The sequence below is a fragment of the Alligator mississippiensis genome, chromosome 3 (assembly GCF_030867095.1).
Source record: "Alligator mississippiensis isolate rAllMis1 chromosome 3, rAllMis1, whole genome shotgun sequence".
Lineage (NCBI taxonomy): Eukaryota > Metazoa > Chordata > Crocodylia > Alligatoridae > Alligator > Alligator mississippiensis.
The window spans coordinates 821,233-1,092,606 of NC_081826.1; the positions used below are offsets into that span (position 1 = coordinate 821,233).

General features: G+C 60.5%; 12 protein-coding genes, 2 long non-coding RNA genes and 1 pseudogene across 21 annotated transcripts in view; 11 read left to right on the top strand and 4 right to left on the bottom strand.

Moving 5' to 3' along the window:
* Positions 1-2,618: 2,618 nt before the first annotated feature.
* On the bottom strand, positions 2,619-11,642 carry PARP10 (poly(ADP-ribose) polymerase family member 10). Its single transcript, XM_059723608.1, has 10 exons — positions 11,428-11,642; positions 11,097-11,336; positions 7,284-7,517; positions 6,141-6,985; positions 5,644-5,856; positions 5,316-5,436; positions 4,229-5,200; positions 3,950-4,083; positions 3,450-3,624; positions 2,619-3,273 (listed from the first exon to the last, which is right to left on the bottom strand). Exons 1-10 carry the CDS (start codon positions 11,579-11,581, stop codon positions 2,963-2,965), a joined length of 3,399 nt encoding a protein of 1,132 aa, XP_059579591.1. The 5' UTR covers positions 11,582-11,642; the 3' UTR covers positions 2,619-2,962.
* A 2,410-nt stretch (positions 11,643-14,052) lies between these two features.
* On the top strand, positions 14,053-18,347 carry LOC132249208 (uncharacterized). Its single transcript, XR_009460600.1, has 2 exons — positions 14,053-16,673; positions 16,853-18,347. It is a non-coding gene; the product is annotated as an uncharacterized LOC132249208 (long non-coding RNA).
* A 5,560-nt stretch (positions 18,348-23,907) lies between these two features.
* On the top strand, positions 23,908-32,909 carry GRINA (glutamate ionotropic receptor NMDA type subunit associated protein 1). 2 transcript variants are annotated; one of them, XM_059723610.1, is made up of 7 exons: positions 23,908-23,997; positions 27,951-28,282; positions 29,038-29,150; positions 29,242-29,442; positions 30,057-30,185; positions 31,103-31,246; positions 32,052-32,909. In XM_059723610.1, exons 2-7 carry the CDS (start codon positions 27,979-27,981, stop codon positions 32,199-32,201), a joined length of 1,041 nt encoding a protein of 346 aa, XP_059579593.1. In that variant the 5' UTR covers positions 23,908-23,997; positions 27,951-27,978; the 3' UTR covers positions 32,202-32,909. The 2 variants fall into 2 exon arrangements, 1 of the variants encoding a protein (XP_059579593.1); XR_009460599.1 differs by lacking the exons at positions 23,908-23,997; positions 29,038-29,150; positions 29,242-29,442; ... (1 more) ...; positions 31,103-31,246; positions 32,052-32,909 and adding an exon at positions 24,111-26,868 and having other exon boundaries at positions 27,951-28,039.
* Positions 32,910-37,590: 4,681 nt separating this feature from the next.
* Positions 37,591-49,099, top strand: SPATC1 (spermatogenesis and centriole associated 1). Its single transcript, XM_059723609.1, has 5 exons — positions 37,591-42,162; positions 42,570-42,836; positions 43,517-43,885; positions 48,100-48,239; positions 48,463-49,099. The coding sequence occupies exons 1-5, from the start codon at positions 41,901-41,903 to the stop codon at positions 48,793-48,795; spliced, it is 1,371 nt and encodes a 456-aa protein (XP_059579592.1). The 5' UTR covers positions 37,591-41,900; the 3' UTR covers positions 48,796-49,099.
* Positions 49,100-55,525: 6,426 nt separating this feature from the next.
* On the top strand, positions 55,526-61,838 carry LOC109282090 (uncharacterized). The gene is made up of 2 exons (XR_002088974.2): positions 55,526-58,320; positions 60,915-61,838. It is a non-coding gene; the product is annotated as an uncharacterized LOC109282090 (long non-coding RNA).
* A 2,068-nt stretch (positions 61,839-63,906) lies between these two features.
* LOC106737561 (sphingomyelin phosphodiesterase 5) lies at positions 63,907-74,493 on the top strand. Of its 3 annotated transcripts, none has more exons than XM_059723617.1 (8): positions 63,907-64,286; positions 70,143-71,095; positions 71,535-71,607; positions 72,426-72,566; positions 72,647-72,736; positions 73,032-73,095; positions 73,311-73,479; positions 73,913-74,493. In XM_059723617.1, the coding sequence occupies exons 1-8, from the start codon at positions 64,259-64,261 to the stop codon at positions 74,000-74,002; spliced, it is 1,608 nt and encodes a 535-aa protein (XP_059579600.1). In that variant the 5' UTR covers positions 63,907-64,258; the 3' UTR covers positions 74,003-74,493. The 3 variants fall into 3 exon arrangements, with proteins under 3 accessions (XP_059579600.1, XP_059579599.1, XP_014453327.2); XM_059723616.1 differs by lacking the exon at positions 63,907-64,286 and adding an exon at positions 65,728-69,215; XM_014597841.3 differs by lacking the exon at positions 63,907-64,286 and adding an exon at positions 69,294-69,972.
* A 1,309-nt stretch (positions 74,494-75,802) lies between these two features.
* OPLAH (5-oxoprolinase, ATP-hydrolysing) lies at positions 75,803-95,440 on the bottom strand. Its single transcript, XM_059723611.1, has 26 exons — positions 95,193-95,440; positions 94,319-94,510; positions 92,288-92,402; positions 92,045-92,168; positions 91,691-91,886; positions 91,323-91,488; positions 90,990-91,128; positions 88,818-88,885; positions 88,479-88,732; positions 87,270-87,382; positions 86,899-87,069; positions 86,575-86,712; positions 86,293-86,431; positions 85,086-85,198; positions 84,721-84,872; positions 84,157-84,317; positions 83,935-84,036; positions 83,591-83,765; positions 79,095-79,279; positions 78,858-79,004; positions 78,617-78,751; positions 78,116-78,265; positions 77,740-77,897; positions 76,877-77,037; positions 76,691-76,788; positions 75,803-76,450 (listed from the first exon to the last, which is right to left on the bottom strand). The coding sequence occupies exons 1-26, from the start codon at positions 95,364-95,366 to the stop codon at positions 76,298-76,300; spliced, it is 3,879 nt and encodes a 1,292-aa protein (XP_059579594.1). The 5' UTR covers positions 95,367-95,440; the 3' UTR covers positions 75,803-76,297.
* Positions 95,441-95,605: 165 nt separating this feature from the next.
* EXOSC4 (exosome component 4) lies at positions 95,606-97,169 on the top strand. Its single transcript, XM_059723618.1, has 3 exons — positions 95,606-95,825; positions 96,159-96,365; positions 96,458-97,169. The coding sequence occupies exons 1-3, from the start codon at positions 95,655-95,657 to the stop codon at positions 96,815-96,817; spliced, it is 738 nt and encodes a 245-aa protein (XP_059579601.1). The 5' UTR covers positions 95,606-95,654; the 3' UTR covers positions 96,818-97,169.
* Positions 95,741-106,839, top strand: GPAA1 (glycosylphosphatidylinositol anchor attachment 1). 2 transcript variants are annotated; one of them, XM_059723614.1, is made up of 13 exons: positions 95,741-95,825; positions 100,012-100,122; positions 100,386-100,565; positions 101,628-101,739; positions 102,134-102,281; positions 102,728-102,829; positions 102,993-103,189; positions 103,336-103,532; positions 103,806-103,959; positions 104,399-104,494; positions 105,065-105,261; positions 105,656-105,826; positions 106,169-106,839. In XM_059723614.1, the coding sequence occupies exons 2-13, from the start codon at positions 100,049-100,051 to the stop codon at positions 106,410-106,412; spliced, it is 1,872 nt and encodes a 623-aa protein (XP_059579597.1). In that variant the 5' UTR covers positions 95,741-95,825; positions 100,012-100,048; the 3' UTR covers positions 106,413-106,839. The 2 variants fall into 2 exon arrangements, with proteins under 2 accessions (XP_059579597.1, XP_059579598.1); XM_059723615.1 differs by lacking the exon at positions 95,741-95,825 and adding an exon at positions 97,640-97,723.
* Positions 106,840-107,118: 279 nt separating this feature from the next.
* LOC102557815 (cytochrome c1, heme protein, mitochondrial) lies at positions 107,119-113,624 on the top strand. Its single transcript, XM_019480729.2, has 7 exons — positions 107,119-107,310; positions 111,417-111,610; positions 111,695-111,821; positions 111,965-112,122; positions 112,252-112,412; positions 112,804-112,904; positions 113,040-113,624. Exons 1-7 carry the CDS (start codon positions 107,218-107,220, stop codon positions 113,142-113,144), a joined length of 939 nt encoding a protein of 312 aa, XP_019336274.1. The 5' UTR covers positions 107,119-107,217; the 3' UTR covers positions 113,145-113,624.
* A 60-nt stretch (positions 113,625-113,684) lies between these two features.
* On the bottom strand, positions 113,685-139,031 carry SHARPIN (SHANK associated RH domain interactor). Its single transcript, XM_059723612.1, has 14 exons — positions 138,647-139,031; positions 132,443-132,617; positions 129,946-130,056; positions 129,438-129,579; positions 127,602-127,692; positions 126,970-127,255; positions 125,903-126,039; positions 125,216-125,389; positions 120,665-120,825; positions 120,432-120,543; positions 115,498-115,677; positions 114,954-115,052; positions 114,654-114,797; positions 113,685-114,454 (listed from the first exon to the last, which is right to left on the bottom strand). The coding sequence occupies exons 1-14, from the start codon at positions 138,860-138,862 to the stop codon at positions 114,374-114,376; spliced, it is 2,109 nt and encodes a 702-aa protein (XP_059579595.1). The 5' UTR covers positions 138,863-139,031; the 3' UTR covers positions 113,685-114,373.
* A 22,071-nt stretch (positions 139,032-161,102) lies between these two features.
* Positions 161,103-185,116, top strand: MAF1 (MAF1 homolog, negative regulator of RNA polymerase III). The gene is made up of 8 exons (XM_059723626.1): positions 161,103-161,352; positions 168,081-168,223; positions 170,165-170,293; positions 173,632-173,797; positions 174,614-174,735; positions 175,231-175,350; positions 175,903-176,022; positions 182,203-185,116. Exons 2-8 carry the CDS (start codon positions 168,141-168,143, stop codon positions 182,222-182,224), a joined length of 762 nt encoding a protein of 253 aa, XP_059579609.1. The 5' UTR covers positions 161,103-161,352; positions 168,081-168,140; the 3' UTR covers positions 182,225-185,116.
* A 42-nt stretch (positions 185,117-185,158) lies between these two features.
* On the top strand, positions 185,159-205,745 carry WDR97 (WD repeat domain 97). The gene is made up of 27 exons (XM_059723460.1): positions 185,159-185,553; positions 185,799-185,953; positions 186,200-186,789; positions 187,009-187,130; positions 187,677-188,325; positions 188,431-188,575; positions 188,638-188,899; positions 189,009-189,099; positions 189,499-189,631; positions 189,813-189,946; positions 190,047-190,122; positions 190,423-190,578; positions 190,842-190,997; positions 191,939-192,313; positions 192,486-192,599; positions 192,835-192,972; positions 193,399-193,470; positions 193,884-193,973; positions 194,968-195,051; positions 197,398-197,529; positions 197,918-198,115; positions 198,261-198,391; positions 199,092-199,338; positions 200,126-200,200; positions 201,464-201,648; positions 202,479-202,540; positions 204,760-205,745. Exons 2-27 carry the CDS (start codon positions 185,804-185,806, stop codon positions 204,960-204,962), a joined length of 4,770 nt encoding a protein of 1,589 aa, XP_059579443.1. The 5' UTR covers positions 185,159-185,553; positions 185,799-185,803; the 3' UTR covers positions 204,963-205,745.
* Positions 205,746-206,009: 264 nt separating this feature from the next.
* LOC102575220 (uncharacterized) overlaps positions 206,010-271,374 on the top strand; it is an 85,790-nt gene continuing 20,425 nt past the window's right edge. The window contains exons 1-22 of one of the 4 annotated variants that reach the window (XM_059723620.1): positions 206,010-206,174; positions 214,623-215,015; positions 221,630-221,768; positions 223,038-223,225; positions 223,462-223,571; positions 224,666-224,719; positions 237,991-244,576; positions 245,172-246,573; positions 247,358-247,583; positions 250,100-250,312; positions 250,460-250,666; positions 252,552-252,733; positions 255,467-255,584; positions 257,146-257,226; positions 257,439-257,558; positions 258,314-258,530; positions 259,251-259,384; positions 263,928-264,125; positions 266,971-267,119; positions 268,993-269,152; positions 269,363-269,471; positions 270,835-270,968. In XM_059723620.1, coding sequence (XP_059579603.1) covers positions 221,641-221,768; positions 223,038-223,225; positions 223,462-223,571; positions 224,666-224,719; positions 237,991-244,576; positions 245,172-246,573; positions 247,358-247,583; positions 250,100-250,312; positions 250,460-250,666; positions 252,552-252,733; positions 255,467-255,584; positions 257,146-257,226; positions 257,439-257,558; positions 258,314-258,530; positions 259,251-259,384; positions 263,928-264,125; positions 266,971-267,119; positions 268,993-269,152; positions 269,363-269,471; positions 270,835-270,968 — 10,716 coding nt within the window. In that variant the 5' untranslated portion in view covers positions 206,010-206,174; positions 214,623-215,015; positions 221,630-221,640. Of the gene's footprint in view, positions 206,175-214,622; positions 215,016-215,409; positions 215,700-221,629; positions 221,769-223,037; positions 223,226-223,461; positions 223,572-224,665; positions 224,720-237,990; positions 244,577-245,171; positions 246,574-247,357; positions 247,584-250,099; positions 250,313-250,459; positions 250,667-252,551; positions 252,734-255,466; positions 255,585-257,145; positions 257,227-257,438; positions 257,559-258,313; positions 258,531-259,250; positions 259,385-263,927; positions 264,126-266,970; positions 267,120-268,992; positions 269,153-269,362; positions 269,472-270,834; positions 270,969-271,374 lie in introns of those variants that run through there. The other 3 variants (XM_014605342.3, XM_019485617.2, XM_019485616.2) reach the window with 3 other exon arrangements.
* On the bottom strand, positions 230,898-231,071 carry LOC132249718 (U2 spliceosomal RNA; annotated as a pseudogene).

The following is a 271,374-nucleotide window of genomic DNA, read 5'->3' on the forward strand; positions in this document are numbered from 1 at the left end:
CCCGTGTGTCTTACCTCACGGCCAACACATCGCGGAGGAGCCCGGTCGAGGTGGGGAAGCAGCTGAGGATGGAAGCAGGAGGAGCCCGAGGGGCTGCAAGCTCGCGAGGCACCAGGAGGCTCGTCTGCGAGGAGGATGAAGCCTTCGTCTGCGTGAAGCGTTATCGATCCCGGGTGCACCATCGAGGCTGCTGCAAGGTAGGGGACAGCTGTCCCCGTGCCCAGGCAGGGGAATACCGTGACCACTAAGGCCGCTTTCCCAGGACAGGGGTGAGTGGTGGTGTCTGCCTTGCTTTTGGACAGAGACCCTTGCCGTTTTCCCCGGCACACAGCCCGGAGGACAGCATTCTCGTTACGACTCCAGGCATGCAAGGACACCCGGAGATCCCGATGGTGGCAGCCGCCCCGATGCAGCCCGGGGCTCGGAGCATCGCAGGTGGGAGGCAGTGCAGGGAGGTGCAGGTGGGAGACCAGGCACGGGGACGCTGGGTGCGCGCAGTGAGCCTGGGAACAGGAACGGGGAGGACACGCTGGCACCTGAGGTTGGACACCGGGCTGCGCGTCTGCGGAAGGGGCATACGAGGCCTGCACCGCCCCTGCGGCCCCCTCCCCAGGCACGTGCGGCCCAGGTGGGGGGCGGTTTTCCTGGACTACAAGGCAGGTGAGGTCTCATTTTCAGCCCAGGGGTCCCCTCCCAATCCCCACACTGGAAAGGACCATCTCTGTCCTTCACTTGCATTTCACTGCAGGCCTCATGGGTTTTATTGCTTTGCCTCTTCACCACAGCCCCTGCCCTTGCCTCCCCCCTTCCCTGTCCTTGCATTAAAAACAGCCTGTTTTGCACAACCCGGTTTCTGCACGTCCTTCCACAGCGCGAGCTGAGCACTTGCACATGAAAGCTGATGATTCAATGAGTCCAGGGTTGCTCAAACGTTCTGGTGTGCGAGCCCAGGGCCACACACCAGGTCTGGGACCCGTGAGGGCTTGGGCTGGGCGAGGTGCCTGGGCTCGGAGCATGGCAGGGCATGACGGGGCAGCAGCACTAGCCGTGATGCTGGCAATGCAGCAGCTCCTATTTTTTCACCTCCAGCCCCACTTCGTTACACCGCTGCATGGTGCTCCCCTCAGGTCCCAAAACTTGAGCGATGAAGCGGCTACCCGCATTCACTCCATTTCTGGAGCTGTGGGAGCCCCACGGGATGGATGACTTGGCTCTGCAGGCCAGACTTGACCCACAGGCCTGGGGTTGAGCACCTGTGGGTATGTCACGGGGCTGCCAGTGCCCTGGAGGGGGGCATTCACCTCCTCCGCGAGGCACTCGCCCCTTGCTCCTGCTCTGCCGCAAGGCCTCTCCCCGGGGCAGGTGCACGAGCTGCAAACCGGCAGGCCGGAGGCGCCGTGCACCCAGGACGGCTGCGCCGGGTTTGCACGCAGAGCTCCGGGCACCCAACGCACCCACGGGCCATGGCGGCTGGAGGGCAGCTGCCTGGTTAGGAAGGGCTGGCAGCGCAGGGGCAGGGGCATGGGGAGGGGGGCAAAGCATCAACTGCTCGGGGCTGCGGCCTGGACCACGGAGCCGCGCCAGGGCCAGGTCCCTGCTCTGCAGGCGCGCAGGGAAGCTGGTGTCGGGGGTCTCCGAGCGAGGCAGCGGGGCCCAGAGCCACAGCTCCAGAGCTCTTAGCGCATCGAGGAAGTGAACACGGGTGGTGCTCGGAGACCGACAGTGGCGGTTTGGTCGCACCTGCTACGTGCCAGCGGAGCCCGTGTCCGCGGCGCAGGGCGGGGGCTGCAGCAGGTGCCAAGCTGACCACAGCGCAGAGCCAGCCCGGCCGCGAGGTAACGGGCAGAGGCAGGCACCAGCACGGCCGGCGAGAAGTGCCCAAAACCTGCCACCGCCCTCCACGCAGCCCGCCCAGCCGCCAGCAGAAATGAGAGCAGCTGCTAACACACACGCATGTTCACACGTGTGCGTGCATAGGTGTCAGGAGAGCAGAGCGGGGGAGGCAGCGTGCACGTGCCAGAACGGGGCCGAGGGCAGCGCCAGAGCCTGGAGGGGCCTCAGCCCTGGGGGCCTGGGCAGACGGGTCGTGCCTGGGCAGCTGCTGGGGCCCTTCGGCCCCAGGGCAGTGGCCAGCGCCCGCTGCAGCCCAGCAGGCAGGTGCTGCCCGGGCCAGCCCAGGACTGGGTCCCCCAACTACCCCCACTGGAGCCGACTGGTTGAGACCCCTGCCCAGCCCAGGGGGCATTGCTCACCCTCCCCACGGGAGAGGGGTCCTGGCAGAGGGGCCGGGCAGAGCCAGACGGACACTCCCATCCCCGCGGTCCCCGGTCGCACCCCCCAGGCACAGGTCTGGGGCATATTCCTGCCCCCTCCCCAGGGCACCAGGGAGTCGGACCCCCCCAGCGTCAGGGCTGTGCCCAGGTCCCCGCCTGCAGAGCAGGGGCAGCTCCTCTAGCGGGCGGCAGCAGCAGTAGGCTGTTATCCCCACGAGGCCAAGCCAGCACTACCCACACCCCCCTGCACCAGTCCACGGCTGCAGAAACCCCCCCAACCATACCAGCACCCACAGCCGCAGGACCCCCCGACGCCCCCACATACCAAGCACACAGGGCCAGGACTTGTGCAGTCAAACTGTATTTCACATCTGGGTTTCTTTGCTCTCCAGTGTCAGCTTCCCAGATCCCCCCAACAAGGTGCCGGTGCATCGCTCCAGGGCCCGGCGCGGCAGGACACCTCCACGGCCCGGTGCCCTGCTGCCCCCAGCCCTGGGGCGCGGCGCCGGGCAGCCCGGCACAAACAGGCACGGCGGTGAGCAAGGCAGGGGTTGCAGGCATGCGGCAGCCAAGAGGCACCAGCCCGGTGCGGCCCGTTGTCCCTGGGGACACAGCTCCCGGCACGCACGGCTGGCAGCGAGGGTCCCACAGCCCCGGCGCTGCCCCAGGTCAGGGCGAGGGCACCGCGGTCAGACGGGCGCCGGGGCCTGGCAGCGCTGGCAGGTGATGAGGTACTGGGGGTAGGCCTGGGTGTCGTTGAAGATGACGAAGAGGGCGGGCTGGCTGCGGTTGTCCACCACGCTGTCGTAGCGCCGCGGCATCCCGGGGCCCTCCCGCAGCGGGGGCACTCGCATGTCCGGGGTGCCCACCGTGAACTCGCCCGTCAGCGCCTTGACCACGAAGATGTACTTGTTGCCGTCGGCGCTGGGCGGGGAGTACATCTCCTGCACCGACAGCACGGCCTTCACCGCGAAGTACACGCCCTGCCCGAACCGCGTGGCTGCAACGGGGCACAGGTGGGTCAGCACCGCGGGGTGCAGGGCGCCGGGTTCTGCCCCGTTTGGGGGCCCCCCATGGAGGCCAGCGCCCCGCGCCCTGATGCCAGCAGGCATCGGCTCTGCCCCCCCACCCCTGCCATGCAGCACCCCCAGACCACGCCAGCCCCGGCCCATGCACCGTTCTTGCCGCAGAAGCTGCGGTTGAAGCCATGCTGGCAGATCTCGCGGCTGGACTCCTCGGTGGTGCCGTGGTAGAGGAGCCGCTCCACGGGCCGGTGGTGGCAGGCCTTCTCCATGCATGCCTTCTTCAGCTGGTACTGCTGGTACAGCAGCGGATGGATCAGCTTCTCCACCTGCGCAGCGACACGGGCAGGGCGCTCAGGCCGGCAGCCTCGCTGACCCCCGCTTGGTCCTCAACCCGGAGCCCTCGGGCATCCAAGGAGCCCCTTGGGCGATGGGTGCAGGAAGGCGCCAACGCCTTGGCCACTGGGGAGCATGACCTGCCACACCTGCACCGGGGTGCCAGGTCCAGTCCCAAGGGGCAGGCATGCCACAGCGCATGGGCACAAGAGACCGTGCTCCCTTGAGCTCGGCGAGCTGCCCCCACGCAGCCCTGCCCGTGCAGGGGGACCCCGGCACAGCCCCGCAACTCCCTGCTGCCCGCCCGCGCTCACACACCTTAATCACGCGGATCTTGTTGTGGAAGTTGTCCAGCGTGTCGTAGAAGCTGCGCACCGTGTCCCGAAACTCCTCCGAGCCCTCGGCCAGGTGCACCAGCCTCACCTCCTCGTCCAGGGGCACACCGCCCGCCGCTGCGCACGACCCAAGTCAGACCCTGGCAGTCGCGCCCCCCTGCACCGGCACCACCAGCACCGGGGGACAGGCGCCGACAGCCCCCACCCCCATGCCCAGCACCACGCTGGACACCCCTTGCCCCCACGGGCCGGGTGCACGCACCTGGAGGGCTGCTGGGGAGTTTCCCCGAGGGCAGGTCACGGGCGATGGGGCGGGCGCGGGCGCTGCCGATGTCGTACTCCTCCATGCGCTCGAAGTCCACGGTGAAAGGCCTCCCATCGAAGAGCACGTCCAGCTGCCGCTGCCGCCGACGCCAGGCCTCCTCCAGCAGGGCGCTGGCCTCGGCCGTGTAGGGCACGGGGGTGTCCGGCGTGTCCCAGTGCAGCCAGCGGGCGCCTGCCCCATCCTGTGGGCGTTCGGCCGGCAGCAGCCGGTGCAGCAGCCGGGCGAGGTCACGGGAGGCGGCCACGGGGTACTCGGCAAAGCCGTGCAGCGTGGCCGTGGCACCCGCCAGGGACAGGCGCACAGCGTGCCGGCACTGCAACTGCACCAGGTACCCGCGGCATGGCGCCGGCAGGGCCCGCAGCTGCTCGCTGCTCACCACCTCCTCCCGCAGCTGCGCCTCCAGCGCCTGCTCCAGCTGCGAGAGCAGCGCACTCACGTCCTGCTCGTAGGCCGTGTACACGGTGACCCGCGCCGCGTCGGCCACCTCCAGTGCCTCCTCCAGTGACGCCTCCAGGGCGGCCGCCAGCCCCACGGCGCCCGGCTCCGACTCCCGGCAGTAAGAGCGCAAGGAGAGCTCGGTGGCGCGCTGCAGCTGCTCCTCCTCCTCGTGCTGGCTGTCCATGGACTGCTGGATGGCCAGCAGCAGCTGCGCCTCCTCGTCCGCGCTGCTGCCCAGCTCCGCGCCCGGCAACTTCTCGCCTCCATCAGCCGGGCCCCGCGGCTCCCCCTCCTCCAGCTCCAGCTCCGGCTCCGGCTCCGTGGCGGCAACGGGCTCTGGCGCCGTGTACAGATCCTCCTCCCCCTCTGCCGGGGGCTCGGGGTTACCGCCAGCCAAGTACTGGGTCTCCCCCTCAGCGTGGGCCGCTCCGTCCCCAGGCTGCAGGGCCGCGAGGAGCCCCTTGATCTCCTCTGTGGGGTGCGACAGCGGGTTAGGCTGGTCCCCACCCCCCGCTCCCTCCATGTCCCCTCTGCCTGCGCCGGAGCATGGCCTGGGCCCCGGCAGCACAGTGGCACCTTCCCCTACCGATGCTGGAGCCTTGGTGGTCTCTGGTGGCTCCGTCGGGGGGCTCCAGCGGCTCAGCGGAGATAAGGGGGTCTGGGTGGCAGCTCAGGGGCACCAGCTCCTCGGACAGCTCGAGTTCATGCTGAGACAGACAGACGGACAGACAGACTGACGTCAGCAGCTGCCGCCTCCGCCAAGGCCGGCGTCACCCCCAGCCCCATCCATCCCTGGGGCTCCCACGCAGGCACCACACATCTCACCACAGCCCCCCACCCTCCACCCTGCTCCCCCATCCCAGTCCGCACTAGCGGGGCTTGCACCCAGGCCCCCCTGCCTCCCTGGTCCATACCGACGAGTTCGGGGGGCTCCAGCGGACGTGCTCCAGCCCGAAGACGCACTGGAAGCAGCTTTCCAGCTCCTGCAAGAGGCTCTGCCCAGGCTCGTCCAGCAGGAAGCGGGCAACGCCGGGGTAGCGCAGCGTCACCGTCTGGGAGCTCACGGTGCCCAGCAGGCTCTGCAGGAACTCGACGGCCGCACAGCACGCGCTCGCCTCCCCGCTCACCTGGGGGCCGGAGGGGCCGGTCAGCCCGTGCACACGCAGCGCGAGGTGTTGCAGCAAAACACCCCCATCGCTCTCCCTCGCGCAGCCCCGGGGCTCAGCACCAGCTCCAGACACAGGGTGGTTGCGACGGGAACTGACTGCCCCCCACCTGCAGCACGGTGCTACACCCAGCCCGGGCACAGCTCCACGCGCGTGGCCCTGCCCGGGGTCGGTGTGAGGGGCTGAGACCCCAAGCACTCGAAGCGGCAGGGAGGCCGCAGAGGCAGACGCCTGCCCAGCCTCACCCGGAAGCCGGTGACGTCGGTGTCGTCCAGGGGCAGCAGCGTGACCTCGGCGATGCTGCCCAGCAGGTCCTGGTAGTGCAGCTGCAGGAAGCGCAGCGCGCCCGGCTCCATGGGCACCAGGGCTTCGTCCGGCGTGGCGTCCTCCAGGAAGGCCAGCAGCCGCTCCCGCGTCCCCTGCTCCAGGCTGCGCAGCGTCACCACCTGCAAGTGCCCGCCGTCGGGCGCCAGCTGCACGTCGCAGCAGGGCAGCACGGCCCGCAGCCGGTCCCAGCACGGGGAGCTCAGGGCTGCCAGGTGCCGCTCGGACACCGGCAGGCAGAAGGGGCTCAGGGCCTTGCTCAGCAGCTGGGCAGCATCCTGGGCCACGGCAGAGCTCAGCGCCGTCACCACCACCGTGCCCTCGGCCGGGGCGTAGCAGGCGGCCAGCCGGCGGCTCTCCAGGCGCTGCCGCAGCTGCTCCTGGACGTCGTCGCGCTGCAGGAAGCGCAGGGTCTCGGGCGGCAGGGGCACGTGCTCCTGGGCCATGCCCTGCAGGGTCTGCAAGAGCCTGTCCTGCAGCTCCTGCTGCTGCGCCGCGGTCCCGCCCGAGACCCAAGCCCCGTCCCCCTCCAGCCGCAGCCCCAGGTCCGGGAAGGCATCGCGCAGCTCCTGCAGGGCCGGGCTGGCCGCCAGCAGCTGCAGCCTGGCGGCGTCCCCCACGCTCACACGGGTCTCCCCAGCTGCAGCCGCCTCCCCCGGGGTGGTCTCGGTGTCCTCCGCCAAGGGCTCTAGGAAGTCGTAGTAGGGGGAGACGTCCAGCTCGCCTTCCTGCAGCTGGTGGGACTTGTGCAGCACCCGCTCCACAGCTGCCAAGGGACACACCAGGCTGACGAGGGGTGGCACGGGGCCGTGGCAGCCGTGTCCAGCCACCCCCTCTGCACCCACCCAGCACTCCTGCCCCCAGACGGCCAGACCAGGCACAGGCTCGGCCACAGCGTCGGCCTGCCGCAGCAGCACCGTGACACTGGAGAGGCAACCCAAAAACCACCGATGTCACTGGGGCCCCTGCACATCTATTCCCACCTCCTCCAGCCCCGGGGCCCGCAGCTCTGCCCCCACATCTAGGGCAGGAGCGGCCCGGAGTCCCTGCCCGGCCCTGCTCACCATCGCGGTCCTGGAAGGACACGATGGCGGCTCTGCCTCCTGGCAGCACCCGCACGGCCTGCACGCAGCCCCCGCCGCTGCGCCGGCTCTCGAAGTACAGCTCCAGCAGTTCCTGGCTGAGCGCGGTACCGCGGCTCCGCACGGTCACGCTGTCGGTCTGCGGCACCTGCTCCACCGTCACGGCCGCCCCATCCAGCTCCTGGCCCCGCGCACGCTCCTCCAGCTGCAGGAACTCTGTCGGGGCCAGAGCAAAGTACCACATGTTACAGCGGGGACGGGGACCACCCCCGCCGGAAAGAAGCAAGAGGGAGACCCCCAGAAAGCAGCCCGGCCCCAGAGGAACGGGCACCTGGCTCCGAGGGCCCCGGGCTGGACACGGAGCCCCTCAGCCCGGGCAGCCACAGGCCGCTCCTGCCAACAGGACCTGGGTCCTGGGATCCCAGAGCCGCGGGGCTGGAGGGGAGCTCCAGAGGTCCCGTCTAGTCCAGCCCCGGCCTGAGGCAGGATCAGCCCCGTCCAAGCCAGCCCACTTAATCCTTGTCCAACCTCTTAGCAAAACGAAGCAAGGCTGACCTCGCACAAGATGCAGCACCCAACCCTCCCCAGGGGAGCAGAGGGACTGCAGTGGTCAGCATCCTGCTTCTATAAAAGAGTGTTAATAGACGCTCCAGAGACCCCAGGCCCAGGCCATGTCCCCGCTGCAGAGGACGGCAAAACCCCCCAGTGCGGACCAGTCTGAGCAGGGGGGAAATCCCGTCCTGCCCAGTGCAGTGTGGGCGCAGGGGCAAGACCCTCCAGCCAGGACCCTGCGGGTCGGTGCCAGGAGGAGCATCACCCGGCCCGGCCCGGCCCAGCCCCAGCCCGGGCTGCAGCACCCAGCGCTACGGAGGAAGGTGAAAAAACCCCCCAACCCGACACCAGTAGCAGCAGGAGGGGAAAAAATATGCCTTCCCGGCCCCATAGTTTCATAGTTTCTAGGGTCAGAAGGGACCTAAACAGATCATCAGGTCTGACCCCCTGCCCTGGGCAGGAGCGAGTGCTGGGATCATAACACCCAGCCAGATCTCTATGCAACCTCCCTTGAAGACCCCCGAGGCAGGGGAGAGCACCACCTCTCGGGAGCCCGTTGCAGAGCCTGGCAGCCCTCACCGTAAAGCAATGCCTCCTGATGTCCAGCCCGAACCCGCTCTCTAGCAATCTGTGGCCGTTATTCCTTGTTATCCCAGGTGGAGCCCGGGGGAACACAGTCTCACCATTTTCCGCTGGTCCCCCCTGACTAGTTTGTAAACGGCCACTAGATCCCCCCTTAGCCTTCTCTCGTGGAGGCTGAACAGGTTCAGGTCCCATAGCCTCTCCTCTAGGGCCTGCCCTGCTGCCCCCTGACCATGCGGGTGGCCTCCTCTGAGCCCTCTCCATGCTGCCCACATCCCTCCTGAAGTGCGGTGCCCAGACCTGGACACAGTACTCCAGCTGCGGCCTGACCAGTGTTGCATAGAGGGGGAGGATCACCTCCTTGGACCTGCTCGAGATGCATAACAAGGTGCAGTTAGCCTTGCTGACCGCATCCCCGCATTGGCGGCTCATGTCCGTCCTGAAGTCAACAGCGACTCCAAGATCCCTTTCAGCCGCTGTCTTGTTGAGAAGGGAGTTCCCAGCCCGTAGGCGAGTTGCCAGTTCCTTCTCCCTAGATGCAGCACCTTGCACTTGTCTCCATTGAACTCCATCCTATTCTCATCCACCACCTCTGTGGCCTGTCTAGGTCTAGCTGGATCGTGTCCCTCCCCCCAGCATGCCCACCTCACCCCACATCTGGGTGTCATCAGTGAATTTGGACAGCGTGCATTGCACACCCACCTCCAAGCAGCAAAGTCCACAGCCCAGGAAATACCCATCGCAAAACACAGGCAGAGCCACACCGAGATCAGCCCTTACAGTAAATGCTGATGGAAAAGTCACTAGGAATTGATTATTTCTTCTCTCTCACCAGACAGGAACTAGGGGTCATGAAATGAAACGAGCAGGCCGGCAGTTTAACTGTAACACAAGGCAGTTGTTTCCCCAGCGTGGCATGAAAAGGGACTCGTGGCCCCAGGGGCGGTGGGAGCTGAGAGCTCAGCCACATGCACCAGGGCTTGGACACGTGCGTGGAGGAAAGGGGCATCGATCGGTGGCTCTGGGGCAGGGAGCGAGGGGTACGGCCTCCGCATCAGCCCTGCCTGGACCTCAGTGCTGGGGGCTGCAGGGAGGGAGGAACAGGGGAAAACCCTGCTCGGCCCCGGTCACTCTCCCTCCAGCTCCGCTGTTTGGTGCGACACAGGAGGTGGGCAAGACGGACCTGCGTCTGCCCCGGTCCATGGGAGCTCGTGTTCTTGGCAAAGGGGCCTTTCAGCTCCCACCACCTCTAGGGACCATGAGTCCCCCCTTTAGTGCCACGCGGGGGAAAGACCCTCCTGGTGTTAGCATTATAGTGCTGGCCTGCTCGGTCCACGTGTGACCTGCTCGGCTTCCCCGGCGTCCCGCTCGCTCTGGGCAGAGGGTGGGAAGCAGCGGGGGAGCTGGCAGCAGCACAGAGCCTGGGGGCAGTGGGAGTGCGGGGCTCGGGCAGGTCCCAGGACTCTGCCGAAAGCGGCGGGGAGCCGTGGCCCCTGCCTCCCCGTGGAGCACCGGGACCTGCGGGCGGCCTGGCTGCGCTGCCCCCGCCACGTGCACACTGGCTGGAGCCGCGCGTCACTGGGCAGCTCCGCCTGCGCGGGCCACGAGCGCGCCGAGCACCCACTGCCTGCGACTGCCTCGGTGTTGGGGGCTGCGCGCCACGGGCGGTCCCACACCCCCATATGCATACCGTATTGCCCCCCACACACAGCCACACCTCCCACATACAGGACTACGGCTATTTCTGCCCTGTTATGCAGTCACTGCTACATACACGAGGCAAACACAAATCACGACAAAAGTATTTTTTGCAAGAAAAGTAAAGTACGTGCTAGCAGGTGTCTGTTTGACTTCGGGGGTGTGATGTGGTTTATTTCTGGTTCCAAGATGGCACCCCCCCACCCCCAAAATAGCAGTACTTCCAGGGGGCAAGGGGCAGGACTTCTGGGGGCAAAGGGCAAAGGTTAAGGGCAGGACTTCGGGTCCCAAGATGGCAGCCACGGGGTGGGGCTGCCCTTGCGGCCTGCTAAAACCCGGTAAGCGGCCCCCCAGCTGACATAACTGCCCGCCCCGGTCTATGTGGTGCAGGCGCCGGTGCCGGACAGACTTGGGATAAATGTGTGTTCTCATGTTTTAAGGTGCGAGCAAGTAAAGCTGCAGACCTGGCCCTGCCTCTTAGCAGCAGGCTGCAGGCAGGGTCACAGCTCCAGGGAGGAGGCCACGACCGTGCCCTGCAGCCATCCAGAGGAGCCGTCTCCGTCTCCATCTCCATCCCACCTGTAATCACCCTCGTCCTGATCAAATCCCTGCTCAGTCTCCCCGTCTCCACACCAAACCATCCCTGCTCTTCCACCGCTCCCAGGCTGCTCGCCCTTCCCAACCAACGGGCCCACGTCTGTCCGACGAGCCGGACACGCGCTGCGGGCAGGGGAGGCCTCGGGGCACGAATCGCTGCCTCCGAGCGATGCCCCCGCTCGCGGGCTGGGGCGCTGCTGGCAGCGGGGTCGCGTCCCACGCTCCCCGCCCGGCTCCGGTTTCCGACCCGCGGCCCGCGCTGCCTCTCGCGCCGAAGGGCCGCGCCGCGCACGTGGGTGCGGGCGTGAACCCCCGCCCCGCGCCCCGCAGCCCCTGCGCCCGCTCCCGGCTCCCCCGCCCGCCTACCTGCGTGTGCCAGCAGCGGCTGGGCGAGCTGCAGCAGGGCGTGGCGGCCGTCGTGGCTGCGGTGCAGGGCGAAGGCCGGGCGCTGGCGGCCGAGCAGGCGCTCCACGTAGCGCTCGAGGGGGCCGGGCGCCGTGCGGGGCTGCAGCCCGCGGAGCAGCACCTTGCCCGGGTCGGCCGGCCGCACCTGCAGCTCCGCGCCCCGCAGCTCGTGCCGGCCCCGCGCCAGGACCCGCTGCGCGTCTGCGGGGAGACACGGGGCAATGGGGCAATGCGGCGCGCGCCCGCCCGCCCCCCGCCCCCCGCCCCGGGGCCCGCACCTCCCCGCACTGACCCTCGGGGCTGGCGAAGGTGAGGAGGGCGCGGGGCCCGCGGCGCCGACAGGCCAGCACGGGGCCGCCGCCCGAGCGCCGCCGGCTCTCGAAGTACAGCACGAGCAGCTCGTCCTCCAGCGCCGCCGGCACCGCGCTCACCTCCAGCGCCCACATCCCCCCGCCGGGATCGGGCCCGCGCCTCGCGGAAACGAAAGTGGAAGCTGGCCGGGGTCAGGCCCGCCCCGCCGGGCGGAGCCGCGGCCGCACCTGGGCCCGGCCGGGGGGGAGCGTCCCGGGCACGTCCCGCGCCGCGCGCACCCCAACCTGCCCGGGGGGACCCCCAGTGCCGCCAGTCCGAGCAGCGCGCAAATCCTGCGGGTGGGCGCGGGCCGAGACCCGGGGGCTGGCGGGGAGCAGCGAGCGGGAGGAGGCACGCGGCACCCCGCGGCGGGGCGGGGCGGGGCTGTGTGCAGGCACGGTCGCTGCCCGAACCAGCCTGCCGCCACCCCACCGCCTTGCAGGAGACGAGGCGAAGACGCAGCTCCGGCTCCCATGGCCTCGAGGGCAGTTGCAGGCAGAGGGCCCGCGGACGCTGCCTGCAGGAGGGGGCTCTGGGGTCGTGCCAGGGCGTCCAGGACAGGGCGCTCCCTCCGCCGCGTTGAGCCAGGCCTCGCGGGTCCGAGCCAGCACCTCGAACTGCGCCCGGAAGCAGTCGCGAGGCAGCGTGGACCCTGGCGCTGCGGGCACGAGCGGACCCAGACGGCAGCCACCGCCGCGGAGAGTGCCCGGCAGCACCGCAGCCCACGCCGGTCTGGGAGAGGCGGCCTGGGCAGCGATGGCTGGAAGCTGTGACAGCTCGGCCGGACCGACGCATGAAATCGAAATGACCAAATGGAAATAGCGGTGCATCTTGCACGAGAGCGCACGAGGGTGGCTGGGACCGTGCGGAGAAAAGCAAGTCCCACCGATCGCGTTCTCTGGGCCAGATTCTGCCAAGTCATCGGAGTGGCTGTAATCACCCAAAAGTTTTAATAGAAAGGAAAGAAATCCTCCCGCACAAGAGACAGCAGCTGGGGCAAAGCTGGATTGTGGCGACAAGGCCGCCACGAGGAAGACCAGACCCGCTCAGCGTAAAGAAAGGGTTGCTCGTGGCACCCAATACCAGACCCACGCCGCGAGATGATAGCAGTCGCAGCGAAGGCCGGGGCAAGGGTGGATGAGGGCAGTGAGAGCGCTGTCTAGAAGCGCTGGTGAGTGAGGTAGGCCTCAGCCCTCTTCCACCTCCGAGCCTCAAAATCAAAGTAACGGTTTCTCTAAAAGGAAAGTTGTTGGCAGAGACCTGACACACTCGTCACGTGTATATGCCAGCCGAGAGAGAGAAAAGGGCACAGGGACTGCATCCGGTGAGCGCGGCCTTGCGGTGTGCGGTGCTGCAAACATGTTTGCGGTGCCACACACCACACGTTTAGATGTTCTCCGCGCTGCAAGGGCACGCGCTGCTCCGCTTTTATTTTTTCTACAGGTTTGGTAAAAAAAACCCACGGAAAAAAGAAAGCAGAGCAGTGCATGCACGGGCAGCGCGCACCGCTGCAGCGCGGAGCCGGGCCGTCCAGAGCCGCAGCCAGGATCCATGCGGCAGAATCACCGCTGCTGCTGCAGCCCCGGGAGACCCCCAGGACCCCGCATAGCCTGCTGGGGCCAGCCCAGTGCAGTCCCAGCCTCCCTGCCCCAAAAGTGGCTTGCAAGAATATACGAAAGGGTTGCAAACAAACTTTAAAAATGGATTCAAATACATGGGAAACCCTCTCAAAAAAGGTTGAGAGTATCCCCCTAGGCCAGGGGTGGGCAAAATGCAGCCCCGGCGCTGGATGCGGCTTGTGGCAGAAATGCTGCTGTCTGTGCCCCTCTCCAGAGACCAGTGTTGAATCCCTCAGGGCAGGGATCTCCCTCCCTTGTCTGCATGACAAAAGCCTGGGGCCTGGGAGGCGATGCTCTGGTCACCTGGGCAGGGGGGAAAGGCCCAGCCCTGCGCGGGCCCAGGTAGCCAGGGATGCGGGGGAGATTGGGCGGCTGGTGGCCAGTATTGGCAGCTTCGACTGGACCGGGCTGCTGAGGTCAGAGAGGTTATTTCATAGATTCATAGATTCATAGATGTTAGGGTCGGAAGGGACCTCAATAGATCATCGAGTCCGACCCCCTGCATAAGCAGGAAAGAGTGCTGGGTCTAGATGAGCCCAGCTAGATACTCGTCTAACCTCCTCTTGAAGACCCCCAGGGTAGGGGAGAGCACCACCTCCCTTGGGAGCCCGTTCCAGGCCTTGGCCACTCGAACTGTGAAGAAGTTCTTCCTAATGTCCAGTCTAAATCTGCTCTCTGCTAGCTTGTGGCCATTGTTTCTTGTAACCCCCGGGGGCGCCTTGGTGAATAAATCCTCACCAATTCCCTTCTGTGCCCCCGTGATGAACTTATAGGCAGCCACAAGGTCGCCTCTCAACCTTCTCTTGCGGAGGCTGAAAAGGTCCAGTTTCTCTAGTCTCTCCTCGTAGGGCTTGGTCTGCAGGCCCTTGACCATACGAGTTGCCCTTTGCTGTACCCTCTCCAGGTTATCCGCATCCTTCTTGAAGTGTGGCGCCCAGAATTGCACGCAGTACTCCAACTGCGGTCTGACCAGCGCCTGATAGAGGGGAAGTATCACCTCCCTGGACCTATTCGTCATGCATCTGCTGATGCACGATAAAGTGCCATTGGCTTTTCTGATGGCTTCATCACACTGCCGGCTCATGTTCAACTTGGAGTCCACTAGGACTCCAAGATCCCTTTCCACCTCCGTGCCACCCAGCAGGTCATTCCCTAGGCTGTAGGTGTGCTGGACATTTTTCCTCCCTAGGTGCAGCACTTTGCATTTCTCCTTGTTGAACTGCATCCTGTTGTTTTCTGCCCACTTGTCCAGCCTATCCAGGTCTGCCTGCAGCTGTTCCCTGCCCTCCGGCGTGTCCACTTCTCCCCATAGCTTTGTGTCATCTGCAAACTTGGACAGAGTACATTTCACTCCCTCGTCCAAGTCGCTGATGAAGACATTAAAGAGTATCGGTCCAAGGACCAAACCCTGCGGGACCCCACTGCCTGCACCCTTCCAGGTCGAGACCGACCCATCTACCATGACTCTCTGGGTGCGACCCTCTAGCCAATTCACCACCCATCGGACTGTGCAGTCATCCACATCACAGCCTCTTAACTTGTTCACCAGTATGGGGTGGGATACCGTATCGAAGGCCTTCCTGAAGTCCAGGTATACGACATCCACCCCTCCTCCTGTGTCCAGGCGTTTCGTAACCTGGTCATAGAAAGAGACTAGATTGGTCAGGCATGATCTGCCCGCCACAAACCCATGCTGGTTTCCCCTCAGCATAATTTGCCCTGCCGGGCTCTCACAAATGTGAGCCTTGATAATTTTTTCAAATACTTTACCAAGGATGGAGGTGAGACTGACTGGCCTGTAGTTGCCCGGGTCCTCCTTCCTCCCCTTTTTGAAAATGGGGACCACGTTAGCCCTTTTCCAGTCCTCCGGGACTTGGCCCGTGCGCCACGAGCATTCGAATATTCCCGCCAGTGGCTCTGCAATGACGTCGGCCAGTGCCTTCAGCACCCTCGGATGGAGCCCATCCGGGCCTGCCGACTTAAAGGCATCCAGTTCTTCCAAATGACTCTGCACCACCTCAGGATCTACGCATGGCAGTCTGGCGCCTTGCTGCTGCCTCTCTACAACCCCAGTGAGAGACTTGTTGTGCCCCTCGCTTAGGAACACTGAGGCAAAGAACTCGTTGAGGAGTTCAGCCTTGTCCCCCCTGTCTGTCACCAATTGTTTCTGCCCATTTAGCAGGGGTCCTATTCCTCCCTGGGCCTTCCTTTTACTCCCAATATATCTAAAAAACAATTTCTTGTTGTCTTTTACTTGGGTTGCCATCCTCAGCTCCATGGTAGCTTTGGCCTGTCTAACTGCCTCCCTACAAGCACAAGCAGAGGAGGTATATTCATCTTTAGTGATCTCACCCTTTTTCCACTTTTTATGTGCTCCCCTTTTGTCCGTTAGGCTGCCCTGGATTTCTCTGGTCAGCCATGGAAGCCTCCTGGCCCCTTTCCCTATTTAAGGGCCCGGGCCAGGAAGAAGGCAGCCATTAGCCATGCGGTCATCCAGGTGAATCTGAGCCTGGCTCTCTCCTCATCACCGCATGCTCCAAGAGTGCCCTGCCTTCAGAGGAAACTCCAACTACCTCTGGACGATGCGAGTGAGTAAGCTACCAGAGATCCGATGAGATATTTAGCTTCAGTAACTCAGATGTGTGTTTAAACGGCTACCTCAGCCACCCTGGTTTGCTCTATGGGATTCCTCTGAGATTCCTCTGATACTGCTCTACCTTTTACCCTGTTTCCGCCCTACCCCCAGTCATCAATACAGTTCTCCTTGTGACCGGTGTGGGAGACTTATTGAGGGGTGGGTCTAAATTAAGCCAAGGAGGCCCCTTAGGTCTGTGGACTAAGAGAGACTTTCCTATTAAGCCCCTGACTTGGAAAAGTGCCCCAAGTGCCTGTATTGGGTCTAGGACCCATTGGACGATCAGCCCTGTGTTTTCCAAGGCGCGCAGAGCCAGGAGTGAGTCCAGAGCCTTGGATGGTGGCAGCGGGACCCCAGGCTAGCGGGTGTGCTCCAGGGAAGGGGTCGGCCGGACGGGAGGCACCCCAGGGAGGCACTTGGAGCCTGGACGGTGGGCGGGCGCAGGGAGGTGGGCGGCTCCCCACAGGAGCGCCCCCTACTGGCCCGCCACATGGCCCACCAGGCCATTCCATCCGGCCCACGGGGCCTCTAAAAATTTAGAAAATTAATATTTCTCTGCCCTGGGCTGCCTGTCATGTGGCCCTTGATAGCTTGCCAAAAACATAGCTTGCCTCTGCCCAAAATAATTGCCTACCCCTGCACCCCGTCACATCTGATGGACTTACAACTTCCAGACCAGTCAGAAACTGCAAGGAAAACCAGCTTTGCACCTGGACAGATCCAAACCCACAATTCAAGCAGTTAGCAGTTGTACTGTGATAATTCCCCCTTCCTCCCTGTTTTGCTCAGACTTTCATTTGACCGGCCAGCAAGGAGAAATGCTTTAGGCGATCCAATCAAGCTGCCAGCAAGGTGTGCAGTCCAGGAGGGAGCTGGAGAAATCCCGCTTGGTGAAGGCTGCAAAAAGACTGGAACAGCTTCCTGCCGGCATGGGTGAGAAAAATACTGCTGCAGCTAAGTATGTACTAGGACTTTCTGTGATAGCTCATTTTATATTGGGAAGGAGTCTTTTTCTGTCATTTAGTTTTAGAGCTTGTATTGGTGTTAAAGCCTTTCTGCTATTAATTGAACAAGGTGTCATGTCAATCCTTAACTGCTTGTAACTGTGACAGGCAGCCTTGGTGCCGGCTGGAGTTGGTGAGAGGCTCCCAGCCGAGACCCGGGCGCAGCAGAGGATGCAGGAGCAGCCCCAGGTTGCAAACTGCAGACCCCAGAGGAGGCTGAACCCCAGCAGCGCCAGGGGTCCCACGGTCGCACGGTCTGCTCATCAACATCACCGATTCGGACTCAGATTCATCTGCACCCAGTCTCCGGCTGCAGCCAGGCATCGGGAAAGGATGGAGACCAGGGGCAGAGGCAGAGCTGCATGGGGTCACGATACTGATGCACCTCGTTCCACGCTTTATAATCCCAGGGTTTGCAGCACAGTGCAGCACTGAATGCAGGGCTAATGATCACAGTCACATGAGACGTATGGAATAACCGCGGAGCAGGTTCCGGGGCCTGGTGCAAGAGGCAAGGGCCCGACCCACCGGCACGGGTGGCCGGGCTGCTGCCGGGTCAGCTGGCACTGTGCTGACCAGAAGATCCCCACCGATGGGCCAGAGCCCAGGAGCAATGGGTTAAAACTGGGCCAGAAGACGTGGAGCGGGGTGTGCATGCTGGGACACTGGAAGGAGGTCCAGATGCTCTCCCCGCTGTCGGAGCGCCAGGGGAGGAGCTGGACACTCTCCACCCTCGAGAGGAAGCCGTCCGCCTTCCCCGTGGCCAGACCGCCCGGGGAAGCGCTGGACGCTGTCCCCGCTGCTGCCAGCCTCGGCCATGTTCAAGGGGCCCAGGCCAAGCTGCAGAAGTGCCGCTAAGCAGACGGCCCAAAGCCCGCTTGTGAGTGACCGCAGTGTGAAGTTCAGCAGATGTGACAACTCACTTGGTCAGCAAGCAAAGGAAACCATCGAACACGACTGAACAAAGCACAAGGCCGAAAAGGAGATAAGGGAAGACCATACATTACATACTCCATATACCCTATATCACAGCTTTATCTTAAGTAGTAGTAGTAGCGAGTGACATAACCAAATGTATTAGATGTTATTTTGCCATAATAGATATATTTTTGTTAAATGCTTAGATAATTTGTAAAAACAAAAACAGCCTGTCAGAGAAGACCATAAAGTCAGGTAAAAAAGAAACAGAAACGGCATTCCAGCACGGGGAAGGAAGGGAGATAAGAACCCCTCCCTCTTTCCCAAGGACATAAATCCCAAATAATTGACACCTTCCAAGTCCACACAAGATCTGGCTCAGTCCTGTTCCAATAGTTTCAGTGAAACCACGAAATGTAAATAAAACCAATCAGAGATCACTTATTAGAATATTAAAACCAGCCATCTATAAATAATGGGCATGGGCCGGAGGGAAATTTGGGAAATTCAGCAAATTCAAGACGACCTGCTGCCAATCTGCTCGCCACCCTCCTCCCACCTCGCGAGTCTCCCAGCCGGGGTAGGTGCGCGACTGCATCGTGCAGGCGCAGGCACCCAGACAGACTCGGGGATAAATGTTTGTTCTCATGTTTTAAGGTGCAAGCAAATAAAAGGCTGGGTGGTAGACCTGTTCCTGCCTCTTTTATCAGTAGCCTGCCCGCGCCTACGAGATTACCTGTAATCTAGGTCATGCTGCTGATGGAGCTAGGGAGTGCCCTGCCCTGGACGTGGCAGGGACCCAATCCTCGCCTGGGAGCCCGTGCCAAAGGACCCCGGTCAGGTGGGGCAGGGAGGGGGCAGCCCAGGGGAGCCCGAGGGGCGAGCCAGGGCAAGAGCCACCTCAGATAGACTTTTGTACCCCACGGGCCCAGCGTGTGCACCAGGCTTGAGCCATTTTAAGTTACGTTACCTGCTTAGTTGCGGTTTTTGAAGATAAAGACAGCAGCAGGGTCCTGTGGAGTTAATCCCCGTCGGTCACCTAGCACAGAAGACAAGGCCACATCGCCACACAACTCATCACCAGGGCTGGTTACAACACCGGAGTGGAAAGCAGTGGGGTGTAGGGGAGGAGGAGCCCCACAGAAGTTACACCTATGTGGTCGCACCTGGACCACCGAGGAACCACCGACCACCCCCAGGCAAGTGAGGGCTCACCCAGCAGAAACAACAAGGTCGTGGCGGTGAATAGGCCAGGTGCAACGTGACCCAAGGGGGCAGGAGGTGCCCGTGGCCTGCCGGCAAAGGCATTGGGCATCGGGTGTGAGCCTGTCACACCTACGTAACTACTGTTTTGCTGGGGACTCTTCCACAACGGGCACACGTTCAGAGCTGGAGAACTGCTTTTGGGAGATGGGCTCCATCTGACAAGGACTAGGAAGAGCACCAGCGCGCATCATTTGACTAACCGAAGAAGGAGACTTTCACCTAGGTTTCACTGGGGACAGTGCACGTGGCAGAGCACCTTTGGGTGCCTGCCCCTTTAAGGGCTTGAGCAGGCTGTGAGGCAGCCTGCAGGTGAAGCAGAGCCAATCAGGTGTTCGCAGGACAACCAAGACGCCACCTGATTGGAGCAGGGCGGAGCAGCCGCAGCATAAGAGCAGCCCCGAGGAGCAGAGCGGCAGTTGCTGCGCGGACACGCGGGGGTCACGCCGCCCCGCCCCGCCCTGCCCCGCCCCGCAGGAGACCGGCCGCTCCCGGAACGTTCCGGAGGTCGGGGTAGGACCCGTGGGCGAGGAGGAGGTTCCCGGGGGGTCCCGAGCCCCAAGGAAGCAGCCCGGGGAGACAATATTATTGGGGGAGCTGGGGTGAAGAGGGCCCCGGGGCGGGCCGTGGGGGGCCTGGGCGGCTCATCCAGGGCTGCGGGGGGCTCCCGCTGTGCGGCGCAGGAAGGGCAGCTGCTTCCAGACTCATCCCTGGGCTCCCAACTAGTCAGGGCAAGGGGGCGGGGGCTGACGGGCCAAGGGGCAAGTGAGCCCACCGCGAGGGACACCCCGACCGCCCTGGGGGCAGGGCCAGGGCCTAGAAGAGGCTGAAGGTCGCTCCGACGGGGGGACGCCCGTGCCGAGAGCGGACAGGCGGTGGCTGGCATGACGCAGGCGGAAGCCCAGCCCCCCGACGGGAGCAAGCCGGGGCGGCGCGGGAGTTCGCTAGGAGGTGGAGGCAGGACCAGAAGGCCCGGGGGTCAGCAGCCTGGGGGTCAGCGGCCTGGGGGTCAGCGGCCTGGGTACTGGTTACCTAACCCTAACCCCCCCCGTGCCACTCCAGTGAGAGACGAGGATGGGGCGCCGGACAGCCTCAGCCCCCGCTGCCTTGAGGGTGACCCTGTGGAGGGGAAGGGCTAGGGGAGCGCACCCTGAGAGAAAAGCACCAGGCTTGGGCAACACCTGAAGCCCAAGGCCTGAGAGAACGAGGCGTAGCGAGAGGCCAAGAGTGGGGTCCAGGTATGTCGACAGACACCTGAGGCCCAAGGGGCGCAAGGCCTGGAAGGCCCGGTGGGGCTGGAGTGGTGACCCCAGCGGCCCAACAATGGGGCCAGGGGAGTTGGAAGTCATTTTGGATGCCATCTGCAAGGCATGGGGCACGGTAAAGGGGAGGTCAGAGCCATGTATGACACCCTTGGCATCAGGGCATTAATGGGCAGCCTCCTGCATTTTTCCATCTACTTTGTCCAGCAAGGCATGGCAGACGAGTCAAGGCAGACTGCCCTAGACAGGCAGGCGGCCGACGACGAGACTGGCTTGAGATGGCCCCTGTCCAGTGAACAAAACCCTCCAGCCACGGAGCAAACAAGCCGGAAGGGAGGGACTGGAAGAAGCCGCTCAGCTCAGGAGGGCCAGGACTACAGTAAAGGAGGCAAGCATGAAACGAGCAGGCCAAGATGCAAAATACTTCCAATGTCGACAGACACTTGAGGCCCAAGGGGCGCAAGGCCTGGAAGGCCCGGTGGGGCCGGAGTGGCGACCCCAGGGAGGGAGGCGAGGCACTCTACAAAGAGGTGACAGCGGTATCTAAAAGCGATGGGATGTACTGAGAGACTTCCGTTTTCCAGACGTCGGCTGGAAGAACAACGCACCAAACACGAGACACTGAGCTGGTTCCTGACTTGTGTGGAGGACGGCTTTCTCTTCCAGAAGGTGGAGGATACGGCTTGGGGGTCATCTATCTTGGACCTTGTCCTGACCAACAGGGAGGATCTGGCGGAGGATGCAGAGGTGACGGGTAAATTGGGGGAAGCGATCACAATGCAGTAGCAGTCCAGATCCTGAGACAGAGGAAGCTTGAGGTCTGCAAATAGAAAGCTAGATTTCAGTATAGTTGCGTGGTCTTGTCCAGAGCTGAGGGACTGGGCAGATGCTCCACGCCTCTTCCTGCACAGGATAACGGGGCGACAGCAAACAAGTTAAAATGGCAGTGCACCAAGATCCTCCACAGCCGAATCTCGCGGGCCTCCCTGGTCAGCTCAGCAGTTCCCCTGCCGTGCCCGTGCGGCCCACCCCAAGCAAAGGGTACTTATCAACGGCTCCATGTCGGGATGGCAGGAGGTTTCAAGTGGGGTCCCATGGGCCTGTCCTGGGCCCGGTGCTGTTCAGCCTGCTAGTTAACGATTGCACTGGCTTCCTGAGCCAGTTTGCAGGCAGCAGGAATCTGGGAAGGATTGAAAACATGCCACAGGGCACCAGTAGGTTTCCCACGGATCTTGACAGATTGGGAAGCTGGGCTGGGGCCAACAGGAAGGAGTTCAGTGCTGGCCACAGTGAGATGCTGCAGTGCGGGAGGAGTAACCACCCCCACGTGCAGACTGGGGGACCCCGGCTGGGCGGCAGCTCAGAGGAGAGGGGCTGTGGGGGCTTGGTGCTTTGCGCACTTGACATCAACCTGAGAAGGGATGAAGATGCCCGAGAGGCCGATGCGGTTTTGGGCACCGGTAGAAGCATGAGGTGGAAGACACGGGAGGTGCGTGATAGGGGCTGTTCTTGGCATGGTCAGGCCTCATCTGGATACTGTGAGCAGTTTGGGGTTTTTAAAAGGACATGCAGACGTGAAAGCGGGCCCAAAGGTGGGCGACAAAAGTAATGAAGGGCTTCAAACGCAAAGTCATGCGAGGAGAGGCTGAGACATAAGCACATTTCTAGGTGGTTAAGAGGGGACATGACAGCCGCCTTCACACCGTGCCACAGAGAAGAGGGAGAACAGCTGCTTCCACTGCTGCAGAGAGGAGGACACAGAGCAATGGCCTGAGATTGCAGCAAAGCAGGCTGAGGTTGGAAGTCGGGTAACACTTCTTCCCTGTCAGAGCCCAGGGATAGGCGCCCAGGGAAGGGGCAGACTCTCCATCACTGGAGGGTCGGAGGAGAGGCTGGGCAAGGAGCAGCCGCACCTGGAGAGCGCTGAGGAGCAGCAGCTGGAGGCCAGAAACTGGAGCAGCAGGAGAACGAAGCAAAGCCCGTGACTGGTTTGGTTATGAAACAGCGTTACGGAGGTGGGACAAGTTCAGGGAGAGGACAGGCTGCCAGGCAGAGCCAAGGGAGCGCGTGTTCGTTCCCCAAGCTCCTGGGCTTCGCTGGATGCTGCATGGGGCTGGGAAGGAATTGTCTCCCCTCCTTCCTGCTCCATGTGTGGGGGGTTTGAAACCCCCCCTGAGGGGCTGTGCCAATGCTCCTGCTGGCACCAACCCTGCAGGGTCCCGGCTGGAGGGTCTTGGCCCTGCGCTCAGGCTCAGCCCCATGCCACGCTGGGGCAGGACGGGATTTCCCCCCTGCTCAGACTGGTGTGCACTGGGGGGTTTCCCCTTCCCCTGCAGCGGGGGCACAGCCTGGGCCTGGGCCTGGCAGCAGCAGGACATCCTCCCGTCCTGTTGTGCGGAGGACTGGCCCCGGGACCTCCGACCCCACAAAGCAGGCCCCTGTCCCGGGTCTGCAGTTCCCCGAGCGGAGCCGCCTGCCTCCCCTCTCACAGGTGGAGCTGTCTCTGGGCCCTGCAGAAGGCGCTGTCTCCTGGGCTCCAACAAGTGAGGGTGCTGGCCCACCCGGCACTGCTGAGGGACCTGGCTAAGCCAGGACCTGGAGATCAGGGTCCTGTCACTAACCAGTTCCTTCCCAGTGTGCAATCATGGTGGGGAAATGGGCACACACCAGGCTGGCAGCAGTACTGCAAAGCAGTCCCAGCCCTGCACGGCTGCCCCGGGCTGAGCTGGCTGCAGATGCCCCCTCTCCAGGCACACGGTGGGGGGCTGTAGATCAGCTGCCCACGGCCCCTGGAGCAGCACTGACCCCACACCCCCGCTTTGCCCCCAAGGGGCAGCCCCTGGAGCCCCGAATCCCTGGGCTGCGGAGCCCCGGGCCACAGCTGGGAATGCTGCTGGGGAGGGGGCAACTTTCCACACCCCAGCTCGGGAACGCGGGCTGAGCCCCTGCCCGGCTGCCCTCACGCCCACCAGCAGCCCAGGGCGCCTCGTGAGGACAGGGCCAGGCCGGGCTGCACGAGAGGGCACGGGGCAGCCCCGCCGCTGGAGCCAGGGCCGCCCTGGCAGGGACCGGCAGGGAGGGAGCAGACGTCCCAGTGCTCTGCTGCCGTGCCCCTCTGTCCACACACCCGTCTTCGGGGCACGGCCCTGCGCCCGCCAGAGCGGCCCGGGCCCCGCGGGGAGAGCTGGAGCCGGGGACACCCGGGGGGGCGGGAAGCCGCTGGCAGCGGCAGCCGGGCTCCCGGCGGTGCAGACCACTGCAGTGCAGCAGAGCACATTCGCTTGATGAGCCGGAGCGGAGGGAGGGAGGGGAGGCCGCGGTCGCCCGCGCGCTTCGCTGCCCTGCAAAGGGAGACCCTGCGGCAGCCGGCGGGTCTCGGCCGCGCGGTGGGGACCGGGCCGGGCCGGGCCGGGCCGGGCCGGGGGGTCTCTGGACCTCGGGCGCGGGAGACTCGGGCATCCGAGCCCCAAGACCTGAGGGCAGGGGTCGCGGGCGTTGCAGCGAGCCCGGGCCGGGCCGCAGGGGACGGGGACGGGGACACCCCCAGTGCCACCAGTCGCAGCAGGGGGAATCCCTCCCGCCAGCGCGGGGCCCGGCCTCCGCAACGCCCGCGCGTCGCTGCCCCGGCTCTAGCACCCCGGCCCGGCCCCGCCCCGCCCCTTCCCCGCCCCCCCGGCCCGCAGCCCCGCCCGCCCCATCCGGGCAGTGCGCATCGCCCCGCCCCGCTCATAGGCTCGGCGGAGCGGCTGCGCCCGGCTCGGCTCGGCTCGGCTCGGCTGGGCCCGGTGCGGAGCGGAGCGGAGCGGAGCGGTGAGTCCCGGGGCGCGGGGGGGCGCGGGGCTCGGGCAGGATGCAGCCCCAGCCCGGCCGGCGGCCCCGTGCAGCTGGCGCGGCGCGGCGCGGCGCGGGGGCCGAGCTGGCGGGGGCCGGGTCCGGGTCCGGGTCCGGGTCCGGCCCGACGGGGCGAGCCTGCAGCGGGCGCGCCGGGGCGGGGGCCGTGGTGCGGGGCTGGCCCGGCCCGGCCCGTGTGCGCTGCCCTTGCCGCAGCCGGGGCCGGGGCCGTGTGTGCAGCCGCCCCTGCCCGCCAGCCGCGATGCCCGGCCGGCCGGCTCTGCCGCTCGGCGGACACCGCCCCCTTCCCCCCCCGGGGCCTGGGGGCGGCAAGAGGCGGCTGGGCGTGGGAGTGCGCGGGCGGCGCCCTCCTCCGCCACCGCCTCTCCGCGCGGCCGTGGGCATCTCTGCCAGCCCTGCACCGCGGTGCCTGCGCGGTGGCTGCAGCGCGCAGGGGCCTGGAGCACGCGGGCGCCGGGCACGGGCAGGGGGCCCCGCTCTGGCGAGCCGTGCCGTGGGGGCCTCCCTCGGGCCACGGGGCTCTGGAGATGCCCCTCGCAGCCAGACGCCGGCCCCAGCCTCTGCCCACAGCTGCCACGCGCAGCCGTGGCCCCTCCGTCCTGCCAGTGGCCCCCTCCCGACAGCGGGAAGGTGTCTTAAGTTGGGGGCCTCAGGGTTGCGTGGCACCATCGCCGCGAGTTCCCCGCCGGGACCCCGTGGGTGCAGCGGCAGCTCTTCCTCGTGCATTGAAGCACACGTGCTCTGGGCTGCGCCTTCACAGCTCGGTCCCGTGGCGGCCCCCGCGCCCCTCGGGAGCGGGCTCTGCGCCCCCGGTCCAGGAGCCCTGGCTGGTGTAGGAGGCAGAGCTGTGCCCAGCGCTGCCCGTAGCAGCTCGGCCACGTTGCCCGGGCCTGGGCTTCCTCGTGAACTTGGCCCCGACGCACGCAGCGCTCGCTATGTGACATCTGCTATATTTGGCTCTGCCAACTGCCCCGGCCGGCTGGTCTGGGCTCCTCCCCAATCCCTGGTTTGGCTCCCAGGGCAGCTCCTGGGTTCAAGGCAGGGCAGGGCAGGAGGCCTGGGCCTGCTCCCGGGTTGCTTCACTGCCTGCGTGCGCCGGCATCTGCGTTCAGGCCGTGCTGGGGGCCGGTCCTGGCCTGGCATCCCCGGCCTGCTCTGCACGGCGTGTCCTGGGGCTCTGGCAGCTGCTGGCTCCGCGCCACGTGCCACCTGGGCTCAGGGGCTCTGCCACCTGCCCAGCCCCACGCACCTGCTTCCCGGCTCTGCAGAGTCAGCCCTGAGGACAGGAGCGTGGTGCTGAGCCGCAGAGAAACGCGGGGAGCTCCGGTCCCCCGGGGCACGTGCATTGCCTGCCACGGCCAAGGAGCCAGCGTGGACCCACGCTGAGCCCGCCAGAGTGGGGAGGCCCAGAGCTCGGTGCCATAGAGCCGTGGGGAGCAGCACCTGCCTCTGTTGGGGGTCGAGCCCCCAGGCAGCCCCAGGGGCTGGCAGGTGCCACGCAGTGCATTCGGGTGGAGCGCAAGCCCCGTGGCGAAGGGAGTCGGTGTGGCTGGAGCACTCGCGTATCTGTGGGGTAGGTCTGGGCATCGTGGAGCCTGGAGCCCTCCAACAGCTGCGCTCCGGTGCCGCCGGGCACCGAGGACCCAGTCCAGCCATGCCCGCGAGAGGCCTGGCCTTGCTTTCCTGGCTCGGGACCCCTTGGCCCTGGCCCAGTTGTTGGCCACGGGGAGCGGTGGGCCTGGCTGGGCCTGGGACTCGGGCGTCCTGGGGGCGCGGCGCTGCTGAGCCGAGGTGATGGCTTAGGATTGCTGATGCCGTAAATAGGCTGCGCACTGGAATTACGGAGCCTTAGAGCAAAGCGGCTTAGCCCTCCTTCCCGGAGACGCCGGCGGGGCCCGTGTCTCCTCGCGCCAGTGGTGCGGGCTGGGGGCTGCATTCCCCTGGGCTGGGAGCCCCGAGAGCCTCCAGCGCTGGGGCGGGAAGGAGAAGGCCTCTAGCTCTTCCCAGCCTCCGGTCCACGGCCTCCCTGCCCTTGGCGTGCTGCCGTGCTGCGGTTTCCTTGGCTGGGGTTTGGCCCCGGGAGGGGCTCGTGGCTGGGTCCAGCTTGTCTGTTTTGCTCCCGGGGCTGGCGGCTGCCCAGGCCTGCGGCTCCAGGGGCAGCTTCCTCTGACAGCGTGGGCATCCTGGGTGCCGCTGGCACGTCCGTGCCCCCGTGCAGCGGGAGGGATGGCAGGGGGCCCTGGCACGGCGAGACCCTTGGGGCCTGTGCAGAGGCTGCGATGGTGCTGGAGGGGGGCCGGGATGCAGGGTGGTGTCCTGCACCGAGGGCTCGGGGAGCCGCGCTGGGGCGGGCTCTGGGCTCCAGGGTCACAGCCTGGCCTGGGCAGGCCGCCCTGCCCTTCCCGGGGGTGGCACAGGTGCTTCCCTCCTCGGGGAGGAGGACGGTGTTGTTTACCAGCCCGGTGCACCGCCTGGCGCTGGAGCCGTGACTCAGCAGGCTGCGCCGTGGGCCTCCGTGGCTCGGTTCCTGCATGGGTCCGCCCCCGCCCCTGCACACGCATGTGCATGTGGACTTGACTCCGAGGGCCGTGATGCCAGCTGCCTCCGTGTGACCCGGCCCGTGGCTCTGGCTGCGGTCCCGGGGACTGGGGAAACGGGGACTTTCCAGTCATCAGAGACCCGGGGCAGCTGGCGCAGGCCTTTGTCTTCCCGGCCTTTCCCCTCCCCTTCGCCTCCGCAGGCTCCTCTCTCCCCGGCTGGAAGTGCTTGTGCGTGGTGCCGGGGCAGGCCGGCTCCGTGCCGGCGGGGGCTTAGCTTCCGGGTGACCAGGTGCAGCGTCCCCCCTGTCCGGCCATGCCCGGGAGAGGGTTCAGACGCCCAGGTCGGGGCGGTGGGGTGCACGTGCATCCATCTACGCTCCGGGCCCCCGCGGCAGCCTCCAGCCCGCGCGCCGGAGTCGATGGAAAGTAGGACAGGGGCCGGCGCTGGCTGCCGGGCCAGCTCGGCTCAGCCCCCGGTCACGTGAGGCTGGCTTGAGACGGGATTTTGCTTCCTGCGCCACGGGCCCGGCTCCAGCTGTCAATGGGCGCCTTGTTCCCTGGCTCCGCGGGACAGCCCCAGCTTCAAGGGGTGGGGGGCACGGCAGGGTAGTTGCCCCATCTCTGGAGCAGGGCTGGGGGGAGCAGAGGGTTGCAGAGCGGTCCCGGTCCCAGTCCCTGCTACTGGGGGCTCGACTGGACCCCCAGCCCTGGCAGGAAGGGCCAGGAGCCTTCTTCTGACATCAGCCGCCTCGCCTGGCCCCAGGGCACCCGCGGGCATCCCTCGCCCAGCTGTGCCGGGGGAGCGTGGCGGCCAGCTTGCAGCGGTTCTCATCCTGCCCGGGCCTGCGGTCTCTGGATCCGAGCTCAGGGGCTGGGGAGCCAAGTGCCCGTGGCAGAGGGCCCGCACTGCCCAGCCTCGAGGTGCCAGGGCCTGGCCGGGGGGCAGGAGGGAGGGGGCACGGACCTGCCCCAGCCTGGGGATGCTCACGGGAGCCCGAGCCCACCTGGCTCGGACCCGCCAAGGCTGCCTGCCCCCGGGGAGCGCTGAGCAGGGTGCGAGTTGAGCCCCGTGGCACCAGGTGCAGCGATAGCCGGGCCCCCTGGGCGCATTTCTGGCCCGGTCGCCACGTGCCGGAGCCTCCCAGCCCCACGGCATGCGACGGACGGGCTGCTCTGCTCCTTGTGCCAGGGGAAGGAGCTCAGCCCTGGCTGCTGGGCGATTGGCATCAGGGCTCTGCCCTGGACAGGAAACCTCCTCCTTCCGGAGCATTGCACCATTTGGGCCTTCCCCATCCATGTGGCTTGTCCCTCGGGGCTGGCGGGAGTCCCACGGAGCCAGGTCTAACGTCTACCGCTCTGCTCTCTCCGCAGGACTCAGGCGGCCGTGAGCACCGGGGACATGTCTCACGAGAAGAGCTTCTTGGTGTCGGGCGAGGGCTACCCGGGGCAGCAGCCCCCGGCCCCCCCGGGCTACGCACAGCCCCCCTACCCGGCAGCGCCCTACCCTCAGCCCCAGTTCGCGCCGGCACCCTACCCCCAGCCCGGCTTCGTGCCGGCACCCGGACCCTACCCGCCAACCGGACCCTACGCCCAGGGGCCCTATCCCCAGGGGCCGTACCCGCCCCCCGGACCCTACCCACAGGGGCCGTACGCCCAGCCGCCGTATGGACAGCCGCAGCCCATCGTCCCAGGGGACCAAGACTGTGAGTGAACGCACCTGCTCCTTGGGGTGGGGAGATGCTGCAGAGCAGCGCGGGCAGCCCTGAGCAGAGCTGCAGGAGCACTGGGTCCCCAACCGCCCTGCTCCCTTGTCGAACTCCCTTGGCAGCCCAGCTGGCTCTGCCATGGGGGGCGCAGGCCCCGAGACCCCCGGCACAACCTGCGTCTTCCTGCCCATGTCTCCAGCCTGGTGCCGGGAGCTGTGGAGCTCCTTGCAGGGCCTCCCTGTGCCCAGCCGCACGTGCTGACGTGCAGCCCCTGCCTCGGTGCCCCCCAAGCCCCCGGGCCGGGGCGGGCTGCAGCTCCCGGCTCCCCTCGCCCAGCAGCTTGGGAGCCTCGTTTGCTCCCAGGGCCGGCACGAAGGCCATTGGCAGCTTGTGGGGACAGCGGGCCCCGCACGTGGCGGCAGTGGCTCCGTGGAGCTGCCCGGGGCAGAGCAGACGGGGTGCCTGGCCCAGCCCAGCCCGCACCCCGGCCCAGATGCTCTCAGCCCTGTTTCTTCTCTCCCCGTGCTGCCGCCAGACGGAGCAAGGCTTCCCCACGTGCTGTGGAGACCCGGCACCCTGGTCATCAGAATCGGTGAGCGCCGGCTCCCGTGGCCGGGGACAGCTGACGGCCCCAGCGCCAGGGACCTCCGCCCGGCTGTGGTCACCGAGGGACTGGGGTGGGCACCCGGCTGCTCCCAGCACGGCGGGGCCCCGTGCAGCTGCTCACCCCATCCTGCTCTCTCCTCCCCCAGCTCCGCTGCACAGCACCTACCACGAGGACGGGCCGCCCTCCTACTACGACAACCAGGACTTCCCCGGCTCCCACTGGGATGACAAGAACATCCGCCAGGCCTTCATCCGCAAGGTGGGTGCGGGCCCGTATCGGTGTGGGGCTGGGACCGGGGTGGGCGGTCAGGGTCAAGAAACCCCTGCCCTGACCTGTGTGGCCCGCGCAGGTGTTCCTGGTGCTGACGCTACAGCTGACGGTGACCTTCTCCTTCGTGGCCATCTTCACCTTCGTGAAGGATGTGCGGGGCTTCGTGCAGCGCAACGTCTGGACGTACTACGTCTCCTATGCCATCTTCTTCATCTCCCTCATCGTGCTCAGCTGCTGCGGTGACTTCCGCCGCAAGCACCCCTGGAACCTGATCGCCCTGGTGAGCCCCGGGGCGCCAGCACCCCCTGCCCAGCTCTGATCGGGAGCCTACCGCGGCTCGGGGTGCGACCGAGCCATTTGCCCTCCCCCGGCACCTCGTGCCCAGCACCCTTGGAGCGGTCTGTGCCCGGCCGCAGCCTGCCCACAGCTCGGCCTCCCTGGGATCAAGACTGGAGGGAGAAAGAGGCTTCGTCCCTGCCCTGCCTATGACCCATGGGGCTCAGACTGGCTCCCCAGCACCTGTGTGACCCCCTTGCTTTACCCAGGGAAGGGGGCACACTGGGTCACTGCAGGGTGGGGGTCTCTGTCCTGCGGTGCAGTGCTTGGTGACCGTGCCCTCTGCGCCCGAGCCAGCTGTGTCTAGACAGAAGCCCAGCAGACTCCATGCTGCAAGGCAGCCCCTTGCAATCTCTCTTCTAGCATCTGTAGCCCACTTGGTTGTGCCCCATTCGGGGCAAGTGTCCAACACAGGGTCCCCCTCCAGGGGACAGAGACTCATCTGCAGACCTTGAAGGAGTCTGGGGGCATGTCTTGGAGCTGGGGCCAGGCCCCCTCCGCTCCACACATTCCCACGTGCCCTGCCAGAGCCCCTCTGACGCACATTGCTCTCCGCAGTCCATCCTGACCGTGAGCCTCTCCTACATGGTGGGCATGATCGCCAGCTTCTACCAAACCGACGCCGTCATCATGGCTGTGGGCATCACCGTCATCGTCTGCTTCACCGTCGTCCTCTTCTCCCTGCAGGTGAGTCTTGGGGGTGCTGCTCTCAAGCCAAGTGCCCCGTGGCGTGGCAGCCCCGGGCTGTTCTTGGGGCTCTGCTGCAGCCCACGGCTGGGTCCTGCAGGGTCCGTTCCTCCCCGGAGGGTGGAGCACTTGGCCCAAACAGAAAGGGATCTTGGAGTCATTATTGACTCCAAGATGAACATGAGCCGCCAATGCCAGGCCGCAGCCAGCGAGGCCAGCCGTACCTTGTCGTGCATCCACAGATGCATCTCAAGCTGGTCCAGAGAGGTGATCCTCCCCCTCTATGTGGCACTGGTCAGGCTGCAGGTGGAGTACTGCGTCCACTGCTGGGCGCTGCACTTCAGCAGGGATGTGGCCAGCATGGAGAGGGTCCAGAGGAGGCCACCCGCATGGTCAGGGGGCAGCAGGGCAGGCCCTAGAGGAGAGACTGAGGGACCTGAACCTGTTCAGCCTCAGCAACAGGAGGCTGAGGGGGGACCTGGGGGCTGCCTACAAGCTCATCGGGGGGGATCAACAGCAAATAGGCAGAGCCCTTTTCTCCCCAGCACCACCTGGGTGACGAGGAACAATGGTTATAAGCTGATGGAGAATAGGTTTAGGTTGGAGATCAGAAGGCAATATTTTACAGTTAGGGTGGCCAAAATCTGGAACCAACTTCCCAGGGAAGTGGTCCTCGCCCCTCCCTTGGGCAAATTCAAGAGGAGGTTGGACGATCACCTGTCTGGGGTCTTGTGAACCAGCATTCATTCCTGCCTGTGGCAGGGGGTCAGGCTAGATGACCTGATCAGGTCCCTCCTGACCCGAGCTACTATGAAACTGGAGTTTCTGGTAGCTGGGGCTGGGGGTTGGGCTCCCCTCCACCCTGGCAGGCTCCCGTGGTCCTGACCTTGACCCTGGGCCTGGTGTGACCCCTGCAGACCAAGTATGACTTCACCTCGTGCCGGGGCGTGCTGCTCGTCTGCCTGGTGGTGCTGATCATCTTCTCCATCCTGTGCATCTTCATCCGGAACCGCATCCTGGACATCGTCTACGCCTCGCTTGGCGCCCTGCTCTTCACCTGCGTGAGTGCCCCTCTCTCCTGGGGGGGCTGGACAGGGCTGGGGGTGGGGCATGTCCTAGTCCTGCCCCAGGGTCCGTCCCCTGCCCCCAGGGGTTCAGACAGCTCGTCGGAGGTGTCCAAGGGGTTTGGACGGGGCTGATCCTGCCTCGGACAGGGCTGATCCTGCCTCAGGCAGGGCTGGACTGGATGTGACCCCGCAGCTGCCTGCCAGCCCCACTTCCCTGCAGGGCTTGTTTAGCACAGAGCTGCTGAGAGCAAAGCGAGATGCAGCACCTCGATCAAAGGACAGACAGACAGACAGCAGCAGGAGCTTTATGGGAGTGGGGGGGCGTATAGCCCCGGGACCCAGGCAGCTGCCAGCCCCCTGGCCCCGGGCTGCCACAGCCCAGAGACCCTTCTTGCAAGGCATCCTTGGTATCTGCTCCCTGCGCAGCGAGGGGAGGGCTCCAGGTTGGGGCGTGGGGCTCGGGGCAGGTGCAGGACATGGGGGCTGCAGACCCCTGCAGAGCTTGTGCTGGGCCGCCCCCAGAGCTGCCAACCCCAAACCCTGCTGCAGTATTGCTGGTCTGGGGTTGGGCGGCACTTCATAGTGCAGCTGCCCGTGCCCCCTCCCTCTGGCTGGGGGGGCCCCCAGGTTGCAGGGGGTAGGTGATAAGCAGCAGGGCTGGGCTCCTGGCACCTGGGTGGTGTATGCCCCGAGAGCCGGTGCCGTTCTTGGCTGTGCTCAGAGGGAGGTGGGGGGTCTTGATGCGGCCCCTTCGCCCTGCAGCCGGCCCCGGGGTGACGCAGAGTCTCGTCTCCTGCAGTTCCTGGCGGTCGACACCCAGATGATCCTGGGCAACAAGCAGCTGGTGCTGAGCCCAGAGGAGTACATCTTCGCAGCCCTCAACCTCTACACGGACATTATCAACATCTTCCTCTACATCCTGGCCATCGTTGGCCGGGCCAAGGAGTAGCCCCCGCGCCCCCCATCCCCTCCCACCCACCCCCATAGCGTTTCGGTTTGGTGTTCCCGGCACATCTCGCTGTCACTTCTCGTTCCAGTTTCTTTGGCCGCGGCCCCTTCCGGCTCCCCCCGGGCAGCGCAGGGCAGGTGCCGAGCTGTGCAGGGTACGGTGCCTGGAGACTTCCCCCCTCCCTGCCCCAGCTCTGGCAGGAGGGGGGCTGTGTCCGTCCACTGGCTGCCCGGGCAGCGTGTCCCGGAGCACACACGTGGTCAGCATATGGCGGGGTGCATGCCAGGTGGGCAGCGCTGCTCTGCCCTCGTCCTGCTCTGGGTGATGCCAGTGTCCCCAGCATGCAGCCCCCTGCCGCCTGCATGGGCAGCTCTGCGCAGCCCCCCTGCTTCTCTCCGCTGTGAATAAGCCGCCTCCTGCACCCCCTTCCCTGCCTGCGAATGACTGGCGTGACAGCACTTTCTCCTGCGCCCGGAGCCCCTTGTCCCACGCACTGCCTCGTGCCCGTTGCTCGAGGCTCAGCACTGCGATGTGCTTCCGTCTGCAGGCCTCCAGCCCCGGGCTCCACGAGCGCCCCGTGCTCTTTGGGGGGCACCTTCTCGGGTGTGAGCGCGGGACACTGCCCCGGGGTTGGGGCCTCTGGTCGCGCTTGCCCTGCCTGTGTGTGTGACTGGCTGCCGCTGTTAATAAAGCTCTGTCTAGTTGTGACTCCCACCTCTCCGCGCTTTCCTTTTGCCTGCTGGGTGTCAGCGCCAGGAGGGGTGGGATGGGCCCCTGGGCTGGGAGCCAGAGGCACCTTGCTATTGTGGTGCCCGTGTTGCAGCCAGGCATCTGGGGTGCATGGCTGGCCAGCACCTGCTGAACGGTGGCTAGAGCCCTGTACCCTCCCGCGCTGCATCCGTGGCCATGGCCCTGCCTCCGTCTTGGCCCCTCCGGGAGCCACAGCCAGCGCCACCAGGCATGGCAGCCGAGGCCCCCTGTGTGCTGTGGCAGGGGGAAGGGTGGCAAATGCCAGCAGCTTGGGTCTGGGCAGGGCCCCCATCCCTGGGGTGGCAGGCCCTGGCGCTAGTACTGCGGGAGCAGGAAGCGCTAGCTGCTAAGTTGGCTCCTGCAGCATCTGCCAGAGGAGAGCGCTGTCGACTGCCCCGCCAAACGGCACCCAAGAGTCCGTGAAGAGTCAGCCAAGGAGGCCTCAGCATCGCTGAGGTTCCTTGTTGAGCACCGGAGCATGGAGCCGTAGCAGAGGCTGCTGGGTCCACACCCATCCAGAGCTGCGGGCAGTTCTGGTCTTCTGTGCCCCCAAAGACTCCTTTAAATTTGGGACGAGAACGGAGGAGGCTGCGTGGAAAGCATGGGAGGAGCGTGAGGGCGGCTGGCTGAGCCTGGACCAGAGTAGACCAGGAAGCACGGCAAGTCCCGTCTCCAGGAGGAGAAGAGCTGCAGAACCCAACGACCCCGCTCGGCACAAAAGCAAGCCGGGGCAGGCGCGGGTCACAGCTCAGCAGGTTTGTGGCCGTGGCGGGCGGCGCGGTCCTGTCTTGCATGGATTTGACCATGTCCCTGCCGTGCAGGGGCCTGGGCCAGTGTGAGGTCTGGTAACCTCAGCCCGGGGGCTCTGCCTCTCGTGGCCGGGGTGCACGGGTCTGCCAGCAATGCCAAGGGGCGGTTGGGTGGGGGGTTGGCGTTTGCTTGCCCTGCTTGCCCTGGATGCCAGCAACAGCTGGGGGCAGGAGCCTGCCTGGGCTCGTGGGCGCTGCTCCACCTCCTCTGCCTGCAGGATCTTGCTCTTCTGCTCGAGGTCCAATCCCCCCGGGCCCAGGAGGTCTGCTCCTGCCTTCCTGGAGAGGATGAGCAGGGCAGCCCCGGTCCCCTGGGCCTGTTGCCATGACACCAGCTGCAGTAACGAGGGGGCAGGTTTCCATGGGACCCAGCGCGGCGCAGAGGCTGGTCGAGGCAAGGAGCAGGCGAGGGCGGCCGTGGGCCTGGGGCCATGCGGGCGGCTGCAGGGTGTCCATGCAATGTGGTGTAAACCTGCAGCTGATGCCCCTCCGCTGTCCACGGGTCTTCCCGGGCGGAGAGCAGGGTGCACCGATGCTGCCCCAGGCAAAGTCATCTGCCCAGCTTGGGGCACGTGGAGCTGTGTCCAGCAGCCAGGGCTGGGGGAAAGCCAGAAGGCAAAAGCCCTTGACTTCAGGAGGGCCGACTTCAATGAGCTAAGGAGATCAGTCAGAGAGACGTTGGAGACGCGGACCCCCAGTGAGATGGGCGTCCAAGACCGGTGGTTGTTCCTCAGGGAGACGATCCTCCAAGCTCAGAGGGAGTTGGTCCCAATGCGCACCAAGGTGGGCAAGAGTGCTAAGAAGCCCCCTTGGCTCAGCAAAGGCATCCAGGGATGCCCGAGGGCAAAAAATGAGGTGTAGAAACAGTGGAAGCAAGGGGCTATCACCAAGGAGGATTGCACCTCCGTTGCTCGGGACTGCAGGGAGGTGGCTAGGATGGCCAAGGCAGAGATGGAGCCAGGGCTGGCGACCAAAAGTAGGGATAACAAAAAGTCCTTTTTGCTGCGTTGCAGCAGATCAAGGGTAGTGATTCTTCCCCTCTGTTCAGCACTGGGGAGGTCACATCTGGAGTCCTGTGTCCAGCTGTGGCCCCCCCCCCCCCCCCAACTACAGAAAGTATGTGGACACATTGGAGAGTCCAGCGGAGGGCAATGGAAATGGCTGTGGGGCTGGGGGACAGGACTGGTGAGGGGAGGAGGAGGGAACTGGGCTGATTTAGTCTGGAGAAGAGAAGACCGAGGGGGATTGAATAGCAGCTTCACCTCCCTGCAGGGGGGCTGCAAAGAGGATGGAGCTGGGCTGGTCTCAGTGGGGACCGGTGTCCGGGGAGCCGGGGCTCCGGCTGAGCTGCTGGAGCAGGGCCCGAGCACAGTGGGCAGGTCTGGGCATTGCCAGCGGGTCCCTGCACCGGGGAACAGCCGCACGATGGGGGCTGCTCCCCCAGTGCCCTGCAGCCGTGGGGCTGGCGGCGTGGGCAGCGCGGACCCCCTGGGACCCCTGACGCTGTACCGCGGCACGGGCGCATCCCCTACCCCGACAGCCCAACCCCGCGTGTCAGGGGGTGCTGGTGCCCGGGCAGTGGACGAAGCCGAGGCTGGTACGAGCTGGTGGCGGTGAGGGCATAGGGGCCGGGACGGTGGAAGGAGATGGGCCGGGGGCGGCGCGGGGTGCACGGGGGTGCAGACAGTGTCTTCTGCCCAGGATGTAGCACAAATAGTGATTTTTAATGTGCGGAGCCAGGCCGGGCCCCTCACAGCCAGGTGCTGACGCGGCCCCCCCACCCCTGCACCCGGGGCGCTCTCGGGGGGCCGGGGGACCCCTGCGGCCGCAGCCTACCCCGGTGCGGGGCAGGATCCTTGTCCGGGGAGCGTCCTTTCCGGGGGTGCTGGGGGCGGCTGCGGGGCCCATGGGGGGGGCTGGCTGGGGCCCCCGCATCCCCGTGGTGCTGGACCTGCTTCTCCCGTGCAGCCCACGTGGCCTCGCGCTGCACCTGCTGCTCGAAGGCCTCGGCAATGAGCCGCACACGGTTGGAGTCGTCCTGCCAGGGGCCCCTGCACCGCCGCAGCCCCCCTCGCCCCCAGCGCAGCCCTTTGCCCCCGTCCTGCTCCGGCTCCCAGCCCCACACCGCGACCCGGTCCCGGTCCCAGTCCCGGTCCCAGCGCCTCTCGCAGTCCTGGTCCCGCTGGGCGGCCCCGGGGCTGGGGGCGGCGGGGGGCGGGTGCTGCCTGGTACAGCGGGGGCAGGCACCGTCATGGTCCGCGCCGCGCTCGCCGGGGTCTGTGTCGCTGCTGCTCGGCTCCCTGGAGGAGGGCTGGGGCTGGGGGAGCAGAGGTGGGGGTGAGGGACCCAAGGGTTGGGGTCCTCGGGTCCCCTGGGTGCTGCCACTTCTTTTTGCCCCCCAGGCACGGGGCAGCAGAAGGCAGGAGGTGCCCCCTCCAGCCCCCCAGGCCTGTCCCTGTGTCCGCCGTGCACCCAGGAGCGGGTCCTGGCTCCTCGGTGCCGAGGCTTGGAGAGACCCTCCCCGCTGGGACCTGGGACAGGTGGGGGGAGCGTGGCCCCGCACCCACCTGGCAGCCCCGCCGGCTCTGCGCGGGCTCCGGCTCCCGCGGGCAGCTCCAGCCAGGCCAAGGTGGGGAGTCGTGGTCTTGTTGGCGTGGCCTCCTGGGTGCGTGGTCAGGGCCGTGGTCCCAGGCGTGGGCCGGCAGGCACAGGGTGCTGAGGCTGGGGTGCACCCGCGTGAGTGCTGGGGGGGCCGCGTGGGGGCCAGGGAGTGGGCTGGGGGGGTCGCTGGGGTACCTCTCGACCCACCCCCAGGCGCGTGGCGGCCCTGTGGTGCCGGCTCTGCCAGGGCCTCTGCCGTGGTGGGAGGCCACCGTGCAGGCCGGCTCGGGGCAGCAGCAGGGAAAGGCGGCGCTGCAGCCGTGGCCCCCATTCCTGCTGCGGGGCCCCCCCGGGACTTCTGTCGTGGCCCAGCAGCCGTGGCAGCAGCATCCGCGGGCATCGCACACCGCGTGGCACGGCTGCGCCCAGCAGTGCCGGCAACTGCACCCGTCCTCCTGCTGCCCTGCTCCACAACGTGGTACAGCCCGCCCGGGCTCCCGGCTGTCCCTGATGCCCCAGCCCTGCCGGGCAGCCTCCGCCCACGGCCTGCCCAGCTTGGTCCAGCTGCCGCCCTCCTCCGCAGCCCACTCGAACCGGGCCTTGGCCAGATGGAAGTGCTGGTCGCGGCGATGCAACCACTGCAAGGAGGAGCTGGCGTGGGGCCGCACAGGGCCGTGTGCCAGCTCCGGGCTGCTCCCCGGCCCACGGGGACTGCCCCGCTCCATGCCCTCGGGCGAGGGGTCGCGGGTCCTGGCCTGCACCTTCTGGCCCAGGAACTCCTCCAGCATCTGGGCCGCGGTGCTGTTGGCGGTGGGCGACCGGTCGATGGTGGCGGTGTCTGCAGCCGTGCAGCTGATGGTGCAGCGCCCCAGCACCGCCTCGCCTGGGTCCTCGGCTTTTGGGGGCACAGCTGGTGCCCCCGTGAGTTCCCGGGGGCCGGGCGCACTGATGGACGAGGCGGCCGTGGAGAACCTGCAGCTGTCCAGGCTCTCGGCGGAGCGGGACAGGGCCCCCAAGCCCCGGGGCGGCTCCTCTGGGTCCTCCACATCCCGGTAGCGGGGGCCCGGCGGGCTGGGCCAGGCCTGCAGCCAGCTGGCTCCTCGCTCGACGCTCCCGGCCCCCGCGCGCCGGCTGCAGCACGCGCAGTGCTCCCCGTCCAGGAGGGGCCGATGGTCCCGCGCGGGGCTGCTGGGCGGCGTGGCCCACGGCGGGGAGCTGCCGGCGGGCGGAGAGGGCCCTGCAGAGGGAGAGGAGAGCAGAGGGGTTTGGGTGCAGGGCTCTCTGAGGCGGGGGAGCTCCTCGGGGCTCGGGCGCAGGCAGGCACGGGGCGCCAGGGAGAGCCAGGCAGCCTAGCACTGCCCCCAGCCCCAGGGATGCGGGGGGCAGGAGCTCGTCCTGCCTCTGCCACTGGCTACCTCAGCGGCTACGGGCACATCCCTTTGGCCAGCGATCCCCAGTGTTTAATCGAGACAGCTGTGCAGGGTCTCGCAGTGGGCAGCTGGTGGGAGATGCCCGGCCTGCTGGCTGCGACCCAGGGGCGGGGGGTCTGTCTCTAAAAGACCGGCTCTGTGCCAGGGCTGCGGGGTCGGGCTCTGTGTTGTGCATGGGCCCCTTGGTGGAATAACTGCAGCTGTGACGTGTCGCGATTCAAGAAGGGAAGCAAACGCAGCAGGGCGGGATCCCGCGGCAGGCTGTGGACCACGGGCTGGGAAGCCACCCCCGGTGCTCGGTGTCGGCTGCAGGAATGGCAGAGCTGCTGGGGAGAGCTCGTGGGGGTCCAGTGAGGTCCCGAGCCCCCGGAAAAGAGCCAGTGCAGCGCCCAGCTTTAGGAAAGGGAAAGGATGGGCCTGGGAACTGGAGCCTGCTCCGTCTGGCCCTGATATGCAGAGAGATCAACGGCAGATCAGCAAAGAATTAAGCCCCTAAAAGAGAACGAGGTGATCAGGAAATGCCAGGAGTCGCCAAGCACGAGCAGGGCCTGGCCTGGCACAGGTGATTTCCTCCTGCAACGAGGTGCCGGGCTGCGTGGGGACGGCAGGCGCTTGCCTTCAGCAGGACGTTTGCCCCCACCTCCTAAGACATTATCCACACGTTACGGAAACACAAGCTGGAAGAACGGCTGCAAGGTGGGTGCACGACCGGTTGGGTGGTTGTACTCAACAGCAGCTCGATGTCTAACGGGGTGGGTGTATCGAGTGGGGCTCTCCAGGGGTCTGTCCTGCACCCAGTCCCCTTCAACATCTTCATGAATGATCTAGATGACGGGGTTGGAAGCAAATCTGCATTTGGCTCCAAGCCGGGTGGAGGTGCAGGCCCTCGGGCGGGCAGGGCTAGGATCCAGAGTGACCCGGCCGTGCTGGAGGAACAGCACTGGACGATGCTCGCTCAGGACAAGTGTAAAGTCCTGCAGTTTGGACAGGACAGTCAGGCCGGGGAAGGACTGGCTGGGCTGCAGCCCTGCAGAGGACCTGGGGGCTACAGTGGACCAGAAGCTGAATAGGAGCCAGCAGCGGTGTAGGCTGTAATCAGCCCCAGCTGCTTGAGGGAGATACCAAATAGCATGTGCTTGCATCCCCTTGCCCAGAGCTCGGGTGAGAGAAGGCAAGGCAAAGGGCAGGAAGCAGGTGAGAGAAAGTGGTGAGCAAGAAGAGTTCGCAAAGCAGGAGACGGGCCGGTGAAGAGAAGTCGGCTCCATGCCACTTTGAGCCCTGTTAGTGGTTTATAGCACCGGGGTCTGGTTTAGGATCACAGACAGTGGGGCTGGAAGGGACCCCGGGAGTCGCATCGAGTCCGACCCCTGCTCCAGGCAGGACCAGCCCCAGCTACAGCATCCCAGCCAGGACTTTGTCTACCTGGGTGTTAAACCCCTCCAAGGAGGGAGACTCCTTCACCGCTCTGGGGAGCCTGTTCGACTGCTTCACCACCCTCCTCGGGAGAAAGTTCTTCCTACTATCCAACCTCAACTTCCCTTGCTGCAGCCTGAGCCCATTGCTCCTTGTCCTGTCATCTGCCCCCATTGAAACCAGTCCAGCTCCATCCTCTGTGCAGCCCCCCCCCCCCCTGCAATCCCTATTCATTCCCCCTCGGTCTGCTCTTCTGCAGACTCAATCAGCCCCGGTCCCTCAGCCTCCCTCTGTTATTGTCTGCCTTCATTAGGGCCTTCCTCAGCAGTTATTTGGGCAACCGCCGCTTATGCAGCTGATTCAGAAGAGGTATTTCTGTTTGAGAATACGTCAAGTCTGCTCCATCACCCTATTAGACAGGGTTCACAGTAACAATAAAATAACCTATTAGACTTGTTATTTTATTATCTAGCCTTACTTAGCAAGCACCTGAAGCCAGGACAGGGAATTGGGTATAAAAATCCAGGTCCAGCCGGGAATGCTGCTCTTCAGCCTCCAGCTGTGGGTCTTGCTGACCTGCCCCTCCGCAGACGGGAGAGGCCGAGGTTCCCGACCCGGCTGAGAAGGCCACTTCCCTGCGGGCCGGCCACTGGGACAGGCTCTCAAGGCTTGACGACATGCAAGACATTAATCTCAATTTACTGTTTTAGACCCTAAGAACTCTTGTCTGGTTCAATGTGCCTGACCCGTGTGGTCTTATCATTCACTGCTGCAAAATCAAAATTGCTATTAACCTTGATTTGAAATTTTTCTCTTGAGTGCTTGGCCGTGGGAGGGTGGCTTCCTGGAAGCGTCCCTGGTCCCTGGACTACCTCTGGTGCCAACGGGTGCTTCTGCTGCCAAAAAGGGCCAGCGGCGTCCTGGCTTGCATTAATAGGAAAGTTGCTTGCAAATCAAGGGCAGTGATGGTTCAGCCCTGGAGCATCCTCCCCTGGGCTGCGGTCTGGGCCCCGCACGTGAAGAAGGATGCGGACAATTTGGAAAGAGCCCAGCGGACAGCAACAAAAATCCCGAGACATGAATTACGGGGAAAGGCTGGAAGAACCGGGGTGACCTAGTCTGGAGAAGAGAAGAGGAGACTGAAGGGGGGATCTGATAAGTCTGCAGATGCCAGGAGGGATGGAGACGGGCTGTTCCCTGGGGTGGAGGGGGCAGAGAAGAAGCAACGGTCTCTCCTGTGGGTGTCAGGAGGGATGAGGGGGTTGCTCTGGAGCAGACTCCCTGGACGTCTGCAAGAGCAGGTTAGACACGTGCTCGGCTGGGCAGGTCACACAGGGCTGACCCGGTCTGGAGCTGGCGTTTGGCCAGGTGTGAGCCCCGCCACCCCACTGCTCTCCCACCCTACGTGCAGGGCCCAAGTGCCGTGGGCTGCCTGTGGCTGGGGTCACTATGTGGCCAGTGGCGCGCCGCCGGGCCCAGCGCTGTTCCCTGCATTTGCTAATCATTTGGCTGCTGGCACAGAAAGCTTCCTGAGCAAATATGTTTTAAACGTTTTAAAAAGGATGTGGGAAAGTAAGAGTGTCCAAAAGCGGAAGATGAAAATGATGAAGGACTTGGAAAGCGAGGGGTACAAAGACAGCCGACAGAAACAGGCGTGCTCTGCCCTTCCTCGGTGGCGCTGGCTGCGGCACCGACCCCGCCGGGTCCTGCCTGCAGGGTCTTGCCCCGGCACCGACGCTGCGCTGGGGCAGGAAGGGATTTCCCCCGGCTCAGACTGGTCCGCACTGGGGGGGTTTGCCTTCTGCAGTGGGGGCACGGCCTCTCCCTGGGATTTTGGAGCGCATTTTAGCAAACTCCCTCCGGTGCCGGCAGCGGCAGGGCGCTGGCCGTGCCCTCGACCCTGCTTCAGCTGGGGCAGGGCAGGCTGCTCCGCGCAGTGGCACCGTGCCTCTCAAGAGGCCTGCTCGGAGCAGGTCGCACGCGCGCGTGTGCGGGCCGGTGCAGGCAGAGACACCCTGCCCTGAGCAGGGGCTGGACGAGCTGGGACCCCCGCCCCGCGCGCTAGGATGGGGCTGTGCTGTGTGGGGGGTCCCAACCTGCGCTGGAGGCTCTCCACCCCCCCGCCCCCCCCGCCCTACCTTCGGGGCTGTAGGTGCGTGGAGCGTACGGGCTCCTCCGGCAGTGGGACATGGCGAGCCCCGCGGGCGGGGGCCTCTGCCCGTCACACCCTGTCACGCTGGCCGCAGCCCCATGCCCGAGGGGGGCAGGGACCCCGAGGCTTGGCCCCCCCGCAGCCCTGCACCCCTTTGTGACATCCGCCGCAGAACCGCGCCGAGGTTCTGGGCTGGGGCCGGACGGGGCTGGACAGGGCGCCGTGCTCACGGCTGCCGGGCTAGAAGGGGCATTGGAGCATGGTGCCGGGGGGCTCTGGCCGCGCTGGCCCCGCTGCCCCGTGCAGGAAGGGTCCTGCCCCGGCCGCGCGGAGCCGAGCGGGCTGCAAAGTCGCCAGCCCTGGGGGTCCCACTGGGCTCCGGCTCTGAGGTCACCGCTGATGTCACAATGCTGCCGGGCGCCGTGCCGTGTCACTGGTGCCCAGCCAGGCAGCCGGGCAGCTGGCCTCCAGCACAGGAGGGTGTGGGGGGGGCATGGCCAGCTGAAAGACCACCTAAGCCCCCGGACGCCCCACGGCCGCCACCATGTCGGCGGCCCCCGGCCAGGCCGCGCAGTTGCAGACGGTGCCGGCCGTGCTCCGGCACTACGAGCAGCTGCGGCGGGCGATCGACGCGCTGCTGCAGGAGAACGACGCGCTGAAGAAGGTGGCGGCGCTGCTGCGCGAGAACCGGCAGATCCGCAACTACCTGCAGACCCACGCGCACGGCGACCTCTCCGCCATCTCCAACTTCATCCCCCTTGCCGCCTCCACCGTCCCCAACGCCAGCGGCATAGTGCCCGGGCTAGGTTGGTGAGGACAGGATGGGGACCCCGCAGGCAAAGGCACCCCAACGCCAGTGCACCTCGGGAAAGCAGGGCGGCCTCGTCACACAGCTGGTGCGGGCCAGGCCCTTTACCCAAGTCCCTGGGGGCAGCTGACGTTGCCACTGGGCACGATCCCTGCCCAGGGAGCAAGGGGGTTGCAGCCTCCGTGGGTGCAGGGGAGATCCAGGGGCAAGGCCACGAAGCCCGTGTCCAGCCTCTGCTCCTGGCCCCAGGAAGAGCGAGGCGCTGGGATGGTGCCAGGTGCCAAGCCGTGGCCTCCCGATAACTGACCCCGGCCCCGGGACAAGGGGCGCGGGCGGCCATGGGGGGGGCTGGGCTGGGCGGGACGCACCGTTGCGGGCACGAAGCATCTCTCTGCCCCGCTGCAGCCCCCAACGTGGTGCTGAACGACGGGCAGGGCAGCGGGTCGTGGAACACCACCCTGAGCGATGCCACCCTGGGGCTCGTCCGGGGCGGACTCATCAACAGCGGCGAGACCCTGACGTCCGCCGTGAACCAGCAGTCCCAGCAGATGGGCGCAGGGAGCCAGCTCGCCAGCTCGCGGGGCCAGAGCTCGCAGGCCCACTCCCGGGGCGCGGAGCCCGTCGTCCGGACCTCCACGCCCCCCACCCAGGTCTTCACCTTTGGGCCCGCAGGTAAGGTGACAACATCGGTGGGTCAGACCCAGGTCCTTCTTGTCCGGTCCCACATCACGCGGGGCAGAGAGCAGAGCTGGAGGGAGAGTGACCAGGTCCGAGCAGGGTTTTCCCCCGTTCCTCTCCCTGCAGCCCCCCCAGCACTGAGCTCCAGGCAGGGCGATGCGGAGGCCGTGCCCCTCGCTCCCTGCCCCAGAGCCATGGACGCCCCTTTCCCCCCCAGCACGTATCCAAGCCCTGGTGAACGTGGCTGAGCTCCCGGCTCCCACCACCCCTGGGGCCACGAGTCCCTTTTCATGCCACGCTGGGGGGAAAAGACCTCCCTGGTGTTAGCATTAAGCAGCCGCCTGTTCGCTCCACGCGTGACCCTCGTCCCTGTCTGGTGACGGACAGTCAGTAATAAACCCCAGGGACTTTCTCTTCCCCGTCGAGTGTGTTGTGGACCCTTCTCCTGCCCCCTCCGGCGTGTCATTGCTGCCCAGCCCAGCCCTGGCCTCGTGAGCGTCCTCTTAGGGAAGCCCCTCGTCCTCGCCGGCGGCTGGGCTGGGCTGTGTGAGGGTGCAGCCCTCCCCCCGTGCCCTGGGGACCCCCACAACCCTGCCTGACCCCCAGGACCTGGGCTTTGCCCCTGCCATGCCCATGCCCCTCTCCGCCCCCGACTGCCTCCGTTTTCCCTGCAGAGTTGTCGGGCTTCCCGGACGTGACCTACCCAGACACCGTCTTCCAAAGTGCCAACATCATGGAAAACATCCTCAACAACACGTCCGCACTGGGCGCCGCGGCCCCGCGGCCTGGGGCTGCGCCCACCTCTGGGTCCGTGCTTGGCTCCACACCCATCATCGGAGCTGGACTCGTGGCCCCACCGGGAGCCGTCGGCGGAGCCATTGCCTTACCTGGGCCCAGCCTCGCCCAGGCCACTGCCCGCCCGCTCGCCGACACCCAGCGCCCGCCTGACGTCCGGCCCAAGGAGCGCACGCACAGGGTGCCCCGCACCACCGAGCGGCCCATGTCCGTGCGGGACTCCATCCAGCCTGGCCTCGGGCCCAGAGGTAAGGCTGGGCAGGGGCCGGGTGGAGGGGAGCGCTGGCTGCAGGGGCCGGCAGCACCGGGGCAGCCCGCTGGTGCCCCCATGCCCTGGGGCCAGGGCCCAGACGGCCCCGTGCCGCGTCCGGAGGAGCTGCCGTAGACTCATTTCATCGCAGAGCCGCGGGCCTGGCGGGGAGCCACGGGGTCACATCCAGTCCAGCCCCTGCCCAAACCAGCCCAGACACATGCATCGTTCAGACCCGACATACGTGTGAATGAGCACTGTGCCGGTGTCGTGGCCACCCGGGTTCACGGCTCCAGCTTTTCCCCAGAGCCCGGGAGCTGGAGCCGACCTTGCTCTGCGGAGGAGCTGCGAGGCTCCCTCGAGCCCTGGCCCTGGGGACCGGGGCCGCAGGAAATGCAGCCGCTCATGGCCCCGAGCCGGACCCCCGCGGGGCAGCAGGAAGGGGTGTCCCTGGTGCCCCGGCCACATGCCCAGGCGCAGGGACCCGCGCCGTGGGCTCCGCGGTCGTGGCTCCAGATGCCCAGGACGCGGGGGGCCTCTCTGGAAGGGGCGTGGGTGGCTGTGTCGGAGCCAGGCAAGGTGCAGGTCCAGGGCACGGGCCCAGGGCACGCTGCGACTCTGCGGCAGAGGCCAGGGGTGAGCGCAGATACTGCCTTCTCCCCACAGGAGGTCGTGAGAGGCCCAGGCAAAGCCGGCTGGCGTGTCCCAGCCCCGGTGTGGCGAGCGGGCTCTGCCCTTGGCAGCCACCTTTGCTCCCTGCACCCCCGGCAGCCGGTCCCCGTCCCATCCCGTGCCGTGCCATGCTCATCCTGCTCCCTGCACGGTCTCGGGGGAGCCCACGCTGCTGTCCCCGCGCCCCCCAGCCCCGGGCAGTGGGCCGGCTCGGCCCTGTCGCTCCACAGGCTGCGCTGGGCCCCCACCTCTGCCCTGCCTGTCTGACCCCACGTCCCGTCACCCTCGGGAGCTCCTGCAGTTCCCCCCCAGCCCCTTCCTTTCCGCCTCCGGGGAACGAAGGTCGAGGTCTCAGCCCTTCTCCACAAGGCCTGGTCCAGGGTGACGGGGGGACCCCGAATCGCTGGGCGGGGGACCCTGAGTGGCAGCTCCTTGCCCCGCACTGCGGGCCTTCCCGCCACGAGGCTGAGCTCAGATGCGTGGAGACAGCTCCCCGGGGGCGAGGACGGGCAGCTTGGTCCCGAGCCTCCAGCTCTGACCTGCCCCTCGGATGAGCGAGGCAACGGGGACATCCAGGAAACCCCCCAGAACAGGGCACAGCTCACGCAGGTGCCCCTGGGGAGAGCACAGGAGCCAGGCAGGACCCCTGAACCGCATCGGGAAGGGCCCCGGGCCGTCCTCCACATCAAGAAGTGCCACGAGGAAAGGTGCGTGGCCGAGAGCCCCCTGGATCAGAGCTGGCGGAGGAGACGGACGCGCGCAGCCAGGGCTCTCGCAGTAGGACGCGGGCGAGGCGAGGCAAGGCGAGCGCAGGGCAGGGCAGGGGCGACGGAGCTGGAGCTAGCCGGGCACAGCCCCAAGCGCCTGGCCTCAGGCCGCAGAAGGGGCACGGAGCAGGTATTGCCCCAGGGCACCTCTCGCTTCAGGGGTGACACTGGGGGCGTCTACACGTGCAAGACAGTTGAAGTAGGCGTATTGCTCAGTACAAACCCTGTGCAGTGAGCCGGGGGGGGGGAGCACATTTGCTCCCCCCTGCTCTGCCGCCTGCCGCCACCAGGGGGCGCGCCGGGCTGTCGGGGTGCTGGGGGGCAGGGACCTGGGGCAGGTGACAGGGGCTGAAAATCGCTCCCTGCTGCGGGGCTGGGGGCATCGTCTGGGCCCCGGCCCCGCCATTGCAGCAGGCAGCTCCCGGGGGCAGGGAGCAGGCTCAGCCCCCGTCAGCCGTCTACACGTGCCTTACTGCGCAGGGACCACTCCACAGTTAATTTGCGTTTGCAGGTAGAAAATTAGAATCACAAAATCATAGGACATGATGGTGGGAAGGGACCGCAGGGGGTCACATCCAGTCCAACCCCTGCTCCAAGCAGGACCAGGCCCGGCTACATCATCCCAGCCAGGATTCAATGTGCAGACCAACTGATCTAGACGGTGACGCTTACTGCGCAGTAAATGGGTCTACTGTGCAGTAAAGTGTCTTGTGTAGACGCGCCGCTTGTGTGTCAAGAGCAGCCATTGTACGCAAGGGGTCCAGTGACCCAGACAAAGACAACCAGGCTCTGGTTTTCAGACACGTGTTGAGACAGCCCAGGTGAAGATGTGGTGGTAGCTGGAAAATGGGATAACGTGGTTTTGTGGAGGGCAAACAGCGCCAGATGAACCCGAGAGCCGTCCTTGACTCGCAAGCCACTTTAGCAGCAGAGAAAATGCAGGCGGTCTCCTCCGGCCGCCCGTCGGGAACACGACGTGGCCTTCACGGGCAGCGTTTAGCAGCGGGCGATGCTCGTGGCGTGAGCAGAGGACCTGGCGGGATGGGCAGGAGCGGGCACGGGCGCGAGCGGAGACACCACGGGAGCACTGCCCTCGCTTCTGTCCTCGTGAGTCGCCTCGGTGGAAACGGTGGAGTCGGCTGCCGGGGTTTGCTGACAACAGACGCCGAGAGGCAGCGTGGGTGCAGGGAGGAGCTGGCGCGTCGTACGCAGAGACGTGGGGACCGTTGCCAGTAACAGAGGCCACCCCCAGAAACCCTCGTCTCTCGCCCGATCCCTGCCCCATCGTGGCTACGACACCGCACTCTCCGGCCGTACGAACGTAAGAGGGGTCGGACCCGACGGTCGTCAAGCCCAGGCAGCGAGTGCGGCTGTGGAGGCAGAGCCCTGACCCGGCTGCACCGCGAAGGATCGGTGCCGGGGCAGCGCCGCGGGCCCTCCTGTCCAACAGCCAGGAGCAGATCGCTCGCCCGTGGTTTTGTCCTGGCCCTTGGACCGCTAGTTCAGGACCCAGCCCGGCGTGCCGAGAGTTGAGGTTATTTTATCACCTTGCACTTGTCGATGTTGAAGTTCACCTGCTATTTTTTTGCCCGCTCACTCAGTTTGGTGAGACCTTTGTGCAGCTCCTCGCCGTCCGCGTGGGACTCGACTGCCCAGAATCATTTGGTGTCACCTGCAACGTGGGAGATTGCACCGTGCACCCTAGTTTCTGGGCCATTGATGAAAGCATTGGGCAAAATGGAGCCGGATCCCTGCAGGGACCAGAGGGAGGGAGGTGGGGAGGACAGAGCATTGGACTTGGGGAGGGAAGACAGTGGCGTAGGGCAGACCGGAGCCCGGGGACGGCGGGGAGACGGGGTCTTGCTGCCAGCTGCCGTGTTCAAACCACCTGGACGCCAGGGTGACGGGGTAGGAAGCACCAGGGAGCCCAGGGCTCCGGGGCCGCTGCACCCGGGATCTGGCTGCTAACCGCGGGGGCACCGGCACCGGCACGACGGCTCCAGCTGCGGGGCTCTGACGGAGCAGGGCTGCGCGGATGCTGGGCCCAAGCTAGCGACAGCCAGACTCCTAGACTGCCGGGTGGGACAGACGCCTGGGGAGCCGTGGGCTCTCCATCACTGGGGGTCACGGAGGCTGGACAGCCCTGGGCAGGGATGCTCGAGGTGCAGCGATGCCCGTGCTCTGCTCTGGGGATTTCCAGGCTCCTGGGCTGTGCGGGGTGCAGTGCTACCCCCTGCTCCGTGGGTTGGGGGCTTCAAGCCTCCCCCAGAGGCACTGGGTGCAGGGACGGGGCTGGGCCGGGCCAACGCTCCTGCTGCACCAACCCGCAGGGTCCTGGCAGGGGGGTCTTGCCCCTGCACCGACGCTGCACTGGGGTGGGAAGCGATTCCCCCCACTCAGACTGGTCTGGACTGGGGGGTTTGCTTTCCTCTGCAGCGGGGGCACGGCCTGAGCCGGGGTCTCTGCAGCGCCCGTGACCCCCCAGCAGCAGCAGGCCATTGGCATCCCGGGGGCAGGGCAGGGGCGGGGGCAATGCCTGGGGCTGTCGGGGGGGCAGTAATTTTACAAAGGGTTTAACTGATGGGTTTGTCTGGGCTGGTTTGGACAGAGCTGATCCTGCCTCAGGCAGGGCTGGGACTGGATGTGACCCCGCGGGTGGGGTGCGTGGGGGGGTCCTTCTCACCCGCATGGCCTGCGTGCCCCGGTGCCCTCCTCCCTGCGGGCCGGCTGCCCCGGGGCCATCGCGGCGCTGACCTGCTCCTGCGCCTTGCAGACCCCAAGCGTCAGACCTGGGAGCGCATCGTGGGGGAGATCGCCTTCCAGCTGGACCGCAGGATCCTCTCCAGCATCTTCCCTGACCGCGTCCGCCTCTACGGCTTCACCGTCAACAACATCCCCGAGAAGATCATGAAGGTAGGAGCCGCGACCAGAGCCTCCGGGGCCCCCAGCTGCGGGAGACCGGGGCGCTTGCTGGCGCCCAGCAGGGTTGGGGTAGCGGGAGGCTCTTCTAGAGCTGGAGCTGCGGGTCCCGTCTGCACGGAGCTAATCCGAACCATCGCCGGACGCGGGCTCGTTCTCCCCACCCTGCGTTGTGCCCGGCCCCATCCCTGACCCCCGTCGCCGTCTCTGTTTGCAGAGCATCAGCAACGGCACCACGTGGCACGTGGACGAGGTCCAGTGTGCGGCCATGGCCCAGCGGTACACGGCGCTCATGCAGCGCCTGAGCCGGATGGGCTACGACCCCCGCATGCACCCCGCCTTCACCGAGCACGTGGTCAACAGCTACGGGATCCTGCGGGAGCGGCCGGAGCTGTCGAGCGCCGAGGGCCGCTCCTACAACAACGTGGACTTCCTGCGGGGCGTGGTGGTGGACACGGTGCCCGAGGAGGCCCGGCGCGACGCCCTGCTGCTGCTCGACTGCCTGTACGAGCTGTCCAAGGATGACGGCAAGCCCCTCTTCATCTGGTGAAGACACGGCCCCCGCACCCCCATTAAACACCCAGCACCAGCAGCCTTGCCTGCACTTCATCGCAGACCGGCGGCCCCACGTGGCCGCAGCCCCGTTCCAGCTCAGCCCAGGCCAGACCCTGGCCAAGCGTGTGTCCTGGGGGCAGCTGCGCTATGAGGGGGTTTTGCCAGCAAACCACGCACCGAGCCCCAGGCTCTGCTCAGAGACACCCCCGTGGGAACCCCACAGTGCCCACTGGCCCCATACGCACCTACGCAGACATACGTGCCCAGCCTGGGGCATGCACACGTATGCACACAGCCATGCAGACATGTCATGCATGCACACGTGTGTGCACTTGTGTGTGTGCAAACGCCCCATGTATGCACATGTATGTGTGCCCTTGCACCACATGCATGCACACCCCCCTCCATGTATCCACTCTGGATCTGTTCACAGGCACATGTGTGCATGCACACTCATGCACCCACCCCTATATGCATACCCATGCATACCACACACACAGCTGCATGCAGCCCCATGCACACATCACATGCACTCATATATGTGCTGGTGGTATCCCCGGGGCTGTGGTGGCAGTGGGAGCCTGGCATGAGCTCCCCCCACCTCTGTGCTCTGCCCTTGCGTGGCGGGGGCCTAGGGGCAAGGGCAGTGTTCACGGCTGCACTGGCGCTGCCCATGGTGCAGCACAGCAGAGCCAGAGACACCGAGTGCAAATGCAATGGGCTGAGCACAGGAGTCCCCCCCTCCCCCCATTGCTGCATGGGCAGGCGTGGACTCCCCCGTTGCAGCAGCTCCCCTGCAGCCCTTCTCCTGCAGCAACACGCAGGAGCTCCTGGTTGCAGCCTGGCGCCATCCCCCTCCCTGCAGCGCTCCAGGGAGAGGCAGGCACAGCTGGCAACGGGCACGCTCATGGGCATGCAACCAACAGCAACGCAATGTGGTTGGAGGGGACATGGGTGAGGTTGCAACGGCTCAGAGCAGCCCTGTCTTTTGCCTGGGGGTCCCAGGTTCCTCTTGCAGCCAGCAATGGGTGGGCAGCAAGTGAGGCCAGAAGCCTTCCCCAGCCGTCCTGACTGCCCGGCTCTCGGTCGCATTTCCAGCTGGCCCGGTGCCCGAGGTCCTGGGGTGTTGCATTGCCTGAGTGGGGGAAGAGTCATGCTGAATCTGCCCCTGCCCTCAGCAGACAGTTGCCCCCCAAGACCATCACAGCCTGGGCAGGGGCAGGAGAGGCTGCTAGAGGGCTGCTGGACCCACGGCATGAGGCAGCGTGGCCCAGCCAGGCTCAGGGCAGAGCCGTGGTCTCCACGGCACTGGGCTGCGCAGCTCCTGCTCCCCTGCAGAGCCACGCTGGGCACGGTGCCCAGGACAGGGCGGTGCACGGCTGCAATCGATAGCTATCGCAGGCAGGGGCGGAAGCAGGCCCTGTCCTGACTTGCAACACCTCCGCTTGGGTTTCACTCCACTGGCAGCTATACCAGCTGGCCCCGGCACCAGCCCTGCCCTGCTGCCCCCACCGCGCGCTGGCTGGCTCCCCAGGGCCCCGCTCCCTGCCACACGCCAAGGGGACGTGCAGCAGGACCTCGGTCCCGCCTGTTGCTCCGAGACCCTGGCGTGCCAGGCGTGTTCCTGACCGCTCCTGCCGGCCATCGCCAGGCCAGGGTGGCAAGGCGGACGCAGCAGTGCCGTCGGCGGGCAGAGCTGAGCCCGGTGCAAGGGGCTGCACGTGCCACCCACTGCCTGGGGAGTGCCCAGCTGTGCTGGCACCCGGCAAGGGGGGTGAGAACAGGGCAGGGGCCTGTCCCAGCAGTGGGAGGGCCGGCATTCAGCTCAGGCTCCTGGGGGGACCCTGGCAGCTGCAGCCCACGGCGTGAAAGCAGGGGTGCTGGGGCACAGGCTGGAGTGGGCTGGGGGGAGCAGTGCTCCATGCAGGGCTGGGGTGATATTGCTGCTGGATTTAGGCTTAACCCGGCAGCAGGCTGCTTCAGGGAGTCGGCCGGGGCAGTGCAAGGAGCACAGGCCCCGGCGCTGGGGAGGGTCCAGCCGCAGCGCGTGGCCCAGCCGGTCTGCAGGCAGGCGGTGAGGTCTGGGTGCCACGGTGCCGGGAACCGAGCCGCAGGGTGTGTTATGCGGGGTGGCAAGGAGGCACAGCAGACCCGCTCGGGCTAGGCAGGCCAGGCCAGCCGTGTGCCTGTGCACGTGCATGTGAGTGTGCATGTGTGTGCATGTGTGTGCGTGTGCACGCATGCCTGCAGTGGAGAAGCAAAGGCCCCGGGAGACCTGGAGCTTGACGGCAGCGCGGCAGGAGAGCAGAGAGGTGGAGGCCGCGTGTGCCCAGCCCTGCCCGGAGCGCCGAACAAAGGGCCCCAGTTCCCCGCAGGCAGCTGAGGAAGCCACGCAGGCGGTTTCCACGGGTGAGCGGGAGGAAGCGGCAGGTAGGAACGCACCCGTCTCCCGAGCTGGCTGCGCTCCAGGGAGAAACGTGACCTGGAAGAGACCGGCGATGTCTCAGAAGCCGGGAAGAGGGGACGGAGCCGCCCCCCGCGTGAGCGCTGGGACCCGTGCGAATGTCGCACCGGGGCCTCCTGGTGTGTGCACACACCTCAGCCTCACCGTGTGCCCGGGTGTGCGGGGAGCCAGGGTGAGCCCGGGAGTGCCCGGCACGTCGCGGAGCTAGGATGGGATCAGAATAACAGAGAGGCGGCGGTTGCTCGCGTGGCCGGAGCGCGGTCGTGGCCGGGTGCAGACCGTGCAGGAAGGACGGGCAGGGGAGGCGAGGAGCAGTTGCACGTGATGTGCGAGAGCTGTACGACTGCGGAGAGCCCAGCATGAAACTGGAGAGAGGCCTGTTGGGAGCCTCCGGGCTCAGGGCCGAGGGGAGAGCAGCAAGGGAGATGCGTGGTGGGGTCTGCCGTGGACCGCCAGCCCGGGAGGAAGAGGTGGATGAGGCTTTCTTCAAACAGCTCGTGCATGTGTCCAGGTCACAGGCCCCGGTGCTCTTGGGGGACTTCAATCCCCGTGACGTCTGCTGGGCGGGCAACGCAGCGGCGTGCGGGCAAGCCGGGGCATTGCTGGAATCGTCGGATCCGAGGGCTGGAAGGACCCGCCGGAGCCTCGGTCCAGCCCCTGCACGAGCAGGAGGCATCTGGGGTCGGACGACCCCAGCCAGGTGGCCGGCTCTGGGTAGACGATTGCACCACCTCTGCGGGGAGCTTGTTCCACAGTCCGGACACCCTTGTTGTGGAGAAGTTTTTCCTAATGTTCAGCCTGAAACTATCTTCCAGGAGTTTGTGGCTGTTGTTTCTAGTTTTCCCCAGGGCGTCCTGCTGAACAGCTGTTCACCGAGCCCCTGATGTACGCCTTGATGTAGCGGTAAGCCGCAGTCAGGTCCCCTCTCAGCCTCCTTTTCTGTAGGGTGAGGAGTCCGAGATCCCTCCGCCTCTCTGCGTATGGCTTGTCTTGCAAGTCCCTGATCACGTGGGAGACCCGTCTCTGGACCCTCTCGAGCTTTAGCACGTCCTTGTTGAAGCGCAGTGCCCAGAACTGGACGCAATCCTCCAGCTGCGGCCGCACCAGTGTTGAGTAAAGCGGGAGAATCACTTCTTTGGATTTATTGGAGATGCACCGATTGATGCATGCCAGAGTATTATTAGCCAGCGGCTACTGCGTTGTATTGCCGGCTCATCTTCATGCTGGGGTGTGTTGTTCCCCCGGATCCCTTCCATGTGTAGCGCTGGTCAGGTTAGCGATGCCAGCGGGGAGGTGTGCTGGGGGCTCTTCCTCCCCAGACGCAGCACTTTGCATTTCTCTACGTTGAACCTCATCTGGAACGTCCCTGGAACAGAAGTCCAGCTAATTGGCCTGTAGTTTCCCGGGTCTTCACGCTTCCCCTTCTTGAAGATGGCACAACCCTGGCCCTCTCCCAGTCCTCTGGGATTTCTCCAGAGGCCCATGATGCCAGGGACTCTACAATTACTTTGGCCAGCTCTTGCAGCACTCTTCATAGATTTCATAGACATTAGGGCTGGAAGGGACCTTGAAGATCGAGTCCACACCCCTGCCCCAAGGGCAGGACGTCAGCTGGGGTCAAAGGATCCCAGCAAGATAAGCATCCAAACGTTTCTTGAATGAGTCCGGAGTAGGTGCCTGCACCACTTCTGGAGGGAGTCTATTCCAGACCTTGGGGGCTCGGACAGTAAAGAAGTTTTTCCTTAAGTCCAACCTAAAGCAGTCTTGTAGGAGTTTGTGACCGCTGGTCCTTGTTGTCCCTTGGGGCGCTCTGGTGAACAGGCGGTCCCCCAGGTCCTGATGCACCCCCCCGATGTACTTATAGGTAGCCATCTGGTCACCCCCGAGCCTGCGCTTTTCCAGGCTGAAGAGTCCCCAGGGCTCTCAGCCTCTCGTCGTAAGTCTGTTCTCCTGCCCTCTGATCATGCGCGTGGCTCTTCTCCGCACCCTCTCAAGCTTCTCCACATCCTTTTTGAATTATGGAGCCCAAAACTGGACGCAGTACTCCAGCTGTGGCCTCACCAAGGCCGAGTACAGCGGGAGGATGACATCCTGGGATTTGCTTGAGACGCATCTATGGATGCAAGCCAGCGTTTTATTCACTTTGCCAGCTGCAACATCGCATCGGTGGCTCATGTTCATCTTGTGGTCAATCGTGACCCCCAAGTCTCTTTCAGCCGTGGTGCTAGCGAGCGTAGCACTGCCGAGTCTATAAGCGTGCTGTGGGGTTTTCTCCCAAGGCGGAGAACCTTGCATTTTTCGGTGTTAAACATCGTCAGGTTTGTGTCTGCCCACTTACTAAGCTTGTCCAAGTCAGCCTGGATCACTAGCCTGTCCTCCGGTGTGGACTGGGCCCCAAAGTTTAGTGTCATCGGCAGACTTGGCCAGTGCGCTTCTGACACCAATATCCACGTCGTTAATAAAGATGTTAAAGAGGACTCTTGGGTAGAGTTTATCCGGTCCTGCTGATTTATATACGTCTGATTTCTTTAACTGATCGTGCACCAGCTCTATGGCAATGGTGGGGACGGCGTCAATCCCGCCCTGCTCGTTCTGCGCCCTACCTGGCGTGTTGTTCCCCTTGGTCTTGTGAAAGACCGAGGCAAAGTAGTCATTTAGGAGTTCCCTTTTCCCCGCGTGGTAGTGACCAGGTATCCTGGGGCACTGAGCAGCGGCCCCACACCCCATTAGTTTTCCTTTTACTCCCTATGTAGCTAAAGAAGGACTTCTCGTTGTCCTTGATTCCTGTCGCTAGTTTTAGATCGGTTTCTGCCTCATCTTGCCTAATCCGACAGGCCATTGTCAAGTAGTCTTCCTTACAGGCTGTCCCAAGCGTCCGCTGTTCGTACACTTCCGTCTTTTTCTGCAGGAGGGCTGCACTTCCCTGCCTAGCCAGGAGGGTTTTTGACTCTTCTGCTACTTTTTCTCTGTAAGGGAATGGATTTTCTCTGAGCCATAAGGATTGTGTCCTTGAGGAACAACCGTTCTTCTCGTGCTCCCTTTACCTGCAGTCCTTACCTGCGGAGAGTGCTGGGGAAACGTCCTGGAGCAGGTGCTGGAGCCGCCAACGAGGGGCCGTGCTCTTCTCGACCCGCTGCTCGCAAACAGGGATGGGTTGGTGGGGATGTAGAAGTGGATGGCAACCTGGGCAGCAGCGAACACGGGGTGATTGAGCTCAGGATCCTGAGGAAAGGAAGGATAATGAGCAGCAGAGTAAGGACCCTGCACTTCAGAAAAGCAGGCTTGGAGTCACTCAGGAAACTCATGGGCAGGATCCCCCGGGGGGGCAGGCTGAGGGGGAGAGGAGTCCGGGAGAGCTGGCTGTGTTTTAAGGAAACCTCACTGAGAGCGCAGGAACAAACCATCCCGATGCACGGGAAGACCAGCAAGTGTGGGGGAAGACCAGCTTGGCTTAGCAGGGAGCTTTTCGGTGAACCACAACACAAAAAGGAAGCTTATAAGAAGTGGAAACTTGAACAAACAGCTATGGAGGAGTACCAGAGCGTTGCTCGGGCAGGCAGGGATCAAATCAGGAAGGCCAAAGCGCAGCTGGAGTTGCAGCTACAAGGGAGGTGAAGGGGAACAAGAAGGGTTTCTACAAGTACATCGGTAGCAAGAGGAGGATCAGGGAAAGTGCGGGTCCCTTCCTGCATGGGGCAGGCAGCCTAGGGACAGAGGATGCAGAAAAGGCTGAAGTGCTCAGTTCCCCAGGAACTAAGATAATATCTTACCGTTAAGATATTAAATGCCTTTTTGCTTCAGTCTTCACAGGCAAGGTCAGCTCCCAGACCACTGCTCTGGGCAGCACAGTTTGGGGAGGAGGGAGCAGCCAACAGTGGTGCAAGAACAGCTTAGGGGCTACTTAGAAAAGCTGGACTGGGGAGGGACGACAGGGGACAAGAAGCTGGACAGGAGCCAGCAGTGTGCCCTCGGTGCCGAGAAGGCGACCGGCATCCTGGGCTGCATCAGTACAAGCATTGCTGGCAGATGGAGGGCAGTGATCCTGCCCCTGTATTCAGCACTGGGGAGGCCACATCTGGAGTCCTGTGTCCAGCTGTGGCCCCCGCTACAGAAAGGCTGTGGACACATTGGAGAGAGTCCAGCGGAGGGGAACAGAAATGGTTATGGGGCTGGGGGACAGGACTGGTGAGGAGAGACTGGGAAATGGGCTGGTTGAGTCTGGAGAAGAGAAGACCGAGGGGGATTGAATAGCAGCCTTCACCTCCCTGCAGGGGGGCTGCAAAGAGGATGGAGTTGGGCTGTTCTCAGTGGGGGCAGATACAGGACAAGGAGCAATGGGCTCAGGCTGCAGCAAGGGAAGCTGAGGTTGGATAGTAGGAAGAATTTTCTCCCTAGGAGGGTGGTGAAGCGCTGGAGCAGGTTACCCAGAGAGGTGGTGGCGTCTCCATCCTTGGAGGTGTTTAAGACCTGGGTAGACAAAGCCCTGGCTGGGATGATGTAGTTAGAGCAGGTCCTGCTTGGAGCAGGGGGTTGGACTAGTTGTGACCTCCCGAGGTCCCTTCCACCCTCGTTGTCTGTGCTTCGATGTTCATCTTTGCAGCAAGATAGCGAAGTTGGCCTTGTGCTCCCTTCAGAGACGTTCTTAGCTAGGCACAGAAGGGCTGGGTTCACATTGCTCCTTGGGCCCTTGCTCCTCTCGGGGCTGTGACTGCATGGGGTGTTTTGGGCAGGACTGATGCTGCTTGGACTGGATGTGACCTCCGCAGCTCTGTGCCAGCCGCATTTCTCTAGGGTCCTACGACTGTGGCCACAGGTGTGCCCGCAAGGAACTGCCCGGCACATGCACAAGCATCCCTCCGACGCAGCCGGCGCAGTCACTACGCCGAGAAATGCGAGTCTGGAAAAGAGAGCGCAGCCACGCAGATCTGAGCCCCTGGGGTGGGAGACGCTTGCAGCCCAGATGTGAGCCCAGGTGTGCTGAGTCCGGAGCCCTCGCAGGAGGGCTGGGACGTGGATCCGCTTCTTGAAGATCCCAGAGGAGCGAGCTCTCAAATGGGCACGGGGCTGCGGGCCGGGGAGGTGTCTCTCCAGGTCTGCGGTGCAGAGCGACAAATGCTAGCGGAGGAGCAGGAACCTGCCCTGCAGGCGGGGGCTGCCCCAGGGGACCAGGGACAGCAGGGCGGGGTGGCGGACGCGCACGCTGGCTCCAACAAGGCAACAGGAAAGGAGCGTTTCCAGTCGGTTGCAGCAGAACAAAGCGATAGGAAATGGAGGGCGGCCGTTTTCACCCTCCCGGATGCCAGGGGTGGGCTTTGGCAAGTCAGGGCAACACAAGCTGTAGACTGGGAGTTTCGGTACCCGCCGTCCCGGCTCCGAGGGCCGGGCAGTGAGGAGCAGACGCTCGCAGGTCCGGGAGGGGATCGATGGACGTGACAAACACCGGACAAGGCGGCAGCGAGCGGCTGCATCACCACGAAACCTGCCATTCTTCGGTCCTGGGAGGGTTGCATAGGGACCGAGTTTGATAAAAAGCCACAAGCTCGTTAGCGGCTGGGAGCATCCTCAAAGGGAAACTTTATCAGGGTGTGGTGACATGTCCAGAAAGGTGTCAGGGTGGCTTTACAAAAATACCCCGTGGTGGAAACTCAGCGATGGAAACAGCCTCGAAAGGGCCAGGAGCAGCAGCGAGAGTCGGTAAAACACCGACCACGCCGACAGCCGCCGGTTTGGAAAGGAAGGGCCACTGAAGGGCCGGACGACTACACGATGCCCCCGGACATCCCCGCGAGACACAGGGTGCCGGACCGGCTTGCAGGGGTCGAGCGCACGTCTCGGTGTGGCCACGTGTGCCAGCAGCCGAATAAACCCACGTGAGCAGAAAAGCGTGTCCCTGGAGCAGTCTGTCGGCCGACAGCCCCCGTCCCCAACCCCGGGTTTGGGGGAAGAGCGGGGAGGTCTTGGCTGGTGCCGTGCACAAGCAAGAGCCTTGTGGCTCGGGGCCGTCACACGACAAGGGAGACCAAAAGCCAGATAACTGCAACAGGGACCACAGGACTGCAGAGAGCTGCAGTTTCCTGGAAATGGGGCTGATCTGAGCCAGCTCGCCCCGAGAGCAGCTCTGACATGACAAACATTAGAAAGAAACCGGGCGCGTGCACATGGGCACCTTCACCCCACGGCCGGGACCCCCACGCCAACACCCCTGCAAGTCCCCGAGCCCGCTCCGGGCTCAGTGGTGCCATTCCCCGGGGCAAGGGCGGCATCGCTGCAGAAAGGGGCTCGCTGGGGCGTCTGCAGCTCCGGCAGTGACACCACACAACTTGGCCCTGGGAGAAAAAGAAATGCTGCCCCCAGCTCCATCCGCACGTCCGCGGACAGAGCTCGTCGGTGGATGGAGCCACGAGCCGCTTGAAGCTGTTTTTCAAAACCTTTGCACAGCCCGGGTTTCTGCATCTTTGCCTCGCGCAGGCTCAGAGGCTGCCGCCAGCCCTCTCCAGCCCGCGCAGGGGCCTTGGCTACACATGGCAGGTTTGCTCGAACGCAGTGAAGCCTGCTGTAGAGAAACCAGTGCAAGCCTTCGAGCGGCCACATTTCGTGGTTTAAAAACAATCAGAATTTGGGAAGGGCAGAAAGTTGATAAGGGAAGCTAGGGACATCAGGGGAAAATCAATACCTTTCAAGTATGCTAGCAAGGAAATGAATCCTTGCAAACGCTGCAGGTGTGTAGCTAGGACGAGGCAGAACAAGTCAAGAAATCATCCTGTTCTTTATTTGGAAAGAAGCTGGACAATGTTCTCGTATAATGCAGGGATGATAAATCGTTTTCCAATCAGGACAAAGCTGGCTGAGCAGACTGCAGGTCTGCGGCTGTTAATTTTTAGCAAACTCTGGACTGGCAGGGAAATGCCAGGAGTCCAGGAGAGCGTGAATCGCGCTGCCGGTGCTGCGCCGCAGGAGTGTGAAGCCCGCAGGTCTGAACGTCTGCGGGAGCCCACCGAGGGATCAGGACGTTTGGAGCCTGTTAACGAACGCCGAGAGATGGGCAGAATCAGCACGGTAGATAAGGGAAGCGAGTGGGGCAGCATGACCAGACATGCACGACTGCTAGGCAGGAACGTCGGTCTTCATTGCATTCATTAATTAGCCAGGCATGAGGTGCAGCAATGCAGCCCTGAAGAACAAGGGTCGACTAGAAACAGGCCCGGGACGTGTTTAACCCCTCGCTGTCCCGCCCGCAGCTGAGCTGATCACCTGGCCGCGAGCCCAGAGCCGCTGTGTGTGCATTCAAACTGCTGTGGCCGGCCCGAGCAGGCCGTTGGCGAGGGCACCACGTGCGTCAGCACTGGCTGCAGGGGAGCAAGGGGACACAGCAGTCATAGGCCCCTTCACTGGACCCGAATGCTCTGACTTAGCCTCCAGGCAAAGGATGAGGAGCTAATCGGTGCCTGTGATGATGTTTTCCTGGAAATTAGGCTTTGCCAAAGCCTGATTTCATTCCCAGCTGAGGAGCTGAGCTTGGTTGAGGGTCACCTGGGCTCAGAACCGGCTGACGGGCGCCTGCGAAGATGCATCCTCCGGGCCTGGATCTGGACCGGACCCACGCACTGGGGCAAAGGTGCTTTCCCTGCCGGGAAACCTTGCTGGCGACACGGGGTAGATAGCGCTGGGGACAGGGCAGTCATTCAGAGCGAGCTGTATCTCATGGGAACGCCGCCAGTGCCAACAGCATGCTGCCGGAGCGGGGAAAGGGGCCTGGGGCCGGAGAAACGCCTTGCAGGAGAGACCTGGGGCGCTCCTCCAGGGGTGGCCGGGAAGGGGGCCGGCTCCGGTGCTAGGGCTAATGCCCCGTAAGGAGGAGGGCCGGGTCCTGAGGGGCTCCGCAGCCTGGCAGGGAGGCCAGAGCAAGGGCCGGGAGCTGCAGCGGACAAGCTCAAACCACAAATAAGGCACCGTGTGGGGATGAGCCCCGGAAACGGCGCCGGGGGAGTGGGGACTCTTCCTCCTCTGGACGCCTTCAGACGCAGCCCAGCAGCTCCATCCAAGAGGCTCTCACCCAGTGCGAGTCACTGGGGCCAGTGGGAGCAGGTGACGGTCTCTGGGCTGTGATGCACGGGTCACTCCCGGACGGGAGGAGAAGGCGGAGGCACGTGCTGCAGACCAGAGACCGTCCCGGGGCGAGGCTGGGGCCCCCGGCAGTGCAGACCCCAGCAGACAAGGCTCCTTGGGTAAATCCGATATCTTTCATTTGCTGTTATTGGTCTAATAATAATGAATTATTATGGGTCTAATAAAAGGTATCGGACTGACCCAAAGAGCCTTGCCTGCCTTGCCTTTAGACCAACACAGCTACAGCCTCGACCCCTGACCCCAGCAGCTAACCTGGCACGCGCGCCTCCATCCAGGGGCCCCGTGGACGGCGCACACCCAGGACAGCACCTGGGTGAGGGGGCTCTTGGGGGCCTCTTTTGGAGCCCCCCAGGCCCCCGGGCAGGGCTGCAGGAGGTGACCCGAGCTCCACTGCTCAGCTCCTCCAATAGACACCTGCCTCTGGCCATTTGGGGCCTGATCCAGCTCCCCACCTAGATTCATAGATTCATAGATTCATAGATGTTAGGGTCGGAAGGGACCTCAATAGATCATCAAGTCCGACCCCCTGCATAAGCAGGAAAGAGTGTTGGGTCTAAATGACCCCAGCTAGATACTCGTCTAACCTCCTCTTGAAGACCCCCAGGGTAGGGGAGAGCACCACCTCCCTTGGGAGCCCGTTCCAGACCTTGGCCACTCAAACTGTGAAGAAGTTCTTCCTAATGTCCAGTCTAAATCTGCTCTCTGCTAGCTTGTGGCCATTGTTTCTTGTAACCCCCGGGGGCGCCTTGGTGAATAAATCCTCACCAATTCCCTTCTGTGCCCCCGTGATGAACTTATAGGCAGCCACAAGGTCGCCTCTCAACCTTCTCTTGCGGTTGAGAGGCGACCTGGAGGCATCGGTCTCTGATAACCCTGAAGTTGGTTCCTTATTCCCGGTTCCCACATCCTAACGAGAGAGAACTGGCACGTTATTCTGCGTGGGCCCAAATTTGCACGGCTGCTGGGGAATTCTGGGGGTGGGGAACGTGCCCCAGCCGTCCGAGCCCAAAATCCAGTTCCTTATTCGGGTCGATACGCTGAGCACAGTGGCGGGGGTGCTGTCTGTTGGCAGCCTGGCGCGTGCCTTGGGCCGGGCGAGTCTCTGGTCACAGATGTCCAGGACAGTCCCCCGGCCGCGCAGAGGCGTTCTGTGGGCGGCCCAAGCAGGATTTCTAGCCATAATCCCAGCCCAAAAGCCATCTTCTTATTCAAGACATTATACTTAGTAGAGTGGGCATGGGGGCTGTTAGTGGGCAGCCTGGCACGGCCAAATCGTGCTTTGGGCTGGGCAGGACTGTGGTCAGGGGTCTTTGGGACTGTCCCCCAGGGGCATCGCCACAAAATTTGGGGTGCCCCAAGAAGTATTTTGCCCCATAATCCCATCCTAATCTGACCTTCATTTAGGGCTCTGTACTTGATGTGGGATATTATTTTACATACTAATTAGTACATATGCACAGCTAATTACATTCTCTGTCTTTAGGATGTGTCATGCATTAATAACAAGCTTTTACTGGGTCTAGATTAGCTTTGAAAGAAGAATAAAGAACTGGGAATAAGACCCCAACTTCCACCTCACGGCCTCTGGAGCGAGCTGGGATGGTTTGGACGGGGCCGATGCTGCCTCCAGCCGGGGCTGGACTAGACACGATCGCAGCACCGGGATTTGATCACCTCTGCGCTTGCTGCGGCTCTGCCCTGCCAGCACCCGCTGCAGGGCAGCCGTGCTGGGATCCAGGGCCGGCAGCTGCAGCCTGGACGCCCGTCTAGCGGAGGGGACCAAGCCCGCTTCGTGCCCGGGTGCACCCGGGCAGGGCCGCTGCAGCCTGTAGTCAACGGAGGTGCAGATCCTGGGGTGTTTGCTGCAGAGGCGACCTTGACCTTGACCCTGACCCAGGACAGCTGCTGCTCCCTCCCGCCTGGGGCCAGCCCCAGCTCAGGGCAGGTCAAGACCAGGCAGGAGGAGGTGAGCTGGCACCAGGGCTGGGCACACGGGCACTGCGGGGTCGTCACCAGGCAGGGTGCTCTGGGCAGGGATGCAATGGGGAGGTCGCCCCCCCTTGCATTCCTGCTTCACCCCAAGTTCGACGCCAATGGCCTGGCCCTGGCAGCAGCGAGGGGGTCACTTGACTTCACGGCTCATTGTCACCCTCCCGATTCTTTCTAAACTCTTCACTCCAGAGGTGTTAACGACCCGCTCTCCTTTTTAATGGTCTCAGTGATGCCCCATTAACAAGCTGTACTTCCTGCTGCTGTCCTGGGGCTGTTCCTGCTAAGGAAGCCCCTTGTTGTCAAGATGCTCAGGAAGGCTGGATTTTGTGTTAGAAATCTGCAGAAAAGAGAGGTACTCTGACTGCTAATGGCTCCAGCACTGATGAACCATCTTTGGATTGTTGTTTGCTAAGTTCGTTGTGTTTTAATACATAACACAAGCTCCTGTAAATGCACGTTCCACGGAAGTCGCATTTGTCTTTGCTTTGATCTTAGAGGAATAATCTAGCCCTGGGGCCCTGGCTGCCGAGTAAAACTTCTGGTTTCTTTTTAGCAGGAGAAAAAGCCATGTTGCACACACCCCCCTTTCCAAAAACCAGATCTGCCCTGGCTGCGGGAGGCGGGTGTGAGTCAAGTGTGCAAGCCCGGGGAAGAGCTGGGGGTGGAGGACACGCTCGGGTCAGGTAGCTGCGAGCACAGTGAAAGACAAACAGCAGCCGGTCCCTGCTGGGCTTTCGGTTTTGGTTTCGGGAGGGTGCTGGGAGCCAGCAGTAGCGAGCAGCTCTGTGCAGGGGTGTGGAGCGGGCTGGGAACTTGCTATGTGCTCCCGGCCGACAAGCCCGTACCCTGAGCCCGCCCGGGCAGGTGTGGGAAGGGGATGCAGACCCTGCCAGATAAAGAGGAAGAAGGGCAGCGAGCAGGTAGACTGCAGGGCGCGGGGACGGGAGAGGTCAGCAGAGGAGGCTCCAGAAGTCCAGGTCCCTGGCGGAGGTGCACCTGGCAGAGGGGAGCCAAAGCCAGAGCACCCTGCGGCGCAAGGGAGGGGGTCTGCTCTGGCAGGGATCCCTGGCACACCTGCCACCTGCCCAAACTCCTGGCTTGGGTTTGCACGACCAGGGTGTCAAACTGAGGCCCTGGCCTGGGCTTGTGCTTACAGGTGTTCAGGCACCCGCAGAGAGGGGGAAGCGAAATGTCAGGAGCCCGGCATGCTCCGGGCATCTCCATCCCAGGGCCCTGCCAGGACCCGCACCTGCAGGCCCCTGGAGTGATGGCACGTCTGACCCCTGCGAGCATTGCATGTGTAACCCCCATAGTGAGCACGGCTCGTGTGACCCCTGCAGTGAACATTGCACGTGTTACCCCTGTAGTGAGCATGGCTCGTTTGACCCCCTGCAGAGAACATTGCACGTGTGACCCGTGTAGTGAGCACGGCTCGTTTGGCCCTTGTAGTGAGCACGGCTCGTGCGACCCGTGCAGAGAACATTGCACGCATGACGCCTGTAGTGAGTACCAAGGGTCATTGAGGATGTGGAAGTGAAAGGAAAAGGGCTGGAAAGCCCCCGTGGGTTTATTACAGCAGATTGCGCCGGGCTCAGCGAGAGCTGCCCTGGCGATAAGATAACAGCCTTGCTCAACAGCCAAGGTGAGCTGGGGTGGGCCAGGAGAGCTGGGTCCCATTGGGCAGCCCCACCTGGCTGCGGGGGCGGCACCGGCAGGGGACCGGGGCGCTGGGGGGCATTCACGGGGACAGGTCCTCGAGGCCGAGCGTCAGGACCAATTTCAGCAGTTAGTGACAACCCTGAGCGTGGCACCTGCCCGGAGCCCAGGGCCCGCGGCCTGGGCAGACGGGTGGAGAGAGCTGTGCTTGCACGGCGCGGGTGCAGAGACAGCTGCCGGGGCTCCGGACTGGGGGGGCTGTCTGACCGCACGCGAGGACGTGGCAGGGCCAGGCGCAGTGAGGGCTGCAGGCCACGGGCAGAGCGCCTGAGCTGCAGGACAGCGCGGACGAGAGCGAGGCGCTGTCTCTGCCCGAGGCAGTTGACCTGCCCAGGACGGGTGAGCAGCAGGGGGTGGCTGCAGCGACGGGGGGCTGGGGGTCGCAGCCAGGACACCAGGGTCCTGCATTCAGTCCTTTGCTTGCCTCAATCCCTTGGCCCTGGCAGGTCCCTGCCTCGCCCAGGGCTCGGCCTCCCTGCGGGGGCTGCAGAGGACACCTTCGCTCCCCGCGACGCTGTGAACGGCACCGGGGTGCTGCCCGGGACACCCCCATTGCAATAAGACTGTTCTGTGCCCGGCGCTTTCGAGTCACGAGAAACCAGCCCCGGGCTCCTGTGTGTGTCCCCGCGCGGAGGAGGGCAGTGTCACACCGTGTCCCTGGAGACTCACGGTTTGCACCGCAGCACTTGCCCGGCGTGGCCCGGGCCAGCAGCCAGCAAACAGGGAGCCTGCTGCAGCCAGGGCCCGAGTCACTAAGTAACCAGGCAGCCCAGAAACCTGCCCCTCCTTCACCTTTGTCCTGCCCATTGGTTCATCATTAACTTTGGGGGCTGCAGCTCGTCTCTGTCTCCGGTGAGTCCGGGTGCCGTGGGCCCCGTGGCTCTGGGGCGCGGGGGCCGTGGGAGGGGCAGCGCCGGGACTGCCGAGTGTGGGAGCCAGGAAGCCGGACCTGTTCGTCGGGCCACGGCACGGAGGCCTTGGCACAAGCTCCAAACACGCCTACAGCAAGAATGCATTGCTCAAACCCCGGGCAACACGGGGCGGGTCGCACCGGAGCCCAGTGACAACCGGCACTGCGGGCGCGTGCTCCTCCGGGCTGCACCGGGCCGGCTCCCCGTAGCCAGCCTGCCTGGATGGGCGACTGAGTGCGGCCGCACGCATGGCACTGCTGTCCGCCGGACACACGGGTAAGGGCTGCGCTCGGGCAGGTGGCGGGACGGAGCAGGGCACAGATGGTAGCAGCTGCCGGCAGAAGGGCGGCATCGTGGTTGGATGGGAAAGGGGTTTCCATTCGCACGATCCCGGGACCACTTCCCCCGGCTGCAGGAGGTGCCCGTCTGCCCTGGCACAGGGGTCCTGAGGCCACGGGCAGACTCCTGATAGCTGCCGGTGGCCTCAGATGGCCCCATGCTACCGAGCTTTGTTGGCAGGCAGCCGCCAGGCCAAGCGCAGTAACAAGGAACAACGGCCACAAACTGGCGGAGAGCAGATTTAGGCTAGATAGCAGGAAAAACGTCTTCACGGTGAGGGTGGCCCCAATCTGGAGCAGGCTACGAGGGAGGTGGCGCTCTCCCCTACCAGGGGGTCTGTAAGAGGAGCTGGACAGGCACCGGGCAGAGGTCCACTGGCCCAGAGCTCTTTGCTGCCCGGGCCAGGGGGTCGGACGCGATGATCTGTTGAGGTCCCTTCTACCCAAGCGTCTCCACCACTGCAGGCATCGCCTGGGGAGCCTTGCAGAGGATTGGGGCATGGATGGGGGCAGAGACCGCCCTCTGCATGGAGGCGGCTGGGCGAGACTTGCCCAGGCCCGTGCCCCTGGGGCAGGTGGAGCGAGCAGAAGAAAAGGGGTTGGAGGTCCCGCTCGAGCCTGCAGTCCTCCAGCCGTGCGGGCAGCACAGGGGGCCAGGCCGAGCCGTGCCCGTGCCCCCCAGGCTCGGGTGCTCCCACGCTGAGCACTGCCTGGGAAAGGAGGCTGGGGCTAGGTGCTGAACTCAGTGCCACGAGCTCCAGGTCCCAGGGCCTTCGGCAGGACTCAGAGTTGTCCCAGCCGACACCTGCCCAGGGCTCGGGCCGGGCATCTCCAGCTGCGCGGCTGGTTGCGAGCTGGGTTACTGCAGTGCCCGGGAGCTGAGCAGGACCCCCAGCGCTGGCCACGTGCATCCCAGATCGAGGAGGGATCCCTGCTCAAAGGGCTCGCGGTGCACGGGCCACTGAGCCACGCCATGGCAGAGATCAACGGCCCAGCGGTGGCTGCTGCCTTTGGGGTGGAAAGTAGGACAGCTCAGCCCACACCTTGGCAGACGGCCTCCAGCACCGGCTTGGCCCCATTCCTGGCACAGGGCTCCTGAACTCAGGCTCGGGGTTGCAAGTGACTCACCCAGGGCCACCCAGCCGGTCAGCAGCAGAGCCAGGAACAGCCCTTGGAGCTCACGGGCCCTCGTGCCGGGAGCCCCGGGTCTCAGCTTCCCGGCCATTCGTGTGGAGAGTTTGACAGGCCTCTGGGGCAGCGCGTGGCAAGACCCCAGCTGGGGCCAGCTGCAGAGCGGGGGCCAGCAGTGACCGCTGTCAGGGCCCCTCCAGGAACCCGGCCTAGCAGGCCACGCTACCTGGGGCTCTGCTCACGACGCCGCTGGCCCTGCCGGCGCCTCCTGACCCGCTGCTGGGGACAGCGGCCTCCCAGGCAGCTCCGGCTGGGGCAGCTGACCGCCGTCTTTGGAGATCGGCTCCGGGAAGCAGCCAGGATCCTCGCTCTCCGGACACCAGGCCCTGGACCCTGCTCCGGACTGGCTGTTGGGTCCAGCCATGCCGTGGACTTGTCCTGGGCCTCGGGGTGGGTCTCCCCTGGGCTCTGGCAACTTGGTGTCTGGCTCCTGTACTTTGACTCGGACTCGGCCCCTGCCTCCCCGTGGCCTAACCACTAGGCCAGACTGCTCACGCTGCACTGGGCAGGAAGGGATTTCCCCACTGCTCAGACTGGTGTGCACTGGGGGGGTTGCCTTCCTCTGCAGTGGGGGCACGGCCTGGCCTGGGCTCTCTATTAACCCGTGCAGCAGTAGGACGTTGGTGCCCGCGGCCCCCCTGTATCCTGGGGGCAGGGACAGGGGTGATGCCTGGGGCTGCATCAGGGTGACGGGAGTTTTACTAAGAGCTTGGGCTTGTCTAGGGTGGTCTGGACAGGCCTGATCCTGCCTCATGCAGGGCTTGGACTGGATGTGACCCCGCAGGTCTCCGTGGCTGTATGAATGTGTGAGGCCTGGGGCTGCAGCATCGCACCCCCGTGCACCTCCCTGTGTCCACGCCAGCTGCAGCTCTCACCCTCGTGCCTGCCGCCGGAGCGTGCCAGCCTGCCTCGCCACGTGCCACAGCACAACCCCTGCGGGATCCCGACGGAGCAGGGGCAAGTCACTGCGAGACAAGAGATGAGCCCGTGGGCAAGAAGCGCTTGGAAAACATGACTTCCCCAGGATTGCAGGAAGTGCCAGTGTCTCATCCCTGGGCCAAGCACCGGTCCAGCCAGCCCAGCATCCTGCCTCCCATGGCAGCCGGTGGAGCGTGGATGCTCAAAGAGAACCACCTTGCCCTGGGGCTCCTGTGCGCCGGGGAGACGTCTGCTCCAGCTCCTCCCTCCCTAAGCCAAACCAGGTCACCGTCCCCGGCTAGCAAAGGCTGCCCCGAGACGGGCCCAGCAACAAGCTGCCACCAGCGGTGGCCGGTCCATCCGAGGGGGTCGGAGTGGGACCAACTGGAGCCGGTCGCAGTGTCCAGTCCGGAGGAGCAGACGCTGGTGCTGGGTATGGCCGTGTCTCCCCAGAGCTCCCAGAGTAACCGGGCTTGCCGGGGCTGGTCCGGCTCTTCCCACGGGTTACTGGGGAGGGCGAGCAGCCAAGGATCGGGGCCCGTCTGAGGTCATGGCTGGAGGTAAAGCCACACGTGGGTATCGCTGCTGTGAGCTAGTGGCCGCGGGCTGGAGCATCTCTCCCCGGTGCACCCAGACATGGGGCAGGCTGGGTCGGACGGGGAGGTCGGACGTACGTCCAGGCCCATCCGGCTCCGCCCGCGCTGGGAACACTGCAGGCTTCTCCGTGGAGCACCAAGCAGGCAGGTTTCCCCAGCCCCTGGGAGGACGCACGGCCCTCCCAGAGGAAGTAGGTGGAGACCAGGGCTCCCAAGGGCGTCGAGCAGCTGAGCTCCCGCTGGGAAAGCTGGCGATGCACCTGGTTCCCGGTGTGACTCAGCCGCCTGCTGCCCAGGCAAGTGGTTTGGCAGCGGCACCTGCCGTGGCCTAGGGCTGCTCAACACCCACGCGGCTGCTCCCAAAACAGCCCCTGCATGGGCCGTGGTGGTGATGAGGCAGTGGTGGTCTCCGAGCTTCACGCCCCGGGGCCCTGGCTGCATGGGCGAGCATGGACAAGCTCTCAGGGATTCGTTGCTGTCCTGGCCCGACGCCACGTGGCGCCTGGACCAGTGCAGGATTGCGGGTCCCCCCCGGGCCACGGATGCCCCGATGGAGCCACATGGGCCCTGTGGGAGCCTGGGCCCCTTCAAACCACACGTGGACACGGCTGAGTGCAAGGCTGGAAGCGGAGGCGTTGCGAGATATTCGAGCGGGAGGAGGGTTATGTGGGGGCCGGAGGCAGAGCAGGAGTCAGGGAAGCCGCGGGGCCTTACCGGGACGCATCTGGCTGCAGCAACCCCGGAGCTGCCGCTCAGCCGCCCCTAGTTGCGCGGCTGCCTAGGACAGTGGTTCTCGCCCTCGGGGGCCCCTTGTTAGGCTCCAGCTCCGCGCTTGCACCATGGAAAATAACAGAGCGAGTCTTTGGTTGCAGGGAGGCCAGGTGCTCGTGACACGGGATCTCTGCTGCGGATCTCTGGGTTCGTCTGGGAATCACGTGTCAGCACGTGCGCACGTCACCAGGCCCCCACATGGCACCCTAAATGGGAGCCCATGGCACCCCAGGGTGCTGCGACCCCCTGGTTGGGGCTCACTGGGTTGGGCTGGGCTGGGCAGACCCTCGGTCATGGAAGCAGGAGCAGCGAGCAGCAGCAGGAGGTGATTTCAGCTCTGGGCCTGGCACTGGCATGTCCTGCACTGGAGCACTGGGCCTGGCACTGCTACATCCTGTATGGGGACACCAGCCTGGCACTGGCACGTCTTGCACTGGAGCCCTGGACCTAGTTCTGGTGCCCACCTGGGCAGCGCAGCGCAGCGCCAGCAGACACTTGCCAGCGAGAGCCGTGGCGGGCTCAAGCGAGGGGTCGCTGCAGCGCAAGGGCAGAAACCCCCGTACTAAGGAGCTCTGCAACCCGGCAGAGCGAGGGCCAGGCAGGCGCTGACCCCGCCAAGGCAGAGCAGTCGGCGGGGACCTGGCTCCCGAGGGGCGTGGGGGGCTTCTCCGTCCCACGCTGCGCCGCGCTGCAGCCATGGAGGATTCTCCCACCAAACACGAGCACGGGGGCCCTGGGCCACGCGTCCAGGTCTGCGGCACGTGGGCAGCCCAAGCCACCCCGCCTGCCCTCCCCGGGCTTTGCTCCTGCTGCAGCCCCGGGCAGCGGGCTGGTCCGGCGGGCCGGGCACTAGGGCCTCGGGCTCCCGCGGGGTAGGGAGGCAGGGGCACAGCCGCCCGGGGTCTCCGCCGTGGGGGTTGCGGAGGAGGCCGCTCAGCTTTGGCAGGGCAGGGTGAGGAGCAGCAGGACCGGCCAAGCCGCCGGCGGGGCCGTGCTGCGCGCGGGGGAGCAGCTCCCGGCACGGGCGGCGAGTCTGTCCCGGGACAGCTCGGACAGGCGCGGGCGCGGGCCGGGGCCGGCGGGGGTCACAGCACGGCACGGGGGGCGCTGCCGTCGGGGCCGGGGTTTGTGCCCCGGGGCGGGGGAGCGGCCGATGCCCCCGCCGGCACCAGCCCCGCGGGTCGCGCCCCGGCTCGGGCTCGGGCGGGGTGCCCTGCTCGCAGCGGGCGGTCGCACCGCGTGTGCCCCGCAACCGGCACGGCTGCGCTTCCTGGGCGGCGCGGGGGGCGGGCGCCGCCTCCACCCCCGGCCCGGCCCGGCCCGGCTCGGCACGGCACGGCACGGCTCGGCTCGGCACGGCACGGCACAGCACGGCTCGGGTCCTGCGCGGGGTACGTAAGGTGCGGGGTCCCTGGCGGGGCCGGGCAGGGCGCGCACAGCCGAGGGCCCCGGGGCCGGGGGGAGACGGGAGCCCCGCGGCCGGCCGCCCGCTGCTTCCGAGGTGCTGGGGCGGGCTGGGGCCCGGACCCGCCGCCCCGCCCCGCTCCGCCCCGTGCTGCCCGTCTCCTCTTGAAGACCCCAAGGAGGGGCGAGCACCACCTCCCTGGAGCCGGGTCCAGACTGGGGCCGGCCTCACCGCCAAGACGTGTTTCCTGCTATCTAGCCTAAATCTGCTCTGTCAGTTTGTGACCGTTGTTGCAGGAGGCGCCTGGTGAACGGAGCATCCCCGATCCCTGCGTCCCCCTCATGAACTTGTAGGCAGCCACAAGATCCCCTCTCAGCGTCGCTTGCGGAGGCTGAAGAGGTCCAGGGCCCTCAGTCTGTGCTCGTTGGGCTTGTCCCGCTGCCCCTGACCACACGAGCCGGCTCCTCTGGACCCTCTCGAGTCTGTCCACAGCCCTCGTGAAGTGCGGCACCCACAACTGGACGCGTAGCCCACCTGCGGTCTGAGCGGCACACGCAGAGGGGAAGTGTCACCTCCTGGCATCTCTTCCTCATGCATCTGCTGGTGTGCGATAAAGTGCGGTTAGCTTTGCTAATGATTTCATCACACTGTCAACTCATGTTCATCTTGGATCCGCTGTGACCCCGAGATCCCTTCCCGCTCCTCTGCGGCCGAGAGGGTCACTGGATATTTTCACGCCCTAGGTGCAGCACCCTGCGCTTGCGGAGATGCCCCGGAGCCCTGGTCCACCCCTCAGGGCATCTCCGGTGGGCGGCGCGTGGCCCAGGCACAGCCTTTTAAGGGGAACGCAGGGTCCCCGTGCCCCAGATGCTGCGTGCTGCCCCCGCCGCACTCACCCGTCTCTCCTCCGCAGGAGACGTCGAGAAGGGAGAACCGCCGCCGGGACCGGCCTCTGCAGACGCAGCGGGGCTCATCCCCCCGGCAGCCAGCGCCCCTCACAAGTCGGCCCCTGCCCCTTCCAGCTGGCCACCCCCGCACCAGCCGGCCATGGTGCTGCGTGAGTCCCCATTCCCCAACCGGGTCCTGGGGGGCCTCTACGGCCTGGCCCAGGGCCTGCTGTACCCCAGCTTCTGGGCAGCCAACTGCCTCCTGGACCTCAAGGAGACCACGGTGGAGCGGGAGCAGCACCGGCTCCAGCGCTGCCCCCCCTACGCCCTGCAGGCCACGGCCAAGGGCCTGGCGCTGGTTCTGCTCTTCGTCTTCTCGCTGCCCGTGGCCCTGCTGGGCCTGGTGCTGTGGCTGCCTCTGCAGGCCGCTCGCCGGCCCTTCGCCTACCAGCACACCATGCCCGCGGAGCCGTGGCAGGGCTGGGAGCTGCCGGGCCGCGACCGGGCCTTCAGCTTCGTCACCGCCAACATCTGCCTGCTGCCCGATGGCCTGGCCAAGTTCAGCAACCTGGGGCAGACGCGGCAGCGGGCGGCCATCCTGGCCAAGAGGCTCACATCGCCCGCCAGCTCCTACGGGGCCATGCATCACAACCCCCAGGTGCCGGGGGCCCACGGCCACAGGGACAAGCCCGAGGGGAGGATCACGGCATCCTTGCCCCCGGAGCTGGACTTCCTGTGCCTGCAGGAGGTGTTCGACGGACAGGCAGCTGCCGTGCTGCGCCGGCAGCTGGGCGTCCGCTTCGAACACATCCTGTACGACGTCGGCGTCTACGGCTTCTACCGCGGCTGCAACTTCAAGGTGCTCAACAGCGGGCTCTTCCTGGCCAGCCGCTACCCGGTGCTGGACGTGCAGTACCACTGCTACCCCAACTCCACCGTCGAGGACGCCCTCGCCGCCAAGGGGATGCTCTCCGTCCAGGTGAGGGGCCCCGCGGAGCTGGGCAGGGCTGGCTGGTGCCCAGCCGTGCGCTGTGCCCTCCCCTCATGTTGCATGCATGCCATGCTGCATACATGCGTGCACTCACGTGGCCACACGTGTGCCCCCCCATGTACACATGCACATACATACCCTTATCCACACATGCAGGAGCAGGCTCTGGTGCATGGAGCTGAGTCCAGCAGGGAGGGAGGTGCTGGGGCTTGCCAGGCAGCTGGGGGTGGGGGGGTCGTGTCTGCCCAGCCCCCTTGCCCCGGGGCGCCCTGTGCTGCTGCAGTCAGTCTTGCCCTCTTGCTCGGGTCTTTCCCTGGGCGATGGGGAAGGGTCTGCACCCTGTGATTTCCATGACCCTGGAGCTTGGCAGCCCCTGCCCCCACCACGAGCCCCCCCAGCTGTGACAGGGTTTGCCCGTGTGCACCAGGTGCTGCTCGGGATGACGCAGGGGAAGCGCATCGTGGGCTACATAAGCTGCACGCACCTGTTTGCTCCAGCTGGTGAGTGCACGGGCATGTGTGCATCTGAGAATACACATGGGTGCATGTGCACACCCCTGGGGTTGCATGTGTGTGTGTTTGTGCAAATAAGCATGTGTGCACAAGTGTGTACATGTGCTTACATGGGGATGTCTGTTCTGTGTGCTTGTGCATATGGATGCATACATGCATGGATGTGTGCGTGGGTGCGCGCGTGCAGATGGACATGTATGCACACAAGGAGAGGAGTGTGTTTGTGCATACCGTGTGTGTTTGTGCACGTGGCATGCTTGTGCCTATGGATGCATGTGTGTGTGTGTGTGTGTACATGCACGTGCACATGGGGATGCATGTGCATGGTGTGCATGTGCACAGACATGTGTGTCTGTGCATGTGTGAGCGTAGGTATGTGTGTATGCATGTGGACATGTATGCACACAGGAGGATGCATGTGTATGCATATGGGGATGTGTGCACATGAGGATGCATGTGCATGCACGTGGTGTGCATGTGTATATGGACACGTGTCTGCATGTGTGTGCGCACATGGGTGTGCACACAAGGGTGTGTGCGCCAGGGGATCTGGGGCCGGGGGTTGTGGTGAACAGTCCTCATGTCCCCAGCTCTGCTCACGGACCGGCTGCAGCCCCTGCCACCCCCCGCCCCCAGGACAGGGCTAAGCCGAGCTTGTCCCCGGTTCCTTGGCGTGGGGGGGCCGGAGGCCACATCCCACCCCCCGTCTCAGGGACACCTAGCCAGCACCCCACACCTAGGGGCAAAGTCCCCAGGAGGGTGGGGGAGCCCCCCGGCCGCGGGCAGTGATGCATGGGTGCCCACAGACGGGGCGCAGATCCGGAGCGAGCAGCTGACGCTGGGGCTGCGCTGGATCCAGCAGTTCCAGGAAATGCAGGCGCAGCCCGGTGACCTCGTCGCCTTCGACGTCCTCTGCGGGGACCTCAACTTCGACAACTGCTCCATAGGTACGGGGACGGGGGGAGGGCACCTGCCGGGGTGGAGGGGCTGGGGGCAGCTGGGCCCTGACCCGCGGCTGTCTCTGCAGGGGATAAGGTGGAGCAGACACACGCACTCTTCCACTGGTACCAGGACCCATGCCGCCTGGAGCCCCAGAAGGACAAGGCCTGGGCCGTCGGTAAGAGCCCCCCATGCAGGGCCAGGGGGCCGGGCCCACTCAGCATCGCCCCCCAGCCCCTCACTCCTAACCTCCAGCCCTGGGCTGCCCCCGCCCTGCCCTTGCCCTTGCCCCTGCCCCTGCCCCTCACTCCCGACCCACAGCCCCTGCTGCCCCAGCCCTGCCCCCTGCACACATACACACACACATGCACACCCATGCACTGCCTTGCTGACGCAGGGGGGAGGGGGGCGTGCAGGGCGCTGCACGCTGTGGGGAGCAGTGGGGGCAGCTCTCACCCACGTGTCCCCTGCAGGCACCCTCCTGAGGTACCTCAAGATCCACGACGAGGCCGTGTCCAACCCCGAAAATCTGGAGAGGTGCAGAGCGCCCGGGGCTGGGGCTGGGGCAGGGGCGGGGGTGCGTGGTGGGGCAGAGTGGGTAGGAGTTGGAGGTGGGGGACGAGCGCACTTGGAGCTTGCAGGGGGCAGAGATCAGGCCTCAGGGGCCCTGCCCTGGCCTCCCCTCAGAGCCGGTAGGTGCTGGGGTGGGGGCAGAGGGACAGGACCCCCCTCACGTCCCGGCATCCCCCCAGCACGCTGGAGCACCGGGAGGGGCAGCACGAGTACCTGGAGCCGCCCATCCTGTCCGACGGGCGCCCCGACCCCGCGGCCGAGAAGACGGACTGGCGCGGGCGGCGCATTGATTACATCCTGCACCGTGCGCAGCCTGACCCCGGCCCCGGCCCGCTCAGCCTGCACTCGGTGAGTCGCCCAGCCCGCGTCCTGGCAGGAGCGGGACACCCCCGGCACTGATGGGCTCTGAGCCGCTGCGGTGTCCGGGTGGGGCGCGGGGGCAGCTGTGGACCCTGCGTGGCGGGGTGGGGGGGCCCTGGGGGAGTGGGGTGCAGCCGGGCGCCCTGGATTGCTGCCCGTAGCCGAGGGCCTGGACTCACGGGTTCTCTTTCTGGCCCCGGTGAGCTGTGCATCCTCAGGCAATGCTCCTGCCTCAGTTTCCCCTACCACCGTGGCAGCCAGGCGACCCTGTCCTCGACCCCTGGGCCACGTGGCCCCTGCCTGCCAGCGTGCGGAGCCCCCGTGCACTGCATGCTGGGATATGGGGTCCGTCCCCGGGGGAGGTGGGGGTGCAGCCAGCCACCCCCGGTTCTGACACCCCCCGCTCGGTCCCGACCCGCAGGAGGTGGAGACGGTCTCCTTCATCACCTGCCTGGCCGACTGCTCCGACCACATGGCCCTGGGGCTGCGGCTCTCTGTGTCCCCAGCATAGCAGTGACCGCAGCGAGCGGCATGAACCCCGGCGTCCGGCGCATGGAGGGGGAGCTGCTCCACACTGGCCAGGCCTCCACGGCTCCACGGGCACGCCGGTTGCTGCTGTGACCACCATGGCCCTGCCAGGCAAAGCGCAGGCCAGGGGAGCCCGGCCCCGAGAGCAGATGGAGGGCAGAGCCGTCCCCAGCCTAGCACAGCCCAGCCCAGTGTCCTGCCTTGGCGTGTGCTTCCTCACAGCCGTGTGTCCTGGGGAAGTGGCATGGACCTGTGCAGCGGCCTGAGCCCTGGGGCCGTGATGCCCACCTGAGCCCAGCCCAGGGCATCGTGGAAGTGGAGCGGGGGCAGTGCTGGGGACAGGGGCAGGGGCAGGCAGGCCCCAGGGCCCATCTAGGCTGTGCTGGCTGGGACAGCACCAAGGCAAAGCCCCAGGCATCGATCCTGCTTCTGCGCAGTGCACGGCTGGTGCAAAATAAAGGCCTGGTGTCGTGAGCTGGCGTCGCATGGCCGGGGGCTGCGGGCGGGGGGGGGGCTCTGGGCTGTTGGGCTCAGCCCCACGGTGATGGCACCGTGGCTGCGCATGTGGGGAGGGGAGGGACAGGGAGGGGAGAGCCAGGCCACGGCACAGCACAGCCCATCCCCACGGCCCATGGAGCTGGACAGCTGGGTCAGGCTGCACCCAGGGCAATTCCTGCACCCCAGCCCCCCTGGGCAAGCCCCACCTGGTGCAGTGTGAGCCGCTTCTCTGGAGCACCTGGATGACTGGGGCAATCATGGCCGTGCAGCTGTGGGGCATCCTGGGACGCTGGCTGTAGCAGTGGTCAGAGCAATGGAGCTAATTGAGCATGCTCCTGAGCAAGGGGACCCTAAACGGCAGTCATGTGGCCAGGCCCACGGCTGGGGGGCAGCGCCCGGCCTGAGTCCCTGTGCACCCATGGCCTTGGAGAAGCCTCCAGTGGCCAAACCCCACGGGGCATTATGTGCTGTGGAGGCTGAGCTCTGGAGCAGTGCGTATGTGTGCCTGCATGTGTATACATGCATGTATGTGTGTGCATGTATCTGCTTGTGTGTGTGTGCGTGCATGCATGTGTGCAAGTGCATGCCCCTCCACCCTATTCCCACACTCCCTCTCCCCAGGCAACATGACCAGCAGCCGCAGGGGAACCCTGGTCAAGGGGCAACTGAACCCCCAGGCCACTGCCAGCTGCCCACCCTGCCAACACCCCCAAAGCGGCTCTGGCTGTGGCCCCGCACACCTGTCCCTGCAGAGACCCAGCGAGGAGCAGGATCAGGCCCCATGCTGCTGCCTACGAGGTCAGCCCTTGCAGCGCCCTGGCCCGACACCCCAGACAAGAGCCCCAGCTCAGGAGGCTGCAGAGGGAGCTGAGCCCAGGCAATGTGTGTGTGTAGATATGCACCATGCAGGTGCTTGTGCACAATGCAGGCATATGATGGCAAGCTTGTGAGTACACACATGCACACAATACCATGTATGTGCATGTACACACACACGGCGGCATGTATATATACATGCATGTACATGATGGAGAGTGTGTGTATGCATGATGGCAAGCATGTGTACACATACATGCACTAACACGTGCCTACACAGAACACAGGGGGTGCAGACACTTTGTCCAGGCCCTGCCCAAGAGGGACTCCCCTGCCACATGCCCACAGGGCGGGTGCCCAGGACAGACACTGGGTCCTGACCCTGCTTGTGCCGTGCAGGGGATTCAGCCGGGTGGGGAACTGCACCTTTGTGGGGCTCTGCCGTGACACAGGACAGGGCTGCAGAGGCTCCGAGCGGTGTCTTTAATGAGCATGGGCGCCTGCATGGAGCCAGAGGGCCCCTGGCCACCTCCCAGTCCCAGCCCTCTAGATATGGAGCCTGCACTTGCTCCTGGTCCGGAAGCCCTGTCTGCAGCCAGGGCAGGGCCTGTCACACCCGGGATCAGCGCCAGAGCTGGCCCCAGCCTGAGCCAGTCTCGCCTTAGGTAAGACTGTGCCACCCCAAGGGCCAGGGCAGCTGAACACTGAGCCTGGCGTCCTGCTCCCCACAGTGGCTCTGGCCCAACCCTGGGGCCACAGCTGCTGTGGGGGGGGACCCAGGGAATCAGCTCCTGCGTTTGGGGCAGGGCTGGATCCCTCACTGCCGCCCCCATGACCCTGATCCAGACACCTAGAGGGGCAAGGAGGGGGCAACGCTGGAACCCAAGAGGCCTGGCAGCACCGCCTGCGTCTCCCGGGGAGGGGGCCTGTCCCCCGAGTGTGCTCATGGGGGGTGCTGGGCCCGTCACGCCGTCTCCTGCGCCCGGCGGTAGTCGTACAAGCTGCCCCGCTCCACGAAGCTCCGGGCTGCAGCCGGGCTCTGCCCTTCCTGGGGGTCTCCGGGCTCAGCCGCTGGCCCAAAGCCGCCCCCGCCGGGGGTCTGCAGGCGGAAGACGTCCTGTGGGGAGAAGACGGGGGCAGTGAGGGCAAGAGGGGGCTGCTAGGGGGGCCTGGAGCCCTTTGCACTTTCCCCATTTTCATCCCCACCCCAAGCTGGGCCAGGCCAGGCCAGGCCAGGGAGACCCTCGGCACCACCTTGCCAGCGAGTACTGCTGGCCCCAGGCGCTGGGGGGAGCGGAGGAGGCAGGAGCCCCAGGACAGGGGAGGGGAGGGGAGGGGAGGGACGGGGGGCTCTTACCCCTGGGAACACGCGCACGGAGGTCTTCCCGCCCAGGTTGATGGTGCGCCCATCGCTGCGGATCAGCAGGTTCAGCCCCGGCGCACCTGGCTCCCCCCCTGCCCAGGAGACAAGGGGAGGGGGTTATGGGGGCAGGGGGGTTGGCCGGCTGGGGGCAGGGGCGGTGGGGGGGGGGAGGGGTCTCACCCTGCAGGCCGTAGGGGCGGAAGGCGCGGCGCTCGCTGAGCACCGACAGCATCAGCTCGTCGCGGAAGAGCAGCTCACGTAGGATCCCGTCCCCCCCCCGGTGCCGCCCCGCGCCCCCCGAGCCGCGGCACAGCTCGAACCGCCGCAGCACCACCGGGTACCTGGGATGGGGGAAGGGGGTGTCACCACGGAGACAGGCACCAGGTGACCCCGGTCCTGCCTGCCCCCCCCATCCCCACTGGGTGTTGTGGGGGGAAATGGAGTGTTGCTATAGTGACAGGCACCTGGCGACCCCTCCACTCACCCCCATCACTTGATACCCATGGGGGGACACAGCATTGCTATGGAGACGAACACTGGGCAACCCCCCCTACCCCACCCCCCCTCACCTGGTACCCACTGGGGAGGGTCACAGCATCACTATGGAGACAGGTGCTGGGCAACCTCTCCACCCACCCCATCACCTGGTACCCATGGGGGGGCAGGCAGAGAGACACACAATGTCACTATGGAGACAAGCACCAGGCAACCCCTCCGCCCCCCGCATTATGTGTACCCATGGGGGCACAGCATCGTTATGGAGACAGGTACCGTGCAACCGCATGCCTCTACCCACCCCGGGGGTCACCAGGTACCTGGGGCAGAGGAAGTGTCACTATGGAGACAGGAGCTGCCCCCCCCCCCCGAGCTGGGCCCCACAGAGGTGATGGGCTGGGGGGGCAGTGCCTACCCCAGGGCACCCCATGAGCGCCGCAGCCACCCAACGCGCCAGCAGGAGCCATCTCCTGCCGCTGCCCCCCCCGGGGCCTCCTGAACCCCCAGGAGAGCCCCAGGCGGGGCCCCGGCCCCCCACGCCTGCCCACCGCTGCTCCAGGATCTCGGGGTCGGTGATGCGGGTGTTGGTCATGTGGGTGTGCACCCCGCTACGCCCGTGCCAGCTGGGCCCCGCGCCCGCGCCGCCCGCCACCGTCTCGTAATAGCCCACGCGCTCGTTCCCGAACGTCACGTTGTTCATGCAGCCCTGCGGGGGCGGAGACGGGGCAGGCCAGGCCGTCACCCTGGCAGTGCCCACCGCGGCCGGCAGCCCCTGCCTGGGGTGCCCAGCCGTGGGGAGGCAGCGTCCTGCCCCCCAAGGGGAGAACTTGGCCCCCCATCCTGAGGGAAGCCCCCCACTCACTACCACCAATCCCACCAGGCTTCGACCCAGCCCAGCAAGCAGGTGTGGCCCCCGCTGCTCACCTGGGAGGCCGCGCAGGCCCCGAAGGCCTTGAAGATGACGTCCACCACCCGCTGCGAGGTCAGCACGTTGCCCCCGACCACGGCCGCCTCCAGCGATGGGTCCAGGATGGAGCCCTTGGGGATGACGACCTGCACGGGCGCCAGGCAGCCCTGCGGGGCCAAGGGGTCACGTCTGCCCACCTCCAACCCGGGCTGCACTCCAGGGCCTGGGAAAGGCCCTGGGGGCCTGACCCCCCCCCAAGGCCCCTGCAACGCGGCTCAGACCAGGCTGGGGGAAGCCACCCTGAGCACGGGGCAGCTGGAATCAAGGGGCATACTTCAGCCTCACACGTGGGACGAGCCCGGCTCAGGGGGGCGCCACTGGGTGCAATGAGTTTGGGGGCCTCAGCTGCGCTCCTGCCTGGCTCAAGGGCTCTGGCGGGTCCCGGGGAAAGAGGGGAGGAGGGTGCAGGGGCCACGGCAGCCTGGCAGGGGCAGGGACAGGGACGGGGGAGGGAGCACCTGGTTGAGCGGGATGTCCTGGCCCACCATGCAGCGCAGGCAGTAGATGAGCGCCGAGAGCGTGATGGCACGCGGCGCGTTGCAGTTCCCATGCACCTCGTGCCCGGAGCCCGTGAAATCGAATACGGCGCTGCCCTGTGACCACAGCTGGGTTCAGGGATCCCCCTTGGGCAGACCCTGCTCCCAGCAGCACCCCTTTCGCCTGGGGGCTCCCACCCCACTTCCTCAGCCCCTGACTCACCTCTTGGGGGTCCACCCGCACTTGGAGCCGGATCGGGGACCCGTCATCCATGTGATCCTCTGCCTTCACCACCACGGGGTGCCCGGGCTGCCCCCAACGTGCAGCAAAGTCCCGCAGCATGTCACGCACCACCACCTCCGCATTGGCCTGGGGGACAGGGCACAGGGACCCAGGTGTCCCAAAGGCTGGGGCAGGCAGGGCACTGTGCAGAGCCTGGAGGTCCCCCGGCCCCCCTACCTGGATGTGCGCCATGTAGGCCTGTACCACGGGCAGCCCATAGCGCGCGATGAGCTCACCCACCAGCTGGATTCCCTTCTGATTGGCCGCCACCTGTGCCCGCAGGTCCGACAGGTTGTCGTGCAGGTTGCGGGTCCCACTGCTGCCCGCGATACGGCCGGGAGCCAGCAGGGCCTCGGTCACGGCTGCCGGCAGGAGAGAGAGAGGGCGTGAGCAGCGCAGGGGGAGCCTGCAGTCCCGTGGCACTGCTTGTCATGGGGCAGATCCAGGGGGTGTAGTCACCTGCCCCACCCACAGCGCAAAACCAACAGCCTGGCAGCAGAAGCAGCGTTTCTATTCAGGCAGCAGGGAAGGAATCACGTCTGATTCCTGCTAAACTCTTCACTCCGCAGGTGTTCACGACTCTCTCCTTGCTGTTGTGCTAATGAACGTGGCCTTCTCCGCAATTCTGCTGTCCCTTAGTTATGCCTGATAATGTGGCTCCTACTGCATGGTCTTAATTCTAGCGAAAAGCATCAGCTCTGCCAAACACCAGCTCAAGCAGCTTTCAGCAACCTGCTACACCGTCAATGTGCTCAAGACAGCTTGAGTTTAGTTAGGAGCTGAAAAAGGCGTTGATTTAATTTCAGCGGCTCCAGGAGCCAAGAAACAATGCCCACTGATGCTTTTTGCCAACTTTGTTGAGGATTTTTTAGGTAAACACTGAACCTAGATTCATAGATGTAGGGTTGGAGGGGACCTGAGCAGATCATCAAGTCTTACCCCCTGCCCTGGGCAGGAATGAATACTGGGTTAATATGACACCAAGTTAAGCTCGTATGACCCCAGCAAGGTAGTTATCAAGCCTCCTTTTGAAGACCCCCAGGGCAGGAGCCAGCACCACTTCTCTTGGAAATCGGTTCCAGGTCCTAGCCGCCCTGACTGTGAAGTAGCATCTCCTGATGTCTAATCTGAATCTACCCTCTGCCAGCTTGTGACTTATTTCTGGTAGTGCTCAGGGGAACAGGGTCTCACCCAATCCTGGTAAGTTTATAGATGGCCACCAGGTCCCCCCTCAGCCTTCTCTTGTGGAGGCTGAACAGGTTCAGGTCCCGTAGCCTCTCCTCGTAGGGCCTGTCCTGCTGCCCCCGGATCATGCAGGTGGCCTCCTCTGGACCCTCTCCATGCTGGCCACATCCCTCCTGACGTGCGGTGCCCAGACCTGGATGCAGTACTCCAGCTGCGGCCTGACCAGTGTCGCATAGAGGGGGAGGATCACCCCCTTGGGCCTGCTTAAGATGCATCTGTGGATGCACGACAAGGTGCAGTTGGCCTTCCTGACCGTGTCCTCGTATTGGCGGAACCATGTTTATCTTGGTATCTATAATGACTCCAAGATCCTTTTCTGCCTCTGCACTGACGAGAAGGGAGTTCCCCAGCCTGTGGGTATGCTGCTGGTTCTTCCTCCCCAGGTGCAGCACCTTGCACTTGTCAGTATTGAATCCCATCCTGTTCTCATCCGCCCACCCCTGGAACCTGTTCGGGTCCAGCTGTATCCTGTCCCTCCCCTCTAGCATGCCCACCCTGCCCCAAATCTTGGTGTTGTCTGCGAATTTGAACAAGGTGCTTTTCACCCCCTCCTCCAAGTCCCTAATAAAGAGATTGAACAGTGCGGGCCTGAGGACCGAGCGCTAGGGGACCCCACTACCCACATCCCTCCAGGTCGAAAATGACCCGTCCACCACCTCTCTCTGGGTGCGGCCCCTCAGCCAATTTGCAACCCATCTGACCGTGTAGGCATCAATGCTGCCTTCACCTAGCTTTTTATGAGAATGGGGTGGGAGAAAGTGTTGAAGGCTTTCCTGAAGTCCAGAAAGACTACATCCACTGCGACACCCGTGTCCAGGGATTTTGTGACTTGGTCGTAGAAAGCAACCAGGTTGGTCTGACAGGACACAAAGCTATGGGGAGAAGTGGACGTGCCGGAGGGCAGGGAACAGCTGCAAGCAGACCTGGACAGGTTGGACAAGTGGGCAGAAAACAACAGGATGCAGTTCAACAAGGAGAAATGCAAAGTGCTGCACCTAGGGAGGAAAAATGTCCAGCACACCTACAGCCTAGGGAATGACCTGCTGGGTGGCACGGAAGTGGAAAGGGATCTTGGAGTCCTAGCAGACTCCAAGATGAACATGAGCCGGCAGTGTGACGAAGCCATCAGAAAAGCCAATGGCACTTTATCGTGCATCAGCAGATGCACGACGAATAGGTCCAAGGAGGTGATACTTCCCCTCTATCGGGCGCTGGTCAGACCGCAGTTGGAGTACTGCGTGCAATTCTGGGCGCCACACTTCAAGAAGGATGCGGATAACCTGGAGAGGGTCCAGAGAAGGGCCACTCGTATGGTCAAGGGCCTGCAGACCAAGCCCTACGAGGAGAGACTGGAGAAACTGGACCTCTTCAGCCTCCGCAAGAGAAGGTTAAGAGGCAACCTTGTGGCTGCCTATAAGTTCATCACGGGGGCACAGAAGGGAATTGGTGAGGATTTATTCACCAAGGCGCCCCCGGGGGTTACAAGAAACAATGGCCACAAGCTAGCAGAGAGCAGATTTAGACTGGACATTAGGAAGAACTTCTTCACAGTTCGAGTGGCCAAGGTCTGGAACGGGCTCCCAAGGGAGGTGGTGCTCTCCCCTACCCTGGGGGTCTTCAAGAGGAGGTTAGATAGGCATCTAGCTGGGGTAATCTAGACCCAGCACTCTTTCCTGCCTATGCAGGGGGTCGGATTCGATGATCTATTGAGGTCCCTTCCCACCCTAACATCTATGAATCTATGACCTGCCCCTAATGAACCCCTGCTGGTTGCCCTTGAGCATCACCCCTGCTGCTGGCCCATCACAGATGTGCTCCTTGATGATCTTCTCAAAGAGCTTCCCCAGGACTGAAGTAAGACTAATGAGACTATAGTTGCCTGGGTCTTCCCTCCTCCCTTTTTTGAAGACGGGGACCACATTGGCCCTCTTCCAGTCATCTGACACCTGGCCAGAGCACCATGAGTGCTCGTAAAGCCGTGCCAGGGGCCCCACGATAACCCCTGCCAATTCCCTTAACACCCTGGGGTGGAAAGCGTCTGGACCTGCTAATTTGAACACGTCCAGCCCCTCCGGAAGTTCCCTAACTCAGTCCTTCCTGACCCTGGGCCTGGCAGAGTTTCTCCTGAGTCTGTCCTAAATCTCGGTGGGGAAGTCCTGGTCCCTGCTCAGAAAAATGGAGATAATGAATTTGTTAAAAAGGTCTGCTTTTTCATCTGGTGCAACCACCAGATTGCCAAGCATGTCCTGCAGGGGCCCCACGTTGCCTGGTGCCTTCTTCATCCTCCCTATGAATTTAAAAAAGGACTTTTTGTTGTTTTGATCCTTGATGCTAGCCTTACTTCCGTCTCTGCCATAGCTTTCCTAACAGCCCCGCTACAGACTCTTGCTATGGAGGTACACTCCTCTTTGGCTATAGCCCCCTCCTTCCACTGGGTGAACGCCTCCTTTTTGGCTTTCAGACGTTCCTGAATGCCTTTGGTGAGACAAGGGGACTTTTGAGCACTCTAGCCCCCTTTGACTCGCGTTGGGACTGTCACCTCTTGGGCTCGGAGGACTGTCTCCTTAAGGAACAACCACTCGTCTTGGACACCTAGTTCCCCTACTCTCCAGGACAGCAACGCTTCTCCTACCAATCTCCTCAACTCATTGAAGTAGGCCCTCCTGAAGCCAAGGGCTGCTGCCTTGCTGCAGGCCCTTGACACCCTGCTCTGGATGGTGAATCCCAGCAGGCGATGACTGCTGTCGCCCAGGTAGTCAAGGACCCGCAGTCCCCTCACCAGGTCGTCGCCTGTGGCCAGGACCACAGTCTTGTGGAAATGAAACCTAGCAAATGAACATGTTTTCTGATAAAGCAAGACTGGGTGTTTGGTTCAGTCCTGAGCTGAACAATGTAGCCCCAGAGCCCGGGAATCTTAGCACAGCTTCTAGGCTCTTTTCACCTAGGGAAAAACACATGCTGCTCTAGGCAAGGAGGCGAGCAGTCGCGCACGGACCCAGCAGGCTGGCAGTTTAACACTAACACCAGGAAGGTCTTTTCCCCACAATGTAGCATTAAAGGGGGGGGTCTCATGGCCCCCAGAGGCGGTGGGAGCTGAGAGCTCAGCCAGATTCACAAAGGCTGGGACACATGCTGGGGGGAAAGGGGTGTCGGTGGTGCTGGAGCAGGAAGCGAGGGGCACGGCCTCTGCATTGGACCTGCCTGGACCTCAGTGCTGGAGGCTGCAGTGGGAAGAGGAACAGGGGAAAACCCTGCTCAGCCCTGGTCGCTCTCCCTTCATGACTCTGCTGCTGCGACACAAGGCTGGGCACAACAGACCTGGGGTCAGACTCAGTCCATGGCAGCTCTGATGCTCTCACGCAGGCACCATGCCATCTGCGCTCTTTTTACAGACCCCTAAATCTGTCCCCATCCCGGCACGGACATACCCTCCTCCTGGAAGATGCCGCCTTGCACCAACTTGAAGGAGATAAAGACAGCGCCCTCCTCCTGCAGTGCTGTGGAGTGGGGGGGCATGGAGCCAGGTGTGATGCCCCCAATGTCTGCGTGGTGCCCGCGGCTCGCCACGAAGAACACGGGCTTCGGCTGCCCGGGCCAGAACACCTGGGGGGGGGAGGGATGAGATTGGGTGGGGGGTGGCCGGGCAGGGCAGACCCCGTCGCCCCACCTCTGTCTGGGAGATGCCATGTGCTCCCAAGCACCCCTCACCGCAGGGGGCTCCCATGACCACCCCGGACCCCCAGCCCTGCTGTGCCGGGCACCTGCAACTCACAGGCGTGATGACGGTGAGGTCGGGCAGGTGGCTGCCGCCAGCGCACGGGTGGTTGCTCAGGATGACGTCGCCTTCCCGCAGGTCAGAGCCCAGGTTACGGATCTGGAACAGCACCGAGCCTGGTGCTCAGGACGCTGCAGGGGCTCCAGGACAGGCGAGTGCCGGGGATGGGGGGCCCAGCCCAGAGGGAACAGGAGGAATAGGCAGGGGAGTCGCTCCTACCTGGAACTGGACGGTCTCCTGCATGGCCCCCAGGTGCACGGGGATGTGGGGGGCGTTGGACACCAGCCCCCCATCAGGCCCGAACAGGGCGCAGGAGAAGTCCAGGCGCTCCTTGATGTTGGTGGAGATGGCCGTGCGCTGCAGGATCCGGCCCATCTGCTCTGCACGGGGGTCGAGGGGACTGTGTCATCATGGAAACCTCTGCCCTACGGCCCCCAAAACTGCTCCCATCTTAGCTGCCAGTCCCTCCCCCAGCCCAGAGGCCCAGAACCAGGGTGAAGGCGTACAACAAGCAGCTGCTTCTGCTCCTCCCAGAAGCACCTGCCTGCTCTTCGGCCCCTTGGGACAGGAGGTGACGGAGTCTGGGCTGCAGTGGCTGGAGGGGCAGGAGGGTTCTGTTGGGGCTGGGGGTGCTCAGATCCAGGGGGGACTGGGGGACTGGGGGCTCCAGCAGGGCAAGGATCCTTGGGGTACAGTGCCTTACACAGCCTCCCGTGCCCAGTGCCTCCAGTGCTGCCCCAGGGCCCAGAGGGCTGCGGGGCGGGGGGCCAGGGCAGCACTCACCTGCGATGCTCATGAAGCGGTGGGAGAAGATGGAGAGCTGGACAGCGTTGAGCTCAGGCCCGACGGGGCGCAGCGTCCCGGAGCCCACAGCAATGCAGATGTCCCCGACACGCGTGAGGGTGGCCGTGCAGTCCGGCTCGATCAGGATGGTGCTGAGGGACGAGGCCCAGTGACTGCAGGCTCCAGCTCCATGCCCCAAACCCGGGCGCAGAGAGTGGGGAGGCAGGGACAGCGAGGGAACCCAGAAGCCTGTGCCCAGCCCTCCTCCCCCACCAAGCCACGGAAACCCCAGCTCCCTGCTCCACCCGCCAGGCCAGGTTCCCCTCGCAGCGATGGGAAGGGACCCCGGGGTCCTGAGCCTGCACCTGTTCTTGTCGATGAGGATGCTGGGGCCAGGGATGGTGTGGTCCCAGGACAGCTCCTCCAGCAGGTACACGGGGGTGTCCAGGTAGCCGTCTTCGAAGTAGCAGCGCGTCACCTGCCCAGCAGAGGAGGGGCTGTGCTGAGCACCCTTGCCCCCCATCCCATGCACACCCGCCGGGACACAACATAAGGACATCAGAGCTGCCACGGCCTGGGGCAGACCACAGGTCCATCCTGCCTGGTCCTGTGTCCCATGGGGCAGAGAGCGGAGCTGGAGGGAGTGTCTGGGGCTGAGCAGGATTTTCCCCCGTTCCTCTCTCCCTGCAGCCTCCTGCACTGAGGTCCAGGCAGGGCTGATGCAGAGGCCATGCCCCTCGCTCCCTGCCCCAGAGCCACCGATGCCCCTTTCCTCCAAGAATTTCATAGAAATCCTAAAAGAGTGGGGCTGTGGGGTCACTTCCAATCCAAGGCAGGACCAACCTTGTCCAGCCCACCGTGTGTGTGACCTTGGAGCCACATGACACAGTCGCCCCTGACACAGCCCCAGGCATCGCCCCTGCTCCCAGGATACAGGGGGGCCGCGGCTGCCAATGCCCTGTTGCTGCGTTCATGGGCGCTGCAGAGAGCCCAAGCCCAGGCCGTGCCCCCGCTGCAGAGGAAGGCAAAACCCCCCAGTCCAGGCCAGTCTGAGCAGAGGGGAAATCCCTTCCTGCCCCAGTGCAGTGTTGAGCCTATGCATGGGGGCAAGACCCTCCAACCAGGACCCTGTAGGGTTGGTACCAGCAGAAGCATTGGCACAGCCCAGCCCCAGCCCCAGCCCCAGCCAGCACTGCTGGGGGAGGCTTCAAACCCCATGACATGGAGCAGAAATGTCCAATCCTTTTTGAGACCTGGCCAGATGGAGCCAGTCTAGCACCGGCCTCGCCAGAGCTCTGAGTGGGGAACGTGGGAGCCCAGCGTGTGAGACCCGAGTGCTGGCCCTGCCTTACCTCAGAAAAGCCCCCATGCTGGCACAGTCCAAAGCCTCCTGGCCCACTACACACCAATGCCCATGAGCGGGGGGGGGGGGGCGCTGGGCAGGTATTGCTCAGCCCCATGGCCCATGCACCAGCCCCAGGTTGGGGGAACATCCCCCCTCTCTGCACACCCCCACAACCCCACGGGGACCTGCCCCCGGAGCAGAGCCCAGGGGAGCAGAGCAGCCCTCACCGTCTCCACACGGGCTGGCCTGCCGCTGGCAGGGATGGGTGGTTCCTGGCCGATGCCAGTGCTGCCGGTGCCTCGCACCCGGATGTCATCCACGATCACAGGGCGCTCGGGGATGGTGAAGCCAAACTCCTGCATGTACCTGCAGGGCCCCCGCAGCCATGATCCCTGGCAGCCTCCTGGCAACAGGGACCGTGGCCTGGCAGAGACCCCCCCCAAAGGCAGGCAGTGCTACCCACATGCCCTGCCCAGGGGCCAGAAGGGCTTGGGAAGGGGGTCACCCACCTGTGTGCAAAGGCGGCATGGAAGTCCCCAGCTTGGCAGGAGTCAGGCGTGGGCAGGTGCCCGCGGGCCGAGCACATGAGGGCACAGTCCGTGCCCTCATAGCGCAGGTGCAGGAAGGCCTCCGTGCGGATCTGGGACCTGTGGAAAGGGGTGGCTGAGCACACAGGGAAACCTCAGAGCAGCACCCGCGGGGCCCAGACCCGCCATAGCCCTGAGCTCGCCAATCCCCACCTGCTCCAACCCTGCCAGGCCAGGGGGGCCGTGCCACGAGGGAGCCCTGGCTGGCACGAGGCCACGCTGGAGCTCCGTGGAGGGCTGTAGTACCTGTGGAAGCCCTGCGCCTCCAGGGCCTGCACGCACTGGTGCTCCAGGGCAGTGATGCGCTGGTCCAGCCGGGCGAAGGCGTCGGGGCCGTAGCGCAGGGCGCAGGGCTCCTGGGCTTCATGCACCACGTCGGCCAGCGCCAGCCCGTAGGCCGAGAGCAGCCCGCTGTGCCTGCATCCGCCAGGGAGTTAGAGTCTCAGGGGCTGCCTGGGACCTCCTCGCCCCGGCCCCAAAAGCCACTGCTCGCTCCCACCCCATCCCTGACCCCCTCTGGGCGAGAACCCATCCCACTGCAGGCTCCTGCCCCGCTCCCCAAACCAGAGCCGCACCAGGGTGGAGGCGAGGGTAGGAAGGGGGCACCCAGCACCTACTTGTGGACGAAGACCTTCTTCATGCCCAGCGCCCGGGCGATGGCACAGGCGTGCTGCCCCCCCGCGCCACCGAAGCAGGCCAGCACGTGGCGCGACATGTCGTGGCCTCGTGCCTGCCAGAGTCAGAGGGAGCCATCAGCCCGGGGCCCAGGCCCTTTCCTACACGCGGGGCAGGATCCTGGGAGCCTCCACGAGGCAGGGCTGGCACCACGTGCCCACTTGAGACTGCCCAGAGGGGCTCGATGGAGCAGAAAAGGCCTGGGGGATGCTAAGCACAGCCCAGGGCTGTAACCATTAAGTCAGCTCACAAACGCTCTTGTGAGGCACTGCTAGAGCTGTTGGCTCGTGACAGGTGAACAAGGCCTTTGCTTTGACAAACTGCAGCGACTTTGTCAAGGGCAGCCAGGAGATGTCCAGGCAGGGCTGGGGGGTGTCTGTGCAGGGTGAACGGAGCCAGTGGGGAGCCCCAGAGCAGCACGAGTCACGGTGAAAATAATGAAGATGCAAAGAAAAGGCACAAAACAGTTGGGGACCAAAGGGGCATTGGACTGGGCTGCGGGACGACCAGACACCCTCGAGCATCCCAGCAAGACCCTGGACAGTGGCTGCTATGTCCTGCTCTGCTAGGTCTGCGCTGCATCGGGGTGACAGTCTCACGCAGTTATGTTGTGGTGTCTAGTGGGGTTTGGACAGGGCTGATCCTGCCTCTGGCAGGGGGTGGACTGGATGCGACCCCACAGCTCCCTGCCAGCCCTTCTCTGCAACTCCATAATCACCAACACAAAGAGCAAGACTGGCTCTAGCGCACGTCCAGGCATGGAAGCATGCGCCAGCTGCTGAACAAACCTCCATGAGCGGAGCAGAAATCTCTCAGCAGCCCACTGCTTCCCCAGTTCTGTAGTCTAAGTGATGCTACAGCCAGGACAGCCCAGGATTTCTTAGGGCTAGCTCTTTTATTGCACTGGCTACATCACTGGGATAGACCTAGAGGAACTTTCCAATGTAAGATGTTCCTCCTCAGGAGAAACCGGTCGTACCTTGGAAGCTTTTCTACCTTTACCCAAACTGCTTGGTTGGTCAAATAAAAGAGAGCCCCAAGAAACCCCGGCCTCGCTTAAAATAACCGGGCCAAGCAGGGGCTGTGTCAGAGTGTCTGACCCCTGGGGACAGACAGGGGTGAGGAGGACGATGGCTGTGGCGCTGCCCCACCTGGGTCAGGGAGCGGATGGGCCGGCACATGGCCTCGTTGGCCACGCGGATGAAGCCCATGGCCACCTCCTCCACGGAGAGCGGGGCCGCCCCCCCGCGGAAGGCGCGGACGCGGGCAGCCAGTTCCTGGAAGGCCTGCAGGGCTGCCTCCCGCGATAGCGGCTGGTCCTCCCCGGGTCCAAAGATGTGCGGGAAGTAGTCGGGCAGCAGGCGACCCAGGCACAGGTTGGCATCCGTCACCGTCAGGGGCCCCCCTGCCAGGAGGACACGGTGGGGGGGTTGGTCACTCGCACTTCCCACTGCCCACCCGCCCCAAGCCACTGGGAGCTGCAGCCTCACCCTTCCTGTAGCAGGCAGGGCCGGGATGAGCCCCCGCAGACTCGGGACCAACTACGAACAGCCCAGACCTGGGGAGGAGGAAAGAGGGGACGTCAGGGCAGCACCCAAGCCCTGCGCCTGGTTGAGCTGGAGGGGTAGCAGGGTCCAGCTCCCAGGGGTCGTGTGGAGCTGGGAAGGGGTCGTCTAGCCTGAACCCCTCCCTATAAGAAAGGGAGAAAGGAGGACCCAGGAAACTATAGACCCATAAGCCTCACATCGGTCTTGGGGAAAATCCTTGAAATAATTATCAAGGATCACATCTGTGAGGGGCCAGCAGGGGAGATCATGCTCAGGGCAATCAGCATGGGTTCATCAAGGCAGGTCCTGCCAGACCAACCCGATGGCCTTTTATGACTAAGTAACTAAATCCCTGGATGATGATGTCGCAGTGGACGTAGTCTTTCTGGACTTTAAGAAAGCCTTTGACACTGTCTCTCACCCCATTCTCATTAATAAACTGAGTGACCGCGGCATTGATGCCTGCACAGTTGGATGGGTCAAAAATTGGCTGATGGGGCGCACCCAGAGAGTAGTGGTGGATGGGTCGCACTCAACCTGGCGAGATGTGAGCAGTGGGGTACCCCAGGGCTCGGTCCTCGGGCCCGCACTGTTTAACATCTTTATCAGCGACTTGGATGAGGGGGTGGAAAACACGCTGTCCAAGTTTGCTGATGACACCAAGATATGGGGAGAGGTAGGCACGCTCGAAGGGAGAGAGAGGCTGCAATTAGATTTAGACAGACTACAGGGGTGGGCAGATGGTAATAGGATGGGCTTCAGTGTGGATAAATGCAGGGTGCTGCACCTGGGGAGAAGGAATCCACAGCATACATACAAGCTGGGGAGCTCCCCCCTTGTGAGCACAGAAGTGGAAAGGGATCTTGGAGTCATTATTGACTCCAAGATGGATGTGAGCCGCCAATGCCAGACTGCAGCCAGCAAGGCCAGCCACACCTTGTCATGCATCCAAAGATGCATCTCAAGCCAGTCCAGAGAGGCGATACCCACCCTCTATGCGACATTGGCCCAGCCTCAATTGAAGTACTGCGTCCAGTTCTGGGCACCGCACTTTAAGAAGGACATGGCCTGCCTCGAGAGGGTTCAGAGGAGGCCACCCGCTTGGTTGGAGGGCAGCAGGGCAGGCCCTGTGAGGACAGGTTGAGGGACCTGAATCTGTTCAGCCTCAGCAAGCGGAGGTTGACGGGGGACCTGGTGGCTGCCTACAAACTCGTTAGGGGAGATCAGCAGCAAATAGGAAGGGCCCTATTCCCCCCAGCAGCACCTGGGGTGACGAGGAACAATGGCCAGAAGCTGCTGGAGAACAGGTTCAGGTTAGAGATTAAGATTAGGAGGCACTATTTCACTGTCAGGGTGGCTAGGATCTGGAACCAACTTCCCAGGGAAGTGGTCCTCGCTCCGACCTTGGGTAAATTCAAAAAGAAGTTGGATGAACACCTGTCTGGGGTCGTGTGATCCCAGCGTGTGCTCCAGCCAGTGAGGGGGGCGGGGAATCAGACTAGATGATCTGTTTAGGTCCCTTCTGACCCCTAACTACTATGAAACTATGCGTAGCACCTAGCACTGCCTCAGGGTATGGGACCCAGGGGACAACACCCCCTGTCACCCCAAGTCCCTCAGCCCAGCACGGCCAGGGCAGGGTCAGTGCTGGCTGCGAGGGGACAGTGCCCCCAGGGTGCTCCCTGCACTGCCTCGGGGCACCAGAGACCCTCTCTTGCCCCACTGAGAGATCGGGTCTCCTGCCCTGGCAGGGCAACCCCGCTTAACTCCTGGCATCAGCAGGGCTCTGACAGGTTACAGCCCAGCATGGGCCACAGCCTGGGGCTGTGGGAAGTGGCGAGGCTCCACACTGGGAAGCAAAGGCCCCTGGGAAAGTCCAGGGTCACAGCACAGGGAGTGAAGGGTCAGGATCAGGGCTGCCATAGTCCCAGACAGCTTGCAGGATCAAGTTGTGGGGGGCATGGAGTCAGGGAGGGCACATACTGGCAGCCAGGAGCAGTGGTGAGCCAGCTCGGCAGCAGCAGGGCAGCAGCTGGAATGGTGCCGAGTTGGCTCTGGGCCCCTTGTGGCAGCAGGATCTAGCCAGGAGACCGCCGGGGCAGCCAGTGACCCCACCTGAAGAAGAGCATGGAGCCCCCGCCAGCCGCCACAGTGTTGATATCCAGCTGCGGAGCCTGGATGCTGATCCCGGCCGTGGTGGCCTCAAAGACGTGCTCGTACTCCCCAGCATAGCGGCTCACGTCCGTCGAGGTGCCTGGAGGGGGGCATGGGTCAGATGTTTGCCCCTGCCCCCTGGCACCGATATCTCAGCCCTGACCACCATCTCCCACTCCAAGCCAGTGCCAGGGCCAGGGCCAGGGGATGGGGAAACTGGACCCCCAGGAGCCTGGCCAAGACACCTCCCTGACCCCCAACCCAGCAGTCACCCCCAGTCGTGGCAATTCACACCTCCCATGTCGAAGCCAATCACGGGCTGCCTGTCCTCGTGGCTATAGGTGGTCATGGCGTAGCCCACAACGCCGCCAGCCGGGCCAGACAGGATGGCACGGGAGCCGCTGAACTGGTCCATGGGAGTCAGGCCCCCGTCGGAGCGCATGAAGAGAACTGGGACGTCCTGTTGGGGCAGCCAGGGAGCAGCTGGGGTCGGGGAGCTGCGGGGGTGCCCCAGCACGGGGGGGCAGGAGTCTATAGCAGGTGCCGGGTCATGTGGAACAGGGCCAAGGAGCACAGAATGGGGCAGACTGGTCCAGCCACATAGGAAGGCAAGGGCGAGGAGCGCTGTGCAGCTCTGAGGTGCTGTGGTGAGCTGTACTCACCTGGAGCTGCCGGACAAAGCCGGCGCGGAAGCTGTGGAGGTAGCGCTGGATGCAGGGAGTGAGGTAGGCGTCGGCACAGGCTGTGTATCCGCGAGGCACCACTCGCACCATGGGCATTACCTCCGAGGATAGTGACACGTGCTGGAAGCCCAGCTCCTGGGCCAGCACACCCACCTGCTGCTCGTGGGCTGGGCACCTGCCAGAGGCAGCAGGGAGGTGGGCAAGGCAGCCCCAGCACCCATCCTGCTGCCATGGAGAGGCATGCAGGTCGGGGCACAGGCACGGCCCTAGCTCCCTGTGCTCCTTCCCAAACTGTCGCTGCCCACCCCAAGTGCCCACGCCGCAGGGACTCACGCATAGGAGTGTAGCAGCACCACAGCCAGGCTCTGGATGCCCCGAGCCAGCAGCCCCTGTAGCTCCGTCCGCAATTTGGCCAGGTCCAGGGGCTGCTGCACCACCAGGACATCCCCCGTGGAGCCTGGAGTGGGCAGGAGCCAGGTCAGAGGGGCCCATTCGTACACCAAAGACTGCCTTCCCCAACACCCTTGCCTTGGCCCAGCCTGCCTGCTCCCACCCAAACCAACCCTGGGGACCCACCTTGGAGGCGCTGACTCGTGTCAGCCCCGGGGAGCCGGCAGTCGGCACGGTGCGGGATCAAGCGCTCATCCACCTCGATCACCTCTTCGTACAGCACCTCGGGCACCGTCACCGCCTGGGCACGACATGGGGGCAGGACAGGACACGGTCACTGCCCACCCCAGCACAGCTCACTGACCAGCCATGCACAGAGGGCTGCCCCCCAACACTGCCCTGCTGGCCCCTCCACTAGGGCCTGCCCCCCTCCCAGCTGCCAGGGCCCAAGCCCAGGCTGGGGTCCCCTGCTCTCACCCAGTGCCAGGACCAGCCTGGGGTGCTCACTCCCCCCAGACATACAATCCCCACCATCTTGTGAGCTCTCCTGTTTCAGGGTAATTTGGGGGTGGCTCCCCCCACATTCCCCAGCTTCTGGACTGAGACTGTCAGCTCAGCCGCTGACAGGCCAGAGTCACTGCACCAGCATGAGCCCTGGGAACGGCTGTGGGACTTGCCAAGGCCGTGCAGGACGTCTGAGGCACAGCCTGACACCGACCCGCCGGGCTCAGCTCTCAGGCTGCAGGCTCTGAGGCCACCACCACACTGGGCTCTCTCAGGGTGACCCCTGCCCCCCAAACCCTCTGCAGTGTCTTGCTTTGGGCTACTGCCCCCCACAGCACAAGCCCAGATCACGAGAGCACCAGGTCCAGCTACGTCCCAGGGACCAAGGGAATGACCAACCCCACTCGCCGGCCCCATCAGACTCCAGGGAGTCCAGCAGCGCAGCATCTGCAGAGGGTCTGGAGACAAAGGGCTTGGGGGGAGACTCCAGCTCCTTCCCAGGGCACTAGGGGAGGGGGAAGAGGCTCAGGCAGGGCATCCAGAAGCCCCAGGGAGCGAGAGGGAGGTGGAAACCCTCAGGGCAGAGCCTGGCCAGGACAAAGCAGCTGCAGCCACGTGGCCGTGTCACCGGCCAAGTGCAAATAAAGGGAGGCAGGCACAGGGGCCCCGGGATTAGCAGTGGAATCCGGTGCCAGCTCCTTCCCGGCACCAACCCCTCCGAGGCCGGTTCCCAAGGGCGTTTGCTCCGGCTGAGCGCGCAGGGGCCAGCCTGCGGCTCCTGCTCCCCACGGGGCGAGGCCAGTGCCCTAGGGATTCACGTGCCGGGTCCACGAGGGCGCCCAGACGGCTGCGACACCTCGCACTTGAGCTATGAGCCGTGGCACAAAGGCAGGGCCATGCCTGCCCCCCCCTGCTCCTACCCCACCTGCCTGCCCAGGAATGGGGCTCGGGGAGGGGGGACAGGGCCTCCACGGGGGATTCAAACCGACGCTGCGCCATGCGCCGATTCCAGAGGCACCTGCAGTCCCGCGCGAGGCCACGGAAGCTGCAACAGACCCACAGGGAGCCCGGGGGCAGGGGGAGCAGTCACAAGAACACCAGAGCTGCCCCAGCCTGGGGCAGACCCAGTCCATCCTGCCTGTCTCCTGTGTCCCACGGGGCAGGGAGCGGAGCTGGACGGAGAGCGACCGGAGCTGAGCAGGGTTTTCCCCCGTTCCTCTCCCTGCAGCCCCCAGCACTGAGCTCCAGGCAGGGCGATGCAGAGACCGTGCCCCTCGCTCCCTGCCCCAGAGCCACCCATCGATGCCCCTTTCCTCCACGCACGTGTCCGAGCCCTGGTGAGCGTGGCTGAAGTCTTGGCTCCCACCACCCCTGGGGCCACGAGCCCCCCATTTAATGCTGCGCTGGGAGGGGAAAGACCTCCCTGAGCTGGTGTTAAACCTCCGCCTGCTCAGCCCACGCGTGACCCTCACTCCTGTCGGGGACGGAGACGGTCCCTGGGATTTGTTACTGACTTCCCTCTTCCCCGCTGAGCGCGTCGTAAATCCTGCTCCTGCCCCCCCTGGCGTCTCTTCTCCAGACTGCCAGACCTGGCCTCGTGACTCTCCTCCTAGGGAAGCTCGTCCGAGCCCCTCAGCATCCTTCCCCAGGTCTCCTACCTCCGTATGCAGGTGCGGGCCGCGGCATGGTGCCGCCGGTGCGGCTGGGACTCACCAGGTCGAAGATGCAGGGCCGGGCCTGGTTGCCGATGTGCAGCAGGTCACGGAAGCCCCTGGTGATGAGCAGGGCGATGCGCTCGCCCTTGCGCTCCAGCAGCGCGTTGGTGGCCACGGTCGTGCCCATGCGGATCCACTCGATGCGCGACGTGTCCAGGGGCTGGTCTCGTGGGAAGGGCACGCCGCACTCCTGCGTGGGGGGAGGAGGGGAGCAAATCACGGCCACGCCAGTCCCCGCAGCCCCCCGCTTTCACAGCGCCTGGTGCCCGCGGGCAAACTCGCTCCTGCCCCCGCGGGAGCCATCAGCGCCAGCACCTCGGCCCTGATGCTGCAGATGGGGAAACTGAGGCACGGACAGGAGGGAGCAGGTCGCGCCCCAAGGAGCTGCACCAACACCTTCCCGGGGGCCGGACCCCTGGGGCCGCAGCAGCGCAAGGAGATGGGACACCTGGACGAGGATGCGGAGCGGCCGCAGGAGCAGGGACGGGGGGTCGCGGGGAGGCACGAGCTGAGCCTGTTGTCTCTGGGGCTCACGCCCGTCCCGACAGCGAGCGTGGCAGAGAGCACCACGCCCCCCCCACGGCGCAGGGGCTGCAGCAACTCGCCCCGTCAGGGGAGCAGCTGCGCGGGGGCCGCCCCGCCCTGCCCTGCCCTGCCCTGCCCCGGGCTGGACGAGACCCCCGGGGACCCTGCCCCCCCGCCCCGCCCCGCCCCGCCAAAGCCCGTCGCACACGGGGGGGGGGGGCAACACTCCGCAGCCTCCGAGCGCCCGGCTTGCACGCACGGGGGGGGGGGGACCGTTGTGGCACGGCTGCCCCCGGGTCCTGTCTGCTGCTCCCGCCCGCCGCTCCGCGCCGCGCCGCGCCGCCCACCTCCTGCAGCAGGCGGCGGATGCCCTCGGTGGGCGCGTCGCGGTAGCGGCCCGGGTCCTGCGAGAGCAGCTTGAGGGCGCGGACGCGGCCGGCGGGGCCCCGGGCCAGCACGTCGGTGAAGGTGCCGCCGCGGTCGATGGCGAACTGGAACCCGGCGGCGCGCGGCGCGGACATGGCGAGCACCGCCCGCACCGTCCCGGTCCCCACAGCGCCCGGCCCCGCGCCTCGCGCCGGGGGCGGGGCCTGCGCGGGGGGCGGGGCCTGCGAAGGGGGCGCGGCCGCCACACGTGCAGCCGCCGCGGGGCACGCCGGGAGCGTCCCTCCTTCCCGCTCAACGCCGCGCGCGCGAGGCAGGCCGGGAGGCGTAGTGCGCGGGGGCGGCGCGGGGCAGGCCGGGAAGCGTAGTGCGCGGGGCGGCGCGGGGCAGGCCGGGAAGCGTAGTGCGCGGGGCAGGCCGGGCCGATGGCGGGGCTGGAGCTGCTGTCGGAGCAGGGCTTCCGCGCGGACGGGCGGCGCGCCGGGGAGCTGCGCAAGCTGCGCGCCCGCATGGGCGTCTTCGCGCGGGCCGACGGCTCGGCCTACATCGAGCAGGGCAACACCAAGGCGCTCGCCGTGGTCTACGGCCCGCACGAGGTGGGCCCCCCCGACCCCCCGGGGGTCCTGTCCCATCACACCCCCCACGGCGGGGAGGTCCCAGGGGTCCTGCCCCCCATCAGACCCTCTCCTGGGGCGGGGAGGGGCCCCAGGGGTCCTGCCCCCTCCCTTGCCCCCCCAGGGTGATGCTCCTGGTTAGCCTGAGGGGTGGGAGGCACTAGGGCCAGGCCATCCAGGGGCTTTACTGGGAGCGCCCCCCCCCCCCCCATGCAGCAGCCCCTGCATCTCTGTGCACCCAACCACGGGCGGCCTTCCCCCCACCCCTGGGCAGAGCTTGGGGGGGTCCGGCCCGTGACCCCGTCGTCCCCGCAGATGCGCGGCTCCCGCAGCAAAGCGCTGCACGACCGGGCGCTGGTGAACTGCCAGTACAGCATGGCCACCTTCAGCACGGGCGAGCGCAAGCGCCGGCCCCACGGCGACCGCAAGTCCAGCGAGATGACGCTGCACCTCAAGCAGACCTTCGAGGCCGCCATCCTCACCCAGCTCTACCCCCGCTCGCAGATCGACATCTACGTGCAGGTGTGCGCGGGCGCGGGATGGGAGGTTTCCCGGCGGGGGGCCGGGCTCTGCGCCGTGCAGCCGGGCCCACCCACTGTGCTCTCCCCCCCCAGATCCTGCAGGCAGACGGCGGGAACTACTGCGCCTGCGTGAACGCGGCCACGCTGGCCGTCATCGACGCCGGCATCCCCATGCAGGACTACGTGTGCGCCAGCTCGGCCGGCTTCGTGGAGGACACGGCCCTGGCCGACCTCAACTACGTGGAGGAGGCGGCCGGGGGCCCGCAGGTGGCCCTGGCCCTGCTGCCCAAGTCGGACCAGATCGCGCTGCTGGAGATGAACGCGCGGCTCCACGAGGACCACCTGGAGTGCGTCCTGGACGCCGCCACCGCGGCCTGCCGGGCCGTGCACGCAGTGCTGGACCAGGTGGTGCGCGACCACGTGCGGGAAGTCGCCACGCTGCTGGGGGAGTGAGCGCCCGGGGGGGGGGCACTGACCTGCCTCCAGGCCTGTGGGGGTTGACTGCTGCCTCCTGGGCACGGGCCCTTCCCTCAGCCCCGGGGACGCTGGGCCAGCACTGGGATGTGTCCCCTCGCCGCGTGGAGACGGACCCCGGTGCCCCTCGCTGGGCGACGGGCACCACCGCTGCGCTCTGGCACGGCCTGCGTTTTGGGCCTTGGCGGGAGGTGCCTGCCTGCAGGGCCTGCACCCTGGGCGGGGGGCTACTGTGGCTCATGGGCCGTGCCGGGAGCCCAGGCCAGTCCCCTGGTAGGAGTGGGTGTTGTTTTGGACAAGCAGCTCTGAATAAAGTGTTATTTTGGTGCAACTTGTGGCTGTTTCTTCTTTCCTGTGCACGGCGGGGAAGGCTGGGGGGCCACAGGGAAATGGGGACACCCAGCCCGGGTGCTGCTGGTCCCTCTCGATCCGGCCTCGCTGTGCACGGCCTGGGCTGAGTGAGCACCTGCCTGGACCAGCCCGGCCGTGCCTGGGGGCTCCAGCATCACTCCTGAACCTGTCCCTAGAGCTGTGCCGCCTGCCCAGTGTGCAAGTGCAGGCCTCCCTGGCCTGGGGAGCATGGGGCTCTGAGGGTCCTGGGCGTGGAGGGGGACTCTCGCGCCCCGCAAGGCTGGGCTGGGGTCGCGGGGGGAGGCCCCGCAGTGCCCCGGGCGAGGGGAGCGGCTGGGAGCCGGGGAATGGGCGTGCATGATGTCATCCGGCCCGCGCAGCTCCCCCTGGTGGTGCGTGCAGCCCCCTGCCGGCAGCCGCGCGCATGCGCACTGCCGCGGGGGGGCGCGGGGCCGCTCGGCGCTCGACTGCTCGGTCTGCGGCGCGGGCGCTCGGCGCCGGATCGGCCGCTCGTCCTGGGCGCGGCGGCGGCAGGTGCGCGGGGGGGCGGGATCGGGGGTGCCGCCGCCCCGACGCGGGGTCCCGGGTGCGGGGTGGGGAGGGGGCTCGGCCGGCGGTGCAGCCCCCCCCCTTGTTCACCTGCCCCGCAACGCCGTGTCACCCGCGAGCTTCCCTTCCCTTCGCTTCCCGCGCCGACACCGACACCCCGGGGCACCGCGGCCGCGCCCCCCCCTCCCCCGGTCTGCAGCCCGCTCCGTGCCTCCGCGCCGCCCGCTTCCCTCTCGCGCGCGAGGCTTCGGACCCCGCCGGCCGCGGCCAGGCCCCACGGGTTCCCAGCGGGGAGGCCTCTTGCCTCCTCGGGGCGCCCCTGGGGTCGGGCGGGGGGTGAGCTGACGCCCCGGGGGCTTCCCCAGCGGTGCGAGGGGCCCTGCCAAGCCGGTGCCCCCGGCTGGACGGAGCGAGACACGGCCGCAGCGTGGGGGCGGGCGGGCGGGCGGGGTGGGGGTACCCCCTTGGCCGCGCTGCGGGCGGCTGGGTGCGCCCCGCGCCACGGCTCTGCGCGTCGGGTTTGCGTAGATCGCAGAGTCCGAAGGGACCGCGATGGCTCGTCGCGGCAGGGCGCAGAGGGGTGGTTGACAGGAGCCAATCGCGGCGGGGCGCAGTGACCGGTGCCGTCCCTGCCCTGGGGCCCTTACTGTTTAACATCATCAGTGATGTGGACATTGGTGTCAGCAGTGGGCTGCCCAAGTTCACCAACAACACCAAGCTCTGGGGTAAAGCATCCACACCCGAGATCAGGAGGGCGATCCAGGCTGACCTGGACAGGCTCAGCAAGTGGGCGGACGAGACGCTGATGGTGTTCAACGCCGATAAATGCAAGGTTCTCCACCTTGGGAGGAAAAACCTGCAGCATCCTTATAGGCTCGGCAGTGGTACGCTGGCTAGCACTATGGAAGAAAGAGACTTGGGGGTCATCATTGACCACAAGATGAACATGAGCCTGCAATGCAATGCTGCAGCTAGTAAAGCGACCAAAACGCTGACTTGCATCCAGAGATGCTTCTCAAGCAAATCCCGGGACGTCATTCTCCCCTTGTACTCGGCCTTAGTGAGGCCGCAGCTGGAGTACTGCGTCCAGTTTTGGGCTCCACAATTCAAAAAGGATGTGGAGAAGCTTGAGAGAGTGCAGAGAAGAGCCACGCGCATGATCAGGGGTCAGGGAAGCAGACCCTACGATGACAGGCTGAGAGCCCTGGGGCTCTTTAGCCTGGAAAAGCGCAGGCTCAGGGGTGATCTGATGGCCACCTACAAGTCTATCAGGGGTGACCACCAGGATCTGCGGGAACGTTTGTTCACCAGAGCGCCCCAAGGGATGACACAAACTCCTCCAGGACTGTTTCAGGCTGGACATAAGGAAGAACTTCATTACTGTCCGAGCCCCCAAGGTCTGGAATAGCCTGCCACCGGAGATGGTGCAAGGAGCTACTTTGAACACCTTCAAGACACATTGGGATGCTTATCTTGCTGGGATCCTGTGATCCCTGCTGACTCCCTGCCCCTGGGACAGGGGGCTGGACTCGATGATCCTTCGGGGTCCCTTCCAGCCCGAATGTCTATGAAATCATGTCCGACCCCCTGCCCCTGGCAGGAAAGAGGACCGAAGTCAGACGACCCCAGCCAGGTGACTGTCAAGCCTCCTCTTGAAGATCTCCGAGTTAGGTGGCAGCACCACCTCTCTTGGCAGCCCGTTCCAGACTCTGGCCACCCTTACTGTGAAAAGTTTCTTCCTAACGTCTAACCTAAATCTACTCTCCACTAGGTTGCACCCGTTATTCCTAGTTACTCCCTGGGGCGCTCTGGTAAACAGCGCGTCCCCAATTCCCTGTTGTCCTCCCTTGATGAACTTATAGGCAGCTACAAGGTCTCTCCTCAGACTTCTCTTGTGAAGGCTGAAGAGATCCAGATCCTTCAACCTCCCCTCGTAGGGTCTTGCACGGAGACCACTAACCATACCAGTGGCCCTCCTCTGAACCCTCTCCAGATCCTCTGTGTCCCCTTTGAAAAGGCAGGTAGTACAAGCCAGGCAGGAGTTGAACCTACAATCTTCTGATCCGTAGTCAGACGTGTTATCCATCGCGCCGCTGGCCCACGCTTACCTGTGCAGGCCCAGGTTGTCATGTGCAGGCCCAGCTCTGGCTCCTGCCGTGGCTGCACCGAGGAGGTGGGGGCAGCGCCAGCAGGGTAGAGGTTGCTGGGCCCACGTGTGGGCGGGCCGGGCATGCCGGGGCCGTGCTTCACCCGCTGCGCTGTCCTCCCTGCAGTGACCCGGAGCTCCACGTGCGCTGGCCCTGCCCTGCCATGGGGCTCCTGTCGGACCCGTACCGCCGGCGGGCGCTGTCCCGGCTCATCCTGCGCCTCAACACGCCGCTCTGGTGAGTCCGCGGCCCCGGCCTGGGGGCTCCTGGTTGCTCCCCGCTCTTCCTGGCCGTCTATCCTCTTCTCTCCTTTGGCCCAGCAGTTGGCAGGGCCTGAGCAGTGGTTTCCCCCTAGCCAGGGTTGTGACAGATGATGTCTCCCAAGGGGGAGCTGAAAGCACGGCCCACGCGCACAGATCCCTGGGCCCCATGCTTCCCTTGCTGGGGGGTCAGGGGAACCCGCCTGGGGTCCTCACCCCGCGCATGTCCTGTCTCCGCAGCATCCTCTGCTACGTGGCCGGGCTGGCCTGGTTCCTGGGCTTGGCCTTCCACCCCTTCACCCTGCGCACCTACATGTCGGAGAACGCCATGGGCTCCACCATGGTGGAGGAGCAGTTCGTGTACGGCGAGCGGGCGCTCTCTTATGCCCGGGAGTTCGCCGGCCACAAGAAGAAGGCCGGGTGAGTCCAAACCGCGGGAGCGGAGCCTCGGGGGTCAGCTGCTGTGCTGGGGGCTGGAGACAGAGGGCCTGCACTGAACTCCAGGGAGGGGCCTGCAGTGCTGGCTCTGGCAGCCCCCAGGGGTGTGCAGCTCCCAGCGCAGCAGGGGACCACAGAGCGGTGGGACTGGAAGGGGCCACATCTGGTCTACCCCTTGCCCGAGACCCCTGTTCAAACCAGCCCAGGCAAATCCAGCTCTACACAAGACTGTCACCAACCAGCACAGCACCAGGCATCACCCCCCAACCCTGCCACGGAAAGCCGGGGGGCTGCCACGGCCAACATCCTGGCTCTGTAATAGGTGCACAAGACCCCAGACAGAGGCTGTGCCTCCACTGCAGAAGACAGCAAGCCCTCCCAGTGCAGACCAGTATGAGGAAGGGGGAAATCCCTTCCTGCCCCAGTGCAGGGCTGAGCCTGAGCGTGAGGGTAAGACCCTCCCGCAAGGACCCTGCGGGGTCGGTGCAGCAGGAGCACTGGCACAGCCCAGCCCCATCCCTAACACCCAGTGCCTCTGTGGGAGGCTTAAACCCCCTGCCACATGGAGCAGAAAGGGGGCAAGCAGCAAAGCCCAGAAGCCTGGGAACCCCCACAGCAGAGCACAGACGTCGCTACACCTAGATCCTCCCTGCCCAGCACCTGTCCACCCTCTCCTTGACACCTCCAGTGACAGAGTTGTGTGTCCGTCCGTTCCCCCCACCGGGGTCTCTCCCACTCCTTCCCTGCTCTGACAGTGAAGAAGTCTTTCCTGAGATCCAACCTAAACTGACTTTGCTGCAGCTTCAAGCCACAGGTCTGTGCAGCAAGCGAGAAAGCTGTCCTCCCTCTTCCTTCCAGCAGCCCTTCAAGCACTTGAAGCCCACCATCCTGTCCCCTCTCCACAGAGCTCAGAGGCGCTGCGTGCTGGGGCCTTAGCACAGCTGGGCATTGCGGGGTGTTGCCCTCAGGAGCTGCTGAGCCGAGGGCACTTGGCTGGAGAAGGGGGGCCTGGTCCTGTGTCTCACGCTTCCCCTCCTCTCCCAGGGGCATCCCCGTGGCCTGGCTGGAGAAGACCATGTGGAACCTGGGCCTGGAGGTCTACAAGCAGCCCTTCTCCCGCACCCTGCCCTTCCCCGATGAGGCGCGCGAGAGATACGTAGGTACCAGGCTGGGCTGCAGCCCCTGCCCTGGGGCACTTGGAGCCAGGTGCTGAGCACAGGGGCTGGGACAGTGCCGGCGTGAGAGGATGGATGAGACCCTCCCCCCAGGCAGCAGCCAGCCCCCAGCCCTGGGGCATCACTGGGCCTGGCTGTGTGGGGATTGCAGCAGGCCAGTTACGCTGACGGCGCCCGGGAGCAGGGGCTGGTCATGGGGCTGAACGCAGGCACTGGGCGAACTCCCAGCCTGCGAGCCACCCCTGTGCCATGCCCCCGGCAGAGCCCTCCATGCCGTTTGGCTCTGCCCAGGCTCCTTTCTCCCTGGGACGGGGCAGAGGGAGGAGGAGGGTGTCTCCGGCTGCCATCCTGAGCCCTCTGGTGCCTCCGCCACAGATGGTGAAGGGCACGAACGTGTACGGGATCCTGCGGGCACCACGTGCAGCCAGCACCGAGTCGCTGGTGCTGAGCGTGCCCTGCAGCGAGGGGCAACAGAACAACCAGGCCGTGGGGCTCATGCTGGCGCTGGCCTCCTACTTCCGAGGTGAGCGAGTGGTGGGGTGGGAGGAGGGCTCCCAGGGGGCTGGAGGGCATGGTCCATGCTGCTCCGTGGCCAGCAAGGGCTTCCTGTGGCCCGCTCAGGGGGGTCCCCGGCAGGGAGACTGGGATGAATAGGGCTCCAGGGCCCGATGAGGGGTTGCCTGTGGGATCATATCATGACTGCCTGGCTCCGGGGCCCAGTCAGATGCTCCTGGCCCCCAGCCCACTGTTGGCATCTGTGCTGGGGACCCTGAGACGGGCAGAGGCTGGCTGCTCCCTGGAGAGGTCTCTGCTCAGCGCAAGAGGCTCCAGCAGCCCAGAGCTCTGTCCAGGGTCTCCCCACCTGGCTGATTTCCCCTGGGCCTTCCCACGGGACCCAGCACCACCCCCCTGCAGCGCAGCCCCTCGGGACTGGCACTGGCTCACGTTGGCAGCGCCCTGTGCGTGCAGGTCAGATCTACTGGGCAAAGGACATCATCTTCCTGGTGAACGAGCACGACCTGATCGGCATGGAGGCGTGGCTGGAGGCGTACCACGATGTCAACGTCACGGGTGAGTTGTGGGCCCGCCGGGCACTCGTGGGGGCAGCTGAGGCCCCGCTGACCTCCTCCCAGCTCTCACGCAGCCACTCGCTGCCCTCCTGGGGGCTGCGGCTGAGCCAGGGAGCATGGTCTGGGCAGGACGGCTCCCTGACCGGCCATGGCACTGCCCGCAGAGGTGCACTCGTCGGAGATGCTTGGCCGGGCCGGAGCCATCCAGGCGGCCGTCTCGCTGGAGCTGAGCAGCGACGTCATCACCAGCTTTGACGTGGCCGTGGAGGGGCTCAACGGGCAGCTGCCCAACCTGGACCTGGTCAACCTCTTCTACGCCTTCTGCCAGAAGAACGGGCTGCTCTGCACCATCCAGGGCAAGGTGAGGCTGGGCGGAGCGGTCACGCTCTGAGCTCACATCTACATCCCCGCCTCAGCTCTCCCCCTACTCCTGCCCGGCAAGGCCAGTGCCCCTGGCTGGGCCTGGCGCCGCCTCATGGCCTGCTGTTCCCCACCCCGTCCCCACAGCTGCAGCGCACGGACTGGGACACGCTGCCGGCCTATGTGCACAGCCTGCAGACCCTGCTGCTCATGGTGCTGAAGCAGGGCTCGGGGCGGCCCCAAGGCGACCACGGCCTCTTCCTGCGCTACCACGTTGAAGCCATCACCGTGCGTGGCATCAACAGCTTTCGGCAGTACAAGTACGACATGAGCACCGTGGGCAAGTGAGTGCGGGGCCAAGGGGCACTTGTGCATGGGGAGCTGGGGCTGGGGTAGAGGCGGTGCTGGGGGCATTGCAGAGCTGGGGTGGGGGAGCTGACTGAGACAGTTCCTGGCAGAGCTGAGCTCTGGGTGACTCATCTGGCCTTGAGGAGTGTGGGGTGAGTGGCCTGTCAGGGGGCACGGCTGAGCCGCTACCCTGCTCCGGCCTTGGGGCCATGCCCGGGCATGGGATCGGTGCTGTGGCCATGGCTGTGTCCCCGTCTCTGCCCCTGCAGGACCCTGGAGGGGATGTTCCGGAAGCTGAACAACCTGCTGGAGCGTCTGCACCAGTCCTACTTCTTCTACCTGCTGCCGTCACTGTCCCGCTTCGTCTCCATCGGCGTCTACATGCCAGCCTTCGGCTTCCTCATCCTTATCCTCGTCCTCAAGATATCCTTTCTGCAGGGGCAGCGGCTGGAGGGAGGAGATGGGAGGGCGCCTGGCTGAGGGGACCCAGCCCCACCTGGGGCATGGCCAGGCTCTGCTGCCCCGCTCCTACCTGGGTGCCTGAGAGCTGCTGGCTGGGGACTATTTGTCATCCTGTTTGCAGCGAAAAAGTTCCGCTCCGGAGTCTTGGACCACCTGTGGTCAGGTGACCGATGGTCAAAGACGGCATCTGGTTCTGCTGTCAGCTTCCCCGGACAGGTGTTCCAGTTTTTAACGTAAAAAAAACTGGCTGGGGACTGAGCCAGGGCTGGCGCCTTTCCCAGCAGCTGCCCAGAGCCCAGCCCAGAGCTGGATGGGGGTCACCACGGGGGGCCTGGGCTCCTTGGGGGGAGGCTCAGGGGCACAAGGTGGAGCCCAGTAGCTCCCTTGACTCCGGCTGTACGCCCTGGACCTGTGGATGAAGCTGAGTAAATGTGATATGGGCCCCGAGGAGCGGCTTTGCGACGGCAACCAGGGGGCCTCACACACAGCTACGGAGGTGAGCGGCACAGCTGCAGCGGGACAAACCCAGAGCCCCCAGGCTCTTCCAGCCAGCCTGGAGCTCCCCAGCCCATAGGCAGCGACTGGTTCCCCTTCCCTACAACTCCCTCATGGCCCTGACAGGGCTCAGACTGTGGGCCCCGCAGTGCCTCCCTCCCCTCCTCACTGCTTCCCTCACCCGCTGCCAGCCCAGGCCTCTTCTCCCCAGTGTGCAGGCTGGGCCGGGCCAGGCCAGCACTGGGACCGGAGAGGGACGGGGACGGGACATGTCCAGCAGGGTCTCAGCCACGTTTCCCGCTTCCCAGGCCAGCGCCCAAGCCCCGGGGCTGCCTTTCTTCTGTGTGCAAATGTGTTTGGCCTCCCACCTGCGTGCCCAACCGCTCGCTTCTGGGGTCCCTGCTCTGCATCCCTGGCCCCGTATCAGTCTCATCTGGGGAAGGGAGATGCGTTTGGGGTGTCTCTTCTCCGCCCCAGGCCGGAGACGCCCTGGGGATAGGCCTGGTCACCTCTGGGCCTTGGGACGGTGCATGTATCCCCTGGTCAGGATCTGCCCCTGCCCGCCCTACAGGAGTCCCGGCCCAGTCTGCTCACCCTGGTGCCTCCCCTGCTCATCTGCCATGCCACGGGCCTCGTCCTCTACTTCCTGCCCGTGCTGGGCCAGCACGTGGCCACGCAGCACTTCCCCGTCTCCGAGTCAGAAGCCGTGGTGCTCACCGTCATTGCCATCTACGTGGCTGGCCTGGCACTGCCCCACAACACCCACAGGTGCCTGGGGGGGAGGGGGTGGGCTGGGGTGCACCATGCACGCTGGTCCCAGGGTGGGAGGGAGGTACCGCTGCAGCGCCCACCCAGCAATGGCTTCTTCCCACCCCCTGTCCAGAGCATTGCCCCCCACTGCACCTGCCAGAGGCACCGTGGGGGGCAGGGCAGGTACGCTGATGGGGGTACATCCCACCCACTGCAGCCCTGGCTGCCTCCAGTTGGAGGTGCTGCGGGCAGCAGGGCGGGAGCTGTAGCCACAGGGAGGCTGGTAACTGCTTCAGCCCTGCCCCTGCTCCAGGGGAAGCCATAGCCGTGCTGTGCCATGCAGTGCCCTCAGCCTGGCTGGGGGGCTGCAGGGCCATGCCCAAGGGAGCTGACGGTGGTCCCTGCCTGGCAGGGTGCTGATGGGCTCCGGGAGCGACCGGGGCTGGATGACACTGAAGCTGCTGTCCCTGCTGTACCTGGCCATGCAGCTGGGCTGCATCGCTCTCATCAACTTCTCGCTGGGCTTCCTGCTGGCCGTCACCATGGTGCCCGTCGCTGCCATCGTCCAGCCCGTGGGGCCCAAGTAAGTGTGGGGAGCCTGGGGGCTGGGGTGGACAGCCCCACCGTGTGCAATGGGGGCTTGTGCCGGTGACTCGAGGCCCTGCCTCAGGCACAGCCAGGCGTGCAGGCGAATCCCCCAAGAGCTGAGAGCCGGCCCGATGCCAGGGCGGGGCTGCACGCGCAGCCTGGCACAAAGCAGGGGCTGCTGGGAAAATACCTGCTCCGCCCTCCTTGGGTGAGGGCGGGGCGGGGGCGGCGCCGGCCCCTCCTGCCCCGTCCCAGGGGCCGTCCGGGTGGGGAGCGCGGGGCCCTGCTCCTGCGGCCCCCCTGCCCCCTCCCCTGAGCCTTCGTGGCCTCCCTCCAGGTACGTGTACGCGGTGCTGCTGGTGCTGGTCACGCCGGCCGCCACCCTCCTGCTCAGCATCTTCCTGTACCAGGAGCTCATCGAGTACCCGGTCTCGCTGCTGGAGTGCTGGCAGCTCTTCCTGCAGGCCGTGGCCGAGGGCCTCCTGGACCACTACCTCTACGGCTCCATCGTCTTCCCCTTCGTCGCCATCTTCGTCTACCCCTGCTGGCTGCTGCTCTGGAACGTGCTGTTCTGGAAGTAGCCGGGACGCTCGGCCCGGCCCCGCGGCTCCGGACTCGGGCAGGAAACCGCCTCTGCCGCCCCGCCGGCGGGCACCGCTGCCTGCTCTCCCCGGGGCCTGCCCGCGCGCTCTCAGTGGCTGCTTTCCTGGGCGAGGGGCCTTCACGCGGCGTGGGGACCTGTGGACGGACACGCGCGCTGCCCGGTGCTCCGTGACTGATGTGGGGGAAGGAAAACCGGCTGCGCCCCAGGCCGAGCACCTGGCTCCGCTTCTCCACGGGGGTCTGCACCTCCTGGGGGGACACGGCAGGCAGGCGACGGGCCGAGTGTGGCACCAGACTGCCTGCGAGGGCCTTCGGGCCTGGCCCCCCAACCAGGCCTTGTCTGCGGGTGGGGGCCGCGGAGCAGAGCTGGGCACCAGCTTTTGTAATAAAGCCAAAGGATTGCCACCCGTGCGTGCTGCGGGGCAGGGGGGGCTTCTACCGGGGCGGGAGGGGGGGAACGGACGGGACACCTTGCCACGAGGGGCTCTAGTTTGCTCTGAGGCACGTGCTCCGCGACTACTTCCGGGTCGGCTCATGACCCGGATGTGGGTTCCTGTAGAAGGCGGCAACGCCCCGGCGCCCTTCCGATCTCGGGCATTACCCGGATGTGGGTGGCGTCGAAATACTTCCGGCTGGGTCGTGACCCCCGACGCCCCACCTATAGGCTGAGCTTCGCGTCCTCCTCGCTCGACCTCCGCTGCGGCTGCATTCCGGTTGTCCCTTTGCGGCCGCCGTCGCGCGCTGCCCGCCGGGAAGCAGGCGGAGCGCGGCTCCGACTCCAAGATGGCGGCCGTGTCGGCGGTGCGGCGCCTGGTGCAGCGGCCCCGCGGCCTCCTCCTGCCGCCGCCGCCCGCGCCCAGCTTGCGGCCTCCACAGGTGAGCGCCCGCCCTGCCCTCCCCTCCCCTGCCCGCCGCCGGCCCGGCCCTCCCCTCCCCGACCGCCGCATCCGCCCGCCTGAAGGTCACCGCTCCCCGCCCTTGACCCTCGCCGGCACCGGGCCCCGGGGCGGGGGCGTGGTCGGGGACGAGCGTCCGCGGGGGGAGAGCGGATCCCCCGCTCCGGGGAGGCTGCGGCCACGGGCCGGGCGGCAGCTCTGCGGGGAAGGGGCCGGGGTGAGGAGAGGCTGGGGGAGCTGGGCTGAGTCTGCGGAAGAGAAGGTGGAGGAGGATTGAATAGCAGCTTCACCTCCCTGCAGGGGGGCTGCACAGAGGATGGAGCTGGACTGGTCTCAGTGGGGGCAGATACAGGACAAGGAGCAATGGGCTCAGGCTGCAGCCAGGGACGTTGAGGCTGGAGATCAGGGAAAACTCTCCGGAGCAGGGCGGTGAAGCGCTGGGGCCGGCTGTCCGGGGAGGGGGAGTCTCCGTCCCTGGAGGTGTTTAAGACCTGGCTCGGCACGGTCTCGTCTGGGACTCGGTTACTGCGCGTCCAGGCGACGCCGCGCTAGAGGCCTTGCCCTCGCCCCGGGGGAGACGAGCCCCCCACCCCGGTCTCTGCCGCGGGTAGAAGCCGCGTCCCCGTGGGGCGAGCAGTGGGGACGGCAGCGTCTCTCCCCAGGGCGGGGGTGGGGGGCGGCGGGGGTAGAAGCGGCGCCCCGGCCCCCTCGGAGCCTGCCTGCGCCGGGGCAGCTCTCACGGGCAGCGGGTGCGTGACCCGGTCCAGCATCTGCTGTCTTTATTCTCCCCCCCCCTCCAAACAACACAGGCGGCTTCGCCCGGCCGCCCCCGCGCTGGAGGAGGCGTCTCCTCCCTCCCGCGCCCGAGGGAGACGGAAACTTTCAGTCTTGCCGCAAACGTCTCTGCTTCGGTCCCGTCGCTCCGTGCGCTCCCGGCTCGGCCGCCGGCCCCGTCTCCCCCAGGACGGCGGCGGTGACCTGGGGCGCGCAGCGGCAGGCGGGCGCGAGGGGCTCCCGTCCCTCTGGCTTCTCGTGGCTGCCGCTCCTCGCACGCTGCCCTTGGCTTCGTTCCGCGCCCGGTGCCAGCAAAGGCAGCTGGGAGAGGCGCTCCGTCGGCGCACGCCCTGCGCTGCGCGGGTGCGGCCGGGGCGCTCCATCGGCGCCCAGCCTGCGGGGCGAGGAGCTGCCAGCTGCAGCCGCCTTCAGCCCAGCTGCCTCCGGTGGCTGTGGGCGCGCGGGTGGCATCGCAGCTTGCAGACGTCCGGGTCCCAGCACACCTCGCTTGTTACCTGGAGGCCGTGGGCTGGATCTTGGCCTGTTGCATGCGAAGGCATTGGAGGGAGCGTCGGTGGCTGCTCCCTGCGAGCTCGCTGTAGGAATCGACTAGGCAGGATGCGCTTATCCACCACCGGAGCCTGGTCCTGGAGGCATAAGTGGCTGCTGCTTGCCCCTTGCCGCAGGGGGAGCTCCCTCGGCGCCAGCACCGCTCCCGGGGAGATCTCCTTTCCCAGGGGCTGCGCCAGAGCAGCCCCAATCCGTGCGTCGCAGGCGGCAAGCGCTGCTTGTCACACCCCCGGGGCTGCAGCGCGCGGCCCCACCCCGGCTTCTCGCTCTTTGTCTTTGAGGGAGCTCCGATTCCCAGAGGGCTGAAGGCAGGAGCGTGGCTCCTGTGGAGAAGGACCGAGGCCCGGCCAGGTGGGGACTGCCTAGAGCTGCCCTGCCTGCCCCTGTGCTGTGCGTAGAGTAGCCCGTGGGCTGGTGCTAGTGATGGTGTCTGCGTGGGGGGGTAGGGACCTGCCGACCCCACCGCTGAATGCCGCATGCTGCCACCTTCCTCGCCAGGGTCGTCGCTCGCCTGCCTTTGTCCTAGCTGGGCTCGTCAAACCCAGTTCCCTTCTCCGGGGGAGCCACGACATCCACGTGATGATCTCCTCAGCACCACGTGGCGTCCCGTGTAGGCACAAAGACGACCGAGTCCCTGTTAACTGGACCAAGGCCCGGTTTGCTGACACGCAGCCCTGTTTGAAGAGGGCTGGCATAGGGGGTCTCGCCAGGTTGCTCAGGCTTTATTCTGGGTGCAGCAGCCCCTCGTCAGCGGGTGCAGGCGAGTAGGGAGACGCTGCGGGTGAATGACAGGGCATTCGCGCGGAGACCCGACTCGCCAGGGGAGCTGGGCCTGTTTGACCGATACCCCCAGCACAGCCAGGGCTCTGCTCTGCAGACCCCGGGGCTCTGTGCCCAGGAAGACCGGGGGCACAGGCAGGGCGGTGGAGACGGGGCCGCGCCGTGCCGAGATTCTCGTGCTCTGGATGCAGGAGCAGGGGCTGGGCGCGAGGTGGCAACTCTGCCTCTGACGGGGCGTCACGTCCACTTCTGCTTCAGCCTCGCTGTGCTTTCAACGCTCCTGAAGGCACTGAAAGATGGGGGCGAGGGCAGAGGAGCCATGTGCGGGGCTCAGAGAACGGCCCGAGGCAAGAGCCTCCAGACTCCACCTCCTTGGGGGAGAGTAGCCGGGCAGGTGCCTGGGTTACAGGGCCTTGCGCCTGTGGGGAAGATGGCACCAAGCGCTAGAGGTTTCCCGGCGCAGTGGCGAAGCCAGCCCAGAGCCGGTACCTGGGTGTGGACGTCTGATGCAGTCGGACTAGAATTGAGTCTCGCTCGAAGCAGCGCGAGGGCCTGGCCCAGGAGCCGCCTCCTTGGCGCAGCAGCAGATGCTTCGTCCAGGGGCGCGCGAGTACAGCCCGTAAGTGCCCACTCAGCCGCTTCGTCCCCAAGGCCCCTTTCTAGTTGGCTTATTTTTCCAGCGTGGCCCGGTGCTCCCCCCACCCTTGCCTCTTCCTGGAGCTCCTAGCTCCTCACTTGCTTCCTGCTCATCAGTCATCCAGGCAGCCTTGCTGAGCACTTGCTGCTGGGTGCCATCCCGCTGCAGGCTGAGCCCCTTCTCCCAGTGCAGGACAGCCGGGCTGGCGGGGCCCGCGGGCAGCTACTGAGCCCCTGGCTTGAGGCAGCGCCAGTCCAGTCCGATCCAGCGCTGTTGCTGCTTCTCCAGATCTGTTGTAGCGCGGCCCCCGCCCCCCTGGGGCCAGGAAGCGCTCCCCCATCCAGCCTCCAGGCTCTTGCTCCTGGTTCCGTCCCCCATGGGCACAGCCGTCCATCACCGGCCTCGGCACACGCGAGAGCTCTGTGCAGGGCAGCTGGCAAAGGCGATGGATGGGGTTGGACTGGGACCCACAGCCCTTCCTTGCTGCATGAAACTCCAGGCCTGGGAGAGGTCGCTGCTCGTGCAGGCAGCATCAGCTGGGCACCGAGTCCAGCTCCGACGGGCTGCTGAGCTGTTCTGGGCACAGCTGGGACCAACCTGGAGAGGCTGAGCAGGGCCTGGGCTCTGTTTCGGTTGGGCTGGGTGGCCCATCTCCCTTGAGGGCTGGCCCCCACTGGAACGGGACGGCTGTGCCAGGCGCTTTGCCAGCCACCCCCGGTTACTCTGGGGCAAGATGTTGGAGTCTCGTCCTCCTGGGCCAGCTAATAGGAGGGAGCTCTGGGAGGGCTACAGCCTACAATAGCGCAGGATGGTGCCTCCGTCCCCGGCTCTTCGAGCAGCTGCTCGATGCCCGAGGCAGGAATCTCCTCTGTGGAGCAGCAGCCTGTTCTGGTGGGTGTCGGGGTCGGGTGCCCTGTCCAGTTGCAGTGGTGCCTCAGTCCTCCGGACTGCAGGTGCTGGGCATGCCCATTGCGTGACATGGGCCAGCCGTGCCGTTTGCCTCAGCCCCCTGGCCACAGCGTGGCCTTACACCAGGCTGCCCGTCTGCCCGTGGGCTTTCCGCTGGCTGCTGCGCCCAGTGCCTGGGGTCTGGCGAGGGAGGGCTGGACAGCCTGGCCTGACTCTGCCCTCTTGCCAGGCCTGTGCGCTCTGAGCAGAAAGCCCTGGGAGCTGTGACTTGGGCCCCTGCTCCTCCAGGGCTGCTGCTCCCTGTACAGCCAGGCTCTCTGCTTCCCGCCCTGAGGCAGCCCTGGGCATGGGCGACTCGCAGCCTGGCCCCCTGGGCAGGGCACAGGGTCCCTGCTACCTCTGCCTTTGTGTTGCAGGCCAACATGTCGTCGTTCTCGGGCCTGTCCCGTGGCAGGAAGGTGGCCCTGTCTGCGCTGGGAGTGCTGGCAGCGAGCGGGGCCGGGATCGCACTGGCTCTGCACAGGGCAGTGAACGCCACCGAACTGGAGCTGCATCCTCCCTCCTACCCCTGGAGCCACTCAGGCTTCCTGTCCGCCCTGGACCACAGCAGGTGTGTGGGGCAGGGGCTGCCGGGCCAGGAGGCCTGAGGGCCAGGCCAGGGTTGCTGCCAGCTCACCTCCCCGCTCCTCTCTAGCGTCCGGCGCGGCTACCAGGTGTACAGGCAGGTGTGCTCAGCCTGCCACAGCTTGGAGTACTTGGCCTTCCGCCACCTCGTCGGCGTGTCCCACACGGAGGACGAAGCCAAGGCCCTGGCCAGCGAGGTGAGTGTCTGCTGATCCACAGGGAGCCCGGAGCCTGGCTGCCGGGCCACGTGGCTCTGGGATCGGGGCCCGGGGTGTGCGGCTTCCCTACCTCCAGGCCCTACTGAGAGCCCCGGCTAAAGGCTGTCACTCGCCCCTGGCAGGTGGAGGTGCAGGATGGCCCCAATGACGAAGGGGAGATGTTCATGCGCCCCGGCAAGCTCTCGGATTACTTCCCCAAGCCCTACCCCAACCCCGAGGCAGCGCGGGCGGCCAACAACGGGGCAATGCCCCCAGACCTCAGCTACATTGTCCTTGCCAGGTATGGCGCCCAGGGGGGCAGGGGGTCTAGCCAGGCTCCCCAGAACTACCCCCTACCCCTCCTCCCTGGGGCAGCTGCAGGGCTTGGGGCCAGGGGGCTCCGTCATCTCACCTAGCGCCCGTGTTGCAGGCACGGGGGTGAGGACTACATCTTCTCCCTCCTCACTGGCTACTGCGACCCACCCTCCGGGGTGAGCGTCAGGGAAGGGCTGTACTACAACCCCTACTTCCCGGGCCAGGCCATCTCCATGGCACCGCCCATCTACAACGAGATCCTGGAGTTCGATGATGGTAAGAAGCACCCCACGCCGCGGGTCTGGCAGGCACTGTCCTTGCAGCCAGCTCCGTGCTGGAAACCCCAGGCCCGGGCTGCATGTGGGCCCCCCCAACCAAGAGATGAGCTAAGTGCATTGGATAGCTGCCTCCCGCCCCCCCCCCCCCAGTCATAGCCAACACCGGTGGGAGGTGCAGGGAGCAGCGTGCTGCAGGACTCTGGGTACCAAGCACTCCCCTGGAAAGCACGGGCACTAGCAACACCGCCCGGGGGGGGAGAGGGGTCTCGAGGCTGCTGCAGAGCGCACAGCTGTGGCAGGTAGCGCAGAGAAGTGCTCCCCGGCCCGGCCCGGTCCACCTGGTAGAGAGTGGTGGTGCGGCACCCCCTGACTGACTCTGCTCTCCCCAGGGACCCCAGCAACCATGTCCCAAATCGCAAAGGACGTATGCACGTTCCTGAAGTGGGCCGGAGAGCCCGAGCACGACCACCGCAAGCTCATGGGCATAAAGGTGAGGGCTGTGGACTTGGGTAGGAGGGAGGGGCCCCAGGGTGGGCAGGTCAGCCCTGGTCTGGGTGCTGCGGGGGTGGGCACCGGGCTGCAGAGCTGGGGGTCTCTGCCCGAGTCCTCCCTTGTTCTTCCCCAGATGCTGCTAATCAGCGCGTTCCTGATACCCATCATCTACTTCATGAAGCGCCACAAGTGGGCTGTGCTGAAGAGCAGGAAGCTGGTGTACCGGCCCCGCAACTGAGGCCTGGCGGGGCCCCGCAGCCCAGCCCGTGGTGCAGTCTGCACAGCTGGCTGGCCCGGCGGGCGCCTGCTCCTCGCTGCTGCAGCAGCTGTTATTTAAGAATGTCCTCCCCTCCCAGACACAGCCCCTCACCGCCGGCCTGGCCCGGGCTCCGGGTCCACGGTGTGGAGCTGCTGTCTCTTCACGTGGCTCGGGGCAGGGAGACCGGTGCTGAGCCGCAGGGGGGGAGTGTTTGCACGTGCCTCAGCCTTCCCCTGCCGTCCAGCCAGGCTGCAGGGCCCCTCGCCTCCACCTGACTGCCTCCAGTGTGGCTGTTTGGGGGCCTCGCTCTTGCCAGCTGTGCATAAGGGGAGGGGTTGTGCCCTACTGCCCCAGCCACCTTCCCAGGGAGGGCTGAGCCTGCGGGGTCCGGTCTGACTGGGCCATGCCGTGCCGTGCCGTACTGTACTGCGTGGTGCACTCATTAAACGGCTAATTCCAGCAGCACCTCCGTGTCGTATGTGGGGGCAGCGCGGCCCAGCCCCAGACAGCAACGCCATGTGCCCACAACTGGCTTTATTGTCACCTTCCACACGCATGCTGCTCACTGCAACGCGGGGGCCCAGCTGCCAGCTTGCACCCTCCCACCGAGGGGGGACAGCCACGCAAGAGCCGCTGTCGGCTGGGCTCAGGCTGTGGCCTGGCTGTACACTGGGCCAGCACCGCCGCCATGGCCCTCTGGCACGATGGCAGCAGCTGCTCAGGCACAAGCTGGGGGGGGCTTCGGCAGCAGGAACAGACCAGGCTGGGCCCTGGGAGCCTCGTCACTGCCCCTTGTCCTGCTGCCCTTGTCGTGTGCAGCACTAGGGCTTTGGCCAGAGCCAGCAGCTCCTGTAAGGCAAGGCTGGGTGATGGCTCCTCCTGCAGGGAAGCCGGCTGGGCCCTCGGTGGCTGCGGGCTCCAGGGCAGCCCAGCTCTATTGTACGTGGGGCTCCCAGCCTGCCTGGCCCAGCTTCACCCTCTCCTACAGTCCTCGACCAGTGCCAGTGCCCTCCCCGAGTGCCACTGTGCTAGGGTGGAACAAGGCTGCTGTCCGGTGCTGGGACGAGACACCCCCGTGGGGCTGCTGCGAGGCCCGTGCTGCTCCCTGCCCAGGGCAGGCGCCCAGGCCCCGACTCCTCCGTGCCTCCTGCTGGGGGGTGATGCAGGCTCCTTGCTCCCGCCTTGGCCTCTCCCCCGCAGGCCACTGCTCAGTGGCAGTTCTGGCAGTGGGGGTGGCACCTCTGCCCGTTCACGTTGCAGCGGCATCCCCCACTCGTGTCACCAGGGCCCTGTTGGAGAGGGGCAGCATGTCACAGGGTGGGGATGCTGCCGCATGCCCCCAGGGTGCTCAGCTGACACTGGCCGCTGCGGGGACAGACTGGGCCCTGCTTCCCAGCTGCCTGCTCCTCCCCATGCCCGTCTCCTCCCAGCAGGGCCAGGCCCGGGGCTACGAGTGCCTGGGCAGGGACGCGACCCCCCGTGACTCACCCCTGGCCCCCAGCGCGGCCCCTTGGTGACCCAGCAGATCTCAGTATGGCAGACGGTGCAGCGGATCCAGTCGCAGCCGTCCTTCTTCTGCACCACGATGCGGCAGGCGGGGCAGTGCATGGCCTCGCCACACTGCACCAGCATCTGGGAGGAGAGGAGAGGACAGGTAAGCCGCAGCCAAGAGCCCACACACTGGGGGGGGAGGGGCTGCAGGCCCAGGGGGAGGGGCCTGGGGCTGGTCCAGGAAGGTTGGTGGGGGCCTGGCTGAGGCCGCCTCCCTGGCACCTGTGGTGCCCTCACCTGCAGCATGTCGTTGGTCTGCCGCGCGGCCACGTCGTCGTGAGCCTGCAGCCGCAGGTTGTCCTGGTACTGGCGGCAGTTCTGCCCCTCGTGGATGGCCTAGGGGGAGCACCGTGGTCAGTGGTGCACCCTGGGGGGGCATACAGCAGCACCCACCACCCCCGTGCTGCACCCAGCGCCTCCATCGGGCTGGGTCAGGCCCCAGCTGGGGCTCAGAGCAGGGCAGGGAGGGCTCTTGTGAGGGTTCCCTCCCCAGGGCTCCCATCCGCCACCTTTAGCCCAAGAATGTGCTTGCACACATACATGCACACCCACCCACACGTGCACATGCATGCATCCAGCCACGCACCTACGGCCCTCAACTATGCGCACCTACGCACACACACAAACATGCGCCTGCACACAGCCACCCTCATGCCTATGCATGCACACGCACGTGCAGCTCTGCTGAGAGCCCTGCACCCCCAGCGCTGGCCTGGCACATGGGGCTGCCCTCAGTGCCCCCGGCCCTGCCCCGGCCCCCCGTGTCCAGCTCCACGCCCACCTTGCAGAGCAGGCAGTTGAGCTTGGCGCAGAGCGGGCAGCGGAACTCGTTGACGGCGTCCTCGTAGACGCACCAGCCGGGGCAGTCGGCCGTCCGGCAGTGGTAGCTGTTGGGCACGCGCTGTTCAGCCACGGCCAGGCCCCGGCCCAGGAACCGCTGGTACTCCTCCGGCGACACCAGCTGCAGGGCCAACACGGAGCCCGTCATGGCCACGCAGCCCCACGCGTGGCTGTGCCAGCTACGGGCAGGGCCTAGCTGACAGGCTGCATAACAGGGTCGGGGGGTGCCTGGGGGCAGCCTAGTCCCTGGGATCCCTTAGGAAGAGCCCGGGGGTTTGGGGTCTCCCCCACATTCATCCCCCGTTTGCTCAGGCCCAATTCCTGCTGGGACACAAGAAACGAACGTCGGCAGGGCTGGACCCATAGTCCATCTTGCCCGTGGTCCGGCCCAGAGCGCGCAGGGCTGGGTGCTGCCAAGGGGGAGCATCTAACGGGATCTCTAGTGATCCACCCCCTGTTCAGCACTGGCCCGGACATCCACCAGCATCGAGTTGGAGGTGCCAGCGGAAACATCCCGGCCGTGCCGGTCCACAGCCAGGGATCTGCCCAGCCCTGGCTGCCCCTGGCTCTGCTCCCTGCCTCCGCCCCCTCCTGTGGCATCGAATCCCATGCGGTCACTGCCCCTTGCTGCAGAAAGTCCCAAGTCCCGTCTCTTCATCGCACCCCAGTCCCAGAGCCGCGGGGCTGGCAGGGACCAGTGGGGTCACGGCTGGTCCAAGCCCGGCCTGAGGCAGCCCAGACAAACCATAACTACCCAGACATACCTAAACTACCAGGACATCTGCTGGGAGACGCAGACAGCAAGGTCCCATCGCTCACGCAGGTTTCTAACCTGTGTACAGGACCTCCACCTGACACAGGAGGTGCATGGTCCCACTAGGGGGAATGCCATACTGGATCTGGTATTGGCAACGGGAGATGACATGATAGGGGACCTCCAAATCGGTAGCCATTTGGGAGACAGTGATCACCTAATAATAGAATTCAACATAAGACAGCGAGTGGGTAAGGTAACTAGTAGGGTGAAAGTGCTAGACTTTAGAAAAGCTGATCTCAATGCACTCAGGCGATTAGTCAAGGACGCACTGCAGAGTAGGAGTTTTGAAGGGATGGGAGCCCAAGAAGGGTGGCTGTGCCTAAAGGAAATGATCCTTCGGGCACAAAGGGAGACGATCCCAATGTGAGGAAAAAGAGGGAAAGGGGCCAGGAGGCTTCCCTGGCTGACCAGAGAAATCCAGGGCAGCCTAAGGGCCAAAAGGGGAGCACATAAAAAGTGGAAAAAGGGTGAGATCACTAAAGATGAATATACCTCCTCTGCTCATGCTTGTAGGGAGGCAGTTAGGCGGGCCAAAGCTACCATGGAGCTGAGGATGGCAACCCAAGTAAAAGACAACAAGAAACTGTTTTTTAGATATATAGGGAGTAAAAGGAAGGCCCAGGGAGGAATAGGACCCCTGCTAAATGGGCAGCAGCAATTGGTGACAGATAGAGGGGACAAGGCTGAACTCCTCAACGAGTTCTTTGCCTCAGTGTTCCTAAGTGAGGGGCACGACAAGTCTCTCACTGGGGTTGTAGAGAGGCAGCAGCAAGGCGCCAGACTGCCATGCGTAGATCCTGAGGTGGTGCAGAGTCACTTGGAGGAACTGGATGCCTTTAAGTCGGCAGGCCCGGATGGGCTCCATCCCAGGGTGCTGAAGACATTGGCCGATGTCATTGCAGAGCCACTGGTGGGAATATCTGAACGCTCGTGGTACACGGGCCAAGTCCTGGAGGACTGGAAAAGGGCCAATGTGATCCCCATTTTCAAGAAGGGGAGGAAGGAGGACCCGGGCAACTATAGGCCAGTCAGTCTCGCCTCCATCCTGGGCAAAGTCTTTGAAAAAATTATCAAGGCTCACATTTGCGAGAGCCCGGCAGGACAAATTATGCTGAGGGGAAACCAGCACGGGTTCGTAGCAGGCAGATCATGCCTGACTAATCTAGTCTCTTTCTATGACCAGGTTACGAAACGCCTGGACACAGGAGGAGGGGTGGATGTCGTATACTTAGACTTCAGGAAGGCCTTCGATACGGTATCCCACCCCATACTGGTGAACAAGTTAAGAGGTTGTGACTTGGATGACTGCACAGTCCGGTGGGTGGCGAATTGGCTGGAGGGTCGCACCCAGAGAGTCCTGGTGGATGGGTCGGTCTCGACCTGGAAGGGTGTGGGCAGTGGGGTCCCACAGGGCTCGGTCCTGGGACCGATACTCTTCAATGTCTTCATCGACGACTTGGACGAGGCAGTGAAGTGTACTCTGTCCAAGTTTGCAGATGACACAAAGCTATGGAGAGAAGTGGACACGCTGGAGGGCAGGGAACAGCTGCAAGCAGACCTGGACAGGTTGGACAAGTGGGCAGAAAACAACAGGATGCAGTTCAACAAGGAGAAATGCAAAGTGCTGCACCTAGGGAGGAAAAATGTCCAGCACACCTACAGCCTAGGGAATGACCTGCTGGGTGGCACAGAGGTGGAAGAGGATCTTGGAGTCCTAGTGGACTCCAAGATGAACATGAGCCGGCAGTGTGACGAAGCCATCAGAAAAGCCAATGGCACTTTATCGTGCATCAGCAGATGCATGACGAATAGGTCCAAGGAGGTGATACTTCCCCTCTATCGGGCGCTGGTCAGACCGCAGGTGGAGTACTGCGTGCAATTCTGGGCACCGCACTTCAAGAAGGATGCGGATAACCTGGAGAGGGTCCAGAGAAGGGCCACTCGTATGGTCAAGGGCCTGCAGACCAAGCCCTACGAGGAGAGACTGGAGAACCTGGACCTTTTCAGCCTCCGCAAGAGAAGGTTGAGAGGCGACCTTGTGGCTGCCTATAAGTTCATCACGGGGGCACAGAAGGGAATTGGTGAGTATTTACTCACCAAGGCGCCCCCGGGGGTTACAAGAAACAATGGCCACAAGCTAGCAGAGAGCAGATTTCGACTGGACATTAGGAAGAACTTCTTCACAGTTCGAGTGGCCAAGGTCTGGAACGGGCTCCCAAGGGAGGTGGTGCTCTCCCCTACCCTGGGGGTCTTCAAGAGGAGGTTGGATGAGCATCTAGCTGGGGTCATCTAGACCCAGCACTCTTTCCTGCCTATGGAGGGGGTCGGACTCGATGATCTGTTGAGGTCCCTTCCGACCCTAACATCTATGAATCTATAATCCAAACTCCACATCAAATACCGTCAAACCTGACACAGCACCGACCTCGCACCCGAGCCTGCCCAGGGAGAGCAGGGGGCTGAGGCAGCCAACGTCCTGCTTCTACGAAATGTCAGTGCGTGCTCAGGCAGTCCTGACCAAGGCTTTCCCCCGCTGCAGAGGAAGGCAAAACTCCCCAGTTTGGACCAGTCTGACCATGGAGGAAAAATCCCTTCCTGCCCAGTGCAGCGCGGGGCTGAGCCTGAGTGCGGGGCAAGACCCTCCACCAGGACCCTGCAGGGTCGGTGCCAGCAGGAGCATTGGTGCAGCCCAGCCCCAGCCTGGCTGCAGCACCCAGCACCTCTGGGGACACTTCAGCCCCCGACACGTGGAGCAGGAAGGGGGCACCCAGCACAGCCCAGAAGCTTGGGAAATCCCCACGGTACAAGGCAGGCGTTGCTGTATCTAGTAACTCATAGACGTTGGGGTTGGAAGGGACGCCTCCAGGGATGGAGAACCCACAGCATCCCTGGCTTCTCTCCCACGGCCTCCCTCGTCTCACAGCGCGGTCTTTCCTGATCGCCAATCTAAACCAGCTTTGCTGCAACTTCAAGCCGTGGGTCCCGTCCTCGTCTGCAGCAAGAGACAAGCTCCTTCCCTCTTCTCTCCAGCAGCCTGTCAGGTATTTGCAGACCAGTGTCCTGTTCCCTCTTAAGCACCTTTTCCACCAGCTGAACGTGCCCAGCTCCTTCCACCTCTCCTCATACAACCTGCTTTCCAAGCCCCCGAGCATCTTTGTTGCTGCCTCTGGACCCTCTCTCATTTCTTCACGGCCTTTTTAAAACCCAGAGCCCAGACCTGCGCACAGGATCCCGGTGAGGCCTGAGCAGGGCCAAGCAGAGAAGCACAGTCCACCTCCTGCGTCTTGCACCTCTTGATGCAGCCCAAAACCGCACTGGCCTTTTGTGCTGCTGCATCGCCCCGCAGCCGCCTCCTGAGTCTGTCTGCCGAGACTCCCAGGATCTGGAACGGGCACCGAGGCAGGTGGTGCTCTCCCCTACCCGGGGGGTCTTCAACAGGAGCCTGGACAAGCCCCTGGCTGGGTCACCTGCCCCCAGCGCTCTTCCCTGCCCAGGCAGGGGGTCCGACTCGATAACCTGCTGAGGTCCCTTCCAACCCTAACGTCTGTGAATCCATGAATCCTTCTCCACGGAGCTGCCGTCCAGCCAGGGGCACCTTGTTAGCATTCAACCTGTCACCTGTTCATTTCATCGGGTGCCCCCAGCCATGGGGTGCACCCTTCGTGACACCACAGAAGCAGGACGTCGGCGGCCGCAGCCCCCCTGCATCCCGGGGACGGGCAGGGGCGATGCCCGGGGCTGTGTCAGGGGTGACTGTGTTGCGCGGCTCCAAGGTCAGACACAGGGTTTGTCTGGGGGGTTGAACGGGGCTGATCCTGGCTCAGGCAGGGCTTGGACTGGATGTGACCCCACAGCTCCCTGCCCGCCCCGCGCCACTGGGACTCCGTGATGCTCCAGACCTCGCTCCTCTCCCCCTTCAACCCTCCCCTCTCCAGACCGAGGAGTCTCGGCCGCTCCCGTCTCGCCGGGCCTGGCAGCTGCTCCAGACCCTGCTCGCTTGGGGCCCGGTGGGGCGGAGAGGCTGGTCCCGCGGGACCCCCCCGGCGCAGGGGACTCACCGCCCGGATCTCGCGCTCCTGGAGGTGGCTGCTGCAGGCGTAGGTGTCGTCGCGGAAGGGGCAGGCGACCTGCGGCTCCTCGCTGTAGCTGATCACCTGCCGCAGGCAGTCCCTGCGGGCGCACGGGGACATGGTCACGCAGGGGAGCCCCAGGCCTCACCTCCAGCTGCCCGGGACCCTGGCACAGGTGCCCCCCGCCCCAGAGCAGGCAGGCGCCCCCATCACCCCGGTACCTGCAGAAGTTGTGCAGACACTCGCGCAGCAGCACACCTGCCCCCGGCGCCACGGTCTGGTAGCAGATGAGGCACTCCAGCGTCTCCTGGTTGGGCACCAGCGCCGCCTCGTCCAGCTGCTTCAGGCGCTGGAAGTTCTGCAGCCGCTGATCCTCCAGGGCCTGCGACCCGCAGCAGGTGGGGAAGGGGGTCAGGTGTGCCTAGATGGGACCCGGGCTGCCCCCCGCCAGGCCTCCCCACGCCCCCAGCTTGGGAAGGCATCGGGAAGCCCACCCGAGTCCCGGGGGGCAGCACGCGAGCTGCCCCTGCCAGCACTGACACCAGGACTGTTGCTGCCCCCAAAAGCCCCTTCCTGGCACCCACCGACCCCGACAGCTGCCAGCAGCCCCAGCACAGGCCAGCGTGTGCAGCACGGGCTGGGGGAGACGCCAAGACACCCCCATGGCGGATGGGGTCCGTCTCACGCAAGGGGGCCGCGTGGGGGGTGGTCCCTCAGCCCCAGGCGGAGCAGGAGGGGCTGGGAGATGCGCCCCGCTCCTTCTCCGGCAGCTTGGAGTTGAGCCGGACGCTGGGCTCAGCCCTGACCTTGCACCGCCCGAGGGCAAGTGCGGCGAGAGCAGGCAGGTGGCGAGGCCGTGGCCAGGGGGCATCCCTCCTCGGCTGAGGGGAGCGCGGCCGTGGCCATGGCCGTGGCTCCCAGTTGCGCTGGCACAGACCGTACCTGCTACCCACAGCCCCGAGCTGGCGGCTCTGCAAGGACGTCTCCCAGGCCTCTGGCTGCCCCACAGCTCACAGGGAGGCGGTGGGTGCCCCGGGACTGGGCTGGAGATCAGCCCAGGAGGAGGCTGGAGAGGTGGGAGGCAGTCCTGGGGGTGCATCCACCTGGTGTCCCGCAGCGACATGGAGAGGTGGTGCTACCGCCAGGCTCCAGCCTGTGCGCCGGCCCCTCAACCCAGGCTGGACCATGCTCCTGGGGCACGAGCCCCCCCCGGGAGCCGGCCTGGGCTAGACAAGCTGCCCGACAGCCCACTCCAAACCGCCTCTGCCGCGTGGCACAGCACGGCACGGCACGGCGCGGGCCGGGAGCTGTGCCCCCACTTCCCCCGGAGCTGAAGCCTGGCCTAGCCACAGCCCCCAGGCTGGAGGCAGGCAATGCCGGGGGCTCCAAGAGCAGGACCAGCCAGGGTCGGCACGTCCCCGTAGGCCCCCAGCCCCTGCCTGCAGCCTCCAGCACCGGGATCGCGGGCGCCCAAAGGGCAGATGCCAAGACGGGGGCTGCCCAAGGCAAGGGCAGAAGAGCCAGGGTCTCCCTCTCTTGGGCTTTTGTAGCACGCACCCCTTCCCACCACAGCCCCCGGCAGAGCCAGTCCAGCTCCATGCCCACGTGCTTGTGGGGAACTGGAACATGCAGTGTCACGCGTGGCCTAGGGAGCTGGAGCGCACACACGCAGCCATGTGGCACTTGCACACAGCCACACGTGGCCCGGGAGAGCTGGAGCACAGCCATGTAGCACATGCACACAGCCGCGCATGGCCCAGGAGAGCTGGAGTGCATGCACACAGCCACGAGGCCTGGGAGGATGTCAGCTCTTCCCTGTCTGGGCCACATGCCACGATATGGCCTTTGCCATGGCTGTGGGACTCGCACTCGGCTGGGGAGGGACCAGGGACATGCTGGGGGGAGGAGTCGGGTGGGGGGATCCGGCGTCAGCCAAAGCGGGGTGAGCAGCGGGAGGGACACCGGTGCTCTGCTCGGCGCCGGGAGGCCTCCGGAGCGGCCCGTGCAGCTCCGCGCAGAAGGGAGATCTCCTGTGCGGGGGGCTCCAGAGGAGGCTGGATCAGCAGCAGTGTTCTGCCTCCACGCAGGGGGCCGGGCCAGACGCCCCTCACGGTCCCCGCCGGCCTTGGGGTTCAATGCCCCACACCCAGCCCCGCACGTTCTCACACTGAGCCCCAAGCACCAGTCACGGCGGCTCTGGCCCCAAGCAGGCAGCTCCGGCATTGCTAGACGCCCGCTCTGGTTGAGCTGCCCCCAGCCGATGCAGATCAGAGCTAAGCTGATGTCCCGATGCCAGCCCACGGCCGGCGTCGCAGTGCAGGGCTGAGCTGGGAGCCGTGGCGTGGGCAGGCCTGCGAGCACCTGGCTCCCGCCCAAGGACACAGCACAGCTGCTCTCCAACGGGACACTTTAATGGACCGAGGAACTTGTCTGGACGCTGCCGGCAACAGCTCGGCCACGGGGGTACAGTGTCGGGCAGGAGGTGGCCACACCAACCGCTTCCACAGCAGAGGGCCCAGGCACGGCCCCGGCCTCTGTGCTGAGGGTGCAACGGCCGGAGGCTGGTGAACCTCCACCGCCAGGGCTAGCCAGGGACCAGTGCTCTCCAAGGCCCAGGGAGCCACTGGACCCATTGGTGACCATCAGGGGAACGGTCTCCATCCGGGGGGCTCCGGCCAGTCCACCCAAGCCACGTGCTCCCGGGAGGAGGCTCTGCCCTGCCTCTCCCCGAGGCCCAGGCCTGTGCCATGGCCTTGGGGGCAGGGGACCCAAATGAGGACCACACATAGGGGCCCAGCCTGCAGCACCCATGTCACCCTGAGTTGCCTGCCAGGGGCAGGGCACCCCAGGGTGGCTCCGTCACCCACCCGAGTTACAGCTGCCCGGCTCCGCTCCGCTCCGCAGCAACCTGTGGCCAGCATGGAGAGGGTCCAGAGGAGGCCACTCGCATGGTCACGGGACAGCAAGGCAGGCCCTACGAGGAGAGGCGACGGGGCCTGAACCTGTTCAGCCTCAGCAGGAGAAGGCCAGAACAGCCACAGGCTGGACAGGGCGCAGCTCCCAGTGCTCAGTGCCAGGTCCTGGGCATGGAGCAGCCTCCTGCCCGTCCCTTCCCCACATCTCCCAGCTGGCCCAGCAGCAGCAGCATTGGCAATTCCAGTGCAGAGACACCCCACTGTGCCCAGGACGTAGGAGCCCCCAGCCCACCGCCCGTGGGGCTCACAGCGTAAGTACATAAGTAGTTTACCACGGCCGGGCAGTGCCCACCCCAACAACCGCTGCTGCCCTGCAGCGGGATCTCAGACCCGAGAGGCTCTCACGCAACCCCCATGACAGAGGAATGGGTCGTGGTGCAGGAGAGACCAGTCCCGGCTGCAGGACCCGTGTGACACAGCTGGGTTTCAGCCCTGAGCTCGGGGGCCTGTGGCAGAGCAGTGCGGAGCAACCTGCCCAGCTGGGGACAGATGGAGCTGCCAGGGTGGCTGGAGAAGTGGAGGCGCTCCCAGCAGCAGGTGCCCGAGCTGGGACCGCTGTGACATGGCGTCACACCAGATCTGCTCAGGACAGTCACCACAGAGACCCTGCAGGGACCAGTTCAAGGCTTCACGGCTCCCAGCACCTCAGTTCAAGGGACCCAGGCCCCCGGGGTCGGGGGGGGAAGGTCTTTGCATCCACTCAGAGGGCTCTCTCTCCCTGGGCACCGGCGGGCCCGGGGCTGCTGGGGAGCTGCTGGGCAGCCAGGAGCAGCCCTACAGCACTTGCCGCCGGGGGCACAGTCCAGCAGCCCGGCCCTCGCTGGCCCCACTGCCAAGGCAGGACCGCCAGGGCCGTATCGATTCAAGAGTCTGAACGAATATGGTGGCCCCAGAGCGGGGCCGAGAGAAGCCAGTGGCAGCGCGGGGCGGGGGCTGGGACGGGGCCGAGTGGGCTGCGGTGGGCGGTCGGGGTCAGCCAGGCACGGGCACGGCTAGCAGTACTCCGAGGAGAGGTGGATGAAGTCATCCAGGGAGCCCGTGCTGAGGGTGCGGGGCACGGCCGGACCATCGTCTCTCCTTCCTTTTTCCTAGTGAGAGGCCGGCACAGGAGAAAAAAGAAAGAAGGGAAGAGTGTGGTCAGTGGCTGAGCCGGACACGCCGCAGCCCCCTGGGCCGTGGCTGGGGAGAGCGTGGGTGAAACCACAGCACAGTGCAGCGGAGCCCTGTCTACACCACGGCCCACATGGGCACCGCTGCCTTGCAGGACTGCGGCCCCAGCAAGTGCTGGCACAGCCAGCACAGCCAGGCCAACCGCAGCTCTTCTACATCTCTCCGCTCATCGTGGCACTGGGCCCCACAGGGCCGAGATGAGCCACAGGACTGAGAGCCACCACCAGCTGCCTGCTCAGGCACCTGCGTCACACCATGGCCTACACCCCGAAGCCCAGCTCCCCAGCACAGAGACCACAGACGCTGGCAAGGGCAAGGCTGCTGGACCCGCCGGTGACATTCACCAGTCACAGCCTGCGCTGCCCTCCTCCTTGGTAGCAGCATGGAGCCAGGTCGACACAATGCAGCACCCTTGTGAGCCTGAGACATGGATCACCGTGCACCAGGACTGCGGTCTCCCGGTGGCCACAGGGCTAACAAGGAAGGAGCAGCATGGGGGGCTTCTGGCCAGCTGCAGGACTGGCACAGCCGCTACCGAGTCCACGACTGGGCAGCGCCAGGGACAGGCGCCAGAGGAGACTCCTGCCAGACTGGTCCCCACCCAGAGCCATCCCCGTGCTCCGTTACCTGCTGGTACTGCCGGATCCCGTCCTTCTCCTGCTGCATCCGCCACAGCTCCATCTCGTCGGGCGTGTAGCCACCAGGCACCACGTAGCCAGGTGGCCGGTCCGCACTGCACATCTCACACCCGGGGCGCGTGGGCTTGTTGATGAAGGTGCACTTGGGGCAGGACCAGCCCGTCTGCAGGGAGTGAGATGAGTCCGTCGCCCACACCGCATGCCATAGGGAAAGGGGCTGCTGATGGCTCCCCGACCCTGCCTGAGCTCACCCAGGGCTCCCCAAACCCCGTGACCAGACTCCACACCGGCGGCCACCCACAGCGCAGAGCCCAGTCACCATGGCCACAGCAGCAGGGGACAGCCATCCTGGCAAGCAGGGTCACCTTCAAAAGTGGGCTCAAAAGGGGTCTCCTCTGCCCCAATCCACCCCTGCCCAAGACTCCAGAGGGGCCTGCACACTGCGCCAGGCACTTCCCTCATCGATGCGGCCAGGGCCAGAGGCATGGGCTGCAGAAAGGCAAGCCATCCTGCTCTCCCGCTAGTCTCACAAGAAGTGTCCCCACCTGATGCCTGCGTGCTAAGCAGGCGAGGGCCCCGGCGCTCTGGGACAGCAGGGGAAGGCAGAGCAGGCACTAGTTGGGGCAGCCGGGGTGTACTAGCACCAGGAAGGGGAGCAGGGCAAGCAGACACCTACCTGCACGGGCGAAGGGGGGGCTGCGGTGGCCAAGGCACCCAGCGGGTGGTTGTACAGGAGGTTGTTGACCTGCAGCAGGTTGAGATGGTTGCTGATCTCGTCGATGTTCATCTTCCTGCCGCTGTCGCTGACCCAGACTGAAGGGACAGAAACACTCGCATCACACACCCTCCGTGGAGCTGAGACTACCCGTGTCACCCCAACAGAAACTGCCCCCAGGCCACGATCAGCAGCTGCCCATCCGTGTCCTGTGCCAATGCCCACGCAGGACAGGCAGCTTCCCCAGATGCACCAGGCAGTCCCTGGTTCCGGGAGCAGAGGACTCCACAGCCAGCTTGTTCCATGATAACAGAACTAGCCCCCTGCCCTGAAGAACGGGCGGTGGGAAAGGGGGCCGGGGCAGCCCCTATGCCCTGAGAGCAGCTAGAGGGAAGGGAGGTGCAGTCCCCCAAGGGCCAGGCCCTGCAGTCCCAACACCTACGGCCCCAGCTCAGCAAGTGCCAGGGCCTGATGTCCCAGGTCTCAATGAGGCTACGCCCAGAAAAGGCCTCCTCCTCCCTCTCAAGGCTACGAGTGCCCCATAACCCCAACCCTTTGTGCCTGGCCTGAGAGGGGACAACACTGGGCACACAAGAGGTCCTGCACCCCCAGCCGGTTCGCACAGAGGGTGCTGAGGGGTCTGGCGCCAGCCAGGGACTCGGGTAACCCAGGCTCAAACCCCTGCTGTCACAGGCTCCCTCTGTGACCCCGGCTACCTCCTGCAGCCTCTCTGGGCCTGTGCAATGGGGACCCCGGCCTTTCCCACCTCTATGGCCCTGGGCAGCTCCCCACCAGCTCTCCTGCCTGCGCCTACAGCAGAGCAGCTGCTCTGTTCCTACCAGAGGGAGGAAACGCCCTAGGCCTGTTTTCAGGGCCCCCTCACTGACTGCCCGTATCAAGCATGCTCCCATGTCCCAACCAATGCTGCCAGTCATACCCCAGCCCGCTGAACTCGGGGCAGGGAGACTGGGAACACGCAGCCTCTCCCCGCAGCATGGGAGCAGCAGCACTGCAGGGGCATGTCACACCTTTCCGGGGCGCTGCGGCAGGCAGGGTGCTGCATCTGCGCTTGTCGTCCACGCCGGCACTGTCAGTGAGGGAGGCCGCAGGACGCAGCGCAGCCTGGGCCTGGGTCAGGTCCTCCTGGAAGCGCTGCTCTGACAGGCCGGCCTGCTTGACCGACAGCAGGTAGAGGAACGCTGTGTCGCCGTCCTTCCGGATGCCATAGGAGCTGACCGTGCGCTCGTCCACACACAGGCACTGCCCAATGATCCAGCGCTGCACGCTGGGGTGGAACTTGTAGTCCTGGAAAACCTGCACATGGGAGACGCCGGCATACACTCAGGAGAGCCTGCAGCTGTGGCCTCGCACGCCCCACACACCCACCGCTCAGCTGGGACCTGGGACCCAACAAGCTTCCTTCTGGGCACGGGAACAGAGACAGCATTGCAGCCGGGGACAGGCAGCCTGGACACCCAACTCTTGCTTGGGGAGGTGGGGGAACCAGCTACTGGCCAAAGCAGCTGGAGAATGGGCAGGGCAGGGGGGGAGGAGGGGTCCAGGGCACCCCCCCAGGGGCTCTTCAGGCTTTCCCAAGAGGCAGGTCTGAGCCCAGTGCCTGTGGGGGCGGGGGGAGGGTGGTCCCCAATGGGCAGCCCACCTGCTGCTTGAGCGTGGCGACAGTCATGTGCGTGTGGACCCGGAGGGTGATGTTGGCCGAGCAAGTGGCATCCTCCACGCAGACCTTCATGCTGGAAGGGAGAAGCCATTTGTGGCAAGGAGCCACGTTCATGCTCCCACAGGCACCGGGCCGGCACATGCAGCCGGGCCCCACCCTGAACCAGAGTGCTTGCCCCTGCACTGCAGCACAGGTGCGCTCCGTGGGGGTGGGGAGGGATGGGGCTGGGGGAAGCTCTCCTGGCATCTGAAGCAAAGCCCTGTGCTCCACTAACAGCTCAGCCTCTGCTGGGAGCCACAGTTTCATGCAGGACCAGGCCACTGCCCAGGCTGTGCCAGCAGGAAGTGCGACCAGCCACATGCTGGGTAATGAGCCACATGCAGCAAGGACACTGTTCGTGGTGACAAAGAGCCATGGCCTTGCTACCCTGCTTAACAGAGCCTTCCCAGACAGGACCCAGCAGCGCGTGGCGGGTTAACAAAGCGCCAGAGCAGGCTGCCTGCCAGGCCCCCCTGCTCCTGGAGCACCCAGCATGGAGCTCGCTCACCACTCGCACTCTGGTGCTGTCCAGAGATCCCCTAAAACCATGCACCCCCCATGCCATGTGCTGTCCAGACAGCTCCTGCCTGCAAGGGTCTCACCACCTGGACTCACAGGCCCTTAGAAGCACGGGATGCTGCATGGCTTGGATTTCCTCCCCCCAGGAGGAGCCCAGCCCAGCAGCGTCACAAAGCACTTCTGCACACGTGGAGGCTGCAGGTGAGGTGCTCAGTGCAACAGCTGCCTCTGTCTACACCCAGCATCGCTTGGACGCCAGCACCAAGATGAGAGCCTGTAGCCCCATTCTGGGGCAGGGGCCAATGGCAGAGCTGAGCTACATCGAACCCACAGCTGTGCACACCAGCGGCACAGATCAGCACAGCCTGGCACCTCTGCAACCATAAAATGGCAGTGTCTAGTCCTGGGAAGTGGTGTGAGGTCACGCCCTGGCTAAAGCTGAGCAAGCAGCTACAGATTTTGTCATGGCATCAGCATTGTCAATGAGAGTGCAGAGGAGAATGGAGAGAGGAAGGATGTGTGATCAGAAGGGTGTGTGATAAGAGAGGTCTGCAGCACAAGTGTCTGTGGTTAAGCACATCAGGTTTTGGGAAAATGCCCAGTACTAAGAAACTGATGACGTACGTGGACTGTGAGCAGGCAGTAGCAGTCCAAGCAGGAGAAAAATAACGGCTATGCAAGGAACAAAAGGTATGAAACAGTTTGAGAGCAAAGTGTTGCTGGCCCACTGGATACTGAACTACTGGAACATGGCCCTGAACATCCCAGCGACTGGGAAGGGACCAAGACTCATTTGCAAGGCTGCCAGTGCATTTCAACAGAACAAGGAGCAACGGGCTCAAGTTGCAGCAAGCAAAGGTGAGGTTGGATAATAGGAAAAACTCTCTCACTAGGAGGGTGGTGAAGCACTGGGACAGACCACCCAGAGCAATGGTGGAGTCTCCATCCTTGGGGGTTTTAAGGTCCAGGTAGACAAAGCCTTGACTGGGATGATGTAGCTGGGGCTGGTCCTGCTTGGAGCAGGGGGTTGCACTAGATGTGACCTCCTCAGCTCCCCTCAGCCCCACTGTCTGTGACTCTATGATTTCTTAGTATAAAAGTGTGCTGTCTGCTCTGGAGGGGAAAACTCCTCTCTCTTGAGCAGTCTCTCTCTCAACCCACTGCTTCTGCCATCCAAGGGTCTGTGGTGACACCACACAGTCTGTGGAGAGACCTGCAGGGGAAGGGTCCCAGCCTGCCCTCTCCAGGGCTGGAGCTCACCTGATCTCGTTGGTGGGGTGGCTGGACTCCTTGGGCTGGATCCGCAGAGAGGCTTGCTGCCGAGCCAGCGCCATGGCACACTGCGAGGCTGCCTGCTCATTCCCCACCTCGATTGCAAGGGAGAGGCGGAGCGCCAGGTCCTCTGGGGAGGGAAGGACAAAGCCGGGAGCTTGTGAGCATCAGCCCGGGGCCCCAGGGCAAGCAGCTGTGATGGCATAGAGTGGCCCAGGCACACTGTGGGGTCACACCCCCCCTCGGGGCCATGCAACGCTCATTTTGGGGCTGGGCCTAGAGGGGCAGGGAGCCCTGTGCTCTTCTCCCTGCAAGCAGGGCTTGGGCACTGGCTGCCAGCTGGGGTGCGCAGCAAAGCAGGATGCCCAGGGCCCAGGAGAAAGAGCATCCCATCAACCTGCTCAGCCCAGCTGCAGATGGCGGCCTGGGCTGGCCCTCACTTCTGCAGCCAGGCCATGAGCCTGCTCTATGTGGACCCCCCTCCCCGTCATGGTACCTGTCTTAGAAAGCTCCAGGGACGCCTCCTCCTCCGGAGCGGCTGCAGGGCTGCCAATGACCGAGGACAGCGGAGGAGGCTGTGCTGCCAGGATGCCGGTGGTCTCAGCAGCTGGAGAAGAGAGAGAGGCTGTCAGGGCAGGGGCACGAAAGCCCCCGCCAACGACACAGCCAGTTCAGCGCTCGGCCCCCATTTAGCAGGGAAACTGCATCACCAAGCCCCGAGCTTTGTGTGCCCAAGACTGTGCTGCAGTGAATACGAGCAGAGCTGCTCACCCCCGAATGTTAGCGTGGTTTCACTTCCACTCCACGCCGGAAGGGTGAGACACGGGCAAGGGTTACCACAGCACAGCTGCCGACAGTGGCCTTGGCTCCTGGCAGCTGGCTTTCCCTCCCCACAAGCCTCTGTCAGCAGCCACAGACAGCTGGAGATGGCAGGGCAATGTCGGCTCCCCCACCTGTGCTGCCCAGGGCCCCTGTGATCTCAGCTGTGGGAGGAATGGGGGCTGCTGTCCCTGGGTTCCCATCATGCTGCAGAAGGGCCTCACCCTGGCCAAGGCCCTGGTGCCTTCCTGTGGCTGAGGCCTACTCATAAAAGTTCAAATACAAAATACTGATGACAACTGCATAGTGCAAGAGGGTGCGAGATCGCAGCTGGGCTGTCTGGGAAGAAATAATGAGGCATCACTTCTAGTTTATCTTACTACATATTCTTGATGATTTTAAGCAGGGTCCTAGTTGTCTGGTATGTAGCTGCGTGACATGTCTATCCTTGATGGTAAACATTTCTCGTGTTTATATGCAGGAAGAGTCATTCTCCATATGCGATAGATGTCTCCTCCCGATTTACTCTTGCTTTGCTGCTTCCTCCTAACTTACTTCCATTTTGCTTTAGTGGTTCCCTTGATCCTCCAAGAATGACTCCTCCAAAACCTTGTCTTTTCCTGGCTGTTAATCAGTTTCTCGATAGGTTCCAAACTTAGTAGTAATTCATTCACATTGGGACTTTCTGGTAACCAATAAGGAGCAGTCTGATTAAGAGGACTTTCCTGCCAATTACTGCTTGGGGCTCTCTCTTGATTTACACAACTACAAGAATGCTTTGAAGATGCTGAGCTAAAGGGTGTAAGAAGAGCAGTGAAACAGCTAAGAGGGTGTGCTTCAAGACTGAGAAATCTCTGACACAAACTGCCGCTGCTGCGTCCAGCTGTCTCGGAGGCGAGCGGATCTGCACCTGGAGAAGCTGACAAGACAAACAGACCACCTCCTTTGCCTGTACTGGTGAGAAATTATGACTTTACAGCTAAATACTGGACTTTGCTTTGGTCTGGGCTCCTTTAACCTTGGATACCTGTAGTAAATAGAGCCTTTCTGTCATTTATCGAATGAGGTGTCATGTCAATCCTTTAATACTAGTCCAGAATCCCATTTTATTACTTAACACCCCCTCCTCTCCCCAGCCCCTTCCTGCCTCCTTGCCCACGTCACCTCCCACTGCCTGGTGCTCAGGCTACCCCAACTCTGTGCCATCTCGAGCTCCCCCCACCCTCATAGCCCCCTCCTCTGGGAGCCTACCTGCCTCTGCAGATCCCCCAGGGAGGTGGGCAGAAAGTGACATGAGAGAGGCCTGCCCCCCAACGCCAGACCACGATCCCCCAGTGCTGTCAGTCTGAGCTCAGTCCCCAGATGGATGCGAGCTGCCCCTGAAACCCCGCGGCATGACCGTGCCTCTCTGCTGCCTCGCCCAGCCTTGGCCGGTTCCCTCCCCAAGGGCAGGGGGGCGCCTCCTCCATTACCCCCTGGTGAGGATGGGCTGGTGGGAGACCCCACAGAGGGGCACGTCTACATGAGGCACTGGCTCACTGCTCCTGCCTCTCAGCATGGACAGGACTGACCACCTGCTGGCAGGGGCCTGGGGTCACCACAGCCTGCTGGCACATGCAAGGACTGCAGGGGCCTTGGCCATCCTCGGGCACTGCCTTGTGCTAGTGCTCTCCTGCTCAAAGCCCAACCTTTTCCCCAGGGCAGCCTCAGCCAGAGTACGAGAGATATCACTGGGGCAGGGAAGCTTAGACCTGCCCCAAGTGCCAGCCCTGGCCTGGGACCAAGAGGTGTGTGACATGGAGGTAAGAAGCAGGCAGGGCCTAAGGGAGGCACCAGCTTTGACCTGCTTCCCCATTCAGCCCCACTGGTGCCCAGCTGCCTGGGCCAGCCCAGCCCAGCCCCCCTCCCGCCCTCCCACAGCCAGTGCAGAGCCCTCACCCCCGCTGTGGGGAATGGCCTGGCTCTCCTGGGCATCATGCCAATGCCAATGCCAGCTTCTGCCCACCTGGGAACGCATGCCAGGCCCAGCAGGCTGAAGCTACTGGCATCTCACAGCCACCTAAGCCCATCTGCAGTTGGCTCCATGCCAGGTCCCGCGGCTGCCACCCTGGGGCTCCAGGCCCTGTCCTGGGCTGGGAGAGCCTAGCTGCGTCCCTGCATCGGCTCCTGCTCACCTTTCTGCACCTCCCGTAGGGAGCTGCTCACCACCGTCCACCACTTCTGGGCCTCCCGCTCTTCCTCGAAGGTGAGCACCATGGGCTCCTCCGCACAGCCAGCGGCCGCCAGCTCATGGCACGTGGGGCTCTTCACCGTGTACGAGATGTCCTTGAGGTCAAACTCCACGAGGCTCTGGGGGCACAGGCAGCAGAGGGAGGGTCACAAAACTGCTCCTGCCGCAGAACGAGGCCATGGCACTCCCACGCCTGCCCTCCATGCCCCTCACATGGGGCCAGGGCTCTGGGGAACCACACGCGTCCCATCCCCTGCCCCCGTGGGGACCCTCTGTCCACGCCAAGTGCCGACGCTGCCCCAGGCCCTCAACAGAAGAAACCGCACGTGTGCACCTAAGTCTGCAGCTCCATCCCCAAGGGAGGGGGCTCGAGCCACGGGCCCTGCTCTTACGACCGTGTCGTGGTCAGACCCACGCGAGTCTGTGGGATCACAGCCTGCCTGCTGCCAAAGTGCAAGGGCCCAGGCGATTGCCACCCCCTGCCTGGCCCGACATGGCAGAAGCCTCCTCCCCAGGCACACGGGCAGCACCTCACAGCCAGCTCCAGCACTGTGGGACAGCAGCACTGCCCATGGCCCCTTCCACACTCCCTGCCATGGCTCCAAGCACAGGAGGCTGCCACACCGGACCCAGGGGTGCCTGAGGCAGCGCAGTCTCCCTGGGGCTGGCTCCCAGTCCCTAACACCCAGTCATGGGTCCTCGCTCCCCGCCTGCCACGGCGGGACACTCTCTCTGCCCTCCAACTTCCCCAGGGAACTCCCAGGAAGGGACCTCATCTCCACGGGCCATGACGCTCCTCGCACACCCACTGCCCCATGGAGCTGACTCACCCCAACGTCTCACGGCTCCCCCCCCCCCCCCTCTGGCCCACGCATGCCCCGGTACAGCCACACCTTTCCCCCTGCTCCTGGTCTGCGCAGGGCAACTGGGGAGAGCCGGCTGCCTCAGCGGGAGGTGGCCTGGGCAGGGCTGCCCTGCTTTCCCAACCCCGGGTCACTGCGGCACGCTGGACAGGAAAGCAGGAAGCCGGTGCAGCCCGGCCGAGCTGTGGCGTCACAGGGCGGGGGAGAAGGAGGGGCCTGAAGGGACAGGAGCTTTCTCTGGCTGGCAGTTTCCTTTCCTCCGCTTCCTCCACGGCCCCGCCACTCCCTGCTGCGGTTACTAGAACGGAGCAAACGGGACCGAGCCAACGCACGGCCCAGGGCTCCCCGCTGCCCCTTCACCTCGCCCGCCGCGGCAGCGACACCAGACCCAGGGCTCCGGCCGGACAGGGACACGGCACCTGCAGCACCAGCCACTCAGCACCCTGGCCGTGCCAATGCCTCCCTGCCTTGGTACATCTGGCCGGCCACCGGCCCCACACACTGGGACAGGAACATCCTCTCTGATCGGACCTGTGCCCCGGTGTCCAGCCGCTGACCCGGCCTCGGGGAAGGAGGTTAAGCTCCTTGCCCTAAATCCACTCTGAGCAGCATGAATCTCTTGCCATAAAGAGGTTTCGTGCCATTGTCTGCAAGCAAACCCAGCGCCCTCCCCTCCCCTCTCTGGGACCCTGCCCTGCCCTCTGCCTCCAGCCGCTGACCTGGAGGACAGGAAGGTGACCTCTGCCCTGCACAGACCAGCCTGGGTCACAGCTCCCCACTGCAGGGCACTGGGGCACGGTGGTCAGGACACGCTTGGACCCAGAGTGAACAACCTGTGCTGCAGCCCTCCCGCCCCGCCTGTCGCCCCATGTCCATCAGCCAAGGGCAGCGGTCTGAAGCCAGCTTGCCCGCCTCTTGCCCGGCAGGCTCAGCCTGAAGCACCCACAGCTCAGGGCAAGTCTCCTGAACCAGCAGAGCCGAGGACACGCTGCTGCTGCAGAGGAGGGCACGAGCTGAGCTGGGCATGCAGAGAAAGGGAGGAGCAGCCACGAGCTGGCCGTGCTGCAGGCGCCCAGAGAAGGGCTGTTGTGCCCTCTGTCCCACACACGTCATCCTCCCTTGGAAGAGCTAGTCCCGGGGCTGTGACTGGCAGCAGCAGGTTGGGAGCAGCCGCTCCGGCCCTTACCCTGCGTTCCCACAACGAGGCTCTTGAGAGCTTCCCAAAGAACAGCAGGGGCCTTTCACCCAGCCGTCCTGAACCCGGCGGCACAGGAGGAGTCCAGGACCCCTTACCCCCAGGAAGGGAGGCAGCCCCCCAGGAGGGATCTCATGTACTGTGCCCCAGGCCCGCAGGCGTCCGTGCCCGTCTGGGGTTGGCACAGGCAAGCCCCTCTGCTGCACTTGGGCCAGGGCCAATAGCACTGAAACGCCCCTTCACCTTGAGCATGACCTAGGCCTGCTGGAGCCCGCAGGAAGGGGGGAGGCACAGCTGTCCACCAAGGCTGCAGCGGGCTCCAAACCTGCCCACACACCGCACGGTTCACCCCCTGCTAGGAGCTGTGGGCTCCGGGCCCTCCCCTCCCTGCTGGGGCTGCAGAGCTGGTTTGGTGGGTTCTGTTATCTCCCCATCTCCCCGTGCGCCGCACAGGACGCTCCTGCTGGCACTGCAGCCTGGCTCGGGCTGTGGGAGCTCCGGGTCTGGCTAACAGCCACCGCGTCTCCGCCTCGCCAGCTCTGCTCCAGTGCATGTGGGGAATGCTCCAGGGGCAGCGCAGCTGAAAAACACTGCTGCAAGGTCACCATGCAGCAATTGGGGTCCTCAGATCAGCATCACCCACTGCCCACGAAGCCCGGGAGCACCCATGGTATGACCAGGATGCCAAGGATGATCCCCAGCCTGCTTTTAAATGAGCTGCCAGGGGACCAGAGGGTACAATGCAGCTGGGGGGCAGCGGGGGACTGGGCTCCATGCACCAATCAGAGCTGGCAGCTCAGCCAGCACAGTGCACATGGCAAGAGCCCCCCATCTGGAAAGGGGAATGGGGCTGGGCTATACCGATGACCAGCCCAGAAGGTTTTTCCATGCACATGACTCTACAAGGGCTGGCTTCTCACACACTGCTTGTCCAGGGAAACATCCACTCCCCAGATGCTCCTCCGCACCCCCTGTAAGCAACGTTTCAGCACAGCCCCCCAGCTCAGGGGGCTCCATGGTGTCCGCCACACCTCACCGACCCCGTGTCAACTGTGTTAAGAGATGCTTTGCAAGGCACGCTGGCCAGCCCCAAATCAAGACAGAAGTCCATGCGGCCTCCCTAAAAGCCCTCAGTACAGGACAGAGAGAGGCCAAGGCTGGGCCCTGCCCCTTCACACAAAAGCCCTGCACCCCTACTGCAAATTTGCCCCATTGATAGACAAATACCCAAAGACAGGTCCGCTAATGACTCTAAGCATCCTGTTTGACCACTCGAGACCCGTCACCTTTAACTAACGCTAGTAGGAAGGAACAGGCTGCAATCAGACCTGGACAGGTTACAGAGGTGGGTGGATGAGAACAGGATGGGTTTCAACACTGACAAGTGCACGGTGCTGCACCTGGGGAGGAGGAACCAGCAGCATACCTACAGGCTGGGAACTCCCTTCTCGTCAGTGCAGAGGCAGAAAAGGATCTGGGAGTCATTATTGATGCCAAAATGAACATGGGCCGACAGTGTGGGGACGCGGTCAGGAAGGCCAACCGCACCTTGCCGTGCATCCACAGATGCATCTCGAGCAGGTCCGAGGAGGTGATCCTCCCCCTCTATGCGGCCCTGGTCAGGCCGCTGCTGGAGTACTGCGTCCAGTTCTGGGCGCTGCACTTCAGGAGGGATGTGGACAGCATGGAGAGGGGCCAGAGGAGGCCACCCGCATGGTCAGGGGCAGCAGGACAGGCCCTACGAGGAGAGGCGACGGGACCTGAACCTGTTCAGCTCCACAAGAGAAGGTTGAGGGGGGATCCGGTGGCCGTCTACAAAGTAGTCAAGGGGGACCAGCAGGCATTGGGGGAGTCCCTGTTCCCCCGAGCACTGCCGGGGGTTACAAGAAACAATGGCCACAAGCTGGCAGAGGGGAGATTCAGACTAGACATCAGGAGGCACTGCTTCACAGTCAGGGCGGCTAGGATCTGGAACCAACTTCCAAGAGAGGTGGTGCTGGCTCCTACCCTGGGGGTCTTCAAAAAAAGGCTGGACGAACATCTGGCCGGGGTCGCTTGACCCCAGCACTCTTGCCTGCCATGGCAGGGGGCTGGACTAGATGATCTCCTCAGGTCCCTTCCGACCCGACCAACTATGAAACTATAAGTTACTATAATTGCAAGGGCTCAGAGAAACACAAGTCTTCACACCTAGATCAATCCAAAACAGGAGGCAATTGTAATATGACGGTCACCCTTTTCCTCCCTGTTTTGTTCAGACTTTAATCAGCCAGCTATCAAAGAAAAATGCTTTGAAGCTATACAGTTAAACAGCACAAGACCTAAGGAAATCTGCCAGCAAAGCGTGCACTCCAGGAAAAGCAGAGAGAGATCGCGGCAACATCGCACCCGGCTTCACCAGCACCAGCTCCTGCTTGGTGAAAGCTGCAAGACTGGACCAGCCTCCTCCGCCTGCACCGGTGAGAAAACACTGCAGCTGCTAAACATGCGCTAAGACTTTGTGGAGTAGCTCGTTTTATTTTGGGAAGGAGTCTTTTTCTGTCACTTGGTTTCATAGCTTGGTTGCGGTATTGTCATGAAATCCTTTCTGCTATTGATCAGCTGGGTGTTGTGCCACTTCTTGAGGCACTAGGTTTAAAAACCCGCTTTCTAAGCGCATCGCAGGCACCGCAGCTTCCAGAGGACATCACGACCCTGGGAACCGCAGCACTGGGCAGGCGAGCACCAGGGGACCAGGCAGCACGAAGGATCGTGTCTGCCCCCTCCGTAAGATCCCCACCGACACCTTGCCCGGCCATGCCACCAGCACCCTTCCCACCTCCTGCCTGGTCCCTGAGGCCCCCAAACAGCCGTCTGGGATGGGGAAAGGCAAAGGTGGAGGGAGCATGGGTGTCAGGCAGCAAACGGGGTGAGAGAGAGGCGCCGGGAGAAGGAGAAGGTGGAGTCGTACCTGGAGAGGACACAAGCCCGGGGGGGGCTGGGAGACATGGCCCTGCTCCCGGCGGCAGTGCCCAGACGCCCGATTCCAGGGCGGGATGGGACGTCGGCACCGGAGCAGGAGCGGAGCAGCAGCTGCCCACAGGGGAGCGGGGCGTGGGGGGCCGCTGGGCCTGTCCCAGGGCTTCACCAGGAGGCTTTTCAGCTGGACCCACCATGGCCGGGGGGGATGGGGCGGGCCGAGCCCGGGTTATTTGTGGGCACGAGGGTCCAGCTACCCCCCGCGCTGCCGCCTTCCCCGTGAGCGCGCAGCAACGGCCGCACGCAACGGGACCTGCCGGGACACGACGCCCCAGCTCCCCTCCCCCCCCGGGGAGGGCGGAGAAGCGGCCAGAACGAGCCAAACCTGGGGACGAGCCAGGAGCCGGGGAAGGACGCGCAGAAGCGGGGGGGGGGACGAGAGCGGGGAGCAGGGCAAGCCCCTCTGACCTCGCCCGGCCAACCCGCGCTCAGCCCCGAGCCTGCAGCCAGCGACCGGCCTGAAGGTGCCCGCCCGCCCGCCCGCCGGGACCTTGGCCCGCTCGCCCAGGAAACCCCTCCAGAACGGGCGGCGGCGGCGGCAGGCACCGCGGACTCTCGCTTCACCCGGCGCATCCCGCCAACACCCCCGCGACCCGCAGCGCTGCCCGGGGCTCGCCCCCCGCGGAGCCACGGGGGCAGCACGGCGCGGGAACCGGCCCAAAGCCTCCCGGGGCCCTCACCTGCGCCTCGCTGCCCGGCCCGGGGGGAGCCACGCGGGGCCAGGTCGGGGCGGTCTCTCGCTCCGCCGGCCCCGCCTCCCGGCCACACCCTGGGATGGGGGCGGAGCCAGAAGGGCCCGATCCCGGTGGGGAGGCGAGGGGCGAGGACCCGACCCCGAGAGTCTGGGGGCACGGCGGGCCTGATCCTGACACAGAGGCTAGCCAAGATCCTGACGGGGGGGCCCAATCCTGAGATGGGGGTGGAGCCAGGCAGGCCCGATCCTGGGGGTAGGGGGCCCAGGGGGGCTTGACCCTGAAATGGGGGATAAGGGGCCTGATCCTGAGAGGCTGGAGGCAGGAAGGGCCCGATCCTGCAGGGGGAGGGGAGTCCCGATCCCTGCCCCGGCCCTTACCCCGCTCGGGCGCGGGTCCGTGTGGCGCAGGACGAGGCGGAACCGCTGCTGGCCGCCGGGCCCCGGCTCCACGCTGAGCTGCAGCCGCGCCGGGGCGTCCGCCGGGGCCGAGGCGGAGGCCGGGGCCGGGCCGAGGCGCGGCGGCCGCGACACGCGGGCGCGCACGGCCACCAGCACGGTGGGCGGCGGCGGCCCCGCGGGGCCCGGCAGAGCCATCCCCGCCCGAGCCTGCGGCGGCGGACACTTCCGCCTCCGGTCCGTCCCGCCGCGGCCCGCCCGGAAACGCCGCCTGGCAACCAGGGTTCCGGGCCGCCGCACTTCCGCCCCGCCCGGAAACGCCGCCCGGCGCCGAAGGTTCCGCGTGTGACACGTTCCCCGCCGCCAGGGGGCGGGGCGGGGCTCCCCTGGCCCCAGCGCTGCACTGGGCAGGAGGGGATTGCCCCCTGCTCACACTGGTGGCACTGGGGGGGGGGCATGGCCTGGGCCGGGGGTCTCTGCAGCACCCACCACCCCCCAGCCGCAGCAGGACGTTGGGGGCCACAGCCCCGCTGCACCCCAGGGCGATGCCGGGGCTGCGTCAGGCCCACCGGGTTGGGCAGGGCTGGTCCTGCCCCAGGCCGGGATGTGACCCGCAGCTCCCCGCCAGCCCAGGCGCTGGGAGTCGATATAAAGATGCCAGGCTCTTATCCCCTAACCTGCGGCACCTTTGGTGACCCGCTTCGGTCCTCTGGGTTTGCTGCCCGGGTGCTCTCCTCTCCTAGCGCGGCGCCCGCCCCCAGCTCTCCCTCTCGTCCCCCTCTGTCTCCATACTCTAATTTCTTTCTCCGTCTTATACTCTGCTTTCACAGCATCGGATGAAGTGAGCACAGGGTCACAAAATCATAGACATCACGGCGCCGTGGGCCTGCCAGGGAGCTGCGGGGTCACATCCAGTCCCAGCCCGGCCTGAGACCTCCCCAGACAAACCCCGTGCCCGACCTCAGAGCCACACGACGCAATTGCCCCGACACAGCCCCAGGCATCGCCCCCGCCCTTGGGGAAGCAGGAGGGCCGCGACCACCAGCGTCCTGCTGCTGCCAGGGCAGGGTTAATGTATGCTCTAGAGATCTGTGCCCCCGCTACACAGGAGGGAACGCCCCCAGTCTGCACCAGTGTGACCTGGGGGGAAATCCCGTCCGTCTGACCCTGAGCAGAGGGGAAGAGCCTCTCCCCAGGTTTCAGCCCCAGCAGGAGCACTGGCGCGGCCACTGGCAGTGGCACATGGCACTGGCCCAGGCAGGAGCACTGGCACGGTTGTGCTCTATATATCGAGTTAGTCTATAAAGGCGCATCTCCACCCTGCCTTCCAACCTGCTCTCAAACACTCGTTGTTGACTCCAAGATGGACATGAGCCACCAATGCCAGACCGCAGCCAGCGAGGCCAGCCACACCTTGTTGTGCATCCAAAGATGCATCTCAAGCCGGTCCAGAGAGGTGATCCTCCCCCTCTATGCGACTGTGGTCAGGCCGCAGGTGGAGTACTGCGTCCAGGTCTGGGCACCGCACTTCAGGAGGGATGTGGGCAGCATGGAGAGGGCTCAGAGGAGGCCACCCGCATGGTCAGGGGCAGCAGGACAGGCCCTACAAGGAGAGACTGAAGGACGCTAACCTGTTCAGCCTCAGCAAGAGGAGGCTGAGGGGGGACCTGGTGGCTGCCTACAAGCTCATCGGGGGGATCAACAGCAACTAGGCAGAGCCCTTTTCTCCCCAGCACCACCTGGGTGACGAGGAACAATGGTCATGAGCTGATGGAGAATAGGTTTAGGTTGGAAATCAGAAGGCAATATTTTACAGTTAGGGTGGCCAGAATCTGGAACCAGCTTCCCAGGGAAGTGGTCCTCACCCCTACCTTGGGCAAATTCAAGAGGAGGTTGGATGATCACCTGTCTGGGGTCTTGTGAACCAGCATTTGTTCCTGCCTGTGGCAGGGGGTCAGGCGAGATGATCTGTTCAGGTCCCTCCTGACCCGAGCTACTATGAAACTCCCAGGGAGAAGCCTCCAGGCCCTCCACAGGTGTCTGTTCAGGACCAGGTCCCCCTCCTCCAAATACATATTTCTTTTTCCAGTGTACACGCCGCCATTCCCAGCAAAGGCTCAGAGCAGCTTCCACTCAGAGGGCACAATCACATACGATAGGAGTCGGCAAGGTCTCATGTCGTATCACAATCCAGCACGCTGCCGAATGTCTGCTAGTCCTTGGAAGACGTCCACGGGCAGATCTAGGATTTTGAAAAGGGGGGTGCAGGTGGTGTGCAGTGTCATCATCACATATAACAGAAGGCATGTTTCTCTAGTTAGAGAGAAAGTAGATGCTTTACAAATATCCCAGGGGGCAGCATTATATTACAATCATACAATGACACTAAGCCAATGACACTAAGCTGTGGGGAAGTGCAGACATGCATCAGGGCGGGGTGATGATCCCGGCAGATGTAGATAAATAATTTAGATGGGCGGACCAGAACCAGATGCTGTTCAACACTGAGAAGTGTCAAGTGCTCCATCTGGGGAGGAACAATCCGCAACAAATGTCCAGGCTCAGTGGTGCTACGCTAGCTAGCACCACGTCCGAAAGGGACCGGGGGGTCATAATTGACCATAAAATGAATGTGAGCCACCAGTGTGATGCTACAGTTAACAGAGCAAACAATACGCTGGCATGCATCAACCGATGCATCTCCAGAAACACTAAGGCAGTTATTCCCCAGCTCTACTCAGCATTGGTGAGGCCACAGCTGGAGTACTGTGTCCAGTTCTGGGCGCCACGCTTCAAGAAGGATGTGGACAAGCTTGAGAGAGGCCAGAGAAGAGCCATTTGTATGATCAGAGGCCTGAAGAGCAAGCCATGCGAGGAGAGGCTGACAGATATGGGACTGTTCAACCCAGAAAAGATAAGACTTTGCAGGGATTTGGTGACAATTTACAAATATATCAGGGAGAGCATCAGGGGCTAGGCAAACAACTATACACCAAAGCGCACCAGGGGAAAACCAGAAGCAATGGTCATAAACTCCTAGAAGCAGGTTTCAGACTGGATATAAGGAAAGACTTCTTCACAGTTCGTGTGACCAGACTCTGGAATAGACTCCCAACCAGGGTGGTGCAGGCACCAACCCTGGAGATCCTCAAAAGCAGACTGGACACACACCTTGCTGGGGTTATTTGACCCCCGCAGTCTTTCCTGTCCAGAGCAGGGGGGCTGGACCCAATGATCTTGCGAGGTCCATTCCAGCCCTAAACTTCTGTGAATCTGTGAATTATGAATCATAAAAAATAAGGGTTGGAAGGGACCTTAGGAAGTCATCTAGTCTAACCCCTTCAGTTTAAGATCAAAGCAAAAATAAATATAACTCTTAGAATGTGTACTAATTTTATATATAAAGTTTAAAAAACACAACAAACCAGGCAAAATACAGTCAAAACATAGGGTGTCATTAGTCCTGCAGTTATCACAGTTAAATGTATGTCTCTTATTCAGATTCATAAACCAAAACCAGCCTTCTTAAGCGGCTTGCCAGTGCCTCCAGTATTTCACTGTCAGTCATTTCTACACCTGAGTTAATATTACTACCCCTGAATTAAGGCTTTTAGCTAGAGTTTGGGTGGACCAGGACTCAAAGAGGGGAGCAACTGCATGACTGCATGCCTCCCTGGATCCATCTCTGAAGACTTCAAAGAATCATAGAAAATGAGGGTTGGAGGGACCTCAGGAGGTCACATCTCCTCTAACCCCCAGCTCAAAGCAGGACCAGCCCCAACCAGATTTTCCCAGCCAGGGCTTTGTACATCCGGGTCTTAAACACCTCCAAGAATAGAGACTCCACCACCGCTCTGGGTAACCTGTTCCTGTACTTTACTTCCCTCCTAATGAGAAAGTTTTTCCTAATATCCAACCTCAACCTCCCTTGCTGCAGCTTGAGCCCATTGCTCCTTGTCCTGCCATCTACCCCCGCTGAGACCAGCCCAGCTCCGTCCTCTTTGCAACTTTTTTCTGATAGAATCAGAGACAAGTAGTGCTGGAAGAGACATTAAGAGATCATCTAGTGCAACCCTGGCCCGAGGCAGGATCCATTGATGCAGTAGTGGTCAAGGGCCTCAGCAGAACTGGAGCCCCATTGTGCGAGGCGCTACGCAGACCAGCCGTGCGATTCCTGTCCCAAGAGCCTTCCGCTCTAAAACTTTGCTCCTGCGAGTTCTCTGCTGAGGTTAGACCCAATGAAGCCACTGGGCACAGGCAGGTACAAGTGTCCACCCCACCTAAATCTCCCTTGTTCGGTTTAAGCCCTTGACTACTCTCCCCATGGTTTATTCATTTATTGGATTTATAGGCTGTCCTTCACCAGAAAAAGGCTCAGGGCAGCTTTCAAAAACCAAATCACCTCTACGAACAGCGTAAGATCTTTAAAGGATGATGACTTGATGCAGAGAGCAGTTGGTCCCCATGCTCTTTGTAACAACTGTTTTCTAGGTGGAGACTGTCACCACGTTCACCTCAGCCTTCTCCAGCGCGGCCCATGCAGGATCTAGGTGCTATCTGAGTAGCCACAGCCTGCGGTGTGATGAGAGCCAGAAGGTCACTGTGGTTGCGTGTGTTCAACTAGTACGTGCTGTACAAGAATATGCAGCGTGGTGGAGGACAGAACAGACCTATCCAGTCCAAATTTGTACTGGGGCTTCACGCCTAGACTGGCTGCCAACCAGGGTTAAAGAGCCCAGGCCACCCTATCATGCAGTGCACTTCCGTTCCATGATGTTTTGGCAGCATTTCCTCCACCGGGGTAAAACTGGTACCCCTCTAAGGGGCAGTTCTGCACAAAGCCGTTGGCACCCCAGCGGGCGCCCAGCACTCGGTAATAACAGTCGCGGGTAGTTCTGTCTACCTTAATGTACAGTAGCGAGCAAACACCAGCACAGCGCTCTTCATTCCCTGAGAGTGAAGCCTCGTACGTATAGAACTATCCATGTGGGTCCTTGCTGACATCCCTCTTGTTTCTGAGACGCTCGTACAGCAGCCACATGGCTTGGTGCGTGTTCCTTCCCCAGAGCTTTGGAGAACCCTTCTTCAGTGGCCAGCGTATCTCCACGTTCTGCCTTTTCTAATTCTACGTTTCCATCATAGTAACGCCGGCGCTCAGCCTCACCCAGTTTGTGGAAACGTACAAAATGGTTGCCAGTGTTGCACATTACCCCGACTACTTTGTACCTGCAGTGAGAAAACCTTTCTTTTAGTGCAAGTCTGGGAAGTCTGATGTTCTGAAATTTTTCCATACATAGTTTCACAGTTGTTAGGGGCTGGAAGGGACTTTACAGATCATCAGGTCCAACCCCACTGCATGTGGGCAGGAAAGACTGCTGGGGTCAGATGACCCCAGCAAGATGGGCATCAAGAGGCTGTTTGAGGATCGCCAGGGTGGGTGACTGTATTACCTGAGTGACTGGTGCCTCCTGAATTTGGGGGTGCACCAGCAGAAGCCACTGACCATATCAGGGGCACCAGCCCATCAGGGGGGCACATGCACCCCCGTGCACCCCCTATCAGTCGCCTATGTCTGGGGGAAACCTGTTCCAGACCCTCGGCACTTGACTTGTAAAGAAGTTTTTCCTTATGTCTAGCCTGAAGCGATCTTCAGTCAGCTTGTACCCATTATTTCTTGTCCTCCCCTGTGGGGTCTTGGTGAACAGATGCTCCCCCAGGCCCTGATGTATGCCCCTGATATACTTATAGGTTGCCACCAAGTCCCCTCTTAGTCTTCTCTTCTCCAGGTTGAACAGTCCCAAGTCTTTCAGCCTCTCCTCATATGACCTGGTCTCTAGGCCTCTAATCATGTGCATGGCCCATCTTCGGACTCTCAAGCTTCTCCATATCCTTCCTGAAGTGCAGCACCCAGAACGGGACGCAATACTCCAGCTGCGGTCTCACCAAGGCCGAGTAGAGCAGGAGGATGACTTCCTTTGCCTTGCTCAAGATGTCTCAGTGGATGCATGCCAGTATTCAATTAGCTCTGCCAGCTACGGCATCGCATTGGTTCATAGATTCATAGATGTTAGGGTCGGAAGGGACCTCAATAGATCATCGAGTCTGAACCCCTGCATAGGCAGGAAAGAGTGCTGGGTCTAGATGACCCCAGCTAGATGGGCTCATGTTCATTTTGTTGTCTATCACGACACCCAGGTCTCATTCAGATGTGGTGCTGGCAGGCATAGCACTGCTGAGCCTGTAAGTGTGTCATGGATTCTTTCTCCCCAGATAGAGCATTTGACATTTCTTGGTATTAAACATCATCAGGTTGAGGTCCACCCACCTCGTGAGCCTGTCCGGGTTGGCCTGTAATGCCAGCCTGTCCTCAAGCGTGACCATGCTCCCCCATAGTTTGGTGTCATCTGCAAACTTTGCCAGTTTGCTTTTAATACCCGAATCCAAATCACTGACGAACATGTTGAAAAGCACTGGTCCGAGTACTGAACCCTGAACACCGGTCACCTTCTGCCATGTCGACTCAGTTCTGTCAATCAATGCTCTCTGGGTCCTACCTTGGAGCCAGTTACCTAGCTACTGGACTGTAAATAGTTGAGGCCACATTTTCCCAATTTTACTATGAGGACACTGTGGGAAACTAGGTCGAAGGCCTTTTTGAAGTCCAAGTATATGACATCAACCTTCCCCTACCCAGGTGGCGAGTTACCTGAGGAAATGAGGTTGGTCAGACATGACCCACCCGTAACAAAGCCGTGTTGGCTGCCCTTCAGAATACTGCCCTCAGTTGGCCTATCAATAATGGATTCTTTGATACTTTTTTCCAGGATTTTACCAGGGATTGAGGGCAAACTGACTGGTCTGTAATTCCCTGGGTCCTCCTTCCTCCCTTTTGTGGAATCAAAAAAAATATATGCCTTAAACTTTGATTATTTTAGTTATAAGATGACATAACGGCTTTGTGTAGAATTGCTGGCTCTGTACAGTAGAACAGATAAGGGCAAGTGTTTGTTCTTTATAACTCTTCTGCAACTGCTTCGCTCACCGCGGCCTTGAAGATAAAAAAAAAAGTATGTACAAAGTAGATTTCCAGGTGCAAGAAGGAGGTTTGTGAACTAACCCTACCTCCCCCATAATTCCCATCCTGATTACAGCAAAGAAATAATGAAGTAATATTATAGCCGCTTTTCATGCTAATTTCACTATATGATCACGTGAGTTGTAAGCGACTGTTAAAAAGTATATAAGCCTCCTGATTTTGCTCTTGGGGGGGGACCCCTTCCAAGTGCTTGGGAAATCCATGTCACTTTGGAACTCCCCCTACAGCTGTAGTTTCTTTTGAATAAAAGCTTCTGCTGACCTGACCCAAAAGTACTCTGTGTGTGTTTCCACGACAATTCCTGGTGCCGTGACTCGGATCCAGAACACAGGCTGAGGAAGGAGGACCGCAGGCTACCCCCCCCGAACCCTGAGGCGCCAAACTTGAGAGGTAAGAGACCTAATTCAAAATCTCTATTGGGGTTTCGGAGGAGGACTGCCTCTAGGCTCCCAACTTGGCCGTGGTAACTGGATCTGAACCTTGTTAAAACAGGTCAGTCTGAACCTTATTGCCGGCTAAAATTTTCTGTCTGGTAAAGGATCCCATTTTGTGTCTGGTAACGTACGTTTTAGGGAGAAACTGTTTGAGGAAACTTCATCCAACAACACATCGGGCTTGTAGTTAATTAACTAAGGCGGTGTGGGGTAGGAGGTCTGGCTGACTGAATAAATGTGCATGTGTGTGTGTATTTAGAAATATGAGCCACTGACCAGGACTGAAACTACGGTTGGGCTCAGCCGCCCCAATTCTGCCTGACAGGGCAGTTTTAAAAGCAAGGGGGCCCAACTGGAACCTCGTGACCCAGTGGACAGGGCTTATTGAATGAGTGTGTGTGTATTTAGAAATATGAGCCACTGACCAGGACTGAGACTACGGTTGGATTCAGCTGCCCCAATTCTGCCTGACAGGGCAGTTTTGAAAGCAAGGGGACCCAACCGGAACCTCGTGACCCAGTGGACAGGGCGTCTGAGTGATTTTGTCTTTTCCAAACCCCTTGTCCCAGTAGCTTCTGCCGAAAGCAGGAGTAAAAGGATCCCTCTAGTGTTTCCCTCCCCATTTCCATTTTATGAGCCGGTGTCGGGTCAGAAGCCTTTTGTCTGGGCAGTGAAAAACTGCGGGGCAAGGCACTGAGCGGCCCGGACATCCTAAATAAGCCTCTCCTACGTCTCCCTGTGTGACTGAAAATGGGAACAAGTCAGTCTAAACAGGTTCCTGTCCCCCCTAAGGGGACTCCGGCGTACTTTATGTACACACACTATTCTCCCAAGACTTGCAAGTACCTGGATAAGTGAAACTGGTATACTAGGGATGATCCTGTAAAACATTTTCCACAGGAAGGAACATTTGATCAGGATAAAATAGTGCACTTGAGAGGGGCGTTAGAGTCCCGTGGATCCAAAACACCACAAAACCAGTGGGACGCGTTCTTTTATTGGTATGATGAAATGTCCAAAAGGCGGACAGAATCTCAAACTAGGAGCCTAAAAGACTCTCAAGAAAAATTAAAACAGCAGTTAAAAGCTGTTCGGGAAAAATTGGCTGCTCCCCCAAATTACATGCTGGCCACCGCTCCGATGTATCCAGCATTGCCCGGGGCGCCCCCACCACCGGAGCCAGCAGAGGATATCCTTGACCTTTGTTCAAACCCTGCTCTCCTGGGACTCCCACATCAGCAACAACCGGTTCAACATCAGGCTGCAGCCCAGGCTAGTGACCCATTAGCTGAAGCTCCTTCAGTAAATCCATCCACAGAGCTTAATAGTCCGGACTCATCCACCATATCTGCCACTCAATCATCACCAGTGTGACAATTTACTCCTGGGTCACAACCCACCACAGGTGTATTTAGAAGAATGGGAATAGGCATGGAAAGATCTCCCATCAATCTGAGATCCCGAACTGCACAAGTTTACCCCCTAAGACAAATGCCAGGCATTGGCACTGATGGACAAAATATAGTAACTGTGCATGTACCCTGGACTCCAGGTGATCTCTACAATTTAACTCAAAAGTTCCCAAAAATCAGGGAAGACCCAGAAAAATTTCAGGAAGAATTGCAGACTGTTATAAATTGTTATAATCCAACATGGGCTGACATTAATCAGCTCATGCGATCCATTTTGCCCAAGGAAACTATGCTACGTCTGTACGCTGCCTGTACTTGGCCAGATCAAAACCCAGGGATTGGCCAAGACTTTATTGACAAGAGAAATGCTTTGGTTCAGGCAGTTCTCACAATTTGCCCAAAAAAGGCAGACTGGACCAAAATAAATACCTGTAAACAAAACAAAAATGAACACCCCAGTGACTATTTAAAACGCCTCAAACAGGCATTTGAACGATACTCAGAAATGGATAACCCAGTCAAAAATGCTAAACAAGCAATAGTGGCAGCATTCGTCCAGGGACTTAACCCTAAAATTGCTGAGAAAATTCAAACAGTAATTATTGGCTGGAAAACTAAAGATTTGACCGAAGTCCTTGCTGCGGCTAACCATTTTCATAACAAATTGGAACGGTCTAAAGACAGTGCCGAGTTTAAGTTAATGGCCTTACAGATTTCTCAGTTGCAGGGTCCAGGTAGAGGAAGGGGACGAGGACGGGGAAGGGGAGGCCCGGGTAGATTCAGGGGAAGAGATAAATCCTTGAGCCCACAAAACCCAGGCTATGGGAACCAATGTCATTATTGCAAGCAAGAAGGACATTGGAAATCAGAATGCCCCAACTGCCCCGGCCAAGGACCCAGACCCCAGCCCCCACCTCCACTTCCTGTCAATTTTCCCAGTGTTGAATAGGACAGCCTGAGGGACAGTGACATCATTGCTCCTTTGCTTGCTACTGACCAATCTGGTCCGTTTGTTGAATGCCTTATTTCTGGTAAACCTGTCTCCTGTCTTGTCGACACCGGAGCGTCCCGCTCCACGCTAAAGGCTGCTGAGTTTCCTTTTCCACCTTATTCTCCTAAAACTGTAAATGCTGTCGGTATAGGCGGACAACCTATCCCACATCCCGTCTCTAAACCTGTCTCCATCTCTATTGGCCCTTTGTCTAAAAATCATGCCTTTCTTCTTAGCCCCTGTGCACCTGTCAACCTTCTTGGTAAGGATTTGCTGTGTAAACTGGGATGCGTGATTTATTATAGCCCAGATGGTGTTTACCTTGAGGTACCGGAACAGAGGGAAACTGAGCTTGTGGCTTTACTAACCCAGGAATACTCTGATCCTGACACTTCCTACTTGCAAGAGAAACTGTTGGCACGAGTACCTCCACAGCTGTGGTCCACCCATGCGAATAAAGTGGGGCACATGCTGAGTGCTGAACCAGTGCGTATCATCCTGAACCCTGCCAAGCCACTTCCTCGTGTCCCGCAGTACCCCATCTCAAAGGAAGCTGAGGAAGGGATCAAGCCTGTCGTTTCCTCACTCCTTGAGCAAGGGATTATTGTCCCAATACGCTCCCCTTGCAACACACCTATCCTACCTGTCAAAAAACCTGGTAAAGATACGTATCGCTTTGTGCAAGATCTTCGAGCTGTAAATGCCGCTGTTTTACCCGCTTTCCCCGTGGTCCCTAACCCTGCCACTATTCTTTCCTGTATCCCTTCAGATGCTACATATTTCACAGTAGTGAATCTTTGTTCTGCTTTTTTCTCTATCCCCGTTCATAAGGATAGCCAGTATCTGTTTGCATTTACTTATCAGGGATTTCAATATACCTGGACAAGACTCCCTCAGGGATATACAGAGTCCCCAACCCTGTTTTCCCAGATCCTAAAAAAAGATTTGGATCCTATCATGTTCAAAGGGGGGTCCACCCTTGTTCAGTACGTTGATGATCTATTGTTAGCCTCCCCCACTTTAGAGGCCTGTGAGCAAGATACTTTGACACTCCTCACAGCTTTAGCTCAGAAAGGCCACAAGGCCTCAAAATCTAAATTGCAGCTCTGCAAGTCTAAGGTACATTATTTAGGGCATGATATCTCAGCAGGAAAACAACACCTTTCCCCTAGTAGAGTTGAAGCTATCCTCAACATTTCCAAACCTATGACTAGAAAACAGATGAGGGGATTCTTAGGTACAACGGGTTATTGTAGACAGTGGATCCTGGGTTATGCTGCTTTCACAAAACCCTTACAAGCATTCACTCATGATACCACCCCTGAACACCTCCCTTGGACTCCTGAAGCCGAACAAGCATTTGTGGCCCTTAAGCAAGCCCTCACTCTTGCTCCTGCTCTTGGACTTCCTAATTATAAGAAACCCTTTACCTTGTTTTGTCATGAACGGGAAGGAATCGCTTTAGGAGTACTCACTCAGCTGCATGGTGAAAAGCATCGCCCAATTGCATATTACAGCTCTGCCCTTGATCCCGTAGCTGCGGGACTTCCTCCTTGCCTCCGTTCAGTTGCAGCTGCTGCCTTGTTGGTTGAAAAGGCAGATTCTCTAGTTTTGGGACACTCTTTAACCATTGCAGTTCCGCATGCTGTGATGGCCCTTCTGCTCAAGGGCAAAACTCAGCACATTTCCAATTCCCGTCTTACTAAATATGAGAAACTTCTACTGTCAGCTGCAAATGTAACCTTAAATCGCTGTTCAATTCTAAATCCTGCGTCACACTTCTGCCTATTGCCTCTGATGGTGAGCCTCATGATTGCCTGTCTATCACAACTCAATTGTTAACCCCTCGAACTGACCTCAAGGACATTCCTATCCCGAACTCTGACCTTGTTTTGTTTGTTGATGGTTCCTGTCTTAGAAATGATGCAGGCAAATTAGTTGCGGGATATGCAGTATGCACTCAGTATGCTGTTTTGGAAGCCTATTCTTTACCCCAAGCTCGTTCTGCTCAAGTTGCTGAACTCATTGCTTTAACACGTGCTTGCATTCTTGCAAAAAATCAAACCACAACCATTTATACTGACTCTAAGTATGCTTTTGGTGTTGTTCATGATTTTGGACAAATCTGGAAACAAAGAGGGTTCCTCACTTCATCAGGGACCCAAATCAGTCATGGTTGTTATGTAAAAGCGCTCTTAGAAGCTGTTCAATTGCCTCTTGCTATTGCTATTGTTAAATGTAAAGCTCATGAGAAACCCGTTGATGATGTCACACGAGGAAATGATCTGGCAGACCGTTCTGCCAGAAATGCGGCCCTTTCTGGCCCACGGGCTCCTAACTCTGTTCTTGTGTGTTTTTCAGCAGACCAGTCTCCTTTGGCTAGCCTTTCAAGTCTGGCCCTTCTTCAAAATCAGGCCCCAAAAAAGGAAATAAATGACTGGCTGCGTGCAGGATGTTCACTGCACCCCGACTCTCTCTGGCGCTCCCCGGACGGCCGCCTGGTGGCGCCTAGAGAGCTTTTGCCACATCTTGCTCGTTTAACCCACTCTGTGGCCCATACGAGCAAAGGAGGAATGATTGCTACAGTACAAAGAAATTGGTTTGCCCCAAATTTTCCTTCCATGGCACAACAGTACTGTAGCTCCTGTCCCATCTGCTTAGCTCACAACATTGGGCAACGGGTAAAAACGACACCCGCAGCCCATCCCCCTCCATGGGGACCGTTTATAAATCTACAGATTGATTTTGTGCAGCTACCTAAGTGCTGTTCTTATGAGTACATTCTTGTTATTATTGATGTGTTCTCTGGATGGGTAGAAGCCTACCCATGCATACGTGCTGATTCCATCACTGTAGCAAAAAAATTGCTCAAAAAATTCATCCCTAGATTTGGATTGCCCCTCACAATAGATAGTGACCGTGGCACCCATTTCACAGAACAGATAATAAAAAACATCTGCCAAGCACTCAACATACAGCAACACCTACACTGTAGTTATCATCCACAATCAAGTGGTGCTATAAAACATAAAAACTCTGATTTAAAAACGCGCGTTTCAAAGATTTGTGCTAAAACAGGCCTCAAATGGCCTGATGCACTACCCATTGCTCTTATACACATTAGAAACACTGTTAACAAAAAACATGGCCTAACCCCTTATAAAATACTCATGGCACGACCCATGAGGATGCCAGCTACACCACCTGTTACCCCTCACCAAACAAACCTACAATTAACTGATAAAACTATACTAAATTATTGCAAGGCATTAATAAAATATGCCAGGTCTGTTCATTCACAGGTCCAAGAAGCCTTACCTCAACCACCGGATGTTCCCTGTCACAACCTCAAACCAGGAGATTGAATCTACATAAAGGTCTATCAACAAAAAAACGCACTTCAACCCAGATGAAAAAGACCTTTCCAGATACTTCTGACGACTAATTCTGCTGTTCGTTGCCAAGGTCACCAAACGTGGACTCACGCCTCGCACTACAAAAAGGTATCACCTCCATTGGACCCCGAAGCAGCTATATTCCAACCAAGGTTGAGATCTTTCCCTGAGGCCAAGAACAAAAACCCTCAGGACCTCACTCAGGCAAGTGAGGAGCATCAGGGTGCAAGTGCTAGTAACCTCTCCCCTGCACCCAACACCTCAGCCCAGCCGGATTCATCAGTTAAAAAACGAAGATATCATCTTCGGCCTCGAAGAAAGTGAATGCTCCCATTCGAAAGATCACCACCTCGATCAAAACCAAGAGCCGACATTATCAGTCCTTTAGGTAACTTGAGCCCAGAGGACAAAAAAAGACTTTGGCTGCCATCCTGGGTTTGGCTGGTAGTGTTCTTTTTCTTACTGGTGCTGGTTATGTTTGTTGTTAAGATTCTTTGTCCCTCCTGTATCTAAAAATGGCACTGATATCCTTATATATCACACTTGGGTATCTCAGTATCACCCAAGGGGGGTAAAAAAAAAATTTATATTTGCAGATCTCCCATGCGGTGGCTCAAGCTAAAAATAAAAGTAACTGCTGGATATGCTCTCACAGCCCAGCACACCTACACCAAAGAATCCCAATGATCAGAGTACCAATATCCCTCCAGCAATGGAAAACGATAAACGGCGGCTTCGTTAAACTCTACTCGTTAGCTGCCCATTGGTCCGCTCCTAAAAAATGGAGCGCTGCCCCGCTAACTGGATAATCTCCCCAAGAGTAGAGGCGCCTGTCTGTTACAGATCCAACAACACCGGAGCTTATAATAAAGCCACACCTATAGGACACTACCCTCATTGCCTAACTACTCTAGATTATAGCCCTAGTAGCACCAGTGGAATCCTGTTGGGTAACGTACCCTCTCTCAATTGTACAGGATTCATGGTCTACAACTTTTCTAAGGAACCTCATGTTGCTCTCATTACAAACAGATCAAAAATTTACATTCACTCCAATTTTACTTCTTATAATATATCTCGGTCCAACAGGATAGCAGCTGAACGTGGACCGTCCTATACGATGCATATCAATCGAAAGTGCCGGATAGGGCACAACAACTGTCGAGATTTGAGTACCCTTTCTGCCCCAGGCCTTTACTGGCTCTGCGGAAACAGGGCTCATAAAATCTTGCCCTGGAATTGGGTGGGGGCATGCACTCTTAAACGTGTTATCCCTGGTTTCAAAATACATAGTGCAATATATCTGGAACAAATAAAAAATTTCAACCATCACATAAAAAGGGCGGTTAACCCCTTAGCTACCAGAAACACAGGGTTCCATCGATTTGTGAGAACCTTCATACCGTGGCTTGGAGTAAGAGAATTGGAACTAGCCATAATTAACATTTCAGCCACAATGAAAGCTATAAAAAATGCCACTGCGGATACAATTCAGGCTCTACAAAAAGAGATCTCCCAGATCTCACAAATAACTATACAACACCGCATAGCCTTAGATTACCTATTGGTATCCCAGGGAGGAGTATGTGCCTTAATAAACTCCACCTGTTGTGTCTATGTCAATCAGGACATGCAAATCAAAACTAACATTCACAAAATCCAAAATCAGTTAAGGGTCCTACATCAAGTGGCCTCAAAAAATACTAACTGGGGTCTAAAAAAATGTGGTCTTGGCTAACCTCCTGGCTCCCAGATTTCGGGGCCCTTAACAAAAAAATCCTGTATAAAATATTGTTTGTCTTGATAGTTCTAATAATGTTCTATGTCTTAATACAACTGATCCTCTGCTGCATAAAAGCCAGCAGGGGAAGCTTTAGCAAGGCAAAAAAACCCACAGCAGAGTCTAGAATAATGGTGTTACAAAAATATAAGCAGATTAAAAAAAAACATAAAAGGCTGCATGATAAAATAGAGGGGCTCATAAAAATAAAAATTTAAGGCTAAAGTGAGACTAAATAGTCTCAAGGGGGGGGGGCTGTGGAATCAAAAAAAATATATGCCTTAAACTTTGATTATTTTAGTTATGACATAACCGCTTTGTGTAGAATTGCTGGCTCTGTACAGTAGAACAGATAAGGGCAAGTGTTTGTTCTTTGTAACTCTTCTGCAAATGCTTCGCTCACCGCGGCCTTGAAGATAAAAAAAAAAGTATGTACAAAGTAGATTTCCAGGTGCAAGAAGGAGGTTTGTGAACTAACCCTACCTCCCCCATAATTCCCATCCTGATTACAGCAAAGAAATAATAAAATAATATTATAGCCGCTTTTCATGCTAATTTCACTATATGATCACGTGAGTTATAAGCAACTGTTAAAAAGTATATAAGCCTCCTGATTTTGCTCTTGAGGGGGGACCCCTTCCAAGTGCTTGGGAAATCCATGTCACTTTGGAACTCCCCCTACAGCTGTAGTTTCTTTTAAATAAAAGCTTCTGCTGACCTGACCCAAAAGTACTCTGTGTGTGTTTCCACGACACTTTCTTGAAGATAGGCACCACGTTGGCCCTCTTCCATTCTTCTGGGACCTCTTCCGAGTGCCACGAGTCTTCAAATAACTTTGCCGTAGGCTGCGTGACGATGTCAGACAGTTCTTTTAGCACTCTTGGGTGTAGTTCATCCGGTCCTGCTGACTTGTAGATATTTAGCCTTTGTAGGCGCTCCCCCACAAGATCTACACCAACTATGGGAGGGTGGTCACCCCCACCTTGATCATCCTGTATCCTCTCAAGCAGGCTAACACCCCTGGATTGGTAGACTACCAATGTGAAGTATTAATTCAGGAGTTCGGTTTTGTCCTGAGTGTCGGTTATCAGCCATCCCATTTCATTCATCGGGGCCCTATGCTTCTCTTGTTTTTCCTCCAACTTCCTACATATCTAAAGAAGGACTTCTTGTTGTCCTTGATTCCAGTAGCCGATTTGTATTCGGTTTGTGCCTTTGCTGTCCTAATCTGCTCCCTACAGGTGCGGGCTATTGTCGAGTATTCCTCTTTGGTGGTTATTTCTGACTTCTATCCCTTGTAAGCTTCTCTTTTTCATTTCAGGAGGTCCATGACTTCCCTACTAAGCCAAGGGGGTTTCCCAGCCCTTTTGCTGATTTTTTTATGAAAGGCAATGGACTTCCTTTGTGCTTCTAGGATCGATTCCTTGAGGAATGACCGCTCTTCTTGTACTCCCTTCCTCATCGGACCATGGTCCCGCAGGGCCTCACCAGCCAATCTCCTAAGCTTGTGGAAGTCAGCTCAGCTTTCCTAAAATCAAGGATTTCTACACTACTGTCTGATTGCCCTGACGTGCGGTGGATGGAGAAAGTGATCATCTCATGGTCACTGTCGCCCAGTTTCCCTTCAATCCTCAAATTGCTCATTAGATCATCCCCTTTGGCCAGCACCGAGTCTAGGAGCGCCTTGCCCCTTGTCAGCCCGTAGACTTCTTGAGTTATCGCTCCTCAGTGCACGTGAGGAAGCTTTGTGAGTGATCAGATCTTGCTGAGCGCTCATCCCACAAGACGTCTGGGTAACTGAAGTCACCCATGACGATCATGCTCTGAGAGCGTGCAGCCTCTGCCAGTTTTCTAGAGAATTCCTGGTCGAGCTCTTCCTGTTGGTCTGGAGGTCTGTAGTAAAATCCCCTTCCCCGTGCTCCCCCTGTATCTTATTCATAGATTCATAGATGTTAGGGTCGGAAGGGACCTCAATAGATCATCGAGTCCGACCCCCTGCACAGGCAGGAAAGAGTGCTGGGTCTAGATGACCCCAGCTAGATGCATATCCAACCTCCTTTTGAAGACCCCCAGGGTAGGGGAGAGCACCACCTCCCTTGGGAGCCCGTTCCAGACCTTGGCCACTCGAACTGTGAAGAAGTTCTTCCTAATGTCCAATCTAATCTGCTCTCTGCTAGCTTGTGGCCATTGTTTCTTGTAACCCCCGGGGGCGCCTTGGTGAATAAATCCTCACCAATTCCCTTCTGTGCCCCCGTGATGAACTTATAGGCAGCCACAAGGTCGCCTCTCAACCTTCTCTTGCGGAGGCTGAAAAGGTCCAGTTTCTCTAGTCTCTCCTCGTAGGGCTTGGCCTGCAAGCTCTTCACCATACGAGTGGCCCTTCTCTGGACCCTCTCCAGGTTATCCGCATCCTTCTTGAAGTGCGGTGCCCAGAATTGCACGCAGTACTCCAACTGCGGTCTGACCAGCGCCCGATAGAGGGGAAGTATCACCTCCCTGGACCTATCTGTCATGCATCTGCTGATGCACGATAAAGTGCCACTGGCTTTTCTGATGGCTTCGTCACACTGCCGACTCATGTTCATCTTGGAGTCCACTAGGACTCCAAGATCCCTTTCCACTTCCATGCCGCCCAGCAGGTCATTCCCTAGGCTGTAGGTGTGCTGGACATTTTTCCTCCCCAGGTGCAGCGCTTTGCATTTCTCCTTGTTGAACTGCATCCTGTTGTTTTCTGCCCACTTGTCCAACCTATCCAGGTCTGCTTGCAGCTGTTCCCTGCCCTCCGGCGTGTCCACTTCTCCCCATAGCTTTGTGTCATCTGCAAACTTGGACAGAGTACACTTCACTCCCTCGTCCAAGTCGCTGATGAAAACATTAAAGAGTATCGGTCCAAGGACCGAGCCCTGCGGGACCCCACTGCCCACACCCTTCCAGGTCGAGACCAACCCATCTACCACGACTCTCTGGGTGCGACCCTCCAGCCAATTCACCACCCACCGGACTGTGCAGTCATCCAAGTCACAGCCTCTTAGCTTGTTCACCAGTATGGGGTGGGATACCGCATTGAAGGCCTTCCTGAAGTCTAAGTATACGACATCCACCCCTCCTCCTGTGTCCAGGCGTTTCGTAACCTGGTCATAGAAAGAGACTAGATTGGTCAGGCACGATCTGCCTGCCACAAACCCGTGCTGGTTTCCCCTCAGCATAATTTGTCCTGCCAGGCTCTCACAAATGTGAGCCTTGATAATTTTTTCAAAGACTTTGCCAAGGATGGAGGTGAGACTGACTGGCCTATAGTTGCCCGGGTCCTCCTTCCTCCCCTTCTTGAAAATGGGGACCACGTTGGCCCTTTTCCAGTCCTCCGGGACTTGGCCCGTGTGCCACGAGCATTCGAATATTCCCGCCAGTGGCTGCGTAATGATGTCGGCCAGTGCCTTCAGCACCCTCGGATGGAGCTCGTCCGGGCCTGCTGACTTGAACGCATCCAGTTCCTCCAAGTGACTCTGCACCATCTCAGGATCTACGTATGGAAGTCTGGCGCCTTGCTGCTGCCTCTCTACAACCCCCGTGAGAGACTTGTCGTGCCCCTCACTTAGGAACACTGAGGCAAAGAACTCGTTGAGGAGTTCAGCCTTGTCCCCCCTGTCTGTCACCAATTGCTTCTGCCCATTTAGCAGGGGTCCTATTCCTCCCTGGGCCTTCCTTTTACTCCCTATATATCTAAAAAACAATTCCTTGTTGTCTTTACTTGGGTTGCCATCCTCAGCTCCATGGTAGCTTTGGCCCGTCTAACTGCCTCCCTACAAGCACGAGCAGAGGAGGTATATTCATCTTTAGTGATCTCACCCTGTTTCCACTTTTTATGTGCTCCCCTTTTGGCCCTTAGGCTGCCCTGGATTTCTCTGGTCAGCCAGGGAAGCCTCCTGGCCCCTTTCCCTCTTTTGCCTCGCTCGGGGATTGTCTTGCTTTGTGCCCGAAGGATCGTTTCCTTTAGGCACAGCCACCCTTCTTGGGCTCCCATCCCATCAAAACTCCTACTCTGCAGTGCGTCCTTGACTAATCGCCTGAGTGCATTGAGATCAGCTTTCCTAAAGTCTAGCACTTTCACCCTACTAGTTACCTTACCCACTCGACGTCTTATGGTGTATTCTATTATTAGGTGATCACTGTCCCCCAGATGGCTACCGATCTGGAGGTCCCCTACCATGTCATCCCCTGTTGCCAATACCAGATCCAGTATGGCATTCCCCCTAGTGGGACCGTGCACCTCCTGTGTCAGGTGGAGGTCCTGTACACAGACCCAGAGGTTTCAAGTTGCCCTTTTTTGTTGCCAAGCTTTGCTTCTAGGGAGGTGTAATGTTTCTTCACGTAGAGAACTCCTCTGCCCTTCTCCCCAACACGATCCCTCCTATACAGGGTGTATCCCCCTATGCCTGTGGTCCAATTATAGGTGGAGTCCCACCAGGTCTCCATAAAACCAATGAGATTGTAGTCCCACCAGGTCTCCGTAATCCTTATGAGATCATAAAAATAGGTTATGACCTATATCAGGGTCATAAAGTAGTTGCTTTCTTGTTGATGGAAAAAATAAGAGTTGCCAGTGTTTGGGCTTCTCTCAGGTGCAGGGCTTTTACACGGGGCTGGCAGTGCACTGGCGGAGAGAGAGTTACTATTGTAGCTCAGCAGAGAAGAGCAAACAAAGCTGACTATGGTAGCCTGTATGTCCACCTCTAAAAGATCCTTGGCATAACGTGGAAGGATTGTCGCACAAATGCCTGTGTCCTCACCAACATTAACACCACCAGTATGGAAGTGCTGATTATTCAACATCAGCTGCAGTGGACAGGGCAATGCACGCACAGGCCTGACGCACGTTTAGCAAGATAACTGCTGTACTCCCAACTCAGACAAGGACAAAGGATGTGCGGGGGCCAGAGGAAATGTTTCAGGGACACCCTCAAGGTGAACATTAAGAAGTGTGGCATTGACACCACAAATCGAAAAAAACTAGCCCAGGACAGGGCTACATGGTGATGTCTTGTGACAGAAGGTGCATCTTACTTGGAGGAAAACCATCTCGTTCTGGAGGCAGAAAAATGACAGAAATGGAAGCAAAGGAAACAAGACAGCGAAATCTGTGGTCTGACCCTCCCTTGAACCCCAACCCGCAGTGTCTGCCAGAGAGCCTGTGGCTCTAGAATTGGCCTCTATAGCCATCAGCAAACTCATCTACAACCCTTTACTTGACCCGTGGGAGTGATCATCCTCCACCGTGAGGGATCACCACCACCACCAATGACGCCACTGACACTGTCTTCTGGAGACAGGGAGAGTCCAGGTCCTGAACTTCAGAGCGGCCAAGCTCACATCCCAGTACCAGAACATGAGTGACCGCAGCAAGCATGCCCCGCTGGCAGTGTTTCACTGCCTCTTTTGTGGCCAATGCCAGGTCTAGACACATGCCTTTTAAAATTCATGTTTACAAATGTCCTTCTTGCCACTACACCAGCGATTCTCAAGCAGGGTGCTCAGCATTAGCACTGCAAGGGGTTCACACACCTATGTGATTCACAAGATGAACCTAGAGATTTCAAGTAGGAACCAATAGTGTCAAAACCATTCTGCCCTGTCGTGGTCTTTCTGGATTCTTTGCCACAGAAGAGCTGATCTAGTGTTTTTCCTGCAGTCAAGAAATAAGTGAAAATGAAGAGCTGGCATTTGTTGTGGGTTGTCTTGAATCTAATCAGGGGTCCGTGAGTCTAACAAGGGGAGCTCGGCATCCAAAAGTGTTGAGAACCGCTGCTCTACACCCTCTCCCGTCAAGCTCCAAGTTCTCAGCTGGCTCATACCGGGGGGCGAGCGAGATGGCACTTGCATGTACAGGTCCAATCTCAGCTGGAGCTTGCTCTACAAAAACACCGTGCACCAGGTACCAAGAGCTTACCCTGGGCTAGTGCAGAGGCAGCATTGCCATCTTCTTCTTCTCACGTCTCTACACCACATTTGACCATTTTGTCACACCTGCTTGTGCTCGTCTGTTGTACCTTGCGAGGTCTTTCATTGTACGGGTGCCTTCGAGCAGCGGCATCGCAGCAGGTGCTGCATGGTCTGAGGCTCTGTGCTGCAGTCACAGGTGGCTGAGCCAGTGGCATAGCCCCGCTTCTTCATTAGCTCCCTGGAGCGTCTGACTCCAGTACTGAGACATCACCACCATTGCCGTGGTCCGTCAGCCCTTGGTGGCAAGGACTCAGCTGCTGCAAAGTCCATTTTTTTGCCGACAAGTATTTTCTTCAGCCTCTCGTTCCACACCTGTAGTCGTCTCCCCTTGAGCGTGGCAGCGAGGGGTTGGGTGCCGGTGAGGAAGCTCCGCGTGACCCGAGACGGCTGCGCACTGCGGGGTGGTCGTACGGCGGGTGTCTCACACCATCGGTTTGTCCCGATGGTTGTATCCTGCTGGCCGCTGCTCTCCTGCTGGCTGGCGGAGCGAGGCCCGCAGCGGCACGCTGCTTAGGCTGGTAGGCTTCAGGCCTCCTGGGATGTCCTTCAGGATGGGGTCTAGCGCGGACGGGTCTCTCCCGTGCACGACACACGAGCTCGGAGCCGGGCAGCGGTTTGGACGGCTGAGCTCGCTCCCCACTTCCAGTCGGCGAGCGTACACCGACTGCCGTTACGAGTGCCCGTCTTGGCTCGTGTCTCTACGACGTGTTCACTGGACGGGAGGGTTCGACCGAGGGGGACGCCGAGGAGAGCTGCAGCCGGACGGCGGGGTCCCGGGCCACGTGCTCTCGAGCGGGCGCACGGCTTCCACGTGGCAGGCACGTCGTGGGTGGGCGCATCGCTGGTTTTCAATGTAGCGTGAGGAGAGGCCGTTCCAGCCTGGCTCGGGGACCTGGCTCAAGCGCCTCTGGGAGCGGCAGGCTGGATGCACGCCGCTGGGTTGGCCACGCGACCGCGCCAGGCGCTGCGCGTACTGCGTGTCCTGACTTCAGCCTTCACACCCAGGGAGGGGGCTCTTCCCTCACGTGGGCGGGGTGGGGGCAGAGAGGAGCCCACCCCATGGGGACCAGGCAGCATCTGGCCCCCCGGGCAGGGGGCGGGGCCAGCGCGGGTGATTGACAGCGGCTCCCTCCGTCTTTGTCCCCCGCCAGCCAATCAGAGCCGGCGCAGCCTCAGCCTATCCCGAAGGCTCCGTCTCCTCGGAGGGCGGCAACGCGGGGCTGGATTGACGGCCGCCCTGGCCAATGGAAGGCGAGCCCGTTAACAATTGGCACCTGGCTCCTCCAATGGCAACGGGCGGGACTGGGGCGGCCCGGCCATGGGCGGGGCTCCGCCGCTTGTTGTCGCCCGGCGCCTGAGGAGCCGCGCAGCCGTCGCCGCCGCCTGAGGAGTCCCGGGGTTGTCGTGCGGTCGCTGCCGAGCCGGCGGCGCCATGTCGAGGCGGGCGGAGGCCCGGTGGGCCGCGTCTAGGAGACGGCCGGCGGTGCCCGCTTACTGTTCCCCCCGGAGCCCGCTCCGCTCGACGGCGCCGCGGGACTGAGCGAGCCGCCGCCGCGGGGGCGCCAGCAGCCGGGGAGACGCGGGTAAGTGCGCGCCGCCCCGCCCGGCCCAGCCCAGCCCAGCCCCGCCCGGCCCGGCCCGGCCCTGTCCCTGGGGACCTGCGGACTACAACCCCCAGCATGCCCCGCGCCGCCCTGCGTGCGGCGGCTCTGGCTGGGCCGCGCGAGGCATGCTGGGGGCTGTAGGCTCCCCGCCTCCCGGGCCTGCTGCTGGGGCTGGGCGAGCCGCGCGGCATGCCGGGAGCAGCGGCCTCTGGCGCGCGGCCTGCTGGGAAACCGAGTTCTCGCCCTACTTCCAGGGATGCCAGCCTCGTCCTGCCCCAGCACGTGCTGGCGTCGCGCAGCAGGGCCCGGGCATGGGGGCTCCAGCGTGCGGGAGGAGGAGGAGGCGGCGGTGGCGACCCCCTTTGCTGCCTGCTTCGCCTGGACTTCTGCGCTGCTGCTTGCACCCACGAGCCCCTGTGCCACCCCCAGCGCCGCTGGAAGCAGGAGTTACCGCCAGGAGACGCTCCCCGCAGCGGGAGGGTGCAAGGTCCCAGGCCTCTTCAGAGCTTCTGCAAAGCTTTGTCGTGCCAGGAGCCCTGCTGGTTAGCCTGGAAGGGGGCACAGAGATCGCCCCATCGGCCCTCCCCTGTGCTGCGGGACCTTGTCTTCTAGGAACGGCCTCTGCTTCGGGCCAAAAAGCCTGCACGGAGGGTGGGTCATTGTGGGTAACTTGCACCTGGCTTCTAATCGGATTTTGTCTGGCGTCGGTCACTGCATCATGTCATGTCTCGGTCTGTCGTCAGACTCGTGCTGCTCGTGCAGACGCTGGGGGGTGTGATGGAGTCGCCCTTTTGCCTTTAGATCGGGTTGGACAGTTTGTTTCTGGAGGCTTTTGCGGTCAGGCGTGGTTTTGGTGCCGTTTAGCATCATGGGTAGATGGAGAAGCTGTACCCTTGGACCCAAAATCTTCAGGAATCGGTTGTCTCTTCAAACCTGAAGCCTCTCTTGTTCGGTGTCACTGTCCTTTTCTGCCAGGAATGCATTTGGGTGACTCCTTATTGGAAAGAAAAATCGTGCATCATTTACCAAAACCAGGGTTTTCAACCCTCTCCCTCCCCAACACCCTGGGCGATGTCACTGCAGGGCTCTCCATCCTTTGCTCCCAGGAACACGTGCTCGTGTTGTGTCCCTGAGCAGGCAGCACCCGTGGTTTGGCTCGCATAGAAGATACGTGACCTATTTTAAGATACTGGTTCAGAGCTGTACCTGGCTTATCTATCGTGGTCCTCTCCCGAAGCTTGTTCAGTGTGATTGCAAATCAGCACCCGCTTTGGTGTCTGGTGGCGTCTCTGCTGTTGCTGATCCTGGACAAACTACCCAGGAGTGCAGGGGCAAACTGCCGTGGTGGAGCAGCACCTGCCTAGAGCACGGGACATCTAAGCAGTGCCTTTTGGTATCCCTCAGAAGTGCCAGGCTATAGGAAAGGGACGGAAAGCAAAGGCTAGGGGCAGAGCTGGGACGTCGGCCTTTATCCATTCTCCCTCTCTGCCGTTGGCCCCCTCTGCCAGCTGCCTTTCCCGGTCTCTTGTAGGGAGTCAGCCCAGGGTTGCTTTCTTTCCCCTCCTGACAAACTGGTAATTTATCTCTCTCCTGAAGTGCCTTATGGCACTGGGACTTCTCCTGATGCCAGAAGCATTTCAGGCAGTGGCTTTGTGGCTGTTATTGCCCAGGCATAAAGAAGTGGAACCTGCCTTCCTCTTCCTTCTTTTTTTTGCTGTCTTACCTAAGACTGCCCCACTGAGCTCAGGCTGTGACCTGCTGCAGCTGCGGATACATCTGGTCTTTGAACTTATGCGAGCGCTGTAGGACTGAGATAACGGCTCCGGGAAAGGGAGTTGCTTCACACAGCCTCTGGGATCTGGCAAGCTCGGTGGAGAGGCTGCAGCAAGGGGCAGCTTGGCTCCTGGTTTGTGCTGGGGACATGAGCTACCTCCACCAGCGCTGGGCAGGTTCTTATTTCAGACGGGGATCTTGCTGTGGGAGTGCCCTCCGCTTGCCACCTGCTCCTCTGCCTTGTCCAACTCTGCTGCTGAGCCCTCTCTCATGACTCCCTGCAGCAGCCCCGCTCCTTCCTCCTCTAGTTCTCTTGCAAAATACTGATCATGTGACCCTCATTGGTTTCCTGTTCCATGACCTAATAGTTGTCTCTTAGCTTTATGATTTTCTGTAGCTGCAAGGGAGCAGAACGGCAGCAGCCTTGCTCAGGGGAGCTCGGTCTCTGCCCCAGACTGAAGTGGGCTCTGGACCCACCAGCTCGGTTCTGACGTGCTGAAATTGGGGTTCTGCCTCTGGCAAAGGAGAGCTGACCCGGTGCTTTTAGCTCTGTACCTAGTTACCAAAGGCTCTGCAGTGTTTCCTCGCACTTAGATCGTGGAGATGTCCTGGCTACACCCCTTCACTGAGAGCAGGGTAGGTGCGTGACACCCATGAGGGGGCTCTTCCACTGGCCAGGTAGACGGTGCTACTGGGGCAGAGCTGAGGGTTAAGCCCTGCTGTCCTTAACAAACAGCTTAACAGATTCTGCAGGAGGTGCCAAGGGAAGGGGTCACTGAGTCCTGCTAGGAGAGGAGGCCGGTTACTAGAATGGGTCACCAAGCGTCTGCGTGTACAAGCAGGTATGTGCCGGGCCTCCTGCCCCCGCCTCACAAGGGGGAGCGAGGCCTTTGCACCATTCTGCCTTGCTGGTGGTGACACTTCTGTGGGCTGGAGTCCCGTCCGTATCCTGAGCCCAGAGCTTGGGGCTGACAGCCTACAAGTATTTATAACCTTGGGCTTTTGGCACCTGTTGCTCACTATTAAGTATACTGTCCTGACAGCTTCCTGCTTCTGCCTCGTTTTCTGTTCAGCACCACAGCATCCCCGTGACAGTCTGGAGGATGCAGTCCCTTCGCATGTTGACCAAGGTCCTCAGGCTTGGCTGGCTGATCTCCAAGTCCCGGCAGCTCGCACCTTGGCCGCTCCCGAGTTGTCAGCTGAGAAGAAGGGAAAGCATGAGGGGTCTTCCTCCCTCTTTAGAGAAGTGGCCGCTGTTCGAAGGGAAGAATAACCTTCTCCAGCAAACAGCTTTGTCCTGTGTTCTCTGCGACTGGGTTCTGGGGCTTTCCTCTCATGTGGCCCGTTGTGGTGCACCGGGGACAGGATACTAGGCACAAGCTGGCAGTTCCAGGAGGGTCCTGGCTGGAGGGTCTTGCCTCTGCGCTCGTGCTCAGACCGATGCTGCACTGGGGCAGGAAGGGATTTCCCCCCCTGCTCAAATTGGTCCGTGCTGGGGAGGGACAGTTGCCTTCCTCTGCAGCGGGGGCATGGCCTCAGCCTGAGATCACTTGAGTGCATATTAGCCTCCTTTGCAGCAGCAGGACACGTTGGCTGTCATGGTCCCCCCTCTCTCTGTGGCAGAGCTAGGTGTGATGTGTTGTGTCAGGGTTGGCAGCAGTTTTATGAAGAGTTTAGGTGGATTTGTCTGGGACGGTCTGAATAAGGATGATCCTGCAGGGGGTTGGACTAGATGTGACCTCTGCAGGTCCCTTCCAGCCCCGCTGCTCCGTTTCCCATGTTCTTGCCTGACCCGAGTGGCCTGGCCCCCTAACCCAGGGGAGCACCACGATCCCCGACGCCAGGACTAAGCCAGGGTCGGTACAAGCAGTGCTTTGGCCTCCAGGGCTTCCCTGCTGCTGCCAGGTCTCTCGGCAGCCCCTTGAGACGAGCGAAATTGGAACGTGTTTTGAAGGACTCCCCCTGCCAGTCCCCGCTGCAGGAGCCTGGAGGCACTGCGTCCCTCTGCGAGCAGAGCTCTCTGCAATGAGAGCTGCTCTGTTTTTCCATAGCTAAGAAACAAGAGAAAGCAAAGGGCTGGTGTTTTCCCACGGGGGCTCTGAGTCTGCAGAGGTTGCGAGCCACTGGGCCAGGAGAACATTGCAACGGGAGCAGGTACTTTGTGTCTTTTGCACAGTTACTGGTGGCCCTGGCTGAGGCTGCTGGGCTGGAGCACCCGGACCTCGCTGCGGGGTGGTTAGGGTCCTGGAGCGCCGTCTCCTGCCTGTACAACCATCGGTTTTGGGCAGTGGTTCTGTTGCAAGCCCCCGCGCTCGGTACCTCCAGTGTGTCTGGGTCCCTGAGGGAGGCCTGCCTGGCAAGGGGGTCTGTCAAGGTTGGTGCGCCCTGGCCGTGGCTGGAGCGAAGATCTCAGCCCTTGGCTTTCAGCACCTGCTCTGCTTTTTTACTCCTGGTGTGACCAGTCCTTGGCTGGTTGCTTTTCTACTGCTTGGATAATCTGGCAGGAGTGCTAGGGAGCCTCTCCTGGAGGGGTCAGGCTGATGCGTTGTGTGCGCCCTGGAGCAGACGCAGGCTTGCTCTTTAACCCTGGATCCCAACTGCAGGCTGTGGATGCTTGTAACATGGACAGCCTGACCCTGGGATCCTCTCTGGGCCTTCAGGCACTCCTGCAATGTCAGGGAGAGTGGCAGTCGCCCCTTCCCTTGCCCGCTTCATTGCTGCACTTATTACACAGAAAGGAGCCATGGGTGGGGGCTCTCTCCCAGTCCCTGCTGTCCTGGGACCAAGCTAACCCCAAGGGTCACATGCAGCCCTTCATCTGGAAGGTCCCTCCCTCACTTCTGGCCCTTGTCCTTCTTCCTTCTTGCCCTGCAGTGCTGAAGCCTCTGGGCAGTGTCGGGAGGTAGAGGCAAAGTCCGTTTCCTTGTGCAGTGCCTTGCACCCTGGGTGTCTGCCCCAGCGAGCCTGCGCAGAAGGGGGTGCTGGTGTTACCAAGGCCTCGTTGTCTGGCCTGGCTCCCACCCAGGACAGCTTGGCCACTGTAGCAGCAGCGTTGGTACTGGGGCAGGAGCTGGACTGCATCCTGCTGGCAGGCGCCTGAGTGAGGCCCAGTCAGGGCACAGCACTGGGCTGGGGCTGACTGCTCTTGCAGCCGCTCAGGCTGAGGCTGCCTGTCAGGAGAGCTGTTCTCCCTGCTGCTGCTGCTACTCGCGTGCCCCTCCTGTTAATCCCGCCTGGGCTATGTCAGGGAGAGGACAGCCCGCCCCTGCAATCCTCTCTTCAGGCAGCCTGCATGCGCCCTGCAAGCTTGGTGGAGCTGACTTCCCTTTGACATTGTGGCCAGGGCAGGCTCTCGCCCCGGCACCTGCTCCTTCTTGCTCACTCCTGCCCTTGCTCTGACTCTGTGTGTGCCGTCTGCTTCGGGCTGGTCCAGGGACATACAGGGCCTTCGCCTGCTTCCCCTACTTCACAGGGGTCTGAAACCAAAGGGCAGAGCTCAGCCTCCTTGGACATAGTGCCTAGCTTGGGATGAAGGCCTGGCTAGTGCCTGAGGAGGCTGTAAGGGGACACTGTGTCTGGAGGGCTGTGGCATGTGCCCCTCTGCTTGTAACAGGAGAGTCTGTAAACAGCACAGGACTGCGCTGGGCCTCGAGCCAGGCAGCGGGGGTGCTGCCCATGCTGAGCTCTGCAACAGGAGAGCATGCTCCCCTGAGGCCCTGGCAGCCCGCGAGCCCTTGGGGTGACCCTGGTCTGGAGTCCTTGTCCTTCGGATGGGGCACAGTCTGGGCAAATTGTGCTGCACGCCTCTGATCCTGCCGCTGTAGCAGTGCCGGGGGGGAGGGGGGCACTCTCCAGCAGGCCCGGCTCAGCGAGTGTCCCTGGAATGTGCTGTGCTCTAATGTAATGTTTCCCAACCTTTTCCATCCCACGGCACACTTACCTGGCCTTTTCCATCCCATGGCACACTAGCTGAATGCAGAGCAAAGGGGGGGGTGGCAGCAAGCAGCCACGCGCGGATCAGGCGGGGTGGTGAGCGGCCCAACGTGGAAGGGGGGTATCGACGCGGGTCTGGCTGGGGCGCGGTGGCAGCACTGGCTGCAGCCACACCCTGCTGGGGGCCGTGCCCCCCAAGGTTCTGCGGCACACCTGGACATGTCTGATGGCACAGCAGCATGCCATGGCACACGGGTTGGGAAGCGCTGCTCTAATGCAGTGGTTCTCTACCTCTTTTGTACCAGGACTCCTTTGTAAACATTGACGGCCAGTCCCAACCTAGTGCCCCTCACTCCCAACCTGCTGCCCTGCCCCGAGGCCCCAGCCCCTGGTGTGTGGGGCACGGAGTGGGTGCACAGGCAGCCTCTTGCAGGCCTGGTCTCTGCCAGCCTGAAGGGAAAAACCCATGGTTTCCCACACTTCTCTTCTTTTAAAGGAGGACCCATTTCTTAAATTTGTTTGCAACCCTTTCATATATTCTTGCAACCCACAGTTTGAGAAATGCTTCTCTAATGGCACTTGCCAAGCCCTGAGGAGAGCAGATGCCAGAGCCTTCTGCTCAGACCACCCCAGAGGACAGCTCGGGGCGGTGGCACCAGCCCAGCTGGTGGGGTGAGGGGCTTCCTAGCCACAGCCTGCAGGCAGGACAGGAGGACCAAGGAGGGAGCTTGGAGACTCCAGCAGAGCACAGGCCTGGGCGCTGGCAGGGAAGTGAAAAGGCTTGGAGGGGGGCTTGCCCCATTGAGGCGAGGGCGGCTGCTGAAGGCCTTGCCGGGGAAGGTACTACCTCATTCAAGCCTGGCACGTCTTTGTCTCCTGCCCCTGGGCCAGTTTGTTACCTCGGTGCTAAGCCACATGCTGCCTGGCGGGACCGGCAGGGCTGTGGGGGCGTCAGGCCCTCCAGGAGTCAGGTGGCTGATGGGAGTCCATATCTTTGCCAGGCTGTAGGAGTCTTGCAGCAGCTGTTGCACTGAATCGTGCCAGAGCCAGAAGGGGAGACCATGAAGCTACTGGAGAACTCAAGCTTTGAAGCAATAAACTCTCAGCTGACAGTGGAGACGGGAGATGCTCACATCATCGGCAGGTGGGTGCTGTCACAAACCGTGCTGGGTTCCTCTCCTCGCATCCTCCCCGTGTCCCCGGAAGTGCCTGCCGGGGGTGGGCCCAGGCTGAGAGCTCTGATGGTGAGATCCAGTTCCTAGCTACAGAGGCGTCTGGGTCTGAGGCCATGCCGGATCACCAGAAGCTGGGTAGAGCCCCAGTGTTCCAGTTCCTGGCTGTTTCCCATCTGAGCCTTGTCTCCATGCCAGCTCATGTGGTTGTGGGGAGGGCCCGGGTGCCTGTCCAGCTCCTCCAAGCTGGGTAGCCCTGCTCTAGGACCAAGGTGCTTGCACTACGCACCTCATCATGTGGGTCTCCTGGCCTCTCCTGTGCAGCGGGTGACAAGAGGCAGTGCTTGGGGGTTGGCATGCTCTCCTGGCATCTCAGTTGGGGAAGGAGGGGAGCATTAACCTTGGCATAGGGCTGTTGAGCTGCAAAGAACCGTCTGCCCTCCAGGCAAGAGCCAATGCAGCAAGGATGGAGCCAACGGGCTGTGATACTGCTTTCCTTGGGAGCTGCTCCAGGGTGTTAAGAGCCTGACTGGAGCAGCCATTGCCCCCCCTCTGTCAACAGTGGGTGCAACCTGCAGGCCCTGTGCTGGAGTGGGGGGGGGGGGCAGGGAGCGCAGTGACTCGGACACTCTGCACTGCTGGACCCAGGCAAAGCTGCAGCCGTCACCAGGCCCTCTGCATGCTCTGGGGTGCTGTATGGGTGACAGATAGCCAGGCCAGGAGGGGAGAGTTTTCCCACCTCCCCCCACACCCCCGGTGCAGCCGCCAGCTCATGCTGTTGCTGAGGCTGGTGGACAGCATTGCACTGGCCGGTGGCTAGTCTGGGGGCCTGAGTGTTGGGACTCCTGGGTCCATTTGCTCTGTGGGCCCCTTTCTTGCCAGGCTGGACTTGTGCCCTCTCTTCCTTCTGGGAGGCATTGGGTACAAGAAAGCTGAGCTGTGCTGGGTGGGGCATGCCAGCATCACCCTTTCCCTTCAGCCTCAGCAGGACTGGCTTGGCAGTCCACAGCTCACTGCTGCTGGGAGCAGTCTTGGGCCTTGTGTTTCTGGGGCCTGGAGAAATGCATCCCTGAGACTTGGCTTGCAGGTGGCACTGGACACCCAGCCCCATCAGCGTACCTCAGGCTGTGTGCAGCCCAGCCATCAGCACCGATGCCTGTGCCAGAGCCAGGCAGACGAGAACAGACATGAAAGCAGAAGGGGCTGGTCTGGGCACAGCTGGCAGAAGGGGAGGGAGGAAGGAGGTGTGTAAACAGGACAGGGAAGCTCAGTGCGTGTCTGATCTTGGAGTTTGTGGCCTGGGCAGGGCCTGCATGAGACCCGCTTCCCACAGTTGCCTTCTGCTGGGAGGGCAAGTGGGAGCAGCCCCTGGGCATCCATCAGCCAGGTGGGGCTGTCTGCCCCTTTGCCCTAAGCAGAGTTCCCCACCCCTGCGGCGCTTCCACCCCGTTGGCCCAAGCAAATGAGACCCAACTGTGCTACTATCGCTGTGCAAGCAGTCCTCCATTCTGCCTGCTCTGAGTTGGGTGGTAATGGGGCACAAGCAGAGGGCACCTGCTGGGTTGTTTCAGCCTGCTGAGAAATGTCTGGGGAGCTTCTCCAATGGCTCCTGGGCATGTTCCCAGCCGGAGCCCTGGGAAGCTGTCCTGGGCCTGGGGTGGAGGAGACTGGCTGATTGTGCACATGCTGCCCCTGCCTCTGCCCTGCTCAGACTGGAATCTCCCAGGTGACCTGGTGGCCCAGGCGCAGTGGAGAATGTCACTCTCTCTTGGTGTGCCCAGAGCCCCAGCAGTGGTAGTGATAGTTGTGCCCCACCAGGATACTGCAGGCTGCCTGCTGCACTGAGGAGCCACCCTCCAGCATGTTGCCATCGGGAGGCTGCATGCTCAGGGCTCTGGGCTGTGTCTTTGCAGGATCGAGAGTTACTCGTGCAAGATGGCCGGGGATGACAAGCACATGTTCAAGCAGTTTTGCCAGGAGGGCCAGCCGCATGTCCTTGAGGCCCTGTCGCCGCCTCAGACCACAGGGATCAGCCCCAGCAGGTATGCCCCCGCCTTCCTCCTCGAGCCTACCCTGTGTTGGAGAGGGCAGAGATAATCCAAGCAGGGTGTGGGGCCCCGGCAGCAGATTTGGTGGTGGGGGTGCTGAGCAGCTGGATGTGAAGCTGGCAGCAATGCAGACTTGCTGCAGGTGCTCCACCCAGCTCCATGGGGTTCCCCAAAGCGCGGGGCCTGAGGCAGTCACCCCAATTCACCCCCCCCCCCCCCGGGCCGTCCCTGGGAGAGGGTGCAGGGGCAGTGCTTGGGAGCCAGGGTGCTTCTGCTTTGCCATTTGCCTGAGGCACTAATGAGCTTATAGATTCATAGATTCATAGATGTTAGGGTCGGAAGGGACCTCAATAGATCATCGAGTCCGACCCCCTGCATAGGCAGGAAAGAGTGCTGGGTCTAGATGACCCCAGCTAGATACTCGTCTAACCTCCTCTTGAAGACCCCCAGGGTAGGGGAGAGCACCACCTCCCTTGGGAGCCCGTTCCACACCTTGGCCACTCGAACTGGGAAGAAGTTCTTCCTAATGTCCAGTCTAAATCTGCTCTCTGCTAGCTTGTGGCCATTGTTTCTTGTAACCCCCGGGGGCGCCTTGGTGAATAAATCCTCACCAATTCCCTTCTGTGCCCCCGTGATGAACTTATAGGCAGCCACAAGGTCGCCTCTCAACCTTCTCTTGCGGAGGCTGAAAAGGTCCAGTTTCTCTAGTCTCTCCTCGTAGGGCTTGGCCTGCAGGCCCTTGACCATACGAGTGGCCCTTCTCTGGACCCTCTCCAGGTTATCCGCATCCTTCTTGAAGTGTGGCGCCCAGAACTGCACGCAGTACTCCAACTGCGGTCTGACCAGCGCCCGATAGAGGGGAAGTATCACCTCCTTGGACCTATTCGTCATGCATCTGCTGATGCACGATAAAGTGCCATTGGCTTTTCTGATGGCTTCGTCACACTGCCGGCTCATGTTCATCTTGGAGTCCACTAGGACTCCCAGATCCCTTTCCACCTCTGTGCCACCCAGCAGGTCATTCCCTAGGCTGTAGGTGTGCTGGACATTTTTCCTCCCTAGGTGCAGCACTTTGCATTTCTCCTTGTTGAACTGCATCCTGTTGTTTTCTGCCCACTTGTCCAACCTGTCCAGGTCTGCCTGCAGCCGTTCCCTGCCCTCCGGCGTGTCCACTTCTCCCCATAGCTTTGTGTCATCTGCAAACTTGGACAGAGTACACTTCACTCCCTCGTCCAAGTCACTAATGAAGACATTAAAGAGTATCGGTCCCAGGACCGAGCCCTGCGGGACCCCACTGCCCACACCTTTCCAGGTCGAGACCGACCCATCTACCACGACTCTTTGGGTGCGACCCTCTAGCCAATTCGCCACCCACCGGACTGTGCAGTCATCCAAGTCACAGCCTCTTAACTTGTTCACCAGTATGGGGTGGGATACCGTATCGAAGGCCTTCCTGAAGTCTAAGTATACGACATCCACCCCTCCTCCTGTGTCCAGGCATTTCGTAACCTGGTCATAGAAAGAGACTAGGTTGGTCAGGCACGGTCTGCCCGCCACAAACCCGTGCTGGTTTCCCCTCAGCATAATTTGCCCTGTCGGGCTTTCAGAAATGTGAGCCTTGATAATTTTTTCAAAGACTTTGCCAAGGATGGAGGTGAGACTGACTGGCCTATAGTTGCCCGGGTCCTCCTTCCTCCCCTTCTTGAAAATGGGGACCACGTTGGCCCTTTTCCAGTCCTCCGGGACTTGGCCCGTGCGCCACAAGCATTCGAATATTCCCGCCAGTGGCTGCGCAATGATGTCGGCCAGTGCCTTCAGCACCCTCGGATGGAGCCCATCCGGGCCTGCCGACTTAAAGGCATCCAGTTCCTCCAAGTGACTCTGCACCACCTCAGGGTCTACGCATGGCAGTCTGGTGCCTTGCTGCTGCCTCTCCACAACCCCAGTGAGAGACTTGTCGTGCCCCTCGCTTAGGAACACTGAGGCAAAGAACCCGTTGAGGAGTTCAGCCTTGTCCCCCCTGTCCATCACCAATTGTTTCTGCCCATTTAGCAGGGGTCCTATTCCTCCCTGGGCCTTCCTTTTACTCCCTATATATCTAAAAAACAATTTCTTGTTGTCTTTTACTTGGGATGCCATCCTCAACTCCATGGTAGCTTTGGCCCGCCTAACTGCCTCCCTACAAGCACGAGCATAGGAGGTATATTCATCTTTAGTGATCTCACCCTGTTTCCACTTTTTATGTGCTCCCCTTTTGGCCCTTAGGCTGCCCTGGATTTCTCTGGTCAGCCAGGGGAGTCTCCTGGCCCCTTTCCCTCTTTTGCCTCGCTCGGGGATCGTCTTGCTTTGTGCCCGGAGGATCGTTTCCTTTAGACACAGCCACCCTTCTTGGGCTCCCATCATTTCAAAACTCCTACTCTGCAGTGCGTCCTTGACTAATCGCCTGAGTGTATTGAGATCAGCTTTCCTAAAGTCTAGCACTTTCACCCTACTAGTTACCTTACCCACTCAACGTCTTATGTTGAATTCTATCATAAGGTGATCACTGTCTCCCAGGTGACCACTGATCTGGAGGTCCCCTACCATGTCATCTCCCGTTGCCAATAGCAGATCCAGTATGGCATTCCCCCTAGTGGGACCATGCACCTCCTGTGTCAGGTGGAGGTCCTGTACACAGGTTAGAAACCTGCGTGAGCGGTGGGACCTTGCTGTCTGCGTCTCCCAGCAGATGTCCGGGTAGTTTAGGTCCCCCATGACTACCGCCTCTTTAGCTTTTATGGTCTCCGAGAGGTGCCTCAGGAGCCCCGCATGTATTTCTTCCCCTTGGTGTGGGGGTCTGTAGCTTGTGGGCAGAGCCCACAGGGCAAGGGCTGAGGCTGCCCCACAACGCAGCCAGCTGCCACCCCCTGCAGACACACAGCCTGGGGAGCACTGCCTTCTGGCCTGGAGCCTCCAGGTGTTGCTGCAGCATGGTCTGCTGGGACGCACGCTCTCCTGGGAAGAGGAGGGCTGCCCCCATCGACTGCTATACTAGATGGAGCTCCTGGCAAGCTGCTGTGGTGGCCTTTGATCAGCTTTTGGCCACACAAGTGTTAGGGGTGCATTGCCACTGGTGTATATGACCAGCCCACTGGCCTGGCTGCATCTGGCAGTGCCCATCTTGCACTGGGAGTGGTGGAAGGGGACCCTTGCCTGGATCCCAACTGGTTGTGTGCATGCTGCTTGGGGCCCAAGGGGCAGGGGGCCCATGGAGCCCCTGCTCCCAGCTGTGGCTTCCCTGCCCTGCTTCTGGGAAGCTGGGAGCCGTTGCTGACCGCATTCCCTTTGGGCAGGCTCAGTAAGAGTCAGAGTGGGGATGAGGAAGGGCCCCTGAGTGACAAGTGCAGCCGCAAGACCCTCTTCTATCTGATTGCAACGCTCAACGAGTCCTTCCGGCCTGACTACGACTTCAGTGCTGCCAAGAGCCACGAGTTCAGCAGGGAGCCGAGCCTCAACTGGGTACGTACCAGGGCACCCTGGTGGGCATGCTGATCCTGCCCTGCAGAGGCCATGCCCTTGCCATGGAGTCCCTCAGGCCTGCGTAGCCTCCTGCACTTCTGCATGGCCCTGGGAGTCAGCATCACTGCCTTTCCCTGAGCATGGACCCCTGCTGCTACCAGGGGTGCACTGTTCTGCTTCTCCCCAGTTCTTCCTTGGCCCGTGTCAAGGGCTCCAGGGTTGCTTTCCTCCCTGCACCTCCCTTGGGTATTCTACTGCTTCATGGAGGGACCTGAGCACCCTCATGTGAAATCAGCAGCAGCAAGGCCCTGGATGGGCCCCAAGGCTTTCTGGTGCCCATGGGAGCCTATAACAGATCTAACCACCCTATCCCTGGCCCCTGCGTCACCTACGCTCCAGCTTCTCGTCCTCAGGGCCTCTGAGTCTCACAGGAGCGTATCTGTCTGCACCTCTCCCTCGCTCTCATGGACTAGGTTGGATTCTGGTTCCTGTGGAGTGATGGCTGCATGCAGATTCATTCTCTGTGGACTCCGCAGTCTTCAAGGCACCAGGGCTGGGTTAACTTGTCCTGCACTTCCAAAGCCAAGGCTCATTCCTGCTGGGTTGAAGGGGTGTGGGGGCAATGCCTTAGGCTGGCAGGGCTCTAGCCTGCCTTCTGGACCACTGTGGGCTAACCTGCCAGGACCAGGTGCTGAGACAGCTCAGCTCTCCTGTCTGTGAGAACCGTGAGTGGACCCCAGAGGAGTGGGCGCCTGCCCAGTGTTGCGGGACAGCGGTTTGCTCACAGCTCCCTGATCAGTGTCTCGGCTTCCTCAGGTGGTGAACGCCGTCAACTGTAGCCTCTTCTCAGCAGTCCGCGAGGACTTCAATGCCCTGAAGCCTCACCTGTGGGACGCTGTGGACGAAGAGATTTGCCTCTCTGAATGCGACATCTACAGGTGCGTACCACCTGCAGGGTGGGGGGCCAGGCCTGCCCCTCATAGCCTCAGATCATCAGGCCCCTCTTCCCAAACATGCTGTGGAGCATGGAGAAGGGTGTCTTCCTGAGGTTGGCTTATGGGGCAGGGTGCTGGGTGGGGGGTGCTCTTCCTTTGCTGCGACTCCCCCCCCCCCGGGGAGTCACAGCTGTGGATAGTGGCCTGCGCTCGTGCCCAGCCTAGAAGCAGCATGGGCAGATGGGCGACTCGCCTTCCCCATCCAGCAGGCGTCTGGGACCTCCCAGCGTAGCAGGCAGGGCCAGAGAGGACATTTGCTGGCTCAAGCCATGATAAAAAGTCTGAGTCTGCTCTCTGTCCCAGCAAGGGTCCCTGCCCTCCCCTTCACTGGAGCAGGCTGGTGCCCCTGGGCCCAACAGAGCCCAGCCTTGCATGTCCTGAGCCCCCTCATTCAGCCCTCGGAGGGACATCGCTTATGTTGCACTCTCACTGCTACAGCTACAACCCGGACCTGGACTCGGACCCGTTCGGGGAGGACGGCAGTCTCTGGTCCTTCAACTACTTCTTCTACAACAAGCGCCTGAAGAGGATCGTCTTCTTCACCTGCCGTTCCATCAGGTCAGGTCACGTGGCCTCGGGGAAGTCGCCTTAAAGGAGCCTTGCATTGCCTGCTTGAAAGCCATGTCCCTGGTGGGCTGGAGCCCCTTGGTCCAGGACCCCGGGTGCCCCCCTGAGCTGGAACACAGCAAATGAATGTCTGGGAACTGCCCTCCTTTCTGTGCCAGTGCCCCCAGCCAGCCAGCCATGGGAGTGGAGTGGGGCACAACCCAGCAGGAGCAGCCAGGCCCCTCCATCTTCCAGGGATTCACAGCATCGCTCTTAAACTGAAGGACAATCTGGCTGGGAGCCGTGGCCCCATAGAGAGAGGGTGCCCTTCACCTGGCTGCTCTCTAAAGGCCTGGGTGCTGCCTGCCAGCTGCAGGGAGGGTGGCCACCTACCCTCCTCTCTTATGGCTGTAGGGGCTGGACTCGGACACTCAATAGCTGCTTCTCAGAGCAGCCAAGGGCCTGACCCTCCCCCCCTGGACTGGAGCCAGCAGGGAACCCCAGCAGCGTGGCCTCTCTGGGGAGCAGTCTGGACGCTCACTGCGCTGCCCTTTGTCTCTCCAGTGGATACACGTACACTCACTCGGAGGCTGGGAACGAACTGAATATGGACCTCGGCGAGGATGACCTGGAGGAGAACACGGACGCCAATGACAATGAGAGCGGCAGCATCGAGGAGGAGAGGTGCGTGGGCTCAGCCTCTCTCCTGGCAGGCAGGACACCCCCGCTGTCCCTCCCTTCCAGGCTGTCTGGCCCAGCTGCAGTGAATCATAGATTCATAGATGTTAGGGTTGGCAGGGACCTCAACAGATCATCAAGTCCAACCCCCCCCTGCCTAGGCAGGAAAGAGTACTGGAGTCAGACAACCCCTGCCAGATGCCTCTCCAGCCTTCTCTTAAAGACCCCCAAGGAGGGGAGAGCACCACCTCCCTTGGAACCCCAGTCCAAATTTTGGCCACCCTTACCATGAAGAAGTTTTTCCCGTTATCTAGTTTAAATCTGCTCTCTGTCAGTCTGACCATTGTTCCTTGTTACCTCAAGAGGCGCCCTGGTGAACAGAGCATCTCCAATCCCTTGCTGCATCCCCCGATGAATTTGTGGGTGGTCGCAAGATCCCCTCTCCTCCTTTTCTTGCGGAGGCTGAAGAGGTCCAGGTCCCTCAGTCTCTTCTCGTAGGGCTTGTCCCATAAGCCTCTGACCATACGAGGGGCTCTCCTCTTGACCCTCGTGAGTCTATCCACATCTTTCTTGAAGTACGGCACCCAACACTGGATGCATACTCCAACTGCGGTCTGCCCGATGCCGCGTAGAGGGGAAGTATCGCCTCCTTGGATCTATTCTCCATGCATCTGCTGATGCATGACAAAGTGCAGTTAGCTTAGCTGATGATTTCCTCATGCTGATGACTCGTGTTCATCTTGGAGTCGGCTATGACTCCGAGATCCCTTTCCCCTTCTGTGCTGCTGAGAGGGTCATTCCCAGCCAGTGGACACAGAGTCTCTTGCCCACAGGGACCAACAGTTAGTAGTCCAGTACTTGTGGGTTCATGCATCCTTAATTAATCTTTACTTCCCTTGTCAGTAAATGTGTTGCCACTGGTCCACATAATAATTGGCCCTTATTTATACTATGCCACAGGATACATAGACAAATCAACTGAATGGCAATATATCTTTTTTCAGTTAATGAGTTTATCCACATTCAATTTGTCTTTATTTATGTTCCATTTAGTAGTGAGTATCATCCATCGATTAGTTCATATTTATGTTCCATCCATTAATAGGCTTATTGGCTTCCAATTAATCAAATCTTTTGCATTTTGATTAGTCAACTTATTTGCCGTTCCTTCAGTCCTTTATATTTAGTTTTAACCATAGGGAGATTTGCCATGATCCCTTTCCCCATTAAGCCTGTCAAGGATGAGTCGCTCGCCACCCCCGCCCCCCAGCAGCACTCTTAAATTTTTCAACTCGCTGGTCCAGGTAGCTCACTCTGTGCCACCTCTCTAATGGAGGAGTTTGCCCTCACCTGGTCTGGCTTTGTCCCCAGCTCTGGCTTACTATCGTAGCTCCCGGTACTGCCTCCTTGCCTCCGCGTGCCTTGCATGAGCCCATCTTTTCTCGTGCTTCCTCTTCTCGGGAATCTCAGTTGTGCCGGTGGCCTCTCTTGGCTTCTGACGGAAATCCCATTGGCCAATGGGCGTCGTCTTCAGTCGCATGTGGCCCCAGAGGTGATATAGTCCTCTATCGGGATGCTGTCTGCACAGCTCTGATAATCATGCCGCCATCCCATAGTACAATGGTAAGTTTTCCTGCAGGCTCCGGTCCCGTGGGACAACTGAGACTAACGGGGCCTGAGGCTGGTGCCCTGTTACAATGAGCTTTGGAAGGGATCTCGGGAGTCGCCTAGTCCAGCCCCCTGCTCAAAGCAGGAAAGCTCCCAGCTACATCATTCCAGCCAAGACTTTGAGCTGGGTCTTCAAACCTCCAAGGATACAGATTCCACCACCTGTTCCAGTGTTTTACTACCCTCATGAGAGAGTTCTTCCTGATTATCCAACCTCCACTCCCCTAGCTGCAGCTTGAGTCCATTGCTCCGTGTCCTGCCATCTGCCCCCACTGAGACCAGCCCAGCTCCATCCTCTTTGCAGCCCCCCTGCAGGGAGGTGAAGGCTGCTATTCAATCCCCCTCGGTCTTCTCTTCTGCAGACTCAATCAGCCCAGTTCCCCCAGCCTCTCCTCACCAGTCCTGTCCCCCAGCCCCACACTCATTTTCATTGCCCTCCGCTGGACTCTCTCCAATGTGTCCACATCCTTTCTGTAGTGGGGCCCACAGCTGGATACAGGATCCAGATTTGCCCTCCCCAGTGCTGAATAAAGGGGAAGAATCGCTGCCCTCGATCTGCTGGCAACGCTTCTACCGATGCAGCCCGGGATGCCAGTAGCCTTCTCGGCACCAAGGGCACACTGCTGGCTCCTGTCCAGCTTTGTGTCCCCTGTCCCCCCAGGTCCTTTTCTGCAGAGCTGCTACCCAGCCCGTCCCCCCCCAGCCTGCACCGGTGCAGGGGATTGCTGCCTCCTAAGTGCAGGACTTTGCACTTGTCCTTGAGGTTTCATGAGTTTCCTTTTGGCCCAATCCTCCAGTGTGTCCATATTGTTCTAAATCCTAGCCCAGCCCTCCAGTGTATCTGCTATACCCCAGCTTGGTGTCATCTGCAGACTTGCTGAGGGTGCACTCTGCCATCTTTGAAGTCTACGAGTCAGTGACGAAGACATTGAACAAAGCCGGCCCCGGGACTGACCCCTGGGGCACTCCACTTTGATACCGGCTGCCAGCTAGACATCAAGGCATTAATTACTACCTTCTGAGCCCGATGCTCCACCCAGTTTTCTATCCCCCTTACAGTCCATTCACCCAGTCCGTGCTTCCTCAGCTTGCCTGAAAGAATGCTGTGGGAGACTGTATCAAAAACCTTGCTAAAATCAAGGTACACGGCAGCCACTGGTCTCCCCACATTCACAGAGCCAGTCACCTCGTCATAGAAGGCAGTCAGGTTGGTCAGGCATGACTTGCCCCTGGTGAATCGATGCTGACTGTTCTGATCGCCTTCTCCTCCAGAAGAAGGTGACCAGAAGAAGGCTTGGAAATGGATTCCTGGACCAGCTCCATGATTTTTCCAGGGACTGAGGTGAGGCTGACTGGTCTGGTAGCTCCCTGATCCTTTTTCCCTTTTCTTAAATATCGGCACTATGTTTGCCCTGTTCCAATCATCTGGGAGCTCTCCTGATCGCCATGAGTTTTCAGAGATGATGGCCAGTGGCTCTGCAATCGCATCAGCCAACTCCCTCAGCATCCTCATAGATTCATAGATGTTAGGGTCGGAAGGGACCTCAATAGATCATCAAGTCCAACCCCCTGCATAGGCAGGAAAGAGTGCTGGGTCTAGATGACCCCAGCTAGATACTCGTCTAACCTCCTCTTGAAGACCCCCAGGGTAGGGGAGAGCACCACCTCCCTTGGGAGCCCGTTCCAGACCTTGGCCACTCGAACTGTGAAGAAGTTCTTCCTAATGTCCAGTCTAAATCTGCTCTCTGCTAGCTTGTGGCCATTGTTTCTTGTAACCCCCGGGGGCGCCTTGGTGAGTAAATACTCACCAATTCCCTTCTGTGCCCCTGTGATGAACTTATAGGCAGCCACAAGGTCGCCTCTCACCCTTCTCTTGCGGAGGCTGAAAAGGTCCAGGTTCTCTAGTCTCTCCTCGTAGGGCTTGGTCTGCAGGCCCTTAACCATACGAGTGGCCCTTCGCTGTACCCTCCCCAGGTTATCCGCATCCCTCTTGAAGTGCGGCGCCCAGAATTGCACGCGGTACTCCAACTGCGGTCTGACCAGCGCCCGATAGAGGGGAAGTATCACCTCCTTGGACCTATTCGTCATGCATCTGCTGATGCACGATAAAGTGCCATTGGCTTTTCTGATGGCTTCGTCACACTGCCGGCTCATGTTCATCTTGGAGTCCACTAGGACTCCAAGATCCCTTTCCACTTCCGTGCCACCCAGCAGGTCATTCCCTAGGCTGTAGGTGTGCTGGACATTTTTCCTCCCTAGGTGCAGCACTTTGCATTTCTCCTTGTTGAACTGCATCCTGTTGTTTTCTGCCCACTTGTGCAACCTGTCCAGGTCTGCCTGCAGCTGTTCCCTGCCCTCCGGCGTGTCCACTTCTCCCCATAGCTTTGTGTCATCTGCAAACTTGGACAGAGTACACTTCACTCCCTCGTCCAAGTCGCTGATGAAGACATTGAAGAGTATCGGTCCAAGGACCGAGCCCTGCGGGACCCCACTGCCCACACTCTTCCAGGTCGAGACCGAACTATCCACTACGACTCTCTGGGTGCGACCCTCCAGCCAATTCGCCACCCACCGGACTGTGCAGTCATCCACGTCACAGCCTCTTAACTTGTTCACCAGTATGGGGTGGGATACCGTATCGAAGGCCTTCCTGAAGTCTAAGTATACGACATCCACCCCTCCTCCTGTGTCCAGGCGTTTCGTAACCTGATCATAAAAAGAGACTAGATTGGTCAGGCACGATCTGCCTGCCACAAACCCGTGCTGGTTTCCCCTCAGCATAATTTGTCCTGCCGGGCTCTCGCAAATGTGAGCCTTGATAATTTTTTCAAAGACTTTGCCCAGGATGGAGGTGAGACTGACTGGCCTATAGTTGCCCGGGTCCTCCTTCCTCCCCTTCTTGAAAATGGGGACCACGTTGGCCCTTTTCCAGTCCTCTGGGACTTGGCCCGTGTGCCACGAGCGTTCAGATATTCCCGCCAGTGGCTCTGCAATGACATCGGCCAGTGCCTTCAGCACCCTGGGATGGAGCCCATCCGGGCCTGCTGACTTAAACACATCCAGTTCTTCCAAATGACTCTGCACCACTTCAGGATCTACGTATGGAAGTCTGGCGCCTTGCTGCTGCCTCTCTACAACCCCAGTGAGAGACTTGTCGTGCCCCTCGCTTAGGAACACTGAGGCAAAGAACTCGTTGAGGAGTTCAGCCTTGTCCCCCCGTCCGTCACCAATTGCTGCTGCCCATTTAGCAATTGTTTCTGCCCATTTTCCTCGGGTGCCTCCCATCCAGCCCGTGCACTTGTACACGTCCAGCTTGTCTAAATAGTCCCCTAACCTGTTCTTTTACCACTGTTGGCTGCTCCCCTCCTCCCCAAACTGTGCTGCCCAGTGCAGCAGTCTGGGAGCTGACCTTACCTGTGAAGACTGAGGTGAAATAGGCATTGAGCTCTTCAGCCTTTTCTGCATCCTCTGTCACTAGGCTGCCTCCCCCATGCAGGAAGGGACCCCCACTTTCCCTGATCCTCCTCTTGCTACCGATGTACTTGTAGAAACCCTTCTTGTTCCCCTTCACCTCCCTTGTAGCTGCAACTCCAGCTGCGCTTTGGCCTTCCTGACTTGATCCCTGCATGCCCGAGCAACGCTCTGGTACTCCTCCATAGCTGTTTATTCAAGTTTCCACTTCTTATAAGCTTCCTTTTTGTTTTGGCTCACTGAAGAGCTCCCTGCTAAGCCAAGCTGGTCTTCCCCCGCACTTGCTGGTCTTCCTGTGCATCGGGATGGTTTGTTCCTGCGCTCTCAGTGAGGTTTCCTTAAAACACAGCCAGCTCTCCCGGACTCCTCTCCCCCTCAGCCTGCCCCCCCGGGGGATCCTGCCCATGAGTTTCCTGAGCGACTCCGAGTCTACTTTTCTGAAGTGCAGGGTCCTTACTCTGCTGCTCGCCATCCTTCCTTTCCTCAGGATCCTGAACTCAGTCATCTCGCGGTCAGTGCTGCCCAGGTTGCCACCAATTCGTCCCTGTTTGTGAGCAGCGGGTTAAGAGGAGCATGGCCCGTAGATGATCTCTCCAGCACTTGCACCAATGGGTTGTCCCCAACACTCTCCAAAAACCTTCCTGGATTACCTGTGCACTGCTGCGTTGCCCTGCCAGCAGACGTCACGGGGACTGAAGTCCCCCAAGAGAACCAGGGCTTGTGAACGTGGAACTTGCACTAGCTGTTTGAAGAAAGCCTCATCCACCACTTCCTCCTGGTCTGGTGGTCTATAGCAGACCCCACCACACATCGCCCTTGTTGCTCTCCCCTTTGACCCAAACCCAGAGGCTTTCAACAGGCTTCTCTCTAGTTGCATACTGGAGCTCTGAGCGGTCCTACATCTCTTGCATATAGTGCAACTCCTCTCCTCCCCTGCCTGTCCTTCCTGAGCAGTTTGTACTCATCCGTGACCGTGCTCCAGTAATGTGAGCTCCCACCAGGTCGTTCTCAGCCCAGGCAGCACTAACTTGTGTGTTTTGTTTGCAGGATGCAGGTTGCGTGCATGTGAGTGCCTGGAAGGCCCTGCCGGCGCCCGAGCTTGGGCCAGCCTGGCTCTGTCTGAACTGCCCCACACGCAGCAGCCACAGCATCGCTCCGCTCATGCGCCCTGGACCCACCCATGCCCAGTTTGGGTGCCCGGCAGGGCAGAAGAAGCTGCCAGCTCCCGCCCTTCTGGACGCTTTGTGTGTTGCTCTCACGGACCTGTCGTGGACGCGCTCCCAGACAGCTGTGGGGGCTCTGAAAAGCTTTGACGCACTTTACTGCTGCACTGACCTCCCCCCCACGGGCAGGACTCTCCGCCAGCACTTTCCTTTCCAGCTGCGATGCAGCAAACTCCGTCCATCCACAGCACCAGCAGCTGGAGGGAGCAGGGCCCCGCGCTCAGCCTGGGTCGCCTCCTTGAGAAACTGTGGTGCCCTCGCCATGGACTGCTGTTCATCTCCTCCCTGGAAGAGAGCCTGTCCACTCGGAGGGGTTTGCCTAGCACCTGCCGCCCCTCCTGGACAGCGTTTGCTCTGACTTGTCTCCCTCGTGGCATCGGCTCCCTGCACTGGCACCGGGGCAGCCCCCTAAGCAACCCCGCAACAAAGGATGCAGCCCCCACCGGGGAAGTAGGATGGGGTGAGGGGAAACCCTTGAGCCCCAAATCGGGACAGGGAGAGCTTGCAGTGCCGGATGGGGTCCTGTAGTAAAAAGAGAGTGCACCTGGCTCCGCTTCACAGATCACTGCTGTGGAAAGCTGAACAGAAGAGCTCTTAGCGTGGTGACCAGGCAGGGGCAGCAGGCAGGCACGCACCCTCAGAGGGGGGTAGGCCAGACCCCAACCTCTCCGCTCCGGCTGGATTCCTAGGATCCTCAGTGGGCTGTGCAGTGCGCCCTGCATCCAGCATCCCTGGTCCTTCAGGTCGCCCCCTCTCGCCTGGTCTGAAGGCCGCTTGCACTCCTGTTCAGCTTCCAGCCCTGCCAGGCTCTTGAGCAGAGCCAGGAGTGCTCTCCCCTGCTCCGGGACCCGGCCCGGCTCGGCCAACCTCTCTGTCCACACGTGGGTTCAAGGGCTGCCCGTTGCAGCCCCAGGGCCTGGCTCCTTTTTTTTTTTTTTTTTTTAACCACAGATGACTTTCAGTGCTGGCAGCTCCAGAGCCACCACGGCCAGGCCGGGGCGCACGTGTGGGGAGTGGGAGTCGGCATTGGCCGTGCAGGCTCCAGATTCTGTTCTTGTATTCGGGCAAAGGGCACCCATGCTGCGAGCACTGTGCTTGCCGCCTCTCGCCCACACCACCTCCCCTCGCTGCATTTCTCCATGACCAGCCGGGGGCCTCTGCACCTCTGGCCTGTCCCAGCTGCTGGGCCAGCACCCATGAAGCTGCAGGCAGGCCTGGCGCAGCAGGAGCTCCATCTCGCCCTGCTACCAGGGCTGGCAGACACAGGGTGGGTGGAGGAGCCTGCCGTCTGCAGGGAGGCTGGAGCTGAGTCCCGCTGGCCTCCTGCCCCAGGTGCACTTCCAGCCAGCAACCCCCCCATGCCTTTCCAGTGTGCTGAGCTTGCCCAGCCCTGTGGGAGCAGATCATGCCCAGGGCCGCTGGCTGGGAAGCAGCTCCTGGTACGGCCCCAGGGCGACCTGGCAGCTGTCTCCACCCTCCCCCTGTCCTGCTCAGGGTCCTGCCACCTGCGTGCACCACCCCATCTCCCACACCTGCGTTCCCTGTGCCTCCCCCCTCCAGCACCAGAGTGACCTCCTGCCCCACAGCCATAGGTGCTGGGGCACGGTGTCCCCCCTCTGGGCAGGCTGGCAGGAGTGGGGGGAAGATGTGAGCCGTCAGGTCCAAGGTCATTTCACTGGCAGGGCCCAAGCAAAGCACCGGGGAGCCCAGGTGGGAGGGAGCGCTGTGCTGTGCCCAGAGCGGTGGGCACAGCTGCTGCCAGCGCAGGCAGGCACTGCAGGTGTGGGGCAGCAGCCCCTGCCTGCCTTGTCTGGAGCGTCGCTGCCCCAGGCTCCTGTGTTAAGCCAGGTTTTTCTTCCCCCTTGGGGTTAGTTCTGGCCCCTGTTTCCCAGGCCCTGGCACTCACCGTGGAGCAAGGGCCTGGGCAATACTTTACAGCTAGGGTGGCCAGAATCTGGAACCAGCTTCCCAGGGAGGTGGTCCTTGCCCCTCCCTTGGGCAAATTCAAGAGGAGGTTGGACGATCACCTGTCTGGGGTCTTGTGAACCCAGCATTCATTCCTGCCCGTGGCAGGGGGTCAGGTGAGATGATCTGATCAGGTCCCTCCTGACCCTAGCTATTATGAAACTAGCCACAGGGCACCGGCCCAAAGGGGCTGGCCTGGCCTGGCCCGTGCTGTTGGACCCTTGCTGCTCCCAGCCCTGACCTCAGGTACCCACCGGCTGGCAGCGAGGGCCCTCTCCATCCCCCTGCTCCAGCGAGCGCCAAGGGCTGCATCCCCCGTGCCTGCTGTGCCAGGCTCTACGTGAGGGCAGGGCAGCTGGTCCCAGGCTCCGCGGCAGGAGAGGCGATGCCTGGCTCGGGCAGGTGTGGTTCCTGTCTCACCGCCCTGCAGCTGTGGGCCACTGCCACCACGAGCAGGCGGCAGGGTGCTGGGCTGGCCAAACCCCCCGTTATCCCCTGGGCAAGGGGGCCTGGCTGGCAACCCGCACGGCCGGCCCCTGCCTCGGGCCTGGCACCTGCAGTCCCCTTGCAGCCGCTTGCCTCTGCTCCCAGCTGCAGAGCAAGGGGGCACCGGTGGCGGCAGCACTAGGGCGCAGCCCCCTCCAGCCCTGCCCCGGTGCTGCCCCTCCACTGCAGCGCTGTGCCTGGCTTCCCCGGTTCGCCTCCCGCCGTCCCCGTGTGACTTGGCTGCAGCGCGACGTTTCATTGCGCCAATAAAGGTTTTCTGTGATTAAGACGTTTTCTGGTCGTGCTGGGGGTGGGGTGTCCCGGGGGCACTGGGGCTCGTGTGGGCTGAGCTGGGCCATGGAGGCAGACCCGGGCAGGGGCAATGACTGGGGGGTGGACCCCCGGGCATCCTATGCACCCCCCACTCTGCCGTGGGTCCCCGGCTGCCCACCCAGGGCCTTGCCTGGGGCCACAGGGCCACCACGGGGATCCGAGTAACAGCAGTGTCCTGGGGCAGGGCGCGGCGGGGGCCCCGCGGCTGACCTCCCTCGTCTGGGCAGGATCCTGCCGCCATAGCCGTGGCCGAGCCCCAGGGCATCCCAGCCCCGCTCCCACGCAGCACCCCAGTCCCGGCAGACCACGTCCCGTGGCCGTAAACAGAACTGTCTCCGCGGCAACCAGCAGGGCTGGAGCCGGGCGCAGAGCAGCACCGGCACCGCCGCAGGTGGGTGCGGGACGGGCCCCGCGTGTCGGGGCGTGCAGGGGGTGCGAGCACATGGGTGGGCCGAGCGCCCTGGCCCTGCGCCCACGGCTCGTCCCAGCCTGTGGGAGCAGCGGGGAAGCGTCCCCTGCCTGGGTGCCGTGGGCTGCCCCCAGCACCCACCCACCCACCCACCCCTGGGCTGTGGGGCAGCAGCCGGGGGTCCCAGGGGTGGGTGGGCAGGGACTGACGGCACCCTCCTCCTGCAGCCACCATGACCGTGATGGGGGACCAGGGCCCACGACCGCCGGCGAGCCAGGAGCCGGTGCAGGCGGAGGAGGAGGACGAGGAGATGACCCCGGGGAGGCGAGCCTGCCGGCGCTGGGCCTTGCTCCAGGCTGCCCTCCCGGAGGCCGTGGAGAAGGTGCTGGTGGGAGCAGGGCCGGGGGGGGTTGCCCGGGCAGCTGTTGCGGTGCCCAGCTCTTCTCCAGAGCCCCCCGGGGCGCAGCTTTGCCCCGCGGAGGTGGGCGCTGGGCTCGGCCGTGCCGCGGTGCCAGCCGGGGGCTGCGCTGGGACGGGCGTGGGGGGCTCGCTGCTGGGCCAGGGCCCCACGGGGGTCAGCGCGGTGACACGGTCCCCGTCCCCGTCCCGTCCCGTCCCCTCCCCGCAGCTGACGAAGCAGGAGCTGCAGCCGGCCCGCCTGGCCCACGGCCTGCAGCACGTGCAGCACCTGTCCTTCCCCGACGCCGTGCGCCACGTGGCCTACGACAGCCGGGCCACGCGCTTCGTGGTGCTGGACGCCCGGGGCCAGCTGCACCTGCACGGCGCCGACGGCTGGGACGACGGCTGCGTCCGCGCTCCGGCGCCGCTCGAGGGGCTGCTCCACGCTGCCGCCCCCAACGTCTTCGTGGCCTGGGGCGGCGGCAGCCTGCAGGTGCTGGACCCTGCCTTCCGGCCGCTCTCGGTCGCGCCGGCCCCGCACGGCGTGCGCTGCTGCCTCTACAGCCCCGAGCTGGAGCGCGTGCTGACGGGCGCCGACGGCTGCCTCTCCCTCTGGGCTTTCCGCTACGGCGCCCGCCAGCTGCACTGCGAAGCCACTGTGCAGCAGGGCCTGGCGCCCACGGACGCTCTCACCCACCTGGCCCTGGACGCTGGCCCCGGCGGCCCCCGGCGCTGCTTCGCCGTCTGTGGCACTGGCGTGGCCGTCTTCGACGTGCTGGACGGGAAGCTCACGGCCTTCTGCAGGGAGCTGCATAACAGGTGCGGGCAGCTGGGGGCTGGCAGGACCCGGGTGGAGGCGGCGTTGCACTGCCGCTCGCACGTACCTCCCTTGAGCCGCGGGTTGTGCCCCGGAGGAGGCAGACCAGGCCCCTCGTCCATCCTGCCCACGGTCCCTGGGGTCTCTGTGGTGCCCGCCCTTGCCTCGGGCATCCCCGAGCAGCACGGCCGAGGGCAGCCGCTCACGGTGTTTCTTGGCAGGGCCATCACGGACCTGGTGTACTGCGAGGAGGAGGCGTGCGTGGTGACGGCGTCCCGTGACACCACCATCAAGGTCTGGGACCAGGACTGGCTCATCCGCACCATCTTCGTGGGCCACACGGGTGAGCAAACGGGAGCTGCGCAGAGCCAGGTCCACCTTGTCCGGTCCTGGGTGTCAAACTGGGGCAGAGAGCGGGGCCGAGCAGGGTTTTCCCCCGTTCCTCTCCCTGCAGCCCCCAGCACTGAGGTCCAGGCAGGGCCGATGCAGGCCGTGCCCCTCGCTCCCTGCCCCAGAGCCCCCGATGCCCCTTTCCTCCACGCACGTGTCCAAGCCCTGGTGCATGTGGCTGAGCTCTCGGCTCCCACCGCCCCTGGGGCCACGAGCCCCACTTTAACGGGGGGGGAAAAGACCTTCCTGGTGTTCGTGTTAAACTGCCGCCTGCTCAGCCCACATGTGCCCCTCGTCCCTAGGGAAGCCCCCCCGAGCCACTCCTCGTCCTTCCTGCCCTTCTCTGCACCCTCTCCCTCCTTCCACCTCTTTTTGGAGGTGCAGGGCCCAGCGCGGGCACAGGATTTCGGGGGTGCACGTAGCCCTTAGCCGGGACCCCGGGCACGACGGCCCTTGCCTGGCACCGGCCCCCCGCCCAGCCCCCCCTCCCGCCTGGCAGGCCCAGTGACGGCGCTGACCGCGTACCCGCAGCGGCCGCTGGTGCTGTCGGCCGCGCAGGACGGGACGCTGCGCACCTGGCACCTGCAGACGGCGGACCAGGTGGACGAGGTGGCGGTGGAGGGGCCCGTGGCGCGGCTGCAGGCGCCCGCCGGGAGCGGCTGCCTGGTGTCGCTGGGCGGCAGCGCCGTGGACCTGTGGCGGGTGAACGAGCTGTACACCCTGCACACGCGGCTGGGCGCCGCCGTCACGCAGCTGCACGTGCCCGCCCCGGGCGCCGGCTTCCCGCTGAGGGCCGTGTGCGTCTGCGGGGACGCGGCCGTGCGCCTGGTGGCCGCCGGCACCGGGCAGGTGCTGTCTGTGCTGCGGGTCGAGCCACCGCGCACGGTGCTGCACGCGGCCTACTGTCTGCCCCGCGAGACCCTCCTGGTGCTGCTGCAGGGCGGCGAGCTGCTGCGCGCCAACGCGGCCGTCAGCCCCATGGCCGTGCAGCGCGTGGGGCCGGCCCCCGCCCGGGCCTGCTCCCTGCTGCTCTACAGCCACGTGGCGGACGGCGCCGCGGCCCTCGCCCGCTGGCGGGAGGTGCTGGAGCAGCACGGCGACCGCAAGCACTGGTACCGGCTCCCGGTGCACCTGCAGGAGAAGAACCGGTGAGCGCCCGGCCCAGGGACGCGGGGTGCTCTGGGGCACGGGCTGGCCTGGCTGCCGCTGGGCGCAGGGTCTCGGCGCAGGCCAAGGGTGCGTGTCGCCGGCAGGTACCTGCCGGTGGTGGGGTGCGAGGACGGCCGGCTGTGCGTGCTGGACTGGCTCTCGGGCCGGGTGCAGTGCCGGCTGGAGGCGCACGGCTCGCGGGGGGTCACCGCGCTCGCCGCCTACCCCGACCGCAGCGCCCTCGTGTCCGCAGGTGAGCCCCCGCCCTGCCCCCGGCGAGACCCCCGTGCCTGGAGGGGAGGGGGGTCTAGGAGCAGCGGTGTCGCCCCCGCGCAGGCGAGGACTGCGTGGTGCAGGTGTGGCGCGTCTTCCCCTACGCCGAGGACTGCCTGAGCCCGCTGCTGCGCTTCGCCTGCCCGCACCCCGTGCTGCACATGTGCGCCCTGGGCAGCACCCTGGCCGTGGCCCTGCACGACCCCGAGAGCGCCACGTACCGCGTCGCCCACTACGACCTGCAGGCCCGCGCCCGCCGGCGCCACCCGCCCGAGGACGACCCGCTGGACGAGATCACCGGTGGGCTTGGCGGTGTCCCCGAGCTCCCTTGGCCAGGGGGTGCTGAGCCCCCCGGCCAGGCGCTCGGCGCTGGTGGACACCCCGGGTCACGGCCGCTCCTCTCCCCCAGGCCTCTGCTGCTGCCCCCGGCTGAAGCTCTTCGCCTCGTCCAGCCGGGACGGGTCGGTGAAGGTCTGGAACCGCCGCAACCAGCTGCTGCGGTGAGGCCGGGCCCCCGTCCCTGCGCCCCGGTGCTGGGGGGCTGGGCCGGGCTGGGGTCTCCCCTTGTCTGCCCTTGTGCTCTCCTCCTCCGTGCCCCCGTCCTCCCACTCTCCCGGTTTCCCTCTGCCTCGGGGTCCTGGAGCCCAGCGTGCCCCTTGTTACGGACTCTGCCCCCCTCCATGCTGCCGTCCGAGCTGCCTGTTGCCCCCCGCCTTCCCGCTCCACGTGCGGGGGTTCGATCTCCCCGCGAGGCGCTGGGGGCTGCAGCTGTATCCCGGGCGCTGCGTCGTGCGGCTCCGAGGTCACGCACAGGGTTTGTCCGGGGGGTTGGGTGGGCCTGATCCTGCCCCAGGGAGCCCACGCGTGGTGCTCACCTCCGGCCACTGCTGCCCCCGCAGGCACCTGAAGCTGAACACCATCCCGCACAGCCTGGCCTTCGCCAACGACCACGGGGACCTGCTGGTGGGCATCGAGCGGCACCTCTACCGCATCCAGCACAGCAAGTACCTGCCCCGGTCCTACCTGCTCAAGGTGCCCGAGACCGACTCCCCCCGGGGCAGGCGCGGGGGCAGAGCTCTGGGCTGGGTGTCCCCCACGGCGGTGTCCAGAGGGGTGGGGAGATGTTGAGCTGATGCCCCCTGCGCTGCCCACCCCACACCCTGCCAGCTGCCCCGCTGCGGCCAGCGGGACTCGGGGCCCTCGTCTCCCGCAGCTGGTGTGCAGGAGGTTTGTGGAGCCCACCCAGGACCCGACGCTGTCCGTGTCCGTGGCCGATGCCCTGCTGCAGCCTCTGCCCTGGGACCCTGCAGCGGGGCTGCAGCTGGAGGCCCCGACACCCGCAGGCCGGTGAGCGCTGCTCCGGGGGAGCATCTGCCCTGGGCCCCGAGCATCCTGGCTTTGCCCCCGGGGCACCCAGCCGTGCTGACGGCCTGCCCCTCTCCCGCAGGCTGCGCCTGCCCACGCTCCGCTGGCAGCTCCCGGCGTGCCAGGACCCCGCGCGGGAGCAGCAGGAGATGGAGGAGGTACTGGCTGTAGGGTGGGCGACGGCCCCTGCGCTGGACGGGACCTCGCTCAGCCCCCGTCGCTGCCGGGCAGAGCCACGCAGGGTCTCTCCAGGCTCTGTGCCCCCTTCCCAGCTGGAGGCAGGGTCCTCACCATGGCGGGGGCCCTGTTGCACCCTGGGGTGCAGTGGAGGGGGGTGGCTGCGCGGTGACCACAGTGCCCTTTTGTGCTCCAGCCTCCCCCAGGAGCTGGTGCCAGGGGCTCTGCCAAAGGCCCCCCAGAGCAGCCTGATGCCAGCGGCCACCTCTTGCTGCCCCCAGGCCTGTGCCCAGCTGGCCGCGCGGGACCTGGACCTGCAGCTGCTGCGTGAGGGGAAGCTGAGGGCCGGCCGGCCGCCGCAACTCAGCCAGGAGCTGCGGGACGAGGCCTTTGAGCGGTACCTGCAGATCCTCTATGGGCAGCAGCTCCGCGTCCAGGTGCCTCCCAGGAGGGCAGGGGCTGGGTGGGCTCGGACGCAGCAGAGCCGGGGCGTGCAACAAGCTGCTGCGTGGGGAGGGGGATCTGGCTGCTGCTCCATGGGGTGGGGGGTCTTCGGCCTCCCAGCACTGGACACCCACTGCGCCCTGAATCCAATGTGGTGGGAAGGTGGCAGGGGCTGCTGGTACGACCTGGTCAGCTGGGTATGGGCGCAGCCGGCACGGACCCGCAAGTGATGAAAGTGCCCCCCGCGCCTCCCCAGATTCCTGAGCAAGACGCCTTCGACGCGGACCGCGTGCTGGAGGCCTGCCTGCATGGAGCCGACCCCTGGGCCGTCGGGGACCTGCAAGCTCTAGACACGTTCCTGGGGGCCTTCCCGGAGCCCCCCGCGGACGAGGCGGCAGGGCAGGAGCTGCAGGTGTGGTGGGCGCTCGGGGCGGACGGGCAAGGGCTTGTCCCCGCTGCTGGAAGGCGGGCGCCGGGCGGGCAGGAGTGCACGGCGTGGCGCGGGGTTCTGGAGTGGCTGCCACGCGTGTTTCTCTCCCAGGTCTTCCCAGCTCCTGGCAGGAATGGGATCCTGCGTGTGTGTGTGTGCGCGCGTGCACGTGCACGCACCACTGGCACACACAGGTGATGGGCATGTGATGGAGAAGGTGGATACGTGTGCATGCATGTGGAAGGGGCGTGTGCACAGGGCTGGGTGTGAAGTGGTGTTTCCAGGGGTGAGAGCTCTTCCCCCCTCATGTTCTGTGCTGCACACCTCCCCACCCACTGGGTGCTCGCACGCTCCCTGGTGCACACTGCAGTGGCCTGGGGGTGCTTGCACACTCCCTGGTGCATCATGCAGGGGTGCGGTGCATGCTCACACGGGGCTCTTGCGCACCTGCAGGGAGGCTGCTCCAACGCTGCGTAATTACAGCGCATTAGAGCAGATTTGATGAATGGAGTTTGCTGGAGCGTGGCAATTACCACACTCCAACGGGCTGCACTGTCACGTGTATCTGTGTCCCCACACTTAAAAATGGTGGCGGGGGCGCTTTAACTAAAGCTGGTTCTTGGAGCTTTAGTTAAAGCACCCTGCCACCTTTTTTCAGCACGGAGATGCTGATACACATGATGCTCTGGGCATTTTAATTAGTGCACCTCCAAGAGCTGTGCTAATTAAAGGCCGCCGCCCCCCCCTCGCCTGCTGGAGCACATTTTTAAGTGCCCACACTCCCTGGTACATCGTGCAGTGGTACAGCAGGTGCTCACACGCTCCCTGGTGCACACTGCAGTGGTACAGTGGGCACTTGCATGCCCCTGGTGTCTCGTGCGGTGGTACAGTGGTGCTCACACGCTCCCTGGTGCACACTGCAGTGGTACAGTGGGCACTTGCATGCCCCTGGTGTCTCGTGCGGTGGTACAGTGGTGCTCACATGCTCCCTGGTGCACACTGCAGTGGTACAATGCATGCTTACACGTTACCTGGTGCACTGTGCAGTGGTAGAGCAGGTGCTTGCACACTCCCTGGTGCACACTGCAGCCACCCTTTGCCCCAAGGTCCCAGCCACCGACGCTGCCCTGTTGAAGGCCCGGGAGTCTCGCCCGCGCAGGAGCCCTCCCCGAGCTGTCTCGGTGCCTGTGCTCAGCACCCCCCGGGCCCAAATGCAGAGAAGCCTCCAGCTCCCGCCCGCACCGCAGCTCATCAAAGGCTTCTTCCCCTCCCAAATTACGTCCTTCACCAACATCCAGGTGAGGCCACCAAGCCAGCCACCCCTCTGGCCTGTCCCGGCCGTAGCTGGGCTGCCACACTCCTTCCCGGCAGCCGTGTGCTGGCCCTCGTGCCTTGGGGCGGGAGGTGGGTGGGGGTCTAGCTGGGGCGGTGATGCCGGCACCCGGTGACCCACGCCCCCCCTGCTCGCAGGACCCGATGCTGCCCAGGCTGTCGTCCGGCTACCTCCCCAACTCGGTGGCAGTGAGGCAGCTGTGGGAGCAGCAGGGCTCGGTGCATGAGGGGCTGCAGCTGGACGTGCCGCAGGTACGTTGGGGCCCATTCCTGGAGCTCCCCCAGCCCTGGGCCTCCCCTGAAGGGTCTCAGCACCTCCTGGGGCATCCTGCCCAGCTGCCTCCCCGGTTTAGCCCCGTGTCCCTGCAGCTCGGGGGGTCACGAGACCCTTCCCAGGCTCCTTCCGGCGGCCGGCCGACACCGCAGCCCCTTGGCCCTGAGCCTCAGAGAGGGAGAGGCGCTGAGGTAGCTCCCCGTTCCCCGCCAGGAGCTGGGGAGTGGAGAGGTCCTTGCCCAGCACCAGTGCTGGTCTGTGGAGGAGGAGGAGGAGGAAGAGGAAGAAGAGGAGGAGGAGGAGGAGGAGGAAAGCATCCAGACAGCATCCAGCACGTCCTGGTTCGTGGAGGTGAGCAGGACCCGACGCCGGGTGTGGACAGGGGAGTGGGACCAGACCTCACGGCCCCGGGCCAGAGCTGCCCACAGCTGCAGGGGTGAAGGGAGCTGCTGGCACGTCCTGCCTGGCACCTCCACCCAGACCCAAACCAGAGCTGCCCCCACGGCCACGGGGCCGGGCAGGCTGGAGACGGTCTCCAGAGTCCGCACCTGCCCTGGGTCTCCCCACCGGCTGCAAAGCACGGCGCGGCGCAGGCTGGGGCGCAGACCCGGCCCCTCCCCTGCCCCTGTCCTGGCCGTGCTGGTTTCTGCCCCGGTTCGATCTCCCCTGCCCCGTCTCTGCGTCCTGCCCTCGCCGGCCCCGCTCTGCTCTGACTAGTGCCGGGCTCGGCCCAGGCTCCCCACTCGTGACACGTGCTTCTCTGTCTGTGACCCAAAGCCGGTGTCGGAGCCTGTGTCGGAGAGCTCCCTGGGACGCACGACCTCCCACGCCCCCGGGGCCCCGACCCAGGTGAGCGACCGTGCGCGGAGCTCCCCTCCCGGCCGCCTGCCCTGGTGCCCGCGCACCTGCCCGGCTGCGTCGCGCCTCCCGTGCCCGCTCCTGCTCTTGCTTCCTCCTGCCTCCTGTGCCTCCCCGCTTGCTTTGCTGGAGGCTCGGCGGGGTCTTCACGCCTCCCTGGGGACGACGTGGAAGGATCCCGGGGTTGATGGCTCGGACCGGGCGGCAGCCGGCCCGGCTCCTCGGAGCCCCACGAATAGCCCTGCTCTGGGCTGGCTGCCGGGCGGGGAGCCCTGAGCCTGCACCGTGCGCACGGCCCCTGAGGGCTCCGGCCCCCCCTAGCGCCACCCCTGCCTCGCTGTGCGCCCCTGGCTTCGCTGCTGGCTCCAGGCTGCTCCTAACGCGTGTCTGTCTGTGACCCAAAGCCAGTGCCGCTGCCCCTGCCAGCGCGTGCGCCACGGAGCGCACGAGCCCACATGCCCTTCCACGCCTCCGTCTTCAAGCTCCAGGTCCAGGTGAGCGTCTGTGCACGGGGCTCCTGTCCCGCCTTCGCATCACATCCCCAGTGCTTTTGCACCTGCCTGGCTTTGCACCGCTGCCATCAGCTCTCCCGCCGCTCCGCCTGTGCCTCCCATCTGCACCCCTGGCTTCGCCGCCCCTGCCCTGCTCTGGCCAGAGCCCTCGGCCCCTTTCCCTGCCCTGCTCTTCACCTGCCTGTCGCCCAGAGCATGGGACAGGCTCCCAGGAGCCAACGGGACGATCCTGCCCGCTCCTGCTTCACTAGGGCACGCGCTTGTTCCAGCCCCAGAGCCTGCCCTGACCCACGTGAGCATCCATGCACGGAGCTCCCGTCCTGGGCTTCATCTGCCTTCGCACCCGCCTCTTCCCCGTGGGTCCCGTTTGGTCTCAGCCTCCTCGTCCGTCCGCTCCCGCTGTTGCTGCGCTCTCCTGGCTTTGCCCGCCCTCTGCCCAGTGCCCTCGCCCCGGCCCGTTCCCAGGCTTGGCCTCTGCATTGCCGAGAGCATGGGAATGGCTCGGCGGAGCCAGCTGAGCAAGGGCAGTGCTGGGGAAGGGAGCCCTGCTCTTGCTGCTCGTGCCCATCCCAGCCATGCTTGGGGCTTTGCTGGGGGCTTGGCGGCTGCTCTGGCGAGGGGATGGGAGGATCTGGGGGCCGGGGCCCAGCCTAGCACCTCAGGGCCAGGGGCTGGACAGAGCGGAGCTGCAGCCGACAGCCGCTCCGAGCCCCAGGTGCAGCCTCCTGCTCCAGCCCCTGGCGGCAGGGGATCCCGGGACCCACGCCGTCCAGGTGGCTTCTCTGCCCTGTGGCGCCGGGGCCCTGGGCTCTGCTCTGGGAGGAGCCGGTCTGCGCACAGACCTGGCCCGGGCCAGCACCCCGTCCCCATCCCCATCCCCATCCCTCCAGCCGTGCTGGGAGCTGACATCCAGGTGCTGCCACTGGCCCCCGGCGGCCCCGCTCCTAACCTGCCTCTCTCTGATTTAACGGAGAAGCCAGTGCCGTGCAGCGTGCCAGGCCGTGCGCTGCCCCGTGCTTCCCCCTCGGAGCCGGACCGGCCGCAGCCCGCCCAGCCCCAGGTGAGCGCCTCTCCTGTGCCGCGGTCCCCTCCCTGCTGCCCCCCAGCCCCCAGGCCTCTCGTGCCTTGGCTTCTGCCTGGCGGTCCCACCGCGTCTTGCTGAGCCCCGACTGTCGCCCTGCGGCGCTGAGCCGTGGGCCGGTTCTGGGGCACGGTCGTCTGCCCCTCGCGTCGTGCGCCTCTCTCTGGTTGTGCGGAGAAGCTGGCGCTGTTCGATGCAGTCGGGGGCCCCAGTGTCAGCCTGGACCTAGCAAAGGGGGTGCAGCGGGGTAGCTCAGGTCTCTTCACAAAGCCGCGGGGCTGGCAGGGAGCTGCGGGGTCGCATCCAGCCCAGCCTCTGCCTGATGCAGGATCAGCCCCGTCCAAACCCCCCACCCCAGCAAACCCGTGTCCAACCTCGCAGCTGCACGACACAGTCCCCTCTGACAGCCCCAGGCATCGCTCCGGGATGCAGGGGGCCGCGGCCGCCAACGTCCTGCTGCTGCCGGGGTTCGTGGGCGCTGCAGAGAGCCCAGGCTGAGGCAGAGGAAAGCAAAATCTCCCAGTCCAGACCAGTGTGAGCAGGGGGGAAATGCCCAGTGCAGCGTGGGGCTGAGCCTCCAGCCCGGACCCTGCGGGTCGGTGCAGCAGGAGCACTGGCACAGCCCAGCCCCAGCCCTAACACCCAGCGCCTCTGGGGGAGGCTTAAACCCCCTGCCACGTCTCCTCAGGGATGGTGCCAATGTGCTGTGCAGGGCAGGTCCTGGCAGCCCCTGTTAGCGGTGCCCGGGGCTCCTGTCCCTCCTGCCTCGAACCACGCAGGACCCAGACGGGCAGGCCTCCCCTCGCTGCGGGACCGTCCTGCGTGACACGGGTGTCCCCGGCCTGCGGCTGGAGAGGGGTTTGTGTCTGAGGAGCGACGTCCCGTGCCCTCCTCGGTCCCCAGGGGAACGCAAGGTGCTTCCCCCTCGCGGGACACAAGTATGTGGCCCTGCCGCCGTCCGGACGCGGAGCCCGGCTGCATCCTCGGGGACCCTCGTTACCTTCTCCGTCTCATAAACCACGGCCTGGGCTTCCTTGGTTCCCGACACGCTTTAAAAAATGCCGTATTGGCCACAGCTCTGCCAGCCTGGGACGTGGCCTTTCCCCCGGCACGGCCTTTCGGGGCAGGGTGGGATAGGCGGCAACATCTTCGTCATCACCCTCCCTCCTCGGTCCTCTGCGCCGCGGGGCTTCTCCCGTGGCTCGGGGCCAGGCCGGTCCCTCCTCTCCCCGGGTCTCCGCGCTGCACGCCTGCTTCTGACGGTCGCCGTCGCTCTTGCACGGAGCCAGGAAGGGCCCAAGGCCAAGCTGTTCTCTTTTTCGGTTGCGGAGCTGTGGCTTTGCGGCCGGCTCGGGAACGTCTCTCGGTTCCTCTTGCTCCGTCTGGATCGGGGCTGATCGCTTGTCCGTGTCCCGAAGCCGTCGCCAGTAGTTCTTGGGCCGTCTCGTCGGCGAGAGCGCGGGACCCGCAGCCGTGCCCTCCCGCAGGACCTCGAGTTTCTGCCCGCGTGTCGCGGGCAGACGCGTGGTGCCTACACCCGGTCCCCGTGGCTGAGTCGGGGTGCGTATCGCACCGCACCGCATCGCCCCGCCGGCCATCTTGTGCCGTACCGGTGCGTTTGGCACTGAGCACCGCTCCTGCTGAACCGAGTCTCGAGGCGGACCTGTGATGGGGCCACCCTGCCCTGGCTGCTGGCTCCCTCTGTCCCGAGCGGGCCGGATCCAGTGGCTTTTACGGCCAGCCTCGTGGCCTGTCTTCCGGGCTGTTGGGAAGGGCGCTCGCAGCACAGCTCTTGCAGGGAAGCACTCCAGCCTTGCTTATCCCGGCAGCCGGATAGGTCCTTCATCGCAGCCTTTGGCGCTTGCTTGTCTCCTCCTTCTTACTCGCGTGGGGCAGACGGGCCAGGTTGGCCCGGGCACCCTCTCCCCGGCCCCAGGAGCCCTTGCATCGCTCGCCGCCACCTCCCGCCATGCTCAGACCCGTCGAGGAGTGCTTGGTTGCACGGGGCAGCGGTCTTCGATCTGTGCGAAGGACCAGCTTGTTCGTCGTGTCCGCTAGGGTGTCCCCCACCGAGCCACTCGCACCTCGGCGATCCGCTCGGCTCCATCTCGCCCATCGGTCCTCGTGCCCGCGGCCCCGATGCTGCCCGGCGGGCAGGGCAGAGCCATGCGCAGGGGCCAGGGCTGGCATGGCAGGGCTGCCAGGGACACGGACAGGCAGGCAAGCAGGGTCGGTGCTGGGGGGCACGGGGAAGGCTTGCCAGCACCCGGCAGTGCCGCCTGCTGCTCCAGCCCCAGCTGCTCCTCCTGTCCCCTTCTGCTGCAGCCCGGGCCAAGCGTTTTCCTGACGGAGCTGGAGGAGCCGGCGTTCCCCGAGGACGGTGCCGTGCCGCCCTTCCTGCTGCCGTTCCAGGACGCGGAGTGGTTCGAGCAGGTTTACCACCGCCTCCGCTCCATGGTGAGACCCACGCCACGGGGACAAGACCATGGGGAGCCCGCCGCAGCAAGCCCCTGCCCCGCTTCTGCCCCTCTGGCAGGCGGGTTGAAGCCCCCCGGGCTGCCGCACGGGAGGGGCTGCGGGTCGCCCCATTCATGGCTGCCCAGGGCCGTGAGGCTGGGCAGAGCCAAGTCCTTGTGCGAGGCGTGATTTTGCTGCCATCCCGCACTGGACTGTGGTCACCGGGGCCAGCAGTGCCGCTTTGCACAGCCGTGGCAGGAGGCGAGGTGGTCGTGGCCTGGCTTCATGGGCATGCCTCCACACCCCCGCAACCTGGGCACCCCCAGGCTTGCTTGGTGAAAGTCACAGGCAGAGAGGCTCCTTGAAACGCTCCCTTCCTCCTTGCCAGGGCTTCCCACCGGACCTGAGCGTGAGCGAGGTGGTGAGGAAGCTGCTGGAGGTGCTGCCTGCTGCTGGGTACGCTGCCAAGACGGATATAGTCAGCGCCGTCCTGGCGCTGCGCGAGCACCTGGGTGCAGAGGACGGCGGCGAGGTCCACGCTGCCCTGCTTGCCGCGCTGAACCCAAGCGACCCACCCACGCTGCAGGTGAGCCCCGATCGCTCTCCCGCACCGTGCTGCGCTGTGCTACGCTGTGCTGCGCTCTGCCGCGCCGCGCTGGGGGTCTTGCCCGCTCTCCCAGGATCGGGGCCGGCTCACGCTCGGCCTGCCTTCTCTCCACCGCGCGGCACAGACTCAAAGGAAGTTTGTGCTGGCTGCCCTGCGTGCCCTCCTGGCCTTCTGCAGAGACAGCAAGGAGCTGCTGGTGGAGCTCATGGCCTGCTTCCTGCAGACGCCCGTCACCCGCAGGCAAGTGCGGGGCGCGTGGGGGGACCGGCGGGGTGGATGGGCTGGGGCACGGAGCCACGGAGGTGTCCGGGGAAGTCTTTTCCCTGAGGCCGGAGGGAGCTTTGGGCTTTGGCTGCCGGGCGTGGGCATGAGGAGCACTGGGTGACGGGTTTGGCCCCTCCTGAGCTGGCGTACGTGGTGCTGTGGTCGCAGGATAGGCATGAGGGACATTGGCCCGGCTAGCCCCTAGTCGCTGGCAGGGTCCTGAGCTTTGCAGGGGAAGTCACAACGGCCGAAGCTGGGAAGTAGCCCTGTCCTGGCTGCTGCCCATGGCGTGGCTGTCCCTGCGCCCTTCGAGCCATAACCGCGGGGACCGGGGGGCTCTGAGCTCTGGCCTGGGGCTCAGCCATCCTCATGCCTCCATCGATGGGTGTTTTCCAGGGCAGAACGGGGGGCAGGAAAGGAGCGGGGATTCAGCACAGCCCCATGCACAGTTTGCTGCGGGTGCTTGGAGCAGGGAGAAGGGGTAGATTTCGGGGCTGGGTGGTGAGGGGGTCTTGCCCAGAGCAGGACAGACACGGAGAAGCCTGGGCTCTCGGCAACCACAGCCTGCAGCAGCCCGAGGGAGGAAAGACCCTTCCCCTTGGCCGTGCAGGGCACCAGGACACGCAGCTCCAGCCTCCTCCATGCAGTGGGGAGGACGACGATGTCTGAAAGCCCCGACTGTCCCTGCCAGCTGGGGACCAGCCATGCGGGGGGTCAGCACCCGGTTCTCCTGGCATCCTCAGCCCCTCGCCTCCCCCTGCTCTGCTCCCAGGGGCCCCGTGAAGGACCTCTTCCTGGAGCTGGGCCTGCAGGATCCGCGCAGCTACTTCTACGTGGAGATGGACTCCTGGGACTTCTCTGCGGAGAAGGAGGTCAGCAAGGCGGTGCTGCGGCGGCGGTGCGCGCAGTGGCTGGAAGGCGTGATGCAGAGCTTCCAGGTGCGGCGCTTCTTCTGATCGCAGGTGCCCCCCGCCCCGCTGAACACTGGACGCGGGCAGGGTTGGGTTTCCTATCCCTGGCGGAGGACCAAGTAGCCCTGGCAAGAGGGCCAGGGGCAGCAAGGGGCTCCACCGGCCTCCTGCAGCAGTGGCCCAGACCCCAGGAGGGAAGTGGCTCTGCAGATGGAGAGCCTGGGGGTGTCGGCAGGGCGAGGGGCTGCAGCGTGCATGGAGCGGGCAGGGCCCCGATGCAGGGAAGGGACTAGCTGAGCTGAAGATGAGGGAGCTGGTCTGGGGGTGTAACAGGGGGTCCTAGCCGGCCCTCTCCCCCACACCAATGGCACTGCCTAGCAGCGACGCTCTGGGGGTGTCAAATGGAGCACAAACTGCCCCGCTGAGCTGAATCTGGCTGCCTGAATGCCCCCCACCTCCTGCCTATGCCTTGCCCATGAGCTCTCAGAGCAGGGAGGCATCTTCCCCGTGCTGCAGCCCCTAGCACACTGCGGTGCCCTGCACAGGGTCGCCGCAATTCCCAGCGGCGGGCTCTCGGCTGTCTGCTTCCCGATGAAGGCCTGGCCTGGCCTGGCCAGCGCCTGCACTTCCTCTCCTGCTGTTTGCCTGCAGCTGCTGCGATCAGGCTGGTTCATCCTGGGGAAGGGTCCTGGGGCAGCCTCGGGGCCGGTGCAGCTGGTCCGCGCTGAGCAGGAGCCATCCCGTGCCATCCTGCCCGGGGTCCGGAGTGGGGATGGGGCCGTTGGGTCTTGACGGGTTATTTCTGTCTGCCCAGGATCACCAGCGGAGCGGTTTGGATCTGGAGGAGGCTCTGCCGGGAAGAAAGCACATCCTTGGCAGCAGCCCAAAGGTGAGAGCCCCAGCCCTGGAGAAGTCTCTGCCGCCCAGCCGCCGGGCAGGTCCTCGTGGTGGCCCAGCTGCTCCCTTCCTTCCCCACGTGCTTGTGGCTTGAGCCCCTGGTATCAGAGGGGCACCAGCAGTGCATGCAGCTGGGCACAGATGGGGGAAGGCACAGACCAAGCCCTCTCTGTACCTGTGCTCCAAGCAGACCAACAAAGCTGGCCCGGAGCCGGCAACCCTGGCAGCCTGTGTGGAAGGGCTCTGCGGGGCAGACGCCGCGGGGATGGTGCTGCACATTCGTATGGTGGCTTCTGCCTCCTGGATTTTCCTGTCACCGCGTAGGGGTCTCTTCCTGCAGTATGACCAACACCGCCCTTTGTATTGGGATGTGCTGCACCCCACGTGCCCGTGGCCTCCCACACTCAGGGGTCTAATGAAGCATAAGAGCATCAGCGCGGCCACGTCTGGGGTCAGACGCCAGGTCCGTTTTGCCCAAAGAGCGGAGCTGCAGGGAGAGTGACCGGGTCCAAGCAAGGTTTTCCCCTGTTCCTCTCCCTGCAGCCCCCAGCGCTGAGGTCCAGGCAGGGTGATGCAGAGGCTGTGCCCCTCGCTCCCTGCCCCAGAGCCACCGATCGATCCCCTTTCCTCCACGCACGTGTCCAAGCCCGGGTGCATGTGGCTGAGCTCTCAGTTCCCACCACCCCTGGGGCCACGAGACCCCCTTTAATGCCATGTTGGGGGGGAAAGACCTCCCTGGTGTTCGTGTTAAACTGCCACCTGCTCGGTCCACGTGTGACCCTCGTCCCTGTCTGGTGACAGACAGTCAGTAATAAATCCCAGGGACTTTCTCTTCCCCATTGCGTGTGTTGTGGACCCTTCTCCTGCCCCCTCCAGCACCTCTTCCCTGGACTGCCCAGGCCTGGCCTCGTGAGTCTCCTCCTAGGGAAGCCCCTTCATGCTGGTCCTTGTCCTTGCTGCCCTTCCCTGCACCTTCCCCAGGTCTCCTATCTCCTTTTGGAGACGAAGGGACCAGAGCTGGGTGCAGGATTCACAATGTGGATGCCCTGTGGGTTTATAAAGGGGCATCACAATACTCTCAGCCTTGTTCCCAATCCCCTCCTTCATCCTCCCTGACGCGTTTGCTGGTTTGACGGCTGCTGAGCGCGGAGCTGGTGTTTTCGGAGAATGTTTTTAGCACCATCGCTCCAGTGGGCGCCAGGCTCAGAGCCGCTGCCCTCCCTGAGCTTGCTCCTTCCTGTGACTCCTGTTTCAGGATAAGAAGGCGACCGCGTGGTGCAAGGCTCTGCCGTCTGCTAGCAGCCTGGCGGCGTCGGCGCAGCCCATCGACGCTGTAAACCATTTCTGTCGGATGCAGCTGCGCAGGAGCTTGGAGGGGCTGAAGCCTGCCAGGATGCAGGACGTCACGAACGCCGTGGTGGCCCTGCCCTCCCTGGGGAAGTAAGTTCTTGGAGACGTGGATTCATAGCTCTGTCCTTCCCTCCCGTCAGCTCCCAGCCAGCCGCGTGATGGGGGAAGCGACCTGGTCGCGGCACCTGGTCGCATGGCACAGCGGTACCCAGTTCGGACGGACGGTTTCTCCACCCTCTAAAGAGCTGCCCGGTGGAACGGCTCCTTGTCGGGCGCCCAGAGGAGAGGCTGATTTGTGCTCGGGTGTGAGGAGCTAATTCGGGAAGGGGCAGCCATGGAGTCGCTGTGACATCCATAGCATTGGGATCGCCATCCAAGGGGCTGCAGAGTACAGACAAGGGACCTGGTCCTGGTGGGTATCGGAGACAGGGCACCGAGCTGTCCCGGGGACCTCAGGGCAGGTCCAGGATGGCAGGTCCTATGTGCCCAGGCAGCTTTTCTTCTGCTTCTTCACTGTGGGCCGTGCTTCCCTCCACCAACCCCTTCACTTGTCCGTAAGGGCCGTGTCCAACATGCCACCCTGATCTTTCACGTAGGAGCGGTGACCCAGAAGCGCTGCCTCCTTCTCTAAGGGCCAGATGGAGCGCTACGTGCGGGGACCTCTGGACACTGCAGTCCCCAAGTCAGCCATATGGCTGCCCCACAGGGTTTTACGGGCCACTTTGGTCACGCGTGTGCTTACAACACGGCACACTGTCCGATACGATGTCAGTGACCGATCACTCGCGGAAGCTTTGTGGGGAGGACCTTGCATTGGCACTCCGGGGTTTCCCATCAGACCCACGTAGTAGCTCCCACGGGTAAAGAAGTGGGTCGTCGGCGCCGTGGGACATACAGAATAACTGCTCTTTCTGTGGCAGGAGCCAGGCCATCCTGCGGCTGGGAGAAACCAACACTCTGGCTCGAAGGAGATCGCCGCAGCGTAAGTAGTGGACCCAGCTGCCATCCCCCCCGGTCCCCCCAGTCTCCAGGAGAGGGACTTCCATGGTCAGTCCTGTTTCCTGGGGAGGTTTCTCTTCCTCTTGTCTCTTGCCCTCTCTCTACCTCCTCGACCCTGGTATAATTATAACAGGAAGCATCTCTGGTTCTGTGTTCATCATCAGAGCCCTGCTTAGGATCAGGCCCGCGTGTGCTGGCTGCCGTGCAGAAACCTTGGCTCCTGCCCCAGGGAGCTTGCACTGCGGTTTGCACAAGCGGGTGACACAGAGGGGAGACCAGGGCAACAGCAACACGATCGACCCAACACACGTCCCACAGTGGCAGCCAGGCGCCTCCGAGTTAATTGTTGGTTTGGTTTGGTTCCTAAATGAGCCGTGCACCAATGATTAAGGCAGATCTGGACTTGTGCCCGCGCTGAGCAGCTGGCATGTGTCCGCCCCGCTGTCCCCCGCCCCCTCGTGCCAGCTGGGATGGCAGGCCACAAGCAGCAAACAAGGCTTTCCCTTCGGCTTCTCCTCCTGCCAGCTGGTTACGGCTGCCGGGGTTTCTCACCCTTCAGCCCAGAGGGGCCGAGCCGGGGGAGCCGGTGGCAAACAGCCTGCTCCGTTCCTCTGTGCCAGGCCATCAGACGTGAGTGTTATAGCTCTCGCAGAGAGGCAGAGCCTCCCATTGCTTTCGGCTGTACGAAGCTGATTTGATCCTGGAAAGAGGAAGGAGTGAAGTGCTTTGCTCCCAGCTGGTCGTGCCTTTGTAAGTGAGGAGAGCTGTCATCAGAAGGGCCTTGCAAAACAGTCATTTCCAAGGTCCGGGTTGTCCCGCCGTAGGTTGGTTTGCCAGAATGAAGGGCAAAGCACCAACGCTGCAGTGGTTTCATGAAGAGTGGATTCTCCCTTCAGGCTGCAAGAAGCCAGGGAAAACAGTCCGCAGGGGACAGAGAAACTGTCTTGTTTAGATACTTTGCCAAGGTTTTATGCTGAAGAATAAAACCGTGTCCTGAAAGCTACTGTGGCGTGGCAGGAAAAAGGCCAGCCCGCCACAGGCTGGATGGTGCTGTCACGGACCTGTGCTACACTTCCCGTCTGCTTCCCGTGTTCCCCTCGGGGGGACGAGGGCTTTCTGGCTTTGAAGCGTCACCGCCGGGCACACGGCCATGTTGGGCAGTGCGCTGTTGAGTGCACAGCTGTAGCGAGCGGATGGCTCCAGGCAGCGTGCTGGGGGCAGTGGACTGTGCCAATGCACATCCGTGGGCAGCTCAAGCGGTTGTCAGGGGACGTCTGTTGTGCACGCGTCCTGCGCGGCCGCATTCTGCACGCTTGGGTGCTGGTGTGATGTGGACCGTAAGGCCCTCCCCAAACACGCACATCTGGCAGACAGGCACACGGCACGCGTGCAGCTGCATGTGCGGGACATGCTCCAAGCCAGGAACCTCGGCCACAGATGGGATGAGGAGAGGGAGAGGCCACGACACCATCCCGCAGGGGCGGATCTGGGGCTGCCGCTTAAAACCAACTGCATTTCCATTCAGCAGCAGTGAGGGAGTCCCTTGACTTCATGGCTCATTGCCATCTCTGTTTCCTCCTAAGCTCTTCACTCCACAGGTGTTAACGACCCTCTCCCCTCTTCACTTCCACTAATGGAGCTAGCCTTTCCTCTGCAATTCTGCTGCCTCCTAGTTCCTCCTGGTAACGTGGCTCCTGCTTCGCAGCCCTGCCGGCTGTTGTCAACCCTCCCTAAAACCATTCACTCCGGTGTGCGAACATTAGCTCAGAGGAGCGCTGGCTCGGCGTGGAAGTAACTTCCAGGGAGGCACTGGATGCACTGGCAAGATGCTCAAGGGGGCTTAGTTTTGGGTTGGGCATCTCGGAGGTAGACATTGAAGTCCAGTGATGACAGGACTAAAGAAACATTTTAAATATTAGTTTTGCCTGTATTGTTCTGTTTTGAATACAAAATGTATCCTACAGCAAATCAGGGTGCTGGTCAATAGAGCTGCAGTTCATCTTAAACTGATTAATACCGCTCCAGGCCCCTGGCATACCAGTGAAGCTTCTAGTTCCTCTTACTGGGAGGAAAATACGTCAGGTGTGATATGCCACGACGCGCCACACCATCTGCACCCCCTTTTTCAAAACGCTAGGTCTGCCCACGCTCTCCTGCGGGTCTTTTCGTTAACGCGTTCTTGTCTGTCTCCTCCGTACGCAGGGTTTTACCTCCCGCGCATCATCCCACGGCCTTTGTTGAAGGGTTTTGTACACGCTGTTAGACTGCCCCTGCCAAAAATCACCCTAAGCCCGTTCCCGTACGACTTGCACGCTCCGGCTTCGCGAGAGACATCCATGGCCGTGCACCAGAGAGTGCAGAAGTACTTCATCCCCAAGTCCTCCCGCGCAGACAGCTACCCCTGAGCCGCGGCGGCGCGGGGCTGTCGCAGCCTGACTTCCCCCGCGCTGCTACGATCCCGGCGAGATGCCCTGCAGAGGCCGCTGGACGCAGAGCGGCGGCGGTCGTCCAGCCACTTTTGGGACGTGATGAACAGCGACTGATTGGTTGTAGCCCTGCAACAGGCCTCCTTCCTGTCTGCAAGATGTCTGCGTGGAGTCTAGCTGTGTTCCCGTTGCACGCGGCTGTGGGCGGCTCACGGCAGGGTGTGTTTGGTCAGGCTCGGGGGCTGCGAGAGGCTGGGGTTTCCATTGAAGATCTTCGTCTTCGGCGCGGCTCCCGTGGAGCCGGCGGGGATGAAGGGCTGTGCTTTCTCCGGGAGGCGGAGGTGGGGCGACGGCCGATGGCCGGTCTGACCGCGGAGGGGCAGGAGGAGATTGCTACCAGCTTTGGGCTCTGGAGAAGTTCCCAGCCGCTCCCCTGCCTGGTCTGCCTGCGCCCGGGGGTGGGGCAGCCCCTGCACCCCGCTTCGCCCCGTCCTGGACCCACGAGGTGGGGGGAGAGACCGTGACGGGGGGCGAGGGGCACGTGGTGCGAGTGCGAGGACATGGGTGTGAAGGTGTAACACGGCCCCCACTCATTACTGAGACCCTCCTTTACCCATTACACGTCTGGACGTGCCCAACTGGTGAGTTGTGCAGCGACACCTGCGCAGTAGCTAGCAGGCCATCAAAAGGCCCATCCAGCTATGGTATTAGAGCTGGAAAACGCGCAATAACTTTATGGCTGGCTTCTCTCCGGCTGCGATTTGCCCGCGTAGCTGCGCCCCGAGCGCGGGGCTGGGGGCAGGCTGGCACGGAGGGGCCGGGCTGGGGCGAGGAGCGCCGCGCGTGCGTGTGACGCTGCAACGGCCACGGTGTGTATGCGGGGGCGCGCGACGGGCACGAGCGCGGGGAACAGGGGGCGTGGCTGCGAGGGCACGAATGAGGCGCGAGGCCCCACCCCCGCGCTGACGTCACCAACCGCCCCGGGCGAGGCGCTGTCGCCCGGCCCGGCCCCGCCCCGTCCCGCGCAAGTGGCGTTGGCCAATGGGGGGGCGGGCTGCCCCGGGGGCGCGCGGGGATTGGTGGCGCGGACGCACGTGGCGGGCTGTGGCGCGCTCAGGCCTCGTGCGGCGGCGGGCCGAGGCAAGGTGAGGCGGCGACGATGATGATGATGGCGGCGCGGGAGACGGCAAGGTTTGTGCGCGGGGACTGGTGGGGGCCTGATGTTGCGTTTCATAGGAAGGCGGCAGGGCTGCGTGGGGAGTCACTAGTGTGTGGGCCAGGGCGCTGGTGTGGTGTCTGCGTCCGCTGACCGGCGGGTGGGAGCGGGCCGTTGCCTGCACAGCTGGGGTGGGGCAGGAAGGGGGGACGGCGCGTGCCTGCGAGCGCAGGTGGCAGACGCCCGTGGGAAGGGAAGGGAAGGGAAGGGATGGGGCGGGCTGGAGGGGCCGCGGGCGGCGCACTGGTGCACAGCAGGGTCACCATGCTTCGCTCCTTTCCCCGACGCGCCCGCCCGCCCGCCCTCCTCTCCACAGCGCCCGCGCCTGCCGCGGGGAAGGCGACTCCTCAGTTTGTGGCGCTGCTTCGTGCCCGCTCGCGCTTACGCCTCAGCGCCTCTCTCTGCTCGAGCTCGTCTCCCGGCTGGGCGCTTGCCTGCGCTCGCACGCATCCCCGCGCGGCCTGCCCGCCCGGCTGAGCAAGGCGCAGGATCAGGGACGACGAGGTGGACGGAGCTCAGGAGGTCGCAGCTCGGAGCAGGGCCAGCCCCACTGGCATCATCCCAGAGCCGGGTCCTCGACCCCTCCAGGGATGGAGACGCCACCACCGCTCTGGGGAGCCTGTCCCAGCGCCTCACCGCTCTCCTCGGGAGAAAATTCTTCCTAATATCCAACCTCAACTTGCCTTGCTGCAGCCTGAGCCCATTGCTCCTTGTCCTGCCATCTGCCCCCACTGAGACCAGCCCAGCTCCACCCTCCTTGCACCCCCCGGCAGGGAGGTGAAGGCTGCTATTCAATCCCCCTCGGTCTTCTCTTCTCCAGACTCAATCAGCCCAGGTCCCTCCTCCTCTCCTCACCAGTCCTGTCCCTCAGCCCCACAACCATTTTCATTGCCCTTCACTGGACTCTCTCCAATGTGTCCACACCCTTTCTGTAGTGGGGCCCACAGCTGGACACAGGACTCCAGATGTGGCCTCCCCAGGGCTGAAGAGGGGAAGAATCACTGCCCTCCATCTGCTGGCAGCGCTCCTACCGATGCAGCCCAGGATGCCGGTCGCCTTCTCGGCACCGAGGGCACACTGCTGGCTCATGTCCAGCTTCTTGTCCCCTGTCCCCCCAGGTCCTTTTCGGCAGAGCTCTGCCCAGCTCGTCACCCCCGCCTGCCCCGGTGAACACGAACTTCCCGCCGCTGCTTCTGAGACGTGACCTCTGTACCCGTGATCGTAACTTCCCTGCACGACTCCAGAATGGATGTGGTGTTGCAGACGAGGTCTTGCCAGCGCCTTGTGCATGGGCATTAATACTTCCCTGTCTGCTAGGATTACCTTGCCTGACGTGTCCTGGGGCTACGCGGCCTGTGTCCTAGCCACCTGGCCTAGATGGCTCTCCATCCTCTAATGAACCTTGCCTCCATAGCAAAAGTGCTTCCTATTGATCCTGAAATGCCTTGCTTCACATTTTGTGCTGTAGTTTATCCCATCTTTATTTCATCCAGGTCTTTGTGTCTGATATTCTGATCCTCCTCTCTGTGGACGATGCCTCCCAGCATTTTGTTAGCGCTGACCTGCTTGTGCCAAGATGATTCATGGAAATAGTCAATAAAAACGGACCCCAGGTAGAAGTCTTTGGGAAGACTGTTTCTGACCTCCCTCCTGCCTGGTTGTTCCTCTTTCAAGCTAACCCACTCTTGTCCCTCCTTGCTTATCTTCCAGGTACCAGCAGCATCATTTGAACTTCAGGAAATGTTGCTGACGGTAAAGCTGATGTTGAGCAGAGGTGGAGATGGCAGCAGGCAGCATTGCTCTACATGCAGCCTCTCTTGGCCCCTAGCCGCAGTCAGCTGCCTAGAGGGGGCTTGTTTGGGAAGGAGAAAATTTGCCTGTATGGGAGGGGGGTTGTTAGTGCTCAGCCTGGCAGAGCAGTGCTGCTAGGAGCCCTGGAGCTCCCTGGGCCTGGCCAGCGTCAAGGCTGTGATTAGAGAGAGGAGTAGCCAATACTAATGAGGTGCCAAAAGCTGAAATGGGGCACAGTATTAGCAGGCAGGCTTAAATGGGTTTAGGCAGTGCCTTTAATGTGGAAAGCAATGGGATTGCTGGATTTAATTGGCTGCCTGCCTTGCTGGTGACATTTGAAGTGGCTTGCACTGCATTCTGTGGGAAAGTCTTAGTAAAATGGATTAATAGAGTGTTTCCCACCCCCCAAGCACTCAGCCAGCATGAATGTGTTTAAATATAGCTTGCTTGTGCCATGTTAGCTAGCTTGCTTTTCAGGAAGAAAGGGTGCCTAGCTCCTCTGTCTTTGTGTGCTTGACTTGCATGCTGCCTTTCACTTTGGATGCCGTGCAGTGGTGCAGCGCGCTCTTCACCTCTTCTGCTCTTTGCACCGAAGCAGTTGTCTGCTAGGGAGAGCTGGGGTGCAGCCGGTGGCTGTGGTCCCTGTGGGTACCAGAGACGTGGGCAAGGAGAGCAGAAAGGTCCTGGAAGCTAAATTTAGGCTGTTAGGTAGGAGGTGGTAACCCAGGCCTTCCCTGGTAGCATTTCTCTGAAGTGCTTCCAGTGCCACACGCAGGGCCAGCTAGACAGGCTGTGCTCTAGTCTCCACGCGTGGCTGGGATGATGGCGTAGGGAGGAAGGGCTTAGGTTGATTAGGAGCTGGGAATGGCGGGGAGCCTGTCCAGGAGGGCTGGTCTTCACCTGAGCCAAAATGGTACCAAACTGCTGGCATATAACATTAGGAAGGTGGTAGAGCGGCTTTTAAACTAAAGGTGAAGGCAAAGCTGATTGGTGCAGAACAGCCCACAGTTCGCATTGACATGCTCTGTGGGGGAGAAACCATAAATGAGGTGGATAAGAAATGGAGAAAGCAAGCATAAATATCTTTAATGATTAAAAGGTCACTCAGAAGCAGCTGACCAGGCAACAATTTAAAAATACATGTGCTTTTATCCGAATGCTAGAAGTCTACGAACAAAGTTGGGGGACTTGAATGTTTAGCTGGAAATAACAATAGTGACCTAACGTGTGTCTCTGAAACGTGCTGGGACGAGGAAATCAATGGGATGCTGTACGGCCAGGTACAAAATCTGCAGGAATGATAGGATAGGTCGTCCTGGTGGTGGGGGAAGAAGAGTCTACATCAAAGACTCCAGCAGATAAACTAAGGTCGATTTTTCAGCTGATAAGAGAGGTCCTGTAAAAATCTGTGGGTAGAAATTCCAGGTTTCAATTAGAAAAATGTATGTCTGGAAATATAGTATCGATCCCCAGACCAGGATGGGAGCAGCGAGCTAGAAAGGCTAAGGGAGATGAGAGAGAGGCCACGACAGCAGCAAACCCAGTGATAATGGAAGACTTCACCTCTCCACAAACAGACGGGCCAGCGTAACACCAGGCCCTGCGGCATGCAGAGACCAAGCTTCTTGAAGTTGTAAAAGACTGCTTGCTGGGGCAGCCGGTCCTGGGAGCTCCCAGAGGAAAGGCTGCACAGGGTTCGGCGCAAAGGGCCAGTGTTACTGAGCCAGTCTGCAGTAGCGGCCGCAACGCGATTGCGTTTGACATCCTTGGAGGGAGGAAAGAAGAAAATCTATTATAGTAGTCTTTAGTTTTAACAGGGGAGACAATACCCAAATGAGGAAGCTGGTTAGAGTGAAAAGGGGCCGCTGAGGAGGTGAAGAATGTGCAAACAGCATGGGAAGTGCTCAGGAACACTATAGTAGAGGCACAGAGCAAGTGCATGCTGCCCACCAAAAAAAAAGGAAAAAGAAAAGGGAAAGCAGATGAAAAGAAAGCCAGCATGACTTAATGGCAGAGGTGCTGAGGCAACAAGCAGAAGAAAAGGCTTCTTTGAAAAACTGGAAGTCAAATCCTAACGAGGAAAAAAAAAAAGCATAAGCTATGGCATTAAATGTCAAACTGCAATAAGACAAGCTAAGAAAGAATTTGGGCCTTTGGACGATCCGGGTGTAAAAGGGGCACTGAAGGATGACAGGGCCATTGCCGAGAAACTAAATGCAGTCTTTGCATGTGGCTTCATTGTGGAAGATGGTGAGGAGATTCCCTCCGCAGATCCACTCCTCTCCAGGGCTGAGCCGGCGGAGCCGACCCAAACGGAGGTTTCAGTAGATGAGGTCCTGGACTAAACGGTACCAGATCACCAGGCCCTGATGGCAGTCGTGCGAGGGTCCTGAAGCAGCTCAGCGCAGAAATTGCCGAGCTCCTAACTGTGGCGTGCGATCTACCCCTCACTGCAGTCTTGGTACCCGGGGACTGGAGGGTTGCCAGTGTGACTCCCATATTTTAAAAAGGCTCTAAAGGGGATGCCAGGAACAATAGGCCAGTGAGCCTGACCTCTGGTGCTGGAAGATGGGTAGAAACAATAATAATAATAATAAAATATTCAGCATATGGATGAATGTGACTGGCTGAGGAGGATTCAACACAGCTTTATTGGAGGGGAATCATGCCTTGCCAACCTACTAGCGTTCAGTAGGTGATCCAGTTGACCCAGTGTATTTGGACTTCCAGAAAGCCTTTGCCAAGGTCCCCCATCAGAGGCTTTTAACGAAGTTAGGTGGTCGTGGGATTACAGGGAGCGTCCACTCGTGGATTAGAAGCTGACTGAGACAAAGCAAGTGAGTATCAGTGGTCAGGTTTCAGGAAAGACGGAAGAAAGCAGAGGGTTCCCCAGGGATCTGTTGGGCCCAGGGCTGCTTCACCTAGTAATGATTTGGACAAGGAGGTGAGCAGCGAGGGGGCCAGATTTGCTGATGACACAAAGTTATTCAAAGCGGTAAAGACCGAGGTGAACGCTGAGGAGCTCCAGAAGGATCTGGCATGACTGAGCCACTGGGCAGCTGCAGGGCAGATGCAGTTCAGTGTAGATAAGCATAAAGTGATAACTCGGACCCTGCCTACACGCGGCTGGGCTCTGCATTAGCTGGTAGCACGCAGGGAAAAGACCTGGGAGTCGCTGTGGGCAGTTCACCAAAAACATCAGCTCGGAGCTCAGCAGCCTTCAAATAGGCAAACGCAGTCTGCAGTGCGAGGCAGCTGCACAAAAGGCCAGGGCAGTTTTGGGCTTCATCAGTAGAAGCACGAGGTACAAGACGCTGGCAGTGATGGTGCCTCTGCTCAGCACCGGTCAGGCCTCGTCTGGATCCCGTGGGCACGTTTTAACAAGGACGGGGAGAAGTGAGAGGGGCCAGAGGTAACAACAAAGATGATCAGGGGCTTGGGAAGCAAGTCAGGCCAGGAGAGGAGGATGGAGCTGGGCACGTTTGGTTGGTGGAGAACGTGTTAAGAGGGGACACGATGCCAGTCTGCAAATACCTGGGGGGCTTCCATAACAGGGGGGAAAGCACCTCTTCTCGCTGCAGCAAGGAGGACGCAGACCAGTGGCGTGCCAGATTAGAGATCTGGAAAAACTCCTTTGCTGTCAGAACAGCGAAGCAGTGGGACAGACGCTTGGGGAAGGGGAACCACCGTCCGTGGAGGTGTTCAAGGAGAGGGCGGGCAGCCACTGGTCAGGATGATCTGGGTGTGGCGTTCTGCCATGAGGATTTCTCAGGTTTCCCGGCTGTGCTGGTTGTACCCCCCACCTTTTGCTCCTCGTGTTGGGGTTTTTAAGCCTCCCCCAGAGGTGCTGGGTGCTGCAGCCCGGGCCAGGGATGGGGCTGGGCTGGGCCAGTGCGCCTGCTGGCACCAGCCCCGCAGGGTCCTGGCTGGAGGGTCTTTCCCTGGTGCTCAGGCTCAGCCTGACCATCATATTTGAGGTCAGGAAGGGATTTTACCCCATGCTCAGATTGATACAGGCGGGGTGGGGGGGTGTTGTCTTCCTCTCTAGCAGGGGCACAGCCTTTACCTGGGATCTCGTGGACCTATATTGACAGTATTTCCTAGAAGCAGGTCGTCGGCTGCCGCGGTCCCCCTGCTCTACTTGCGGCAGGTCAAGGGTGATGCCCGGTGCCGTGTCAGGGTCGATAGTAGTCTGGCTTAGAGTTTAGAGGATGGTTGGTCTGGGCCGGTTTGCACAGGGCTGATCCTGCTTCAGGCAGGGGTGTGGGCTAGATGTGACCTTTGGAGGTCCTTCCAGCCCCATGTCTCTACGATTCTGTGAAAATGCCTGCGGTGATTAAGAAGGGAATAATAGAACAGAAAATATCACATCCACAGTGCGTCCACACCATGAAACTCATGCCTAGCTCTGGTCTCCGCACCTCAGAAAGGACCCGGAGGAGCTAGAAGAGGTCCAGGGACGGACCAGCGGCAAGGATGATGAGCGGTATGGAGGGGCTTTCCTGGGACCTGGGCTGAAGAGCTTGAGCTAGGACTAGGAAGGCCAGCAGTTCAAGCCTGGGTGTGGGCAAGTGGTCCCAGCTCTTTCCTGGTCTTGTCTGGTGTAGGGGTTTGCACGTGGAGCTCTTAGCAAATAGGTTGTGAGTTCAAGGCTGGGTGTAGGCCCTGAGACTTAGCTGGGAAGTGGGTCCCCGGTGGGTGTGAGGAAAGCTTTTGTCAGGGGAACTAGCTGAAATGGTAGAGCACTCGCTTAGCGTGCGAGAGGTGGCAGGATCGGTGCCTGCCTTCTCCAGATCACTGTTCTGGCAGGCCCGCTGCAGCTAAAGGACCTGAGTCGTGGGCTACTAAAAAGGTTGTCGGTTCAAGTCTGGTTGTGGGCACGTGATCTTAAGTCTCGCTGGCCTTAATGTCTGGCTTGAGCCTGGCGGGAAGGTTGCGAGTTCAAATGTGGGTGTGGACCCAACGACTCAGCCAGGAAGTGGGTCCCCCGTGGCGGGCACGAGGGACTAATGAAGCCAGGCCTGGTCAGTTTAGAAAAGAGACGCTCGCGGGGGGACAGGAGAAGGGTTTTCAAAATGCTTTCCCCCCCAGCGTGGCACTGACGGGTGAGACTCAGCCCCCCGAGGAAGCAGGTGGCTGGAGGGACAGACCTGCCGGTGCAGGGTTCCCTTGCAAGCGCCCAGCGCCTTTCTCCTGCTGTCTCGTAAGCAGTTGCTCACAGATTTGTGACCTCTTACTATTTTGTCGTGTCCATCACAGCTCTGTGCTGCTGACAGTCACGTGAGCTCTTCTGCTGCCTGTTGAGGCTGCCATAGCACTGGGGATGCCTATGTGCTGTAATCTGTCCCCAGTCTCTGCTGGGTGGGAGACGAGACCGGGGAGATCGGCACCGGGTCCCGCCACGACACCTTCCTGGGGGAAGGACAGCCACCCAGGGGAGCCCAGGGTGAAGGTGAAGCTGCGAGAGGGCAGCCAGGGCAGGGGTGCAAGAGCTCAACACGCTGAAGAAAGCATCTTCCTGTGCAGACCGGAGCCGGGAGCTGCCGGCAGTAGCTGCTGAGGCTGGGCCCTGCAAGGGAAGGAAAGCAGAAATGGAAAGACTGGAGCTGGGAGACCCAGCACGTGCTGAGGTGGGTGCAGCAGAAAGAGTTGGGTGACCCCGGAGTCTCTTGAGGGAACCAGATTGGGGGTGGGAGGCCTAGCGTGTCTGAGGGAGTGCAGCACACCAGGTGCACGGGGCCGACTTGCAAGAGCCATGGAGGGCAAGTGTGCAAAGCAGGTGTGTGCTCAGGGACAGAGGCTGGGTGTCTGTGCCTTGTGAGCAGTGCTTCTCGACCTTTTCAGACTCGAGGCACCCCTCGGGAGACAAGGCGCCCCTCTGAAAATGCCAGCTCTTCGTTTTCACTTATTTCTTGACTGCAGAAAAATGACGGAGCAATTCTTCTGTTGCAAAGAACTTGGAAAGATCACAGCGAGTCCGAAGGTTTTTAACGCCTCTGAATTCATATTTGAAATCTCTGGGTTCATCTTGAGATTCATGCTTGCAAACCGAGCAGTGCGACGTTGTCGCTCCACGGCACCCTCGAGAGGATGGCAAGGCACCCCAGGGTGTTGTGGCGCCAGGCTGAGAATTGCTGCTCCAGGGGTAGCATTGATCCGGTGCCCCCAGGGTTGTGGGGAGCAAGAAATGGCTGTGGATGGGTTTCTGAGGGCTGCCTGTTCCCTGGCAGGCTGGGGGCTCTGGAGAAGTGCGCCATCGAGACTCTGCCCTTAGCTTCGTCGGCGAGAGAAGCTGCCTGCAGCCTGCCGGGCTGTTACGGCTCCATTCGTTTTTAATGTGGGCTTTGGGTTTTGTTGTTCTGCCTTCTTGGGAAATGAATTACAGATGCGTAGCTACCTTTGACGAAGGGTATTACTATTTTTTTTCACTACTTTAAGATGAATATAACAAAGAACGGGTGATGGTGCAAGGTTTTACATTATTCTGGTTATCACACTGTATTTTTAAGCAAAGAGGTAGCTAAACAAGAGCTGTTTTCCAAGTGGAAGACAGACATTTCTATTGCTTAAATCTGTAGGTTTTCCACAAGAACCCATACAAGCATAACTTATAAATGGTTGTGTTACCCCAGGTTTTTAATGCAGCAGTGGGAATTTACTCTCAAACCAGCTCAGCGGAGGGAGCATTGCTGGATTTGTGGCAGGCCTCGCAAGTGTCAGCTTCCCCTTTCGGACGCAGAAAGAGGCTCCTGAGGCCGGTGTGTTTTAGGAGTGCGGTGCCCCAAGCAGCGGCTGTCGGACGCTCGGTACGAGAAGAGCTGCCACTAGACGGCACTGTGGCAGCAGCTCTCATCTGAATCCACGCAAACAGCGGCCCAAATTTGGGAGGACAAGTGGCGTACTTATTGCAGCCTGGGAAGCAAGGCCTTGGCGGGGAGCGGGCGAGACGACGGAGCCCCTGAACTAGCTGCATAACCAGAGGCGTCGAGCGCCGAGGTTGGGGCTTCCTCGGAAGCCAGGATGAGGTGCGTGAGCGCCGTACAGAGCCGCAGGGCGTGGGCAATGGGCAGACGTGTCCCGTCCGGCATCACGTCAACGGGCCAGCCACCTGGGGTGCAGTGGGAAATGAATACGGGAGCGGCAGCGTCCGTGATGTCTGGGGGGACGTACGAAAAGCTGGCTTTAGGAGGGTTATCATCTGCCTGTCACTAACGTGGAGGCGAATGTCTGTCAGGAGAGCTGATTGTTCCCAAAGACGGTGCTGACGCTCTTCCCCCTTCCTGAGAGGGAAGTCAGCAGCCGCCAGAGAAGATCCCTATGTGTACAGGATGTGGCTCGTGAGACTCCTCGATAGCTGGTTGGGGGAGGAAGTGGTGATAACCACGAGATGTAGATCCAGAGCGGGGCTGCAGGCCAGTCCCGATGGTATCAGAGACCAGCCGGGGGAAAGCAATGTCTCTTCCTGCCGAGCAGCACCAGCCCCAGGAGTTTGCAGACTCCCAGACCCCCGCACTTGCCCTTTGCTTCTTGCACTGGGGCTGCGTAAGGCCCTCCTCGCAAGGGGCGCGGGTCGTGTGTCGAGGAAACAACGTGCTGCTGCTTTAAATGTGAGGGACTTGCTGTTTCCTGCTCCAGGCTTCTGGCGCCAAGATGTGCCAGATCAGGACTTCTAGTTTTGGTTTCAGTTAGTTTCTCTTTCCTGCACCCAGGTGGGTAACACTGGCTTCTGTTGCTTGGGGGTGGGTTGTTTGGGGGCTTGGGGCTTATTTTGTGGGACTGGGACTCAGTGTTAGGATTATAACTGCAGTTGTGTAGCTGCTGCATGCAAAGGGTTTACATTTTCTTAATTTTTTCTGGCAAAAAGGCAGCATTGCTAAACTGGTTCACTGAGAGCTAGTGACTTGCCAGGTTTTTAGTAGAAATAATAGAGGCAGAGGGCTGAAGTGAAGAGCAACGGTAGTATGTGCAGCTGTTGTGGGGAAGAGTTCACAACATTGCCTTAAAGACAGAGAGGCAGCAGAGACTTGTGCTTATAGTGAGGGGTGCAGTGATCTCTTAACATTTCAATACTGGAAAAATCCATACAAGTGCAGTTGTAGTAGCATTGAAGTAAAGGGTAGGTTGTTTTGCTCCATGAACCAACAGAGGCTGTAGTGGCAGAAGCGTGTTTGTGCCAAAACAAGTGGCATCTACGCCAGGTGAGCGTACTTACACGGGTACCTCTTGCAGCACAGACCTGACCTGAAGACGGCCGCTACTTTTACCTCCCTGCACGAATGACTGCACTGGTGGGATATTGCTGGGGGATGAGAAGAGATGTGGATGTGGTTCATGCTAGGAAAGCTTGCCCATGCTTCATCCAACTGCGTCAGCAGCGTTATGGCGTGCTGCAGTGGCCTGCCTGCTACTTTTAATTGGGAAATCCTATCTGAGCCTGGCTGATGGGATTTTGAAGAATTGAAAAGCTTGTGCTTAGCAAACTAATCTGTTTGGGAGCCTTCAGCAATCCTCTGCTTTCTGTACCAATCGCCTGGCATCACGTAACGGCCAGGGCTGCTGGTTTTTAGTTTGTGCGCGCCCAAACATCAGACACAGCTTTGGGTTTTCTGAGGAGCCCTGGGACGGAAGAAGGAATGTACTTTCCAGACCCAGACCTGTAGAAGAAAAGCTAGTAAATGAATCCCAATTAGTAGTCAAGTGTAACTAGTTGTTAATGAGGCTCTATATTCAGCCCTAAGGGGCGGCCCCACATCTGTCAAGTGTCCCCCCCATAGATGGCTATAAATTGGTCATGGATAAACTTAGGGTGGGAATTAGAGGATGTCTCCTAACCATTCACCAAAGCTTGTGCTCTCTAAATATAATCTTGTTTAGTTAGTCTGTAAACGTGCTCATCTACTCTGCCTTCTCCGAAGCATCAGAGCTGGACCTCCTCGATCCTTTCATTGAAAGGGACATAATGACACGGTGGCATCCGTGGCAGGGGACTGGACCCTGGGGGTTGGACTAGATGCGACCTCCTGAGGTTCCTTCCAACCCTCGTTTTCTATGATTTTATGACCCTGCTCCAGAAGGTCCATTCCAGTGTCATGCGCCCTATAGCCATAAAGGCGACTTGAAGGAATTTCCTCTCCTCCCGGAGGAGTGGAGAGAAACCTGCCCGTATCCGCCGGCGGGATGTTGGGACTCGGATTCCAAGTGGGGGAGTCATCTACCCCGTTCAAAGCTGGGATTAAGCTCTCTTCAGGAAGCAAACTGGGTTGTTACGGGAAGGGAAGGGAAGTGTTCGGTCATGTGAAAACATTCAGCTGTGGGACCGATGTGCCTGGACTCGTGATGAAGAGGCAGGAGGATGATGCTCGTGGGCGCACACTGTGGTATTTGATGTAACCTGTGCCCTGTATTTGCTGCCTGCTTAACTGAATTGGCGTGGAAGAATGGCTCCTGGGAGGAGCACCAAAGGCCAGAAAACATCATGAGTAAGATGGGAAATTCCCCCCCGCCCCATTCTTTTTATAAGTATTTATGAAGCTGGTTTCCATTGCAGGCTGTGCTTTTGGAACAGAAGCAGGATGTTGTTTCAGTGACTTTCAGCCAACCGGGACACCATCTTGGTCCATTGTTTCCAGCTGATAAGCACAGCCTGCCTGTGCCCAGCCGCTGCCTGGCAGTCCGCGCCCCGGCAAGGAGCAAGCTTGCCACTAGCTTAGACTAGAGCGCGGATGGTCTGCAAGGCAAGGCTCTGTGGCCTTCACGAAGATGGAGGTTCACGTACTGCATAGCCCCAGGTAGCCGCAGCAAATGGAGCAGCGATGTGGCACCCTTTGAAGCAAAAGCTGCAACAAACAGTTCATTCTGCAGCCCGCAGTGAATTAAGCAGGTTGCAGGCTTCCCAGACCTTGGGTCAACTGCACTTTCAACCCAGAAGCAGTTCAATGCCCAAGGGGTGGAGCCTTGTAACAGATAACAGCTGGAAATAAAAAATGTGAGGGACTGGATAGCACTGGTTATCTATGCGACCAGGGCTCTTGGTAGAGACGATATCTTTTATTAGACCAACTGGATAGTTGCAAAAAAAAGTCTTTATTTGCAAGCTTTTGGGCACAAGTGCCCTTCCTTAGGCATGGGAGAGTGCAAAGACTCTAAAATGTCTCCCAGGTGGAAACGCAAATTCATATTTCACAGGAGAGCTGAAAGGTGGTGTAAGATCTCTTGGTTGGAAAAGTTCATTTGATGCAAATTAGGCTCAGATAAAAGTTGGAGCAGTCTGTTTGCCTCACAGTTGTCTGATGGCAAGCAGGACATTGAATTATGCTTCTTTCTTGTTCTGATGTTCCATATTTCACAGGATTGGGGATGGAAGGCTCTCCTGGGCAAGGAATTCCTCTTGTGTTGAGGCTGCTCCGTGAGCACGCATATTTGGCTTGAAACCACAGGCTGGAGCAGGGGTGTCAGCTTTCAGGTTTCAAGGTGTTGAATTTTGCTTCCTTCTTGTAAAATGATGAAGTTTTAATTTCAAAATGGCTAATTTCAATATCACCTCTGCCAAGAGTTCGGATTGCTTTTGCCTGTAGATCAGCGCAGCTACAACCTGTATCCCTGCAACATGGAAGATATTGACGTTATGATCTTGTGAAATTATGCTTCAGGCTTGGCTCAGGCCCCTTGAAGATGACTTTCAACATGCCTGTGATGCACCTGGTAACTACAGCCTGCGTTTCAGATGTGCAAAGTTCTAGCAGTTTAAAGTGGGGTCAGTTTGGGAGCCTCAGACTAAGTACCTGCATGCAGTGTGGGGTCAGCGCTGGGCTGCGTTGCATTTCTGGCTGGGACTCGGCTGTCCTGGCAGTCTTGAGAGCAGTGGGGTGGAAGAGGGGACTCTAAGCAGCGTGACCTGGTTTCTGGAATGACTCTTCTCAGTGACTTCTCAGTGGGGGCAGATGACTCCAGGGAGCAACGGTCTAAAGTTGCAGCAAGGGAAGTTGAGGTTAGATACTGGGAAGAACTTTCTCCCGCAGAGGGTGGTGAAGCACTGGAACAGGTTACCCCCAGAGGTGGTGGAGTTTCCGTCCTTGGAGGTTTTGAAGACCCGACTAGGCAAAGCCTTGGGTGAGATGATGTAGTTGGGGCTGGTCCTGCTTGAAGTGGGGGGTTAGACTTGATGTGACCTCCTGAAGTCCCTCCCAACCCTCATTCTGTAGGATTCTGAGTGTGCAGCAGGTGTGAGTGGGTGTGGACGAGCTTCTTGTTGTCACCTCTGGATTGCTGTAAAAGACTGAGTCCCCTTCTGGAATGTGCCCTTTTAAAACAGATGGCACCTTGTGAGAGCATGTCTGGCGGAGACTTGGTCTGTTGCATGTAGGGCAGGGGCGGGCAAAATGTGACCCGCAGGCCGTTCTATCTGGCCTGTGGCATGCGTAAAAAGTTTAGAAAATTAATATTTATCTGCTCATGGCTGCCTGTCAAACATGACAGGAGCCAGGGGCAGTAGGATCCAGAGGAAGCCAGCAGGACCCAGAAGCAAGGCCGGCTGGCCCTGCCCCCCCAGCCCTCTCCTACCCCTCCCCCTTACCTGGAAGCCTCTGCCTGCGGCTGCTTTCACCACTTCCCTGCACACCTTCCAGCCTCATTGCTGGGCCAGGGGAGCATGGGGCCTGTATCAGTAGCCTGGGACCAGGAGCGGGAGGGTGTGTGTGTCCGTGTGTTTGTGCAATGAGGGAGCAGGAGAGAGAGACAGAGAGAGCAATGAGGGAAGGAGAGTGTGTGTGTGTGCGTGCATGTGTGCCCCCCCATACATGTGCACCCACTCCCCTTGCACTGCTGTACACGCAGACCCCCACACCCCCACACACAAACCCCACACCCACCCACACCCCACATCCCCACACACCTATCCACCCCCCCACAAAACTCCCACCCTCACACCCACAGCCCCCGACAAACCTATACCCACCCCCACAGTATACAAGAACCAGACTTCATTTTAAGCTGTTGTGCAGTCACCTCTGCGCACACTACACAAACGCACATAAATCGGGACCAAAATGTTTTTTGAAATCAAATTAATGAATGTTGTAGATGTTTGCTTTTTAGAATATAATTTGGTGTTTTTCTGGTTCCGAGACAGCAAGACCCCGTGCTGAAAAGAGTACCCCCGGGGGCAAGGGGAGGGACTTCTGGTAGCAAAGGTCGGTGGTTAGGGGGTGGGACTTCTGGTCCAACATGGCAACCAGGGGGCAGGGCACCGGTCAAAGGGCAGGGCTACCCCTTCGGCTATCAGCAGCTTGCCAAGACTCGGTAAGCGGCCCTCCACCCAAAATACTTGCCCGCCCCTGGGTTGGTAGGACCTGAGGACGACTCTCATTGTGTCTCGTGCACGGCGGAGCACTGAGGGGCTGGTGGGAGGCCGCTGTGTCTTGGCGAGGAGTGGATGAGGAAGGCAGGCTTGCCACCATGTTGGGCTTGAAATGTGACTCAGCCCTGAGACAGCTGCTGCTGTTTCTCTTTCTGGAGAAATAAGGAGCTTCGAATGTGAACCCAGAAGAAAGACCAGCTGATGGGGAGAGGTGATCCAGATGTGGCGAATCTGGCTGAGTGGATGAAGGCTCTTCAGCGTGACACGGCTGGTCGAGGAGTAGCATTCACGAAGGGGGTCGGACCAGGTGACTCTTGGGGTCCCCTGACTTCTCGAGGGTAGATAGGAACTACCGCCCATGAGCTCTGAACTGGCTGCAAGACCGGCACGAGCTCTGGGGATTGCGTGCTGGGGTTTTCTCCTGGGCTTTGTGGCTGAATAGTGCAGGCTGTAGCTTTGCAAGTTCGACAGGTGACTCTTCCAGACCCGGTCCAGGCCTTGAGTCCTTCCATGAGCAAGGTACCCATTTGCCTTCGGAAGAACAGCTTGATTGGTTTCTGAGTTTGCTGGTACTAATTGCTGCTGTGCGATGGGACACAAAACTGAGATCCAGCCCAGTTTTCATTAAAGAACCATGGTCTTTGGTTAACTCCACTGCCATGGCCACATCCTGCCTACCTAAGTAACTGGTATAGGTTGAAAATTATCCTCCGTTCGTGTATTCAGATATCGGGAAAAACTTCTTTGCTGTTAGACCAGGGAGGCAGGGGAGGTATGGGCTCGCCAGGGTTGACACTAGTTTTGCTAATGGTTTAGATGATGGTTTGTCTGGGCTGGTCCTGCCTCAGACAGGGGTTGGACTGGATGCCTCGAGGTCCCTTCCAGCCCCACTTCGCTTCTCCTTGACTTGTTTGCCATCCAAAACGATTGCATCACATCGCTGCCTGCAGCCTCTGCCCCTTCCCACGCTGAAGCTGTATGTATTTAAGAGTTGGACAAAATGTTTCTCGGGTGTTGTTGTGAAGCCCTTTGAGCTGGGCAGTATTGTGTAAACAGCGAGCTTATCAGTTCTGAGGGAGCCTGGGATCCGGCCGAAAAGGGGATGTGTGTTGCCTCTTTTCTTGGCCATGAAACTTTTGGATGTTGGCCTGCTGCCTCCATTCACTCCATGTCTGGACCTGCACTTGTTTTTTCCTGGGATTTGTGTGTCGCAGGCCCGGGGGTGAACGGCAGTGGTTCTCTGAGCCCCTGGATCCTTACGTGCTCCGTTTGCTTCATTTTTAGACTCCCCACGGATGCAAAGCAGACCTGCATTCTCTGACATGGCACCAGTCCACCAGGGCCCCAGCGCGGGGCTGGAGCCGTGCCACCTGCGGAGGATTGGCCGCAATGCTTCTGTCCCTGGAGCCGCTGATATTCTCCAGTGAGTACGGTCTGGAGCAGCTGGGGTTGGTAGTTTAGACCGGGGTGGGCAAACTACAGCCTGTGGGCTGGATCCGGCCCGTGGAGGGACTTTGTCTGGCCCTCGGTAGGCCCTTTGGTCCTGTGTGGCCCAGCCACCGTCTGGCCCATGGTGCACCCCACTGCCTCCCAGGCGTGCAGTGGGGCCAGGGTGGCTCCACATCTGGACTCCATTTCTAGGCAGCCCAGGTGGTGGTGGCGGCTCCTTCCAACTGCTGCTGCCATCGGCCTCAACCCAGACCCCGGCCCCATGGAGACTGGTGGGGACCTGCATTCACAGCCCTGGCCTGGCCCAGCCCATGCCTGCTCTGGACCTGCCCTGACTGGAGTGGACCAGGTCTAGACCAGCCGGGACCTGTGTGCACAGCCCTGGCCCTGGGCCGCCCGACACCCACTCCTGACCCACCCAGGGCAGTGGCCAGGCAGAAATGCTGGGCATGGGAGGGGCGTTGGGGAGGAAAGTGGCCACCTCCCCCTCACCGCTGCCAGGATCTTCTTGCTGCAGCTGCCCAGAGCCTGCGTCCGGGCTGCCCTGCGGCTCTTCTCCATCACTGTCGCCAGCGCTGCCTCCGGGCTGCCCAGCAGGGCAGTGATGGCAGTGGAGAGGAGCCGCAGTGCAGCATGGGTACGGGCTCTGGGCTGCACATGACACATTCCAAAATCTGCTTGCATACAACACACACCAAAATCAGCTGCTGGAGTGGCCTGTGTTTTCCCTGAGGGAATACCGTAGTTACCAGTATTTTCAAGGAAAAATCTTTTTGTCTTTATTCTGCCTTTCAAAGGCAAAATACCTCTCTTACCTGGGGGTTCTGGATGAGAGAAAATGCAGTCATTTCTGAGCTGTTTATTCCTGTCCAAGAGCATTCATAACAAGACCCAATAAAATCAGCTGTAACTCAGCCCCTCCAAGATCTTCTCAGACACTCCCAGTACTGAGTCTGCACTGTGCCCCAACTCCTGAAAAATAAAGGCTCTCTGTAATTTGTGGTCAGACTTCTGTAACTTTTGAATTCACTTGTTTTACTCCAGTGGCTGGATAAGGGTGATGATGCATTAGTCCAGCTGTAATTCAGTTGCTAGACCCCTGAAATTCAGTTCGGGGTGCAGTGTCTGCAGCTTGTAGTATTCACAGTCCTTTCTAGGAAATCTTTGTTCTGCAGAGAAAGCCTGTATAACAACAGGGAAATGAACTGTGACGCTAACCCTTTTCAAATGTTTCTTTTTAAAGCTTTTATAATGCTGTGACGCTCATTGGTAGAAACAGAGATGTTGTGGACTATTTCATCAGCTGTCCCACCACAAATGGAGGAGATTACATGTCCCGCATCCATGCCAGAGTGATTCGAACTGCTGGTACTTACCGACTCGTGGATTCCAGCCTGACGGGCGTGTATGTCAACGATGTTCGAATCAATGGTGAGTGCGGACGGTGGCGTGGAAGGGCTCTGGAGGAATTCTGTGCAGTCCTTTATTTTTAGGATTTCTAGGTTTTGGCATATTCCATAAGTCCTGCTGGTACATGTTTATGTCGAGGGTTCGTTACCCTCTGAGCTAACACTGTTAATAGTAGGGGTTCTACATCTCTCAAAAGATTGATAAAGAAAGCGTTCGCTTTTCATGAAGTATGATTGCGGTTACGTTTAAACTTTCAGGTACAGTGATCTTACAGGAAGGAGACACGGTTATCTTCGGGCATCCTACAGGCGATGGTATATGGCCTGGAGTGCAAGTTCGACAGCCCAACTCCGAATTCTACTTCCTGGTATGTTGTGTTTCTTCTTGACACATTGCAGAGTTTGTGGAAGTATGGGCATAGATGAAATGCGGCCTGTTGCCTTGTGCTGCAACGTGTGCCTACCCTTTGTTCCCAGACATGGGCCCCTGGGGCTAGGGGTCCCTTGCGTTGGGATTCAAGAGCTGCCCTCACGTTGTAGACTAAATGGATTGGTTATCGTTGTCTTAATTTTTGTATGCGTTATTAATGAAGCCAATTTATCAGATAACAAATGTAACATTTAAAAGTACATCCGATCTTCTGCTTATTGGCAGCCACCGGTTTGGGGAGACCACGGAGATTGCGTCTTTGGGTTACTGGGTGCCACCATAGCAACACGTTGGCAAAGCCAGAGTAACCCCTCCAGGGCATGAAAGCCTGGGCATTTGCTGGTGACCAAGAGTTGCCAAGCATGAGAATCACTCTTTCAACTTTGCTGACTTATCCACTGAAAAGAGAGAACCAATATGATGTGGGGCCAGGGAAGTTGTAGGAGCTACTGGAAAGCAGACTGAATAATCGCCTAACTGCCTTAGGGGCTCCACTCCGGATTTTCTGTCAGGGTTTACTCCCTTAGCCTTCACCTCTCCCGAGGCGATCCACAAGGCAGTCAGTGGTTGTGGTTCTCTGATCCCCTAAAACATACGTAAAAACAGAGGTTTATCTTCCATCAGTTGTGCTCCCCTAACCCGAGTCAGTGTCCACAGAGGAGTCCTCTGCTCTTTTCTTCCTTTCCGTCTCTGTTGTTTGAATGTTTTATAGGGTAAGTGTTACCCGGGGCTCCTTGTAAGGACCCATTCGCTGACCACAGTTCAGTGCAGTGCTGAGGAGGCCTCTCCTGAGCTGATAATGTCACAGCTCCTTTGAATGCCATCGTGCACCTGCTTCCAGGAGAGATTTTGGGAACAAGCATTTTAACAATAGCAAAATGGCACTTCCTTTAAGCTTGAAAATTTGAACCTGTTTGGCAGTCAAGTGTAAAATTGGTCTTATGAGGCATTAGGCTCCCTTGTTTTAGTCTCCTGAATGATGAATTGGAATGAAGCAACTTCTGTGCTATATCTCTTGAATTTCTATTTCAGTTTGAACGTTGTTCCTGCCGCACATGTGATGAGCTACAGAATTCGCTACCACAGGTGAGGCAAGCATAGCGAAAACCCCCCAAAACATTACTGACTGTTCCTGGGGTGTTTCAGGGCTTGAAAAACATCTGCTTTTCAGCCAAGAAAACCAAAGGGGGAAATGTTTTGAAATCTGTGACACTTAAAAGCTATATTGTGACTCCCTAAATAACTTCACTCTCCCTTTGCGAGGGTCAGTCTTTTGTTCGTTTGATACACAACAGTGAGCTAGAGGCTTTTCAGGGAAATAAAAAGGACCCAGTGCCTGCCTTGTGGCACTTTTGACCTACAGTGTAGACGAGATGCAGTGAATGATGAGAACTAATGAAATGTGAAGTAAAGGACAATTATGACACTGTCAGCTTTTCATGTTTATTTGCATGTCTTTAAATAGAGTTGGTGTTAATACATTTACATATCTCGTAGTAGAAAAGTAAGGATGGAAGGCACCACCGGAGATCACAGTTAGTCCAACCCCCTGCTTGAGGTGGGAGCATGCCCATCCAAACCATCCCAGACATGGCCCTGTTGAACCTGTTCCTGAAAGTACATAGTCAACCCTGCTGCACTGCTGCAGTGCCCAAAGACACCAAGAGCCCCGAAACCTGTCCCGAGTAAAGCAGGGGCTAAGGGCTGGCAGTGTCCCGCCACCGCAAGTTTTCATAGATTCATAGATGTTAGGGTCGGAAGGGACCTCAATAGATCATCGAGTCTGACCCCCAGCATAAGCAGGAAAGAGTGCTGGGTCCAGATGACCCCAGCTAGATACTCATCTAACCTCCTCTTGAAGACCCCCAGGGTAGGGGAGAGCACCACCTCCCTTGGGAGCCCGTTCCAGACCTTGGCCACTCGAACTGTGAAGAAGTTCTTCCTAATGTCCAGTCTAAATCTGCTCTCTGCTAGCTTGTGGCCATTGTTTCTTGTAACCCCTGGGGGCGCCTTGGTGAGTAAATACTCACCAATTCCCTTCTGTGCCCCCGTGATGAACTTCTAGGCAGCCACAAGGTCGCCTCTCAACCTTCTCTTGCGGAGGCTGAAAAGGTCCAGTTTCTCTAGTCTCTCCTTGTAGGGCTTGGTCTGCAGGCCCTTAACCATACGAGTGGCCCTTCTCTGGACCCTCTCCAGGTTATCCACATCCTTCTTGAAGTGCGGCGCCCAGAATTGCACGCAGTACTCCACCTGCGGTCTGACCAGCGCCCGATAGAGGGGAAGTATCACCTCCTTGGATCTATTCGTCATGCGTCTGCTGATGCACGATAAAGTGCCATTGGCTTTTCTGATGGCTTCGTCACACTGCCGGCTCATGTTCAACTTGGAGTCCACTAGGACTCCAAGATCCCTTTCCACCTCTGTGCCACCCAGCAGGTCATTCCCTAGGCTGTAGGTGTGCTGGACATTTTTCCTCCCTAGGTGCAGCACTTTGCATTTCTCCTTGTTGAACTGCATCCTGTTGTTTTCTGCCCACTTGTCCAACCTGTCCAGGTCTGCCTGCAGCCGTTCCCTGCCCTCCGGCGTGTCCACTTCTCCCCATAGCTTTGTGTCATCTGCAAACTTGGACAGAGTACACTTCACTCCCTCGTCCAAGTCGCTGATGAAGACATTGAAGAGTATCGGTCCAAGGACCGAGCCCTGCGGGACCCCACTGCCCACACCCTTCCAGGTCGAAACCGACCCATCCACCACGACTCTCTGGGTGCGACCCTCCAGCTAATTCGCCACCCACCGGACTGTGTAGTCATCCAAGTCACAGCCTCTTAACTTGTTCACCAGTATGGGGTGGGATACCGTATCGAAGGCCTTCCTGAAGTCTAAGTATACGACATCCACCCCTCCTCCTGTGTCCAGGCGTTTCGTAACCTGGTCATAGAAAGAGACTAGATTGGTCAGGCACGATCTGCCCGCCACAAACCCATGCTGGTTTCCCCTCAGCATAATTTGCCCTGCCGGGCTCTCACAAATGTGAGCCTTGATAATTTTTTCAAAGACTTTGCCCAGGATGGAGGTGAGACTGACTGGCCTATAGTTGCCCGGGTCCTCCTTCCTCCCCTTTTTGAAAATGGGGACCATGTTAGCCCTTTTCCAGTCCTCTGGGACTTGGCCCGTGCGCCACGAGCGTTCGAATATTCCCGTCAGTGGCTCTGCAATGACCAGTGGCTCTGCAATTTTTGTTAAAATGCCCTGGAGAGAGCCAAGGAAGCAGGCCTTGTCCCCGGTGTGGAGGTGCATCATGCTACGTGCGTGCATGTGTGAAAAATTATATATATATGTTATAGGATAAAGTATATATTATTTTATATATCTCATATGTGCTTTATATAATATATGTATACTATATATTAAGTTATATAATAAGTTATATATTATCCTTATATACATGGATATATTATTATGGATGCTTATATACCTTAATACATATCTTATTTAGTTCTTGTGTAATACACACACACACACACACACACACACGTGCTTCTGATGTGTGTATGTGTGTGTTTGTGTATATCATGTATATATTATCCTTAGTGTGTGTGTACACACACACACACACACACACACACACACACACACACAGGTTAGTCAGTCTATAAAGGGGCATATCTACCCTGCCCTCCATCCTGCTGCAGCCATTCATCCACCTGAGCACGTCATCTCTTTCTAACAGATGCCCGGTGTCTCATTTAGTGCAGAGGCAGCAGCTGCTCTGGGTGCTCGCTGTGGGCCCCTGTTTAAGTAGTTGCAGAGGCTGCTGTCAGGTGTTGCACACAGAGGCAGGTGCCTGCAGGAAGAAAATGGCTGGTCTCGTGCTTAGGGTGGTAGATTGCTTCCCTGGAGAGCTGGTTCTGTTCACGTCCACCTCAGCAGTCCTGCGGGATGCCCATTAAGTCAGTTAAACCAGTTTTCTTTACAGCTGGTGTGCATTCCTCGATTGTCTGGGACCACGGACTCAACACCTCCGGGTCTCAGTTGCAGGAACGTTGAGTGCTTACAGCTGCAGCCCAACTCATTGGGAAACTTGGCTTGGAGTATATTTTGAAGGGCTGTGTAATGTTAGGAACTCTTGAAAAACTGCATCCTGGGTGTCTTACTTTGGCCACCCAACACGAGTCCATGTTTCAGAGCTGATCCATCTGTACCTGCGTTCTCCCTCTGTCGGATGAACACCACAGCCCCTCAGGTGTCGTGAAAACAAATGAATAAAGATGGGGAATTACTTCTGTGTCATGGGGAGGAGCACCATAATAAAGCCCACGAGGGGATGAATAATGGTCTTCACAGCAGGGTTGAAGTCATGTGCAGTGAGATCAGGCAGGTGGTCCTTTTTTTGGCATATGAGAAAACAAAGCTGCTCGTTAAGTCTTCATAGAGACATTCAGTTTCTCCTGAGAGAGCCGCTGCTTTCCCAGGAGAAACCACAAGCGTACAGATGTTCAGGCTTGTTCTCCCAGAGTAAAAACAGCTGCTCCAGGAAAAAAGTAACCTGGGAACAACCAGGGTTAAGTTACTCTTGGGAGAGTTTCTCTTGGGGGAGCATTCACCATACATGCTGTAAACTTGCATCGTCCCCTTCTCTGCCCTGGAGCAGGCCCTGGCACCGGATGGCACGTGGTCGCTGTTAGGTGCTGTAGGAGGAGGTGGCACACGTAGCTGCTCGGTGGAGATGTTACTGTGCGCAGGTCTGGTTGGCAGCCGCAGATAGGAGAGGGTTGAATGTGCTTGGTGAGGACAGGCTCTCTGGAGGATTCGGCTGTTGCACTTGAGCAAACCTCTGCTTAGCCCTTGTGAGCGGCAGCTCTTTCCTAAGGCTCATACTTGCCAAGCATGGGTCAGTGCTTTTCTGGGCAGGGCACAAGGCATGTCCCAGCCCACAGAAGCTCTTCTGCTAAATTCCACAGCTCTGCATCAAAGCAAAAGGTGCTAGAGCAAAGGAAAGGCCATCAGAGTTTGTTTTACTGTTGAAAAGCCCCGTTGTTTTCTCTAGCTCGGCTGGCAGCCACGACAGGCTCGTTTCTCTGGAATTTAAATGATAACCAGCAACTGCCCACAGGTGGATCTAGGATTTTGCAAAGTGCGGGGAGTAGTAGATAAGGGTAGCAGCAACCCCCCCCCCCCGACTCCCACCTAGATCCATGGCACAGCCGTCTCCAGCTCGAGCTGCTCCACCAAGCGCTGCATGGTGCTCAAGCTGGAGCTGGAATACATGCCAGCAGCTCCAGGTCCCTGTGGCCCCGGATGCCTGGGTCCCTTGCAGAGTCTGGGCAGTGGGAACTGAGCTCAGACGATGGGAAAAATGGAGGCCAGGTGCGGCTGCAGGTCCTGGGCTAGGCAACGGCAGGAAGGGGGGACCTGCCTACTACTGCTGTCCCTAGCTGAGCCCAGCACCCCGTGCAGCCATCCCCTACAGCTGCTGGCTGCAGTGGGTCAAGAGCAGCCCTGGAGATCCTCTCGCCTTCGGTTCAGCCAGGGACGGTGGTGGGCAGGTCCCTGCTTCCTGTGCCCTCTCCCTGCCTGCCCCGCTCCCCTCCCCTCCCCTGGTCACTCTTCTGAACTCAGTTCCTGCTGCAGGGACTTCTCAGGAGACCCAGGTGTCTGGGCACAGGGAACTGGAGCTGCCAGCATGTTTTCCAGAGCTTACTGTGCAACACTATGGAAGGGGGTTGTGGTGTACCCTCTTCCTCTCCCACTCCCTGCACCCCTGGGCGCATTCTTGCAACTGCCTGAGTCAGAAAAAGATGTGGACAGTGTCCGTCTAGCAGTTAGTTAGGCTACATTACAGAGTAGATTAGATTCGGTACATTACTGAAATGAGATCTGGAAATGAGAAATGCCTGGCGAGCTTTATAGGTGAGGCAAATAGTCCCACCTGTTACCTGCAAGTTTCTTGAGCTGGGGATGGGGACTGGGCTGTGCCAATGCTCCTGTTGGGACTCGAACCCAGAGGGTCTTGCCCCTCTGCTCAGGCTCAGACCGATGCTGCACTGGGGGCAGGCTTGCCTGGGGTCTCTCGAGTGTATATTAACAACCTTTATAGTGCAGGGTCAGGTGTGATGTCTGGGGCTGGGTCAGGCTTGATAGTAGTTCTCTGAAAAGTTTAGGTGATGGATTTGTCTGGGCTGGTTTGGATGGGGCTGATCCTGCCTCAGGCAGGGGGTTGGACTAGATGTGACTTATAGATTCATAGATGTTAGGGTCGGAAGGGACCTCAATAGATCACTGAGTCCGACCCCCTGCATAGGCAGGAAAGAGTGCTGGGTCTAGATGACCCCAGCTAGATGCCTATCTAACCTCCTCTTGAAGACCCCCAGGGTAGGGGAGAGCACCACCTCCCTTGGGAGCCCGTTCCAGACCTTGGCCACTCGAGCTGGGAAGAAGTTCTTCCTAATGTCCAGTCTCAATCTGCTCTCTGCTAGCTTGTGGCCATTGTTTCTTGTAACCCCCGGGGGCGCCTTGGTGAATAAATACTCACCAATTCCCTTCTGTGCCCCCGTGATGAACTTATAGGCAGCCACAAGGTCGCCTCTCAACCTTCTCTTGCGGAGGCTGAAAAGGTCCAGTTTCTCTAGTCTCTCCTCGTAGGGCTTGGTCTGCAAGCCCTTAACCATACGAGTGGCCCTTCTCTGGACTCTCTCCAGGTTATCTGCATCCCTCTTGACTTGGGGGACAGAAAATTTTCCTTTAAAAATACAACACAAAATCCTACCAGCAGTTTCTCCTGGGATCCTCTAAAACAGCAGTTCTCAACCTTTTTTGTACCAGGGCCCATTTGTAAACCTTGATAGCCAGCGCCCCTCACTCCCGCCCCAGTGTGCGGGCCAGGAGGTAAGCAGCCCCTCGCAGGCTGCAATGTTGCATGTTTCTCCTTTTAAAGGAGAATCCATTTTTAAGGTTTGTTAAGCTTTCATAGGTTGTTGTGACCCAGGGGTTGAGAAACACTGGACTAAATCTCCCGAGGTCCCTTCCAGCCCTAACTTTCTGATTCTATGACGACAACATCCAAAGACTTCCGGCATCTTAAGGGCCACGATCTTTCCATTCGGGTGTGCGAACAGCCACAGAGATTGATTCTCTGCTGACAACCGCCTTCTGCCTTCAAGGATCATGACAGCCAGCAGGAAGCGGTTGCTACGCACTGAGCTGTTACCAGGCACCCTCAGAGATGGTTGTAAATTCTGTCTTTACTACAACTGCACGTTCCCCAGAGGGGTGCACCGCTCCTGGAAGCACTGCAATACCAGGCCGATGCACGGAGGGGACGGAGCAAGCTCCTGTTCCACCTCCCGGGACCAAAAATGTGCTCAATACACAGCCTCCAATGGAGGATGTATCAGATATTACAGCTGATAAGAACAGGTTGACTTTTATTAGTAGATGTTAAGGATTGTAAATCCAAAAAAGATGACAAAGCCGATAGGGAAATACAGAGTGCCCGGGCGAGGGACTAACAATAGAAGGATGGGGGTGAGGTTGGGAACGCCAACTAGGTTACATGCGATACGAAGTTAGCCAACTAAGCCCGGGGGTAAGGGGAGAGGGGAGTGGAGAAGGGGAGGGGGGGTTTTGCAACGCTGAGAGAGAAAGAGGATAGAAACACACATACCCGTGACAGTGGTCCACAATGGTGGAAGAAGTGGTCCGAGGAAAAAGTGTCTCAGTCTAGATATAGTCTATCGCGGGGGTCCTCGTTGGGTGGCGCAGGGTCGTCGTCCGTTGTTGATGAGTCCTCTTGAAGCGAAGGTCCGTCTGGTGCAAGGGGGGGTTCAGGCGGTCCCCTCTGGGTCCGGTCCGGCGGCTGTTCTCCTGCTGGGGTCCGTGTACTGGCGGTGGCCCGTGATGTGCTCCACGTAGATGTCGCGGGACCACCGGATGGTGTCGGACACCAGGAGGCAGTGCATGAGGTTGGCGTAGCGGCGGGAGACGCGGCAGGACGCTCTCATTGCTGGGGTCCCAAGCTCCGAGCGTTCCCACGATGAGCGCGTCGACCGTCACGTCGTAGCCGTGGCCCCTCGGGCTGTCAGCCAGCGGGGCGTACTTCTCCCGCTTGCGAGCCCAGGCGTCGGTGAAGGCTTGGCGCTGGTTCTCGAAGGGGATGGTGACGTCCACGATGACGATCTTGGCCTCCTCGTCGGTGATGACGATGGCGGGGCACATCTGGCTCTCGCAGCCCGGGACGGTGCGGTTGACGGAGACCTGCCCCGCAGCGGCCGGGATGGCCCTGACCAGTCAGTCCTGGACGGCGTTGTGGCGGAGCTGCCAGGCCCTGGCGTGCGGCTCGCAGCTGCGCAGCACGTGGGTGAGGGTCTCGGCCGCGTAGCTGCACCGCCGGCACCTCTTGTCCCGGTGGCCGAAGCGGATGGCCGCGTTGAGAGGCAGGCAGTTGAGGCGGGCGCGGTGGAGGAAGCGCCAGTCCGCGACGCGCGTGAAGCTCCCGCTGGGCATGAAGTGGTTGCTGGCGTCCCACTTCGAGGTGACATCGAAGACCTTGCCCTGGTCGGGTTTGGCCCTCAGCTCGCCGGCGTATTTGTTGCGGACGGCGTCCTTCAGGAACCTCTCCAGGAAGGTCCTTGTGTGGGGCGTCACGGAGTCGGCGTGCGGGGCTGGTTGCAGGGAGACGGCCAGCTCCCGGCGCTCCTCGGTCCAGGTCCAGGCGCAGCTGATGCGCTTCCCGAGGCGGCGCGTGGCGTTGCGGGCTCGGCTCCACAGCGAGGCAAAGTCCCCGCCGTCTCGGCCGAACTCGCCCTCCAGTGAGCCGCTGAGGAAGGTGGCCAAGTCACGTCTGGTGGGTTGCCTGCCGATCCTCTTGCGGGCGGTCTCCTCTGGGGCGCTGGTGGCGATGATACTTACCGTCGTGTCCGGGCAGGTCAGGAGGCGGAAGGAGTGGGTGACCACCGCGATGTTGCCAAGGTCTCCCATGCGGGGTACGTTGGCACCCCCCTGCCGGGAGGGGATGTGCAGGACGTCGTTGCTGGCCCTCAGCGGCAGGTGCAGCCACTTCTCGAGCAGCCGCCGGATCTCGGCGTCCACCTTCTTGAGGGGGGTCTTGGGGACCGCCGAGCCTCTCCGAACGAACGCCACGTGGGGGATGAGGAAAGTGTTCACCGCGTCGATCTGCCAGGGGGCCAGCAGGGACGAGTCCAGCTTGTGTGCGTCCTGCACAATCCTGTTGATGGTCTCCTCTAGCATCTGCCTGGCCTGGTGGCCGATGGGCGTCCCCAGGTGGCAGTAGGCCTCGCCGTCGCGCAGGTGCCGCATCGCCTGGCCCTGGATCGTGAGGGTGGAGTCCAGGACGCGGCTCTTTGCTTCCCATCGATGTGCAGGGAAGCACACTTGGCGACGTTAAAATGCAGGCCCATCCACCTGGCCGCCTCGGACGTCACGTCCAGCATCTGCTGCAGCTGCGTGGCGTTGGGGGCGAGGAGCATGAGGTCGTCGGCGTAGGCCAGGACGCTCAACTTCTGGCCGTAGAGGTCGAGCCCGCCAGGGCCGCCTGCCACGGCTCGAAGGAGCGGTTCCATGGCCAGGTTGAATGTGATGGGGCTGAGGGGGCAGCCCTGTGTCACTCCCGACCGGATGGGGATCTCCGCGGTCTCCCCGTCGGTGGCGCGGACGGTCGTGGTGCAACCGCGGTAGAGCTCTGATAAGAAGTGGCTGCACCTGCCGCTGAGGGCCAGCAACGACCTCCTGCACATCCCCTCCCGGCAGGGGGGTGCCAACGTGCCCCGCATGGGAGACCTCGGCAACATCGCGGTGGTCACCCACGCCTTCCGCCTCCTGACCTGCCCGGACACGACGGTAAGTACCATCGCCGCCAGCGCCCTGGAGGAGACTGCCCGCAAGAGGATCGGCAGGCAACCCACCAGACGTGACTTGGCCACCTTCCTCGGCAGCTCGCTGGAGGGCGAGTTCGGCCGAGACGGCGGGGACTTTGCCTCGCTGTGGAGCCGAGCCCGCAACGCCACACGCCGCCTCGGGAAGCGCATCGGCTGCGCCTGGACCTGGACCGAGGAGCGACGGGAGCTGGCCGTCTCCCTGCAACCAGCCCCGCATGCCGACTCCGTGACCGTGACGCCCCGCACGAGGACCTTCCTGGAGAGGTTCCTGAAGGACGCCGTCCGCAACAAGTACGCCGGCGAGCTGAGGGCCAAACCCGACCAGGGCAAGGTCTTCGATGTCACCTCGAAGTGGGACGCCAGCAACCACTTCATGCCCAGCGGGAGCTTCACGCGCGTCGCGGGCTGGCGCTTCCTCCACCGCGCCCGCCTCAACTGCCTGCCTCTCAACGGGGCCGTCCGCTTCGGCCACCGGGACAAGAGGTGCCGGCGGTGCAGCTACGCGGCCGAGACCCTCACCCACGTGCTGCGCAGCTGCGAGCTGCACGCCAGGGCCTGGCAGCTCCGCCACAACGCCGTCCAGGACTGACTGGTCAGGGCCATCCTGGCCGCCGCGGGGCAGGTCTCCGTCAACCGCACTGTCCCGGGCTGCGAGAGCCAGATGCACCCCGACATCGTCATCACTGACGAGGGGGCCAAGAAGATCGTCATCGTGGACGTCACCATCCCCTTCAAGAACCAGCGCCAAGCCTTCGCCGACGCCCGGGCTTGCAAGTGGGAGAAGTACGCCCCGCTGGCTGACAGCCCGAGGGGCCACGGCTACGTGACGGTCGACGCGCTCATCGTGGGAACGCTTGGCACCTGGGACCCCAGCAACGAGAGCGTCCTGCTGTGTCTCCCGCTGCTACACCAAACTGACCTGCTACGTAGCAGTGACCAACACTACCCAGCAGCCCCATAACATCTACGTCAAGCACACCACAGGCTACTGCCTGTACACAGGTAAACTCAGTTAAGAACAGGGTTGTTTTTTTCCATCGTTATTCCCACCCCACACACAACTACTCTCAGGCTTGCCCTTTCTGAGCCATTTACATGATCTCAGTCAAAACGCCAAAAAGCAATACACTAAACTGCTCCCAAACTCTGCTGCCCCCAGGTCTAGGCTCCCAACAGATCACCACAAGCGAAGCCACGAGGGCCTCCCTGCTCACAGTCCTCACCAGCAGCCTCTAGCTTCAAACCCCAGCACAAAATCCCTCCCCACATGTCTCCTGCCCCGTGGACTCAAGGCACTGGTTTCTGCCCCGTTTGTACAACCCAAACCCCCTATTTATGCCGCCTCAATTCTTCCCTGTCTCTCCCTGCCTCCTTGCCAGCTGCAAGACAGCGGCTGGAGATTTGCATAACACTATGGGTGAGGATGATGTCATTGCACATTAACCCTCTCCTCTCCAGCATTCCAGCAGCAACCAGTCTTAGTGCAGTGGTTTGCCAGGACCCGTTTGGAAACATTGATGGGCAGTCCCAAGCCACAGACCCCTGGCCCTGCTGGTGCCCCTCACTCCCAACCTGCAGCCCCTGCCCCCACCGCTCTGCTAGAGGGGGTCCTCAGCTGCTCCCCCACCCCGTTCAGGCCAGTGTGCTGTGGCTGCAGCAGTTCCAGCTCATGCAGGAGACAGGGGAGTGAGTCCAGCCCGGCAGGGGCTGGAGGGAGGAGGAGGGGAGGCCTGTGGCACCCCCCCCGCCCTGGTCATGGCCCTACCTGCCCCGCAAGCAGCATCTCCTGGGCACCCTGGCCCTGTTTATATGGACATCGGCCCCAGTGCCGCCAGCCTGGCAGTGCAGCTCCTGAAGGACCTTGCCCCCCGCTCCCTCTGCCCTGATGCAGCCTCACTGCCCTGTCACCCTTCCCCAGTGCTGGCACCTGCCCCCCTCTTACATCTCCTACACACGGACACAGACACGGACAGTCCCCAAGCCCTGGACCTCCAACCCCCACTCCCCATACACTTACTGCATCCAGCTGCTGGGGCTGGGGCTGCTTCCACAACCCTGCCTGGCTGCACGCCGGCCACCTGTGTACGCACGCGTAGACGGACATGCACCCACTGCCTCCAGTCGCCCTACGCAGCGCCTTGCAGGCTGGAAGGCTGCCTGCCTGCAAGGGGCAACCCATGCTTTCCCAGGTTTTTCTGGGACTTGCTTGCAACCCTTTGAAATATTCTTGCGACCTGCTTTTGGGTCAGGACCCACTGGTTGAGAAACATTGCTCTAAAAGAGCAAGAACAGTGAGAACAAGATTGGGTCCTAAAAACCCAATCCAAAAATTTTCATAAGCACCTCAAGCTAGGTATTGTAACACCTAAATCAGGTGTGCTCAACCTGTGGTCCGAGGGTCAGATATTACCTGTGGAGCCATGTCATCTGGACCATCAGGCTTCCAACAGGTCTACAAATTTGGTGGCAGGGGAGTGGCAATTAACCTTGCCACTGTTCCCCCCCAACCACCACATTTCCAAACCTCATGAACCAGATTAATTAATTCCACATGCTGCATGGGGTTGGCATGCAGGGCTTGAGCTGGGGCTGGGCCCAGAGTGCCAAGCGCAAGCTGTTGCATGCAGGGCTGGAGCAGCAGGCCTGGAGGTGAGACTGACTGGCCTGTAGTTGCCCGGGTCCTCCTTCCTCCCCTTCTTGAAAATGGGGACCACGTTAGCCCTTTTCCAGTCCTCCAGGACTTGGCCCGTGCGCCACAAGCGTTCAAATACTCCCGCCAGTGGCTCTGCAATGATGTCGGCCAGTGCCTTCAGCACCCTCGGATGGAGCCCATCCGGGCCTGCCGACTTAAACACATCCAGTTCCTCCAAGTGACTCTGCACCACCTCAGGATCTACGCATGGCAGTCTGGCGCCTTGCTGCTGCCTCTCCACAACCCCAGTGAGAGACTTGTCGTGCCCCTCGCTTAGGGACACTGAGGCAAAGAACTCGTTGAGGAGTTCAGCCTTGTCCCCCCTATCTGTCACCAATTGCTTCTGCCCATTTAGCAGGGGTCCTATTCCTCCCTGGGCCTGCCTTTTACTCCCAATATATCTAAAAAACAATTTCTTGTTGTCTTTTACTTGGGTTGCCATCCTCAGCTCCATGGTAGCTTTGGCCTGTCTAACTGCCTCCCTACAAGCGCGAACAGAGGAGGTATATTCGTCTTTGGTGATCTCTCCCCGTTTCCACTTTTTATATGCCCCCCTTTTTGCCCGTAGACTACTCTGGATTTCTCTGGTCAGCCAAGGAAGCCTCTTGGCCCCTTTTTCCCCGCATCGGGATCGTCTTGCTTTGTGCCCGAAGGATCGTTTCCTTAAGGCACAGCCACCCTTCTTGGGCTCCCATCCCTTCAAATCTCCTACTCTGCAGTGCGTCCTTGACTAATCGCCTGAGTGCATTGAGATCAGCTTTCCTAAAGTCTAGCACTTTCACCCTACTAGTTACCTTACCCACTCGCCGTCTTATGATGAATTCTATTATTAGGTGATCACTGTCTCCCAAATGGCTACCGATCTGGAGGTCCCCTACCATGTCATCTCCCGTTGCCAATACCAGATCCAGTATGGCATTCCCCCTAGTGGGACCATGCACCTCCTGTGTCAGGTGGAGGTCCTGTACACAGGTTAGAAACCTGCGTGAGCGATGGGACCTTGCTGTCTGCGTCTCCCAGCAGATGTCCGGGTAGTTTAGGTCCCCCATGACTACCGCCTCCCTACCTCCTTCTGGAGGTCCCTTCCAGCCCCACTTCTCTGTGACTCGGTTTCACTGAAGCCCTGCTCTCTCTCACCAAACTGTCTCAGATAGTGTTGACCCAACAGCTGGAGAGAGGATGAGGAAGATCCAGCCTCGCTGGGAATGGTCCCTCTTGGAGCAGGGGTTGGACCAGATGTGATCTCCTGAGGTCCCCGTCACACCCTCAGTGTTTATGATCCTGTGACTTTGGGAAGAATAATGAAAAACACAAAATGGGGGACACCTGGATAGCTGGCAGCTCTATGGCAAGGATCGGAGAGTCTTGATAGACCACAGACGCGACACGAGTCTGCCCCATGACTCAGCTCATCACATTTCAACCCTTATTTTTTGTGAGTCTAGTTCCTAAAATGCAGCACTGCCAGCACTGTGGGAGTGCCAAAAATAACAGCATCCACAGCCATAAACTTGGGTCACTAGCTGAACTGTGGGAAGGGAAGCTTTTGCAGTCCTGCCAGCCAAAAATAAATCCTGTGCCTGACATGCAGCAGTTTGTGGGAGTGGTGCTGAGGGTTTGGCAGGCCATGGGAAAAAGAGCTAAATAAATGTGAAACTGTTGTGGGTGCTATATGAGCTTGAGTTTTTACGCTTCGGTTCTTTGAATTAAGTGATGTTCTCCCCTAGCTATGCCAAGTGTCTCAATACTTGATGGTACTGACTTTCTTACAGGTTCAGTCACCACTGCTAACATCTGCTGAAGTGCCACAAGTGTTCATCTCTAGCATCGGGGCTGAAAACAACCTTGGCCTTTCTGTCCTGCCTTTGGCTTCTCAAACGCTCCCTCGCAGTGCAAGCGCTGCGTCTGAATCTCACGTACGCTGCGGTGAGACGCAGCCTCCCGCAGTCTCGTCTTTGCCATTAACGTCAAGGGACTCGGTTCTGCTTCCAGCTAAGTTTTTGTTCCGTGCAAATTCTCACGGTGTGTCTTCGGACCAGTTAGAGTTACCAAGGTCACCTGGATCAGCTGCAACACCAGACACGTCACTGGATGGCTGCACTAGGATGATGCCGCTGCCTGGACGTTCTGCTTCGCCTGAGTTTGATGTTATTAGGTGGAGTCCAGCCGACACTGCAGAGTCTTCTCGGCAGCGCACCTTCGAAATTGCACAGTCCCCTTCAACTCTGGAAAATGCTGGGCAGAAATCGGAACGAATTGATTGCAGTTTTCTCTGTGCAGAACCGGGTGGGGGCCGGGCACCCACATCGGGGAGCGTGCCACGGGCTTACAAGCCATCCCTCGCTGAGAACCGGGACACTGATGAGATGGAAGTGGAGCCATCTCCGTGTCGGGTAGAAGACATTCTGGAGACAGATGCCAGTGACTCCAGTGGAGGAGAAGTGCTTCAAGTTGGCCTGTCTGATAACACTCAAGAGCTTCCAGACTCCTTCCACCCAGAACATGGAGACAAGGTTGTTCCTGAGCTGCGGGTCCCAGGAGCTGAGCACTCGGCGCTCAGCAGCAGCGGAGGCTCGGCCGACAGCGAGGAAGCAATGGAGATGGATGATATTAAGGAAACAACTAAATCTGAACTGTCTGAGGCTTCAGCATCTGGTACTCCAGTGCAGGTTACAGAGGTGACAAACGAAGCTAGGAGCCACGTGCTACCAGTTAGCGATCACGAGAATTTAATGGGAAAGGAAGGGTCAATGGAAGAACAGGAAGAGCCCCTTCTGGAGCAGCCCAGACTCGATAGTGAAGTGCATGGAAGCCCGTGTTCAACAGCAGCTCTTGTGGAGTTGGGAACTTTGGAGAAAAAGGAGTGTCTGTATGTAAGGAGCTCCTCGGAGCTGGCTCTCGTTGAAACAGAAGGCGGTGAAAGTATTGCAGTCAGCGAAGTCCTGGAAGACGTTGCTTTGGGTGAAGATCCAGGTCACAGTTTGCCAGTGAATGACCTTGTAGATGCTGATGGCGCAGCCTGTGTGGAGGAGCTGGGTTTGCTTTCTGGCTTGGATGGCAGTGAAAACGCCACTCAGGAAGCCAGCGTCCCGTTTGTACCCGGCACAGAACTTTCCCATGATGATCTGCGTCCCGAGATGCAGAGCGAGCCCTGCAAAGCCACACTGACTTCTATCTTAAAAGAAAGCAGCCTTGTGCCCAACGAGAGAGAGGCAGAAATGCAAGAAAATGGTAATAATGTCATAGAGAGCGATAGTGATGGCCCGCTAGCTGACACAGAATTAAGCTTGGAAACATTAAAGAACATCTCACATCTGGAAACTCAGAAGCCTGCAACTGCTTTAGATGTTCAAGAGCCAGCTGAATCTATCACTGATAAAATCGCAACCACATCAGACAGAGAAGGGGAAGAAATACGCAGAGACTGTGCTTTGGAGGTGAAGTTGCAAAACGCTGTAGATAGCAGCCCCGTGCTTTTGGATACTGGAATAATTAACCCGGAGGATCAGAACTCTTTTCATGCTCCTAAAGCCGTGATGCCGGACGCAGCAAAAGTAATAGTGCTGTGTTTGGAGGGCCATCGGCTTCCTGTTAGAGTCCCAGTTGATGACAACGAGCTTCACCATGGTGCTGCCTTGTTCCAGAGCCGTGGTCTTGAACGAGATGTCCCCGGCGCGGGCAGGACAGGGGCTGTGCAGAGCCTGGACATGGCTCATTCAGGCGAGGAAGAATCATCGGCAGATCCTCTCGTGGTAACAGGCACGCTTGTGACTAAGATAGCACAAAGCACTGCGGTTTCCACAGCTGCAGAGAACCCACCTGGCTTGGGCTGGCATGCACGCACGCCTTCCAGAGACCAGCTTGTATCTGCAGAGATGTCTTGTCAGGAGTGTCCTAGTGAAGATGAAGAAGAGTGTGAAGCTCTTGGATCTGTCAGGAGTTCCACTGATGAAACAGCGAGCCGGGAAGTCGACACCGAGCCCTTGACCCGCAGTGAAACACAGCCTGCGGCCGAAGCGGATTCTCGCCAAACAAATACTTCTGCTTCTGTTGGTTTCAATGCCGCAGCACGTGTCGAGTCTGGAGGTTTTCAGTTAGACCCTCCATATAGACCTGCAGCGCGGCGTACGAGTGAGGTGACAAAGCAGCTTAGCAGCGACGTGGGTTTCAGTAAAACCAGTGTGTTTCAAGTAAGTGCTGCTCTAGAACGTGATGAACCGTCGCCCACCTGTGCCAGCGACACGTCCCTAGAGATGGAGAGCTGTGATGGGCCCGGAGATGAAGACTGCCGCAGATCAAGGAGAGAGTCCTTAGATGTAGAGACCAGGTTATCTTCTGTTACAGACTGGGTAGAAATATCATACGCAGAAGTGGGAACTCAGACAACGCTGAGACAGGAGAGGGAAGTGGATTTATTGGCGACACAGTCTTCTGAAGATGAGCACAGGAGTGGGAAGGCAGACCCTGGTGTCGACGAGGAAGAGGAAGTCTCCAGGTCCCTGGATACGAATGTGTGCCCCCAGTCACTTCCAGCGGCGCATGAAGGAACTATACAGAATGATTCAAGTGAAAATCCCTGGGGAGGATCTTCCCCACAGCCAGAGCTGGGTTTTGCAGTGTCTCCGGAACGAGCTCAGCAAAATTTCTCTCCGGATCCCTGCACAAAAGAGACGGCATTTGCAGATTCAAGTTCCCCCGTTAAAGGGAAAAGTGCAGAAGGGAAACTGGAAGAAGCCATGAGTCCAGAGGCCCCCATGGATTTAAGCGCAGGCCTTCCTGAAGACTGTCAAGTGCAAGGTGACAACTGCACCGTGGAGGAGAAGAGGTGGCAGAGGAAAGGCCAGATCCACCTCTTCCCCGTAGAAAAAGAATTGGGAGAAAATGCAGACATCAGCAGATCTTTTCCAGCGGTTGAAATCCCTGTAAGCCATGCTGTGGACTCCATGCATGATGATGATGATGGTGGGATGAGCGAGGGTGAGGGGCAGGAATTGAAAAATCCCTGCAGACTGACACAAGGTACAGTATCGGGGGGCATGCATCTGGATCACGCGCTCAGCACCGAGAGTCCGTTTCCTGAAGAGACAGAGGAAGATGGTGTTGAAAGCAAGGAGAGCACAAGAGTGTCCGTAGAGAGGCAGGATGCAGGCACAGCCACGAAAGACAGCATCGCTGAGCAGCAGACAAATATAGAAAACCAAGGCTTAGATCACGAGAGAGAGATGACGGGAAGCTCACGTGATGGCCAAATGAATCTGAGTCATGACGATGACATAGATGTGCCTGTAGACGGGCTGGAAGGGGAAAGCGCTTGTTACCTGCCCCAAGTGGAGGGAGGAAAAGCAGATGGCCTTTCTTCACCAGACCTATCCGAACACGCTCTTCCAGCAGCAGAAAGAAGTCCTGACTTCAGCGATTGTTCCTCTTTCCGTGTGACTAAAGGGGCCGTAGGGAACAGTCTGAAACCTGTTCGTGATGGCACCCTGTCTCAGCAGGACACCAAGAATACAGATGGTGATGTAGAGCTGAACAGCGAAAATAGAGTTGAGGCATCCAGCCGTAAATGCAGTGCAACACCTGAAACAGCAGAAGAGGACAAAGGGGAACCCAGGCCCACCCAGGCCCATTTCACTGGACCTGTTCTAGGAGAACCAAATAATTACCCAAAAGATAATGGGAACTTGTGTGTAGGCCGCCTCCACTTGGATCTCCAGCAGCAGTGTACTGGTCATGGCCAGCACGAGCCTGGTTCTGGTGCGATTCAGTCTCAGCAGCTGGAAGGAGACGCGGATTCAAAGCCCAGAGACGGTCCTGTAAAGCCACCTCTCTCTCCAGAAGACCTCGCAGCGGAGAAGTTACACGAAGGAAACATGACTGCTGAGAGCTGGACAGCACGAGGGCTGGAAAGAGGTAACGATAGCACTGTGTGCCGAGAGGTCGATGAAACGGAGCGGCAAGCTCCCGAATCAGGTGCACAGCCCCGCAGCGTGGATGAAAACGATTGCGCACGCGGGGCGCAGCATCTTGCATTTGAAGAGCTGGAACCTGCCAAAGGAAATACAGCTGAAAACATTGCACAGGAAACGGAGACTGACCTTGAGGAAGTGCCGGAGTCATTCCACGCGGAGGAGTGTAGCTTGCACTTCTCTGACCCTGAAAAGGAAGAAAAGGAGAGCGTGAGGATGATGGAGGCAGCTGAGCTGCAGGGGGATGGAGGCAGCATCCCACAGGACAGGAATACTGTTGTTTCTGAGCCAGCAAGTGTTTCTAATGCCATTATTTCACATCCTGACCTGCACTGCAAACCAACTAAAACCCACTGTGACAAAAGCACTGGAATCGAATCGAATCTACGTACCGAGATGTCAGCAGAGCAGGGTTTGGAACGAAAAGACAGTTCTCGTTGTGATGCTGCACGTGGTCTAAAGGAAGCCAGACCTGTTGCACCCGACCATCTGAGCATGTGTTTAGCGACCGGTGAAGACTTCACCCACTTAATAAAACACCCAGGAGACAAAGAGACCCAGACAGCTGCAGAACATGCTCTTGTCCCTCTATGCCCTGCTTCTGATCCCTGCATCCCAGGAAGGCAGACGGAGCTGGAAGCCGTGGAGAGTCCTGTAGATGTTGGCTTGGATAAGCAAGGTGCGGGCTGTTCAGATGAACTTGCAGGAAATGCTGATTCTAGTGTTATCCAAACTGGAACGAGTCTAGATGAGGTTCAGCGGGATAAAGATCAAATCCTCGGTGGTTTCACTGAAGAACCAGGCACCGGAGCTCTAGCTGCACCTCTCAGCTCCTTAAAAACTGTTAAAGCTTCTCCAGCAAGTGGATCACTGGCCAGTCTCCCTCCAGAAGAAGATGGGCGTCCCCAGGAAACAGGACGAAACAAGCAGGTGTTTCAGCACCAGCAAAGCCAAGACTCGGAGCCCCTGAAGCCCCGCGCAGAGGTAGACCAGCCTGCAGGCACGGGTGGAGGCGTGAGCACTTCAGAGCCCGGCTTTACCAGCAGATCAGACTCTCACGACGCGACAAACGACGGTTCTCAGAGTCAAGCGTCGAGCAGCGAGAGCTCTGCCAGAGCCTTAAAAAGACCCATTCATAGAAACGGAAGCTTTGGACCCCTGGGTTGTGGGGGTGACCCAAGGTCTCAGGAGACACGCCGCCCTTGGGGATCTGTTTTAGTCCCTGAGCGTGACCTGCCCAGTCCTGATGTCACCTTGCTTTCTATTCCCTGTGATTTCAAGGACCGGCGTAGCTGGCGTGCTGGCAATGGCATTAGGCAGCCCGTTAAGGAATACACTCATCAGTCAGCTCAGCAACATGATGGAGTTGAGAGAGAAGACATTAAAAACACTATTGCCCAATTAGTGAGGGCAGTTTTTAGCAAAACAAGCAGCTCTAATACCCCAGTGGACATGGAGGCATTTGTGCCACTCACTGACGGAGGTGTGACAAAAAGCAAAGACGGCGAATCCACCAGTGACAGTGGTCTAAGTAATGGCCAAAGCAGTCTGCCTTCAGGGTCAAGCCTGGACAGTGAATGGCCACCTGCATTTGCGTCCGAGTCCCAGAGATCCACTCCCGATGCTCTGTTCGAGTTCACCGAGCGTGCTGCGAGCCCTGCCGATTCCTGCACGGACACGCTAGAAGAAGACTTAGCACACGAAACTCCTGAAAGCCCGCGCGCCGATTCTGTCTCGGAAGAGGAAGAGTTTCAGTCCCGGTTGTGTCTAGAACTGGGTCATGGAGATCTTCCTGATGGTTCTCTCCCAAAGTCGCCTGTTGCGGAGAGCCCCCAAGTCAGACCCTCAGACTTCATATTCTCTGACATATCGAACAGTTCTGTGGGCAGTCTTCATTTGCAAGCCGACCCAGATCTGAGCAGTAGCAGCGCTAGTGCGAGACGTGGCGATGGGCCCCACGAAGGGATGTGCAGCAATGGTCGCAACGCGGCTGAGGCCGAGGCGCGGACAGATGTGGCATGTAGCTCGGCAGAAGACGCGGCCGGGGCTTGGAGTGAAGACGCCCTTCCCGTTTCAGAGCTTGCTCCAGCGTCGAGACAGAGCAGTTGGTGCATTAGTCCCTCCAGCTCTGATGACTCTGCTGAAAGCATCGGGGACCAAAAAGACCTGCCGGCACGGCTTCAATCTGAGGCTACATTTAATAACGCAGGAGACTTTTCAGCTCCTGGCTCAGGTGTGAATTCGGATGCTGGGGATAAATCCAGTTTGCAGCAGATAATCTCAAAGGAAGAAACCGACACCAAAGAAAAGGAAGGCCCCGAATCTGACGGTTGCCGTGTGCCTCGTGGTGAAATCTTCCTTCAGACAGAGCCCGGGTGTTCTCCCTGCCAAGGTACTTCATGTTTAAATGTTCTGAAGTTATAATGCCACTAGAAAGCATTGTTTTGGTGATTGGCGATATGGGCATAGCAACTGCCAAGATAGCCAAGTAAACCAGTTCTAATTATCACAGCATATATGCTACGTGTTATGCCCGCTTAATCTCTGTTTTACAGAGAAACATCCAGCCAAGGGTCTGGTTTTGTACTGGTCATCTTTCCTTTGCAATGGAGAATATGCTACACTCGTGGTTTTTTGGGTCTAACTTACCTTTTCCTGCAAGCTTGCCGATGCTTACCTGTGCCGCTGTCTTGGGGAAATGCAGGGGTTGGTGCACGGGTCGCATCTTCCTGTGGGCTTCCACTCTGCCTTTGCCTGCTAGTGCAGCTTTCCTTGCATCTCCCATCTCTCGGGCAAAACACTGTCTGTGTGGGAGGGGGATTGCAGAGGAAGGGCAAGGTTAGAAGGAAAGCATGCGCTGAAGAGGGTGGAGCAGGACGCTTGAATGTGACACGCAGGAGAAGGGGGAGCCGGTGGGGTGTGTGGGGTGGTATGGCTGGATACACTAGGTTTCACTCACACGCTAAATGCTTGGATCTTCCCTGCAGAATTAGCTCCTGAAGCCCCGGTGAGCCAGAGTGCAGACCCCCCGGGACGAGAACGAGTTGGATCCAGTGTAGGAGCAGAGGGTAATTCCCAGAATCAGTTAAAAAGAAAGCGGGACCCCGAGGAGCATGGCAGTAAGAGTGGCAGAAGCAGGCTTTCCCCTCCCTCCAAACTGCATCCCCTTGATTTTGCCAGTAGCTCAGAGTCAGAAAATGGCGAGGTTGCAAGTCACAGAGGAACTGTCGTGTGCGACTCTGGACCCTGCAGCTCTTCTCAAGCAAACCTTTCTGCCAAGGCCACCCAAACCCCATCCAGACCTGCAGCCAGGACCTCCGTCTTGCTAAAGAGCTCATATTTGCCTCTCCCTACTTCTCCAGTCCACGTACAGAGTCCTCAGAAGGCCAGAGACTGTGCTGTGAGCGTGTATGTCCAGACATCTTATTCTAGCAGACAAGAGGACTCCTTCTACTCTAAACTGCCTTGTCGTGAGACAGCTGATTCTGTGATGGAGGCTAACAGAGGGGATGGAAGAGGCGATGGAGAGGAGGACTTCAATGAAGACGACCAGTTTGGAGATGCTAGTGGAAGGCAGCAGAAAGGGGAAGGGCAAGCTAACCTCTGTGATGACATGGAAGGAAGAGTTGTTCCCGAGCCTTGTATCCCGGTGGGAACGAGAGGCCCCAGCAACCCGCAGGTGGCTGAGCTTAGCAGTCCGAGACCCTCAGAATGGGAGGAAGTCGAATTCTCTTGGTCAGCTTCGAACAGTCCAGCTTGCGTACCTGCAGCCGCCCCTGGCTTCAACGAGGAAAAGCCGCAGTGCTCCTTACAATCGGAGACTTGTAGGGGTGCTTCTTATCTCAGCTGGGGTGTCAAGGAGCATCCTTTAGTCCTTTCTCCAGAAATCCCAGCTTTGCACAACCATGGCACTAGGGAGACCACCGCAAGCTCCCTGCCAGCTGCTTCGTTTCAAGCAAACGCTGCTTCAGATCTTAGGGAGGTGTCAGCGGGAGACCAGCTCTTCCTTCCTTACAAGCTCGAGGCGCTGGAGGTCAGCCAGCCGACTTCAGAATGTGTGCGCTGCTCCGATGAGGAGGCTTCCTCTTGTTCCAGAGACGTTGATGAAGACATGCAAGAGTTCCCGGACAGTCCCACAGTGTGTTCAAATGCTCACGACCTTTCCTCTGAGACTAAAAATCTGGATGATGTCTCCAAGGCTGAGAACTCTACCTTAAAAGCAAGTGTAAGCGATGCAAGCTGGATGGAGAGGGAAGTCCAAAAAGACTGGGCTTCCTCGGCAGGGGACATTGAGATCCAGCTGCAGCAGTGTGAGGCCGTGCTGGATGAAATTTCCCAGGTCCTAGGTGTTGTTGAGGGCATTGATGCAGAGCACATGGAGAAATGGAGGTAAAGCTTTTCTTTTCAGTAGTTAAAGGCCAACATAATAGCACTATCGTTGGGGTCCAAGGTTGTCTGGTGCTGGGAGGAGTGATGAGCATAGGATCATAGAAAATGAGGGTTGAAGGGAGCTCAGGAGGTCACATCTAGTCTAACCCCCTGCTCCAAGCAGGACCAGCCCCAACTACATCATCCCAGCCAGGGCTTTGTCTACCCAGGTCTTAAACACCTCCAAGGATGGAGACTCCACCACCTCTCTGGGTAACCTGTCCCAGTGTTTCACCACCCTCCTAGTGAGAGTTTTTCCTAATATCCAACCTCAACTTCCCTTGCTGCAGCTTGAGCCCATTGCTCCTTGTCCTGTCGTCTGCCCCCACTGAGACCAGCCCAGCTCCATCCTCTTTGCAGCCCCCCTCCCCTGTCACAATGTACAAGGTGTTTTCTGTCAGCATCCAATGTTCTTATCCATCGTAGCTTCACATCTTGCATCAATCAAAAGAATGGCCTGTGCAAGTTGAACATGCATAAATGTGACCTTTTAGAGCAGGGGCGGGCAATTATTTCGGGCGGAGGGCTGCTTACTGAGTTTTGGCAAGCCACCGAGGGCTGCATGGCAGGCAGCCAGGGGCAGATAAATATTAATTTTCTAAATTTTTTAGGGGCCCCGCGGGCCAGATAGAAGGCCTGGCGGGCCACATCTAGCCTGCGGGCCGCATTTTGCCCACCCCTGTTTTAGAAGCAGTCAGGTGGAGCCAGAGGATGTCTTCGTAATTCCTCTCTTTTTCAAAATCAGAGAACAGATTGAAAAGCTGCGGAAAGACACGAAAATGCCAAAGACCTACATTGCAGTGGTGGGGAACACGGGGGCTGGGAAAAGCAGCCTGCTAAATGCTTTGCTGGACGAGGAAGCCGTGCTGCCGACATCTGCCATGCGAGCCTGCACGGCTGTGGTGGTGGAAATCGCCAGGACCTCTGGGAAAAGTCCGTACGAAGCAGATGTGGAATTTCTGTCTAAAGAGGTGAGTAGCAGCCTAAATCTAAGCTGTTAAAGCTGCTAGCAGGGTCGTGGCGGTACTGTGGCCGTTGAGCATGCCAGAAGCAAAGCTTGTTTGGCAGCGGCCTGACTATATAGCTGCCTTGTGTTGCCCACCAACAAGGTGCCTGATTCCAAGCTAGCGGCCTGGCGCATTAGAGGATGGGTTAAAGGAGACTAACTTATAGGGCACAGGCCTGGGACTTTGGAGACTTAGCTTTTCCACCCGCTTACTGCTGATCTTTTGAGGACACCCTTAGAAAAACTCTTCACTTGATGCTCAGCTTACCCACCTGTAAAATGGGCTTGATGGCCATTGACTTTCTTCACAATGGGCTTTTAAGAGCTAAAGATGAAAAGTATGGGCTGAAAGAGAGGTTTTGTTGATCAAGTACAGGTGCATTTCCTGTTGGCGTGTGACACTGATGGCAAGCTCTGAAATCTGTGCTCAAGTGTGTGTCTGTGTCCATCCCCGTGGATACGTGCTTTGCGTTTTGAAGTCCATTCAGCTGATCTGGGTTCTCTTCCCAGTCTCCATCCCTTCATCTTTGGACTCTACACGCATCGAGTGCCCCACTTAGCACAAACCCTGTAAAGAGTCAATGAAGCTTATATTCCAGCATTGTAGGGTTAGGGGCGTGAAGCACAATCCATCCAGTGTCTCTGACAGGTTTGGCTGTCCTCTGAAGATTGTTCATCTGCACATTTTGGGGCTCTTCTTTGTCTTTCAGGTTGCATGCTATTTTGCTGGGTTTAGCCTTTGACAGACTTCTCGTCTGGAGGAGAAGCAAAATGTCTAAATGTAGCAGGGCAAAAAATCCCTTCCTGGGTTTCTCCAAAGAGCAGTTACCCCGGCAGGGACGGTTGCGCGTGTTGCTTGCGATGCTGGTGATTTGCCCTGGTAGTTCTGGGTTTCTGTAAGATTTACGGTGCCAGAGTTGGAAAAATCCACTTGTTTCTGTGTGTTCCCCAGACAAGGGCCATCAGCTCCTCCTTGATCCAAGCTTTTCAGCAGTTGAGCCAAGTCTCGTTTCTCAGTTTGAAATGTCGATGATCAGAAGCGGTTCTGAGCGCCAGCTTTGAAGAGGCCGGTATTCTCAGAAATCTCTCAATGCCACACTGCCTGCAGACTGTGCCTCCGTGCAGCGTCGTGAGTTGGGCACAACTCCTGGCCTGTGTTTAACAACACATAAACCTGCCCCGATAACCTTCCAGACATGACTTCAGTCAGCTGGCGCAGCTGTGTGTGCCTGGCGCCGCAGAGAGCTGCTTCGGGGGCTTTTCGGTTGTGCAATCCGCGGTAGAAGGAAAACTGACTCCTCCGGGCAGCAGTGAGACGAGTGGGGCTCTGGTTAGTCTTGTTCTGCCCTTTGGCATGGGGAGACGCTGGAGCTGGGTGTTGGGAGGAGAGCCCCAGCGAGAGCCTGATCCTGGGATGAAGCACGTGTTTTCATTTGGATGTGAGCCTCGGCCCAGCACCCCTGCTGCAGGCACGATTCAGGGCTATTAGATGCTGCTTCCCTGTCCAGGAGACACGTGTGAGCCCCTGTATTCTTCGTGTAGCCTCCTGCATACCTGCAGGGCCCGCACGAGTTCAAGGGCTACACAGACTTTCCTTTCGCTTCCTCTTGTTCCACGCAGCATCTTCCTCTTCTCTTGGTCCTTGTCTTGATGCTCTCACTGGGTTAGCTTCCTCCAGACCCATTTCAGTGACTGACTGCTGTTCACATCTTCCAGAGGAGAATCCACTTATGTTTGTGACCTAAGTAGCCCTTGCAAACCCCAGTTCATCCTTTTTAAATGGCTGAGCTGTAGAAATTATGTTAGGAATGGTTTGGGCCTTTAATCTTGCTTTCAAAGGAGCCGTGTTGTGCTCATGCTGTATGTTGAATTATCTTTGGCTGAGGACAGAGGTGGCTAGCCAAGTTAGTATGAAGACAGGCAGAAGGCAGGGCAGGATGGTGCCTTAAGAGATCAACTGGTTCAGAGAGGCCTGAGCTTTCATAGGCAACAGCCTTCTTCCGTAGACGCTAGGAATTATTAAGCGCCTTGGAGCTATTAAGTATCTGGAGATGAGAAGATGCTGTGCAGACTGAGTGCCCAAGTGTAGTGCTTAGGTACTGTGGTTAAAGGGGCTCCATAAATACCTGGAAAAGAATCTGAAACTGGTTGGAAAACTTTATTTTCTACATGAGATATCTTTAAGGTGCAAATCTACTCTGCCTTCTAAACTGTATTTTATCTTTCAAGAGGAAAGGAAAAAGCTTCTGAGAGTGTTTGAAACTGTGTAAAGAGGATTTTTCTAGCCGACATAAATAATAACCTAATAAAAAATCTCAAAGTAATCTTAGCAGAACTGTTTCTTTTACTCCTACACCTGGGGTCAAGCAGGACACTTAGTCTAGACTCCTGTTAAGTTTAGTACTGTTTTGTTGTAGGCAGAAAACCAAGAAGTCTTTTGGGACTTTTCTGGAATACTCATGGGTGTGTGTGTCACTTCAGGAGTGGGACAGCGAGCTGAAGGCCCTGCTGGAAGATATGAAAGACAAATCTGGTAACCTGAAGAAGCGTTGCCCAGATCGCAAGACAGAAGCGGGCGCTGCCTACAGTCGTGTGAAGGCCGTCTACGGGATGGTAGCAGAACTGCCGCGGCTGAAGGAGATGCAGGAGGTGACCCAGCATCTCGGGACGGTGAAACACATCTCTGCAGAAAAGGTAAATGTAGCGTGATTTGAGGCCTGGCCTTTTGGCCTCTCCTTCTGCTTAGGCTGTGTCAGACTCGGGCATATGGTGACCTGAGTGGCTTGGCCTGTTTCCTGGTGTTTCAGGAATGAACCTAGCTCTTGCACTCTCCTTTCCCAGGCCACAGATTTTCGCACAAAAATAGAGAAGTTCATTGACTCTCGGACAGACAGTCTGCGTGACATGAAAGGCGGTGAATTCTGGCCAATTGTGAAATGTGTCAGGATCCGCGTTCCCGACACCGATGTGCTGAAGACGGGGGCCGTGCTGGTGGACTTGCCGGGCGTGCGGGATTCCAATGCAGCCAGAGACAGTGCAGCCAAAGAGGTATGATGGTCTCTGCGATCACTGTCCTTTTAAAGGCGGTAGGTTTTCCCTTTCTTTCTTCTTTAAAAACATTTTATGCTTCTAGTTCCCGGTGCCTTGTCTGCCTTAGAAGCAATGTCCTGTCCTCTCATTGCAAAGCGAGCCAGTAGCAGACTGGCTGTATTAACAGGAGTGTCATTTGCAAGCCAAGGGAAGTGATCCTTTTGTTTTGGTCAGCACTGGTGAGGCCTGGCCTGGAGTCCTGTGTCCAGTTTTGGGCCCCGCACTTCAAGAAGGGCGTGAGTATATTAGCAGGAGCCCAGGTGAGAGGCCTGGGAATCGTGACTTGTGAGGAGAGGCTGAAGGAGCTGGGATTGTTTAGTTTGGAGAAGAGAAGATGAAGGTGGGATTTAATAACAGCCTTCAATACCCTGAAGGATGGTTATAGAAATGATGGGGATAGACTGTTCTCTGTGGCTTCAAGGTGCAGTTCAGGGTGCAATGGTCTTAAATGGCAGCAGAGGAAATTTAGGTTGTATATTAGGGAGCACTTCTATTCTTCCATGTTTCCCAGTAGGCATTACATGATGAGCAACATCTTCCCTCCTCCTGGGTCCGTTAGGCGTGAGCGTCTGCAGTGCCATTTAATCAGCACCTGGCACTGGCTGTCAGACACCAGCTTTGTGAGAAGTCGAGTAGTAAGTCTCTAAGAGAGGGTTAAACTCCTCTGAATAAGGAGCCTCTGCAGCTGCAGTAACTAAGTTAATGTGACAAGACCTGTCCATAATTGTGGTTCAGGGTATAAACTCATTATTGTACAGTTTCAGTGGAGAGGTCCCTAAGGAGGGTATTGTATTACACATCTAGGTTTCTATTTATGCCTCACTTTTAAGGTGACCTTGATCTGAGACAAAATGCCGTTGGCAATGGACCTTGGATCCACTCTGCTGTGGCAGTAGAGTAGCAGTGATCTGTGCTGGAATTTATAGACTCACAGACAAGAGGGCTGGCAGGGTCACAAACACCTCCCAGGATGGAGACTTCCCCACCGCTCTGGGTAACCTGCTCCCGTGCTTCACCACCCTCCCCCTGAGAGATTCTTTCCAAGTATCCGACTTAAACCTCCCTTGCTGGAACTGGAGCCCATTGCTCCTTGTCCTGCCATCTGCTCCCACTGAGACCAGCCCAGCTCCATCCTCTTTGCAGCCCCCCTGCAGGGAGGTGAAGGCTGCTATTCAATCCCCCTCGGTCTTCTCTTCTCCAAACTAAATCAGCCCCGGTCCCCCTGTGGCGGGTCAGTAGGGAGCGCTCCTGTGCTGAGCCACACGCCTTGCCTCGCTGCACCCGACCACCTACCAAGCTCTGAGTGCCTCCCCGGGGCGCCTCGCATCCAACCAACCAACTCTCTGAAGAATTGCCGGTTAGTTCCTCTCCACTCTGCAGCTGTAGTTGCTCAGACACCTCATTCGTTTGGAAGTGGCACCTCTCTGCTTGAATCCACACTTCTTTTTTGCCATCAGGATGGCTTTTGACCCTTTGTGTCTGCTGGGCTGCCTCCCTGTTCTCCGTCAGTACATGCAGGGGAAGGGCCAGCCTGTAGTGCTTGCACAGAGGAGAGAGGGCAAGAGATGGGTCATGGCAAATCCGACCACTAACTGCCATTAAACACGTGCAGCTTGTTACATGTGGATGCTTTAAGCCTCTGCATATAAATGGCTGTGGCCCTCAGTCTTCAACCAGAGCTTCTGCGGGAGACTTTGAAGTGACCTTTCCTCTTGGGTGCCACGTACTTTGGAGATGCTGAAATGGGGAAACATCTCCTGGACCATTTGTTTTAAATGTATTGTTTTAGTAAGAGGTGACAATCACAGGGTTCTGTAACCTGCCCTTTGTCCCCATCCTCTAGTATTTAAAGAATTGCAATGCAGTCTGGGTAGTAGCCAACATCAACAGAGCTGTGGATGACAAGACTGCCAAAGACATGCTGAGCGCCAGCCTGCGGAGACAGCTGCTCATGGATGGCCAGTTCGGGAGTTTAGCATTCATCTGTACGAAGACTGACAGCTGTAACGTCCCGGAAATAATCAGGTAGCCTCATTGTATCCCGAGCCTGCTGCACGAGCGCATCTCGCCTGCAGTGGTGCCTGTCACCCAAGCTCTGTTAAGCGTAAACCTTCTTAAGCAACTTGTCAGGAGCATTGTTGCTGCCCCTCAGTCACGTGTGATGGGAAGGATTGCGAGATTTAAACGGTAGAGGGGCCTGCTACAGGGATTGCAGCCTGCGAGGACGAGGAGGTTCTCAGTTCTGTGTTCTGGTTTGGCTGTTTTTGACAGTAACAGTGTTGTTGCAAACAGTGACAGCAACAGTCCTTGATGGCAGATCCAGGGGTGCAGTGGTGAGGTCCCATCCCCTTTGATTCCTGCTTCCTCAAAGTGTAAAACCAAAAGGCTGGCAGTAGCAGCAGCATTTCTATTCAGGCAGCAGTGAAGGTGTCACATGACTTCCTGTCTCATTATCATCTGTTTCCTTCTAAACTCTTCACTCCACAGGTGTTAACAACCCTCTCTCCATTTTATGGTATTCATGTTCCACTAATCAAGCTAGGCTTTGTTCTTCTCTTAGTTCCTCCTGGTAATGAAGCTCCTGTGTCACAGCCCTGCAGACTGTAGCTAAAAACATTGGGCGCCTGCACATGAGCAGCAAGGCTGCTCTGACACCCTGTAATTATAGTGTGTCGGAGACTCAATTAATGAAGTCTGCTGGAGCGTGATAATTGCCACACTCCAGCAGACTCCAGTGTCTCATGTATCAGCATCCCTGTGCTTAAAAATGGTGGTGTTAAATTAAAGCACTCCTACCACCATTTTTAAGGGCGGGGATGCTGGTACATGAGACTCTCCAGGCGCTTTAATTAGAGCGGCTCCAAGAGCAGACTCAATTAATCGAGTCTTCTCCGACACACTGTAATTACAGCGCATTGGAGCAGCCTCACTGCTCCGAGAACCGCTCCAATTAAAGCTCCCCCCACTCCTGGATCCCATTAACTCGGGTGTGGAAACATTAACTCAGGTGAACGGTAATTCAGATGAAATAACGTACAGTGAAGCATTGAATGCACCGTCAGGATGGTTAAGAGGAGGCTGGACTTCGTTTTATGCATCTGGAAGAGATGTTCATTTAATTCCAATGATGACAGGACTAAAGAAACAACATTATAAAGAAATGATTTTTGCCTAGTTTGTTTTGTTTTTAATTCAAAATGTATTCCACAGCAGATGAACGCTCGTTCTAGTAAAGCTGTATTTGTTTTTGCTTTTAACTTAAACTGAATAATACAGCCCTAGCCCTGGTTTATTGGTAAAACTTTTAGTTTCTTTTTACCTGGAGAAAAATATGTATTGGGTTATATGCAGTGATGCATTACACCATCTAAATCCTAGATCCACCCACATCTACATCTCTAGCCTTTTGTTCACTGTCCTACAATAGACTGTAGCTTCTTCATCTCTCACGAATGCTGTTCTAAGCTGAAGACTTATATTGCTATATAAGTGTAGGTGGAGAGAGATCATTAGTCTTGTTAGCCTAAAGTCAGGAAGAAGGCAGAGCAGGGGGCACCTTGGAGACTACTTGGTTTGGAGAGGCAGGAGCTGTCTGGCAATAGCTGACACGAGATGCTAATAGTATGTACGAGAAACTGTCGGGTTGGACTGTTGCTGTAGCCAGGATGGTCCAGGAAATATGTGAGAAGCCGGGTTTGTTGGGCGGTCCCTTTTATTGGACTGGCTGTATACGTACCTGAAGAAGGGCACGGTGTGCCCAAAAGCTTGTGTAATGTCTCTGAACTCTACAGTTGGTCTCATAAAAGATATTGCCACAAAAACTGCACTTCTTGAGGAATCAAAACTCATGGCAGATTTATTAGACCAACTAGATACTTGCATAGGCCTGATGAAGGCTGCCTGTGCCCAAAAGCTTGCAAATAAAGATTTTTTTTTTTTTGCAACTATCTAGTTGGTCTAATAAAAGATATCACCTCTGCCACGAGGTTTGATTCCTTTTACCTCTAGACCAATACGGCCGCAACCTGGATACCTTGCTTCTCGTGTACACGTGTGGCCTGTATCCTCAGGGCTGCTGTGCGATTGCTTACGCTCTCTGCCTGGCGTTGTACAGGCCCACAATGGATAGTTCTGTCTCTCACCATTACATTTAAGAGCTCAATTAGGGGAGGTGCTGAGCACACCCAGCTTCCTCTGGCTTCCCTGGGGAGTGACAGGCTTGGATTGTACCCCCAAGCTGCAGCCTTGCGGTTTTGCTTCTGCATCCGGATATAAATCACGGCTGCTGCTGAAACAGCGTTTTGGGGAGCAGGGTCCTGAGTGTCTGAGGGGATCAGAATTGGTGTGTGCTTCTTGGTGTCCATTGCCTCAGGACTGGCTTAATTTTATGTGCTTGGGAAATATTTGCCTTGGTTGTTTTGCTGAGGGGAGGCTTTCAGTGTTTAAGCATGATGTCCCCCGCTTTGCTGGCTATGAGCCTGATTCAGAACCCACTGAAGTCAAGAGGAGTCTTTGCAGTGAGCTCACAGGCCTTTGGATCAGCTCCCTAAGTTTTATTTCAACGTGCCAAACATCTGGGAAGATTTGCAAGCCAAAGAAGTCACAGAAGGAGTGCACAGCCAGGTGTGTGCAGTCCCAGCTAAGTGTGTGTGGGTTCACTTGCTGTAAAAAGAGCCAGTTCATCCAAATAGATTTTCACTGTGACATGTTTGTTTTGTAGCGATTTAAAGCTTAATTGCCGTGTCTCCTATCTTGCAGGGACCTAGATTTAAGGGACGAAACGCAGCCTATCGAAGAGGCGGTAGGACAGCTGGAAGAGCAGCGAATGCAAGTGGAAATGGAGAAGGAAACCTTGTATGCTCAACTCCAGCAAGAGGCGAGTAAAGCTTCTTCCCCCTCCTATAGACTTCACTTCCTCCAAATCCTCATATGTGCCAGACAGCATCCTCTGCAGCATGGCCCCTGTCATCTGGAGCTGGGCTGTTCTCTGGGGGCAGGTGACAGAGCAAGGAGCAATGGGCTCTGGTTACAGCAAGGAAAGTTGAGGTTAGATATTAAGAAAAAAATTCTCATGAGGAGGGTAGTGAAGCACTGGAACAGGTTACCCAGAGCGGTGGGGGAGTCTCCCTCCTTGGAGGTTTTGAAATCCTGGGTAGACAAAGCCTTGGCTGGGATGATGTAGCTGGGGCTGGTCCTGCTCGGAGCAGGGGGCTGGACTAGATGTGACCCCCGCCTGAGGTCCCTTCACGCCCTCGTTTTCTATGAGTCTGTCTGAAGCTACATTTTTTCCTAATGTGTAGCTCTTAGTGCTGTATAACAAGCTGTTCTCTTTTTGGTGTCACTGTGGCTAGCATCTCCACGGTTCAGCTGGGTTTGATTTTACATTCTGTGTGTGTAAATCCTTACAAGGAGCTGTGGTTTCACTTACCTGGACGAATCCAGACAGCGTCATAGCAGGTGCTCTCTGAAGGGCCTTGTGCAACACTGCTACGGCAAGATACTGGGCTGGGTGGACCTGTGCTCTGGCCCCGTAAAGTAGTTCTTTTGAAGCAGCTTTGAGGGCAGTAGAAAATCGGGTATGCGAGGGGGTCGTGCATTTGGCTTCCTAGGAGAGTGAGACAACAGCTGCGCCCCTCCGGCTGACCTGGTGCCCTGCCACCCAAAGTCAGGCCACGAGTTTCCGGACAGCGGAGACCTGCCAGGCCACGCTAGAGCAAATTGCCTTATGACAGCCCTGCCTGAGCAAGCAGGCTGCACTTAGGCATCGAGAGCTCGAGTGGGAACGCGGAGAGCCGTCCTGTCTATGGGCAAGTCTAAAGCACAGTGGTACTGAGAACTCCCCAGGTCTTTGCCTGCTCAACCCATGGGCAGAGAGCATTTATCCTTCAGCAAGCTTGGGGATTTGGGGTCTTCCCAACTTGTGGTCTAAACAGGAGCATTGGCTGTGTCTCTGCACTGGAAAGTGCCTTCTCCCCTTCTGAATGAGATGAGGGCCAGTCTGAGGTGCCGGCAGGGATGTCCTCTCTCCCTGTGCCATGTCCTCTGGCAGGAGGGGGAGGGAAGTCTTTAGGGTGAGGATGCTTTTTTAATCGCAGGTTGGAGTGGAAGTGCCCTGGCTGTACTTGGGCTCGAGGGAGATGGTCATGAGATTTCCTTTGTGCTCTTCCAAGGGACTTCATTAATTGGTACAGATGAAAACTGTCCAAAAACTCAAGGCACATTTTAGCGAGACGGGGTTCAGGTACAGCTAGCCACACGCTTCCGGGGCACAGAATTTTTCTGCTAGAAAAGCAAACAAGCCATGGCCTAGAAAGTACCATTAAGTATCCGTGAGAGCCCAGGAAGGTCTAGGTAATACCGCTTGGGGCAGGGGGCACTGCCTTGCTGCCTGCCAGGGTCTGGCTTTGATGCTCTCCAATATTCCTCCCTGCATACAGCAAAGGCAGGGACGTGATGCAGAAACTCGGACCCAGACAGAAAACGACCTGAGGAAGCAGCTCCTGGAGAGGGAGTTCAGAGTGAGTAGCACCGAGAGCTGTGACATGATGGGGAAGGGTGGGTTCTTCTAAGCTCCCTCCTTGAGCAGTCGTGTCCTTCTGACCCCTGCGCAGAAGGGATGTCCCAGCGAGATCATGCCCACGCGCGGCTCCAGGTTTTTGTTGTAGCTGCAAATTCAGCGCCCTCCATTCTGCACGGATGATCGCCTCTCACTCCTCCTGTCTGCTCTTAGGTCAGTGCCTTGCAGAGGGAGAAAGAGGCGAAGCTTCGTGCCATTAGTCTGATCTGCGTCCAGGCGCGAAATAAGTTTTCCAAGCAGCAGATATGTATGGATTTCAACAGCGGCCTTCAGGTAGGTGGGCACGGAGGTAACCATTCTCAGCCAGGCATTGGCTTTTTGCTGCTTTTCTCTAGATTTGGCCCCACGGGTGCTCAACCTCTGGCCCATGAGGACCTTCACGGGCTGGGAAATTTGGTAGTGGGGGAGTGGTGGGAGCTCCATGCAGCTGCATCCAGCTTCACCCAGGCCATAGCTGCTCCCCACTCCCCGGTGAGCAGCTCCACCCCCATCCCCGCCCCCACCCCATGCATCCAGGTGCGGGCTGGGCCCTTCCAGGATCCAGCCTGCTAACAGCCCCGGCACTGCCCCCAGTGACACTCGCCACCCCTGACTTCTGAAATATCAGCATCCAGGGAAAAGGGAAGGGAATCCCGGTGGTATTGGTGCTACCCCTCCGATTCCCATCCCCTGCTGAGGACAGCCTAGGGCACCCTGGAACATCGTCTCAGAGGGGCGCCTCTGTGTCCATTTTGCTTTTCCCGTGAGAACGGCAGTGCGTCCTCTGACAGCTTGTAGCCTGGAAGGGATGCTTGATGCTGATCCAGTCCATCCCTCTGTGTCGTGCATGCACCAGAATTTCATCCAGCAAAGCTCATGCTGAGCCTGATGACCAGTGGCTGAAGCAGAGCATGCCTCATAGAAAGACCGGCAGTGCTGTTTAGGGCTGACTTGCCCAGCGTCTCCGATTTAGATGGTAGCTGCAGCCGCTGCAGGTGGTCACCTGTCGGCTTTGAGCAGAGGTGAAGCCAAGTTGCCCTGTGTTTCAGAAAATGAGAAGGAAAGCAGTGTGCGAGGAGGATGAGGATGAAGAGGAGATGGAGGACGAGGAGTTCAGCACCGTAGATGCAAGGGACCCCAGAGAAGCTGGATCCAGGCAGCGTCAGCTTCAGGTTTTCACAGTCAGTTCCACGGAGTATCTGAAGCTGCACGGGAAACTGCTCCGAGACGGGCAGCCCCAAGTCTTCCACGATGACGAGGACACGGGTACGTGCGGTGATGTTCCCTGGCTAGGGGTGGTCGTGCTGCCGACATAACGGTCTCTTCTGTCTGCTTGCTACCACCATGACCATCTCATTTTCCTTTGATAGACCAGCTTTATAACACGTGTTTCTAAGAACATGGCCAAGATAGAACCCAATACCCTGTATTAATGCCACATCTTCTCACATACGACATGCCCCTACGTAAGATATGCACCTTGTTTTTGAAAGGCAGGACAAAGAAGCAAAGATCTTTCCTTGAAAGTACGGGTAAGGAGCAGAAAGCAACTGAGCAGCAGCAGTTTGGGAGCCCAGCATGCGTGTTGTGCTGCTCACTGTGGGCCACGCGCAGCTTTGCTTTTGCTCTCTCCAGGAGAGGCTTACCGCTGCAGAAAGTGATATTACTGTCTTTCCTCGTGTAGAGTGCGCACCCCAATTGCCAGTAGCTGATTTTTTAAGAAAACAGTGTGTCGTGTGTGAGAATACAGTATGTTCAAATCATGCCTTTGTATCACCTGGTTCTGCTGGCTTTTGCAAGCATGGGTTTCCCGGCACGTCTGGTCCTCGCTCGCCACCTCACTTGTTGTGTCGTCCGTTAGCCTGGAGTTCTTTAAGGCAGAGACTGCCTCTTTATTTGGGGTTTGGGCAGAGCTCGGCGCTGCGAGGGGTGGAGGAGGTCACTGAGGAGAAGGGGTGATGTTGCTTCTTGGCTGTTTGTGCTCAGAAATCCCAGCCCTGAAGAGCTTTGCCATTCACACCGCCCTGCAACACAGCATGGTGGCAACGGAGAAGTTAATCCGGAGCCTGTCTCGTGTCATAAGTCAAGTGGTTAATTACCTGACCAACCAGAGAGCGGAGGTAAGCACGCACGAACCCTCTTAGCTTTACGCCTGCGGTGGTTTCCTCTGAATCGGTGTGTTTAAAAATGCGCAGTAATGGGTGGCCTCGTATGGCATCTAGGCATACAGTGTCATCCCCACCACTGACCTTAGCGATGCCCCCCCGGGTCCTCCGTCCTAGACAGAGACATCACTTACTCAGATCCAATGTAACATGCTCGTTTTGGCCAGTACCAGGGGTTCATATGATAGGAGAGTGTGGATGGGGGAGTTCTTTAGCCAAGTCTTTAAACCACGGTATTTCAAAGCGTGTGTCCTGAGCTGTGGCCAGCCTAAGAAAGTCTGAAAGCAGCTTAAACCCCAGTGAATCACAGATAATGAGGGTGGAAGTGACCTCAGGAGGTCACATCTAGTCCAACCCCTGCTCCAAGCAGGACCAGCCCCAGCTACGTCTTCCCAGCCAGGGCTTTGTCCACCTGGGTCTTAAATACCTCCAAGGATGGAGATTCCCAAACCTCTCTAGGTAACACGTTCCAGTGCTTCACCACCCTCTTAGTGAGAACGTTTTTCCTAATATCCAACCTCAACTTCCCTTGCTGCAGCTTGAGCCCATTGCTCCTTGTCCTGTCATCTGCCCCCACTGAGAACAGCCCAGCTCCATCCTCTTCGCAGCCCCCCTGCAGGGAGGTTTCATAGTTTCACAGTTGGTCGGGTCAGAAGGGACCTTGACTGATCATCAAGTCTGACCCCCTGTCAAATGACCCCGGCAAGGTGTTCGTCTAACCTCCTCTTAAAGACCCCCAGGGTAGGAGCCAGCACCACTTCTCTTGGAAGTTGCTTGCAGATCCTAGCTGCCCTGACTGTGAAGCAGCGCCTCCTGATGTCTAGTCTGAATCTACCCTCTGCCAGCTTGTGACCGGTATTTCTAGTCACTCCTGGGAGTGCTCGGGGGAGCAGGGACTCCCCCAATGCCTGCTGGTCCCCCATGACTAGTTTGTAGACGGCCACCAGATCCCCCTCAGGCTTCTCTTGTGGAGGCTGAACAGGTTCAGGTCCCGTAGCCTCTCCTTGCAGGGCCTGCCCTGCTGCCCCCTGATCATGCGGGTGGCCTCCTCTGGACCCTCTCCATGCTGTCCACATCCCTCCTGAAGTGCGGCGCCCAGACCTGGACGCAGTACTCCAGCTGTGGCCTGACCAGCGTCACACAGAGGGGGAGGATCACCTCCTTGGACCTGCTCGAGATGCATCTGTGGATGCACGACAAGGTGCGGTTGGCCTTTCTGACATGAGTCAGCAGTGTGACGAAGCCATCAGAAAAGCCAATGGCACTTTATCGTGCATCAGCAGATGCATGACGAACAGGTCCAAGGAGGTGATACTTCCCCTCTATCGGGCGCTGGTCAGACCGCAGTTGGAGTACTGCGTGCAATTCTGGGCGCCGCACTTCAAGAAGGATGTGGATAACCTGGAGCGGGTCCAGAGAAGGGCCACTCGTATGGTCAAGGGCCTGCAGACCAAGCCCTACGAGGAGAGACTAGAGAAACTGGACCTTTTCAGCCTCCGCAAGAGAAGGTTGAGAGGCGACCTTGTGGCTGCCTATAAGTTCATCACGGGGGCACAGAAGGGAATTGGTGAGGTTTTATTCACCAAGGCGCCCCCGGGGGTTACAAGAAATAATGGCCACAAGCTAGCAGAGAGCAGATTTAGATTGGACATTAGGAAGAACTTCTTCACAGTTCGAATGGCCAAGGTCTGGAACGGGCTCCCAAGGGAGGTGGTGCTCTCCCCTACCCTGGGGGTCTTCAAGAGGAGGTTAGACGAGTATCTAGCTGGGGTCATCTAGACCCAGCACTCTTTCTGCCTATGCAGGGGGTCGGACTCGATCTATTGAGGTCCCTTCCGACCCTAACATCTATGAATCTGTGACCGCGTCCCCACACTGTTGGCCCATGTTCATTTTGGCATCAGTAATGACTCCAAGATCCTTTTCTGTCTCTGCACTGATGAGAAGGGAGTTCCCAGCCTGTCGGTCTGCTGCTGGTTCTTCCTCCCCAGGTGCAGCACCTTGCACTTGTCAGTGTTGAACCCATCCTGTTCTCATCCGCCCACCCCTGTAACCTGTCCAGGTCCGATTGCAGCCTATTCCTCCCTTCTTGCGTGCCCACTTCCCCCCACATCTTAGTAAAGGCTGCTATTCAATCCCCCTCAGTCTTCTCTTCTCCAGACTAAATCAGCCCAGGTCCCTCAGCCTCTCCTCACCAGTCCTGTCCCCCAGCCCCACAACCATTTTCATTGCTCTCCACTGGACTCTCTCCAATGTGTCCACATCCTTTCTGTAGTGGGGCCCACAGCTGGACACAGGACTCCAGATGTGGCCTCCCCAGTGCTGAATAGAGGGGAAGAATCACTGCCCTTCATCTGCTGGCAATGCTTCTACCCATGCAGCCCAGGATGCCATTAGCCTTCTTGGCAACACCGGCACACTGCTGGCTTCTTGTCCCTTGTTACCCCCAGGTCCTTTTCTGCAGAGCTGCTGCCCAGCCCATCGCCCCCCAGCCTGCACCGGCGCATGGGATTGCTCCCTCCTCAGTGCAGGACTTTGCACGTGTCCTTGTTGAACCTCATGATATTTCTTCTGGCCCAACCCTCCAATGTGTTGCGGTCACTCTGAATCCTAGCCTGACCCTCCAGTGTATCTGCTATACTCCCAGCTTGGTGCCATCTGCAGACTTGCTGCAGGTGCACTGCATCCCATCTTCCAGGTCGCTGGTGAAGCTATTGAACAAGGTCCACAGTGTTGAGTTCTGGCTGGAACAGTCTCAGCATGAAACCTGTCCTGAGCGCTTGGTTCAGAGAAGATCTTGCAGTCTGAGATCTGCAGGCTCCATAAGCTTGGCCTCCCTGTCAGGGTTGTAAGGGCTGCAGGCGCTTGGGGTTTTGCTGTTTCCATGTTGTGCTGGGCAGCATTTGGACACAGGGCCAGGTGTCCAGTATCTGCAGCAATTAGATACAAGAACACAACAGTAAAACCTCGTTAATTTGAAACACACAGCCAAGAAATAGTGACTTTGAAAGGTATATGGGCTCAAAATAAGTGTACTGATAGTAATTTGCATGTATGCAGATTATGGTGGGTATGTACAACGTTAGTTCACCCACGTGCAGACCTTACTAGCTGATGAGACTGCAGTGAGGAGTTATCCCAGTGACTAATTAAGTAGGTTTCATGGGATGCAGCACAAGGAGTCCCTAATATAGACCAGCAGCAATGATCTAGGGGCTTTTTCCTTCTGCGTAGATCACTTTCAGTGCAGAACTGGCCCACCAAACCCGGCATCCCCTATCCCAGGAAGCCACCGATCCTGCACGTGGAGCAGCGGGGCTCAGACAGCAAGTGCCAGGGCCCAGGGGAGTGTGCAGGGGTGGGCGGTGGGGTAGCAGCCCCAGCTACACGTATGATCGGGGCCAGTTTTGTGGGATCAGGGATGCTGGGTCTGCAGGGGGGTTGGTGGGGGTTGGCAGGACACTTCCACACTGAGATTGATCTAAGCAGAAGAAAAAGAGCCCCTAGATCATTGCTGCCGGTCTACATTAAGAACTCGTAGTGCTATATCCCATGAAACCTGCTTATTTAGTCCTCACTCCATTTGTATCCGCTAGTAAGGTCTGCACGTGGGTGACATGGCCATAGCGGTTTCCATGTGTGCAAACTGAGTCAGTATTTTTGGTTCCCTGCATTTCAAATTAATAAGGTTTTCCTGGTCCACAGGACCAGAAAACAGCTTTGAATTTCAAAGGAGACATATTTTGAATTGGCCATGTCATAATTCATACAAAAACCTATCCTTTTGGCTGGGGAATGATAATAGTTTAGAGGTCTCCAACACTTTGAACTATCTAATATTGAACTAACGAGGTTTTACTGTGGCAGCAGGGCCAGAATTGGGCCACACCAATGGTCCACCCGGTCCAGTATCCCGTCTCCGACAGTGGCAGGAGTGGAGAAGTACAAGGAGAGCATTGAACCAGATCTCTAGAGCGATCTATCCCTATCCCCTCGTATCCATCATTTATTGGGTGGGAGCTGCCAGAGGAGACATCTCCAACCATTTTGCTCAATAGCCATTAACAGTTCGACCCTCTGAGCATTTATCCACACCCTTGTTGAGAACCTGGCTCTGCTCTCTGTCCGCCCCCTCCTGCGGCAATTAATTCCACATGTTAACTACGTGTTGCGTAAAAAAAATACTTCCTCTTGTTAGTTTTAAACCTGTCACCGACTAATTTAGGAGGTGCCCCCTGGTTCTAGTGCTCTGGGACTTGGTGAACAGTAGGTCCCTGTTCCCTTGGCCCGCACCCTTCGTGGTTCTGCGCGTGGAAGAACCGTTGCCAACCTCCGTAGTGCAGCAAGAGGCAGACGCCGGTTGCTTGCCTTGCACGTAGGTCTCTGGATGTCTCTGAAACCACTGACGGAGGTCTGTGGGAGGAGGTGGGACTCATAGACTAGCCGCGAAGTGACCTCTTGACATGGCCTTGTCGGGATCCTTTCTGTTTGCCCTCAGGACAATTCTCACCGGGCGCAGGTGCAAGAGATCGTGCAGGAGTGCTTGTCCCAAGTGCCCGAGCTCCTTCAGAAAGTAGTGGAAGACAGCGTCCAGGACATCGAGCGCGACTTCTCTCTCATCCTCTCCAGCCTAAAGAAGGGAACAAGAGAGGCAGAGGAGTGGTGTGAAGACACTGTTAGACACTGGGGGTTGCCTGTAAGATGCATGTTTGTCTGCTGTTGTGTCACAGTCAGCCTGCTTGCCAGTGTCCCTGTCTCCCGTGCCTGGCACTGCCTTTGCTGCTTTTCTCTCTCTTTACATTGCAAAAGAGCCTCTGCACCCCCCTCCCCGCATGCTGTGACATGCAGGGCACACAAGACGGCAGATACAAAACAAGGCTAGCCCCGACAGCCTTGTGGGGCTGCGGGAAGGAGCGTCCTGTGCCCGTGCCTTGTTTTCAGAGCAAACTCTTACCTAGCTGGGGTGGGGAGGTGGGAAGGAACCTTTGCAGGGAACTGAAAATCACCTGAAGGGAACCAGGTGCAGCCCCCAGCCCAGCGAAGGGAGGAGCAGCCCACAGCTGCTGGCAGAGATGAGCAGATTGCTGTGTAGAGCAGAGGCTGGTGACCTTTTGGAGAGCCTGGCTGCCATCCCCTCCCTGCTCCGTGCTCCCCTCTGCTTACCGGGGGGTGCCACCGAAAGCCACGAGGAGGGGCACGTTTGGTGTCAAGAGCACAGAGCAGGAGGATTTAAATGGCTGCTGTAATGCAGCCCCTTCGAAATTTGAAATGCAGAGAAGGCTTTTCTTCTGCTCTCCGCCCGTCCTGTTTGCAGGCCTGGTCCAAGTGTGCTGTAGCCCTGCTCTAGGCAGAGGCTGTAGTCAGGTAAGGTCTGCGGATGGGGACGCTGCCACTGGTGTTGGTGCAGCTGGACTCCGTTAATGACCCTGCGGCTGCGGTACACTTAGCCTGCTCCCCCTCGTCCTCTGCCTCTCCCCGAGTAGCCTCTGATGTCTTTGCGGTGCTGCACAAACGTCATCGCGGTGCAGCTTTGTGCCTGTCTGCTCTCTGGCTCAGCGGGGACTCCGGATTCTTATCCCATCTCCCCGGTCAGGTTTGGTGACCCCTTTGTTCCTGTCTGCTCACTGCTTGTTGGCTTGTCTCTCCCAGCACTGCCCCCTCCTTCTTCTCCCTCCTGCCTCTCTCTTCCTCTCCCCTCTTGTCTGGGGGAGATGTGTGTGGGGGGTGCTACCTTGTCTCAGTCTGTCTCCCTTAAAGTGACACGATGGGTGTCAGTTTATACCGTCACTGTTATGGGTGACAGGTCAAAATCTCCAAATTGTTCCGCGTGCTGTTTGAAGTTAAATACCGTAGGGGCGCTGCGTAACAGTGCAATCCCGCTGAACTCTTGGGACTAAATGACAGCGGGGGGCACTAGCCTACAGCTCGCACGCGTGATAGGTGCAGATCAGTGACAGCTGTTTAGTTTTATTACTAGACAGACTTTACTTAAGTGTCATTTCGGTACTTTCATTACTGTCATAATGAAAGTACTGATTTTCAGAAATGAGACTGTGCTCCTTGATGCCTGGCATAGTTCAGGCACCGCAATCTTCAACATACGTGAGTGAATTTGGAGAAAACTAACATAAAAAGGTTTTTAAAAATATATATATATTTATTTAATTTAATTAACGAACTTAAAGAGGAAGTCAGCAGAAGATTGATCCGTGCCAGACTCTGCAGGTACACCTGGTGTGCTAAAACTTTCATTACACAAAACCCACAAATTACACTGCAGAGTACCTGAAAGTACCAGCAAGTTGTAGCAGCACCTGCTGGGCAAGGGGGCTCAGGACACGCAATTTGGCAAGTTGACATGTATGTGACATGCACATGTGACAGATTTTTTGTCCACAATGGGACAATCTGCCACGATCAAACTAAAATACATAGGAGGTGGTCTAAGTTGCCACACTCTGGGACAGTTCGACATGGCAAAACCTCGTGCACGTGGACACGGTGACATCATTATGCTAGCCAAATGGCGATGTTTCGTCATGTTTCATCATGTACCTGGGCAAATCGTCATGTGTACAAGCGCCCTGTATCCTAATCTCTCTTTATACTCTGCTTTCTGTGTGTCCTTTCATTGCATCTGATGACGTGAACTTCAGCACTGGAAAGCTTCTACTATACAGAGTCATAGAGCCGTGGGGCTGGCAGGGAGCTCCAGAGCTCACATCTAGTCCAACCCCTGCCTGAGGCAGGATCAGCCCTGTGCGAGCCACCCTAGACAACCATAATTTAAACTCTGCATAAGAGCTTGTATATGTATGTGTGTTTATGTATGTATATGTGTGTGTATTATGTGTGTGTATGTGTGTGTGTGTGTGTGTGTGTATATATATATATACACATACACACACGCACGCACGCATGCACATATATACACATATGTGCGCACACAAGCTTTTGTATGCTATACACATGTCCCTGCTTTGGTTAGGCTATAAGGTCCAACTCTCCCTTGCCTTCTGCTGACATATACTGACTGTACTGCCATATACTGTTCTCCATGTTGTATGGTTTCGGGTGGTGCACTGTGTCACGAGTGTTTTCCCAGTGCCTAGCTCAGTGGGCCGCTTGTGCACGACCTCACTGCAATCAGTGTCCGTGAGGAAAGGGCTCTTGCACGTGGAGTTTGCTCGCTGTTCCTGTGTGTTTCCCACAGTCTGCCTGTAACTTGGCAGGCCGATTTGTTGTGGGAGAAGGCTGCGCAGTTGTACAGCAGGGCCAGAATTGTCCTGGGAGTAAGCTTGGCCCCCTTTTCAGTATCTCTTGTTTCTTTACTCTGCTGTGCTCCGCAGCTGTGTTGCATGAGCACACCTCATTTATCCACTCAGTAGTTAGACGTGCATAATTTTGCTGTTCTGTCTTCAGAAGTACATTCCTCCCATCGCAACCCAAGTGCATGTGCCTGCTGCAGAGTGGGATCGGTGCCTCCTGTGTACTTTGAAACGTGATGATCGATCCTCTCTCTCTCACTTTCCATTTTGCAGAGAATTGGCTACCCATATGCCACGTACCGGGCCGCGTGCGTTCGTCAAGGTGTCTATGGCTCTGTTGCCTGTGGGTTTATTGATTTCAATGAGCTGCTGGCAGAGCCGATGTACAGTGCAATCTCCACGTCCTGGAGCGATGTCTTCAGGTACGGAGTTTTCCCAGAGGTTCCTGAAGCGGTTGCAGTGTGCAAGCAGAGCAGTTCTTGTTGCTGACTGTGCCCTGTGCAGAAATGCATGCCCAGCCTTCCCGTAGGCCAGCTTTCTCCAGGGCAGTGAGTGCGACCTTCCAGCGGGTGATGCGGGGAGTGGCCACACTTCATAGCAGCCTTCCCCTCTGGAGCAGAAGCGGCAGAGGAAGCCAATTCATACCGTGCCTCCTTGCTGCTGGAGACTGCCCAGGGACTGACGGAGCTGGTGTCTGATCTCGGCGTCTCCTCCTGAATGGACATGATTGATGATGCTCTCGCTAGTATTACATTAAATCACTCTGATCCTGTCTTGCGATTAGAGACCCTCGTGCAAGTGCAGAACTGCACCGGTTGCCCTGGGGCTGTAGGGGAGGTCCACGTGCTTCAGCTCTTGCAGAGAAGGTGCACTTGGCTACTTAGAGTAACGACGGCCTGGTCCAAGTGGGCTGTGATGGACTGGAAATTATGCTAGAAGCAAGGATTTATTAGGGTGGTGTCTTTTATTGGGCCAACTGCATAGTTGGGATAGAGTTAGAAAAGCCTTTGAATACTAGGCAGGCTTTAGCAGGCCTGACCGGACCCAGCCAAGCACAGCACGGTAAAACCCAGTGGTGGGAGCGGGTGAGAGAAAACGGCAGGGGTAGCAGACTCACAGTTAGCAAAAGAAAGGAAGCTGATTCCTGGGAGATCAAGGCCTGTCAGAAGGGAGGAGAGTCGTTCCCCCCTTTCACACCTGGAAAAAAATCAGGAGTCGGGTAGATCATAATGTGCCATCAAATCAAACCAATATCAGTGTTTAGTCCTTGGCTCTTAGTGTTTAGCCAGCTTAGGAACGTTTGTTCCCCAGTTCGCCTGTTAAAGGCGTTGGGTAGACTTCCCTTGCGCAGAGGATAGCGGGGTTGGAGGGGCAGCAGCTGCTCTGTGAGAAGTGTGCTCTGGCAGTGTGGGTGTTTCTCTCCTTTACATGTTCTTCCCCATTAGGAGCATTTTGACAAGGTTTTACCCCCATGCTTGCTATGTATGGCAGTAATTACAGGGTGCATCTTAAAGACAAAGGGCCTTAAATGCTGCAGCTTTTGTTACAGCAGCAACACAGAACGTGGCCCTTTGGGGCTAATGTACGAGCGACACAAACGATGTACACTGTGTAAAACCCACCACCTCTCAAGACATCATTTACACACACATGCCCCGAGTGACCCATGCTTCACAGTAAGAGATTCCCAATGCACGCTGCCACAGTAGATCAGACTAGCAGTCCCTTGTCTTTGGCGATAAAGGCTCATAATTAGCAATGCACAGCTTTGTTAGTGAGTGCAGAGTGCTTTGAGACCCGCTGGCGGGAGCTAGACTGATCTGACTTGGCAGCAGCAATCTTGTCTAGCAAGGGGTCAGATCCACCTCATGCTGGATCCGCAGGGCAAGCAACAGGGCTAGCAGGCAGCAGGGCCAGCGTCAGTGGTGGAAGCGGTGGGGAAAGCCAAGCACCCACAGCCAGCACACCCCTCGCTTGCCCACCTGCTGCCGAGGGCTGCGTCCATCTGGGCCCCAGGTCCTGGGTGAGGCCCCATCTCCTCTTAGCGATCCCCCCACACTCCCTGGCCCTCGGCTGCGTGCGACACCCCTGCAGTAGGGCGACGGGTTACATTGCTTCTCGTGGTAAAAGTCATGCTGCGTAGAAGCTCTGCTGAGGCAGCAAGCTGGTCTCAGCCCGGAGGGCGACCCCCACCACCTTCATCTCCTTCATTCAGAGAATAGGCACGTGCTCCCTGCTAAGCGTGCAGCATGCTGCAGTGCCTGCACTGACCCTTGCGCTTTTCTCCCCTTCTAGCGTTAGACTGGGGGAGAGCATCAAGCAGTTCAGCAGAGCCATGTTGGATAGGCTGAAATACTTCTTCAGGGATCTCAAGAACAAACTCCAGGAGAAAGGCAGAGCCACGGAGCCAGTGAACGCCATTCAGAGGCAGCAAAGGGAGGCTGCCCAGGCCTGGGTAAGGTTGGTGGGGGGGTGTACAGCTTGTGCCCTTCAGAGCTTGCCTGTTCTGTATTGGGTAGATGGCTCAGACCTTGCTTCTGATGGGGAACAGCTGGAGCATTTGTAAATGCCGAAGCAGCGTAACTCAGGTGCCACAAGTGCATTTGGAAATGACACAGCTCCTGCAGTAAGCCACTCTGACAGGCTCCTCTCTTCTGCCTCTCAGCTGCACAACTTCATCCTGGATCAGGTGGACTACATCAGCAAGAGGCAGCGGAGCATCTCCCGTGTCCTGATACCAGAAGTCCAGGCTGGCATGAGACCCGTATATGCAGGTAGGAAAGTTCACACCTGGATTCAGCTTGGCCTCTCCTGCGCTGAGTTCGTGAACTTGGATGATGTTAACTATCTCATGTAGTCAGGGTATATCCACACTGTACCCTGAGAAACCTGAACTGGCTCATTTGAGGTGCAGGGTGAGTTAACCCAGCAGAGCACTGCGCTAACAGATGCACTGCTTTTAGGATCTCCACTGGCTCTGGTGCCTCTGTGCAACGCACATATGTCTGTAGGGTTCATAGAATCCTAGAAAATGAGGGTTGAAGGGAGCTCAAGAGGTCACATCTAGTCCAACCCCTGTTCCAAGCAGGACCAGCCCCAGGTACATCATCCCAACCAAAGCTTTGTCCAGCCAGGTCTTAAACACCTCCAAGGATGGAGACTGCACCACCTCTCTGGGGAGCCTGTTCCAGTGCTTTACTACCCTCCTAATGAGAAAGTTTTCCCTAATACCCAATCTCAACTTCCCTTCCTGCAGCTTGAGCCCATTGCTCCTTGTCCTGCCATCTGCCCACACTGAGAACAGTCCAGCTCCATCCTCTTTGCAGCCCCCCTGCAGGGAGGTGAAGGCTGCTGTTCAATCCCCCTCCGTCTTCTCTTCTGCAGACTAAATCAGCCCAGGTCCCTCAGCCTCTCCTCACCAGTCCTGTCCCCCAGCCCCACAACCATTTCCGTTCCCCTCCACTGGACTCTCTCCAATGTGTCCACATCCTTTCAGTAGTAGGGGGCCCAAAACTGGACACAGGACTCCAGATGTGGCCTCCCCAGTGCCAAATAGAGGGGAGGAATCACTGCCCTCCATCTGCCGGCAGCGCTCCTACCGATGCAGCCCAGGATACCGGGAACCTTCCTGGCTCCAAGGACACACTGCTGGCTCCTGTTCAGGAGCTTGTCCCCTGTCATCCCAGGTCCTTCTCCCTAGATGGAGGAAATGCTTCTCTCCTGACTTCCCTGGGACTTCAGCAGCCAGTCGCAAGGCTGGCCCTGCAGGTCCCTACGTGTCCTCACTGGACATGGATGAAGCAGCACATAGTGGGGCATGGTGTCTGTAGGCCATCCCTCTTACTAATGGGTGACTTCCAGCTGTTCCTTTACTGGTCATCACGCTTGCAGCCTATAGCTGAGCAGCCCATGGCCAAGTCTGCACTGTGCTTGCTGAAACCATGTGCTGAGCCTGGGCTTCTGAATGCTAGAAGCTGAAATGGGTGAGGGTCAGGGAACAGACCAGTGTGGATACACTGTGCTTAACTGTTCCTCCCCTTAACATCCGCTCCACTGCGTTGAGACAGGAGACTGGGCTAGAGGGACCTGTGAGCTTACTGACTCCTTAAGAAGTTTAATGGCATCTTTCCCCTCCAGCTTGCAGGAAAGTGGCTGGTCCTGGCGCCTTCCAGGTGATGAAAGCTCAGATGCAGCAGCACGTCCACCAGCAGAAGGAGACCTTGTTCCGAGGCGCTGCCAAGAAGTTAGAGCACCAGCTTCTCCTGCTGCAGGTGAGAGGAGACAGAGCGAACGCTTCTCCGGGAAGGGGCAGCAGGTCTCATACTGACTGCTGCCTTATGGGTCACGGCACGTGCTGCTCACTGGGCCTTGCAGGAGAACCCAGCGGTTTGCCTGTTTGCAGTTAAGTAGCAGCAACAGCAGCCCGTATGAGAAGGCGGCGCCTCCCGCTGCCTTGTGTCGGACGTCTGTTGTGACATTTACTGGAGCTGCGCCAGTGTGATTTGCCGGGGAGGACTGGTTTAAATCAAGGCCATTTCAATCGCAATCTGATGTATAAAGGAAGGTGCATTTTCCCTGGTAGAATTATTCCAGCATGGATTTGCATTGAATTTAATGCCTCTTTCTGCAGTCCGGGACGTGCACCGTAATTATAGGCACTTGTTTAAGCAATTACAC

Coding starts and splice junctions, on each gene's coding strand:
- SHARPIN (XM_059723612.1), bottom strand. CDS start 138,862: ATGGCTCTGCCGGGCCCCGCGGGGCCGCCGCCGCCCACCGTGCTGGTG. Junction 120,826..125,215: donor GGATCCGGCAGTACCAGCAG/GTAACGGAGCAC, acceptor TGCGGGTCGCAG/GCCCTGGAGGATCAGCGGCT. Junction 115,678..120,431: donor AGGAGCGCGAGATCCGGGCG/GTGAGTCCCCTG, acceptor TTGGCCCTGCAG/CTGGTGTCGCCGGAGGAGTA.
- GPAA1 (XM_059723614.1), top strand. CDS start 100,049: ATGGGGCTCCTGTCGGACCCGTACCGCCGGCGGGCGCTGTCCCGGCTC. Junction 103,533..103,805: donor GACATGAGCACCGTGGGCAA/GTGAGTGCGGGG, acceptor CTGCCCCTGCAG/GACCCTGGAGGGGATGTTCC. Junction 104,495..105,064: donor CCTCACACACAGCTACGGAG/GTGAGCGGCACA, acceptor CCCGCCCTACAG/GAGTCCCGGCCCAGTCTGCT.
- LOC102557815 (XM_019480729.2), top strand. CDS start 107,218: ATGGCGGCCGTGTCGGCGGTGCGGCGCCTGGTGCAGCGGCCCCGCGGC. Junction 111,611..111,694: donor TCCGCCCTGGACCACAGCAG/GTGTGTGGGGCA, acceptor GCTCCTCTCTAG/CGTCCGGCGCGGCTACCAGG. Junction 112,413..112,803: donor GATCCTGGAGTTCGATGATG/GTAAGAAGCACC, acceptor TGCTCTCCCCAG/GGACCCCAGCAACCATGTCC.
- OPLAH (XM_059723611.1), bottom strand. CDS start 95,366: ATGTCCGCGCCGCGCGCCGCCGGGTTCCAGTTCGCCATCGACCGCGGC. Junction 94,511..95,192: donor TCCGCCGCCTGCTGCAGGAG/GTGGGCGGCGCG, acceptor CCCCCCACGCAG/GAGTGCGGCGTGCCCTTCCC. Junction 85,199..86,292: donor GGCCAGCCCGTGTGGAGACG/GTGAGGGCTGCT, acceptor TCTGCTGGGCAG/GTGACGCGCTGCTACTTCGA.
- GRINA (XM_059723610.1), top strand. CDS start 27,979: ATGTCTCACGAGAAGAGCTTCTTGGTGTCGGGCGAGGGCTACCCGGGG. Junction 28,283..29,037: donor CGTCCCAGGGGACCAAGACT/GTGAGTGAACGC, acceptor CTCCTCCCCCAG/CTCCGCTGCACAGCACCTAC. Junction 30,186..31,102: donor TCGTCCTCTTCTCCCTGCAG/GTGAGTCTTGGG, acceptor TGACCCCTGCAG/ACCAAGTATGACTTCACCTC.
- SPATC1 (XM_059723609.1), top strand. CDS start 41,901: ATGTCGGCGGCCCCCGGCCAGGCCGCGCAGTTGCAGACGGTGCCGGCC. Junction 42,163..42,569: donor CGGCATAGTGCCCGGGCTAG/GTTGGTGAGGAC, acceptor GCCCCGCTGCAG/CCCCCAACGTGGTGCTGAAC. Junction 43,886..48,099: donor GCCTGGCCTCGGGCCCAGAG/GTAAGGCTGGGC, acceptor TGCGCCTTGCAG/ACCCCAAGCGTCAGACCTGG.
- LOC106737561 (XM_059723616.1), top strand. CDS start 68,978: ATGCCCCCGCCGGCACCAGCCCCGCGGGTCGCGCCCCGGCTCGGGCTC. Junction 71,608..72,425: donor GCACCTGTTTGCTCCAGCTG/GTGAGTGCACGG, acceptor GGGTGCCCACAG/ACGGGGCGCAGATCCGGAGC. Junction 73,096..73,310: donor AACCCCGAAAATCTGGAGAG/GTGCAGAGCGCC, acceptor GCATCCCCCCAG/CACGCTGGAGCACCGGGAGG.
- EXOSC4 (XM_059723618.1), top strand. CDS start 95,655: ATGGCGGGGCTGGAGCTGCTGTCGGAGCAGGGCTTCCGCGCGGACGGG. Junction 95,826..96,158: donor TGGTCTACGGCCCGCACGAG/GTGGGCCCCCCC, acceptor TCGTCCCCGCAG/ATGCGCGGCTCCCGCAGCAA. Junction 96,366..96,457: donor AGATCGACATCTACGTGCAG/GTGTGCGCGGGC, acceptor CTCCCCCCCCAG/ATCCTGCAGGCAGACGGCGG.
- PARP10 (XM_059723608.1), bottom strand. CDS start 11,581: ATGTGGGCGCTGGAGGTGAGCGCGGTGCCGGCGGCGCTGGAGGACGAG. Junction 7,518..11,096: donor GCCGCTGCTGGCACACGCAG/GTAGGCGGGCGG, acceptor TGGCCCCGACAG/AGTTCCTGCAGCTGGAGGAG. Junction 4,084..4,228: donor ACTCCCCAGCAGCCCTCCAG/GTGCGTGCACCC, acceptor GGTCGTGCGCAG/CGGCGGGCGGTGTGCCCCTG.
- WDR97 (XM_059723460.1), top strand. CDS start 185,804: ATGACCGTGATGGGGGACCAGGGCCCACGACCGCCGGCGAGCCAGGAG. Junction 188,326..188,430: donor CACCTGCAGGAGAAGAACCG/GTGAGCGCCCGG, acceptor TGTCGCCGGCAG/GTACCTGCCGGTGGTGGGGT. Junction 189,947..190,046: donor GCCCCGACACCCGCAGGCCG/GTGAGCGCTGCT, acceptor CCTCTCCCGCAG/GCTGCGCCTGCCCACGCTCC.
- MAF1 (XM_059723626.1), top strand. CDS start 168,141: ATGAAGCTACTGGAGAACTCAAGCTTTGAAGCAATAAACTCTCAGCTG. Junction 170,294..173,631: donor ACAGGGATCAGCCCCAGCAG/GTATGCCCCCGC, acceptor CCCTTTGGGCAG/GCTCAGTAAGAGTCAGAGTG. Junction 174,736..175,230: donor TCTGAATGCGACATCTACAG/GTGCGTACCACC, acceptor TCACTGCTACAG/CTACAACCCGGACCTGGACT.